Below are 288,358 nucleotides of genomic sequence, written 5' to 3' on the forward strand. Positions count from 1 at the left end.
GGAGCAGCATTTTTGACCCGCCAGACAGTAGTCTCACATTCCCTCTGCTTTAGCTGGACATGATTGGCTGGGATGTGTCTCTATTTCACCGACAGAAAAGACATCTGTCTATTTGTGTTCCCTCCCTCCCTCCATCTTTCTTTCAGTTTAGTTTACCTCTGATTTCGTTTCGCAGTGTGAGTGTATATGTGTGTGTGTGTGTGTGTGAAAGTCAGATTTCCCACATCCCTCTTGGTCCGGTGTCTGAGAGCTTTACTGGGGCGGTGTTGTCACAGCGATTGTTGTCAGAACAGATCCTACCCCTCAACTCTGCCTAATGATCCATCCTTTGATTGGTCATGTGTGCCTAGCTTGGCTTCATCTCTCTCCCAGAATGTTTGTGTTGGAGAAACAGATAACAAGAGGGAGAGAGAGAAAGAGAGCGAGACAAGGCTACAAGAGAAGTAAAAGCTATCTAGTGTGTACTGTGTGTGTGTGCCTTATGTGTGTGTGTGTGTGTGTGCCTTGGCTGGGGTCTCGGTTAGGTCACTCTTTGTCTTTCAGCTGCTGAACTGTTCCATGTCTCATTCATTAGAGGAGTGGGCTGGAGAAAACACAAGCCACCAGTATGCCTCATTCCACCTCTGTCCTGATGCCTACCTCCCAGCTCACAGAGGCAGGAACTATATACTCTGAGGGAAAACGAGATGGTGAAATGAGTTTACTAGTGCCACACAGTTAGCTGGTGGCACTCTTTACTCTTTACTGGATGTATAAACATGGATTATTGTTCTAATTTGTTCGGTCATTCAATTTAGGAATCAATTGTAAAAGCTACACTTCTTCCGCTGATCAATGTTCTCTGTAAGAGTCCAGGTGAGACCTGAGCAATCAATCATCGCTATCTATCTGAATGAGTCTGATATTGAGTTGACCAGCAAGGGAATTACAGGATAGATAAATTCTCTAGGCACCCTGTAAAATCAAAGCTAGTGCACTGTACACATCTAACACACACACATGCATACACATGGTGTGCAGTCTGGCATCATTGATCTCTGTCTTTGTAATAGAAATGGTTGCATGAGTTATATGATCCAAACATTAATTTTCTCACTTTCACCGTGGGGGTTGAGTCAAGGAGCGAGACTACTGTAATACCTTACAGTGACAGGAAACTCCTACACTGGCAGTGTGTGTGTGTGTGTGCGCGCGCGAGACAGGGAACAGTGCTTACTCCAGCAGGAAGAAGAACAAGGCTGAGTATACAGGCTGAACTCTGAACTGCTCAGGGATCTGAGACAACGAACACAATGTATCCTTAGCTAGTGTGTGTGTGTGTGTGTGAGAGAGAGCAATCTTGTGAATGTGTATGTGCCTTTACTCACCAACGAATATGAGAATGATTCAAAACTCAATTTATGATAAAAACATTTATTTCATAGCATCTCATAGAATGAGATGCTATTCTGCCATCAAACACACTGTATAACAAACACACACATACACTCACCACCCTATGATAGCTTGACCTTCCATAGAGGAAAGATCTATAATACTGTATATGATTGCTTCAGCATGTATGTATGAATGATCACCCACTTTCAACACCGGTTCGATTTTTAAATCATACTCTGCTGATTTCTTTCCCCACCTAGTAGATATACACTACCATTATGAAGTGTGGAGCACAGGTGCATCATGGGACAAAGAAGCTCATTTATCACTATAGGTCCTTGACTTGACATTATCCATATGTATTATGTTATTATTTTCCATGTTCAGTGCTTGGTTCTAAGTATGGAGAAGGTATATTCCATTCAGAGACTCAGTTTCCTTTTCTTCAGTAGTGTAGTCTTTTGACATTTGATTCCAAAACAGCATCCATCCAAAACGGTTCTATACAATCCAATAGTGGCTATACATGCCAACTTAAAACATTCTAAATAACATGCAGCATCTAAGAAGATTTGATATAATAATGATAACATTCCTGAAGATGAAATCCGTCATCATTGCGAAGACCTTCACCCTTACTACACCATTGTCTACCCCATATACAGTACAGTAGCGTTTTTGGAGTGACATACTTTGTGAATGTCTGTATCACTATGTATCCCCAATGTCTAAATACTTTTACACAATTACCTCTGTGTAAAACAGTATGTCTTCTCAATAATCCCTGATCTTAGCAGTTCAAAACAGTGAAAGGCATCGGTATTTACACTGCTCACTGTCTCTCTCTCTCTTTCACACGCACACAAGTACACACACACACACACACACACACACACACACACAAAGCGCAGGCTCCTCTACTAATCACACTGAGGTGAAACTACTTGCGGCCACATAAATAATCCTTAAATATCCAAAGAATAAATATCAATGTGTCAAGTCCAGGGTGTTCAGGGTAACCTGTGAATGTTTCAGTAGTTGGCTGCAGTAAGTAAGGCAGGGAGCATGCGTGTGCTACGAGCACACAGAGCCAGGGGGGCAGGACCACACAGAGCCAGGGGGGCAGGACCACACAGAGCCAGGGGGGCAGGACCACACAGAGCCAGGGGGGCAGGTCCACACAGAGCCAGGGGGGCAGGACTACACAGAGCCAGGGGGGCAGGACCACACAGAGCCAGGGGGGCAGGTCCACACAGAGCCAGGGGGGCAGGACCACACAGAGCCAGGGGGGCAGGTCCACACAGAGCCAGGGGGGCAGGACTACACAGAGCCAGGGGGGCAGGTCCACACAGAGCCAGGGGGGCAGGACCACACAGAGCCAGGGGGGCAGGTCCTGGGGTCCACGGGAAGCCTGGATGGTGCAGGGAAGGGTGCAGCTCTGGTCCTCTGTCTTCATTGCCTGAGAAAGAGCGGAAGGGGACAGAGAGATGAAGACAGAGAGATGGAGGGAGGGAGGGAGGGAGGGAGAGAAAGAGCGATGGAGGTGAGACCAGAGAAGGAAAAAGAGAGATTAAAGATAGTTAGGGCAGCCCAAGGATAGACGTGTGTGTTTGTGTTTATGTTGGTGTGTTTGTACCTGTTCCGGCTGTATGACTCCAGTACAAGGGTGCTGGCCTGTTCCAGGTTCCACTGGCAACCTTCTAGAACCTCCTGACACTCCAGCCGTGAACGCAGGCCCAGACGAAACAGCTGCTGAACCTACGACAGAGACGTGCTCGCGACTGACTGGTCATGACTGGAGCCTGTGAGGTGTAGTGCTTTTACAACTCATGGACTGCTGCATAGGTGTGTGTGTGTGTGTGTGTGGATGTGTGTGTGTGTGTACCTTTAGATGACACACGGCCTGGGGGATATTTCCATTGTGGCTCTGAAGGGCAGCTTCACACTCCTCCACTGTAACACCATGTACCGCATCCTGCACCTGCACACACACACACACAAACACACACAGGTACACACGTACACATCCACATGCACACAAATGCAGTTATGCACACATGTGAATAACGATGCCATCCCATGAATAGACACCTGTTTATTCATTTCTACACCACACTGGAACTAGCGCCTCTGTCACCTCTGCGATGCTGTGTTGCATGCTAGGAGCTGTAGTCCTTCCATTGTTGTTGTTGTAGGAGGAGTTGGGCTTGGTGCTGCCTGGCTGCTGGTGCATCATGGGCTTGACGGCAGCCATGTTTGCTCCGTACCTCTCCAGGTAGGCGGGGCGATCTGGCAGAGGGGAGGGGACTGAACTCTGAGAGCCATCAATCAACATCGACAGGCCCCGGCCTTCTGAGAAGGGGTCCAATGAGGAGCTTGGGGGAGGGGCCACCGTGAGTCTGGAGGACAGAGAGGCGGGCGGTGGAGAGGAAGAGGGGGGGGAGGAGGACAGGAGGGAGCTGAGGGGGCCGACACAGCAGAGGCTAGCCCTCTGACGGGGGGAGATGGAGAGGGGGGGAGGAGGGATGGAGAGAGGCGAGGAGGACTGGGGCGAGACAGAGAAGGGGGGCACCAGGGGGAGAGGGGAGGAGGAGCGGGAAGCGGGCTGGGAGAGGGCGTGGTCTCGGGGCGGTATCTGAGGGGGCGTGTTCTCCCTGTCGCCCAGGGAGATGGAGCTGGTGCGCGGGTGCGGCCAGGCCTGGGGCGTGATCTTGGAGGGGCGCATGGGGGGCACAGGGGTGCGGGGTGGGAGGACGGGTCTGTCGTCATAGGAGGAGGAGTAGGATGTCGGGGGCAGGTAGATCTGTCTGTGGGGGGCGGCGGGGGCCAGGGGGAGGGGGGAGGAGGGGAGGGAGCGTCCGGTCGCCATGGGAACCTGCAGCTTCACCATCACCTGCGGGCCAGCCAAATAAGAGAGTTAAAACACCAACCCTGCCTCCAGATTAGTGATTAGTGATCGTAAAAGAGTGTGTGTGTGTGTGTGTGTGTGTGCACGCCCCACCTCTCTCTGTAGCTCCTGGAACAGATCAGCTGACTGAGACTCGTATCTCCCCTCTCCTGTGGCGCTGGGCAGAGCCAGCGTATCCCCAGCCAATCCCGTGTTGATGGACCGCACTTCATGGTCCTCTGATTGGTCTTGGTCTTCCTGCGCAACCTCGTCATAGGCAGGTAGTGGGAGGGGCCAGTCCAGGATGGAGGGAGTGTCCTAAAGAGAGAAAATACTGCTAATGTTTCTATAATACCTTTGGATACAATAATAACAATTTAAAAAAAGATTCATTTAGCAGACGCCTTAATCCAAAGCAATGTACAGTGCAGCAGGGGATTTGAACCAGGAACCTCTTGTGCTCTAACCACTGAGCTACACCCCACCTTCCTCACATGAAGGGTGTCTTGGTCCAGTGGGTGTGTCTCCGTGAGCGGCGAGGGCGTTGCCGAGCTGAAGCTGTCGTCGGTGAAGTCGATGAGCGAGACCTCGCTACGGGCTGACCTCACGCCTGGCCCCTCCCAGGGGCGGAGCTTCAGGCCCAGGGACACGCCCAGCCTCTTCAGCCCTGACGAGGCGCCGGAGTCTTCATCATCATCGTCCAGCACAGAGTCATAGAAGGGTTCTACACACACACACACACACACAGAGACACACACACACACACAAGCAGAAACATACACATTCAAAATATTCCAGATCCTTCTAAATGAATCAGCAGCTGTATTAAAGGGAAGCTAGCGTAGGAGACTCACTCTTCAGCAGCATAGCAGGCTGTGGAGGACGAGGGGGTGGCTGCTCTGGGGGGGGTGCAGAGGGAGAGAGAGTTTTACACAATAAGACCCTGCAAGTATATCTGTGTGTTGGAGAGCAGAAGTGTTTGCGTGTGTGTGTGTGTGTCTGTATTGGGCAGAAAACTCACTCTTGGCACGGTTGGGGAGTTTAGTGGGCCTGACTGCGCAGGGCCCCATTCCCAGGATATCAGGAGGGTCCATGGGGTTTCCCAGGTACAGGCTGTGGGGGGGGGGGGAAGGGGGGAAGGAGGGAAGGGGAGGTGTACAGTCAAACACTGACCCACACAAACAGTACCTCTGTCAGAAACACACACAGAATGTTCTGGGCTGAAACACAGCCAGAGATAATACACCACTGCCCTCTAGTGGTGAGACGCAGCAACTGTAGGTGGATGGTGAGTAGGTCATACAGTAAGGGTTGTGTGTGTGTGTGTCTTACCTGTCTATGCGGTCGGCGTGCCCCCAGCTCCGGTGTGGGTCGGTGTCTCCGTGGCCGGTGTGTATGAAGGAGTGTTTGAGCGGCTTGCTGATGTCACGAGCCGACAGGCCGGCCACGGAGGTCACCACATGACGAGGGAACTGACCAACCAGCAGAGTCCGGCTGTCCTGACCCCTCCACCAGTAGTGCTCCGCTCTGAGGGAGAGGAACAGCAGGGGAGGATGTGTATACGTGCACACGCACGCACATACACAAACGGAAAAACACGCAAGCACACACGCAAGCACACACTGACCTCCCCTCGATGATGGTGAGGACGTCGTTCACGTTGATCTGGAGTTTATCCGGCTCGTCGAAATCCTGCAGCGCTCGCATTTCCGTGGGCATGTTCTATGAGCAGTGACATCCAGCATTAGGAGAGACCACAAAACCTACACTTTTGCCACCTAATAAACCAGAGGAACAAATAACATGGTGTCCAGTTTCCATCCAGGTCTCCTCCACCAGTGGGACCCCAGGCTGCCCCTCTCCCCTCCTACCTCCAGGAGGAAGTCTCTCAGGGCGGTGAAGGTGGGTCTGTCCTCTGGCTTGGGGCTCCAGCACTGCAGCATGACGTTGTACACATCCTGGGGACAGTCAGCTGGTTTCCTCAGCCTCTCCGCCTCCACATCCACCTTGTGGAGGATCTACACACACACACACACACAATTTCACAGGTGAGATCATGTCAACCTAATATGTGTGGAGGTGTGTGTGTGTGTGTTTATAGGTAGTAATGTGTGTGTGTGTGTGTGTGGGGGGGGGGGGTACCTGGGTGCCGTTGAGGCCCAGCCAGGGCTCCTGGCCGTGGGTAAACATCTCCCACAGAGTCACTCCGAACATCCAGGTGTCTGAGGCATGGGAGAAGGTCCGGGTCTTCAATGACTCTGGTGCACACCTACGAAGGGGGAGGTGGGGCGGGGAGGGGGAGGGGGGAAGTGAACAGTTTGGAAGTGAAGTGTGACAGGAAAGGTAGGGAGACCGCCAGAGAGAGAGAGAGAGAGAGGAAGACATGCAGCAAAGGGCCCAGGCTAGACTCAAACCCAGGTCACTGCGGTAAGGCCTCAGCCTACATGGTGCGTGCACTTATCCAGAGAGCTACCGCTGCACCCCACACACAGGCATAATAACACACACACACACACACACACACACACACACACACACACACACACACACACACACACACACACACACACTGACCAGGCGAAGGGGACCTTGTGGCTCTCCTCCATCACGTATGTGTCTGTGTGTGTGGGCAGCGCCCTCATCAGGCCAAAGTCTCCGATCTTCACCGTGTCATTGGTCGACAGCAGGACGTTCCTGGCAGCCAGGTCTCTGTGCAGGAAACGCTTCTGTTCCAAGTAGGACATCCCACAAGCCACCTACACACACACACATACACAATTAGAGATTTCCATAGTATGGATTATTACTGTCAGGGTGATTCCGTGCTGGTGTACCTGCACAGCGTAGCCACACAGAGAGGAGATCAGGATGTGTCCTTGGCGTTTCCTGAGACGGTCCAACAGAGATCCCAGAGGAGCCAGCTCTGTCACCTGGAACACACACGCATACACACACACGCAAACAATGTCATTGTATGAAACTGTAGGTAACAATTGTGATGTCTCATGCGGTATGTGTGTTGCTGCGTGTGTGTGTGCGTACATGTGTACATGTGTGTGTGACCTCAGCGACTCTCACCATCTTCATGGGCTGTGTGAGGACCACCCCGTACAGACGGATGAGGTTCTGGTGGCTGAGAGAGTGCATGGCATTCACCTCCCGGATGAAGTCATCCAGCCCCTCAGAGTCCAGCATGCCACCCTTCAAACACTTCACTGCCACTGACAACTAGAGGGGTGGGGGGGGAGAGATCAAAGGGGGGAGAGAGTAGTTGAAAGGGGGAGGGAAAGATTGAAGGGGGAGGGAGTGGAAGGAAGAGGGGAGATAGTGGGAGAGGGGAGAGATAGATTGAAAAGAGAGAAAGAAAGAGGAAGAGGGGAGAGGAGAGATTGGAAGGAGAGAGAGAGAGAGAGAGAGAGAGAGAGAGAGAGAGAGAGAGAGAGAGAGAGAGAGAGAACAAATGGATGGATGTGTGTGAGTCTGAGAGGACAGTAGGCTAACAGATAATGCTAACTCAATTGCAGAGTAACCAGGGAGGAAGACAATACACACATTGTAGAGACGGGCCTCTGGTCTGCCCCCACTCTATTTCGCTCCCTCTATCCCCCTCCTCCCCTCCCTCTCTCTCTCTCACCACTCGTCCGTTGGGGCCGGTCCACTCTCCTCTCTTCACCACCCCAAATGTCCCGTCTCCCAGTCGCTCAAACATCTGAAGCTCCGCCTCCCTGATCAGACAGGTCAGTGCTGCCCCGGGCGGCGAGGCGTCAGTGGGCAGGGCGGGGGAGGATGAGGCCCCATGGGGGAGGGACTGCTGGAGGTCAGCATCGGGTCGTTTCCCTGGAAACACCTGTTGGCCCAGACATAGAGACTACAGCTGAGAGTGATTCCACCTCAGACACACACACAGAGACTGAGTGGGCGGAGGTGTGTGTGTGTGTGTGTGTCTGTCCACACAGAAAGTAGTGCTGTACCTTGCTCATCCAGGACTTGCGTTTATAGAGAGCTCTCCTCCTTTTGACTGCCTCCCACAGCCTCCTCTGGCCTAAAACACACACACACACACACCACACACACCAACAAATATTTGAGCAATAAAGAGATGGATAAACGTATGACCCAAGGACACACACACACAGTCCCAGGCACACACCTGGGCGCCCCATGCCGATCTTCTCCAGGTCTTCGTTCTTGACGTAGTCAAAGTGGGAGAGCCGAGTGACATTGAGCTCGTCACGGAGACGCAGGAAGTACTGCTGCAGCTGCACGTCTGCCAGCAGCTCCACCAGCCACTCTGTCCCCTCCTCGGCCTGCATCTGCATCTACACACCCGCACACACACACACACACACACAGGAGTGCATACACATAACCGCAAGCACACACACACCCAAAACAAAGAAGCAAAGACGATAAGACAAAAGCGTCCCTGAAACCCCTCCCCGCCCTCTGTATGCGGTCGACGAAGCACAGACACAACAGCCAGGTGTTTACCATCTTGCCTGCCCCTCCCTCTGTTCTCTCTCTCTCTCTCTCCTCGTCCTCCTCTTCTCTGGCATAGGGAAGGCGCTGGTACTCACAGCCCTCTCCCATATCTGCTCTTCAGACGCGTCCTCCAGTCTCTAGCGGAGGCGTCTGCTCTGTGTTCCTCTGCTCCTTGTCTAGTTTGATAATCTTCTCTCTGCCTCCCGACCTTCTCTGCTCAATCGATACGCACACACGTACATGCGCGCACACACACACGTACACACATACCCACCCTAAGCACAAGACATCAGACACCACACACTCTGGCACCGTACCTTTCTATCAGCCAAGCTATCTTTAACCTCGCTCTCTCTCCCTCTCCCTCCCTATTTGCTGACTCACCCTTCTGTAAAACACAGGACACCTCCACACCTCCCTCATTCTCTCCATCCCCATCCCTCGCTCTTTCTACTCTGATTCAGAGCTTCCTACTCCTTCATCCACTGTTAAATTATTCAACATCCTCCAGAGAGGGAGGGAGGGAGAGAGAGAGAGATGGAGAGACAATAACGACATTCTGAGAGTTACAGAAAGACAGATGGACAGAAAAAGACATGGATGCTATCTCAGCTCATCTGCCAGGTAACCATGACAACCATGCAAATAGTTGCTCCCAAACGCAACATGATGGGGAGGGGGGGGGGGCGCGGCTGGGAGCTGATTTTTATGGAGGCTGAGATGCATGTGTGTGTGTGTGTGTGTTGTGGGGAGACAGTGTTCTTTCCTCTCTGTATCTTTATTGAGGGCAGCCTGAATGCAGGCGCCTAAATATAGCCTCTATTCACCAGCATCCTGGCTGTCCCTACCTCATCACTTCCTGAACCCTGCTCTCAGTCCAGTACACCTCTCAGTAGCACCCCTACCTGGCATCTCCCCTCACTCGGGCCTGGTGTCTGTGTGATGACTTCAGGCCATGTTCTCTATGGGAGACCAGAGAGGACGTTCTACTGAGGACTTACCAGGATGTTGCTGGACCAGCCAGGGATTAGAGATGTGGTCAAGAGGGAGCAGGGTTACTGGAGGTCACCTCCTAGACGCCATGACAGCCTGAAGAGATATAGGAGACTGGAGGGGGTTGGGGTAAAATGAGGCGGAGATAGAAAAATAAAGGAAGGGGGGGGGGGGGGTGTACAAAGAGAGAACATGTCTTAGCAGAAAGCGCCATACTAAAGGACACGCACATACACACACAATCTGTCACTTGAACCAAATCAGATTAGCCCACCTGGTCGTGCAGCAAAACAAACCGCGCACCCTGCTTCTCGTGTTGTTAAAACATATTTTACGTATAGTAATTTAAACCGTCAACTAGAATACCTCATTTGTCGCATATACCATCTCTAAATTAGACCACCGTTAACATCGTTAGTCGCACAGCAATAAGGTTCCCGTGAATCACGACTGACGGGAGAACAGCACAGCAATCCGGTCAAAGGCTTGGACGCTCATAGAGACCTCTGCTCATCTTTTTATTCCTAGTCCAAATCTTTAGTTTTGTTGCCGTTAATATGAATTCTCAGGAACATGAGAATTAATTCAGTTCGGTCTGTTATTCTCCCTGTCCGGGGTAATTCCGGGACGATTCCCTGCGCGTGCTGGGTTTGTGGCGTCACTACTCTGTGCGTAGTCTTTTCTTAAAGTGCACGCAAATGAGCATCTGCATCCATACGCTTTTTATCCATAGTAGCCTATAGCACTACTTCTATTTTTTACCATTAAACATTTTAAACCAAGATTGCCAAGGTAGCATTCATGTCTATCAATTTAAGTACGGTGTTGGATCAAAATGTAACATCAATGAACAAACCAGAACTACTATATAATATCCTACACATTTCATTTGCAATAGGCTACATTTAACTTACTCTCCTTGCTCTGACGAATGATTCTGTATTTCAGTGGTCCACAATTAATCTACGATGTGCAATTTCCATACCAGTTACCACTGCTTTGGCATTCTGACTGCAAAATCGCGCCCTCCAACTACCAAGTGCAGTAATCACACATACAACCCAGTGCGCTAAGCCAAAAGTGAGTTTATTCCAGAAAGACATGGATAATTTTAAGCAAACATTAGCCTACTAAATACGTGACAACTAAATGCGTGATATTGAACACATTTAATCGATCAACAAACTGAATCGCCAAATATAACTAAATTGATTAAGAAATCATACATCAGTTGAAGTATTGAATCATGCAACAATTGTAGCAACAGCAACCGAGTTTTTTGTGGGGGATAAAAACTAACTAAGGTGCGCTTCACTAGCCTACAGATTTGTGTCATTACTGTACCAAGGGTAAACACAATAACATGCAGTAAAACTATACCCGTGTAGGCCTATAGCAAAAGTAGCTGTGGGGAATGTTCAGCAGTTAACACAGTACAGTTGGTTTAACAAAGAGTCGTTTCTCTGTCTATAGAGTACAAGTTACAAACACAAGGTAGGCCGAGTGTGTTATGAATTAACCCAAGCTTCCTGACTTCGAGGTTGTAAATAAGAAAAGAAAGCAATCATGAGAGAAAGAAGCATGTGACAAATCAAATAGTAACCCAAAAACATTTCTGAACATGAATACTAGATTTCTAGTGAAAAGATTACAACAAACAGCAGAAAAAGATTGTAGACTTACACACAAAATAACTCTGGGAAACACTGTTCCCGATAACTTACTCCACCCTTCAGTGAAATATGAGAGGCACTGCTCCCGATACACACACACACACACACTGGTAGGCAAAAACTACCTTCAACGCTTGACATTATGGAAGACACTGCCCCCGATAATGATTTTAATTATGGAAGACACTGCTCCCGATAATGATTTTGATTATGGAAGACACTGCTCCCGATAATGATTTTGATTATGGAAGACACTGCTCCCGATAATGATTTTAATTATGGAAGACACTGCTCCCGATAATTCTTAAGATCAGAAATATAAACTGCTCCAAAAGTGCAACAGAAATGGCTCTCAGAATTCAATTGAACCTAAACAAATCGAATTATTTAGAGGGTTTTAAGAGTTTGTCGTTTTTTTGCAGCATGTGCCGTTAGCTTGTCCAAAATCCTGTTGTTTATCAACCTACTACCATTAATTAATCATGAGATTATTTTCTTTAAATTCCTTAGTCTTTAATGTAACTTTAAGGTTGATAATTTATGAGCATGCATTTTACAGCATGCTCCAGTTGACCAATATATTTCTCAATCACATATCCATAGCAGCCTCTGGTAGTAGTAGCATAAAAGGAGAGTATTTCTGTAGCAGATGCTGCTGTTGGATCAAACAGTATAACTGTCATAATTATGGAAGACACTGCTCCCGATAACTTGAGTCAAAAAACAAACATCACATTTATAGTGAACACTGCCACTGATAAATAAATACAAAACATAAATAAAAAAGTTCTCAGTGCAAGATGGCTTCGAGGTCATCTCTATGGTAACGGCCAAGGCTTTTGGTTGGTTGGGGATTGGGGTAAAGAGCTAGAAGGAGATGAGGTACCAGTGGCTGACACCACAGGTACTTCATCTCCTGCCAGGTCTTACAGGGAACCAGAGAGGGGGGCAGAGCCCGCTGAAGCCACAACTCTCTATTTTCTGCTCTTCACCTCTCGGTGGTGGTAGGCTTCTGATAGCTTGTGCTCAATTGAGGCTTCTCCCCAGACGACAAACATGGTTATCCTAGACAGAACTTTTCACACGCACACACTGGTTCTCTTACACACACACACACACACACACACGGTTTTCTTACACCCACGCTTCTCTCAGAGACAACCATCCACACACACTCAGATCTCGTTGTCCAGCTCCCAGACGTCTCCGACCAGGCCGTTGGCGCAGCCCTGCAGCGTCCAGGTGGCGAGGGCCAGCTGGGTGTGGAGCTCGTCGGGGTCGCTGAGCGCCCCCAGGGAGCCCAGGGTGTGCGGCCCGAGGCCAAACACCACGTGGCGGAAGGGAACCTGGACGGGCGACACGTACGGAGAGAGCAGGCTCTGCTCCACCTGTGGAGGTCGTAGAGAGAATATGAGACGATGTATGAGTGAGAACATACGAAAAGAAGGCATATGGGAGAGATATTATGGTCCAAATCTTGTAACTGTTCTGGTCTTTTCCATTATTAATACAACAGAAGCAGGCTTTTCCCCATCCACCCACCGGCCCAAATGGCTAGCAAATGTTGTAACCCTTGTTTTATTGGGGGCTGGTGAGTGAACAAAAATCTACCGCTGGTGGCTGCTGCTGCTAATGCTGAGCCAGCTCACAGCCGGCAGGCAGGCACTCTGTGTCTTACGGTCATGATCCTCTCGTTGAGAAAGCGGCAGGCCTCCGCGTCGTTGAGGTCGGTGTTGAGGACGTCTGCCTGGAGCCGTCTCACAGCTCTGGAGTAGGAGCCGGACGCAAACGCCAGCCAATTACCAGACAGGCTCTGGGACGCCCCCGTGGGAAACCAATCAGAACCGTTACACGACCTCCCAACCCCAACACGGTTTGAGACCGTTACCCGACTTCAACCCCCCCCCCCCCCCCCCCCCGGCTGTTCCCGGATGCGGACGTCACCTGTGTGGCGTTGAACAGCTGGCGCCTGAGAGAGTGCACCGATTTGCCCAAGGTGGTCCCGTAGCCGGCCACGTCTAGACGCAGGATGTGGTCGTGCACCAATTGGAGAGCCAGCTGGCCTGCGAGTTGCCCCGCCCCTACTGCCATGGTGCTGAGGCGATGGTTGGTCGCACGATCCAGGTTCTCTTTGTTGTCCAGGAATGTGTTGGAGTAAGGGTAATCTTTAGCCTTGTACACACACACACACGAGAAAGGTTTCAAGGTTAGAATTCAGAGATAGTCACACAGACAGTATTGCTTGCGTAAACACGTCACTATGGTGTTTTAAGAGTGGGCGTGGACTTACCCCCTCTGAGAAGAAGCTGAAGGACAGGGAGGGGATTCCAGAGAAGGCCAGGAAAGGATAGGCACAATCTCCCAGCTGCATTGGCCTCAGGCTGGGGACACACACACACCACAGTCAGTCTACACAGCCACAACATGCTCCGGTTTGTTTTTACGACTGGGTGTGGATCACGAATGGGGGGGAGAGCCCACAGGAGTACTCACACGTTGGTCTGTAAGCTGTCCCCAGCCACGTCTTCATACAGACTCTTCTTCTTTGAACCAATGGGATTCTTCACCTAGACAGACAATGGCAAACAAACAAACAAAAAAATCACACACACACCATCCAACCCTAAAACAGCCCATCCAGAACAGCGGTGTACCTTCTTCATGGTGCTCTCCAGCAGAGTGTGGAGCAGGGGGCTGGCAGAAGCCCTGAAAGCCCCAGTGCCTGTGGATCACACATACAAACAAACGTGAACTCAAAGCTTCAGAACTGTATTTGAACGCGTGCATGCGTTATTGTGTTACACCCACCGGTGACAGCTCCATCCAAGCTGACGTAGGTTAAAGCCTTTTTGTTGAGAGAAGACAAGTAGCCCTGGAATACGAACAGAGCAACAATCACACACTCGCATCTCCTGAAAGACTGCCCGCAAAAATTGAGCCCACCCCAAAAAATGAGGCTGCAGGATGTAGTTCCTACCTCCAACCACTCGGTGGCGCCAACACTGCCGTAGTCTCCTCCGCTCCAGCTGGCAAACAGCAGGCTCCTCCGGGGCCTGAAGCCTCCTGCACAGACACGCAGACATCAGGGGCTCTGGGTACATGTGAACTGTGTAGATATGACAGTGTGTGTGTGTATGTGTGTGTGCGCGCGTGTGAGAGAGAGAGAGGGAGTGTTACCGTGTTCCACCATCTCAAACACAGCCCTGGCCAGCTCCATCAGCAGAGTGGTTCCCACGGTGGCCTTGGCATAACCAGGACCCCAGGAATCCCTCTGTGCCCCCAACACCACATACTGATCTGAAACACACAAACACAGAGATGAAAACAATGTTGTACAGATCCCATGTATCTGCGGTGAGGGCCAGCGCTCTCTCACACACACACACACACACACACACACACACACACACACACACACACACACACACACACACACACACACACACACACACACACACACACACCTGGGTCAGTGAAACCCTTGATGATCCCGAACACGTTGTGCAGCTCTTTGGTGACCAGCACGTTGTTCACCTCCACCGTGGCGCTCTCGCCGTCGCTGGCCCCGCCCAGTCTGTAGGTCACGCTCGGGAGTCTGCCCGTAAAAAAGCTGGGAGCCTCTGCCCCTCCCATCCTCCTGGAGCACGGAAAAAGAAACAGAGAGACAGAGAGAGAACGGAACAGAGAAAGAGAGGCTGTTAGCAAATCAGCACTCACGCATAAAGCATTGCGTGTGCTTTAGGATATTGGTTTTCATATCTGTGTGTCTTTGGGAGTGTGCGTGTGATTCTACGTAGTGCATGTTGTGTGTGTGCGTGTGTGTTCTTACTTGAGGATCTGGGCTGCTGTCTGGGCAGTGATGGTCTGGGCAGGTATGGAGGGCAGGCCGGAGGAGCGCGTAGGGGGGAACTGAGTGTGGTTAAAGGAGGGGAACCCAGGGGTGTAGGGGTCACCGGAGCCCAGGTGGACCTGCAGAGAGCACAGGAGAGAACACACACACACACACACACACACAACACTGACTTCAGCACTCAGAACGGGCCGCTGACCATGCAGCAAGTGGGGCAAGGCCACGTTCGTTCAGGCGATAGTGCTGTAACTACATTGGCGGATGCTGGTGTGATGCATGTGTGTGTGATGCATGTGTGTGTGTGTGCTGTACTCACGTGTCCGTACAGCTCAGTGGTGTCTTGGTAGTCGTAGTCCTGTGGGTCTGGGTAGATCAGAACAGCAGAGGCTCCGAGCTCAGCAACGCTGGCCACCTGACACAGGAAGACAGCTCAGCAAGGCCCAGGAAACCTGCCATGTCATCGCTACACAGATACAGGATATAGCCACTGGTGCGTGTATATGGGAGGGAGGGCGCGCACACACACACACACACACACAGTGACGGCCTCCTCCTCCTCGGCCGTTAAGTGGATACACCCTAAGAGGATGTCGGAAGCAGAGGAGGCCCTTTCCTTTTCCACAGCAGGCTTTTGTTTTGAGTTGTGGCAAACCTTTGACTTCTGTTACTACACCCTTTAACACTACTCACCATCATGATTCACTCACACTCACATGTATACCACTGACCTACTGACTTACATACCTCATCGTTGGTTATACATTACATTTACATTTATTCATTTAGCAGACGCTTTTATCCAAAGCGACTTCCAAGAGAGAGCTTTACAAAGTGCATAGGCCACTGATCAAACAACGAGATAGCCACAAAACATTGCGAGTAGCCAAAACATGAAGCACACATTGTGAACAACCAAAGTAAGTGCCAAAGGGAAGAACCATAAGAGCATATAGTTAAACAAGTTACAATTAAACAACATGAACTGCTATAAGTGCAAGTGTACCTGTGAAAAAAGAAAAAAAACAAAGACAAGCAACAATAATAAAAAACAATATATCACAGCGAGTACAAACTATTTTAAATCAGTTACCACTAACCACAAGAGCACAAGAGCAACAAGTCTCTGAGCAAGAGTCATTGTGATCCTTGAGGAAACTAACATCGGGTCAAGCGAACCATTCCTAAGTACCGTTGTACTCCCGGAACAATGTTATGTTATATATTAATGTTATATATTATTATTCCTTTAACCGATGAATAAAGACCACAGCAGATGGTACTCTCGCGAATTTGCCCCTTTTTTCTGTCGCGACCACTGAGCCGGTTTCGTGAAACACACACACACACACCTGCTCTGCAAAGTTGAGACGACCAGCGCGGAGCAACACCACTTTGTTCTTCAGCTCCACGTTCTGATTCTGCAGCTCCTGCAGGTCCTCTCTGCGTCCGTAGTTAGCATACACCACCTGGCCCTGCACACACACACACACACACACACACACACACACACACACACACACACACACAACCGCTCAGTCACAAATCAAATATGTAGAGTATCAGAAAATATATGTTTCCAGTAGGATGGCCCACACAGACTAGTGACTCACCTTGACAGTTCCACGAGCACTATAGGCCAGGTAACCAGTAGGCTGGCCCACCTCCTCAGAGCCAATCAGAACACGGTTTGGCTGCGTGCTGTAGAAGAGCGGATGTCAGGAGAGGGAAGACAAGTAATTTAACACTGAGAAAGAGAGAGCAAAGTAGTGCGTGTTTGTGTGTGTGTGTACCTGTTCTGAGTCTGCAGCTGTACATAGTGGATGTCAGTCCAGGGGTTCATCTGCAGACTCTTAAATCCCTCAAAGACTCGGTTTCCAAGAACACGGTCTCCATCACTTCCTGCTTCATGATCGTCCCTCGCAAACTCACTGTGGATGAAGGAGACTCGGTTGTCCAATGGAGGATGACAAAAAAAAATACAAAAGAGCATTCTAATGGCGTGTGCGTACCTTAGTCTCTTGTCAAAGGCCTCTGGGTTGAGTTTCTGCCCCAGCAAGTTATTGATGTCACTCCAATCTAGAGACTTCTCCACAACTTCCTCCTCGCCACCTTCAGTCTCTTCAGTCTCCACTCCCAGTTTAGGGTCACAGCTCACCAGAGGCCTCTGTGGGGAGCGATGGCTCACGTAGCCAATCAGGTACCCTGAAACCGAGACAAACACAGGGATTGGTCAATACGCAGAGAAAGAAATATAACCTTTCAGTTAAGGGATGGCAGTTGCAATGGCTACCAATGACGAAGATCAGCAGGGTTCCGAGGGCCAGGTAGCACACGTTGCGGTACTTGTCCCGGGGCGGCGCCCTGTACGAGGGCGAGCCGTGCGATTCGTCCATTGAGTCGGGGACATGGTCATTTTCGATCCCGTCGCTGGACAGCTTGACCTCGACGTGGGGCCCTCCCTCCTCCTCGGACTGCAGGGTGAACCTACTGTAACGCTCGCTGTTGAACTGGGAGAGAGAGACAGTACGTAGTGAAGGCCAAACTGTAACCCACACTCACATCTACAGATGTGTCACATACATCATACACACATATGAAATCTCACCATTTTGGTCAGTGCGGACCTCGCTTGATTAATTCTTGCCGTCATAGCTCTGGCTTGGAAAAAGAAAGTCAAGGGAAGATTGAGAACAACAGAACAGATTGCAAATAATTGTATTCATATATATATATATATATTATTTTTACTGTGACCCTGAGTTTAGACAGAGCAGCCATTCAGACTACCTCAGGGCTTGTGGCATTTACTCAACAAACCAGTTTTAGTGCAAGTCACAACCAGTGTGCATCTTTTGTAACTCTGGTTTCAAAATAGGAAATTCAATAGTCAAGGAAACCAGACCGCCAACACACTTGGGCAAGGTCACTGAACCTACCCACATGTCATTGAGGTGATCTTTCTAGCACACAGTTATCTCCTTCCAACACCTACATTACATCCTAAATGCACACACAAGCTTTCTTATCATTCCTCCAGCTCAAAATAGACCTTGAGATGTCACAACACACAGATAAACTGTACTTATCACACACTAGCTAGACACCATCCAAATCAGCATGACCTTTCAGTGGTGATGATGACCTCAAATCCAGCCAAATATCCCACTTCAAACAGCACACATATCTCTCTCTCTCACACACACAGGGCTACCAGGAAGAGGAAACTGAGAATCATGTTTTACTGCCACTTACATCCACAGCTAACCGCTGCCAGACACAACCAGGAAATACTCAGTATTTTCATCTAATAATGATTAGTTCTGAATAGACTAAGATAACGAAGGGAGGGAAATAATATTACATTGAATTGTTGAGGGCAGTACGTTTATTCTTGGTTCACCAATGCCAGAAAACAAACTCACACATCAAGTGAAAAAGCCACAAATAGAAAGTTCTGGAACTCTAATGCAAGATACAATACCAAGTCTTCTGCTTTCCTCACACTGAACAAATGTGTGTGGAGAATGCACAATATAGGCAATTAGTTACTACTAGCTACAGTTGCTAAATTAGCAGTTAACTGTCAAGGTCAGATGTCTCTTCCGGTCACAGACTTGTCTACCTACGTGGGATTAGAACACCACGCCACCCCAGATAGCTAGCAGAGGACAGTGACGGAACTATCAAGCTAATTGTCCCATACATACACATATATTGAACATCTCGTGTCAATATACCGCAATCAAACATGCAGAGTCAGGTGAGAGCTTTTTACAGATAAATAAGGGGAAATCAGTATTTGGACACGTAACGACTAACGTTAATGATAGCTAGCCAATCCTGCCTGACTAGGCTAGCAGCATCCAGCGTCCCGTCGTTTGCTCTAATTCAACTGTCTAGTTTACATTACAGCGCGGAATGCAAGTAGCTCAAACTGTAACCACATACGATAACGTCTATTCAGTAAAGCTGTAATCTTCAAAAAGATAACGGAGGTTCATAAAAATGTTATCTCACCTCTCCGGCACTCTTTATACCCTCGGTCCCCCTAGTGCAGTATCCTTGCGCTCAACCACACGTGGTGCCGTTGGCCGGTAGTTCCGGTTTTACAGTCAATGCAGCCTAAGCACGTAGGCACATTTTGATACCACGCCTCTTCAGTGTTATGTCATTCCGAGGCATGAGCAGCAAAAAGCTTTTCACTTCGATGCACAACATGGGCCAAAAGTGACCAGGCTCCAGACGAGTTTTTATTTGCAATAATTGCAATTACATTTGAAGATATATGAAAGACTAGTTGGTGAACAGTTTTTATTATGCACATGGAAACCTGTTTTGAACCAAACAATAAACATTTGGAAACTGACCTTACAGCATCTTAAGGAGATGCATAACCTTAGTATCAGACACCCTTTTTTCCTTCAAAAAACCTGTGGCCAGTGGTGGTCCTCTGATCTCAGTAGGGGGAGGTCTGTTTTGAGGGAAGCTAACTGGCCGCGATGGCTCTTTTGGTTCATAGAAGCATGAGAAGCATAACATTAACTATTTAAACAAGACCTTCAGAATGATCTTTAATGTTTATTTTCCCATTTGCTTCTGCATTAAAGCAAAGGAAGAAAGGGCGTTATCAGAGCCTGTTTAAGGAAAGCCTGGCCACTCCCTATTAAGCCCCACCGAATTTTGTTGCAGTTCCACAAGAGTTCCACTGGGAGTGATCGCGGTCGAGTGCAGAATGAATACAATGTGTATGACGTCAATGACATTTTAAAAGGCTTTTTAGAACAGAAAGGCGACTTTAAAAAAATCTATCACCCAGCGGTGTGTTTTTTTGCCTCCTCTTTCGAATTCAGAATTCAAATTACTAGACAAAAAATTATATCCTGAGAAAAGTGTATTTTGGGGATTTTGCATTCATTCTGCACTCGACCGTTAGCGCCCTCATATGGAACTAGAGTGGAACTGCAACCAGTTCAGAACCCGGAAGTTTCCCGAGAGTGGCAGTTCTCTCCATAGACATATTAAAGAACTTCTTTATTATGTCTTTATTATGTCTATGGTTCTCTCTATATTAGACATTCTCTGGCGTTATGCTGTGTGTGTAAAACGAAAACGTCTCCGTCACAAGTTACGTACTAAACGTCAATACGTAACTAACCCTTGCGCAGTGCACTGTGGGAAGTGTCCTGCACGTTGACTTTGGGGAAGCAGTGAAGCACTGGTGATTTCTAAGTTAAGGTCAGTTTATTTGATGTTACTTTTTGTTATACATCTTGTTTTGCTGTAATAGGAGCAACGTACATCTTGTAAATTATATTATAGTTTGTGTTTTCCTGTATTAGATAACCCTATTGAAATAAATGATGGTTAATGCCAGCTAGCTCGATCGTTTTCAAGCTAACGCTTGAAGGTGGTTGTATGATTACTAAGTAACTATAGGCTAGTAGCTAAGTATGGTAGCTATCTAGCTTATGGGGGGACAGTGTATTTATATTTGTATGTATTTTATTGGTTGTCTTAGGTAGACTCTGATGTAGCTAAATAGCTAACTCCTTTTTTCCATACAATGACAATGTGTCTATCTAGCTAGCGCGCTGGTGGTACATTACTCATATAAACATTATCCCTTGTCAATTTTAAAGAAGAAACCGAAATTAAGATATTTGTAGTTTGAGCGTGGTAAGAGCAGTTTACACGCTGTTACCACGTTTTATTAATTTCTATTGTATAGGCCATATTAATATTTGATGAACTTTTCACAAAACAATAAAAGCGCAATTGGGACGCACATTTTGACACCTTGTCTACCTAGCGTGTGACTGAGAGGAGTAGGGGTGGCTATAATAATAAACCCTACAAATGTATACAAATGGTGAGACAGCCATAGCTACATAATAAAGATTCTATTAACAATCTATTTGGCTAGGTATGACCTCGTACTTTGTAATACCAGTAGTCCAACTAGCTTGGCTAAACGTCTTTCTGTCACTGGTGTTTAGCTTGGACAAGGCTGGCGAGTCAGGATGGGAGCCACTATGTCTAGTCCAACACCCACCGTCCAGGCGGAGGCTGTGATGGTGCCCCCTTCTTTCAGCGTGGGGGTCGCCCCTCCCCAGGGCTGCCCCATGCACCAGGAGACCGTCAAAGGTGGGAGACAGCTCGATACAATATCGAGCTGAATGGTTTGTCTGTTCAAACGGAATTATGTTCTGAAAAAAAGCGGTGTGGTCTTTGCCTATTTATGTCCTTCCTTTCCCCTTGTACCTCGTCACTCTATCTCATTGAACACGACTGAGCTCAGACTGACCAGGTTGTTCCTCCTCCCTCAGTGGCGCCCCCTGCAGAGTGCCCCATGCACCAGGCAGCAGAGGAGAAGCAGCCAGCAGCTCCAGCAGCCCCGCCTCACCAGGACAGGGCCTACGAGTTTGTGGAGTGTCCTATGAGGGCCGCAGCCGGCGCCAAGAGTGACATCGACCCCACTAACATGGTAGGTTACACAACAGATGTGGGACAGTCCGAAAACACGCGTCTTCTGAAGTAGACCCCTCATCTAGACATGCTGGAAAGTAGTGCTTCTCGAAGTGAAAGAGTAATCTTAGCCAACACAAACAATGCTAGTGTTATAAACCATGGTTTTTCTTTAAAAATGAATATCCACTTAAGGTTGCAGAAATCAAAATAAAGTACTTGGTTCTTATGTCTGCCATGGTTTGTGTTTGGCAGATGCCACCTCCTAACCAGATACCAGCCCCAGACCAGCCCTTCGCTCTGCCCCAGGCCAGGCAGGAGTCTAAGATACCCCGCGCCGGGTCGGAGAAGAACTGGGTCTACCCCTCCGAACAGATGTTCTGGAACGCCATGCTGCGCAAGGGGTAAGTCTCAGTTGTAGTGACAGTAGGACAACTGCTCAAAATTGTAACTTTAAGATTTTGACAACCAGATTTTACCATCTCGATCAAGATGGTAAAAGCAGGTGGGTTGGCCTGGTTTACAGTAACGGCCTCATGTCAGAACCGTTTTGAATCCTCCTGTTCCTCTTGTAGGTGTAATAATATAACACTATTTTTCCAGAGTCTGGAATTTCATTGCCTATTTCTCCTGCAGGTGGCGCTGGAGAGAGGATGACCTAGGTCCTCAGGACATGTCAAACATCATCAAGATCCACAACCAGAACAACGAGCAGGCCTGGCAGGAGATCCTCAAGTGGGAGGCCCTTCATGCCCAGTAAGACTCCACTCCTGTGGACAGTGGCTGAACCCTACACCCCCTCCCTATGCACTAACACCTGAGGGAATTAGCACGTAGAGGCAGACTGGGGAAATAAGTCTGTCTACTGCTTTCATATATTCAGATATAGAGGAGCTGGATAACCCTGACTAAGTCCATACCGTCATTTATCAAATTGTATTTCCCATATTATGAATGATTCATTATTCATATGATTCACTCCCTAACCTGTGTTTCATTCCTTGCAGGGAATGTCCTTGTGGCCCCTCCCTGAAGAGATTCGGAGGCAAAGCCAAGGAGTTCTCCCCGAGAGCTCGCATGCGTCACTGGATGGGGTGAGGCCTGTGCTCCAGCACCTCCACAAACATTGTCAACCATTTCATGTGTTGTCAGTAGATGGCGTCACATGGCCAGGGACTGTAGAAAAAGGAAGATCAAAGTATGTCCTTTTAAGTGTTTTTAACTCGTAAATACTCAGAGTAAAAATACTTTTATTGACAGTATAGGTAACGTAATTTTGGAACTGAATGTTTTTAAGGTCTCCCAAGCACCTTTTGATTGTACGCCCCCCCCCCCCCCCTGCCCCCGCCCACGTGGTCGTAGATATGAGTTACCTTTCGACCGCCACGACTGGATCGTGGATCGCTGTGGGAAGGAGGTGCGTTACGTTATCGACTACTACGACGGCGAGATCAACAAGGACACCTATGAGTTCTCCATCCTGGACGTCCGTCCCGCCTTCGACTCCATGGATGCCGTCTGGGACCGGATGAAAGTGGCCTGGTGGCGGTGGACCTCCTAGACGCGCGCTCGGCACGTTGGCACAGGATGAGGACTTTTGGTGACGACGCCCTCTGTCGGAGACACCGCGTTTCAATACGAAGATCTACGTGTCACCTGTCTGCTGTACTCGCATTGTATGTCATTACTCTCACAAGCAGTAGCAGCTTGACAATTCTAATCATATTGATTTCTGTGTGCCAGGTGCTCTAGGTGCTTTCTGGAGTGCAGGTGAGCGTGTGTGTGTGTGACCATGCTTGTTTAAGGATAGCTGGAGGAGAGACAGTTTTCTGGGTCCATAACCCCACCTGGGTCACTTGTCTGCCCCTGTCAACGAGTGGATATAGAATTGAACAGTCTGTGTGATTGATTTAATGAAACCTCCTTGCCCCTGAAATGAAAGCTGTGACGAATTGCATCCAGTTGAAATGTGATCATTGATTGGACCCCAGGTCTGGTTCTGTTGTCTCTGTATGATGTCAGGAGGGTAGAGCTCAGTGGGTAGAGCATAAGGATTGCAGATCAAGGGGTCAAAGCTAAATTAAGACATTATTAGTGTTATTATTGCGCAGAACTGCTTTGTTCAAAAAGTGAGGATTGCGGGTGTGTTCGTTTCAGCCTAGATAGTTCCCCTCTCCCCTTTTCCCTATTTTTTATATTGGTCAGTGTGTGCTGTGCTAAGGTTTGGTCAAACGGTGAAGATTTAAGTTAAATACATTTTTGTGATAAAGAACTCACTATACACTATCAGTCTGGCATGATCAAATAATACAAATGTATTCAACAAGGATATTATCCCACACAAGACCCTGAAATCGAGTTATGGAATGTACTCATACTGCAGAAGAACTAAAGTCAAGTCGCTAACTTTGTACATGCAGAGATCGGAGTAGACTTCTGTTATATGGCTCAACTGTAATCCATCGTACCTTTTTTAGTTTCACCTGCTTTCTACTTGGTCTTCATTTACGATCTATTTGCTGATGTTACTGCCTCGGTTGTAGTGCTGTAAGCTTTTCCAGAAGCTGATTATTTATTATGTTAGTGAAGATGACATCTCCGTGTGTGTACAGTAATCTGATACTTCTGTCCCCAAATAAACATTCGGGGGGAAATATTTGATTCACATATGAATCGCGATTCACTCTTCTAGCGATTCACATCGATTCACAAATTTCAAAAATAGATTTTTATTTTATGTAAGCATATAATAAATAGACATTTTATTAAAGGTTTGAGGTACCAAAATATTCCCAACCCTAATAGACGATAAGCTGTACATTTCTGTTTAATATTTAACTGTGTTGCAGAAATAAATAAGTCTATTCAAGAAAAGTCTACTTATCGTCACTGTAATTCGGGAACGAGTTCTTAGAAATCCTTCAGCAAACTTTCACTTTTGTAAATATGATTATAAGGCGTATTCTGTTTTATAACTTGGCATTTCCAGGTACCCAACTGTCCCACCAGGAAAGGCTCAACCAAGAGTCTAAAAAGAAATTGTGCTTTTATCAGTTTTATTTATAGGTCAAGTTTTATTTAAGTCCAAGAGCAAAAATTGAGCTGTAAGAAGATCTTTCAGCCAGATTTGAACACAAGACCCCTCACACAGTAGCCCACATCCTTAACCACTGAGCTATCAGGGATCATAACAATCTCCACTCAACATTTACATTTGACATTGATCTAGTTGTAACAACCTGCAGAGTTGGGGTTTCAGAAAACCAGAAGAAAGCAGGTCTCCCCTGTTAGCTCACTGGGTTAGTGTGCATGCTTTCAAAGCTGGGGCAGTTTAGCAACAGCCTGGGTTCAAATCCAGCCTTCACTTATTACTTCAAATAATTCCAATTATTCAAACAGTGAAGAAGTGTATGTTTTTTGGTAAGTCAGTTCTGTCTTGCAGTAACACTGCTGAAAGGTAGAGCTATATCTTTCTCAATGGAGAAAGACATAGGTAAACACAACACACAGTCCCATTGCAGCACATGAACCCTCAACACACATCTACTGAATGAAATATGACAATATTAGTTAGATTTCATTGAAATGAAAACTTGAAAATACAAAATGTATTTCAAAACAAGGTTTAAACACATCATATACATGTTTAAATACATCAAATACATGTACGGGATGTAACATGTTGAATGCTTTCTTTTTCACAATGGCACACTATGTAGAAAAGGACACATGACTTTAGGCTGTTAATTGCATCAGTAAAGCCTGTAAGAGAGAGGACAGTGCTGTATAGTGGGAAGGCCAGATCCCAGAGGAATTCAAACTGGAATTGTGGGTCACTGACAGTGAAACACTAATAATTCAACTGGCAGGACTTAGGAACATGTTTTTTATTTATTTATTTGGCATCATAATCAGTCTAGCTCTCTGCTAGCAGGCTAAACACATGCTGTGTTAGGACCCTGGTAATGGCATAGATAACACTTGTTATATTCTTCAGAGATAAGTATCTCATTAGTTGGGCTCGGATAAAAGGCCTCTCGTTTTACTTGCATAACTGGGTCAATAGGCTACATTACTAAATACTGGATTGCAATTGTTTTCTATGTTTGAGGTCCACTGTGGGGTGGTATATTCTATGTTTGAGGTCCACTGTGGGGTGGTATATTCCCTATGCATAAATATTGGGCTTGTCCAAGTGCTGCATGTTGAAAGAAAAGCAACTTGAAACTGAAAATCACTAACCTAACCTCAGGTACGTGGACTTGGCATTTGTTTGCATAATTTGAGAGATGGAAAATACCTGAGGACGCCATAACCTGCCGTCTCCTATGAATCACACCAAGACAGAGGACATGTCAATAAAGCATCCCAGAGCCACAGGAACATCCGAGATGTGTTGTGGGTTTGGAAGGTCAGGAAAATACCAACTCAACCTGAGTTGTAGAGGCCCTGGGAAGGGCAAATGTTGGTTGACATCATTTTCACATTATTTCAGCGGCGATACATTTAACGATACATTTATAAATATATCTGACATATAGGTTTCACGATAATATAGGCATAGTTCACAGATATTCAATAAAGCGTACTTCGTATCTAGAATGGCAGTTACAGTACAGTGGACCATGGCATCGAAAAAAAAAAAAAACACAGCATGGAGTCGTGACGAACGTTCCCTTTGGATCGGCAGACGTTTGAGCCTGCTTCTGTGGGTGTGGATGGAGGCCCGGACTGACAACACACCACCTTCATCCCTCCTTCTTGTGAAAACCCCTGATAAGCTATGACGGGATTGGCTTGAAATGCGCAGGACAGCTCATGCTTCTATAATCATGTGACGTCAAGAGATGCTGTTCCAGTGGTTGGTGTGGAAGGGAGGGGGAATCGCAGAGAATTGAGATAGGGGGCTTTTCCCCAGTATTTTCTCATACTGTGTGTTGCGGGGGGGGCGGGCCTGGGTGGAGCCCATGGGCGGGATCACCTGGGGTTGTGGGGAAGGGGGGCGGGCCCTCGCAGGCTGAACGTGTCCCCGCTGGACGAATGGCGAGACGGCGCCTTTCCACACACCAGAGAAGGCTCCGCCTCCTTGATCTCCATGGCGCGCTTGTAGAGCTCCGCTGCTTTCTCAAAGTCACCTTCCTCATAGCTGAGGAAGAGGAGGAGGGGGAGGAACAAAGAGAGGCAGTAGTGAGGGAGTTGCCGAAGCAGTATTTGTCATCTTACTTTAGTCAGTGTGTGTCTGCGGTGTATGTGGGGTGTGTGTGGTGTATATGTGCGGGGGGAGTGTGTGTGTGGGGCCTCACCTCAGCACGGCCAGGTTCTTGAGGGTCTCTCCGACGCGGGGGTGAGAGCGCCCCAGACTGTCTTCATACACTTTCAGAGCCCGCTCATACAGGGGCAGGGCCTCCCCATGCTTCTTCTGAGACACACACACACACACACACACACACACACACACACACACACACACAAGGGTCAGAACAAGCATGTGTTACTGTGTCTGTATGTGTATTTGGTGTGTATGTGTATATGTGTCTGGTCTGTGTGTGTGTGTGTGTGTATACTCGTGCTGAGCCTCAACCCACCAGCTGGCAGTAGAGCACGGCCAGGTTGACCAGAGCAGTGGCCACGCTGGGGTGTTTGGGACCAAAGCTCTTCTCTCTGATCTCCAGAGCCAGCTCATACAGTGGTACTGCCTTCTCCAGCCTCCCCTGGAAACACACACACACACACAGAGAGGACAAATGCTCAATATCCTATCTACCACCAGCAGCTAACCCTTCCATCCGGCTACGTGCACGGGCGCTAACGTGGCCCCCTGAGCCCCACCCTGCGCTTGTAGAGCATGGCCAGGTGTTTGAGGGTGTAGGCCAGGGACGGGTGGTCCGGGGCCAGGGCCCGCTTGCGGATGTCCAGGGCTCTCTCGTACAGCTCCTCTGCCGCCTCGTACTCGCGGCGCTCCGTGTGCAGCGCCGCCAGGTTGTTGAGCGACTGGGCGCAGTCCGGGTGGTCGGGACCCAGCACGCGCTGACGCATCTCCAGGGAGCGGGACAGAAACACCTTGGCAGCCCTGCCGCGAGAACACAAACAAATGACACCAGAATCAAATATTAGTTAATCTGTTCATATTGGAATTCCTTGTGTGTGTGTGTGTGTGTGTGTGTGTGTGGGGGGGGGGGTAGCGTCTTACTCCAGGTTGTTCTGGAGGTAGTAGAGGACCCCCAGTTCGTTGAGTGTCTTGGCAGAGTCGGCTGTGTCCTTCCCCAGAGTCAGCTCCTCCAACTGTAGAGCCCTCCTCCTCAGAAGAGAGAAGCCGTACTGGAGGCGGAGACCGCAGACATAGAGAGAGAAGGAGTTACCTTCACTCCCTCATTTACTCACTCACTGTCTCTCTCTCTGTCACTCTCTTTTACACTCTCTATCTCTCTCTCTCTCTCACCAAATGCCCCTTCTGTCTGGCAGTCTTCTGTCGGATCCTCACAGACCTCTTCCTCAGCTTCTCCGCTTGCTCATACCTGCAGACACACGCTCCAATCAAAAAAGCATTCAGCACCATGGTCCTAAACCTAGGTCTAGGGCCTAGGCCAGCCTCTCTCCACCCTGGTCCTCGGGACCACCCCCTACCCTGCCCACGTTCGACGTTTCCCCCAAACAGGTGTACCGTTTCCCGCAGCGCCCCTTCTCACTTGTTCTGTTTCTGGTAGAGCATGGCGAGGGAGTCGAGCTCGCGCGCCACACAGGCGTGCTCGGCCCCGTAGGCGTTCTCGCTGATCTCCAGCGCCTGCTTGTACAGCTGCTCCGCGTTGCCGTACTTCCTCCACTGCACGTACACGCCGGCCAGCTGATGCAGCGAGCCGGCCACGCTGGGGTGGTCCGGGTCCAGCGCCGTCTCCCGGATCTCCAGGGAGCGCTGCAGGGGGGCCACCGCCTGGGGGGGTGGGGGGGGGACAAACACGCAAGTGTGACATACAATACTACACTCTAGTGCTTTAGGAAAGAATGAAATGAAACGAGGAAAAGACAACACTGCACTTTTTATACTGCCTCACAAATACAGAAGGCAAAACTTATTTAAGACGGTATTCATGTAAAACTTTAAGGCTTTTGCCCAGTGCTGTCCATGTGGACAGAGCCGTGGTGTGTGTGTGGTACCTGGCTGGGCAGGCCCAGGTCTTTGAGGAAGCGTCCCAGCGTCTCGTACAGGCTGGCCAGCCTCGTCATGCTCTCCTCGTCCTCACAGCTCTTCTCGTACTGCTTCAGGGAGTCAAAGTACTCGGTGGCCATCGAGCTCTTGTCCTTGCCCACATACTGCCAGTAGGCCAGCAGCTCCGAGAAATGACCCCTGGAAGAGGAGGGGAAAATACACTAATACGCATTCCTCAGTCACCTTTATGTCTGTAAACAACTGTACATCTCTCTAGGGGAGGAGTCTACTGTATCTGAAGACAACTAGATTTTCTCTAGGGTTCAACGTTTCTGTGGACTACTTAATCTCTGTATTGCACTGTTATACTGCCGCAAACAAATACAGGAGACCAAAATAACATTTAAATCAAATCAATTTAAGACAATATCCATGTCAAACAAATCCCTGGACTCCAGCAGCTCCAGGTCTAGGTCAGAGTAGATCTTCCCTGGTCTGTGGTGCTCCCGTAGGTCTCTCCCAGGGCTTAGAGCTCAGCAGGCGGTGGTGCTAGCGGTACTGACCTCTTGTACAGGTTCTGGGAAACAAACAGGTTGAGCAGACTGAGCTGCAGCTTGCTCCTGTCCCCCTGCTGCTGAAGCAGCCAGGGCAGCTCGTCAGCCACACGCCACGTCACCCTGTCCTCTCTGCACACACACACACACACACACACGCGCCTCTCCCAATAAGCATTCAGTCACCTTGCATTGGGTGACCGTCAACAGGGTGAGGGTGGGTTGTTGGGTTCCTGTGTGGTGGTTTTACAGACCCGAGCTGCTGGTTGAAGTAGTGGATGAGCTTCTCTCTGTAGGTCGGTGAGGAGGTCCCCCCATTCATGAACTCCAGTCTCACCGCTTCCCAAGCCTGCAACACACACACACACACACACATCAGTGGAGGGAATGACACGGGACAAATGTGAAGGTCGACTATTGAAGGTTCGGATCATTCTCACACACACGTGAACACAAATTGCCGACTGACCCCAAAATAAACTTGGTTAAATCGCAAATACATAGACTTCTTTAAGAAGGTCCATGATGATGGTGATTCTAATTAAAACCAGTTAATTGGTCGGAAATCAATAGACCAAATTATCCTTGCTGTGTCAAGCCGTTTATACATGCCAAAATACTGGCACAGAGTTTGTGGAAGAAGCAAGCCCTAGATGAACCCATTCCACACGTGTGTGGATCCCAACAGAACAGGGGTTCAGCGTGACATGAGGGCCTCGGGGGAGGGTGCACCTGCAGGTGCTGGAAGCGGAGGAGCCCACAGCTGAAGGCCAGGACGCAGAGCCCCTGGAGGCGGCGCAGCAGGGAGGACAGGGCCGCCATGCGCAGGTCCGGGAACACGTCCAGCACCTCCGACTCACTCACACCGTTGTGGCTGGCGCACACCAGGCACAGCATCTGGGGAGGGGACACGCCCACACGGACATGATGCGTGCACTACAAACACACGACACCAAACACATCCCAAGTTTTTCTAAGAACATCGACCATCCGCTTGCTCTGAAAGAAAAGCCATGTGGAACTACAGTACACACGGGCATTTCAGTGACGACACCCTGACATTCAGTCAGCAGGCGCTCATTGGCGGGGGGGGGGGGGGGGCGTAGGAGTGGAGGACAGTGGTGGGGTTCACCTCTCTCATGATGTGTCTCTCCCTGTCTGTGGCCAGGGAGTCTAGCGCCACCTTGAGGCAGAGGATGTACAGTGACATGGTGTCCTGGCACTGCAGACACTGTTCTAGAGTCCTGTCCAGCAACCAGGGGGATCTGTAGGCGACACACACACACACACACATATAGATGCACACGCACACACACGCCGTGGTAGGACATTCACATGGTCTTTTAACACAAAGTGCACGGCTGAAGCACACAAGCGTGCCCGCGCCGCGCCGTGCCGTCCCTCACCCTGTGAGCATCCTGCCCAGGAGGGTGACGTAGAGGGCGTTACAGGTGGAGGCAGAGCGACAGTGTCTCTCCAGCTTCTTCTCCTGGTAGAGAGATACACACACACACGCACACAGACACACACAGACACACACAGACACACACGCACAGACAGACTTGTGATCCACTGGAGCGAGACAGGAGGATTCCTCTTGGCCGGACATCTGATGACATGGATAAGGAGCCTGGCAGGGTTGGGATTGAGGAGAGGGGCTCAGTCTGACCTGGTCTTTGGTGAGTTTGACGTCCGTGGCCAGACACTCTGCGTTGATCACGTTCTTCACCTCTCTGGGGTTGAGGGGGTCCAGGTGGAGGGTAGGCCACAGTCTAGCGACACACACACACACACGTCAGAAATTCACCATGACTTAAGAGGAAAGCCATAGACTTTGTACAGGGTTGTCTGCAGGCCTAAATATGGCCTGAGAATCATATTCTTACTATTTAGTGTGTGTGAGTGTGTTGTGTTTGAATACATTTGAAAAATACGATGAAAATAATGATCTAACGAGCATGGCCCATGCACGTGTGTGTGTGTGTGTCCAGGCGCTCCTCCACCTCCAGGCCTGAGGGCAGGTCTCCACGTTGACAGACACCACCACTCGGACGTTGACGGGCAGCGGGTCGATCAGCCACTTCATGTTCCTCTCTGCCTGCTGGTGACCCCCACGCACAAAACAATCCCCCATGGTCTAAAAGTCAGGTTTATATTCACACCCACATATGCACACACACACACACACACGTATCAATCTCATATATCAATTGGGGCTCATGGAGGCTGGGCACCAGTAATGAATTCTATCAAAGAAAGTTCTATTCAAGTGCTTCGAGTAGGAACCTGGATTTGGTCGATGGAGTCGATGATGATGATGATGTTGCCTTGGTGACGGGCTGACAGCCTCTCCAGCCAGCGAGGAAACTCCTCCAGGATCTTACTGGGCTCCATCGACAGACCTGAGATGGTCCAGAAGTGCTGCAGAAGCTAAAGGGACAACACACACACGCACGTGCACACACACACACCTCTCAATACTGATACTCAAAGCACACAAACCGATTCAAGAAAAACAGGATCTTCTTAATCCCCTCTGGGAGATGGGAGGGTTAGGGTTAGGTGGAGATGGGAGGGTTAGGTGGAGATGGGAGGGTTAGGTGGAGATGGGAGGGTTAGGTGGAGATGGGAGGGTTAGGGTTAGGTGGAGATGGGAGGGTTAGGGTTAGGTGGAGATGGGAGGGTTAGGGTTAGGTGGAGATGGGAGGGTTAGGTGGAGATGGGAGGGTTAGGTGAAGATGGGTTAGGGTTAGGTGGAGATGGGAGGGTTAGGGTTAGGTGGAGATGGGAGGGTTAGGTGGAGATGGGAGGGTTAGGTGGAGATGGGAGGGTTAGGTGAAGATGGGAGGGTTAGGTGAAGATGGGTTAGGGTTAGGGGGAGATGGGAGGGTTAGGGTTAGGTGGAGATGGGAGGGTTAGGTGGAGATGGGAGGGTTAGGTGAAGATGGGTTAGGGTTAGGGGGAGATGGGAGGGTTAGGGTTAGGTGAAGATGGGTTAGGGGGAGATGGGAGGGTTAGGTGAAGATGGGTTAGGGTTAGGGGGAGATGGGAGGGTTAGGGTTAGGTGAAGATGGGTTAGGGGGAGATGGGAGGGGGGACATGCAGGTTATTCTCACCTTGACAGTGAGGCGTTTAATGATGAGAACCGGCTCTGAACTGGTGGACAGGGGCCGCCCCACAAAGTGGTAGAGGAACAGTGTGTTGGGGGACTGCTTCTGCTGCAGCTCCACCCTGCACCACACACACACACACACACATGCGGCCTTAACACACCGTACAGACCTCAGACACAAGTGTCTAAGTGACAACACACAGAGGGCAAATCACCAGTAAACATGATTAAAAACATATTTATAATAGTTGAAAGTTTCCTCTAAAGAATAATGAAGTTATGCTATCCCCTTCAGGATATGGACATGTCAGGCTAGTGTAAAGCACTAGTGTGTTTGTGATGGAGAGGGTTGGTGTTTTTAAGTCTGGTCCTCACCATTTGGACAGGAGCAGGGACTTGCCTGAGCCCGGCCCCCCAGACACCAGCAGGGGCGGGGTGGGGGGAGGGGCCGCCACCATGTCGTTCAGGCGCTCTATGTACTGGCAGCGCACACACACACACACACACACACACATTATAGGATGTTTAAATAAGCAAAGCTCTTTCTCCAATTCCAGCACAATGACTTTGCTCAGTCACTTACCAAAGATCACATGGCAGACTTTGTGGATTTAGAAGAGAAATCGAAAGGTGAAGCTGAAGGAGAAGAAGAAAGAATGAGATGTGAAAGGGGAGGGTAAACGACAGGGAGGTGGAGAGGAATGAAAAGAGCGATGGGAGGAGAAAAAAGAAAGAAAGAAAGAAGGCGATTTGGAGAAAGAAAAGATTGCATTGTGAGAGGAGCTAGACAGACGAAGACAATGACATGGAGAAGAACAGACGAGAAGGGAAGGAGAGATGCCAAAAGAGAGAGAGAGAGAGACGAGGTGAGGAGGGCCGGTGGAGAGGCGGTACCTTCTGGAAGCCCAGCTGAGAGGCAGCGCTGCAAGCCTGCTGGTAGGCCTCGTTCTGCTCCTGCTCGTCATGCAGGTCCCACAGCACGTCTCCAGAGTCCTCCTCTCCACCCTCCTCCATCCCAGAATCCTTACCGTCCCCCTCCCCACCCTCCAGACCTAGCAGCTCCTGACAGCAGACAGAAGGAGACAGAGAAAGAGAAATAGAGGGAGAGATGGACAACACGAAAGAATGAGAGACACAAATATGTATAGTACTACTAGCAGTACATTCACTACTAATAATCATCCGTTACGAAACTGGAATTGAACCGTGCAGTTGGTTACTTATATATTATATTTAGCAAAAAAGATTCTACCTGTTTGATGACTTTCTCAAGTTGTGCATAAATCATAGCTGCTCCCTCCTCTGCAGAGCCACTGTGATCCACTACCTGTGGTGGGAAAAACTAACTTTGCTTAGGACAGTACTAATATCAATATCCTCTTTATTAAACGTAAATGGTAGAACCGCCTTTATATATATAGGACAATGATCAAACCCGTATTGCATTTTCCCAGGGCCCGGTCCTCACCTTGACCTTGGCAGCCTTGTCGGCGGCGTTGACCCGCTCCAGCAGCTGTCTGGTGGGGCCAGAGAGAGGCTGGGCCTCCAGGGTCCTGAGGTACAGCACCAGGGGACGGCCGTCCGGGCTCTTCACAAAGGCCTCCTCCGCATCCTCGGCCGCCGAGCTTAAAGAGACACACACACACAAGAACATTTTAAAGGGGCTGTGATTTTACACACAAGAACGAAACAGATTTTTACCACAGAACGACTGCAGATTTTGATCCTTCAGAGATACGTAAGACAAAAAAAACACTCTTCTCTCAAACGATTCCAGACCTCCTTTGTTTACTTGGTAATGTCATCTAAAGAGAGAGAGAGACCTGGAGATGGTGGACTTGAGAAGGAGCAGACAAAAAGAGCTCCTCTCGATCTCCAGCCGGCGCTCTGGGGCGAAGGCTCCGGCGCTGTCCTCGGGGAACCACACGTTGAGGTAGAAATGGCCGAGCCCCTCGCACAGCCTGCGAAGCAGGGGCGTGTACCTCTGGGCAGGAGGAAGAACAAGAAGAAGAAGAAGAGAGGAGGATGAGGACGGAGAATAACAAGAGGTAGAGACCAAGAAGAGAGAAGATACAGAAAGGTAACTGATAACCAGCATTAAAGAGTGAGCAGGAGGGGGGTGACCACAGCGGGTGAAGGTGGTGCTGTGTGTGGCCGTACCCGGGTCAAGATATCCAGCTCGGCCTTCGTCTCCTGGGTGCAGATCAGATAGCAGCGCACCGTGTTGCTCCATAAGGCCTGCGACACGTGAGGAGACACCTGGAGCAGGCTGGCCACCGCTGCATCCCAGTCGTCTGACACACACACACACACACGGAAAATTCCCTGTAAGCCTACAGCTGATCAAAGAGACTAAGCAAAGATATCCCATTATACTTTTACATAAACAACAACAAAAGCACAGGGAGGACTTCAACTAAGACTATGGTGCTTACCTCTGCTTACATTGGCGAACGGGCCCTCCACATCGATCAGACTGTGGGCAAACTCCGGGCCTCTGAACGTCTGCTGTAGTTGCATCATGCTGCCCATAGAGGGCTCACTACCCAGAATGCCACCACCCCAGTACTCACACTGAGTCCCTGCAGCTTTGGGTAGAACCAAAACGAGAGATATTCCATATGCTATGCCGTTGAGTGCATACATTAAACTCTTAATGGCAAAGGTTTATTGCCTCTATGTCGAGTTTTGTCCTTCTTTACCTGTAACCGCGGTCCGATTATCATCAGAATCAGAGTCATCCGGGTCGTACACCTGGATGCCCTGAGCCTGCAGCTGCTGCAGCTTGGCCTCCAGATCCCTCTTAGCTCGCAACAGATCCTGGATCTCCTTCTCTTTAGTCTCCCGGAAGATCTAACAAGGGAAAAGGGGCCATTAGGTCTCCCACCAGGGTTTGGGGGTGATGAAAGCATGATTGACATCTGGGAGCCAGGTTTGGATCTTGACCTTGAACTGTCGTTTGACTTTATCCCTGTCGTGCTCGAAGGTGGCAGCTCTTTCCATGGCCTGGTACTTAGCCTCCAGCGCACTCTCCTTCTCCCTCAGAATCTTCTGGTAGGTCTTCTGTAGAGCCTGTTAGACATGACATGTCAGTCATTGTTACAGGGCCACTTCACTCTCTGACTTTCACGCATGATCACACCCTTCCTAAAAATCCATGTATTATTCCACTACTAAATGTTTAAGCCAAATACAATTGATAAATCATGCAAATCTTCCCTCAAGTTAGAATAGCAGTATATAATAATATATCAGTACTACGCTTCTGGTGTGACACTGTGAATCAGTGAAGACCCTGTGTGTCCTTCCCTTTTCTCACCTGGAGCTCTGCTCTCAGCCTCTTGTTCTCCTCGTCTAGCTTGGCTTCCTTCTTCTGCATGGAGGCGATCTCGTTGTTCTTGCTCACCCGGAAGATCTCGTACTCCTTGCGGAGCCGCTCGTATTCTGCGGCGTACTCCAGGTCCACCGAGCCCGTGGACTTGAAGCTGGCGCCGATGACGCGCGGCCCCCGCCGGAAGGAGCTTCGTAGGAGCCGCGCTTTGGGCTTGACCTCGACGGGGATTTCACAGGCCTCCCCGCCCTCGCCTCCGTAGGCGTCTTCGATGACCTCCCCGGGGGTAACCAGCGAGGAGGCGGTGCCCATGGTGGTGGCTGTGGAGCCGTTTCTCCAGCAGCCTGGGATACTGAACCTGCTCAGCCCCTCTGGACGCCCACTGCAGCTACGAGTCGGCTACCATGGAGACACACGTTCTTTTGTTTTTATCTCCATTATCTTAAGTAGGAAGCATATCTACAGTACATTCAAGTCAGGTAACTTGTAGTATTGTTTGTGTTATAGTAGTATTATTAGTGTTACTTGCACACAACATAAACATCTGTCATGCACACAACCATGAAGGCTGAAAAGTCACTGATAGAGCGAATGACAATTGATTTTGGCAATACGGATTAAGTAATGAAACGTTAGTTAGTACCAAATCATTTTTTTAACCAAACATGATATGAAGGCCAACACAGAAAAACAAATTGCTGACATGTTTCTAGAACGCATCCTACAGTAGTGCACTAAAAAGCGCACCTAGCAAGGCTAACCATATTAAGCCGCCACAAAAACACACAATTTACACTTTATTGGAAGTTAGTCTCGTTGTACAAATATAAAGAAAGGGAAAGAAAAACATAGGCAAGATAACAAGCTAGCTACCTACGTTACAGTAGGCACCAAACTCTACTAGTACTGTGTCAGATGTGTGTTACACTACTGTCGCTAGTTAGGCGTTAGCTAGCTAGACTAGCTTGCTAGTATGTCCAATGCAAAACAAATACCAAAGGCAATGGCGACAACATGATATTATGGCTAGCGTGTTTATTTTCTCTATTGTCATTTCATTCCTTCCAGACACTAATAATTGAATTAACAGCTATTTCCTATTCACAACCCTAGCTAAATAATCTGCTCACCTTCTCAGCTTCATCCTGGCTGCCTTGGTAACAACAATTCTCCCTACGGAAACCCATGTCAGTCAAAAAAAGATGTGTAGTGGTAGACACGAGAATCAGATTCAAAACCCCACAATAATTTAACCAATGTTTAAAAAAATATATATATTTCGGGACAAATGTTTATTTTTTCACAATTACTATGACATTGACATGACAACCATGACATTTTATATGTAACATGGCATTTCATACAAGTTAGTTTGATTGACAACTTAGTTTTTTTCAAATGCTTACACACAAATTCCTTACTTTTCACACAATTTCTGAAACCTGACACTCAAACACCAGAACCACACCTCAAATCTGCAAAACCATACGCACATTTTGGGCCTTTGACTCAGTTTTAAATTTCAACACACAACACACAATTCTCCACATAACACACACAATTCTAACAGGAAGCATCTTGATTTCCTTTTTCAAACATAACCAATTAAAATGACACACTAATTCATCAGTGCCTTACACTAACTCCTCACATGTGCAAACACTCATTGTTTACTCAATATCAACCAATCATGGCTTTAGAATAGGCCTATAAATAGCCTAATTTGAGTCGATTTACAGTGGTGGGTATAATTTGAACCTTTGTAGAGTAGAAATGATAACAGGTATGAAACAATGTACTGTAATGTACACATGTTCTAATGTACACATATCAGCTGTTTCAGCACAACACACTGTATACTATACACAAACATATATTTTAGCACCCATGCATCCATTGACTGCAGTGCACTGCATGATTGGTCACAGTCTGGTGGACTACTGTATCATACTGTGCAACAGTACAGTGACTGTAAGAAGACATTCTGACAATATTGTAGAAAATAGTATATATTACTGTATGCTACAGTTCATGGCACACACAGACACACCATTCCGTAATCACCTTTTTCAAAATTAGGTTTGGTTTCTGTCCTACTACACTCTTTCTTTTGTACTGTTTACGTAAAGATTGTGTTATTTAAATATTTATTTGCACCCCTATTATTTGCTATTTATTTTAGGAAGTTGTTTGCTGGTCAACTTCCCTGTCTTTGCAGAAGACCTCAAGAAGCATGTTTTGATAAGTCTTGGCAAGAAAAAAGTACATCAATGGATCTAGAACTCCGCTCACACAAGTCATGGCAGAAGCTATTCTATTGGTTATGGCGAGGATCGCAATTGACGATTCTGTCATGTGTGTCTGACTGTGTTTCTCAATGTAGATGACTCTGATCACGTGGTACGGTAGAAACGCAACCACAAAGTTAATCATGATAAGAATGATCATCTGGACTGCCTTACCTCTCACTTGTCTCTTTTCATGTTGCTTAACTGCCCTCAGTTTAACTAAAATTAGGACATAGCTGACCCCTATAGTGAACAGAGGTATAACAAACGCAACTATAGTTGAAACCATCGCTTTAGGAGATGTATGTTCCAAGTACAGCTGGCTGCATGTGGTCACGTTGTTGATTTCAACAGCCACAGTTTTCTTGGACAGAAGCACAGGGCACATGGACACTATGACAATCACCCATATGATTAAAGAAACCACTTTGGCGAACAGGGTTTTCCTGATCCACTGTGCCCTGACTTGGATGACCACAATGAGGAGGCGATGGAGACTGATGCAGGTCATAAAGTAGAGGCTGCAGTACATGTTGAGGTAAAACAGGAAGCCCACCACACGACACAAGGCCTGGCTGAAGGGCCAGTGGCTGTCGGACAGGTGGTAGGCCATACGTAAGGGCAGAAGAAGGACGTAAGAGATATCTGCTATGGCTAGGTTCCTCAGGAAAATCTCACATGGCGACATGCCCCCTCGGCAAAAGAAGGCCCAGAGCGCCAGAGTGTTGCTTGGCGTGGCCACAATGAAGACCAGGATGTAGAAGCTGGCAAAAAGGAGGTTCTCCAGGTGGGAACCTCTTGAATAGAGGCTTTGTCTCTCTTCTTCACTGTAGTTCATGGTCTGGAGTTGAATTCTTTGCCTGTGATTTCAAAGGAAAAAAGACATACTAGATAAAGTACTATAGAATATAGTACTTTATCCCAGTGTGCTGGGATTCTTTTTTTTGTCAGGGATTGATCTGGTTGTCATAAATAAGGCAGTCACCTCATTCAGACTCTTGCTCTCACATCCACCCACAGGTACATTTTTAGCAAGAGCTAAAAAGCAGAACTGATCCAACGGTTTGACCATTACTGTGCATCTCATGTACATCCACTTACTGTAAATGTAGGAATGAAAATAATGGCAACATTTGACATTAAGGTTATATTAACGACCATGTAAGCTAACTACATAGCAATGCAATACCAATTAACACATAGGTACATAGGAATTGCTATTTAATTAAATGGTAACTGTTAGCAATATAGGTTATTAGAATAGTGTATGCAAGCACAGTGTGGAGGAGGGTGTAAGGGGTAAGTTGTAAAGGGGCAGTTTAGGTTGTGTTACCAAAACAAGATCAATGTCAAACAAGATCATTCACTTCACCCTGAAAAGTCCATCTTACCCCATTCCAAATTTCAGTTGTTTAACCCTCGTGCTGCCTTTGGGTCACATGACCCAAAGGTTCACAACGAACCATCGTTGTGTTTACCCAATTTCACCCAATACAAAAACAAATAAAAATAATTTTCTTTTAACCATTGCAATGTGGGGGGTCTGAGACAGCCCGACAGTTAAAAGAAAATGCTTCACTTTGTTTTTGTATGAGGTAAATTTGTCGCAATACGACAGTGGGTCACAATGACTGATGGGTCGGAATGACCCGAAGATAACACAAGGGTTAATAACTTACCGTACCGCAAAATTGCAATAACGTGTGACTACATAACAGTTCCCCCTATACTTAATATGTATACATTGCATGTATTTTTGTGTAAAGCACTTTACAGATCAAAATCACATGAGTTTTTGTGCTTTTCTTAGACATTTATTGTAAACAAGCTCTTTAGAAAATTTTGCCTAGGATGTATACATTTGTCTATTAAATATATCTGAACAATAAAAAGACCATAAAAAAACAAACATCATAAGATATTCATATTTACTCACCCATAAAACTTCTAAATTAAACAAATAAGTTATATCTCTTAGGAGATCCCCTCAAAGCACAGGCCTGCCAAAGACTAATATAAAAGTGATGCTTCCTTCCTGTTTGTGTTACACATATGACATGCAGTGACACAGACCAGACACACAGACCAGACACACACACACACACACACACACACACACACACACACACACACACACACACACACACACACACACACACACACACACACACACACACACACACACACACACACACACAGGTGGTCTGGAAATCCTTATAATTTATAACTTAGAATTTATAGAGGAAAGAAATTAAAGAACAACCAAAATGCATTACAAGCATGCAGACTTTATTGTTTTTATTTCAACACAGTTCTTTCTTTACCACATTGCTCTTATGTAGTATGGTTTAAAGCTTTACAAAAATGAGAGAAAACAAAATATTTACAAAATCTATTTTGTGCAAACGTAATTCTTCTTTTACAACACTCTCCTAAGGTATTTTAAATGCATGCATACAAATAAACTTTGGTATGTTAACAAAACTACTAATTTTCTTATTAGAAGCATTTATGTACACATCGTCGAACAGTATTATCAATTAATTGTGTTTTTAGTACTGTATACACTTAGACATCAATAAAAGTTAACTTAAGAAACATAGACCTCCAGTAAAGCTGCTGAAGGAAAAGACCACCACACTAAAAGAGTGCATGTAGAGTTCCCCACGAAGTACATTATGTCCAATGATTGCTTAAAGGCTTGAAGTGACATAAAACGACTTTGGCAAGTAGGCACAAAGATAATTACTAAAAGGAGAACTTGGATACCTCATACAACCTGTTTGCTACCTGGGGAAACAGAAATTGGCAGTGCATGGATAATTGTATGACAAAATATTCCTGATGAAATAGAAGTCGATGCAGTTAATGGTCAGTACACATTTAGTATACTCACAAAAGGCTTATACAAGGGCTATTGTATGCTGAATGTCTGGCAACATAAGAAATATAGTAAGATCAAAATATACTATGGTTATCCAGTTTCTGTATTGAAAAATAAAACACAATTTTGTACACGATAATCAGGATTGTGCATCAACTATTTTTTCTATTCTTCGACACTTAAGAAAAATATATTTTCAAAACCATCAAAGAGCCTCCAATTAAGTCTAGGCCTACTTCCAACTCCAGAGTGATAACATTGTCACTTGTAAATGATTTACCCAGTACTACACGCTTCAAGAATTACACTTTTAAGTTCAAAAATATCTGCAAATGAAGAAAGAATGCCATCCATAAGAATTGAAAGCCTTGACGTGCAAATGCCAGTGTCAAATAAACTCAACAACAAACGAAAAACATGAGTGACAAAAAGGGGACGAAGTGCATCAACACTGTTATACAAAGGCCAAGCAACGAAAAAAAAAGATACAGAATAAAAAAAAAAAAAGGGGACCAAACCTTAAGTCACTGTAAGTGAACCTTCTCTGTGACAGACAGACCTGGAGGAGGAGCTAATGGGCAGCTAAGTGGAGTCCTTGGCCGTGGTGGCAGTTGGGATGCAGGATTTGCCGTTGCTGCCGTGATGTGGCCGATAGCTGGTGAAGCTGGGCGTGTGTATGGTGCGGATGCTCTTGGCACCCGGGCCCAACGGCGTGGGCGACAGAGGGGAGGGGGAGGAGGAGGAGGAAGAGGAGGAGAAGGAAGAGGAGGAGGGCACTCGACCGTTTGGAGTCTGCGAGGAGAACGAGAGAGCTTTACCTGTGTGCGAGTGGGGTGCGGGGAGTTTGAGGGATCCGTTAGACAGGGAGGGGATGTGGGAGGAGGAGGGGGTGGAGCCAGAGCGAGGGGTGAGGGGGGAAGGGATGGAGGACTTTGTGGTTGTCGAGGAGGAAGGGGATAAGGTGGGGGAAGGATTAATTGGATTAGTAGCATCTGAGTTTGGGGCAGACTGGGAGCTGCCTTTAGCAGAGCTAGGATAAAAAGCAGGGATTTTAGAGGCAGTAGGGGAAGTTGTTTTATGATCCCCTCCCACTCTTTTAGCACTTCCGTTAGCCTGCAAACAGAGATGCCAGATCAGAGACTGTTTGTCAATAAAGGGATCTGGTCATTGGAAATAACAACAAAGCAAGACAACACTAAACTTTAACGTTATAGACAAGGGAAATGTATGACTATATACAAATCGACATAAATATGATTAAAGAGAAACTAAAGAGACACACAGAAAGGCTCAGCTACAATAGCTATATTCAGACTTACTTGAACTGATTGAAAAGACAATTGAACTGAGAGACGTGTTACAGTGTACTAACAAAGGTGAAAGTCGTTTTAGGATGGAAAGGGGGAAAACAGCGAGAGGGATTGGAAGGGTGGCATCTCTAGTGACCGCCTGTGTGTTAAGAAAGATTGTCACGCTTTGAGGGAGAGCGGCTCTGGACAAAATCCAAGATGGCAATACCAGAGATGCTTGGATCGAAAAGGGGTTTTAGACAATAGATTAGGGGTGCATATTTTGGGGGTTGCGGGGGAGTTGAGAAGGTTGGCAAATGGTTATCCTTTGAGGGAGGGGAGTCAAGGGGGGGGGGGGGTGGTTTAGTAGCTGTGCACTGAGAAGGGAGAAAGCATGTTACAACAAAAACATTGGGTTTAGTAGAGGTGCATTGTGGGAGAGGAGGGAACATTGTCAATAAGGATAGGTTTGGTTTTAGTGAAATTTGAGCTTAAGCCAAAAGCATCCTGGCACTGGTGACACTGTCTAAGAACTCAGCTGTGATGGGAACCAGTGGGGGCAGGTGTGTGATGGCATCACATTCGATGATGACGAGATGAATTGTGTTTTCTCTTTTTTTTCAGTTGATTTTTTTTGGGGGGGTCACCAACACAGTGAAAGCCATGAGCAGTGTGGACATGCAAGAAGCATACAGTCTGGTGGTTATGGAAAATGGGTAACAGTCAAAAGTCAAACATGCCTTTTCCAGTCAGAGCAGATCGAGAGAAAACACAAACAGATCCAAGATTGCCCTCTCAATCAAATTTATAAACACTCGAAGTCTCACAGCTTTGGTGAACTTTTTCCCCCCCTTATACATGACATAGGCCTCTTGTTTTCTAACCCTATGTTAGATATATAAGGTGGCTTCCTCAAGTCGGCTGGTTAAGGCCGCCCTATGATAAAACTACCTGTCGGAACTGCCTCTGAGCGTCCTGTAGCTTTTGTTGCTTTCCTGCCTTGTCTGTGGGTGACTGCCTGGACTTCGCAGACATCGGGACGGGCATCCGACTAGTGGGGGACGCGACACTGGCATTCTGCAAAGGGAGGATCCAAACGGGAAAATAAAAAACAAGAAAGAAAAAATAAAGAAAAAAACAAAGAAAAAATAAAGAACAGAAAGCCATATTGTAGGTATGAAAAAAACACTTGACAGGTAAACCCTGTTCATTTCTCACAAGATATTTTACCACTGACGCCAGTGAGAACATGCATCCCCCTGTACTTAATACCAAGAGTACTATTTAAAAAACAGTACATGCAGTGAGAAATATGTAAGAGAATCAACTTGAAAGTGTCATTGTTTGATTAAAGAGTCTGCTGTCACAACACCTGTTAAGAGTTTTTTGTTGTTTTCGAACAGTGAACCACAGGAAAGACGGTAGACACAGGAACCCAATGAAAATGCCACTCTCCGATCATGTGGGACCATGATCTCACAGAGGGAGAAAGCAAAAGTGGGGGGACTCCAACATTTCCGAGCACATGTGAAGTGGATTAATGGTTGGTAGAAACCAGTTTGTTAGGTATGGAGTGAAGGAAGGTGGAGGAGGGGGGAGGGGTGGGGGGGTGGGGGGAGGAGTACCAAAAAAAAAAGGACCCGAAACCTCCAGGAACGACGAGAGCTAGAGAGAGACCTGTTGCGTTGCGACTGGGGTGACGGTGGCGGTTGGGATGATGGCCGGTCGAGGGAGGAGTGCAGGCCTGCTCTTCTTCTTCAGGGAGGCCATGTTAGCCTTGAGGCCGGGACCTTTGGAGGAAGAGGGGAGAGAGAACGACCTCTGCAACCCTGACCCCACCGTTTTGGGTGCCTCCGTCACGCTGGCGGGAGCGGGCTCTTCGGCAGCGTGTGGGCCCATCTCGCTGATGGTGGTCTCCAGCTGTCTGATGGTCTGCTCCAAACTGTCCAGGGTCTTGTACGTACTCTTGCGGATGTCATCCGATCTGCAGTTGGATTCCACGGGGTCCTTCTTCGCCGGGGTCGGACCCGTGTGGGAATCCGTGGACACGGAGGACTTTGAACGTGTGATCTCAAACCTTTTGGCCTCCTTGTGCTGTCGGACCGTTCCGTCGGACTCCTCTTCGTCCTCGTACACGACCACCTGCAGGGTCTTCTTGCCCGACTTGGTGCCGCTGCGGAGAGCCTGCGACAAAGCCGCAAACTGCTTTTTCGGGAACTTGAACTTGAATTTCTTCTTTCCGTCCGTTTTGCCGTCGCCTCCCGTCAGCTCCAAGGAGGAGGAAGAGGAGGAATGTGACATGCCGCTTTGGAGTGAGGTGACCTGGGAGGATTTTTTCCCGACCGCCCCGTCCCCTCCCTCCGTCCCACCCTTTGACCGATCCACCCCCCCGCTGCTCCTCTCCGTATCCGACTCCTCACTCTCCTCGGCGATCCCTTCCTGGGCCAGCATCCTTTCCATCTCCTCCTCGCACTCGAACACGGTCGACAGGCGCTTGTACGCCGAGCGGATGTCCATGGGCTCGTTGAAGATGATGATGACTGGCTTCTTGTTGCCGAAGCCATTGTCCTGTGGCGCCGAGTTGTGTCCGTCTCTTGAAGTCCCGCCTCCCTCCCGGTTACCCACGGTGACGGTCCGGACGCTGCCCTTCTTGGCGTTGACCAGCTCCTGGTACTCGACGCGGGTCAGGGCCTGGACGTTGGTGTTGGTGATCATGAAGGCGATGTTGTCTGGGGGTGGAGGGGCCTCTTCCCCGGGAAGGTCTGCGCTGAGACTGGCCTCGTCCCCTTCATCGCACCTCATCGTCGATTGCACTTTCTCACAGACAACCTTCTCCCGCAGCACCTCAGCACTCTTAGCAGCCTTGACGGCAGTTGGAGGGACTTGGGGTCCCGTAGCTGGCATCACGATCTTACTGGTGGACCGGACCCCCTGCACGAGCGACAACTCGACTCTCTTTTCCACGTTTATTGGACTGAGGACGACGCTGGTGGCCGGGGAACCCGGATTTTTTACAAGGTTCTTCTTTAGGGCGTCTGGTCGCTTCGAGAGCTTCTGAGGCACAGGGAAGAAGCCGTTCAAGCCCACGGGTTTGGGGGAAATAGGAGGCCCTGTCTGGGATGGGGACTGTGGTGGCTGCTGCGGCCTTGGGGAATTGTCGTTAGGATTGACATTTGACACCTGTGAGGTGGACAGTGGTTGCGGCTCTCTGCTCTCTGGGGCTTCCTCCGGTCCTGGCGGCGCCGGTGCCGTCGGCTGTTCCTTGGAGATCTGCCCGGTGACATAGTATATGACCTGGGTGAATTTAAAACACTGGGTTGTCATTGGTTAAAAGCCTCTGCAAAACACCATAATCATAAATCAGATATGGTGCATGCATTTGAATTGAGTCGAACTCATTTATAAGTCTAACCCCTGACTGCTAGGTCTGACATTCGTCTGAGGTATTGTGACATTTTGGACTTGAAAAGAATGTGATGCTTACATGAGTTTTACAGTCTAAGAAACTACTGTAATCCTATAAGACTGAAATCCAATATTTGTATCACTGGAAAACACTCTAGGCTTATCTTAGAGGAGATGTCTATAGATACATTATTGAGTTATTCTTTACAAAAGGAAAAAGTGAGTTGGTATACCCCAGGACTCTGGCGGACAGTGGAGTTCCCATTCTCGTCTGTGCCAGGATCTTTGTCCTCCCGTGTGGGTTCAGAGCTCTGCCAGGACAGTGCGTGAAGGGGGACAGGATTAAGGTGACACTGTACTGGCTGTGTTAGGACTGGGCTTGCATTGTGCATTCACTGACCATAGATCATTAGCATCCCATGGTCTGATGACAGCATTGGGCAATAACATTCCTATGAGGCATCTCTCGTATTGTATTGCACAGCATCACAGCATATTTTCTTAAAGATGAAAATGACATCCTTCAAAAATCAGTTTAGCTGTTTTTATCATGAGATGCTTTATAGGAAAACAGATGCGAGCGAATCTGTAGCCTGAACTAACGGTATTTTTTTGGTAATAACTGTTATTGTAAAGTTTTGTCAAGTTTGGGTGGGAGGGATATGTCCACAATATTGTATGACTATATGTAATCTGATTTTTAGCAGTACATTACTAATCTGGACACACCTGACAACATGTGCAAAAATGATCTAAACTATAATTCTCATCTTATATCAGGACCCTGCATCATAAACAAAATATAATGAATAAAGAAAACTATCACTACAAATTGATTTCCCAGGAAAAGATTAAAGCTGACCTTGACCTACAGTGATCCCACAGATATGGTTCATAAAATCTTATCTGACACACACAATGTTCTGTGAAACTGTCTACCATGGGAACACATCCAGTACACAATTAGTTTTCAAGAAACTTAAACATAATTTAGCAATTTAACATTAAGCTTCTTTCATAGACATACTAAAAGGTGAAATATAAGCATGTTAAATTGGACAAAGAAGCAGAGAAGGTAGGAAGTTATCCCATGAAACCAAAAAAGAAAGGAGAGGGGTCATGCAAAGTGGTCAGGGTGACCTAAAGTGAACCAAGTCTGCAAAAACACATTAAACTATCCTCAATTCAATGGCCAATCAGTGAAACTAGATGATTGAAGCAAAACTAGTAAGAATTCTAACAATTCTTGATCAAAGGAAAACAATAACACACAAGACCATTTGATTACGAGTGGATTTCAAGTGGCTCATTCGTTTATTGACTCTGGATAAATCCAGGCAAACAGAATTCAATAACAGTGTCAAATCACCATAATTTGCTTGACAAACACAAAGCGGACGTTTTTCACACCCTTCACGTTCTGCAGACTTAATCGTGAAAACCGAGGACAAGCCGAGACTTCCAGTGGAAATAACAAAGTGGAGAGAAAGACATGGAGAACACGTCTCCTACGCAACGTAAGGAGTTTGTTTTAGGTTTCTCTCGAGGCAGAAGCAGAGGCAAGGGTAAGTAAGTAAGAGGCAAGGGTGCTAGAGGCAGACAGATTGCGGGGTTAAAGCACAGCCATGGCAGGCGCGAGCCGACACGGTAGACGGACGGAGAAAGCAGGCGATTAAGGAGGGCGGCAATAAACGGGGGCTGGCCTCTTTTACCTTTCTCTCTTTGAGGGGCATTAGGGCCCCGGGTCTTAACTCTCTGATTTGGGGCTCGATTCTAGCGGCTTCTAACACGCTTTTCACACCTACATCCTTTATCGTGCACTTCTGGAAGACCTGGGGAGTGAAAGTATGTCAGGGGAGTATGGATTAGGATCAGATTGGGAGTCGTTCCTGGGCTGTATGGGAGGTGGTATCCTGCATCAAAGAGGGACCACAGTGGAGACTCGTCTCTTCCCAGCTCTGCTGTGCCTGTGCCAATGCTATCTTGACATGTTTAAGGGACAACGCGTGTTTTAACAACTGGCCAAGTTAGGGAGCTGTTCCCAGTTCCCCGCACCCCTGCTACCCTCTGCAACCCAACCACCAAGGGGAGATGAGATAGGAGAGATGAGATAGGAGAGATGAGATAGGAGAGATGACACAGAGGACCCCATTTCTCACACAGAGATTTCAGTAAAAACAAGATGCAGCACACACTAAAGCCTTCCAATCTATTTATGACTTTGTTTATGACCATTCTCCACGTGAGTTAGTGAGCTTATGTGTTCTGTGAAGTGTGTGTGCGTGTGTGTGTGTCCTACCTGGAGTTCAGCCATGATCTTGTCCCCCTCATCCTCTTCCTCCCGTACAGCAGAGACAGCGATGGGGGGAGGGGTGGAGGGCTTGGGTTTGATCTCCGGGGGCACCTTGGTGGGTTTAGGCGGGGGGGTGGGCGTCTGGCCCTCATCCTCCCCCTCCTGGACAGACGGGACAGGTAAAGAAAAATCAACACAATCGTTCAGTCGGCTGGACACTTTTCACATCCTTCCAACAGCTCTGGACCCTAGGCAGGACCACACACGGTGAGGCTCAGGTTACCCGCACACATGGTTCCAACCGCGGACCACCCGGCCGTTCGTACTAACCTGAGCGGAGATGGACTCCTTCCTGCTGGTGTAGACCACCTCTCCAGAGCGTGTGGTGGTCATGCCTGAGGGGAGGGGGGAGGGGAAGGTCTTCCGGGGAGGGGGTGGCGGAGGGGACTTGCTGACTTTCTCCGCTCCCTGCTTGGAGACCTTGTCTGTGGCCGGGGCGGCAGTGGTGGGCTTGGTGGTGGGTCCGTCCCCGGTCGCAGGGTTGGGGGCTTGCTCAGTGGTGGCAGTCTTGCTAGATTTTTCTAGAACCGGCTTGGGGAGTTTTTCAGGGCCGGGCTTGGCTGGTATGTCTGTGGTGGGCTCAGGCTTGGGGTCTTCTACTGGTAAACAAAACACAAAGATACCCCCAAAAAGTCCAAATGTTTCATTAGGTATTGAAACACAACTGTTAATAACCTTATAGGACAAAATGCATTATTTTTGATATCCTATAGTGTGGTGGTACAGAAAGACTTTTTCAACAGACTTCCACAGTACCTGTGTCTGGTTCCACAGGCTGGGGGCTGTCTGCCTGGTCCCCTGGGGCAGCAGGGTGGGCCGTCAAGGAAGTCTCTCCCTCGCTGCCTACCTCCAGGCTGGGAATGCCCTTCATCATGTTGGCCTGAGCCTCCTGCAGGATCTTCTCAAACTCCTTCCCGTCGTAGTGGCCCATGTTCTGCCTCCTCTCCTCCCACTCCTTCTCTGCCGCCTGATAGGTCGAGAGAAAACAGAGAGAGAGAAAAACAGAGCGAGAGAGAAAGAGAGGGAGAGTGAGGACAATAATACAATTACCTCATGAAAAGTGATACCGAGGGTAAGGAGGATTATTGAATCCTTGCAGGAGAAGTGATGCCAACAGTACCCCATGTCCTCAGGGTGGTGAGGGTTCTGTACCTGTATGGACACAGCTCTGTTTTTGCTCTTGTCGCGGCTGGTGTGGAGCTCCTCGATGAAGAGACTCTGGCTGCCGTTAGCGTTCCCGTTGCCGTTAGCGGGGACCGGCTGCTCCGGGTTGCCATGTTGGGTCTTCTTATGTTGGGGGGCGGGGCTGGGGGGGTCGGAGGTGGACAGAGAGGGGGATACCCTTGATTTCCCCGGGCCTGGGGAGTCTAACCCTCCGTGGGTGGGGGTGGAGGAGGGCGTGGGCGGGGGGCTGGGCTGGTGGGTGAGGGCGGCCGACTGCTGCGACTGCTGCATGAGGACCGGGGAGCTCTGGACGTGGTGGATGACCACCGGAGAGGCCGGCATGACCTCCGACCGGACGGTGGAGGTCTGGGGCTCGGGCAGGGCAGAGGGGGAGCCCGGCTTGGTGGCTGCCTGGGGAGGAGGGGCGTCCACTGGGGCGTCGGTCTGGACCGCAGCGGGGGGAAGGATCACCAGTGGAGCTGGCTTGGCAGGTGCACTGAGAGCAGAGTCTGGGGCCTTGTGCTGGCCCTCTGTAGAGTATCTGGAGAAAAGGAAGAGAAGATAGCATTGATTTATGTTGCAAAAGGATGTTACTTCAGCACAAAAAGAAACTTCATCAAAGAAACATCATCATTGAATGTATAGGTTCTGCTTCTGCATTGCAGTGCTATCTCAGAGCAGAACTGGCCCAGTACATCTGGAATGAAAATACAACAAACCTAACACAATGAACACACGTGACTTGGACCAAGACCGAGGCAAGCTAAATTATCTTAATGGACTGTGACGTGAGGGGAGAGAGCTCTTGCAGAGGGCTATGATGGAACGGGACTGATTTTGCTTGCAGTGGGTGCCAAGGGGTGAGAGCAATGATGACCCATGATGCCTGGTGCCTCTGACTGATATTTATATGGAAATTAGGTGCAGCGTCTTCTCCTGAATTAGTTTAATGATCCGTTTGGTCAGTTTGCGGAGAGCAGAGACAGGCCTGAGCTAAATCAAGATGGACGCGGGGCTCCGGTCAGCTCTACTGACCCTTCAGAGGTTGATGGGGCCAATTTGTCAACATAATCATCAACAGTCCGTACCTTCAACAGAACCCTGGCTCTGACTCTGGGAGCGCTTTGGTTTCCTCCTTAATCTGTCACTCAGCCCCCACACACATTTCAATCCTTTCATCCTACCTCTTTCCTATCTCCCTCGCCCTTTCTCTCCATTCTCACCCACATCGTATTGGTCTATCAGTCCTTATGTCTCTTTCTCTCATCCTTTCTCCTTCAGTAGTCTCTCTCTCTCTCTGTCTCCCTACCTCCTCAGGCCGCTGAGGACCTCCGTCAGGCTCTTGACCCTCTTCAGCATGCTGTCCAGTTTGTGAGGCTCCTCCTTGAGGAATTTGACCGCCTCCACCTCCACCCTCAGCACCGCCCTCATCCTGGTCTGCAGGGCCGGAAACTCTCCTGGAGGGAGGGGAGGGAGAGGGAGAGAGAGAGGTAGAGAGAGAGAGAGAGAGAGAGAGAGAAGAGAGAGAGAGAGAGAGAGAGAGAGAGAGAGAGAGAGAGAGAGAGAGAGAGAGAGAGAGAGAGAGAGAGAGAGAGAGAGAGAGAGGGAGAGAGGGCAAGAAGACCGAGAGAAGACCGAGAGAAGAGAGAGAACGAAAGACAGCAAGACAAAAAAGCACAGAAATCAAAACAGAACAAGTATATATTTGTAATATTTTGTTATTCAAGCGAAATCTGTGGTTGAAAATCAAATTGATCTTGACCATTCAAGGTACAAAAGCTGAATGGGTAGTATCCTTGACACTGGGTACGGCACTGTAACATGAAGTCTGGATGTCCTACCTTTGAGCCCTGCGAGAGACTCGCCCACCCTCCGGAGACTGACAGCCCCCTCCTCCACGTCCTTCAGAGTCACGGCTCTGCTGCCCCCCGCCACGCTGTTCTCCCTGTTCAGAGAGTCCACATACTGCTCCAGCTCACTGTGGAGAAGGGGAGCAGGGAGGGAGGAGGCAGGGAGTGAGGAAAGGAGGTTTTCTTCCTTTCAGCACTAGGGGGCAGGCTATACCCACATACAGGGTGTTTTAAGTAAGCAGAATCTGTCATTTTAGATACAGGCTGATCTCTTCAAACATCCATCCAAAGGATGGAAACTGGACTGACTTGTGTTGACTCCCTCCTATAACTTCCATACACAGGACGGCTTATCTAACAGATACATTGCCATATCCACAAGGAATATTATAACTGTAGCTTTCAAGAGGAAATATGCTGGAGTTTATGAGAGACACCTGAAATTACCATACAGTGTGACTTAGAGCTAGGAAAATGAGTACCGAAAAAGCTAAGCTGAACGTCTCTTGGCAACTGGCGTTAAACTGGAAATTTTAACTGAGGGACTGTGAAGTAAAACTTTTGACACTCAAACTTCAAGGACTTATATAAAGCAGGTTTTGGTAGCTTCCAAAGATGGGAAGACACACACTTAGGACATATCAGGGATCATCTATTTGAGATCAATAATGACAGGTTCACCTCTCTCTCTCTCTCTCTCTCTCACACACACACTATCTCTCTCTCTCTGTCTGTCTGTCTGTCTGTCTGTCTGTCTGTCTCTGTCTCTCTCTCTCTCACACACACACTATCTGTCTGTCTGTCTGTCTGTCTGTCTCTCTGTCTGTCTGTCTCTCTCTCTCTCTCTCTCTCTCTCTCTCTCTCTCTCTCTCTCTCTCTCTCTCTCTCTCTCTCTCTCTCTCTCTCTCTCCCTCTCTCTCTCTCTCTCTCTCTCTCTCTCTCTCTCTCTCTCTCTCTCTCTCTCTCTCTCTCAGCTTTCACAGTATTGCTCAAGGGCAACAAGATATTGGACTGACAGCAGGATCAAACTAGAAACCCCTGCCAGGCTTGGGACTAACCGGGAAAACAGAACTGAAAGGATCTGACATACAGTATGAAAACATAATAACAAAACATCCCAAGTACCCAATTGACCTCATGTTAAATGTTATATATTATACACATGGGCTGACTGAGACTGTCTTACTATTCATAAACTATTTGTTAACCTACCAAATAACCTACCACAGCTATGTAGATACTCAGTGCTTCTCAGTGCTGTGGCTGATTATGTCAAGTGTTATTTGACAGTTCTGGTAATCCTCTGGAGAAAAGGCTGTTCTTTTTCACGCCTCATTCTCTCATATACTGTGCAAACAAGGATACACACAAAACAAAACTGACACACACACTCACAGGTTATTAAAGTTAAAGTAACACACACACACACACACACAAACACACACACACTCTCTCTCTGTCAAGCAAAGCAGACCTCATTAACCAAACTTATTTAAAGCGCCTACGCCGTTGCACTTTGCTGACTCACATTTGGCCGGCCACCAAAAACAACATGGAGGCACTGCCAGCGGCCAGCGCCTGTGAGCCCCCCTGTTCCCCCTCCCAGAGAGGGAAGAATCCTCCAATCACAGTGTTTATCTACGCATATGTTTACGACTGAAAAGCCAGGCAGAGTACTTTGACCTTGGCTGTTTAAAAACGTTTAAAAAGAATTAAATCAAAGTTCCCCCCTCCCCCCGTTCGGCAAGCTGGTGAAATCAATTCAAGTGCACACTGGAAATAACTGGTCTGCTGTCGGTCCCGTTGTTCCATGGGCGCAGCGTTTGAAACGGGAGACAGACGAGGTCTGCCGGTTCTAACTTGCAGACGGTAATTGAGCGTTTGGTTGTGTGTATGTGACTGTGACTGTCAATGTACACCAGCTAGTTGGTAAAACTGAAGCCAGGAGGACTCATGGCTGGAATGTCCTTACCTGGTAAGAAGCTGTGTGGGGATTGAAGTATTAGCGTGTGTGTATTAGCTTACCACACCCTGCCTAGCAGAGAGAGGAGCTGATGAGTGAGGTGAGAGCCCTACGGTCCTGAAAGCTGAGGATGACTTAAAGGCAACAATCGCACAGTGTGTGGTGCCAAGTTGAGAAATAAGACCAAGATACTGCTTTCACAAGCCAAAAGGGATATTGTGATCACTGGAAGTCAGGATGAAGGTGAACAAACCAAACACCTATTCTGTAAATCTTTACACCCCTGCCAAAAAAAAGAAACTTTTTTTTATGACTCTGGATTCTGTAGGTACAGAATAAGCCAAGTCATTATCCCTATATGGGTATATGCACTGCTTATGTCTAACTGGTGTCACCTTAGCTGGGTCTGCACCCTCTCCTCCAGACTCAGGTACTTGTGTCTGTCGTCCTCCACCAGGACTCTCTGCCTGTGGACGGGGTCCTCCAGGCGCCGCATGGCCTCCTCTAGCTTTGAGCTGATCTCCTGCTCCGCCCGCTTCAGCTGCGCCCGCAGAGCCTCCTGGTTCTGGAGCTGCGACACGCACGCACACACACACACGTGACCAAGTCAAACACCCACAAGCACACGCATGAAGAAACGACGACACACAGTCCACACTCCGAGAGCTTACAGTATTTTACAATCGCTATGACAATTTTTTCAATACTTTTAACAAGTTTCCTTAACTCTTGACACAGTTAGCACAACATCCGTCTGTGTTGGCTATACAATTAACACATTTCTTATTGCTTTGAAACAAAATGCATAGAGTAAACACAAATTTTAAATGCTTGAACTTCTTTTGCCTGCACGAGGGAAAGGAAGACAAGTACCAGGACACGGGAGAGGAGTGGGACAAGGGCAAGGGAGAGGAGTTAGAATGTGTGGTGGCGCTGATAGAAGTGCCAGAGTTAGGGTAACTGATGAAATACGTAATGGTGTCAGAGCAGAAAACTGGAGGACTAGTGAATTACAGTAAGACTGCCTTTACGTACATAAATGTTATGTCATGTCTGTCCTTATGTGAATCAGGTTGATCTGGGAGGGATCCTTGAGAGAAGGATTGACGTTATAGGAAAACAACGTTATAGGAAAACAGTATCCATCCAATATGCTCTTACCACAAACTTCCAAGGAGGTATATGGCATATTTGTTGCAGTAATGTCCTGTTGCAAATGAAGCCTTTACTGCAGCAATTATGTTTGTTTTCTTTTTTTTCCATACAGTAACCGTACATTGTATAAAGCTACTCTGAGATGGGTCATTAATTTTTTGTTCTGAATTTCTGCAGCAAAAGAAACAAAATGCATGCATTTACTAAACCCAACAAAACAAAAATGTAGAGAGGCTTCAAAAGAAACCGCATTGCAAAACACAATCTATGATCCATATACTGTGAGATCTGACACATATATAAAATAATGCAGTTTCTGTAATTCCATCTGATGTTAGTGTTTTTATGACACTGTGCTATAATTGACTAAATGTTCCTGTTGAAAGAGAACGTGTGTTAGTGTTTTGGTAAACATGGTGTATTGTGTATTTTTGTGTTATGAAAATGAGTGTTTGAGTTTAGTTTACAATGTGTGATTTTGAACATGAAATTAACCGTTTGCCAATTGGGTGTCGTAGGTGTGTGGGTGCGTTAAGAGTTTAGGAAACTTGTTAGAAGCATTGAAAAAATTGTCATAGCGATTGTAAAAAACTGTAATATGCTGCAAGGACCCCCTGACCCAGGCCTGCCGCACACAACAGCGGACGAACACGATACGAATGGACTTCTATATGCATTATACATGGTCATGTATTTATAATATAGGATCATTTGTATGATTCTAAATCATTCAGCAGGGTGTCAGGGTCGCACCTGTTGCTGCCTCATCAGCTGCAGCTGCTGTCGTAAGTCGCTCACGTTCCTCCTGACCTGCAGCAGGTTGGCGCTCGCGGGGGCGGGGACAACGTCCGAGGGCACCGCCGCCACCACACTCCGGATTGCTAACACCGGCGAATCCCCTAAAAGCCGACGACAAAAATAGGAGGGAAAAGAGAACATCAGGTACTAGATAACAACTATAACAACAAGTCTGATGTTACAGAAGTTTGAGCGCCATTTTCAGTTTGCCGTGGCAGACTACGCAGTTATAACGGCACACATATTTCCTCATTTACAAGCACTGATTCCAAGAGGAAAAGGATGGAATTTACATAAAAAATGATATAACATTCATATCAGTCGCATCAGTTATTCAAATTCCAAGCAGTCAGTGCAACCCGGAGCAGTTTGGCATGTCTTTGAGGACACCATGAAAACTTTAGGAACGCTGCAATCCTTTTTCGAGGGGGGTGAGCGGGCGGGGTATGGCAGGATATCACTCTCTTATTCCGAGCAGATGAAATTCAACACACTGCCTCAGGTATAGTGTTATACACGAACACACGCATTACATCTGAAGTGGAAACCCCCCCCCCCCATGGCTCTCCTGTGGGGATGTTGTTCCCCCTTCTCCCTCTCCTCTACCCTGTTCTTCTGCTGGGTACAAACCACCGGCACCATCCACGCCAGTCCTGCATTAATGCCTCTAATGTTTAGTGATGACGGCCCGCTCTTTCCCTCTGGGTCTCACCATCTGTGCCCGGAGCAGAGCGCTGCTACTTCAGCTGGCATGGCCTCTGACATAGGCCATCACCTCCATCCCCCCTGACCAAACCTCGTCACTTCCAATCACGGTTAGGGGAGGACCCGGGGGTTAGAAACTGCCGGATGTTTGCGGTGTGAGCAACGTGACTCTGCTCACGTGCCCCTCACAGACCGTCCTTATCTTTGAAAGTGAGAAACAGTCCGGAGTCTGTCAGGGTCCCCCATTTAGGATTTGATTCCAGTAGTTCCTGTAGTGTTTGATTGAAATGGGACACAGGTAGATCTTCTGTCGCTTGGTAACCGCCTGAGGTCCCATTTTGGGTCAATTCCATTTTATTTCAGTCAGAACAGGAAATGGTATTTCAATAAGTAATGCATTTAGGCATTGAACCACCCTGCACTATATGCATTTAAAAATGTGGTAAGGCCTTTTTCCATTATGTAACGGAATGTTGCACCCATTTCTGTTCTGTAGTTGGATCTGAAATGTTCTGTTTTTCAATTATGTTGGCAGACAAGTCCACTGGCAGAAGGGCTGTCCCTGCCCAGATGAAGACAATAGGATAGAGAGAATAGAGAGAATATTCATCAGAGAGCCCTCTAAAGATCTCTCTTTGCACAGAGAAAAAGAGAGAGAGAGAAACAGACCAAGCCCAGGAGTGACAGGACACACTGCCATTGTCCTCGTAATCCCTGAGCACCCCTCACCTCACAGTCTCTCACTCCTTCCCTCTCGTCTCTTTCTCCCTCTGTCTTTATTCTCCCTCAGTACTTCACCCGTAAGCTCCACCAACCTGAAGGACAGGTTACTGTGAATGCAGCACTTGTGTCGCTAGCTAGCTGCGTACTGAACCTGTATACCTTTCCTTCCTTTCTCTCGGATTAGTGCCTCGAGACAAAGATTACCTCAAGTATTCAAAGACGATCTGTTTTATAATGCATTTCTCCTGAATGTGTAGTGTTTTACAGCGGTTTGAGATTAAGTTAAAGATTGAAGCATGGTCAGTTTCTCGTGTTTGATGTGATATGTGATCTTTGACGCATGAGGAAGGCCTTGGAAAATTGAAAAAGGTCTTCTCTTGGTGTTTGGTGAGATTGTGGGGCACCTGCATGATACAATCTAGCCTGGTATGAGAAAGGATATCGCAAGATGAGAGACCCTCGCTCGACGCTTAAGTAATGTTCTTTTTATTCAATACATTTTTGATTTCTTTGTATTTCTTTTTGATCAAACCCACAGATGAGATTGAGTCTCTGAATAACCCAGGGGCCTGAGAAAGACCGACTGTCTTGGTCCAAGTAATGCTTTCAGCAGCCGGAGTTAGCTTGGTGTTTTTTTTTCTTCCTGCCTGTCTCGTCTTCTCTATGTCTTCACTCACTAACTCTCTTTGCCTTGGTTCTGTGTGGGAGACGAGGAGGAGACTTGAAGGCCGATATGAATTGGCGATGAGAAGATTTGGCTGGATAGCTTTTCTCTTCTGAAGTGGTGCACATGACTGACCATGCCGATGGAGGTTAACTAACTTGTCTGGGCCGTGCAGCACGGGAAGGCGTATTAGGTCAGGACGCTACGAATTATCTTCAAAGATGAGAATAACACAGTTACACAGAGTGTCCTAGAGCATAATGTGGTATGTATTGGATATTACTGACCTGCATTGTGTGAACTGTGACTTGGAGAGGCTGTCTTCATTGATCTCTCACTGAAGAGAGGGTCAGAGAGAGGGACAAACAGAGACAGGGAGAGAAGGGAAGAGAGAGATACATTGGTATTTGCTGTTACTTCATAGTGGAGTCGTTTCTCTAGGAAGTTATAATAGGAATGGATGTTAAATATTAGTGGAACACATGTACATTCCGACAGACAATGTGGTTGACATACAAAGAAGGTTAAACATGACAGTTGTTAATAAGCTGTTTGAGCTTATCCCAAGTCTCTAACATACACTTGCATTGTCATGACAGTTAGCTTCAGTTCTCTAAAGAACATGCTGAAATGTAGTCAAATGTAGTCTTGTTATGCAGTCAGGTAAACCAACCAGTCAGCAGCCATTTTGGGGGGGGATAGAGGGGGAGATTCAGGAAAATAACTCCATATTATACCCTGGGTACTATTTCATCCTATTAGTGTTTTTTATTTACCCTGCAGTAGCTGACTGATATGATCACAACTGATTAGTATTGGCTGGACAGCTGGGGGTTTTTCCATCTAGAAAACTCCCAGGCTGCATCACTCTCTTTCTCTTCTTCTACTTGCTTACCTGAGAGGCTCCTCGGTGACACTAGAGTTTGGACTCTTTAAAAGTGCATGCTGAACAAGACCAGTCAAGCTGGCAATCTGTTGCTCCATAGCCTTCATTCGCTGTCTGCAGGAAACATCAGAAAATCAAGCTTTTAACACTGGGGCTTGTGTGGTTATTAATTTTTTTTTTTACAACTCAGCCTAATCATGAAGGAAGTACCTGCATTTAAGGCTTGGTTGAGGAAGCTGATTTGATAATTTTTTTAAATATATATATTTTTTATGTATGGATTAATAAACAAATGGTGGGCAAAAAATAAAAGTCTCCCAAGTTTTAGAATAACTTTCCTAAAGCACTCAATAGCCGATTCAGACAGAGAAACCCTATACTTTGGTCAAACATGGCCTGAACTGTACACCCTTAGTATGTCTGCAATGCCCTCCCAGTCGAACCACTCCAGTCATCTGGATGTAAAACAAACCAACATCAGTGGTTGGAACAACCATAGGGCTGTCTGGTAGATTAAGCCCCTTGGCTTCCGACGAGTCTAGATCATTGGGGCTTTCCCATTCAGAGCTAAAACAATAGGGTGAGTCACGAGTTACTGGTGCTCGGACGAAGACGACACAGAACTCATCAATTCTCATATTACCTTCGAGTTATTCAGGGGAAACCGTGATAGGGGAGTGAATGGGGCTCCTTATCAGGGGCTTGGAGTCAGAGCGGTGAGGCCACGGACAAATAGCAAGGCTCTTGTGTTCACATGTCATCACTTGTCTAATGGGGGCTGTGGAGGAGCATGAGGGGGAGGGGGAGGTAGGGGGAAGAGGGCAACTGAGGACAACGAGAAGGTCTGTGACTCAGGATTTTGTTGTATGGAGCCAGAGACCTCTGAACATATAGCCAAACAGTGGGGGGATTGTTCCCTGGCCGGCCGTACTGTACAGGCAACACCTTTACTGTGTGTACAACTTGCTGTATCTGACTGATTGGTGAATGTACAATGTGATGTCTGTAAATGTCAACTTGTTTCTAGGTAATGGTCCCCCTAAAGACACTCAGGCAGAGAATAAGTCATTTGAGAGGAGAAAAAAAAGAATAAAAATGAATGTAAACAAATGCCTTTGTCACGCCTGTTTCCGTTAGTGTGGTCGCACCCCACAGGTGGTCCTCATAGATCTGCTCCAGCGATTAGTCCGTTCCAGGAGCACCAGGTCTTACTCATACCACCTGGTCAATATTTTCTTTCTCATGCACGGAGCCCCACCTCTGCCTCCATGTGAAGGCCCTCCAGGGAAGCCTTATGTGAAATGCCAACTGGACAGCATCACTCCCCCGGGCTTCTCTTGTTTGTGAGCTCGTCTCGCTCCTGCTGTTCAAACCCAACTGACCAAACTGCCCGGCTGAAAAACCCACGCCAGTGTGCTGTACAGCTTCGCTCCAGGCGACCCAGATGAATGTTGTTCAAATAACCAAGCCAGAGAATATACACCAAAATATACACTCCTGCGTACAGGTGGCTGTGAGGTGCTATCCTGTTACTGCGCTTGGTAAACACACCTAGTGTGTCATGGAAGCCAAGTTAAACTGAAATAAAGAAATACTAATCCACACTGTCTGGCCTGCGGCTTCAACGAGGATTTTTGATAAGCTGTGGATAAGCAGAGATGGTCACACACGCAGATCCGGACAAACTAGATCCAGCTAAAATAGACACAAGCCAGGCCGTCCAGTCTCAACCGCTGGGTTCGGCTTGACTCTGTTCACAAACACATGGACGAAGGCCGGGTCTCTACCCTTCCAGAAGGTGAGGATGATGATGAGGCATGGGGTTACAACAGCCCAGCCGTACTGTTAGGGTGGCAACAGGGATGCAGAGTTAGTCCATGCTCCATGCTCCACCCCCCCTCACCCCATCCATCCCACCTTGGGTCCCCGCGAGGCTTACCGTGTCTGGGGGTCACTGGCCGGCGGGATGGGCCCATGACCCTGGAGGTCAACCACCACAGGAGAGCCCATGTTGCTCCTGGACTTGGCCACTTCCTCCTTCCTGAAGGACTGACGCACAGGCGAGGAGCGCTCCATGTGCGTGGCGTGGGGGGGCGGCACAACTCCGTGGGGGGGCGGGCCGCCGTGGATGTCAATCACCCGGACCTCGGTCATCCTGTGTGGCGAGGGGGGCGGGGTCTTGGAGCCAAGGGTTGGTAGCTGGCTGTTGCGGGACTTCTGGCGGTAGAGGGCGGGGTGATCCATGGTGTCCGTGGGGCTGGGCCCGCTGTAGGAGCCTGTGGAGCGAATGGAGGACCGGTGGTACCCCCCCAGGCCGTGCTCAGGACTCTCCCCAGGTGGGGGGTGCCCTACGTGGGCAGAGGCCAGGCTCATTCTCCCCTCGTGGAGCAGGTAAGGATCCGCGTACAGCCCCTCGTTGCCCCGGGCCAAGCTATGGCTCTTCCCACCTCCCATGTCATCATCCGGCTTGACGTCCCGTCGCTCAAGAATGGCGCTGGGGCAGGGGGACACGGAGCGGCCCGGGGGGGTGGCGGTGGCGATGCGGTCCCGGGGAATGGTGGCGCTGGCCGGCAGAGGCCCCTGGCGAGGGCCGAAAGGGATCCGGGAGGGCGAGGGGGGCAGGGAGTGGGGCGTGGTGGGCGACATGGCACCCTGCATGGGGTGGATGGGCGGGGGCCCCATGGGGGGCTGCCGAAGGGGGTGCTGGACTTCTCGGCTGGCGTACATCATCTCTCTGTGCATCTGAAATGCAGAAACACAGAATGAAACACACTCCAAGCCACACACACAACATCAGATGTACAGCAAACCCTGGCAATCTTCGGTTAGCGAATAGCAACATCGAGTCTATCTTGGTGTATAGCTGAAACTCTTGTTTGTTTTGTGTGTGTCCTGCCAGACATCCCACCATAACGAAAATAAAACATTGCTCTAACCCCGTTAAAGCTGTTGTTTCTCAAAATGTTTTGTGGCAAGATTGAACCGTCAGCAAAGAGAATCAAAGAACAGTTGACACACACTTTTGCACAGTAAAATATTGTTTCTCATTCCATTTCACTGAAAAATCCTTTATAAATTGTACTCTGCCTCACATCGTGAATAAAATAGCACCGTACAAGATTATTGTCCCGGATAACTAGCATTTTGCATTTCTTTCAAAAGCTGCAACATTTACCTCCAGCGTTTTGCCAAAGTTTACATAGTGCTCAGAAATGTCAATAGGTCTCTCCCAGATAACACTGTGGCTTTCCAAACAGTCTCACATATGAAAACACTATGTGAGAAGGACCTCAGCTATGCTGGCCTTGGGGGCAAGAAAGTAGCTAGTTAATTTGCAACAGATTTGTTCTGGCACTTTTCTCAATCTTTTTTTGGGGGAACAGGAGGCCGGAACAGGCAGTTACGGCCTTGTCCTGACCACCCATTGAGGACTGCTGAGTACTGATGGACTATGAAACCCAGCATGATGCAGCTACGGTTGTGGTTAAAAGTTAACGGAGTGAAATCTCACGTTGCGGGTCACATAGTTGACAGTGAAACTCGGCGGTATGCAGAGATATGAGTTCACAGGAATGTGTAGCTAACTTGCAGGTAGGAGCCTTGTAGTGGCAGTGAGATCATTTCATTAAGGGGTTTCGGTGGCGAGTCACCTGCAACTTTAAAAGGAAATCCGAACATCTACTCTCAATCTACACAATGCTTCCCCATACCTCATGTATTACAAACCCTTGTATTACATAAGAACAGACTTGGGACTCAATGCGACTCCAAGTGATAATAAAGATGACATCATATAGGATCACAGCTGAATACAGGCTAAGACTGTGTTGGGTTACACGTCCTTGTCAAATTATTAAAAAGTACTGAAGAAACTTTGTAGAGGTTATACAAACACTCACCATGTTCAAGGGAAGCTGCATATTTCCAATCAGAGGTGGGCGCAAATCTATGGACTGGCAGTGTGAAACATTGCAATAACTTGTGGCAGGAGTGTTGTAAACTTTGCACGCAACCTTGAATATTGTCAATCCTTCTAACTCCCTCCTCTGTGCTGCCAAACAATCAAAGCTTTGTTCAGCGAAGCATGAGTCATAGGTTACACCTGAATGAGAGGTGAGCAGGTCACCGTTTTGAATATTGTTGGACAAGGATTCTCTCTGACTGCAGGTCATTTTTGCAGAGTAGCACACTGTCCAAGTCTTTTTTCAATAACATTTCCAAATCATGTGAAGCACAATTCTTATCTGAATGATTCAAGCTCCTTCCTTTAAATGAAAGAGAATGTACTACAGCACAATAAGGTGGCAACCTGTGTGTGTGTGTGTGTGTGTAGAATTGAAAAAGCAACAAAGGCTAAAAGCTTGTATCAGCGAACAAAGACAGTGCCTGGGCTGGGAACACTCACAAAGACAAACAAGAACTTTACATCTCTGCAAGGTTTCTACCCGGAAAAGGAAAAGACATCTACAAACATCCTGGAGAGACAGGTCTGGCCAGAAACACAGTATTCGTTTCAAAAACTTTAGAACAGCATGTTCTAAATAAATACATCAACAAAAGGCTTAAGATGGTTCAAGTACATTGACGACTTAACCTATTTGGATTAGTATAATTATACATAAATACACTTGAGTGCAAACTTTTTATTTGTCTTGTCTTGTCTTTGACTTGTTATTGTCTTTGCCAATATGTGCAGTCGAAGGAAAAGTACAGGGGAACTACAGTACCAGGGCTGGGCAAGCACTGGTACTGTATCTAAGCACGCAGAACCACTAGTCTTCTCTCTTGTACGTACCACAGCCACACAGGACAGCTATGGCTGTCAATCACAAGCAGATGCTATTGTACCTTACAGGGTCTACAAGCATTTCGTTTCTCAAATATCATGACCTTAAGAGGCAACGGTCTGGATTTGGTCAGTAGACCTATAAAACTCTGGCTAAACAAATAAGAAAATGAGTCTTCAGATGTGAGGCTAAGAGGGGCGAAAATGGGAACATTTGGTTTGAATTTGGCTCATGTTGCTTTTTTAAAGACTTTTTCCCTTCTACCCCTTCTCTCTTTCTGTTTCTCCCTCTCTCTCTCTTGTTGTTATTAGAAGTACAACATGTCTGGGAGGAACTCATAAAGACACCTCAATACCGCACGGTTGTTACTTGTTAGATTGAAGACTGACTCCAGCTGTACACCAGGTCGACATCCACAGGCTAGCTAAAGATTAAGCTGATGCTTAAACTGAAATAAGAATGCAAAACTAAAAGAAGATGTATCCATGGAAAGGCAGAAACAACAGTATGTTAGCCTACTGTTGATTCTACTCTGGAAATAGCTGACTGTGATGTTATGGTGGTGGTAATACTGAAATAATCCTCAAAACACAGGTGATATTACAGTGTTAAAACCAGGTTCAAAAATAATCCTCAGAGAAACAGTTCTTTATCATCAATAAAGATTTAAGTAGCACTATTTCATTACGTGTGAGAATAATATTTGATCAAGATTAAAAAGGGAAATAATTGAAGATAACAGGTGATTATCCTGGGGGGAACCACCTTACAGTGAACGATTAGCCCAAAGTTGAAACTCTATGTACAAAACACAAGCAACAGCAAACACTGGTGTTGTGTACACAAAATCACTTCACATGAGTCTGTTGAGGGGCCAGCCTCTATTGATGTTCAAATATGCAGAGCTGTGAACATGTTGACACATGAAGATTTGAAGCTGACAGAGCTAACTTTTTCTTGATCTATTTCAGATTAATACTGTAGCTAATGCTAACTGGTCCTAATTTAACATTATGACTTCATTTACAAACCAAAAAGAGCTGTTTATTATGTACTATGTACTATTTAAATAATCTGAATGGAAGAAATAGAACATATTCTCAAAAATATTGCTGGCTTAGTACGACATGGTTCAGGCAGGAGGACTCAGTAGTAGTGATTCCTTGATCACTTCAAGATAATACTGATATAAAGCAACACTGTTCAGCCCACCATAGACCTCCAACCCCTCTCCTCCCACCCTCCCCCCTCTTCCCCCCACACAGTGTTTAAACAGGTGCGGCCCTCATTCAATCATAGTAGTTGTCCCTGCTTCTAGAATGCTAGTTTTTGGCTTTCACAATAAAACGAGACTTGCCAATGCAAGGCGGTATCAGAAAGGCCTTTGTCTCGGAGGGAACATCTGCAGTCTGAGCTTAACATCTGTCAAAAATAAAGCTACTGTTTATCTTGTGTGTGTGTGTGTGTGTGTGTTTTTTGTCGGTCTGTCTGCAAGGGGCATTCTGCCATCAGCTGATGAGGCCAATTGTAAAAACAGGGCACTGATTCAGACATCAGTCATTATATTTCATTTATTCTAGATCGATTCAGCACAAATGTAATTTCTTTGACTAGTTCAAGCTAAAACAACTGTTGCAGATTGATTTACCAATAAATTACCATTTGGTATCAAGTGCACGATGCAACATGTTCTTGCAGAATTTGATTAAAAAACAATCTAGACTTCAATGTCTGCTTTATTTTGCAAGAAGGGGAAATCTGTACCATGTGACCTGCAGGTTCACACTTGACATTTTGCTAAATGTTGATTGGTTGGGACGACACAAAAGAGCTCAGTCTAATCTGTACCAAGCCTTGTTATGACCCATAGAAAATAAAAATTGTCTAACCTTCTCTCTCTCTCTCACAGAGAACACATTTTCTTTTTATCATTCTATCACACACACTCCCAACATCATATCTTATACTTCTGTCTCTCTCACGCGCTCTAACACACACACAAACTAACATACAGAATGAATAAATAACTAACATGCAAAGAAACATTGCATGTTACATTGCAGAAACATTGCAAACATGCATTTCACATGTCTAAGACCACACCTAGCAGAAGAATCCAGATTTTGTCTGTTGAGACAAGAGTGTGTAACAGCTTGTGGGCTAAACTGCTTGATGGTGCTGATATGACAGGCCTCATCAGAGACAGACAGGCCACTAGAGGCACACATCAGAGACAGAGAGCCACACATCAGCAACAACTTTCCAACACTCTACTTGGGATGCATAATGGCCTGCCAGTCCACCTTAAAGTTGCACTAGGTCATAAAAAAGATTGTATATGATATAAATAAATTCAAATATAAGAAACAGTGCCCCCAATTCTAAGATGAACTTCTGCACTCTCCGCCAGCTCAAGTTAGATTGACAGTGTTTACAAAAAATAAAATGGAATAATTGTCTGGAAAGGAACAACTGCTTCAAAAAACTGAAATTCATATTCCGCTGGCACTGAGCTGTCTGTGTTGCTAAACAACTCTGAGGGCCTCCGTAGGTAAGAAATGTTTAACATTGCTCGTTTATGTTAAAAGCAGCTAGTGCTATCCTAAAAAAGGTTTTCTTTAAATATTCCTTATCAACTGTTGCACCCCCAGTTTAGAAGCCTTCTTGCTCTCTGCCTGCTTATCCTCCCCTAGCCCCCCTCCATTTTCTGCCTTATTTGTCTTTTTCTCCCACTCATTCTCTTGACCTTTGAGAGCCCCTTCAAAGTGTGTTTCCACCCAGGGCAACACTTTCATACGTTTTTAGAGGAACTTAAACTACCCCCCCACCTCTCCCCCTCAGAGTCCACAAAAGCACCTGCACTCCCTTTATCTAGGTTAAATCATATTTTCCCCAGGAGAATATGAATAGTATTAACATAATGCTGAGGATGTTTCCTAGCAATCCACGTGGAGAGGTGAAGGCAGGGGGGGTGGCAGATCAAGCCTTAGAGCCTGGATTAGAGAGAAAGACAGGGGTCTGCTGGCCGGAGAGGATTTGAGGAGGTGGAACACACAAGGAATGAGGTCTTAGGAAGCTTTAGTTCCGTTACATCGACGGGAAACAAAAATAATGTGTGTGTATGTGTGAGGGAGAGGGGGGGGGGGGGGGGGATTAGGGTGAGATTTGGAGAAGAATGGAGAAAGAAAAAGTCCTGTGAATCTAGGTTCAATCCCTCCTCCATTCACCCCCCACTCCCTTCCCAGCAACGTGGTAGTGAGACGTGCATGCGGGGCTGCCTCCACAGGGTTGCCCCTCCTCTTCAGCCCTCCCACTTGCTGGATTGACCCGCCCTCACACCCCTCCGGCCCAAAATCAGGCGGTGGAGGAAAAAAAGGCCCCGTTAAGTAGATGAGGTGGTGGGGAGCACAGACCACAAGAGTGCCTCGATGGGCGATGAGTAGAAGGAGATGACAATGGAAAGGTGGAGGAGGTCAAAGACTGGGGGAAGGGGGGGAGGGGGGCAGAAGAGTAATAAGTGGAGGAGAACAGAGAGGAAATGGAGACTGGATACGGTAAGGCCCATTGATGGCTGTGCCAGTATACTGTGACTTCCCAGAGAGGCCTGTTCTCTGACGTAGCCATTGGCACCCTGCCAATCGGTCTGACCGACACTCATAAACAACTCCACCTTTACCCTTGTTACTCCGCAGGTGTGGTTCTGGGAATTACACTTTCACTCACTACCAACAAATACAATTTCTACACACACAATGAAAATGGTTCAAAGTCCAAACCTAACCTCATTTAGTTAGAATTACCCCCAGGTAAGGTTGGCTGTCGCTGTATTTGAAAAACACTAACATCAACACCGGTGTGGCCTAGCTAAGATCACGGACCAATGCCTGGATGACCACCCCATTTCAGTGGAACCCCCAGGTGGGTGTGAGCTTGGTACTCACCCTGGCATCTCCGTTGGTGGGTCTGGGGCCATGGCTGAAGGCCTGCGCCGGGTCCTTGTGGTACACCTTGAGGCAGGAGTGGTCTGTGATGTTTCTGTAGGGAAAGACATCCACTGGTAAAGAGGCGGCCCAGATATCTCCGTCAGAGAGCGGCCGGTCCTGCCTGGACCTGGGTCTCCTGTACCCTGCCATGGGCCAGTATTCAGCCATGGCCACGTCGTACACAGACAGCCTACTCCTGTAGTCAGACATCGTGCCGGACTTCCAACCGTGTCCAAGGATTCGAATTATACCCGAAGCCTAAAATGACTCATAGGGAAATCTACAAACGGCGTCATGGACGTTTTGTTGACTGAAACTACGAGTTTTCTAGTCTTTTCGGATATGTGCTAGGTGTTGATATGTAAAGTGCGGCTTCTTGAAGTGTTCTCTACCTCTGTGCTGTATCAGCCTCTGTAACCCACGTCACAGCTTTTTACTGCCGTTATATAACACAACTGAGATAGTCCCAAAGTACACATTGCACACAATACACGGCTGAAGTCGAGGTATAGCTTTCGGAAAGAAGCTTTGATTCTTTTTCTGGTGTTCTGCACTGTGTTTGACGTTCTTTAGAAACAAACATTAAAATAATTTGAGTAATAATACTCAAGGAAAACAGATTAGGAGAAGAGGGTTTTGGAGAGGGGCTTGTAAGTTGTTGGGTAGCCTCTGTATCCGCAACTTTATTGATTTCGTTTGGAGAGGAGGAAGTGGACGAGCAGGCTGCTCCAGGCCCAGGTCACTTCCTGTGTGGAGAGGGCTTAGACAGGAAGTAGCAAAGGAAGGGGGAAGAGGAAGGCAGCAGGGTAGCAATGACGACCTGGGGGAGAGGGGGGGGGGGGGGCGGGAGGAGAGACACACCCAAAAGGATCTGCTTCTACAAAGACAAACACGCACATCCATGGACATGACCAAACCCCCCACCTGACGTCGGTGAGCTCGTAGTACACGTTCCTCATGTCGTCCTTGACGTAGACGGCCACGCTGGGGGACTCCAGCATCTTCATGGTGAGCTGCTGGGGGAAGGCGCTGACGAACAGCGCCCGCACTGTGTCGGAGCTGGTGATCTCGTTGGGCATGCGGATCTGCTTGGTCTCGTCCCCGTACTGCAGGTACAGAACGCCTGGAGGGGAAGGGGGGGGGAGAGTCATCAGGTCAGCTGAGACAGCGTGTGTTCAGATAAGTCCAGTATGCCGTCAGAAAGTCATCTTTATGGGTTTAGTGGCGTTTATGGGTCCACAGTGGTTATGGAGGGAGTTTGTTTAAGTACAGAAATGATGTGTGTGTGAGATTCGATACACAGAAAGAGAGAGAGAGAGGAAGGGAGGGATATATTGTGCATGTGTGTCTCCAGTAAAGATCAAAGATGGCTCATTGAATTCCCTTGTGGGCTGTGTGACTGAGAGTGCTGGGGGAAGAGGGGGCGGGGCGATGTGTGATGTGGGCGGAAACATGTAACTTTACATCAAAGTGTCCTGCTCCAGTTCCTCTGAACTAAGGGTGTGGCTACTTCACGGTACACCACCAAAACAGATGTCTCCTAGGATGTCTGTTTAAGTCAAAGCTTATATTTATATAACACAGCATCATGATAAATACACAGAACTTAAAACCTTCTTCATGGAAACACGAGGATTTGTACAAGATTTTCCTTGATGCAGGACTTTTGGGGGGGAGGCAACACAATATTGAACAATATTGTTGTTCTGTTACTGATCCTCATTTCTATTCCTTTCCTCTGTTCCACCCTTTAATGTTCCTCTGTTTCTCTCTCTACCTTTCTCTCTCTCTCTCTCTCTCTCTCTCTCTCTCTCTCTCTCTCTCTCTCTCTCTCTCTCTCTCTCTCTCTCTCTCGCTCTCTCTCTCTCTCTCTCTCTCTCTCTCTCTCTCTCTCTCTCTCTCTCTCTCTCTCTCTCTCTCTCTCTCCATCGATGACTGGGCAAGTAAAAGCTCCCAAATGTGGGTGAAATATTACACGTGCTACATGCACCTTGAAACAGGAGAGATGGAGAAGCATGACTTTGGGAAACACAAACTGCTGAGTTGCTCAGTGGCCCACACACACACACACACCTCATTATGAGTTTCCCTTGTAATAACTTCACAAATGTGTTTTCTTTTATTCAAACTAACATTGCCCCTTCCTTGATTTGCAGTTATGCTAACAGCACAGACCAAGTCACCACATTAGTTTAAACTTCACAGTACATACTGTAGCATTCATGTTATCTGGCTTCCACCAGTGTGGTCCCAGAGCAGCATGTGGGTGCTCATTGGCCGATTTCACTTGAAATGAAAACCAAATGTTCAGGTTGCCTCGGAAACAAACGAACAGAGTAAAAGAACAGACGTTCTCTGATTGTCCTCTGGTTGTTCAAAACAGACTCAACTCCACTCTGTCCTCATGCCTAATGGGACACTGTGCTACACCTCCGACCCAATCCCAACTCACACAGCAGGGACCTCCTGGTAGCACTTAACTCCACACCTTCCGACAGCAACACAAGCTCTCAAACCTACAAATCTATGCCGTATTGAAGGAAGTAGAGAAACTTACTGGACGGATTTAAAGGACTTCCTTGATCCCAGCAGCGTCTTGAGGAACTGCAGACAGTGTTCTGAGTGAAAGGGCTGTGCTGATCCCTCCGCCAGTGCTGGCTTCTAGGACGAACCATGTGTCTCTAAAGACCAAACTGGGAGTGTGTGTGTGTGTGGGGGGGGGGGGTGGAGGGCCACCGAAGGAACTCTGGGTAATGTTCCCCTTGTTTCTCCGCCCCCTTTCTCACCCCATAAACGCTCTGGTGTCACAACGCTTTCTGCAGATGTGTGTGTGTGTGTGTACCACGTGGTACGGAGAATAGAATATTCTAGGTTTTAAACCAAAATGTTTCGCTCCAGAGGGCCTCCAGCAAGGCAAGAGGCCTTCATGGCTTGAGCTGGCAAGGGAAACCACTGCTTTTGGGTTCCCTCCTTCTCACTCTAGTTAAGAGCTGCTCCAAACAAACACCCTCTTTTTCAGAGATAAAAAAGAACGAAGAGCAAGCCAATTATTACGTCCCCACATAAAAGACTCGGGAGTTTGTTTACGCTCGTAAGTCACCCATTAAACTGCAATATCCTGTCAGTTGGACTCCAGCACATGCTGCGATGAGAGAGCTCCCTTGTTGTCCGTGGCCGCACACAACTTTGTGGTATTTCTCTACATCGAAGTTAATGGAGTGGCCGAGTGAATTGATAATGCGCCTGCGGTCTCTGATCCGGTAAATAACATGACGGCACATTGTGGGGCTGTGTTCTGTAATCTCCCGGTGCAGGGGAAATGAATTCTAATTACAGCTAAGCTCAGAGATGGGAAAAGAGGGGGAGGAGAGTAGACTGATGTTTGTGTGTGTGTGTGTGAGAACATGGATAGAGAGAGAGAGAGAGAGAGAGAGAGAGAGAGACAGACAAGACAGAACTTTGGAGGGCTGAGTCCTTGAAACACGCCCTCACATGCAAGCGCGGTCACACATGCCTGCCGGTGGTTGTCAGTGTTGCAACACCTGCTGGCTGGCGGAGGCACCTACCTAGGGAGCGGTCCTTGGTCTGGTTGGTGGAGCGCACCACAGGCAGGCTGGCCCTGGATCGGCTGCCACGGGTGAAGGCGCTGGGGGAGTCCGCCTCCGACATGGTGTCCAGGGACTCGATGGAGGCCAGGGAGAGATGCTCAGCCTGCTCCCCAACACCGGGCACAGGGCTGGGGCCGTGCTTAGGGCTCCTACCCTGGAAGGGGGGGGGAAGAGAGAGAGAGAGAGGGAAGACAAGGGGTCAAACTCACAGGACCACAGCACAGCAAACTGATTTACAGAAGAGAGGAGCAGCAGATCATGCTTTGGTCTTCGAAATTGATCGACTCGTTTCAGCCGTCAGAGACAGGACGTGTGCAACAGTTTGAGTCAGAACACACCTGTTTAAAGGGGATAAAAGAGCACTTCAAATGCCTATGGAGGGAAAAATATGTTTCTAATCTCACACAATTAGTAATGCCACACTTAATGGTCTAGGTAGAACACTATGCGCTGTAAGCATGCCTACAAGCTGTCGAGAGCCCATGTTAACACGCTGTCAAAAGAAATACATTTCAGTATTATCTTTTGAAGACCTACCAGTTACATTTACATGCTTCAGAAATGTGTTAGCCGAGGCCCCAGAAAGAGTGGAGCACCAAGGCTTGGGACGGCTACTAAACGTGTGTGTTTGAGTGCTTGTGCATTTACGTTTAAGTGCTTTCGTGTGTGTGTGTGTGTGTGTGTGTGTGTGTGTGATGAAAAGTCATCTATTCAGCCGGGGCAGTGTGTGAGTTAATAGCTGGGGTCAGTGCACACAGAGGCCTTTATGAAAGCAGGCACTGCTGCTTTGCTTGTGCCAGGGAGATAATGGGTTTGTGGACACGCGGCCAGCGCCGTGCGCGCACGAACGCGAGCACATCGAAATGCCGACGCACGCAGGGAGTCGCACGCTCACACTAACACACACACTCACACACACACTCACGCACACTCATGCACACACACACACAGTTTGGGTGGGTTGAATGGGACAAACAATTGATGAAGATTTCTGTTCCCCCCCGTGGCTTGCTTGGCAAGAGTAGCTGGCATGAGTGCGTAGGGGCAGATGCTGGGGCAGGGAGGCACAGCAAGTGAGCACACAGGAACAGAGAGGTTCGTTGGGATGCAGGGACTGAAAACACACACAAGGAATCACACACACTCATGGGGAACGATGCAGATAAGGTCAAAGGCAGACTAACTCTGTCGGGCGATTGTATTTTCAGCAAGTACTTCTGAATGTCGAGCTCAGTGTGAAGAGAGGAGAGCATGTTCTGCAGGGACTGAAGGAGGGGAAAGAGGAGGAGGGAGAAGGGAGGTATGGAAAGACAGGCAGGAGTGGTGGAGAGGGAGAGGGAAGATGGAGAGATGGAAGGAAGATGGTCAAACACGCATCGAAAAGCTCATCCAGTGATAAGAAAAGAGCACAAACACAGAGAGAAATCCATTCCGCCCCAGTGCTATCTGATAGATAAATATCTTTTACATGGACTACAGAAAACAAGGCTAGTGTAAAAAATTGATCTCTGTGATTGACCTTGTCAGCTGACATCCTACTGTAGATAGTGAATGACTGCAGCTACGGTACCCGTCTGTCATTCTAGATTCTTGGCTAATGTAAGGCTTCCTTCTAAAGCCGGCGTCCACACTCATGGTCGTTCTATTATCGTAGAGCATGCGTTTCTGCTGAGTCACGGTGAAAGGATCCAGGGCCAGTGTGTGTGTGTGTCACCTTCAGGGTGCAACCACAGAAGCAATCTTACCTGACACTGCAATATTACCCCCCCCACCCCCCCCACCACCACCATCCCCCCCTGCACAGCCAGAACAGCTGACTCAAGCCTCCGTAACTCCTTAAACTCAATTAACAAATACGGACTCCATCCAGCTGGTGCATAAACGCGATCCGGTAGCTGACGGAAGCTGGTCAACACGGCGGGGTCAGGACAGGGTGGCGTGTGGACTCAAACTGGGGAGCACGCCGTGAAACCAAAGCCGTGGTCCTGAATCTTTTATGAGCAGCCAATTCCAAATAGGCTGAGAAATGAACACGGCCTACCTACACTGGACACTTACAACTCATCGCTGCAGGCCGGATGATGTTTTGGGATTGTTACTGAGATAGATATGGTGTTGAAGATCCCACCAGAGTGTTTTGGCGGAGGTGAGTGACAGCGAATGGTTGAACGGGAGGAGCTGTTATGTTAAATGAGACTTAGTGCTTAGTGTTTCCTAAGGAGACACGTAATTATGTTTACACACCGGGCCCCAAGCACAGAACTGACAAATGATGAGCTGAGGAAGGTCTCTCTTTCTCTCCTCTCTCTCTCCATAATATATATACATATATATTACATTATACATCTGACAAGCACATTTGACACCCTACTCTCACAGAAAACCATTTCCTGTAAAATCTCCACACTTCCTGTGGCTAGCTCCAGATGTCTCAAAACCACAAGTCAGTCACCGTTAGCGACCATAAAAAACGTATCCCTCCCCCCCTTCGAGACACATAAACCACCAGATCACTAGGTGGTTAGGCAAGTGGAGGAGGACACACCCACATTCTCACTCTCAGTGGTTGGTTTTCCCATGGCAGCTGACAGCAACCCCAGCACTTCTACTGCTCTGCTGTGTGGCCAACACACACACACACACACACTCATACTACACTCAGTCTATACTTATTGTCTCACGGTGGTGATAGATGACAAACAAGTTGAGTTGAGCTGCACTTGTCACACGCTAATGTAAACGAGTAGAGCAAGTCGTTTTGAGGTGGCCATTTATGTTTTTTTAAGACAAGGCCTGTCAGAGGTCAGACAGGGGTCGAACCATCACACACCCTTGTTGAGTTGTTCCCTGTAAAGAAACCCTGGTTGTCTTCTCACTGAAAATGCATGAATGGCATAAAACGAGTAAATCCTAAATCACTACAAAACCCGTCTTTAGAGAGGCAGGCTCTGCCTTAGGTCTGCTTGAATCTCAGAGCGGGTTTCCTCGGGCGTCCACACAGCGGACGGACCTGTTGAGAAGTGTTTTATGTCTGGTCCATTTCATACTAGGGAGACTTTGCGCACGGTAAATCCCCTTTATAGTCTTGGTGTTGGAACAAAACCAGTGGGGGGTTTTATGTGTGTGTGTGCTTGCCTGTGTCCTGTACCTGCGCCAGTGTGTGTGTGTGTGTGTGTGTGTGTGTGTGTATTTGCCTGGGTGTGTGTGCGTGTCAATGTGACCAAGCTAACCTTTGAGTGAGTCTTTTGTTCCAGGAAAGCTGACCTGCGAGACAGGACATCCTAGTGACATGGAACAGCCATCTGATATGTGCCATCATCAAACTTTGTGTGTGTGTGTGTGTGTGCTTGGATGGGTGAAGAGAATGGGATAAGTATAGTGTGTATCTGGATTTACGTTCATATTTCAATGCTCCCAAATCCCAAACAACCTCCGGTATTTTCCGAAGAAAAAAGGCTTGTCTGCTTCATTTGAAGCTGTGAAACACAGAGATAAAAGTCTAAACCTTCCTAAAGAGAACCCAAAAGCTCCAAACAACATCCAAGGCATCCAAGGAAACACCAGTGTTTTTCATCTCATGCCATGAGGATAAGACCGTCATTTCCTAAGATCATACTGGTGTCTTAACACAGAGCCAACCTGACCACCAGACAGACAAACAGACAGACAGGTAGGCAAGCAGGCAAGTACGCAGACAGACAAACAGACAGGCAGGCAGACTGACAGACAGACCAGCAACGACAGACGTGTCGAGCAGAGAGCTGGTGATTAACTTAATGATGGTAGTTAAGCATAATGGCTTCTCCTGTAGCTGCCGTCCAGGGGTGGGTGGGGGGGATCTTCCCCTGGCTACATAAGACTAAAACACGCCGCCAACTCCCTCCATCATCTAGGTAATGGTAGCCTCAAGGGTAGCTGTTCACCTCCGTGTCTACCGCATTCGAAGTGGTCGGAAACACGAAAATACAGACAGAAACATGTTGAACATGTTTCTTTCCAACTTAAAGACTAAAGCTCAACTTTGGTTTACAGTATATTGTACTGTGTCAAAAACAAGGAACAGTTACTCAACTATCTCCGTCGACACACACCTATTCACACACGCACCAAACACGGCGGATGAGAGCGAGTTCCTTTCTCTCTTCGATTGAAGTCCAAATTCAGAAAAAACACGAGCACACACACACACACCTTTTTTCACTTAAGATGGTAATTAGCTGAGCTCCCTGTGGACAGGAGAGAGTAAGGAGAGGCGTAGAGGAGATAGAGGCGCTCCATCACTCTGCTGTGTGTAATTAACTGACCGGGTCAACTCCCAGAGTCACGCAAACAAACCCAACCCGCTTTGGCTCTGGCGCCGGTTAACTCTGCCCTGCCTAGGCACGCCGTCTGTGTTTACCGGGACAAATCTGACATAAGCCTGTGGAACGTAAGCAAACGGTTGCACAAGAGATATCTAAAAACGGTTAATTGTGTTTGTTGATTGGACTCTATACGGAGCACACCTTACTGGAGAGCTGGGACTGGGGATGTCCGAGGTTGGGCCTGTTCACCCCCTTTCCGACCCCAGTCCCTGCCCCCATCCACAGCTACACCTTAAACTCCAACCACTCTCTTTCCCCAGCCCCCCCCACCCCTCGCACCCCCCCCCCACCCCCACCCCTCGCCTCTGCATTCCTCTCCTAATCCCCCCCCCCCCCACACATCACAAATCCTCAGATGACCTCCTGCCAGACGAGGCCGGGCCCTGCCTCGCGTTAATTGGTTCGTTAGCGGAGGAGTGGCCGCGAGGGTGACAGCCCTCCCGAGCCGCTGCGGCGCGGTCCTCGTGGCGTGCGGCCGGAGCCTGTGGTGGGTTTTGCACAGTGGTGTTTATAGCGCTTCCCTCGTCAATCACATTACCACATGATCAACATCTGGGGCCGGGCCAAACAAAAACATGCGCTCGGCGTGGCAGATGACACAGTCGTTTCTTTGTTTGCTGGGACTAGCCTCCCTGCCCAGAGATGTGCACTGCAACAAAACAGATAGACAGTAAAGACAATAATACCACCCATCTATAACACGTCTGTCAACGAGACAAAGTTAGGTCTCCGCAGCAACAACCGTTCTGTTGTCCTCCCCGGACAGGAGACGGCTAGCCCCAGCACACCGTCGCTGCTGACATTTGCACAACTGATTTGCACTGTCCGACGCTGTCGATTCAAACCACTGACATGTGCGTAAGTAGCAAACGCACACACAGACACAAACACACCATTGACAGGTTTGTCTACACTAAACGAGCAGCTTATTAAAATCCCCAAACTTCCACAAACATAGATGTGGATATGGAAACAGGTGAACACTTGCCCTACAGTCCCACTACTTTGACAAGCAAATCAATATCCATTGATATAAATGTTTCTATACTGATAGGTGCTTCGACACACACACATACTGTACAAACACACCCACATGCATGGATGCAAAAAAGCTCACTTACAAAAGTTGGTTTTAGTATTATGAAAATGCAAACGCACAAGCCTAAACAACACCCAGAAGCGCGTGATTGTACTCACAGAGACAGAAGGAGAAGCTCTCAGTGTTCGCCCTGAGGAGCTATCAGACAACTGCCTCTCCCTCGTGCAAACCTACAGTCCAGAGAGTGGAAACTCCCTGCCTGGCTGAGCGTGTACCAACACACACACATGTGAGCACGCACGAACACACACACACACAAGCTTTTCTTCCTGCACTGTTAAACGCATACACATACAGGCACATGCACACACAAATACACACAGAGCTTCTTTTCCTGCTCCGTTAAACACAAGCACACACACACAGGGCTTCTCTTCCTGCTGTTATTCCAGACCCCCCTGTTTTGCCCTGTCGTCCAGCTCTGTTCTGCACCCCCCCCCCTCCCCCATAGAGCTGATGACTCCCCCGCTCCAGCAGTGTCCCCTAGACACACACACATCAACATATGCACACACACGTACACACACACACACACACACACATATATCCAGTGTATACACACACACAAACTCACAGCCTGGGACATGACACATACTCCACTGTCAACTCACATCCCTATCTGGAGAAACCATCAGAGAGGAACTTACATTTACATTTAGTCATTTAGCAGACGCTCTTATCCAGAGCGACTTACAGTAATTACAGGGACATTCCCCCGAGGCAAGTAGGGTGAAGTGCCTTGCCCAAGGACACAACGTCATTTGGCACGGCCGGGAATCGAACTGGTAACCTTCTGATTACTAGCCCGCTTCCCTAACCGCTCAGCCACCTGACTCCCCAGAGTCAGGTGCAACTTGCAGTCACATACTCTCTACAACCGCTCCAGGCTCTGTCTGGGAGAACACATCTCTGAGGTCTCTCTGGAAGGAGATGTAGGGGAAGAGAGAGATGCCACTTGTGTCCAGGAGAGACCCTCCACCCCAAACAGACCCCATCACCACTGATGACTTCATCACCCGAGGACAGAGGAATATTGTTTTTTAAATTATTATTATCTTATCTTTTATTGTTATTATTGTCCGCTACTATCTATTTGATTATTAAAAACGGCATTGTTATAGGTAGCTCAGCGGCACAAAGCTTTTCATTGTACTTGTATACTTGTGTATCCTGTACATATGACAATAAACTTGAATTGAACAGGCCGCAATAATTAGCCTGCTGCTAGATCTGCTTCACACTTGCATGTTTATTTTGTTTTTGCCACATTTCTCGCAATTAAAATGCTCTATTCTTCTTTTAATACGGGTCACTTTAATATTACCATACATACTGTTAGAACTTACCTAACAAAAGGATAAAATGACTGATGAGCAGATTGAAAGCGTACTATAATTGCTACAAATAAGAGTTTGTAGCAATTATAAGAGTAATGTTAGCTTTTAGCTAGGCCCTCTGGTGTAGCTGCCTCTCCATGGAGGTGTTTTCTTTCAGGGTTAGTTTAGCTGCCTGTTGTGTGAAGTTGTGTAACTTTACAGCTCAACAGCCAGATAACAGTTCTGAAGGTCTGGGCTTCGCTGGGCTATCATTTACCTGTCCTTTACCTTCACGCCCTTCATCCACACACACACACACACACACACACACACACACACACACACACACACACACACACACACACACACACACGTACACACACACTAAATGTCTCTTTTCATTTCTTGCAGTTTTTCTCTCCCACACTATGATACTCTCACACTCTTTATCCATCTCTCTCGATCTCTCAGACATACTGCACAATTGCTGAAACAGTACTATTTTGAGTCATGACCAGTCCAGACTTGCTCTAATATCCACAGACTACAATCAGATTGCAAAGACTTTTAAAGCTTCCAGTGTGTGTTTGTGTGTGTGTGTGTGTGTGTGTGTGTGTGTGTGAGAGAGAGAGAACTTGAGTAAACAAGTAGGCACTTTTGACAGTCTCTTGATAAAATGTACACCCAATATTAGCTGGGAAATGAATAGCCTGAAGTTTTAAAGAGGCAGGGCTGCATATAAGAATGGGATGATGTGTGTGTGTGTGTTTGTGTGAGACACTCAGCGGACAAAGAAAGTCTTGATCTCCCCTCACAGAGCTAAGTGATCACCACCCAAGTTCAACGCACAAGCATGCACAGACACGCACCCAAAAGCACACACAATGGCACACAAACAAAGTCATAGCCAGGGAACACTGCACCATCACATCCACACTCTATCCGTCCAACAATGCAGTTGTGCAACACCCAAAATACTGCTTCATTCATTCACTGAGAGAGTTGTCTTGAGCATAAATCACTGTCAGAGCACCTCGACGGAGAGGACGTGCCTAGGCTCCTGGAACCAGCGTGGTTAACGCCCGCGTTGCACCTGTCTAATTAGGAGTCCGTCAGAGAGCACTGGCACTCCTCAACGCAGACCGCGTAACATTATCTCTCCATCTACTTGAGGAGAGATGGGCTGAGGAGAGGAGGTCGGGAGGGTATGAGATAGGAGGGGTAGGAGCGGGGAGGAGAAGAGAGGGGAAGAGGGGAAGAGGAGAGGGGTCATGAGAAGATGAGACCAGTGGAGAGGAGGACAAGTGCATTTCTACAGACACGCACCATTAGTCAAACATTTCATTAAACATGACAGAACATAAACAGGCATTCCACTCCCTCCCTGAAAGTTGCAATCTTTTATGATCCTTGCATGTACGCAGAGACATAGACACTCACCAGCATAATCACGTAAACATGCAAAGGCTATATTATCAATCAGTACTGGATTTAGCAGATTGACCCAAGATGGAGCTCTGCTCTTTTCAACATCACTGTTGCCTATCATCCCTTTTCTCTCCTCCTTTCACGCACTCATTCTTCATCTGTTCATTTTTTTCCCCTCTATCTCCTCTGACCTTTACACAATGTTCTTGTCACCTTTCACAGAACACTCCCTGCTACAGGCTTTGGGCCTGCACAAACACAGACACACACACACACACCCACACCCACATACACACACTTGCTGACAGAGAGAGCCAGGCATCTCTCTGCACCTCTATATCCCTGCTCCCGTGACGGTGGATGACGGCTGTGGTTGAGGTTGATGACCAGCATCAGCCGGGCTCTATCAAGAGATAGTGCTAAGTCATCCGTGTTAGAGAAACTCAAACCCCCACAGTCAACATACAACATCATCCTATGAAGAGCTTAGTTTTGATGGCTTTTGCCAGCAGTGAGATTAAGGAGGTTGCGACCAGATTCATAACTTGACAAAACAGATGTTGTTCAGCACAAATCCACCTACAGCTGACCCCAAAGCTAAAGTATCACAAAAGTGGCCATGAGTTTTTCAACGATAATGGATTGGAGCAGTAATTAGACATATCTTGATGTGGCTCTTTAGGTGGTGAATCATGTCTCAAAATGTGGAAAAGCAATAAATCAAATCTGTTCTTTTCCCTAACTTTCCAGGTGTTTCTCCATATCTCTCTCGCTCTCTTTACTTATTACACTACCTCTCCCTGAAAAGGAATGCTATCCAGCGAATAACAGTTCGTATTGGGGTGGAGGGTCAAGATGGGTTTGGATCAGCAGAACCAGATGCTCCAGTCATGGTTGTGTTCCTCACTCTCCACCTCCAGCGTTTGAAGTGAAGGCCTCCATCTTCAGCCCCAGGTCTCTGCCAGATGTCTGATCGCATGCGAAGAATCGCTGGGGCTGAACAAGGTGAGTGTACTTGTGTGTGTGTGTTTACATGCCTCCTGTTTGCGTATGTGTATATGTGTGTGTGTATCGAAGAAAAACAATATGGAAATAGCCATATTCCTCTCCAGCCCTCTTGGGGTTGTTTTTTTGATCTGGAGGTCAGATCCTAGCTCGTCGTTTCATCACCATGAAGGCTTCAACACTCGACTGCCAGGACAGGTCAGGACATCCATGCAAACCTAAGGGAGTCAGGTGGCTGAGCGGTTAGGAAATCGGGCTAGTAATCTGAAGGTTGCCAGTTCGATTCCCGGATGTGCCATATGATGTTGTGTCCTTGGGCAAGGCACTTCACCCTACTTGCCTTGGGGAATGTCCCTGTACTTAATGTAAGTCGCTCTGGATAAGAGCGTCTGCTAAATGACTAAATGTAAACCCTACAGGATGATTACATATCAATGGTAAGTAAGTTAAACTCCTTGAGCCAAAGATATATGTATGTTTGAATGCGTTGTTGTGTGTTTTAAATGCAATTTGTGCCCTTTTTGGAGCAAGCTCTTCCACAGTGCACTGAGGAGTTATCATGGACCATGGTGGGACTGCAGAAACGAAGGCCCATCTTGCAGGTTGCTCCCCACTTGCTACCGTTCTGACTAACGGCTTTAATAGCTCCCTCAGGAATGTGTGTTTTAAAGTTCAAGATGTCTGTCCTGTATAAACCCCTCCCTCCCTCCCCGCCCGCCTGCCTTCCCCCTCATTCAGCCAGGAGTGTTTCAGCAAAGAAGAAAAATCTAAACCTGTCCTCTGTGTACTGTCATCTGTTTCATCGTAGCGGAAACAGAAGCCACGAATAACTCGGTGTGATTCATCGCTTTTGTTGTAAAGTAAAGCCCGTCTGTAAACAAGAGCTTTGTCATACCTGAGAGAAGGAGAAGGGATCCGACCTGACTAGCTGGTCTGATTTACACATGTAGCAGTGTGTGTGTGTGTGTGTGTGTGTGCGTGTGACATGTGTTCTTTCTGTGTCTGGCGTCTGGCTCGTTATCAGAAGCTGATCAGAGCAGGGCTGGGCAAAGACCTCTGTCACACAAGGCTTAATCCCCCCACCCCAACCTCCCAAAACCACCCCCTTTGTCCTTCAGGATTAGCCCCAGACCAGACGCCACTCTATGGGTCACTTGTCCCCATAGTTGGGGTGGGGGGTAGGGGGTGCTAGCGGGGAGCGAGGTCAGGCTCTATTGAGACCAACCCTCACACCTCCGTCAACCCCCCCCCACCTCTGCCCCCCAGGCCTGGCAGGTCAATGCCTGCATGTGTCGTTAACCCCCATGCCCTCCCCCTCCCCGGACGCTCGCCTCCGTTTGCCCCGCGGACGTCGTTTGTTTTGGTCCCGGGGATCTCGTCAAACTTCCTCTTCGGGGGAGAGGTCATTAAAGGGCCCAGCTCCTGCCGCCGACACTCGTCCGACAGAGAGAGAGAGGGGGACGAGGGAAACACAGAGAGAGAGACAGAGAGAGTGAGAGAGACCAAGAGAGTGAGACAGAGAAAGAGAGAGACAGAAAGAGAGAGAGAGAGAGAGAGTAGGTTCGATGAAAACCAGATGTTAGCCAGCCGGCTCCCCAGTGCACACTGGATCTGATTGTGTTGATCCCAGACAAGGGGGACGTAACAGCCGTGACAAAGTGGTGCTTTAGGAAAAGCATGGCGAGGGGTGGGTGGCGAAGACTGTACACGTTTGACACCGAGAGAACTTGCATACATCCACTTTGCAAGGCTCAGAACATGCGAAGGCGTGCAGAACATGTTGGGCCTACTAAACGATCAGAACTTGCAAAGCGAAAGACAGAAGTAGACAGAAAAGAGACAGAGAGGGAGGGGTAGGAAGAGAGAGATAGAGAGTGAAAGTGAGAAAGCGAGAGAGAGAGAGAATCAATGAAGTCTTAGCTGTAAGCTCTGTTTTTGGTCAGTTTCTCAGGTTAAGGGGTGTTTAAAATAAGAAGTGCATGGTCAGAAACCCCATTTCTCCACCTGATGTTCTCAGGTTCCTCCCAGAGCCTCCTCTGGCTGTGCCCCTCGGATCTGGCTGACCTTGGTCGATGGTGGAGAACAGTGTAGCAGGCCAAGGAGAGAGGGAGAGTACTGTGCACCTAAGATTGGGCAATGTTGCAAAGGCCACATTAAGAATGTCACGTCTGAGAGAGAGAGAGAGAGAGAGAGAGAGAGAGAGAGAGAGAGAGAGAGAGAGAGAGAGAGAGAGAGAGAGAGAGAGGAAGTGGGGAAGAGTTCTCTTACTGGAAGAATCATTTTCAGTAGCTCAAGGTGAGAAACCTGAGTTAAACAAAGTTTATGTCATTCACAAAATTAGCAGGTGCAGTATTTTCCATCCCAAATAATCCTATTAGGACATTGCTGAACTATTTGTCAACTTGAATTTCACTAAGCACGATTCCCCCAGTAATACAAGCTACTGTAACAAATCATGGCCATCCATTGCACCTGTCAATATGTTTACATCTCCCCCAAAGAAACACCACAGGGAACCCAGGAGCTGTTTCCTAACACCGCTCCGACAAAGACCTGGGCACTCCAGTCTCCAGAGCTGGAGGGCTAGTTAGGTGTGAAGGATTGCTTGGACTTGGGAAGGCCACAGCTGCAGGCAGCTGTCCTGAGATGGCGGCGGTAATCCCCCGACACCCCGGCACGATGGCAGCCAGACTGCAGGGCGTGGGAGGGGCTGTCATCGCTCGATCCTCACGGGGAAGGGAGAGACGGAGGAGGGAGGGGAAGGGACGGAGGGTGAGAGAGTGGAAGAAAAGCATGAAGGGAGAGGGGTGAGAGAGAGAGAGGAAGAGAGGGAGGGAAGGGGAGAGCGTGGAAGAAAGGAAGGGAGGTAAGGAGGTAGGGGGAGAGATAGAGAGGGAGAGAGGGAGGGAAGGGGATAGAGTGGAAGAAAGGGAGGGGGAGAGAGATCCGTGTGATCGGTCAAGCGCTACAGTGCGTGCTCATCATCATCAAACGCGGGCCGACTCGTCTGAAGGGACTGGGTGGACGGTGGGGGGGCGTGGGGAGGGGCGGGGGGAGGGGCGGGGTGGGTAGATGGGCACAGGGGCAGGCCGGCTATCTCATCTCCCCTGGGTGGCGGCCAGGTCTTTGCACAAGCCCGATCAAGAGAGGAAATTAAACCACCCTGCCGTTTGTTAAGGGTTTAAGGATCAGAGCAAGGGAGGAATTGAGGGGAGGGGGGAAGACTAACTGGGGGGTAGAAATTGTGTGAGAGTGAGTCATTCATCACGAGGTTGGGTGAGGGGGGGGGTCCGGGGGGGGGGGTCACTCACTTTCCTGCAGAGCGTAGAGATATCATCTTCCCAACCTCCGTTTAACCTTGAGACAACCCCGTCTGTGAAATTTCAGACCTTCTCTTTTTGGTGTCACTGTCGTAGCACTCTTGCCTACGAGGTTGCTCCTCTGATTTGTGTAGCTCTGGGAACTCTCTGTCACTCAACGGCCGTGTGACAAGAACATTACTTACAGTTACTCACTGCCATGTTACAGGATTATTACACGTTTCTCCTTCCAAGTACAGTAAAAGTATTGCTACAATATTTGACACACATTGATTACAACAACACATGGCAGGAAGCGTACTTGAAGTACACAGTTGCTTACAGGTTAAAGCAAACACCTTGACATATCCCTGGAAAATTCGAGTCTAGATTAGATCTGATTCATGTCAGGTGAAGTGGACTACCATTTGTAAGACTGATATGAGAAAAACTGTGTGCTGTCAGTGTATGGCAGTTTCAATCCAGCCAAAATTGTCCATGCATGCATTTCTGGTAGCTTATGTTGCAAATAGTCTCAGTTCTCACAAAGAAAACATACTTCTTTGTCCAAAACAGCTAACAGAAACCCACATACCTCCAATCAGATCTCCTCCCCCAGCTCATTTGAATACACTTGACTTTGAACTTCATCCATGGGAAAATACTTGGAGGGAAGCGATGCTGCCTAGACAGGACTCTCTCCACAGGGCCCATACAGTATAGAACAAATGATTCGCGACCCTGGAATGACCCTCAACAGCATCTTGCAAATCAATCAAATCACGGATGATGTCCCAGGAAGACCAAAACAAGGGGACAGTCTCACTCTTCCATATCCTTCTAAAGTGAAGTATTTCACCATTCAAACAATTTGCTTTTTATTTGTTTCTCTCAAATAGAAATCCATTGACCGGGCCTTATTTATATTCAGTTTATGTATTCTTTATGAATAATACATTTCACCTGGCAGACACCTGACACCTATAGAACAACTTTTGAGTGTGGTGTGGGGAGGGAGACAGAGAGGGTGACGATAACAAACACCCCCTTGTATCCGTGCACTATCTTTACTGAATCAATTTCACAATTGTCCAACTAGCCACCACAAAATTACAAGTACTGAGCAAATACAACACGGGTACGATGGTCAAATTCAACATCATCGTACTAACTTGCGCCTGGGTGAGATTGTATTGCAAACACATGAAAGGAATTCGACTGGTTAGCTGCACTGACAAATGAAGACTTCAATGTGAGAATGATACGCCAGTACGTAGCTGACCTTTAACAGTCGAGAATTGATAAACTGTTGTTGGAAAGTCCTTGAACTCGCCATGCCGATTACGCGCCATAAGAAGACGCTGAGAGGTTATAAAACGACTGTTAAAGACACATTATAACACTTCATACGCCTCGAGTTGTCACAGAAGTATGCCATCGTCGCGAATTGTCTTAAGCCAATGTTAATAATGTATAGGGGTATAACCAATAATGTAATAATGTATAACCAATTGCTTTGTTGCTTGTAAAACTCTAGCGCCACTTTTCCAGCATCCCCCAAGTGGAGCACCTGATGGCTGCACCGAGTAGTTTCAACATGTACATCGGTTATATATATTTTTTAAACTTAACTCTAAATGAAAAACAGAAGCGAATGCATGCCTGTCCGTACGTATTGCAAGAACTTACCGAAAGTTTCCGATAAAAACTGGAATAGTTTGAATACCTTAAAATAAGAAAGCAATTGCAGTAAGAGCCTACCGTCAAACTGCGTCAGAGATGCGTGCCTTAAAAGTTGAAGCGTTCTTTTTATCGACAATTGTTCATTTGTATTCCTTTGCACAACTCAGGCAGAAAGGACCGTGCCACAATTGTACCGTGTTCCATGACTTGAGCGTAGCGCTCTTGCATTAAGCGAGGGCTTCAAGACTACAAACTCCGAACAGGCACCTACATGAAAACTGAGCCCCTCGAGCGATGACATCATGCCTCTCCATGGCAACTTTGACTCCACCCTGTCCAGAGCTTAATTTACCTGTCCGACTACCATATTATCTCCAAATATACTATTGTGTCGGACTGTCGGATATTGACTTGGAATTGAATTGGAAATGGAAGTCCCTACACATTTTACATTTAGTGGAAAATGCGTTTTGACAAAGTTCACTTTGTCTCTCTTTCTCTGTCTCAATAATCAGAGATGTTAATGCATCCCAGCATACACACACACACACACACACACACACACACACACACACACACACCCACATACACAAATACACACATCCACACACACACTTCTTGCGCAACATGGTGTGTGCCCTTTACCATGTTACCCCCCGTGGCTCAGTGTCTAACGGCCTTACATTCAACCTCCTTTGTTTTGGCTATACACCCAAGCGACCTGTCTCCCTTTGTGTCCTCTGACCCAGAACAAACAGCAACACCCAGGGCTAGGTGAGCACAAGGTCCACCAAGAGAGTTCCCTCCACAACCCCCTCACACTTACACACTTCATCACCCTCCCTCCAACCCTGCTCTGAGTCCGCCTCTCCCTCCCTCCAAAGTCTTCCCTGAGCACTCACTGAAACACACCTGGACATGCAACATGTTATTAGGTCGGAATGTGAGGACAGCATGTAATATAATTATATATATATAATTAATCAATACATTTCCATCCTGTTATACATTCTTTACAAATGAATTACCTGCAATGCATAAATAAGCAGCAACAGGTTTATATGTGCTTCAAATAACAAGGTTTTGCCAACACAAAGCTGAAGTGAGAGGTGGAGAAAAGAAAGATTTCTACTTCTGCACAACACAGGAAAAAAGCACTTAATCTCAGAACAGTTGGAGTATAAAATATCTGGCAACCTGATTTATAGGATGGCATTCCATCCTATCCTATGGGTAAAAAGGGATAAATAGTTCTGCAATTGAACTCTTGAGTTGGCCAAGTTCTTCAAAACAACAAATAGATCAAAAAACAAAACCTTTCACACTTTGTGCAAAATGAGTACTTTCCAATAACCTCAAGATCCTAATAAAATATAGTCTTGCTGTGATTCTAAGACATGGTGGCCGTTGTTTCTCACGGTTTTACTGTAACTAGCATGATTTCTTTTGAAAAGACAGAGGCTATGCACACCTTGGTGAGAACAGACACTGAATAGTCACTACCACTGACGTGAACAGAACCCACAACCTCCACAACCTCCACAACCTCCACAACCTCCACAACCTCCACAACCTCCACAACCTCCACCCAGTGACGAGCTCCACCTGGCCACCACGTACCTGCTCGCGGAGCCTCTCCTGGTGGCCCATGATGGCCGAGGCGTGGTGGGGGTACTTCTGCTTCAGGTGCTCCAGGAAAGCCTCCCTCTTCTTGTCCATGTCCGGGGGCTGCATGGCCAGGATGTCCCGGGAGCTGCGGGCGCCCCCTACCGTGTGCCTGCGTGGGACGGTGCGGCTGGAGGCCTTGGGGTCGGCGGCGGGGGCGGACGAGGCTGAGGCGGGGGTGTGGGAGCGGGACGGCGTCCCATTCGGCGAGGCCTGCCTGCGGCTCAGGTGCTCTCCGTCCTCCGGGGAGGTCACCTTCAGGTTGCTCTTGGTCTGCTCTGTGGAGAAGGGGATAGACAGGGAGGGTCAGTACACTGGATCGTCAACGAGGCCACGGTGTAAGACGAGGTCAGTTTGATGTGTGTGGAGGCCTAGTGTGTGTGTGTGTCTGTGTGTGCGTGTTTTCAGTCATCCCTTCAGTAAAAGCTTTGCAAGATTAAAATTCACTAAGACCACAACACCTTCCAAAGTAGGAGAGACTGCAGTGATAACGCAGGTACTTATACAGTCACCACTCACTCTTACAACACCCTCTTCATACAACTATAACAGTCAGAGGAAATGACTACAATTAGCGGACGAGTTTTGGAGATTTTCAGAAGAAAACAGGCTTGTTTGTGCATCAGCTATTGAAAAACAGGGCACAACCTCATAACTTCTTCATCCTGCTCCAGACCGGAGAGTGGACTGAAAAAATATAAAATGACAGCAGCAATTCTGGCGACGAAAACATTAACCAGTAGCAGATGTTATAATAAATAAAGAAAAACAGGCCGACATTCAGTATCTTGTCTGAGAGGGAACACGAGCCAGACTGTTGATATATTTGGGAAATATCATCCCAGGGTGAAACAGAAGGTGTTGATGACTGCTTCACGTCGAAGCAGATATATTGAGAGGAAATGTCTCGTCGTTCATTAGTGGATGTTTTAATAAGTTCTCCATGGCAATGGGCTGCTTCTTGCGGAACAGGCCCACTCTGGAAGAAGTTCTGAGAGTTCTTCCTGGAGATTTATGGGTTCCCAAGGAAACAGAGACCATGTGTCGAATCAACAAGATTATATCTACATAAAACATGTGGGAGTTATGCCAAGTGGCAGATGTGAGGCAATGAAGCAAACATACAACCAGTCCCCACTGTTACAACAGAACCAATAGGTCTGTAAACCTGTGGATGGAGCTCTTTATAGTATGCTATCACTGAGTGGTTTTATTAAAAGTGTTTCGCCGAAAACACCTCAAGCTCTCAACACGCCGTTACACTGTTATAAATCAATGCAACCCTGTGGGATTCCGTACTTTAACACCACAAATCAACTTCCTGCTCAGGTGAAAGGGCGTGTGTGTGTTCTGGGGGGGAGGCTACCCCAACAAAGCTGTGTGTGTTACACACTGACACTTCTCTTTTCACCCCCCCCGTTGTAATTCTTCCAGCCTGTCGGAGTACAGGAGGAGAGGAGATGGGAAAGAGAGAGAGGAGGACCAGGGAAGATCGACGACTCAAACGATAAAGCATTGTTGTTTTGCAGGCGCCAGGTCTGCTATGATGTCTACGTGTACCATTCAGGAGCTAATGAGAAAAACCACCCAACCTGGCAACCCTAAAGCGATTTGGTCGCTCTGCACACCTATCTGTGTGGCCAGCCGACAGAGACTTGCAGACAGCGTCTTCAGGTGACGGTTCACCATGTAAGCACCTGTTTGGTGGGCCAAACCGTGCCATTCGCTTGAGGAAATCCTTTAAAACGGTTGGAAAGCAGTGCTCGAAAAGTGCACTGATATTAAAATAGCTTTCCTCTCAAATGAACGTAAATCCTGAAAGTCCTTATACACAACAGACCAGCCAACAATGTCTGATGAGACACATAGATGATATCCAGTTGATTTCCATCTCCTATGTGTTCCTTCAGGATGTATATGGGCACAATGGCATGTCAAGTGTAAGGGGAAAACATTGTTCAAAGGAGAGAATAAAAAACAGTGGTATATATATTATTCACCCGCACAATGACACACAGAGCAAGAAGCTGTCTGGATCCAATCCAAGCACTGTGGAGGGGGCCTAAGGTGTCTGAGAACATAGAGAGGCGCTGCAGTGTCATTTCAAAGACCCCCTCTTCCCTCTCAAGTTTACTGCCAAAGCATGGCTGGCGTACTTGCAGGTCCTATTTTTAACCTCCCAAACACGGTCATTCAGGCTCTCTCTCTCTCTCTCCAGCTCTCTACGGTAACTCACTTAGCCTATCCATGGTAAGAGGAGAGAGACAAAGAGAACACATTTCAAATGACCGAAAACTTTTCACACACAAGATGAATTCCCGGTTCAGGGTCAGTCACAGATTACCTTCCACTGGGGTGCTTCCTCCACCCTCCTCTCCTATCCTTTCTTCCATGTCGGTGGGCTCCGCTCGGGCCGAGAGCAACAAGCAGACGTGCCGTGAGAGAGGGACAGGCGAACTGAGGGGGAACGCTGCAACAACACTGATAACTGCTGCGGCTTCGAAATTCCAGCCTGGGCTCACGTAGAAAGGGGACGGAGGTTACTGACACGCCGGCCCAACCCCCCAAACCTGCCCAACCTCCCCCCTCAGCCTCAAGGGGAGACCGGTGGGGCCGGGGGCTGGTGGGGGATTTAGAAAGTAAACTGCATTCCGGGACACAGAACAACAACCCTAAGGGTTAGTGACCGTGCTTCTGCCTTCTCTGGGAAGCCCGTGAGAGAGTGTGTGTGTGTGTGTGCGTGTGTGTGTGTACACATTTTCACATCTACAAGGAGGGTCGTGGCAGCTGTGGGACAAAATTTGTTGTGGGAAACCTGGGGCACCAGACCATCAGGTGACTGCCAAGCATTTTGGCCTATATGACAGACACTGTAAACACACACACACACACACACACACAATGATACATGTAGTAACACAACCATGCAACCTCCCCCCTATGGTTATTATCAGTTAGCTTTAGCATGCTTCTCCCTCCAGATAGTCCCTGAAGAAACCCCATTGGAAGGCCCACAGAGCTAGGCATTCCTCCAAATATGTGTCACAGCCCATTTTGAACCACATCCAGACTGCTCCTCAGTCCTCAGCACATAACACAGCCAGGACAGCACCAGCCAGCCAGGTATATCCGTTACAAATAAATAGGTTGCACAGGGGCTACTGTGTGTTTGGTGCATTTTGTTGTGTGAAATATTGTTTGGTGTTCCACCAAACAATATTTCACACAACAAAATTCAATGAGGTCATGCCTGAACTGCTCCGTGAAAAAGAACATGCTTTCTCAAAAAGGTCAGCTGCCATCAGTGTTGACCGATTGACTTATGACTCGACGTTGCGCAAACCCAGCAGCATTGCACTGCATGCTGCGCAAACTGCTGTCCCAGCTGGTGATGGAACCGAAGCATGCTTTTGTTCGTCGTATTTCCTGTACGATTTAAATATCTTCACAGGAAACGTGGGGAGATCAGTGGGCAGCCTTGCGGACCATGTAATTGAAAGTGGTGGGGTCAGAAAGTGAGCAAACGCACTGGATCCAGCTGGACGATAATGTCCCACATATGGAGGGAGCGTCGGCTCTCTCGCACACCCACTCTCCCAGACTGTTAGTCAGCCGGCCAGTCAGGCGTAAAGCTAGCTAGACAGACGGCATGCTAGGTTGTCTGATACACAGACAGACTGATAGACAACATGCTAGCAACATGTAGCCAGACCAAGATTTCATGTTGAGACATTTTAATGACGTGCCTCTGGGAAGGCCCTAAAAATGAACCCATTACCATTCTGCCAGCTGCCAGTGTTAGGTAAATGGATTGGTCCAAAGGAAAACATAGACCACTTGTTTTCAAAGCCTTATGGGTAATCTAGTTGTTGCTGTATCATTAGACTGACGAGTGATGCGATCAATGTAACGTGGATAATTGACAGTAAAGACATTACGGTAGTCGTTCAATAAACTATCTCTTTCCGCTTTCGACTCGGTTCCTCTGTGAGAAGTCCTGGTGTGGAAGGTTCTAGACATAACAAGATACCACTTGTCACTGGACGTCCCAGGTCTCGTTAAGAGGCCGTCGAAGGACCATTGTTGTCTCCAGTTACGCACCGTTTGTCATTTATTTATGGAGGAATGTATGCAAGCTCTCCCTCCCTCTTTCTCTTACCCTCTCTCTCCCACTATCACTCTCTCATAAGTATGTGGCCAGACAAAGGCTTGCTGTGTGCTATAAAAGCAAAGCCCACAGAGTGATATTATGATACTGTGAATACCAATACACAGACATTGAAGACACACCCCCATGGATGGCCCGTTGGGGAGGGAACAGTTCGTACTATTGGTATGAAAGTGTTTGGCACACTGGAGTATTGGGTGATGTGGAAATGAAATATTTCGATTTTCCAGCGAGGGATGTCGTTTTTTTTGTATGGTTTGCATAAAAAAACACTCGCACAATGCGTCCACAAACTTGCTTACACACACACTCAGTCCTCAGTCCAGAACATAAAGTAGCCTTTGTATTCTCCTCAGCCCTCCCATCCCAGACCATCTGACTCTATGGCCTTCACTAAACCCAGTTACTTTCCTCCAACTCAAGCCCTCACTAAACCCTCCTATGGCCACTGCCATGCTCTGAGTGAGGCTGTTAGCTGTCGCAGGTAGGAGTGTGTCTGTGTGTTTGTGTTTGTCTGTCTCTGTGTGTGTGTCTGTTTGTCTGTGTGTCTGTGTGTGTTTGTCTGTCTCTGTGTGTGTGTGTGTCTGTTTGTCTGTGTGTCTGTGTGTGTTTGTCTGTCTCTGTGTGTGTGTGTGTGTGTGTGTGTTTTTGTCTGTGTGTCTGTGTGTGTTTGTCTGTGTGTGTGTGTTTTTGTCTGTGTGTGTTTGTCTGTGTGTGTGTGTGTGTGTGTGTGTGTGGAGGTGACCTGGCAACAGCTCACAGAGAAAAGGCTGATTGGGCCATTCACCTCTCCCTGATTACTGATCTCCAGGATAAAGCCGCTCTCCGTGGGCTCCGTCAACCCTCTGAAAGCAGCGCTTAATACTCTCACAATGCAGCCTGGTCACATATTTCACACGAAACCTGACACACACCCGCATACATACGGTGTATACATATATATACACTGGTATACTCGCACACACACACACAGGAAAGGTTTGGCCCGCAAATCCCTGTCCACCCACAGTATCTGTTTCACTTTATGCATGTCAAAGACATAAATACACTTTACGGTCTCATGCACAAATACCACACATGCAAGACAATGAAACAACACAAATCTGTGTGTATCTGAGAGTGAGGGAGAAAGAGAAAAGAGTGAGAGAAACGTTGGTGGGGGGTGGGGGGGGGGGGTGGGGGCTGACGATACTGCTCCTTTCCTCCATCTTCCATTCCTGGGGCGATGAGTCACACAGGGTTTGGCCCTGACCTCCAGAACCCTGTCTAGGCCTCGTTATCCAGAATCACACACTGCAGTCTCAGCAAATGCACACGTTTTCAACTTTTCTCAAGCTTCAATCTGTCTGCTTGGCTTATTGGCAGGGTGTCCTTATCATCACCCCCCTCCCCTGCAGATACTGTACGGGGAATGTGGTTCCACAACGTTAGCCTGGGAACCACCACCACCACAGTCTCTGCCAATGCAGCACATCAATACAAGGAATATCATGATGGAGCGTTGCCAGTTTGGTTTTACTAGAAAATTGAAAGATCAAGCCTCCCTCCCTCCCCCCTCTCCCTCTCCCTCTCCCTCTCCCTCTCCCTCTCACTCTCCCTCTCCCTCTCCCTCTCCCTCTCCCTCTCCCTCTCCCTCTCCCTCTCCCTCCCTCCCTCCCCCTCTCCCTCTCCCTCTCCCTCACTCCCTCCCTCCCTCCCTCCCTCTCCCTCTCCCTCTCCCTCTCCTCTCCCTCTCCCTCTCCCTCTCCCTCTCCCTCTCCCTCTCCTCTCCCTCCCTCCCTCCCTCCCTCCCTCCCTCCCTCCCTCCCTCTCTCTCCCTCCCTCCCTCCCTCCTCTCTCTCTCTCTCTCTCTCTCTCTCTCTCTCTCTCTCTCTCTCTCTCTCTCTCTCTCTCTCTCTCCCTCTCTCTCTCTCTCTCTCTCTCTCTCTCTCTCTCTCTCTCTCCAGCTGTTGTGTGTTTGTGTTAATGACAAGTGTTTGTCCTGTCCTGACATGAACACAACAACATCTGCCCTGTGTCAAACCTGCCACACGAGCACACGCGCACGCACACACACATACTCAGGCACACACACACACACACACACACACACACACACAGTATATCTGCTGCTCTCTGCTGTATGTCAGGAAGTCTTCAATAAACACAGAAATGCCTGCCAGCCTGGATAGGCAGGTGGCCAAAGATATCAACTTAGATGTAGTGGAACTGTGTGTGTGTGTGTGCATGGGTAATGCATGTGTGTGTGTGTTCATGCAAGTGTGTGTGTGTGCTTGTGTGCATAAGTGTGTGTGCATAAGTGTGTGTGCAAGGGGGCATGTTTGTGGGCATGCATGAATGTGGCATGTGTGCATGTGTTTGAGGAAATCCAGCTAATGAATCTTCAAATGAATACAACATAATGGGCTTCCATATGCCAGTAAGGCCTTTTAGCTAAATGTACGACACACTCAACTGCATTTTACTGCTGCTCTACTCCCAACAGAGCTGCTTGTTTAGGCCCAGTAAATACTGTCTACACTCAATATTCTGCGAAGTATTGAGAAGGAACTGCAAGTTCAATAAAGTTGAGCAAACAAGTTGGATTTCCTCTGGTTTTGGCGTCATCTTAGGCTCATGCAATAACACACATCTCGTGTGTTCATACAAAGCAGATAATATTCGAGTCTAACACAGTGTTTCAGCGAAGGAGAAACAACACTGTGTGTTAAGCCCCCAAATCTTCAGATTATATTGAATCAGTTCTCTTGTGCAAAGATCCTCACTGCTCATTCCCCCCCTCCCGCCCCTCTTCAATATCTCCTCCCTTTTCCTGCAATTCAAGTTTGGATGTAAACAGTGAGTCCAAACAGCATGCTGTGCAGTGAAAGGCAGGCAGCTGACTCACTCTGACTATCCGTATGACATGAATGAGCGCAACTGTCTGTCTCTCAATACCTTCCTTTTCTGGAAGACATTTAGAATGAAATAAAACCTTTCATGGCAAATGAAGATTTTCCTCATGATTTTTGAAATTGTGTGAACTGCATAGTGAGTGCTAATAAATGATGTGGTGTTTTACTGCTGTACACAAGGGGGAGCTGTTTTGGCATATTCTAGCACTTCATGGAATATTTTATCGAAGATAATCTGAGTGATGGTATCGAAAATTGTATTAGTGGATGAGAGTGAGCGAGTTGGGAAAAGGGCATATCCATGTGTAAGTGTGAGAGAGTGAGTGTGTGTTTGGTTGTGTGTGTGTGTGTTGGGGGGGGGGGGGGAGTGTGTGTGTTTGGGTGTATGTGTGTGAGAAGGTGTGTGTTTGACGGTGCGTGCGTCTCGTTTCCTCCTCACAGCAGTTTCTCCAGGAATCGTTCTTAGTTGTGCATTAACGGAGTCACTGAGTCTTGCCTAATGAAAAGTGTGTCTATAGTCAATGTGTGACATGACTGCCATTGCATACTGATTAACCGCCCCCCCCTCCCCCCTCCATCAAAAACACACACCTCTCCAGTGCACCCCTGTCTGCCCTGCCCTGGGCAAAGTCAACCCCCCACTTGGGAACCTCTTTAATGTTGACCCAGGCAACCTCGTCAGAGGCAACCGTCTCCTGGCCAACGGCGAGGCTCGTAGCATCATTACACGAGGGGCGGAGACAGAAAGTGGGAGGAGAGGGGAGTAGTCTGAGGGCAGCTGCACAATCCAGCCAAGAGAGAGAAAGAAAGAAAGAAAGACGGAGGGGGGGGGGTGACTCCATCTTTCCTCCCCTGGCAAGAAGAGCCATTCCTGGGGCTGTGAGTCACAGAGGGCTGGGCACTGACCTCCAGAACCTGCTCACAAGCATCCATGCGTCTTCTGGACTCCCCGGTACAATAACACCATCATCCATAAGGAGAAAACGATTAAGGCCTAACTTATTCACACCCCAAATGGCCAATTACCTATGCACTTGAAGAGTTTTCACCAAGACAAGACAACAGCTTGTGTAATGGGTATAGTAATTCCGCGTCAAAACAAAACCGAGCCAAAACAAAACTCCAGCAACCGCCTGTAATGTGGCCAATGTATTCTTTTTTTTTCTTTTCATCAAAGTGCATCCAGTGCCCCCCTGTCCTTGCCTATGCTTGGCTGGAGGATGATAGTCTAACAGATCTTTCTGTCTGATCGTGGGCTCAAACGCTCCGTGAATATGTTTGTCCTTCTCATTATGGACGGCAGAGTTGTGTGATAGCTCTGTTATGGTGGACGGATCAGGTCAGAGATAGGAGGAACCATGTTGTATGCTGTCCAAGAAGAATGGTTTGCTCTTGTTGATAAGACATCTGTTATCTTTTTTGGTCAGGTGTTGGTGCTGCAATTGGCTCTCCCTCCATGGTGATAAGCAGCTTAGGTTCCTGACTTTCCAGCCAGTCACTCATACGTTCAGACCTCTTTTCTTCCTGCTATTCCGCCTGCCTCTTTACATTCCCTCCCTCCCTCCCTCCCTGCCTCCCTGCCTCTCTTCCTTCCTTCCTTCCTTCCTTCCCCCCCTTTGTCTCTTTTCCCCCTCTCTCTATTTCTGTCTCTTTTTCCTTTCTCCCCCCCCCCCTCTCTCTCTCTCTCTCTCTCTCTCTCTCTCTCTCTCTCTCTCTCTCTCTCTCTCTCTCTCTCTCTCTCCTTCCCCCCCCCTCTCTCTCTCTCTCTCTATATCCCTCTTCCCTCTCTCCCCCCACATCTGCAAGCTTCATATCCCTCCTCACTCTCTTTCCCCCTCAGTCTCGTTCCTTTATTCTTCTCTCTCTCTCCCGCACACCTTGCAATTTCATATTCCTCCTTTGCTCTGTCTTCTCTCTCTCTCGTTCTATACCACTCTCTTTTCACTCACTCCCTCAATCATTCACCCGCCCGCCCGCCCGCCCGCCCGCCCGCTCTCTTCTCTATCCTTCACTCCATCCCCCCCGTGTTTCTCCGTCTCTCTCCTTCCCTTGCTTTTCTTGCTCCTCTCTCTTCCTCCCTCTGTCTCTCTCTCTTGCCGCTGGCTGTGCTGCTGGCTACAGACCCAGCCGGGGGAACACAACAAGGCATCTTATCAACAAGCCAGGCTCTCAGAGGAGCCAACACTGTCACAGTCCCAGCCGTGCAGCCGACCCACTGTCCACCAATCACACGAGTCACCGTAGCCATCTGCTGGGAGACACACCGCAGGCTAAGCCCCAGTCTACCTGGCTGTGTTTGGGCGAAGAGAGAAACTTGTCTGCTGTTTGTACAGATCATGACCCTTCCCCAGCCCAACCACCTCAGCAGTGTGCACGGCAGACTCGAGAAGAAGCACAAAAACACTGTACTGACCCCATTATAGGAGGGTGAATGAGAGATGGTTTGACACTTGACAACTTGTAAGTACACTTCCTTTGCTCCACCCGGGAGAGGTGGATGTTTGGTGGTCGTGTGGGAGCCTGTGTGTTCCCTCTGGGTCACCGCTGCTGGGACTGGGCTGCCTGAGAAGGGATGCAGGTTGAGCTGTGCTGTAAGGTGATGGGGGGTGGGGGGGGGGGTGGAGGGGTGGAGGGGGGGTGGACGGAGGGTGGAGAGGGGCTATCTGAGAACACTGGAGCTACTGTCTCGCGGGCAAACTGTGAAACGCCCAGTATGCATGTGTGGACTGTACCCAAGTGTGTGTGTGTGTATGGACTGGGCCCAAGTGTGTGTTTGTATGTATGTGTGTGTTTGTGTGTGTGGGCCATGCCCGGGTGTGAATGCGTGGGGGGTGCTGGTAGGAGGGGGGGGGGGTTGAGGTCCATGGCAGCATGCCCAGCTCCAGTAGAGGGGGACTGTGCACCCTTCAGACCAACACAGAGGGAGGCCACACCATGGACAAACAGACTTCAAGTCCATAGACTGTTCTGTACACAGACACTGTGTCGACCCAAGTGTGGACTAATTCCATCCACCATCTGCCATACACGATAAGATATGTTCCACTCATGCAATTATATTTATTTCGATGTATTAACAAGAACAGGATTAAACAAGATATCAATAGTAATGGAGCTGGTTCCAGCTTTAGATGGACGTCTGAACCCAGAGTGAATGGCTGGGGCAGTGGGGTGATGTGAAAGCCTTACCCACCAGTCTAGACAGCTCTTACTTTCTGCAGTTAAACTCCTGTAATCAGGTTGGACGCTCAATAATTTAGCAACATGAAGCACGGCACCAACCTAACTACAGTCGATAACTACTTAACGAGGGCTTGTTACGACAGGACAGGAATGGCAGATCATCTTAGGAGAATCACAGCTACAAAGAACATTAAGGTCTCCCAGGAGAAGACAGGAGAGAGGGAACAGACCAACGTCTCAGGAGAGAGGGGAGAGAGAGAGGGAAGGAGAGAGGAAAGGACAGAGGAAAGGAGAGAGGGAAAGAGAGAGAGGACAGACGAGAGAAGGATGAAGAAAGGGGAGAGGACAGAAGAAAAGGGAGATGAGAGAGAAGGAAGATGAGAGGGGAGGAGAGAGAGAACAGAGGAGAAGAGAGGGGAGAAGAGAGAGGAGAGGAGAGAGGAGAGGGAGGAATGAGGAAGCAAGTTCCCTCTACAACTACATGAACTGATGCTAAGCTAACTCCAAATTTTCATCTGAAGGACTGCAGAATTCCTGAGTCTCCTGCCCTTAAGAGCTTTAAAACTTATTCTCAGCTATGTTCTCAGCCCCACCAAACAAGGTGGAGCAAAGAGACTTATTTTGGGGAGTGAAACGGTAGATTTGAGCTGTGTTATTGAGTTAGCTGAATTCTAACCGCCTTAGAGACATATTTACTGCATTACACGCTCTGTGGGAGATGTGTCAGTTCTCCAGTTCATCTTTCTGTATGTGTTTTTGTGTGTGTGTTGGTGACGATGCACGGACACAGTCAAGGGTGTGTGTGTTTGGGGGGGGGCATCTCAAATAGAATCCATGTTTGAATTAGAGGCTAAAAATAACCTGCACAAAAGACGGAGGGAAGCTTTCTGGAGAGTGAGAGCTGCTTCAAACCCCGGAGCACGGGGGCTAACGCAGACCACACGAGCCAGAGCTGGATGTCTGATTGGCTGCTGGTGACATCATCCCAAGGCGGACCCCCATTCGTCAGCAAGCAATGTCATCAGAGCCAAGGCATTCCGCTGATGTCATCCAGGCAGGGCCTTCTCACACACTGGAGCAGCACCCCACTTTCCCATCTTCACCCTTCCTACATCCCTCCTTCCTCCTCCTTTCCCCTCCATCTCTCGTTTCTCCTCTACCAATTCTTTCTCCCCAAAACTAAAAACAGAGCGCGAGAGAGCAAGGGAGAGAGACACAAAACGAGAAAGAGGGAGACAGAGACACACAGAAGAAGACTGACAGAGAGAGATAGACAGATATACAGAGAGAGAGAGAGAGAGAGAGAGAGAGAGAGAGAGAGAGAGAGAGAGAGAGAGAGAGAGAGAGAGAGAGAGAGAGAGAGAGAGAGAGCGGCGGTATTCTATCTCTGTTCTGCTGGTCTAATTAAACGATAGTCCAGAGATCATCATTATCTCCCATAGGGCTGGGCCCAGGAAGGAAACCAAAGATTCTATGGTGATTCCACCCAGAGATAAGTCCTAGACCGTCTCCATTTGGACTAGCAGAGAAACAATAAACCCACACATACACACACACACACACATACACATTGATAGATAGAAACAAATGGAAACACAAATAAAAACACATGGACACACAGCCAGGGATGGTTGCTAAGCAGGTTCCATCCACAGGATTTTGGGAAATGTTTGTCCCATCCATTTTTTCTAGGTAATTTCATATTTTAGGAGTGGACAGCCGTATCTAGATTTTAATCACACTAGAGTGTGTGTGTGTGTCCAGGGGAGGACAGCCAAAGCGGATTAGCAGAGGAACTCTGCCCTCATCACCGAGCGTCACAGCAGCACAGAACCCAGCTCACCAGCCCACTGGTAATACGTACTACATAACCACGTTACGTCCAGACTCCACACACACACACACACAACATAATCCACTGGAACAGACACACACAGTTTTTCATGTCCACTTCCATATGGAGTGTGCTTCTTATCGGCCATGAATATTTGCAACAACTCGACCTAGACACGTGGACTGTAGCTTAGCATCGAAATCAGTCAGTATTGAGCCATTCTAATTGGGGCTCATCAATGCCTGGGCAGGAAGGCATATATATTATGGATGCAGTCTTGGTAAATTTAGAGTGAGAACGTAGCTGTGATTAACTCAATGTGTCTCACAGGGAGCACCATTAATCACAGAGCTGTCACGGACACACAGATCAACGCACGCGCACGCATGCGCGCGCACACACACACACACACACAAACATACACACACACACACACAAATCAACCAGGGTCTATGTATTAAAGAGAGTCCTTCTATCCGTGGCAGTGGCCTGCCCAACAGTACTAGATATTGAGTGTCTGTTGGTAGACCAAGGATTCAATATAGACTGACAGGGGTTAATGCGGATTTATATCCGTGTTTGTGAGTTGAAATATGAGACAGATTGCTCCTGCCTTTCATTGAACACGGTCATGGCATTTGTGGTCGTTTCAGTAAGTGGGTGTGATGTTCTCTGGGGGGACAGCGTGGTATTTAGGCCTGGGAGAGAGAGGCTGTTACTGGGGACACCCCCTGGGTCGACTGCTCTCTGGGTTTCTCTGAGTGGTGGTGAGAGGAGGGTTAATCAATGGTTATCACACATGCACACCACACACACACGCACAAACTGTAGACACACATGCACACACACACACCACTTTACCTCTTCCAAGCAAAGGAACTCACTCTGTTTTTATAACCCTGACCCTGTTTTGATGAGTGCCCCAGTGGCTAACTGAGTAGAGCTGTACCACATAGGCTAAGGCCTTGACGTGAGGGGCCTGGGTTTGAGTCCAGCCCGGGCAACCTGGACAGTTATTTGCCGTCATTTCGTGGTCATCTTTCTCCCCTCTACATTTCCTGTCTCTCTCCACTGTCACTGTCACAATAAAGCTGAAAAATGACAAAAATATATATTTTCAAAGAAAAGGGTTGACCCTTCCCCCCCCCCCCCACCCCACCAGTTTGACCTGAACAGTTATTTGCGGTCCTCTCGTGGTCGACCGCAGGCCTTGTCCACAACTGAATGGCTTTAGCATGTGGCTCCGGCGGTCTAGGGCCTTACTGCCGAGATAAAACAGGCCCTTGTTGCTGCCCCGACAGGGGGAAGAGGAGGAACGCACACTTCCCCCCTGGAAGGAGAACCAGATGGGAGGAAAACTGGAACAAAAGACCTGAGAAAGCAGGAAAGTGTGTTTGTGTGTTGCATGGGTGTGTGTTTGTCTGTGTGTGTGTGTGTGTGCGTGTGTGTGTGCACGTGAGTCTTTGCGTCACCCCAAGACTGTTTACGTTTTTTGGACCACTTCCTGTAGCTTCCTGCCTTTATACAAAGCCATGGAAAGGTTTGATCCACAGAATGCAGTGGAATGTTCTGTGACCTTGTCTTCTGAGGTGCGAGCTGAGAGGATGTTCTAAGAAAGAGCAGTCAAATGTAAACCAGCTTATCCCTCCATCCTGCAAGCTCTCCTTCTTCCTGACAGAGGGCCTCAGGACATTGAGTAAAATATATCCAATCTGTTCCACCGGGTTAAGCATCAATGGGTTTTCTTCCATTACCGTGTCGTTTTTTCATCAGGGATAATGTTTTTCTTCAGAATTAATTGAATGAATCTCAAACACGTTTTATTGCTTCGATTACTTAAAGAAAAGGATTTGATCAAGTAAGAGTACCGGAAACGCAAAATGAGTCAATTGATTTCAGTCGAACGTGGGTTCGAGCTCATCATTGCACAAAATCTTACAAAAGCCATCAAAAGTCCCAGCCACACTGAGAGTCACACTGTTGAAAAAAAAGGTTTGGAATTACGAGTGGGGAAAATAAGAGAAGAAAATACATTTCCACTCTCAAACTGCTATGTTTTACAAGAGGGTGGGTTCATAACTCTGTAGGGAGTTTCGGGTGGACAAGCAGTGCATTCTGGGACGCAGAGGTGCAGTGTGGGTTAGGGTGAGGTACAGGGCAGATGGGTGGAAGAAGAAAAGAAATATTTCAGAGACTTAATCTCTTGTTGTTTTCATCTCCTAACGTTCATACTACTCAAATTCCTCACTCTCTCAATGCCAGACTAGCAGAACCTTCTTCAGCATCACGTTTTTTTATGCATCAGTTGGAAGACTCCAAAAGGGAGACCATTCCTTTGGTGACATGAACATGGCAAGCAAGCCTTCATCCCCCTTGTGTCAGAGGACAGAGCCCTCACTGGGATAATGCTTTGGTTTGAGTCATCATATCTGCCAAAACTCATGTTCTGAACAGAGTAGTGGAGGACGGTCACAGTCAGGCACAATCCCATTCCCTTACTTAGGGGATTAAAGCGTCCCGGATCCACATGCTGAATCATACATTAAGCCTCAGACATAGAACTCTCGCTCAAAAGCACACTTCGACTGTGATGGAGCTGCCTTTACATCCCCACAGATCGGTCAAGACTCACTATCCGTGTATCCTGGTGCAGCCTCCAGTGTTTACATGCTCCTGGGGGTTTTCCTTCAAGCAGAGCGGGGGCGTGTTCTTGCGGAAGCAGCCAAACCCTCTGGAGAGCGGGACAGAGGGGAGGCTTCCGCCTCGCTCGCCCCGTTTAACCCCTGGCAGGCCCGGTGTTCAGGTAGCTCAACATTCCCTAGAAAAATCTTAGCATTACTGTAACATCCTGCACATTTCATGCACCAGTAACAGCTATGTAAGCACTTTAGGACACATGTAACAAAATATGTATCCAACGTGTGTGTGTGTGTATGTGTGTGTGTGTGTGTGTGTATGTGTATATATGGCCATGCAAAGTATCCATATAAGCGAAGAGTGCGATAATCAGTTTGTCAGGCGGAGAGAGTTGTGACATAACAATAATAATGAGTCATTAGCCGGCGGTCCCGGGGGGGTGAAGGCAAACGAGTGGAAAGACGACATATGAGGGGTGGGGTGAGTGGGGGTGAGTGGGGGTGTTGTGGGGGGGGGCAAGCTGTGGGAAAAGGCAGAACTCGACCGCAGCGGATTTTCATCCATATTTATTGGGATTAGCCGTCTTTAATGCTGGCAAAATTCCAACTTAACCTCATCTTAATTAACAACTCTTCTTAGGGACGGAGACAGCTCTGCTTCTCGGCAGCACAAAATGGTGGAAACTTGGATAAAGAGTGACGAAGGCAAATGGACTTTCCAATTATCCGGGCCTGATATGAAGGGCACTTTAAGGGATTATAACCAACTTTTTGCCGGCTCATCAATTAAACCCTAATTCAGATGATCTGAGGGACGCCTCCCGCGTCTCATCTCGTCTTTCACACACTCTCGGATTCTCTTTTATTTGATTTTTTGCTGATGTCATTGAGGTTAGCCCTTGTAGTGCTTGGCTCCAAACTGAAGTTCTGCCCTGGGTCAGTATTTGCCCAGGATGGTTCTTTCTTCAGAGTGTACAAAAGCTTCCAAAGTAACATCCCAAGCCATCGAGCCCAGCTCATTTCAACACTAGGGGAAACAAAGGCCCAGGACAAACTGTACCTTGGCCATGTTTGGCACTCTAACCTACATTCTATCCTTATGGGTAACCTGGATCAGCTTTTAAAGTGAACATTGCATCCCTCAACGTCGCCCAAAGTAACTCCATCTCCATTTCTGTTTGACGTCTCCACCTCAAATCTCCACACTAAGCACTAGTTTAGGCTGAAGCAAGCCACTGAACAGGACTCATTCACTAGAATACACGACCTGGATTAGCTGTGTGCTGGTCTGGCTGTTCTGGCTTCCCGACCTGCAAACACTGTCTGTGAGGACGTCTGCAAGCCTGCTTGTCTACAGAGCCTGACAGAGCGCTTAGATGGATGCACAAAAGAAAGTTATACAGTGTGAGTCCACACAGTCCTAAAGCGTAGTGTGTCCATGTACGGTATGTGCGTGTGTGTGTGTGTATGTACTGACTGACAGGCAGAAGGCCTAAGGCACCAGACAGCCCCATTGTGTGTGGTTCCACAGTAGCGTAAAGCAAGTGTCTGAACCACTCAGGCCATAAAGAAAACTAGTCTGGTCTGGAAGAGAAGGGGACATGTTTGCAGTTGAAGAACAAACAGAGGTAAAGAAGGAAGGGGAAGGTAATAGAAATGAAGTGTCAAGACAGTGTGCGTGCGTGTGTGTGTTTGTGGGCGTGTGTGCGGGGGTTCCCCGTAGTTAGGGGCGGAGGACGTTTGTTTTACCCCCCCCCCCCGCCCTGCGAGGAGGGGAGGAGGAGGTGGAGGTCAAGCAGATGACTTCAGAGGCAATGAGGTTGAGTTCATAAGTCATCGTCTCTGCTGAAAGGAACGTGAGGGAAACAAAGATGTGAGTGACCCTGAGGCTGCCCGTGTCCGGAAAGAGATTCAAATATTTCAAGTTACTGTAAACAATTCTTTTTTTTTTCATACCATATATTATTAAATGGTTGAGATCGGTCTGGCTAACCCACACACACTGATTTTCCATGAGCTCAGCCTGCACGGCAGTGGTATTTTGCGTGGTATTTCACTCTATGGATAATCCCTGTCACATCCAGGACTGCTGGAGAATGCTGAGAGCTTACGTAAGCCTCCGCCAAAGCCTGTCAGTGGCCATCGACAAAAGAGACCACATCATCAGTCCATACCAGTCCTTCCTTCACTCTGAGTGCCCACTTCCATTCAACCACAGCTCTACCATTAAAACAACATTGAGAGTCCTGTGTTTTATGATGTGGGTAGACTTGTCTGAATGAAGAAACAATTTCAATTTCTGTTTGTTCACTGGTTTGGGGTATCTAGTTGGGGCAAATTATAGCTTTGGGTTGATTTGGAATTAACAATGTGGTGCTGAGATGTAAAAAGAGAGATGATAAATGATATTGTTTTGATGCGTGATTTCTCAACCAAGCCATTGCAGCTATTTTCTGCTAGTCTGTCACTTTTGCTCCGTGCAAGTCATTAAAATGCTGCTATCTGGGAGTTGACTGACAAGCTGTTGGAGTCAGTGGAACATGTAAAAAAGATCTGAGTGTCTTTATGAAATAGGGAATGGCTTATCTGACTGTAAGCTTGCTCGAAGTGTGTTCAGATAAGTTATTCATTTACGTCGACAAAGAAATGGGAAATTATGCCCTTTGGGGCAATGAATGTGTTTTTCATGGGGGAGGGGGGGTCATTTAGATTATTTAAAATGATTCTGTACCTCCATCAAGGAAATTATGTGGTTTGCTATGAGGTCAGTGAGCTGTGGGGGAACTTTGATTAATATGGATTAAGAAAATAACTCTACAATAATCCCTTAATATCAAATCCACCTCTATTAGACTAAAGATGTTATTAGCTAAACAGACACATCCCAGTCCAAACCATGTGATAAACAGAAGCCAAAACTCCCTGCCTGCAATATAGGACTCTGCTGTTCAGAAGCAGAAAGATAGTTTTAAGAGGACTTTTGTGGCAAAGCTATTGGTTCTAACATTGGCCACAAGACGGTTTTCGACCAGATATGCATCATCAGTGGAGATCACCTTGACTGAAGCATGAAATGGTCTAGTTGAGGATTCATTATTTCAGGATGTTTCAAAGGTCAGAGAACCTTTGGAGGACAACCTGGGTTAGGACTGTTGAACATTTGCCGCTGAATATTTGCCGCTGTCTGAAGCTTAAGATGGAAGTTTGCAAATCAGATGACTGAAAACAAAGATAAGCAAGATGGTCCTTGGCACAAAAGAAGCATTGTGCTAAAAGACACACACACACACACACACACACAAACACACACACAGAGACACACACAAAAAGGTCCACAACTTGACTACGGAAAGTTTCTTCACATCCCAGGTTCCAACTCCAAATGTGTTCTGATAAGAGAGGCCCTCCATACTACGCTTTGATCAGGCCCCAATGAGAGCTGATGTTACAGACCCCTCTGGCCAAATGCCCAATGAGGGATGACATTGTTGACAGCTTCCTAGATGAACACCTGGTCAGATCCCCCTTCCCTCCCACCCCTCAGCTGGGACACATGCCACAGGGGCCAGGTGTGTTTCCACTGAGAGAAATTAGCAATCCAGTACCAGAGCCGTGCATCCACATCTGCTGCTAGACGTGGCCCAGTTTGGTGCTTGACTGTGGGCTGAGATCTAGCCTTGTCCCCTCTGGTTCTTTGTTTCTATGGAGCTTGGGCCAGGTACCTTCGATGCAGTAGCGATTACAGAAGCCAAAATGTCTGGCAAAGCAACTGTGAATAAACTGCCAAATTTAAAGCACTTTCATATGCTAACACTTAGACACTTAGATTGGCTTTAGTAGACTGGGTAGGGTTTGTTTTTTACAACATTTTCTCAGTAGTTTGCTTAAGACAAATGCAGCAACGTCAATCCACAATGTCATCAATGTAGAAATAGAGGAGGCGGAGAGACCGAGAGAGACAGAGAGAGAGGGAGACACAGAGAGAGACACAGAGAGAGAGGGAGACAGGGAGAGACAGGGAGAGAAACTGGCAGAGGGATGCAGGGACGACAGATGAGGACAGGGACTGTTGGAAGTAAGGTGTGCGCCTATCATTCTTCCAGACGAATTACACCTTGCTCTCAAAGTCCTCACCTACCCTCCCAGCAGGGTTGCCATGTCTGAGAAACGTACTGCCGGAAGAAACACAACTAATTTCTCCACTACCATCTCATCATACAGGGAAAGTTTCTGTGTATCAGTGAAACTTACTAAATTGAACTATGGCCAGTCTTGTGTAAAGCAAATGTTGCATTAACCAAGACTGGGAAGCGTAATTCATTTTTGAAAAACTGCATATGTAAATGAGTTTAAAGTTTGGGGTCTATTTCATAATTTGTTTGAATAACTAGAAAAGCCGAGAGTTGTTTTGCTCAGTTATTTCCTACGTTTATTTGATACATCATCCTGGACATGGCTTCAGGTCTCCAGATACTGAGAGACTCCCCCTACCCACAGAAACCCCCTACTTGACTGCCAGTTTGACAGTAAGTGAGTTTCATATCAAAATGTATGTTTGAACGCGTCTGCAAAATCTTTCCATCCGCTTTCACTTGGGCAAGTGACCCAGCTACCCCAGATGCAAATCCACTTAATGGTTGGAAAAAGTCAAACAAGTCCTAAAGTATCCAAAAACGCTTCCAGATGGAAAATGTCTCGTTTTTTTTTCAAACCACAGTATTTTTTCAAATACTTTTGGGAAAAAAAGACATTTTTTAATTTGTTCAAAGTTTAAGGATGGGTCTTTGTTTTGAATGGCCTTATTCTAACGGACAAGACCATTGCAAATCCTTTCATCATGGTGAGTGACGTACTGCATGGAACAAGGCCATGAGGGGACGACTAGCCTCATATATTTAAAGCTACCCTGTGACTGTCGTTCACCCTTGGAGGAGAAGAATGCAATATATGCCCCCTGATGGGAGGCTTCTAAAGCCTATGTGATCCAGGGAGCGAACATACCCATACATGGGCAAATCGAAATAGATCTGATGCACCCACTATCACCCACTATCTTCCTAATATGGCCGAGGGTCTTCATGAAAACCATCGCAAACCAGACAGGCGGAAAGAAAGAAACTCTGTCCATCACTTCAGCCTCTGGGTATGTATTCAAAGAGAGGGATTGACCAATGATAGATGGTGTTGATAAAGCTGGAGAGAGACGCAAACGCCTCGAGTTTTTTCAGACTTCCAGTCCCCTTGTGAAATGACCCGCAAGCCGCTTTGGTATAACCCACATGCCATGAGCTTAATTGGACACAGTTATAAAAACACAGCCGCATGCACACACGCACGCACGCAGACACACGCACGCGCGCACAGCTTTTATCTTCCCTGCGCCGCAAAACAGCAATCCTAACAATCGTTCGAAACCAAAGGAAGATAGATCTAGATAGACAAATCCCTAGGACATCAGACTTGTCATACATATCCAAGAAAGATAGTGAGTAGACTAGACTATTTAGTGGGCTTATACCGTATGTTTGCGTGTGGGTCTGAGTCCGTGAAAGAGGGTGTGTGTGTGTGTGTGTAAAGAAACGACTACTCACCCTCCCTCCCTGGCACCTGGTCATACAGTCTGTCCGAAAACACAAATGAGACTACGGCGGGCAGAGACACAGAGAGGAGCGACTCTGAACTAACGCTCCCTGATGCAGCCCAAACTTCTTCCCTCTCCCCTTCTGCACTGCACACTTCCACCGCTCTCCCCCTCCTCCCCCCTCCTCTCTCTTCCCCCCCTCGCTCGCTTTAACACTTCCTGGCCTGTGTGTTTACGCTAGCTCCAATCAGCCCCACCGAGAAAGCAGACGGCCGCTCATCCCCCTCCCTCCCTCCCCTCAGCCAACAGCTATTGTTCAGCCTACACGTGCACGGATGTGCACGCGCGCTCGTGTGTGTCCTCTTGAATAAAGTTTGTGTGACCTCCTGCCAGTATCTGCAGCCTGTCTCCCGTCAATGCAAAAACTGAAGAGAGTGAGAGGGGGTAGGAGCGGGTGAGAGAAGGAAGGAGAAACATACCAAAAGGGTGTGTGTCTCTGTCTGTGTGTGTAAGTGTGTGTGTGGGGGGGGGGGGCGGGGGGCTCAGGGGGTCCACTTGGGGGTTAAAGTAAAACATGTGGGGGACTTCCTGCTGGGCTGTCCTACCAAGACACACCTCTCCATGGGGCGGGGTGGGGAGGGGGGAGTTGGGGGGGGTGGGAGGGTTGGAACTGAGTAAAAGGGTTGGGCGACTACAGCTTTCTCTCTGCAGTCCCACAGTTGGTTGTTAGAAACCACAGCTGAGGTTCAGCCCCCTCTCTTTTTGGGGGGTGGGGGGGTGGGGGGGTGGGAGAGAGGGGGACGGGACGGGGGACGGGGGTGAGCTCAAGACTCAAGACTCCTCAAGACCCATAGGCGTCATCTCTGGGAGTCTGGCTGGAGCTTTTCACCACTGAGACCTCCAAACCCCCCTCCCTGTTCCTCCTCCATCCCCTCCCTCCCTTCCCTCTCTCGTTACGAACCCAAGCCGCAGCCCACACCATCCCAACAAGAGAGAAGGGGGAGGAAGAGAGAGAGGAGGGGGGAGAAGGGTGAGAGGGGACAAGTTAACAGCACTTACAAGGGGGCTTTTGTTGAGTCTCCTATCTGCTGTGGCCTGTCATCACATGGCCTTGTCACCTAAGGTCGTAAAGGTCAACATTTGGTGGCCCAGTGGAACCGAACACATGGCTTGTGACTGGAATGGGATTGGAGACGCAAACCTTTTTTCTTTTTAAGGGTTCTTACAGTATGCGCCAGCCAGGATACCAGACGGTCTGGAAAACCACACACGCAGATATGGTTTCCTTCACGCCAGGATCTGCAATGGAAACATTCATCTGACTGTTTAGATTGAGCCTGAGCACCATGTGTTCTGGGGTGTGTGCGTGCGTGTGTCTGTGTGCGTATGGGGAGGGGGCATCTACCTCAGAACTACAGAACACATCTGTATGAACACATTTGACATGAAGACAGAGACTATTCCGCCACCGCCACTACCTCGACGGTTTGTGTGTGTCAGCACTTCTGAACTCACAAGCCAGAGGGGTGGGGGTGGGGGTGGGGCTGCTACATTGAGGAACATTGAGGAATTGGTGTGTCTCAGAAGTTGACTTCAAGCAAGGGAGTGATTAATGGAGCTTTTAGCAGGAAGGAAACGAGAGGAAGAAGGAGGATGCTCAACAGCATCGGGTGTGTGTGTGTGTGTCTATGTACACGCACACACACACATACATAAAAACACAAATCCATTCAAAGACAGTGTGTGTGTGGTTACACACATTAAGTCAATGGATTACACTTGAAGAAAGCGGCGGATGGAGCAGGTTAAGAAAACACCTGAAGCTATTCAGCTTCTGCCAGCCAGCCAGCCAGCCGGCCAGCCACACACCGAACAGAACATCTTCAATGTTCCACTCAGACAGTGAAACAGAGAGATTGTCACCCTACTGACCACAGCACACTGATAAGTGGCCCAAGAAAAGAGTCCAAACTAATTTCTTTGGAATATATCAAGGCTTAGCCTCTGTGACTAGCTGGCATTAACTGAGTGATCTAGCCCCGTACCAGCTAAAGCCTCACTGAGCTGGGGTTTTCTCTGCCTCTCTCTCCTCGTCTCTGACTGCTTGTCCATCCGTCTCTCTGCCTTCTCTCTCTCTCTCTCTCTCTCTCTCTCTCTCTCTCTCTCTCTCTCTCTCTCTCTCTCTCTGTCTCTCTCTCTCTCTATTTCTCTGTCTCTACCATTCCCATAATCCTTCATGGGAATCGCTGGGGGAATTTGCCGGAGGTTAGATTAGGGTTGCTGCAGTGACGTCGTCATCATATACCCAAGGGTAAGAGCAGACGGAAGGAAGTCCAGAAAACATATTCAGGGAAGCTCCCGCATTTGAATTCTGTAATAACAAGCCCAGAATACCAAATCTTCAAAATAAGAGTATTTTTAATTAAAACAAATTACGACCAAATGTACAAGTATAAACATTGTGTTCCCATCAACAGGCCAGAGTACCTGTAAATAAACCCACTTCAAACCTCTGGAGCATAACTGGACACAGTGACCAGTAGACCACAGCTAGTCCTTCCTCACAGCATTTGTGATTCTATCCCGGCAGTGTCTGCCATCCTGTACTAAATGAGGCTTGATGGTGGCCCTAACAGATGATGACGACACGTATTAACAGGGATGGAGCTCTGGGAAGGTTACATGGAGTGAAAGGTGTGGGGGCGAGTCAGGGTTCAGGGGAGCGGTTGTGACACTATGAGGCCAGGCAGAGGTCTCCCTGGACAGCAGAGTGATTTGGAGAGAGACGGAGTAGAGGACTCCTGAAGAAAGGAGGGTGTTGGGGGAGGGAGGGGGGGGCAGTCCAGCTGGACATGAGAGGGGAGGCGAATACTTTATATAGCATAGGAGACGAAAGGCGTGGAGGTGTGAAAGTAACTCCCGTTCACATCCCTCTCTCTTCATTTCACTCACATGAGAGGGAGATACAGAGAGATAGAGAGAGAGAGAGAAAGAGAGAGAGAGAGAGAGAGAGAGAAAGACAGAGAGACACAGAGAGAGAGAAAGACAGAGAGAGAGAGAAGGGACGAAAGAAACTCTATTGTCTCCAGATGTCCCAGGCGCTGAACCTGTCGGACTGCTCTCCCAGCATGCCCCTGGAGGGGGGCACCAGACCGTCTCCTGCACACACCTGCTCTCTCTCTCTCTCTCTCTCTCTCTCTCTCTCTCTCTCTCTCTCTCTCTCTCTCTCTCTCTCTCTCTCTCTGTCTCTCTGTCTCTGTCTCTTTCTCTCTTCTCTCTCTCTCTCTCTCTCTCTCTCTCTCTCTCTCTCTCTCTCTCTCTCTCTCTCTCTATGTAAACAGTATACATACATACAATGTCTGTTCTCTCTCCTTCTCTTTCACTTTTGTCATCTCTCTTTTTATCATTCCTCCCTCTCTTTCTCTCTCTGTCAGAATCCGATGACACATCGAGGAACAGTGCACAAAGAAAACAGACCAAGTTAACAGATCTCAACAGAAACATGGTGCTGTTTGAGACCAGTCCCCCACGCCCCCAGCAGGCCCTGAGTGTTAAGGAAATGGACAACAGCCTCAGAAAGAAAGAAAGCTGACCATTTAGTGTGTTTTTCAGTCCCACTACAACAGTTACAACAGTCTGCCAGCCATTTGGCTTTGGTTTTCTTCCAAAGGTAGCTTTGGGAGACTGATAGGGCAAACACACTCAACGACCAAAACATGTTAAAACATTCATGAGCCGCATTCAGTTGTTATTAAAAATGAATCTACGAACACAGTGCATTGGTGTTTTGTGACACCGCAGAGAGATGTGACATTTACAACAGGCAACAAAGATGACAGTTTAACTAGCGCCTTTCTAAAATGTTTGTCATTGTGGTACCCTGCAGATTCAAGCAAGCGTTTCCCTGCAAATATTACAACTCCGGCGCCAACTTCCACCCAAAACAAACCAAATGCACCGTTTGTTAGTTTTGGCTCATATCAACAATGAATAATTTATGGGTGTTAGTTGTGATACATCATATTAACTGGCAGCTGTCTCGTACCTACTGCAAGCTTGATAATTGAAAGAACCAAAATGTACATAGTGGAACACACACACACACAAGCACACAAACAAGCCCAGATAGACACACACACACACACACACACACAGTTGTATTATGTAATCTGAAAAATCCTGTACTGTAAATCATGACTGCTCATGAAAAGCTGAGGTATGTCATAACGTCCACAACACCACTAGAAAACTAATAACAGAGGACATAAAGCCTATTCCTATGTGTCTGTATTTGTCAGTATTTCACTTAGAAGTTGCCTCATGCACAATGAAACGTAAGTTTGAATTCCTCCTAAACGACTCTTTTGACTTGCAGAACTTTCTGCGTCGGACCTTATTAAAAGTCATAAGTCAGGCTGCATTATGCGTAGATGTAACACGAGTGCCATCGAAGGCTTTGATTATGCATAATGAGCTCATGCAGTGATATGCAAATTCGACCAAGCCATGGGGCTCAGGGTCATGGCTGATTCTCTCTGTAATTAGATCATCGTTAGAACATCTAATGACTAAAAACACTGTCTTTGATCCTGTTTCCTGGCCAGTTAGTTGACATGCATCTCTACATCAAGGTCCAAATAAACACCAATCTGCATGATCATACTGACGAGGACGAACAACAGCAAACTGGTGCTTTTGATCGAGACGGACAGGATCTGCTGAGCCCGAACGAAAGCCTCGTTTCACAGCTGGGATCATGTGACGTTGCTCAGTGTGCGCAGATAAAGGAGATCAACTGGAGATAGAGCGAGAGAGAGCGAGAGAGAAAGGAGAAAAAGACAGAGAGGGAGAGGAAGAAAGAGAACAGGTAAGAGAAAAAAGTGAGTGAGTGAGTGAGTGGAAGAAAGAGATAGAGAGAGAAAGATGAGGGGTGTGGATCTTGGAGGGTAACCAGGCCAGGCTGCCTGGATGATAACAGTACAGGGTGGTTGGAGGGGTCGGCGCGCTTGAGAGAACCCATACAGTGTGGTCGTCAGGGTCAGGCTGATCTCAACGTGACAATATCTGTCTTCCACAGCCCCGATAACAAGATCACACACTCCCTGAGCTGTGATCATCACACTTTGTCACCGTAACCCTCTCACACACCCATGCACACACTTAACAAGTGTGTACAAGCTCAAACACAAGAAGTAACACACATTCCGCACACAAGGCATACACGTACACACAGTGACACGCAAAACACCTCAAAGAAGGATGATAGTCCCTCTAAACTCAAAAACAAGGCTAAACGTTTTCCAGGGTTAACACAGTTGCAGTACAGTGGTTTACTTTGTCTCGTACACCCACCATGCCTTTCTGCGGCTCGTCAGAATCTCAGCAGTCTTCATCCGGGACTCTTCCTGCCTGGTTTGAACTGCAACATTATGTAAGGCTGGCAATGTTAGATAAGAAGATCTCATTTGCCCTACGCTCTTAAACCACAACCAATCTCCTCCTCCAACCCTCTCCCCCAGGGTTGAGGCCTTCATGATACCAGGGAGATGTGAGGTTGGGAGGGTTGCAGAGCGCACAATGGAGGGCCGTTCTTTGAACACAATGGCATCGTCCGGTTGGAAACAAAGACACATTTGAAAAAAACATTTGCTTGAAAAAGACTCACGCAATCTCATTTTGCCCTGTTGCGCTCACATACACACGTACACTCTTACACAAACTAAGTCCATATACAAACAAAATGTCTGCCCATATACAATGACCAACGCAGAGTCAACCAGGCCTGTCATGCGGGTTAACTTGCTGAAATGTGTCATATTATTATGTCACTGAAGTATTTTCCATCGCTTTCAAAAAGCATTGAATCCTTAAATAATACAGATAAGATAGTGAAGTCCTAACCCAAAGCATGGGGCAGAGGAAGACATTTCACGCTGGGATTTTCCCTGTCTCTTATACTTCCCCTAGAAGCATGCTAACACTAGTTCAAATTCCCCTCTTCTCTCTCTCCCTATCTCTTTCTCTCTGTATTTTCTATTCAGGCTGACAGCCATGCTAAAATGCTTTTAGCCAGCCATTGAGTCAGCCAGCCATTCTTTCATTTAGTCAACCATTCAGTTAGCCAATTAGTTAACCAGTCAGTCAACCAGCCAGTCAGCCAGTAAGTAAACCAGTCAGTCAACTAGTCAGCCAGTGGCACGATAGCTTCAACTGCAAATCCTGGTTCACATCTATAAGGGATGACTTCACCAGGCTCAAACCATATCATTCCAACCGTCTCCAACACCCCCCACAAACTTCAGTCGTTCAAGTTTTGGGAATGCAATTAAAGCTGCTCAGTCTGTGGGAAGAGTAGCATCTTACGTATTACTGTAGACTGTTTAGGAAACTGAAGTTGCTGAGTCCTGATAAAACTCTTCTTCAGGCAACTCTCAGACAAGGAAGACTTACTGCTCAAGGTACATCAGGTCCACACCCAGGCGAGGGAGACTCTGCACTAGGGAACTCTCCGCTCTAGTCAGACTTTGCACACCTGTGGAGGGTACCTGGAGTGTGCAATAACCACACCTGTCCTGCTGGAGGTGCTAGTACACATCAACACGCTAATGTTGTGAATCTCAACACAGTTTACAGGAATTATGGGTCCATAATGCCAGATGTTTGCTCCAGTCTTTACTAATGGCTTTGGTGGGGATATAATACAGTAAGAAAGCTAAAGGGGGGGTCGAGGTGACCCTTGAGCATGTGCCCGTCAAGCTCATGCACCCATTCTTTCGGATGAACATGGAGCATGGTGAAGGTTGTTACAAGATCACATCATCCATTGCGAGCACTGATTGCTATTTCTGTACACTATACTACTAAGGCTTCTTTTTCCCTACCTTGTCTGCTTTTAGCAGATTACCATGTACCATACATATGCTACATCGAGTAAAGTTATCGGATTAGTTCAGATATTTCTTCTTGATTGGCGCTGAGACAGGATTACCTCTGTCAAGAACACGGTTTAATGGATAACATGTACTGATTTTGTTTATTATTTAAGTTGTATTATTTTATTAATAATTTCGTATTATTTCTTACCTATGATCTATAGGATCCCTGCTCCCCATCACAGCCTGATTCTGCTTTTTATTCTCTTGTATATGTACATGAGTCACTGGTTGAGAAGTAACTTCATAAACATTAAGATGACTATAAAACCACCAACTCTCATCATGCCTCTCAGCAGAAAGTCAGAATCGACCTAAGCAAAACTCAGGGAGAGTAGCGTGGTGTTGTTGTTATCGATGTCTCCCTGTTATTGATGAATAGACTGGGAATACTACATTAGTCAGCTGTGGTGTGTTACCGGAGGCAGTGTTAAAATGATCTTTGCTCTATAACAAGAGGAGAATGTCTGGATTATCTTGCCATCGTGCCAGACAGGACTCAAAGGAGGGACAAATAGAGACGATTCATCACCCAGACAAGCCTTCTCCCTGGACCACAGACACTTCCTAAGGGAGAAGACTGTTTGAGTTTCTAATTGGCTCATCAATTGTAGCTTCCTCCAGGATGTGGCTCCTCTGCTAAATAACCCGCTCTCTCAAACAGAGGCGACGGTTGCATCTCATTCTGGTGGCAGACATTGAGATTCATTCTCTTTTTGCCCTGTAGATGGGAAGTGCATTTTGATATTTTCAAGGCGAAGACTAATCAATGAAAGATTGTCTTTGTGTATGTGAAGTACCGGTATACATCCACATGTGACGCATGCGATGTTTGTCTAATAACTTGCTAGTGATCCTGCAGCAGAAGCCCACTCTGCCAATCTTCAAAGCTGCTTTCACAGTGTGTGTGTGTGCTGTGAGGAAATGGCTTAGTCACAGGTCAAAGACAGGTGAGTGTGTTCTCCACAGATACACAGGTGGCAGTGGCATAAGCAGTGTGTAAACACAACGGCCTTTTCATATGATGAGACAGTCTTCCTTAACATACTTTCACACACTGTCTCTCTCTCACACACACACACACACACACTCACACACACACACACGCACACACACACACACACACACACACACACACACGTGTGTATGGATATGAAGAACAGTAAAGCATACCACACACTATCACAAAAACAAACCAGAACACAAAACATGTGGTCTCTCTCTCTATACCTCTTTTTCCCCCTCACACACAGACAACCACATACAGAAACTCAAACATACACGTAAGACAAAGACAGTAATAGACTTTTTGGCAACTACTGACACACCCTGGACAAAGAACAACACTGGATGTGCAATGGTGCAGTACATCTGGGTTTCTGAAGACAAAGCTGGCAAGTCCCAGCTCTCACAGGACAGGACAGGACAGGCGCTGTCAGGACAGCTCAGTGTCTCAACCTTGTCTCCAAAATATGTTTCCTTGCCCTGGATTGGCCTGGCTGAACAAGAGCAGAGACAAAACCAGAGGGGGAGAACAAGAAAAAGAGATGGACAATGACAAGTACAGAGAGAGAGAGAGAGAGAGAGAGAGAGAGAGAGAGAGGGAGAGAGAGAGAGAGAGAGAGAGAGAGAGAGAGAGAGAGAGAGAGAGAGAGAGAGTCTTAGAAAGATGGGTCGAGTGTGAGAGAGAGATAGCAGAACATGTCAGAGATGTATACAGCCCTCTGCTCTATTCCTGTCACATGGCGTAGATCACTGCAAAGTTTTACGATTGTGAAGCCCAGTGAAACAGAATTGCAATGGGTGGCTCTTGCTCCAACCATCAGCCCCTGGACATGTTGTAAATTATCTGAGCTGGCACTATTTATGTCTTTAACCTACTATTTCATGCTATCACTGTCATGGCGTGTTGAAGCAGCCCATTAGACACAATGCGTTCTTCATTCACTTAGTTCTTGCCACAGTAATTATTTAAGTTATTCAACAAATAAACATTCGAGTCAAAGAGCGTATTGTTTTATCTTCAGTGTAACTGGCAGTAATATAGGACTTTGAGATGATGTGAGTTAAACCAATTCATCTGGCTCACTCAACACTCACCATTGTAGAAAACCAGACATTGGCTTTCGTGCTGATTAAAGATATATCCATTTGGCATAGCCTGGGGCAAGGTGTCTGGGAAGGCGTTTGCCAGACAAGGTAAGGCAAGCAGACACAACTTCCAGCATGAATGACTCAGCACACTGAGTAGAAGTGAGGATCTGTAGAATTTGGTACTGCCTTACAAACATCCCTGCCCATTTCCTTTCGAAACATACAACAGAAATAAGCAGTTAATCACTGCCCAGTCTAACATGGTTTTGAAGTTGACTACAGCGATTCCTCCACGAGAGACTCATCCCTGGTACACATGACCCCAGATGAAAGTTGCTCTCCGATTGTTCTTTATGTGGGCTCAGAGACTGTCAGGCCAAATACGCTCAAAATGGAAGGCAAACATCAGAATGTGCTGGAAACTGGGACAGAGGAATAGAGCTGCAGCCATCACAAACAACTCTGGTAAAACACAGTGGCATGAGAGCAAAATACAGATAGACCAACAATACTTTCTTTAACTTAAAATATCCCTCTAGAATTATTAACAGGAAAATCCTGCATAATTTCTTTATTCTGTTGTTTGGACATTAAAAACCTGACATAGGAAAAAAGGATCCCACACTGTTGAGATTTAGTATCACGTTTCTGCTTATGTTTCTCAGTGGTCAACCTGAGAACTCTCTCAAGGAATGCTTTTAAGAGTTTCTCTTCATGAAGGAGGAAGTGCTTGTTTCCATACTCAGGAAGGGGTGTGCGCTTTTGTCGAGCATGAATCCCGTTTCAGTCCCCAGGTAGTGACCTGGGGTTCACAGTTCAAGCACGGTGAGCAAAAACGCTCAGAGGGTTGTTGACCTGGATCTGATGACACAGAGGTTATTCGAGTCATAAATCATAGGCTGAATATTTTTAGTTGATTTGAATCCCGGGATTAGACAAGTTGATTTACCAGGCAGGTATTTGGTGCACAGAGGTCATCATGGGGCCAGGAAATCCCTTTCTCTACCAAATGATGACTGTGGAGCTACACAGATCAACACTGCGCTGGGGACTCCAACTCCTTTCATACACTCCCTTGGCACACTATACGTGTCTTGTATGCACGGCAAAGATAAGGAGATGCAAACAACAGAGTCGGAAAGCGACTCAAGACCCAAGGAAAAGCCCCAAATACAAGGAAGGAAATCCTATTGGTGTTTGCCATTTTTTTCTTTTTTAACAAAAGTAATGTATTATTGTTTTGCAAAAATACTTCACAAGTATGCGTGTTCCACTCTTTGCAATGGCTGAAGACCTTGTGATGGCTATCCTGGCATACAGTATACAGTAGAACTAGAACGCTCGGCATCAGTGTTCAAACTTTCTTACAAGGCTGAGTCACTTGACTTGCTGTCCAGGGTGGCTGCACCATCTCTGATGGGGCCGGGGTGGGGAGGGGAAGGGAAGGGGGGAGGGGGGTGTTGTGTAGTTAGAACCAACAAGATGCCTGAGCTGCAATCCAGATTTGGGAGCAATTCCGATTCATCTGTTCTGTTTATTGCATTGCAATAATGCAACGTAAGCATGGCTGTAATGCCCTTCCTACACATGTTCTGTCCCACATAATCACAGATGGGTTCTGGTTTTGCATAAATGAATTACAAAAAAAACAATCGGATGCACAAGTACTAATGTAACAGCTAGAAAAAAAACACAAATTCCAACTGTCATTCGTCACGTGAATAATTAGGGAAAATATACAAGAATTGTGTTGATTGTAGTCTGTGTTAATTACAAAATGTGCACAAGTCTAGCACAGCAGAGCCAATACTGAGTCTCAGGGAGACTTGTTTGTTGAGCCTGTAGGCTTGTGGCAGAGTATGAATGGAGGTGACTGAGTTCTATTGATTTCTCTGTCAACTCTGTCAGCAGGAACACCTAAGGGAGACCCAGCGTCCGCCCACAACCACCCTTCATGTGAATTAGCTATGAGCGATAATGGCAATAAAACATGTCCTATAGGTCCGTGACACTCGTACACTCTCTCAGTGGTGTGACAACACGTCTGGAGTGAGATGTTACAAGCTTAAATAATTAGCTGGGGAGGTAACAGAGATCTTAGATAGTAGCAAGTTAGTGAAAGGTGAAAGAAACTACAATGATGGCTAGCCAGTAGCGGTTTAAGGCACGGGCGAAACGGGCAGCCGCCCGCGGCGGCATGAATAGGGGGGCGTCAATTTCCCAAGTGCATCAAATTAAATAAACCCTTCCGCTATCCTAAAGTTTCAAAGCACTACCAGTAGACAGCGCCAACCGCGACAAGTCATATCTCCGTGTTGTGGTTGGCGGGGGGGGGGGTTGCACCCAGGTTAGCGTCCCGAAAATACGTATATATCACACTTAATCCTGAGGTAACTAAAGCTGGAAGGTCAGGATGAAGCCATAATCCATAACCTGCAAAAAAAATTACACACACTAGACCAAACAAGGCGATCCACACAAGTTATTCACAGGCTCAATACCTTTTTGTTCTAACTCTGTAACCTGAGTCCGGTGTGTTTGAACTAAGTGGATGACGTGGGTCCAGTCACCGTGGAACATGAAAGACCTTTGTGTTAACACTGTGGATCTGAACCCACACTAACGCTGACTTTGACTCAGAAGACCTCACACCTAACCAGGTGTAAGATCCCTGAGAACACAAAGGTGAGCTGCCAAGCCGCATACCTAGGAGACATGGTTGGCCACTGCTGCCATGGCGATGAGTTCCTGGGTTAAAAGTAGTGTAGGAGTTGTGAGTTGGTTGGGGGGGAAAGGAGAGTAACTTTCACACATTTCAACATCTGAGGCGTGATTAGCTGAACTTGCCTCACCATTTGAGGCTGATGTCTTTCAATCAGTTTCTCCATCTGTTCAAAGCCTTCCCATATTCGGCAATGTACCCCCAATATCTATAGTATAGGCAAGAGCAAGCAGGCTTTTTTCATTAGCTGCTATTGTCTGTGACCCACTGTGTTTGCAATTCTCCTTTGGCTGACCTCAGTGTAAAATATGCTTAAGCTGTTACAATGTTGATAGGATGACTTCAGACTCAACTAAATACATTCTGAAGTCAAAACAGTGCACGAGTAGAGAAAGTTAATGACGTTGCATTTTTGTGGTTTATTTGAAGTATCTGTTTTGAAAGCATAAACAGTCTGGCTGAACTTGATTGTTCAAATACTTGTGGAAATCAGATTTCTTTTAGAAAATTTTTTTTTACCCCTGTGATTCATTCTAGTAGATTGAGGTTACAGCCTCAAACTAGTGTTTAATTCCCAATAAATCTTTTTTTGCAACATTAACCAGTCAAACGCTGCAAATTCGGAGATTACGTATGTGTGCTTTCACATATCTTTTTCGAACACAGTCTGGTGTTAAGTGTCATGGCATCTCCTCTGGCACGCCTCATCTGCCAACTTTGCCATCTGCCAGAATTGACGTGTTAACTCTATTACTGTAGCAAAACAAGACTTTCAAACACTGTCGAGAGCTTCTGAAAAACAAAAACCCGTAGACTAAAAACAGGTCAAGGCCTGCCCTTCAAGTCCCTCTATGAAACACACACACACACACATGCTTAAATTCCAAGTAAACACAACTACGCAAATGGATGGTGTTCACTTGAACCTTTCATTACACTTGCTGTCAAAGACCATCTTACTCACACCCCTTCTACTGCGGGCAAGTTCACTGTCACTCTCTCTCTCTCTCTCTCTCTCTCTCTCTCTCTCTCTCTCTCTGCCTCTCTCTCTCTTTCTGCCTCTCTCTCTCTCTGCCTCTCTCTCTCTCTCTCACACACACTCACACAAACAAATTCTAAAAGTGGTGCTCATAGTTGAAGATAGATACTTCACGGGAAATGGTAACAAATCCCCTCCCATTCATGTCCAGACAAATCCCCCACATTCAACAGCTGTCTGCGTGTCATACGAGACAAGATGATAACAAAGAGAGGACTGCTCACTCTGATGCTGGATGAGTAACAACAACTTATCAGACAACTGGCTGGAAACTTAGGGCCTCCATGACTCGGCACTCAATTTCAGATCCTGTGTTGTGCCGCATCTACAGGGGACCTCTGCTTGACCGGTCAGGAGGTCACCATGAGAACATCTCTGGGCATGACGGGGCAAAAGATCCAAGAAAGCACTTGGCCAGATGGGGAATGATATAAACAGTTTGAGATAGGGGGAGAAAAGGGAGACAGAGATACTGTAGCGGATAGTTGATAATAGATTATTCTCTCAAGTCTCCTTATCAGTGATGGGCTCTTTCAGAGGTTTAGCTGCCAGATGTTGGTTTCAATAGGGGACAGCTTAGCCTCATAGGCTCCATTGCCCTCTGATTCTCTGCTCTCCAGAGAGGGGTATTTCAAGGAGTAGTTCACTTAACATTCAAAGTTCTTTCTTGCTATTTTCAGATGGCTGAACAGGAGAAAAGAGTTAGTCCATAGTAGTGTTGTTTTAACCACAGTGGAGTAGTTTGTGTCTCAATTCCCAATAAAGTTTAAAAAGTATTGAAGCTATAATCCCGTTTCCCTCCAAGGTTTCAGATCTATGTATGGAACTATACATTGGAAGGCAGTGAATGGGGTAAGATCCCGACATTCAACATAATTTGTGATACATTTCCAAACATAAAAAAAACAAAAAACAATTCTGGGATTATGACTTGGTCCAAGAACATGTCTGTTGCAGATCCTGTCAGATCACAAGTACTGAAAAATGTCACCTGTCACAGACACTCATCTTCTACCAGAGAGACACTCGTCAGCATGTCGTAGCGTCTGTGTCTGTTTCTGTGTCTGTGTCAGGTCCTGTCCTGGTCCTGTGACTAGTGCTGGCTAGTGCTGACTCAATGATCCATCAAATCAGACATTCATATTCACCATACACTTTAACATTTTGCACCAAGCTTAAAGTGACAACAATTAATCTAGAAATTGTGTTTCATTGTGCGGTAATGTATTGTACAATATCTAGTGTTATTTGAATATGACTTTAGCAGGACAATGAATGACTTTCACTCGACAAACAAGAAATATCCTTAAAATGAGCTCAACCAATGGAATACTGAGTTTTTCAGCATATGTAGCTTTTAAAACACTGCCCTCTGAAGAAAACGCAGGAAGAATTGCCTACACACACACACACACACACACACACACACACACACACACACACACACACACACACACACACACACACACACACACCCCCCCCACACACACACACACACACACACTTGTAAGACAGAATACACACACACACACAATATAACATTGCAGATTCCAAAAGCTCTTCTGAAACAACACACAGATCATACATTCCGTTTGAAAGTTTTGTGAAAGAAAGTGAGTGTGGGGGTGGTGGCATGTTTCAGTAATTCTTCTGTAGGGAGTTTTGAATTTGAGTGGCACTGCAGAAACTGAGAGAGGGAGGTAGAGAGGGAGAATGATGTAGAGGGTGAAAGAGGGAGTGAGAACGATGTGAAGAGAAAGTACGAGAGACAGAGAGAGAATGAAAAAGTCCTACTTGAAAATAAATCGTGAAGATGGTGAAGAAGGAGAGGGAAAGAGAGGCAGAAGTTTTGGCCACTTCTGTGTTTGTATAGCGAGGAGAGGAGAAGAGAGGGGACAAGAATGGTGGAAGCTCTGATTAGGACATCTGGTTTTTCTAGTGCAGACCTGCCCATTTTAAACATAGGCTTCAGTTAGTGGAGAGAGAGACACACACACACACAAGCACACACAAGCACACACACACACACACACAGTCTCCACAATACAGGGACTCCAGACCTGGTCTTCCCAGCATGCTCTGCTCACATTCCTGACCTCCTTCTGTCACCCTTGTGCCTGACTCTCACACACTGAACCCACAACACCCCCCCCCCCCCCCCCCCCCGCCCCAGCACACACCCCAACCCCCCCCACACCCAAACACTCCCCCGCATCCCTCTGGTCGCTCCCTCCTTCCCCCCTGGACTGCCTGAAAATCGGACGTAGTAGTTGGCCAAGCCCTCTCACTCTCAAGACCGAATGAGAAAGACAGTCCCGGATTGACAAGTCAGAGTGATTGATGGTAAACACTGTGATTGACAGCTCATTGGTGGGAGGGTTTAAGCATGCCGGCCGCGCCATGTGTCAATCTAAGCCAAGCAGCCGTGTTTACCTGAGTTTCACAAGCCTCTATCTCATTACCTGGTGCGCTCACAACACAACTGAATTCATGAAATATTCATCTGCTCATGCCAGGATTTAACTTTCCCTAACTTTGAAACAGTTGAACGGAGATACGACATTTCAGGTCAATTTTGCACTCGAGTGTTGCTTATTATCTCTTGGTTAGATCCACGGTTCGGTGGTTTAAATTCCCCATGCAGAGTAGGGAATGTGTTGGCGGGAGAGAAGGGTGGGGGTGATAAGACCCTTCCCCAGGGCCCCCTTCCCCTTTTGCCCTCATCTGCAAACCCACTGAGACAGTGGCCGTCTAAACAGCGTGACTTACACCAGCCTATCATGGCCAACCCTCCCTCCCTCTCTCCCCCAACCCCTGCTCTCCTAGACCGGGCCCCCAAGGGCAGGAAGAAGATCCCAGATAAGACGATGCACTCCAGGCCTGAACACAATGCATCAGAATCCCTGATAACCACACCGCCTGGAGGGGACTGTCTAATCCCCCTTTATACGAAAACAACCAGTCGACGATGGGCAGACAGGAAGTGAGAAGATGACCTGATAAGATGAGGAGGACGGGGTCAAACCACCCTGGCTTGGAGATGAGGAGGACCCTGTCTTGGGTCATTCATACTGTTGTTAGGTGGTGTGCTTGGTTTTTTCGAAGCAACAAAGCAGTGACACCCACGAGGGAGTCGGAATAACTCCAAAGTAAAACAAACATGGCCGGTTTGACTGACAAAGACCTTAGAAGCCACCAGATGAGTCACAAGCGCACATGTAGCGAACACAGGTCGCTACATCCGTACGAATATTCAAGAGTAACAACTACTAAGCTTTACACAACAGTAATTCTGACGACTGCTGCTGACAAGTGATGTGTTCAAGTGTGAATGTGTGCGTGCTGTCAGACGATGGTCCACCACTTACTGTGCATTGGTGCCTGTGTGTGAGCCGAAGCTTTAGGTGGACTGATCCTGCTCCTGGGGGGCAGAACATCCATCCCCTGGGTCTGGTTCTGGGTCTGGTTCTGGTTCTGGTTCTGGGTCTGGCGTTTTTCCTGTGGTGCCGGCGAGGCAGAAGTAGCCGGTGAAGCGGACGCCGGGGCCTTCAGCCTGGTCCCGCCCCCCCCGCCGCCGCCGTCACTGCCCGCCCTCATCAGCTTCTCCCCCACACTCACCACCCGGGCTCTGCCTGCTGCCACAACCACCCCGCCACCCCCAGCGGGGCTCTCCTTCCTGGGGGAGGGCAGCTTGGAGCTGGTCCCGGATGAGGAGGGTCTGGCCAGCCTGGAGGCTTTAGACATCCTGGTTCCCCTGGTGGAAGAGGCTGGATCCGCCTGGTTCAAACTCTCTCCCTTTTGCTCTCTCTCTCTCTGTCTGTCTTTTTGAGTCTGTCTCTGCCACCGGCTGCTGAAGAAAAGCCCGAATGATCCAGGTCTCCTCACGTCTTTGTGGCGTGAGTGTGTGTGTATGTGTGAAAAGGTGTCTCTTCCCCAGCAGACGAGCTGTGACTGGAGCAGGTAGTCTCAAGGGGGCGGTGGAGGTGGGTGTAGCGGGGGCTGGGGGAGGGAACGTTTGGGAAGGCAGGGGGTGGGGGTGCGGGGGGGAGAGGGGGTGGAGGAGGAGGAGTAGCAGGAGGGGAGGTGGAAAGAGTCAACAGTTCCTTGGAAGGTGTTCTCTCCTTCTCCTGGCTTGGCCTCTTGGGCTCATCCTCCAAAGCAAACAGTTTGTGTGTGTGAGTGTGGGTGTGTGTGTGTGTGTGTGTGTGTGTGGATGGGTGTGTGTTTGTGTGCTCAAACCTGTGGAGCGGCAGGAGGTGGCGGACCAAACGCAAACAGTCAGCTGGGTCTTCAGCGCATTCCAGCTCTCCAACCCCCTCCCTCATGCGCGCTCTCTCTCATTCCCTCCCTCCCACTCCTCGTCTTCTGTCATCCTCCATGCTCCCTCACTTCTTCCCCTTTGCTCTGAGACGGCGTGGACACTCCGAAGTCTGAGGGAGCAGTTCTTCTCCTCTCTCCTCAGATTGTCCTCGCTCTTGTTGTCTTCCTCGTCCTCTCCGTCCTCTTTTTAGCTTCCCGTCGGCTTTGTCTCTCCTGAGCGGTGCGCCGATGCCGTGTCAGGAACTGTTCCGATGTGCTGGAAAGCACTGATGAAAAGAGTGAGATGAGAGCGGGCGAGAGAGAATGCAGGAGAGAGGGAGTCAGTCAAAAGAGAGGGGGGGGGGGAAAGTGCATGAGGGAGAGCGAGAAAGAAAGTGATCCTTCCTCCTCAGGTGCAGCTGGTGAAGCTGTTCCAGATGTGTAAGAGAGTGTGTGTGTCTTTTCACGTCATCCCCCGGTCATACAGATTCGTGTTCCACTCTGTCGCTCTCGGTTTGCCACAAATTCACGCTCCCCTCTTTCGCTCCGTCCTTCTCTCTCTCCTTCCCTCCGTCGCTCTGCTCTAAAGCAACGCCGGTCTTAGCCCTTGCGCATGTGATAAGACCGCTGTGCACAGCCGGTGGTAACTGGGAAAACACACACTTTCTCACACATGCTCAGTTGCGTACCTTAACACAAACAGGAATGTGTGCCCGCACACACAAGCGATGACCCCCACAACGGAGGAATTTACAAAGAATTAAAAAGCACAGAGGAGAGGATTACAGCATGCTTCTCAGAGCCTGAGTGTGTGTGTCTTGTTGGTAACCACACTGTTTCATGGGTGTGGAAGAAGAAAAATATATAAATAAAGAAGGAGTATTAAAGGGGGCAGAGAGAGAGAGAGAGACAGAGAGAGAGAGAGAGAGAGAGAGAGAGAGAGAGAGAGAGAGAGAGAGAGAGAGAGAGAGAGAGAGAGAGAGAGAGAGAGAGAGAGAGAGAGAGAGAGAGAGAGAGAGAGGATAAAGGGAAAGGGAAATATTGAAGCTCTGTTGAAAAGTCTAGCTCTAGATATATTTTCACTGACTCCACCTCCTTGAAATGGAGTTTTCCTCTTATCGGTGTGTCTAATAAGAATTATCTGCACTCCTACAGACAAAAATGCACATGTACAGAAACTCTCTCTCACACACACTAGTACACTTCTCTACATAGAAGCAAGATTGAACAAGAAAACAACCAATTACAAGAAAACCAGAAAAGAATGAAAAGACAGCAAATTCTACTTTATATATACAGTGAAACTATTATAACCTTATTTTCTTACTGTTTTAATCGTTTTTGTAATTTTCCACTTACAGGTGACACACAATCACTCAAAGTACAAAAGTTTCAAAACCAACCGGACGAGCAACTGGGACCATAACTCTGCCACGCCAAACAAACCGACACGTGACATGAAGACAAACTAAATAACCAATGCACAACCTTTCCAACTGCTTGGACAGTGTGTGTGTGTGCTGTGATACACGTGTGTGATGCCGGCTCTGGGATCGCGTGTAGATAGATAGAAAAGGATCAACGCAAACAGACAACACACCAGGAGAGAAATGAGCAGCTATCCACACGGACCGCACCACCAGACGAAAAATCCTTTTGGAATACCGGCTTACACCGAATCTGGGCTGTACCATTAGGGAAAAGCACAGTACATTATCAGTGTATATACGTTTGCATGTCATTGGAGGGGAAAACTGGATGGTTTATTTGCTCTGGGCAAGATCCGACTCGGCCGTCATGTGTTTTGAACACCCACAACCCAAATCGGATAATGGCTCCAGACTAATAGACTAGTAAGCCATCTGGACAGGCAGAGCGACATCAATCATCTGATAGATGATAGATAGGACATAATCATATCAACACATAGGAGGGGGGGTCTCACAGTGGGACTAAAGCTGCTTGGCCTATATTCAGCCCTGGACAGGTCCCTTACCTAGAGCTCCTGCTTAAGAACCTCTGGGCTGTCCCATTGTTATTCTTAAGCTTCATATATGAGAAGGTGTGTGTGTGTGCGCCTATCCACGTGCACACATACACACGCACACACACTTGAGTGTGGTCTGTGTACACACAAGCGTGCGTGCACACACACACTGATATTGTCATGTGAATAAACAGGATTAATTGTGGAGGGATGTCAGATTATGCTTCAGAACTCAAGTTTTACAATGAAGGAAGAGGATGTGAACAAAACTGTCTGTGCCAGGCCTCCAGCTAAGCTCTGCTATGTTTGCCGAATGAAGTGATGCTCGTATACACACACACACACACACACCAAATGAGAACACAAATACCCATTCCCTGATGACACACACAGAGCATGTAGTCTACAGTAAACCAAGGCCCATGGCGATTCTAAACAAGGAGGTAAAAATGGACATTAAATATTGCATTTTGCCTCCTCCTTTTTAACGTGTTTTTCTTTATTTTCTATGTGTGTGTGTGTGCATGTGTGTGTGTGCGTGTGTGTGCGTGTGTGTGCGTGCGTGTGCACGTACACTTTAAGCACATGAGAATCCTGTAATAACACAGTGCGGCTGGGATGCCGCCAAGCGTCAGCCAGCCTCTAAGCCAGTCTTGATTGTACTGTACTTTGCACAGCAGCCTTTAAAGACAGGCCTACGTTCAAAGCCCCGGATAACACAGCATACACACACACACACACACACAAAATTTGATCTGAATGCAAGATGGAAAAGCATGTGAAAGTTTCAACCCACAATCTCTTGAAAGCAAGTTGGATCAAATTATCTCGTGAGCCAGTGTGTTTACATACCTGCGTGAGTTTACCTGTGCACTTAGTCATTCAATCTGACACGAAAATGACTAGACATCCCATTTACATGGGTAAAATCCCCTTTTGTGTGTTTTTGGCTGTTGCTAGGCTACGACAAGGACGAGAGGATGTTGGAAGTTACTCATTGACTTGGTGGAGGCATGGGGCTGCAAGTGTTTAGGGAGGAGGAACAGCATTGTTAAGGTAATGCTGTCGGGTCTGAGTGCCTCTGTGGTATTTGTGTAATTAAGTGGTCTTCCCCCTATGGAGCCAAAGGATTCCATCTAGGGTTAGGCTTCAGGCAAAGCCAGGCTAAGACGAGCCTGAGGCTTTGCTAGGCAAGTCTATGCTAATAGAAAAAAATTTAAGCCGTAATTAATTGGTCTTCGACAAGTCATCTGGTCCACTAGAGGTCATACACTGGTACTCTATGGGTCATATGGTTCAGGTGATGCACAGGTGAATAACATTCGAAGAATGCAGTTGTAAGAGCAGTACTTTTGTTTTATTTGAGATGATGCGATAGTAGTAGTGTATACTACGCTACAGTAGTAGTCTGTATTGTGCTACATAAGTAGGGGGTAGTGTGCACAGTGCAACAGTACTAGTGTGCACTATTCTACATTAGTAGTGTGTAAAATGTTATGGAGCAACCCCCCCTTCTTATTCCTATGGTCTGTCTCTGGGGCCCCCCTGTGGCCTAATGGCTCACTCCTGCTCTGTGAAGGCTGGTGCTCCTCTGGCCACTGGACTCCCCATGCCCTAAGTCCTAGGGCACCGGTGCAGGCCGGTGTGATATTCCCATAAGAGATCGGCCCTAAACCTTTGGGTTCTAAATAAAACACTCCTTGCTAGTTATCTGCAGAGGAGAGAAGAAATGACTGCATGGCATTAACCTGCGTCTCTCTGCAGGTTCTGGTGTTTTCGATACTGAAATGGGTCCTTACACCACTTTCAGTGGATTTATGCTCTAATTCCAATTTGTTTTGGAAATTATAAATTCAATCTATTACACTGTTGGCTGGCCCACTAGATCATTTCTCACAATCTGATAATCAATAGATCCTGAAAGGCTGTTTTAATGAATGTAGGTGCTTTTCGTGAAGAAAAGGAAGAAAACGATGTTCTAAAACACAATATTAGACATTCTGACTTAATGTAATGGCATTAACAAACATCGTAGGAAGCAATACATTGTATTCTCTGAACAAAATGAGTATAGGTTCATGTGTTCCATTGAAATACATACAGAAAATGCCAAAAATTCTACAAATCAAGCTGTCAAACATGCTAGAACTAGCACTACGGCTCAGTGGGTATCACAAAGCCATTTGAGGTAACAACAAAATAAGCAGTAGGACAATTATATTGTCGAGTAACATCAGTAATTTTGATCACAAATTTTGATCCTCGATCCTCGTCTTGTTCTTTTGATTCATTGTGGCAAAAAACTAAGCCTAAAATATTCATACACAAGAAAACGCATGCCCAAGAATGAGAAGTCTCTCTCAGATGTGGCTGGTAAACACATCAGACACTAATATATTCAGATGTTCACTGAATGATATTCTATTACGGTGCCACATCAAGGAGATTTGTTTTTTTGTGAATTTTGCTATGAGTCTGTGTGTCTCTGTGTGTCTGCGTGTGTGTCTTGAGAAAACACACACACAATCATACACAGATAAACACAACCACACACACTTTCTACTTTCGTTATTGTGGCTTTGGCATCGTGACCTGTCTGGCATCAACATACAGCCTGAAGATGAACTTGAGGATATGGTAAAAGATGACTCTTTAATGAGTCATGAGGTTCAAGTGCTGGTGAGGACATTTGATGGTCACCCCCCGTATCCCTTACGACACTGACCAGAAAAGCTGTGAGCTCCTGTTGTGAGAGTCATGTGAAAAGCCTGGGAGAGTGGTGTAACCTTTTCACTTGTGACTCAGACATTATTTTAGACACGCACACACACACACACGCACACTCACGCACACAGTAAGTGTTTTGAGGAGAAGCTTGTGTCACATGGAGGAGAGGAATGAGTGAGCTACTACAGAACAAAGGCAGTGTAGTCTGCGTGGTCTGGTATCACTAAAAGTCCCCTGTCCCTATCTACATCATCGCTGCCTTTCCACGGCCCAATTCCTTGATTTAATTTCAGCGATCAAATACATACAATTGTCATTTGATCTGATTTCACTGATCATTGCACAACTCAAAGAAAGTTTGACAATATAGCCCAGTTTCCCAGACATGGATTAAGCCAAGTCTGAAACTAAAAACCTTTTCAATGCAGATCTTCATAGAATTTTTCTGTTAATTTAGGAATAGGCTTAATCCATGTCTGGGAAACTAGGCCTATGTGTCTAGAAAACCATAGTGACTGTTGCCCCATGTCACCAGGTGGGGGCAGCATTCAAACTTGCTCTGTATTACAGATTACTGTGTAGAATCTTCCAACACTTTATAGTATCGTAGCTCCAAACAGCCATGTTTCACTTGTAGCCTGTAACACAATTAAGTTGCTGTCATGAAGTGTATCTCTGGCAGTGTGTGTGCGCGCATTTAGAAAATGATGTCATGAAAGACCATACCTTGCCCAAGTGCGTGCTAAGATGCATTTGACCCGCCAAAATAATACGCCTCTGAAATTGACATAACATTAAGCCCTTTAAAGATAATATTGGGAAAACACAGCAACTTCCAGTGATAATACACCACTAAATACCACTGCAATGGTTCTGATTGAAATGGTTGGACCATATGGTCTACAGTTCACTGTTGCAACGGTACAGTATATCCACTAATACCCCCAATTAAGAGTGTGCATAAAAAGATTCCTTTGGAGCTAAGACAAGAAGATTCTTTTTTTTATTTTTTCACCAGGCCTGATTCTGCCCCTGCCCCTGAGATGTGTAGACTGGGCACAGCCCTCGGCAGAGTTCATTCCCAGCGATGATGACCTGGGGCCTGTTATAATCCGTCCAACTTTAGAGCGCAGAGAGAGCTGGGCCAAGGAGATAGAGCTGGATGGCTGACCGACCGTGCGGGACTCTCCATAGATCTTCATTAAGAGAAGGCATTTATTCATTCCCTGCGTTCATGCCTAGGTGAGCCTCGGCCTCCTTGTGTTGCATGGAAGACTTTGCCTAACCCTCAAAAATGAGATATGAAATGGATAATGGTTGCCTGTTTAAGGCCCTTGGCCTTAACTCGTGGGGATAACGGTATCATCTGCTCAGACAGGCTGAAAATGACACTGCTATGGAGTGTGTGTGCGTTTGAGTGTGCGCGAGTGCACTTTTGCGTGAAAGAGACCAAAAAGAGAGCAAAAGAGAAACGAAGGAAAAGCGACAAAGAGAGAGAGACAGATAGAGAGACACAGAGAGAGAGAGAGACAGAGACAGACAGACAGACAGACAGAGAGAGAGAGAGAGAGAGAGAGAGAGAGAGAGAGAGAGAGAGAGAGAGAGAGAGAGAGAGAGAGAGAGAGAGAGAGAGAGAGAGAGAGAGAGAGAGAGAGAGAGAGAGAGAGAGAGAGAGAGAGAGAGAGAGAGAGAGAGAGAGAGAGAGAGCCCAGGTTGAGTCTCAGTGTACAGTGCGTCCGGTGGGTTACCAAGACAGTGGATCCCACAGGCCAGTTCAGGGACGTGTAACCTAAATCAAGCAGGACAGGCAGCATCAGCATCTACGCTGTCATGGATCTGGAATGTCACCATTCTTGTATGTAAAGGAGATGAAACACGCACGCACGCACACACACACACACACACACACACACACACTCCATCGCAGCATTCCACACTCCTGCCGTCAGCAGGCCGGATCTGCTGAACCGGCAACACTGTTGCGCCAGGGCATGGGCCACGCACAGCACACGAGATAAACCTTCTGAGCTATCACACACACACACACACACTCACACTGAGAGAAAGAGAGAGGGAAAGGGACAAAGAGAGAGAGAGATAGAGAGAGAGAGAGAGAGAGAGAGAGAGAGAGAGAGAGGAAGGGAGGGAGAGGGACAGAAAGAGAACACTTGCCAGGAGGACAGAAAGAGCCGAGGAACAGTGCTAAAAGTCAGAAATAGGTTTGGTGGAAGAATTCATATTACAGCACAAGCCAAAAGGCTATTAGAGCTCTGTGAAATGGCCCTTGTCATTAGAAGAGCAGAGATGGGCGTGTGTCGGCAGGCTTGGCTGTGGGCATGGAGCGATCCTCAGAGCTGGGCACGACCTGCGGGGGGATGGGGAGGCGTAAATGATCTGGGTTTACTTAATCCCCCCCCCATCCCTTCCATTAGCCAATGAACTAATGAGCCCTTTCCTCTTACAGGCACACTGGATGGACAGCATGCATGTCATCGCTGAGAAAATATGACAGGCACAAGCATCACAGATAGAAATGACCCTCGGGGACACTAACCAACTTGAGAAAGGGGGGGGGGGGGGAGGAAAGAGAGAGGGAGGGAGTGGGAAAGAAAGAAAAGAGACATATAGACAACCCATAGTCTGCTCTGTAGTCTGCTCTGTAGACTGCTCTGTAGAATGCTCTGTAGTCTGCTCTGTAGTCTGCTCTGTAGACTGCTCTGTAGTCTGCTCTGTAGTCTGCTCTGTAGACTGCTCTGTAGTCTGCTCTGTAGTCTGCTCTGTAGACTGCTCTGTAGTCTGCTCTGTAGTCTGCTCTATCACACTCCTGAGGGGTTGTTGAGCCATCAACCACCCTTGCTGCTCTGACTGCCAGTGATCCACAATCCCCGCTGAGAGGAGGAAACCACTTCCTGTGGCTTCCGTGGCGCCTCACCTCATAGAAGAGGTCCACTCTAAAGCCAGGGAGAGGAAGTGACATCATAGAAATGACCTTGGCACCAAAACAAGCCCCCGGTCCACGGACAGAAGAGTGAAGCACAAGCAGGCTCGACTAAGGCCACCTTTACACATGGATTTCATTGTATTTCAATTTTCAACAGGGGTTAAAGTTCAAAGGGTCTCCACTTCCCCATCCTGACCCCCCCCCCCCCCCACACACACACACTGTCTAAGTCCTTGAGGTGTCATAAGTGTGTGTACACACATGTTGCTGTGTTTCCCCTGGTGCTCCTCTCTCCCACCAGGCTCCTGTGTGTTTCTGTGTCATGTCCTTCATGCACACACACACACACACACACACACCCAAAGGAGCTTGTGAAAGCCTCTATGTTCAGAGAATGAAACCTTGGGCACCCTTCCTGATTTAGAGGGGGATAGAGAGGACATTTGAAAAGTGAGAGAGAGAGAGAGAGAGAGAGAGAGAGAGAGAGAGAGGGAGGGAGGGAGGGAGGGAGGGAGGGAGGCAGGCAGGCAGGCAGGCAGGCAGGCAGGCAGGGAGGGAGGGAGGGAGGGAGGGAGGGAGGGAGGGAATTGACGTTGGTCAAACACCCCAGTGTGGTCCTCATTGAGAACTACAGGGAACATGAAAGAGTAGACCCCAAAACTTCTATCAGGCGATAAGGCAGCCACCCAATCCCTGCAAGCATTTCAAGTCTAGTGCTGTTTAGCGTCAAGTCTCTCCACAGAGACTCCGGAGAAGGTCTGTTTGAGGTCAGGAAGGGTTGTGAAAAGTTTGACAGAACTTCACTTCAGCAATATGCAGGTGTTGAAAAGAAGAGCTTCGTGTTTAGAGCTCTCCTGCCGGAGTCAAATCACAAAGAACCTCTCACCTGCTCTCCTCTCTCCTTTATTAGTTCTCTTCCTCTCCTCCTCTCCACTCTCTTCCTCTCCTCTCCGCTCTAAATCACCTGATTAAGTAACTATCAGTAACTAGGGCTCTCTCTCTCTCTCTCACACACACACACACACACACACACACACACACACACACACACACACACACACACACACACACAGAGAAACTCATATAATTGCCTTCCATTAGTCATTTCAACAGGAAATGACTTTAGAAACACAGGTTGTCCAAACAGCTGAGTGACTCCAGCTCACCATACCACAGAGAGATAAAGGGGGTTACTTCTATCACGGACACAGCAGGTCAGCCACACGTGAAAATAATTTCATTTCATCTTGGCACTGTTGGGACTTGACCCCGAAAATGTGAGTTGCAAACCTCTGGGGGAAGGTGCATAACACACATACACACAGCAGACATACACACACAGCGCAAACACACACATATTCATTTGCACACTTACACACACACACATCCACCACCATCTGTTTATCATCGTCTCTGAGAACTAGCATGCGAGGCCAAGTCATTTCACCATGCGGTTGAGAGCCTCACAATAGATAATTAAACAAAACTAAGAATGGACACAGAATGCCAAACAGCAAGTTACCGACAATAACTCATCACGCTAACAAAGCACTGTAAACACTCTGTAGTGCCATCTTACATATTGCAGCCATTGTGCTAAGCTAGTAGTAGTTTCCCAAGATAAACGGCTGTCATGAATATAAACCAAACATTATGAAAATGATTGATTGGGTAAAGTGCTGTGAACCCCTAATAACATCTTATGACCCGAGAGAGAGAGAGAGAGAGAGAGAGAGAGAGAGAGAGAGAGAGAGAGAGAGAGAGAGAGAGAGAGAGAGAGAGAGAGAGAGAGAGAGAGAGAGAGAGAGAGAGAGAGAGAGAGAGAGAGAGAATCTCCATGACCTGGCCAAGAGGGCTAATGAAGCCTCTCTCCTCCCCTAAACCCGGAAGCTTCACTATCGACGTGAGAGATGATCTTCACTGTTACATAAATTTGGCAAAATTATGCCAACCCTGCATCCCTGAAACAAGCTGCTGAAACTGTATGGTAAACAGAATAAAAACTGCTCTTCCATTTCACTGGGTGTCACTGAAGCAAATGACAAAACGGACTATAAATGAGTGTGAACTAAAAGGTATTATGGAATGTAAATGAGTGTGCACTACTACAACTAATGCCGTATGGTTCTCATGTGCCTGTCATCACAACCTTAGATTTAAAACTAGCTTTGAAGAGTACTCATCATCTGGGTCACCCTTTTACATTAAGGATCATGGACTAAAACAAATGCTGTTCAGGGTTTTCTTTCTTTGTATTACATTTGTCACAAGGTGGTCATCTTCTGAGGCCTTTAAACCTTTTATATTGTATGCACATGTAAAAATAAGAAAGATGGATATACTGTATGAAAACATGTCAAAGCACTTCTACAAGGTAGCCACAAAAAAAGTGAATTACATACACAGAGAAAATGAACAGACCTAGCCAAAAGTGTACTCCTTTTTTGACATTGGGCTTGCTGTGTGTGATCTCAAAGAGTGGTTTTAATAAAGTGTTACCGATGAACTCTTTAGGCATTTCTCTTTAAGTGATGAGCCTTCATCTTCAGATCAAGTTCCTGGCTAGAAACAAGGCTTGTGTCAGCTTTTAATGCCTGCCTGCTCGTCTGCCAACCAAGGGTGTTTGGCATTCTGGCATATGCACAGTGCTGGGAGTCAATTGGATTAATTGAACTGACAGCTATGCCCAAACAAACTAACATTTGGATTAGTGCATTGGCCTCATAATGATTTCTCTTTTTTAACCAAGTTGAAGATGAAGTTTGTGGATTAAATGAGCGTTTTTGCTCTTTTGACTGCATTTGCTTTCATTGTTTTATTCATAATGGAAAGGAAATGTACTTTTAAAGAGAGCTCATTACAATCTGATGCGTGAGCAAGACTGACCACACACATACATCTGTAGGTGCCTTTTACAGTTGATTAAAAGTGAGTGTTTGGCACTACTGAAGTAGGCCTACACCTCCAGACTGCTTCTCAGCAGTTTTCGTTTTCTCTGGAAAACTCTGCTTCCTCCCTACACCCCTCTAAGTGCTGTTATAGTCCTGCCCAATCACAAGTTTTTGTTTCACTTGTACACGCCCACTCATACCCTGCCTCATGAACCTCACATTTATCAAGCTGACAGAAGCTGCTTGCGGTTATTGACTGGGAGTGGATGCTTTCCCATCTACTTCCATCCTTAGATGTAACAGACCACACCCAAACATTCCAGAACTGCTACTGGTCTGATGTCAAGTTACATTTCCCAAACATGTCTTTACCTAGAGGGGTAATACAACACAATGTCAGAGGAAAATGATAGGTAATTCAACATAATATTGTGCGTGTGTGTTTGTATTCATCCTCCCCAGCAGTGATCCTGATTGTCTGAATAATTTAGAAATTTAATTTGGTAAATAACAGACTTAATGGAGTCAGCATGAGACTAAATACTGACTGAGATAACACTTATCAGGTTTGGCCAAGTTAACTCACACACACACACAGCTGAACACTAGCCATCTCTCCGACAACATGTTTCGTATGCTTTCTTGAACATGACCTCAACAGTGTCTTAAAAAGAGGGACTATTGGACATTGTACTCATCTGTGTAGTAGAAAGCAATTGTGCTTCCCCCAGCCCCTTTCAATAAGAGTGCCATCAGGGCCGGAATTACGGATCATTACTGCTTTAGAGGGGAAAGGTTGCAGACAGAGAAACATGCTGTCACACATGACCAGAAATAAGTCAGATTCCCACTAATCACCAAATGATCCTGAGGATTATTTCAGGAGCACTGCTATAGGGGTAGGGAATCAAGATTTTGTGGCAATTTTAGACCCCTTGGGCTACCCGTATCAAATCAACCAGTTAAAACCCATTATGACACCCACCATTTCAGACCATTCTGGGATTGATTTTGTGGTTTGATGTCTGTAGATAGGCCATGTGTTCTAGCACTATTTTTGGGTGTGCTTTGCCTTCGGCAAGGGCACAACCTTTGTTCTCTCACATATATATTTATTATTTATTATTGTTTATTTTCGCCCCCCTAAGGATCAGTCAATATTTGGACTACATACACAACGGCGGTGTCAAAAGGTTCGTCTTGGTAGCGATTGCGTTGGTTGTATTTTTATTTACGTTCCGTTGCATGGTTTAAGTAGAAATTGCGTTTTTGTGGTGAAAAGTGAAGCTAACGGTGGCTAATTTGCTAGCCACAGTCACTGACGTTACTAACGTCATTACGTCACTAACGTCACGAAAACACGCGTGACTACCTGTAGCAGAACATTCGTTTCGCATCTGTTAACTTGGGGGATAGCTAGGCTAACTATATCTTTACTGCAAGGCAGCTGCAGGAACGCCACAAGCAAAGAGGCCAGGGTGATAACTATTTACTCCTTTTACTTTGTGATGTGAAACACAATTATGAAATGTAATGTACAATATTAGCTGATATTATTAAGGAAGTAGGCCCACATCTACTTTCGGAAACGGTAGTCTACTATTTCACTGAAGCATTAGCATCATGACATTAGCCTCTGTTGCCCGGGCAACACATACTACAGTGGTCTATGATGCATCTGTTTTCAATCGTTAAAATAAACATTCCTCACAAATACATTTTCGTTGTAGGATTTATTATGACATTACATTACAAGTAAACGATTTGTTGGTGAAATTATGTGGTTTCAAACCAGTGTTGCTTATTGCAACGCTGTAGCCTATGCGAGACACTACAAAAACATCTAGTACTGTACAGTACACAGCTGTTTAGGAAGTCAAACGGCGACAGAACATGTTCGGCGGGCCCCTTACTTAAATCAAAAGTCTTTCAATAGGTGAAACTATCTGACTACTAACCTGAACTTCATTGCCACAACCTAAACTTTGTCAATCTGTTCATGAAAATAATTAATTTCAGCCTAAACCGTACAACGGAACGTTAAATCGAATTCAACCAACGCAATCGCTACCAAGACGAACACAGTAGTAGTCTAGTACAGTACTGTACTGTAGTACATTTAGTCATTTAGCAGACGCTCTTATCCAGAGCAGCAGTAGTACAATTTACCAGGGCAGCTTCTCCACACAGGGCTCGCATTTTGCGTTGTTACTGACAATGATCGCTACCAGTGAGCTTTTTATGAATGAGCGATTTTCTACTAAATAAATGTCAAGCTTATTTACGTTTTTGGGGGCATATTTTCAGTTAGCAGATGGTACTGTTTGAATCGCGATTCCATCTTCTGCTGCCGGTAACGTCGTAGAATAATCTTCAAAGGGGTTAATGAATGAATGCAATATGAGTAGCTAGGCTAAATGCCTGAAAATATCACGAGAACGGAAAACTTAAAAGGACGTTTAAGTCATAGAGATTAGGTCAATTTTTACACCGGTCTCCCAAATGTATTCGTTTTGATTCAGCTATGAGGCTGCCTCTTGCAGGGGAAATGAGAAGATATCATATTTCATTCTACACTTCACTCGTATTTTGAGTTGTAGGCTAAATGAGCAGCAAAAAAATATGCTTTTAAATCTATGTCATCTTTATAAATAATAAGTAGGCCCTATGCATTTTTATATAAAATATACAGAAATATCAGTTGTAAAAATGTCATTAAAAAACGGACCCCTGTGCAACCGACGCAAGCAAGCACACCCTACAATTTCCCCAGAAATTGTACCCTCTCTAGTTTATACATATTACTCAACTTCTGAAAAATACACTGAACCTTTGTATTTGAACTGGCCATGCTCATTTGCATAATCTTCAGGAGTATTTAAACTACTAGTTTTCAAAGACAAAGTCAAACACTGCAACTACCAAATAAATACGGCTCAAACTAACATCACTCTTTTGAACTCTTTCATTGTTGACCAGAGAAACCATCCTCCAGAACTTCATGAATGTGGAATCCCTGAGGAGGAGCCGGCTGCAGCAATCGGAGGAACATCTGGTTCCTCTTCACATTCCATCAGCATCCTATCACACCGATGGAGGAGGAGGAGGAGAGATGGAGCACAGGTGGAAAGATGGGTCATTTATATCTGATCCAAGAGAGATCCACTCTAAGACAGAGGTGATGTTTTCAGAGGAAGATACCATGATTGGCCAGATGTACTCAGGAAGAAGTTTACTCTTTTGCTGTAGGGTGCTTCCATGGAATATGAACTAACGATGGAGGAGGTGGGGTTTGAAGTTATTAAAAAATGAAACTACCATTTTCCTAATCCGTCAGTACTGTGCTAACAAGCATATTAACTGGAAGGGTATACTAAAATAGCCATGTAATGTGTGCTTTCATTAAATTGTTGATGAACAGCTTAAGCTATGGCAAAATTATTTTGGGTGGTTTATATAATTAAATCCTGTCACACCCTAACTTTTCATTCAGCGTGTGACATCAATTTCTCACAGCTGCATCCTTTTATTCAGTCAGGCACTGATTTTGATTCCACATTGCTGCGGTTAAACTCCAGTCATTTCTAGAACTATGTGTCTGTGTGTGTTATAAACACACCATCTAGCTAAATGTCAACAGAATGGCCTAAGCGCTTGGTGTTACCCTGCTACTTCATAATGTCATGAAAAATGAACATCAACAGGCGAGGGAAACACAACCAAATACATTTCTAGCGTGAGGTCGCTTCGGGCAGACAGGAGAGAAATCTTCTCCGTGCTGGGGAAATAACGAGCGAGATCCAATTCTCCTAAATCAGGAAGTAGAGAGGTTATGGAGAAGACAGCAGAAACATGAAGATGAGGAATGTATCAGAGCAAGAGAGGACCGCTGCCACTGATTTCTAGAGACATCCCAAAGCCGGTCATTTCGTTCACACACTCTGCACAGAGACACGTTCCTGGTCCTGCTGCCTTGTGAGTCCTGCCAGTGACCCCCATCAGAACTAACATCCAAACTACCACCCACACTACAGACTTGGTGCCACACTGGACTTCAAAGCATGCACAGCAGGTGGGTCAATTAAAAGTAAACCAAATAAACATACCTACTTGTAATGATAGGATAATTGGATACAACAAAAAGATGATGTCAACAGAAAAAATGGGACTGCCGTGGGTATGTGACTGAAACAAATATAGTAAAGAGGCTGTGAGCAAAGAGGTGGCACGTATTATTGCATTTATAAAAACAGCTGAAGCATTTGACGCACTAAAACCCGCGCTTGACATGCAGTCAAGGTTGTTATTACGTTATCTGTGACAGTCGCCCCTCCTCGTGCAAGCGGATAAAACAAGAGCAAGCCTCGGCGTGAGGGGAGGAGGCGACGGAGGGCACTTTAAAACATATAGCTTCACGCAGAGTAACTTAAGAGCTCTTGAGGGAGCAGCCTTAAATCTGATGTGAAAACAGCTGTTTAGCATCTCTGGAGGGTCTGGGTTATTTCCAGAAGGGCGGTGGATCATCCCAAGTGCTCGTCCATTGTGGGGTCTTGCGCCCTGCTCCTTAAACCAGCCAGCCAGGCAGGCCATGTGGTCGGGTTGTTTCACACCCCCCATTAGCGCGCTCACATGCACCACCAAGGAGAGAGTGTTCAGGACGCTTCGGGTGCTGTAAGCCTGGCGCTGACTGGACTACACGTGCTATGTTTAGATATTGAGCTCTTGTGAGGTTGTCACTCTCACCTATTCTCACCCGTGGGTTACACTTGGGAGTTGTAAATGTTGTGTCTGGAGTTTAGTATTCTGAGACAGAGACAACCCCCCCCCCCACACACACACATACTCAATTGCAAACACACACACACACACTAAAACATGGAACACACACAGTCTGCATTCCTAAGGCAGTAAAAAAGCACAAAGTGTGATTATTTTCACCCACACAGCACTCTTCATGTCCACTGAATAAACGCCTTGGGACCCATAAGTGAGATAGCGAGCTACGATGTTTAGAGTTACTCTCTGGACATTCTGACAAACACAACCTGTTAAGTGATTATGTTGAACAGATTTGACCTGGCCGACTATTTGGAGGCCACAGTGAGAGTGTGTGCGAGTGTGTGCAAGTGTGTATGAGTGTGTGCAAGTGTGTGCGAGTGTGTTTAAGTGCATGTGAGGGTTTGACCTTGTCACTAGGAGAATATTGCATGGATATTCCGGATGTGCCAATGGCAGTGCTTCTATAAAAGTAACAAACAAACACTTGTAGGATTCTGGTTAAAGGTTTACATAATCCACCACCACATTCCTCCAATGGCACAGGAAGTATAAATGGCCATTGGCCACGGCAATAAAACGTCCGTAACACATACAGTATATGACCAGTATATTGTGAACACTGCTTTCAATAAAACACCCGCTTGACTCATTGGGTTTGTTTATTCTATCCCATTTGTCTCAGTAGAGTTGACGCCAAAAACTCTTTGTCAGACTCATACAAAATGAATTTGCTTAATTCAAAGATGATTGGTTAACATGTTGGTATATGAAACTGGATGAAGTCATAGATTAGCCTGGGCTCCTGCTGGGATCCAGGTGTCGTCTGATCCAAGCCTAGAGACTATGTAACCTGATATTACATCCCCCTGTCTGAATCAGAGATGTATATTCTTGCCTTCGCTGTGGTACTCTTGAGAGAGAGACAGGCCTGGACTCCAGTAAGCTCAGCAGCTGTGACTTAATCCTACTATGGTGAAAGAGAGAGAAGGAAAGAGAGTTGGATTTTGAAACTCGACACTGTCATCACCTGGCACTGGACCACAGGAAGAGGGGGATGGGGACAAACGGGTGAAAAAGGGTCTGGAGAAGGAGGCAGGGGAGGGGGGTGCACAATATCTGGAGCTGCTTTGCTGAAGAGGCCATTTTATCATCGCCTGCCCCAAGCCTGTAAACAACCCAAGCACTGGCAATATCACCCCTCACTGAACTCAGCACTTTTTAACCTTCGGCCCACCAAACAAATGCCCCATTCTGGACATGACTCACAGAACCTACATTTCTATAATGCGTTTTTGGAACCCAAAAAAGCATATTCATATTTCATAGGATTTCTAATACACAATTCAAAATTCACTATTACCTGTATACTGTTAAGCCCGAGAAAACCGATGCACCTTCTGAAACTAGTTTTGTCCACTGGGGCTTAAAGGGCGCATTTGTACACTCAAATACACACACACAAACAAAAATACCGGTTCAACGACCTAATAGGACTGTGTGTCTACTCTAGAGGGATTTGAAGAACCTGGCTGACATCCACTGGGCTCAGGCTCACATGGCCTGTCACTCATCTTGTCACCGTGGCAATGGGCCCCGCGTCTCACAGTGAACACACACTGCAGCACAGGGGGGAGGTCCAGCTGTAACTATCACAAGCAAGTATAAATCACAACATGGCATTCTCTTACTGCACTACTCTGCAACACAAACATACACAGAAAAAGACACACACAGAAACACACACACACACACAGACAGAAACAGACACGCATGCACGCACACCGAAACAGACACGCATGCACAGACACACACAGACACACACATGTGCAAGCAGGCACACGCAAACAGACACACGCACACACAAACAGACACAGTCTAGCAATTGTCTCTCTGTTGCCTTCCTATCTCCGCTCTAGTTGAGTGATGCGTTGCGCAACAACGCACCCAGTAAATGAAGATAGGTTACAAGATGAGTGTCACCTCAACCTCACGGTGCCCTGTGAGTGACAGACTCCCTCCTTCAGCACATCCTCTGAATTTGCCTAGGGGCCCCTGGATGGGAGTGCGCTGGGCAGATTACTAATAAACTGCAAGGGCATCCGCCACTTTGAGTTGAATGTATCAGGAGGTACCTACGGCTGTGTGATAAGTAGATTGACCCCTATATACAGTAAATCAGATGTGGAGCTGGCTTGAGTCCCAGTGCTGATTCACACACAGTGGGTCACAGGTGAGGGATCCGCACATGCACACACGTACACAACAATATCCACGTGTGCGCACACACACACACACACACACACACACGCAATGACAGTCCAGTCATGCCTACAAAGCATGACGCATGTAGTGTGACATTGCAGGCACCATCTGGCACGACCACATTCGAGCACATCATCAGGGCCTCATACTAAGCTGCTGCAAATACAGACTCAAAGTTTAAAGGAAGTAGATGCAATTTTTCGCAAAAAGAAAAACCGGCACAAAGAAGAGTGCTACAAGAGCACTAACTTGGCAGACACCAGTAGTAACATAAAAGTGTCCACGACTATTCGTATGGACCTGTACTATAAATATATTGACTTGTAGACAGAGGCAGAGATTGCTGTAAAACAGTAAGTAGCCCTGTAGTTAGTCATGGAATAATTTGTGATTAATGGAATCATCATCACATTGGACACCGATTAAAATGATAATATACAGCAGCTATCCAAATATACCCATAATTTACCCATGCATCAAGACTACACAGTCACTAAAACACTCTGTTAGTGATTTGGGACAATCACATCAAATCAATAATTTTTGTATAGCCAATTTCTCAACAAAATCTGACAGAACAGTCGGATCACGCAATTAAGACAAACATTAGGCACAAATAAATCAATTTTAATCGACAGTTGAACCAGTTTAAAATGCTATAGACGAGACCAGTCTAAGCTTATCAAACATGTATGCAGATGTCATTGATCGATATTAAAATAGTGCAAATTAACTAAACGAAATGATTTCTCAAGGTCAGTGTGTAAAAGCTAAAAAAGTCAACAGCAACAGAAAATAATAGGCGACTCTTCAAAAAAGCTTTTATGTTAAGATACTTACTATGTAATTTGGGGCTTCCTTTGTGGTCACTGGAGGGAAGGTCTGCGAACTGCACCCGATGTCCGGACATTGTCGATGTCTGTAAAGTCGGGAACACGACTGCACCACGGTGGTTCTTTCGGTCGCAGTTGTTTCAAAGTATCCAACAACTTCTGAAGATGGAGCTATTTGTACTGGTTGTCTGTTTACTGATAGTCGGAAATGGTTATGCTGGCATCCAAATCCACGGTCTGTCACTGAAGTCTTTCTCCTCCTCACTATGAGACAGTCGCAGGAGACGCCAATACTGCGGTTTCTCCGTCCACGCTCACCTTACTGTGCGCGCATAGTGAGTAGCTCTAGCTGGACCATCTATAGATATAGGTAGAGGGGCTCAAACTATGGGACTACAACGCGATGTTGTTTCAACCTACAAACTTTTTCCCCCCAAACCACAAAAACTGCAGAATTACGTCATCACATATTACAGCTAAAGGAGGATCTCAAAATATTTGTGAATAACCGTTATGGCAAATTAAGTACCGAAATTACAGCCCCTACCACACAGCCTAGATCTTGTGTATGGAAATAACTATTTTATGAGTTAGCTTTACCAGATTTACCGTATCCTATAGATTTAAGATGTAACTTGTATTAATATTACAAATATAAGATGTTTTAATTAGTAGTTAGATGTTGATTAGTGATAATGTAATCCTCCAGCTGTCTGTCGAGTAACTTGCAATTTAAGGTCCTACCTACACCTGTGTCTTGGCAACTGACAGTGATGTATGCTCGTTAACATCAATTTTTCAATAGGCTACTAGTAAGATTTTGGAATCTAACACGCCATCTACTGGTGCGGTGAAACACACAAGCAGACGGAATTAGCAGAAAAAGAGACTTGCAACTCTGACATTATCAGGACAGTCACTGTGAATTACAGAACGGAAATGAAATACGGAAGCATTAATTAAAGTCCTAATCAGACTTCGGAGGAATAACCTATTGTATCAATAGCAGTGCGTGACTGTGATTTTAATCAAAATGTTGACATGTCTGTAACTAAGCTTTAACAAAATATTCCCAGGTCCATGTGTTGGACCTCCTTATGTAGGATCACAGCATTTCATTTAGTAGTTTGTAGATGCAGAATAACAACATCAGGATGTATTGTGAATGTATTGCAAGTCTACATTGTCATAGGCTATAATAAAATCCATAGCCAGTATCTGCAATGTCAAATGTTTATTTCAAAACTATTTAGTCATTTGTGCATCAAGCACTTAAAACATGCCTAAAATCATAGAAATAGGCCTACAACTAATAGAAAATAGTATTAATTATCTGTGATACAAATAAATAAGTGCGTAGAGCTCATGAACATTAATAATAATCACCCCAAATTAAAAGAAAAGTAGGCTACAATATGAAAACGCAGGCTCTAAAAGCCATCTGGTCTGGTCTAGACCATTAGCAAAATATCAAGGTGTGCTCTGCACTTCTGTCAAATTTGTCTAAAAACACATTACAAAAAATAAGTTAAGGCAATGTTGGAGTCACGCGGAATCAAAGTGCAACCGGTACGTGCCTGATAAAGGGCCTATAGCCTCAGGCCTACAGCAGAATACATGTCACATGTAGTTTACATGGGTCCATTCTGCTCAATGTACATTTTAGACAGTGAGGCAGCCATTGACTTTGCAAGCTCTTCGTCCCGTTTTCTTTGTATTTGTGAGTGGCGGAACCAGTCTTCATATTCTGGGTTGGGAAGACATCTGTCTAGAAGAACGTCGTAGTGGCCGTTACTGAGCCAACTCAACCATATCGCAGGTTTAGAGGCATCTTCTTCACCGAGATGATGCACCATGGTCGACACTGTTGGGCTCTCCAAGCTACCTCCAGTCGTCAGGTGGATGTTCACGTTAAGCATCTGACTCATTGCCAAAAGCTCCGGATAACCAGCCCATGTTCCCTCCTGTGCCGATTTAATGAGGAATTCTCCCACATCACCCTCAATAATGGGGTTAAACTCATCCAGGTGGTCGGCTATATGGTGCATTGTTTGTTCTCTCAAGTCCTTATGCATCGATTGATCTCCATAAGCTGCTTTACACACAGCCCTGTACAGGCAGTTGCCATCTGGGATGATCTGAAATCTGTACTTATGCTTCTCCTGGAGGTATTTGTTCTGTTTTTCTACTTCAGCCAAGTACCTTGTCACTTTTTCGTCAATGTCATCTGGCTGTTTCTGGGGAGATGGCTCGCGTGAGACACGTAGTTCAAAGACGTGCTCAGCTGATGGAGAGTCCAGATCCCAGATCACATCACCTTGCTTATCTATGATATCTTGTCCTGCCTCCGTTGCCATGACCTTGCTATGCTTGTTTTCAGCATTGAAAATGTCACTTTTCACGACGAAATCATTCGCAATAAGCCGTCCCATTCTTTCTTCACATTTTCTGTATCTCGGCTCCTCGTTTCCGCAATCGATCAGTGAGGTTTCGATCAACCCTGGAAATTCAAAAAATTGCTCCTCTCTTCTGTTCAAGTGACCAATTAAGTCCACAGCAAGTTCAGTAGACCTGTCCAACTTATTTACATCACGCCCCGGACTCACATCAAAGGTGTCTGGAGATGACCGTTTGCGTCTGGACTCTTTTACAATATGAATAGGAACAGACCTCTCCACTCCATCGGGCCGCCGAATGATTATTTCTGCATGTGATGTGAAGTAAACTGGCTTCATTGAAGCAGCTTCATAACATGAAAAAGCAGACATATTGGCAACAGACTTAGTTTCTCCTTCTGGATGTCCGTTGGTCGACGTTCGCTCACCAATCAATTCCTGTTTATCTGTTGCAGAGGAGTTCGTTGCAGTCGTGGTCAAATCGTTAGTACCACTTGTGATCGTTTTCGAAACTTTTCGAGAGGATCCAGGGTAGTGTGTCAACACACTGCTGTACAACTGCATTTTGAAAGCCTGTCCTTTATACCTAAAGCTAGAGCCCGGAGAGTTACGGAAGGATGATAGCACACACTAAAAATAAACGTTGTCATCAATAACAGTAAAGTTGTAGAGAACGTTTCCATGGACCCGAGTCTTGTTCCCGTTGTCATACAGAGGACCCCAGTTTAGCCATTTTGCGTCACCGCAGTTTCCCCTATATTTAGACACGAAAAGTGTAACCGGACGCTCTCTTCTTCAGGCTCCGTCATGGTTAACGACCGAAGATGTGCACACCATGGTAAAGGGGTAAATTACCTCAGAGAGAATGCGAAGGATTTGATGTGTCACCGAACACTGAGATCTTCTCTTGCTCCAGACAGCCACGTCAGGGCGGCGTCGTTGTAACGGAATGCGCAATGCTTGCCAAAAACGACATCATGCACATTGTTACGGACCAAAATGAAATACATGATTAATTAAAATGTAATCATATAGATTTAACCCATAGTTAAGTTCCTACTCAAATTAAGAAACACATTTACTGACTATAGGCTGTTTGTTCTCACGTTTGGACTATCGGGCCCATTGGCCTACAACGAACAGCAATAAAGTTTAAAACATCAGTAATCTCTTATACATCCAATGGGACAACAGGCTATATAAATAATCAACTAAACACATTTTTGACCGTCTGTCGTCTTGTCACAGTACAGGCAGAATCTCTTAGTTAGTTTGCGTAAATTCAGATTGGACCTTGACTTGCAGGCTATAACCGAATAGCCAACCAGTCTACATTTACAAGAAGGCTGGCTGAATTGCTGACATCACTAACCCTGGTATGTGTGTGCACAGACCACAACACAACAGATCCGACACAGACACAGCATTCGAGGCAACAAATAGTCTCCCCATGGTTCTCACTCTCTCCATTTCAACTTTTGTCTAAAGATGTAGGGTTATTGATTCAATTAAACAACTTTGTTGTTTAAAAGTTTGGTAAGAATTGTTAGTCTGATCAGTGTGATTAAAATAAGATAAACTCTAAAAACAAAAAGCTTTAGGCCTATCACAATGTGTCCAGTAGAGTGCACCCTGATACCAGGAGTTGTGACGCATACGCGTTTTAGTAGCCTAAACACGTGGTGGCGACAAATTGCAGAATTAAGCCCTAAAGCTTGAAATGGAGACATTGAAAATTGGATTGCATTTTGTATTTCTTTTTTTTGTCACATAGGCTATTGTGTATGGGAAACAAATGACTGGATCTTTATGTACCAAAATCGTTTTTAAAGCGTAAAATGAAATGTGCAAATTAACAGTAGCCTATATGCATAGTGATTTTGCAGTCGAGGAATAGGCTGTACTTGAATCGTACTCCAAAATGAACCCTAATAGTGCCTTATATAGCACCAATGCAAACACAATTTGACAGCAAGCTTCCATAATCCTCCTGTAATTCCATATTTCAACACGCGGGCCGTTGTTTTGCGCATACTGTGATGTTTATTGCCGCCATCTAAATACAGAAAAACACAGGCTACTAAAAGTATCCGTTCACCAGTATGCGGTTTTACGGTAGATTATGCACAATTAGATTTCCAGGAGTAAAAAGCGGTCTTGCCATTCAGACACAAAAATAATAACGAGATGATATCGCGTCCCGTGCGTCATACTACACTGAGATTACAAAACAGCATGGCGATAACTAGACAATGCAGCTGATAAAACCTGACCTGGGAAATACGCTAATATATTTGTCTCAAGTCTCAATTCAAATACAAATGCAACATATGTTGTAATGATTATTTTATCAGCCTCGAACTATATCATGTTGGGTAATGCATTTGCTCAGGCCAACTCTATTGCAGGAGAAATAGCCTAAGAAAAAACTACATTTGTTCATCTCCAATTTATTGATGGGATGAAAGGAACACTACATTAGCAATTTGTATGAAAACATGGGTTGTATGAGCTTCAGATGCAAAAGTGTATCCATGTCAATGTTCAAGCCATGCTGATGTCACAGATTTTTCCTCTTCTCTCCAAGTGGGAGGATCTTCGAGCGTTGAGTCACGCAGCTGTCAAAGATAGCTGTCACCCAGTTTCGTGATCAAACACACATTGAATGAGAAAGGCAAGCCAAGAGAGGCGCAGATCTCAGGTACCCTGTAAGTCTCTAGCAAATAAAACGACGGCCATTTAAAAACGAAAAGGATATTAACTGATTTCACATTTGTAGCCACTTGGAATATACGTGTGGGGAATACCTTCAAAAGAAGAACAGCAAGGACTAAATCGAAGGAGAGGGGAAAAAAAACAACAAAAAAAACACTGCGCTTTTCTCGTGGCCACCGTGAAAAGGGGATTTCTGGCGGACATGAAGACAAAAAAGGGTACGTTGCATTTGAATTTGTCTAGGTCTGCAATATCGTATAAATATCAATAAGCTATGTACATGCTTTTCAAATATATATTTTGCAATGGACTCAATGTAATGGTGTTTTCACTGCAAGCCATGCAGCCTATTGTTTCCGCTCCAGACAAAACAGGATTTTTCTCCCATGTGCTGACGGGCTGTCAAATTTGATAGGAAACGTTATAAGAACTATACCAAACTAGAATCATCTCTAGTTTTCTTCAGTTGTTTACACTTATTTTACGCCTATTTGGTTTAGAGTAAATATGATAGATATACCGGACCCAATTATTATGTTTACATTAACTTAGCTTGTGGACCTGTAAAACTTAGGAGGACCTTTCTGACTCAAATGAGCCTATACGAACCAAACCTTAAAGGTGAATGTGCCAGTGGTATATTGTCGTAATCACGTCATCATTCGGAGTATCCCAAAATGTATACACTTTTTTTAAGACGTTCCACTAGACATAAGTTTCCTGTGCCATAGGCAGGGATTGAGACGTTTTGGCGAAGTAGCTACCTCGCTTCGTGTAGAAGCAACATAGTTTCCATATACCAGAGAGAGAACAATGCTTTCCTTATTACTAAGTGACTACATCCAGACCTACACAACACTACATTTTTACTTCCTTTGTAAAGTTTCAAATTGCTTTCCTTCTGCGAGACTGCTCTCGCATTCTTCGACCTCGTGTTAGAGAGCACAATAGAAAACTTCTCCACGCTGTTTAAACTTGTAAAATAAATTCAGTTGTGGTCACTAAATACCAAATTCGCTAACATTTATGTACTGCTTGGGAAAAAAGTCATGGTATAGTAAGTTTTCTTTCAATAACATTTGAATTATATTGAAAGAACAGATCGACGACCAAGATTCTTTTGTTTAGTCTCTAGACGCAGATTTGCAACAGGTCCCCCTCCCCCTTCTCTTGTTCAAGCCTACGTAATTATCTCATACTGTGAATTTCATTCGAGAAGTTCTTCTCCATTTCCAACCACGCCAAGAACAGGCTATTTGGAAATGTACATACAGACCTGTTACACGTGTCATTACAACTTTAACTACCTTATGTTAGAATATTGACAACCTATTAAAATACCCGTCACTAAAGCAAAATGTGAACTAACTTTGGGAACACCTTGACTGGCAAGTTGTGAGCAAGCAAGAGTAGAAGTTGCAATAAATTCACTATAAATAATAGTGGATCTGTAAAATGTGTCAACAAAGTGTCTCCAGTTTTGTTTACATTTGGCAATTTGTGACGTATTCACTGTATTAACACTCGCAATCAATTTACACTCCAAAGCTGTATTAAGAATGACTATATAAAATCATACACACTAATATAGATAACATACTTCACATTTTTAAGGAACTACAGATTTTCTCAACTTGTTGATTATTGTCTGGAACTTTAGAATTGTCTGTAGCATAGAATAGAGCTTAGTAGTGCAGGAAGTGGCGTATTTTGCCGCTGATATAACTACTGTGTTATGTCTTGTCAGCTTCCAGCCCTATCTCTGCAATGTCTGGTCTAAACACATTGGCGTGTGTGTTCTGTACAGTAGGCCCTCCAGTATTTGTTGAGGCAGGTTTTCATAACTGACACAGCGTCGGAGCAGCCTTTGTGACGCTCTCCCTCTGCTCCCTCCCTCCCTTCCCGGCATGAATCACATGGCTGAACTTGACAGCTTGGCTCTGACACATCAGCTGCATTTGAGACAGCTAGTGTTTGACAAGCCGGCTGGCACAGTCGTTACGTGGCATATCGGCTGAAAGATCGGTGTGTTTGACTTGGATGTCACTGTGTAGTCAGTCTCTAGTGTGCCTTTCCTCATACACACCCTTTGTTCCTCCCACAGGCATGATGATGTTGTCAGGGAGCGAGACAGACGAGGATGACGGCATGGATGCCCCCCTGGACCTGTCATCCAGCTCGGGGGGGAGCGGGAAGAGGAAGAGGAGGGGGAACCTGCCCAAGGAGTCTGTCCAGATCCTGAGGGACTGGCTGTTCGAGCACCGCTACAATGCCTATCCCTCTGAACAGGAGAAATCCCTGTTGTCTATCCAGACCCAGCTGTCCACCCTGCAGGTAAGCACCCACAGCAGTGGCCATACAGCTGTAGTTGGTGGGGAAATTAAAACAAAGGAGAGGGCAAAGTATCTGAGCCTGGGACATTCCTCTGAGGTTCATGACTAAGTTGTAGGATATGATCAGCCGCTGTGCTCAGACTAGCCATTGAGGGGAAAACAATGACGGTGTTCCCATCTTGGGATCATTTCCTGTGTGTTTGTTTTTTATGACACATGAACAAAGAAACCATGACACGTTCAGTTTGAGTAGTGAGTCGTTCCACAGCATTGCCCCCTTTCGGTCTGAGACCGTTTTAAATGAATACACATTGAGAGCAGAGGCAACTGAGCAAACTGCTCCCTCACCCCCCCTCCCCTCCCCACCCCTCTCCCTCCTTCCCTCCCTCGCTCTCCGTGTGGTGAGGGCTTGGCTAAGACAGTCAGGAATTTCCCTCCCTCCAGCCCTATCCAGCCCAGCTGTCTGGGAACAATGCAGAGTCATTTACATAGTAAGAACTGCTGGGCTCACTGGGCCCTCCACGGCCAACAAAAGACTGGGAACGAGAGAGAAAAGAGTGGGGGGAAAAAACACAAGAGGGAGAAAGTTGACTCTCTTCATATAGATTACAAAAGGATTTAAAGAAAAATTAGCCAACGGCTTAGTTGTATAAGTCTCAGTTTTAACACAGGACCAGCACAAATTCAAACATTCTAATTCTAACTTTGATTGTTGTTTAAAGAAAACAAGGTCACACTGCGCAACTGTGCAAAAGCGAATTGCAGCTTTGTAAATAGTAGACGTTTAGAGTTTAAAGTGAAACCCAGTGAAATCCAAGCGAGATCTAAGTCCGACAAGACGGTGTGACTTACCCTGGATTCCTCTCATCTAGGTGTGTAATTGGTTCATCAACGCCCGGCGACGACTGCTACCTGAGCTGCTGAGAAAAGACGGCAAGGACCCCAACCAGTTTACCATCTCCCGGAAAGGCAGCAAGGCGGGCGACAGCTTCTCCGACAGCTCCCAGTCGCCCAAGCACGCCGCCACCGCCACGGGGGGCACGGAGGACGCCTACGACAAGCGTGGCCTCCATCCCTCCAGCTTCGAGCCCGACGTCCCCAGCGTCCTGAGGATGACCTCCTCCCCCACCTCGGCCTCCCTGTCCCCGTCCTCCTCCCCCACCTCGGCCTCCCCGTCCCCGCCGGTGGCCGCCCCCGCCCGCCCGTCCGTCATCTGTCACACCACTGTCACGGCGACCGTGCAGCCAGGCCACGCCTCCCTTCCCTACTTCCTGAGTTTGAACACAGACAGGGCAGCGGAGCTGCTGCACTCGGCGGCTGCTCTGGGCGGCCTGCTCAGGTGTAAGGAGGAGGTGCTGGAGAGCCCCGCTGAGAAGGCCACCATCCCTCCCACCACCACCACCACCCTGGAGGGGAGCATGAGCCCCCAGAGCGGGCTCTTCAACACCCCGCCCCCCACCCCGCCAGACCTCACCCAGGACTTCAGCGGCTTCCAGCTCCTGGTGGATGTGGCCCTCAAACGGGCGGCCGAGATGGAGCTGCAGGCCAAGCAACGGGTCTCGTAAGATCAGGGAGGAAGAGAGAGGAAAGATGGAGCTGGAGGTGGAAAAAGGAATAGAGAATCAACTCGTTTCGTTTCTCATGAGGAACTTGTCTCTGCGAGTTGAATCAACTTGTCGGTGCGCAACAGAGAACAAACCCACGTCAACAGACGCCTGATCATTTCTATTTTTGGTATACCAATCAAAACTGATGAGGATTTTTGTAATAGAAAGAAAAAAGACTGTATTAAGGTGCCTTGGAGAGTTCTTTTTTTTTTTTTTTTTTCATATACAAGCGTATGTATCTAAATGTGTATCATTTTTGCACACAGGACCAAAAAATGTAAGACAAAAGCTGCCTGTTTTACAACTTTCCTTTTTTATTTCCCAAGTTAAAGGTGGGAGGGGAGATTCTTTTTTTTTTCTTCTCCTCCGCCAATCATTGTCTTACCGGATAGGTCGGTTTAGGATGGGTTCTTTTACATTTCAGTGATCTGTCTGCGATCGATCTGACTCCCCTCCGTTCTTTTGCACAGCAGGACGGCAGGAGACTCATCTCTGTCTTAATCATACTTTGCTCTGGACATCGACGAGGAACTCTATTCACTACTGTAGTAAGTGTTATGTGTTTTCATGATAAGAGTATAGTTTTTGCCTGTTCTATTTTGTTACTATTCCTTTCACTATTTTTCAAAGGACACTTGTATTTTTTATTTTATTTTATTTTTTCTGGTTGAATTTTTTGTTGTTGTTTTTCCTTCGGAGGGATATTCAGATGAGCTTATTCAGATGAACATATTCAGAGGTATGTAGCAGGTTCTTAGTCTGAACCTTGTGTCTTCACCCAGAGTAGCAGTGGCCAGTGGACTGGAAGTATAACACTATATAGGTCTGTTTTGCATTTGTTATCGTATTACAACCAGACTGAGCATCTCAAAATCACCAAAAAACAACTAAACAAAAAGAAAGCATTTCATGTACAAAAGGACCATGTGTATAGCTAATGTGACATGATGCCCAATGATGTGATTTCTTTTCATACTGTGCAATGTTTGTGGCAAATAGGGGTCACAATGGGATTCAAATAAAGTTTTGTTTTCTACAAATTTCCTTTGCCGGTTTCAGTGTCATTTTTCACAGGCCTATGACCTCATTTATCTTATCAACTGAGGAATCTAGCTTGAGGAGTCTCCCCGAAAAGGATCCTAACTGGAAAAACATCAACAGGCAACACAAATCCTGATGGGTAAAGGTATGTCAGCCATACTGCAAGCTAATTAAAGTAACCAGAGAACATATAGCTTGGGGGCATTTGAAAGTTAACGACTAACAAGTGAGTCACATACGCCTCTTTTTGAGACGGGGAATGTTATAGAAAAGTGAAAAGGTAGAGGGAGGAAAGAAATGGTGAGCTGTCACAGACGTGTTTCCACGTGTCTGATGACTCATCTCCAGGCGTTCCTACGGTTGTGCGTGAGGTTTACAAGAGCTCCCGGCAATTAGCATAATCCTGCATGAATTAGAGCTACGGCTAACAGCAGAGATCAACTGTTTCCTGCCAAGATGGAAGTGCTGTGTTTGTGTGTATGCGTCTCGATAAACACTGCAGACAAGATTAAAACAGAGAGGATTCTGGGTATTCACACGTTGTTTATGGCCGGGCCAGACAGCTGCTCCCTCCTCCCCCTGCTCCAATCCTTAAGGATCAGATGGCCCTAATTAATTGGCCTTAATAAATTGTTGTTCAGTTGTTGTAAAAATATAACCCCTATTTTAAGTATAACTGGATTGAAACTGATAAAGACTCATGTTCATTTGTGATAGTCGTTCATATTCATGTGATGAATAAGGTGCTGTGCCTGAGTCTGATCTTGAACAGATGAGGAAGACAAACGCACAGTGTGATTTTATCTGGCTCCCGTGGATGACAGCCTGTCAGAAGTGACAGATATTCCTGTTGGTGGAAGAAGACCCCACCCTGGGGACAAAACACTGATGAGGGTCACAACATCCTGTAGAGCCTAAACAGCAGGACATCTGTTGAGAGACTGACAGAGGAGTCTCAAAAGTCTTCCCCTTCTTTTACGTCAGTCGGCTTGGCTCCTTGAAACTCAAAACAGTCAGAAGGGGGTGGAACCTGGGCCCTTACTACGTGTGAGAAACCAGGCAAGGAGGAAAGGAGCAAGCAAGAATGAACTAAGGAATCAAGGAAAGATGTTTTTGTGAGTCCCTGCCTCCATGATTTCCCCCCTGGACTTTGGCCGCTGAGGTCAGCTCGCTGCCTGCCGAGGTTGATTGATGTGTGTAGTGACGAATCACCATGTCGTGCTCCTGCAGGGCCAAGCCAAGGCCAAAACTACAGTCTAATTGTGGGGTCCCGCCTCTGCGGTAGGGAAAAGCCAAGAAAACAGAAGGGGAACTTCTAATCTGATTTAATTGTGTGCAAAGTGGGAACACATGTTTAGCCTGCACTCGAATATATGTAGTCAGCGACAATACAATGATGGCATTAAGGTTTTTTTAATGCTGATAGATTTTCATACACGTGCCATAACATCAACAGTGTAATAACATTAATTACAAAATGTATATCTGCGTAATATGTTATTTGATTGATGTTTTGTTTTACATTAGGGAAACATTCATTTATGTACAAATGTTCATTGAATGCTTTTCTTGTTGCTACATCTTTCTCAGAACTGCCAGGATTGTTTCAAAGTCTTTAGTTTGGCAATTACCCACAATCCAACATTCTGTTCATTATTTCGACCCCCTGTATGCAGGGTATAATGATATGTTATTATATAATAAACATAAATATTTTATTTTTTTTACCAACAATTTAATTCTTTCAAATACAGGAGTTAAAAGAAGAAGTATCAAAAGTACCTGGACCTAAATGACAAAAAGGTAAATCTAGGGTTACTTTTCCAGTGTCCTCCAAAAAATCAAATCATACAGTACAGTGACCTCATTATAACCTCACCACAAAGAAACAGAATACTTCTCTCTATGACTACTTCTATAAATAACATCCTTATCCCTCTCAAAAATGGCAAGCGATTTTTGCTAGGTGCCTATGGAGCACCTATCACCCATCTAGAGTAACTACATTGAAAACAAGGACATAGGTACCAACCCAACAACTAGGATCAAAACCGTAGGCCATGAAAGTAACGTAGCTCAAAATCTGTCTTCAAATCCATGTGGACCAAACGTCTTGATATGGCAAACTGATTTACATCTGCATGGGGGGAAAGGAGCTTCCTGACAGGGTTTTTTTCATGAAAAAGGACTTGATCACAATTTACTTCCACTCATATGATGTTCCCCATGTAACCTCATGATATATCATGTGGGTGTGTTTACAGTGGGAGACGAAGCCTTTTCATGGGATGCAATTATAGCACACACACACACACACACACAGGCATGAATATCACACACCGAACAAAACACGTACACACACACACATTATATGCTTCTTCCCCTGAGGCTGTTTTGTGCTCAACTATCACATTAGAAATTAAGGCTGATTACTGAAAAAATAAATAAAAGTGCCTGTCATGCCAAAGAGAAAACATAGAACAATTATAAACACAGTATATGGGCCTTTTCAGTGCATAATAATCATAATCACCATAATAAACAATCTTTTTTCTCCAAATAAATAAAACATGGATATAAAATACTATAAACGTTCACTTTTAAAAAGTTGGCATGGGAACTAGCATGGGAAATGAGAAACACGCACACACATATAAAAAGAACATCCATCTTGCCTGACAAGTTGTCAACCTAACCTATTTCTGTTAACACAATTACATACTGTAACATGTTGGGCATGATATCTGTACTAGCGATGACCTCACTGTAGGTAACTCAAGGATACCTGATGGTTTCAGTACAATATGATAGACAAAAAGATTAATAAATAAATAAATGATATACCAATGATCTTGAGTCAGCATACGTATAATACAGTGGTAACAGTATGTATAGCTCAGTTTAAAATGATGTACAGTGTTTTTGTTTTACAGTGTGTCGATTATGCTACTTTGCTTGTTAGTATCGGGCCTCATTTGATCTTTGAAAACATTTGACCTTTGAAAAAAAGGAAGCACTTTCTAAACAAGCATGAAAACCCCCAAACACAAGTCTCTTCCACACGCACGGTGCAACTGCGCTACGCCAGTCTCTTCGGCACCTGCTCTGTAACTAGCACACACACAAGCAAACCTTCAAAACTCACACTCATACACACGCACATACGTACAAGCGGTCGGATGCACACACGTACCTTCTTGTGACGAACCCTGATTTCACAGGTGTCTCCTCTACTCTGTGAACTTAATGATTTCTCTGAAGAAACAGTTCCAGATCCACCAACAGAGCACACCTGACCTCAAACCAACATTGCTTATTCCAGAACCAAATCACACCTGGGTGACCTGCCTGAGCCTGTGACCTCTGACCCCTGGGATAGGCTCGAGAACAACAGCCCTGTCTTAAGACATGGCTGTTTTCTTGTGAAGTTATTTGGTTACTCTACATAAGACCCATATTAATATAGGTATATTTATATAAGGTATATATATATATAGATAATATAGGTAGATATAGATAGATATATAAAATATAAATAACTTAATCTACCACCCCTAACCCAGTGTGTCAAGATTAGTTGTGAATCTGAAAATGCTAAAAACTGCACATATATACGTACATTTGTCTGTGGCCACACCAAACAGGAGAACTTTAAACCACATAAAACAATGGTAGAGAGCATGAGGACCTGTAAAAACATGTTTGTTGTGTTTTGTTATTCATTGAGTTTCAATGAAAGTGTGAAATATATGATTTGGCGTGGCCTACATTGATTGATACAATACGTACAGCTTTGTCTGGAATTCAAATGAGGAGTGTTCATGGTATATGATGTGTATATGTTGTCTCGGTTTGTTGTGTGTGGCTATGTCTTATATTAAAATGCTTTCACTGACAGTGGATGGAATAAAAAGAGAGAGGGGAGAGGAGAGACAATCCAGAGGATGACCTGCTACGCCCTTGCAATACTAGGTCCACCCTCTCTCTCTCCTACTTCCATTTGTTTCTCCATCTCTCCCTCCATCTCTGTTTCTGCTCCTCTATCTCTCTCGCCGTTTCTTTTTAATCTCTCTTCATACCTCTCTTTCTGTACCATTCTCTCACTTCCTTCTTCCCATCTCTCCCTCTCCCTCCCTCTCTCTCTCTCTCTCTCTCTCTCTCTCTCTCTCTCTCTCTCCCTCTCCCTCTCCCTCTCCCTCTCCCTGTCCCTCTCCCTCGCTGTCCATCTCACCCTCCCGTCTCCTGCTCTGCCAATTCAATACATCCGTAACGAGATATGTGCCCCGCCCCAGTGCTACACCTGCCTGCTTTGGGAGGACAGGTCGTGTAATGGAGTGTTGAACGTGGAGAACGAAGGGATCACAAAACACATGTCTGGAAAAAGTGCCGTGGGAGTGCTACACAGAAGCTGAAAGCTAAGATTTGTTTTTCCTAAGGGAGAGTAAATAAATAAATAGATAAATAAATATACATTTGTGGAGGAACAGACACTACCTTGACAGACCCCACCCTGTTCATGGGAAGTCAACAAAGACGGGGTTATATTACAAGCCCTACCCTAGCCATTCAGTGCCACAGTTTGTGTTACAGTGTCTGTGTGTGTGTTGAGGTGCTGGAGCACACCTGTATGTATGTCACATGTCTGCGTGTGCGTTTCTGTGTGTTGAATTTGCGTGTGTCCGTCTCATAGTCTGGTCTGTGCCTCCGGGATGTAAATCTCGATACTGTCGGCACTCTCAGTGGCCGAGCTCTGTCGGAGGGACGCCGCCCGCTTGGCGGCCAGAAGGCGCTTTCGGGCCTCCAGGCGCTGGCGCTCGGAGCTCTCCAGGGAGCGGTCTCGAGCCAGGGGAGGATGGCCCTTCTGGGGCTTCTTTGGCACAGGAGGGGCCATCCGTCTCTCCTGGATGAGGATGAATAAACATTCAAACAGTCGGATTACGGGGGGTGGGGGGGTTGGGTGTAACCTCACCCGTCCCGGGTCGGTTGGAGCTTAACACATCACAGGACGGACGCAAGAAGCACTCCGAGTGCGAGCGCTTCAGACATTACAACAGCAGCCATCTTGAATTGGGTTAGAGAGAGAGAGAGTACGGTGCGGTGCCGTGCGGTGTCGCGTCCGTTTGCATGCATTCGGAATGAGGTTATGGCTGACGGTGGCGCGGGGAGAGAGTGCGTGGGTGGCGGTGGCAGCCGTGTGCGGGGGGACAGAGACGGGGGGGGCCGGAGAGGCCGCCCTCCCCCCGTCCCCACACGGTGCATGGCGGGTAGAGTGACTTCTCAAATGCGTCTCACTGTCGACAAACAAAACACACAAAGCACACACACACATACGAGTGGTCAGGCAAGCATACCGGCAACACGACAGGTCAGGAACACACACACAACACCTTGGCATGCTACATCGAAAAGTGCACTTGAAACAATGAGTGCGCACACAAAACAATAGGTGTGCACCTGTGTGTGTGTGTGTGTGTGTGTGTGTGACAATTACACAGCAATGAGTGTGAAGCCATGCAGACCCAAAGGGCATTCCAATATGAAACGTATGGACACTGAACGAATCAGTACAGATTTGAATGAATCAGTGTGAGTTGTAGGGTTCATTTAGGGTGTGGGGGGTTGGGGGGGCACCTTAATCTCGGGGGGGTCAAGGGGTCTCCAGTTGTTGGCTTTGAGCTGGTGGAGCTCATCGAACTTGAGGCTGATGTTCTCAATGGACAGCTGCAGCATGTCCCAGAACCCTGCTAGGTCCTGGGAGGTAGGCCGGGGGTGGGCGTTGGGGTTCTGAGACAAACACACACACACACACACACACACACACACACCGCGGTTCATGAAAATCACAACAGGACCTACAGAAAGTCACAATCTGTATTCTAACACAGCAACCAATGCAGAATCACCCCCTTCACCTCGTCTGATGTGCTCCAATGACACATAATAAAAGAATCCTCCCTGCTCCTCTCATAGCTAGAGCCACAGTCACATGATGAGGCAGTATTCTTTCCACGTGCAGGCTCTACGTATGAGCCAGGGGTTATCAGTGTTATCTGTGTGCAGTGTGATGTAACGAGGGGGAGGGGGTGGGGGGTTACATACCAGATTCTCCTCACAAAGCTCCCTGAACTGCTCAAACTTCTGGGACATCAGCAGCTGGGCGCTCCCCACCGCACTGCGGATTTTCCCCAGGACTGTACACACACACACGCACACACGCACACAAACACACACCCAGAAGACACCAAAGAAAAACACGCGTGCGTCGGACACAAAACCACACCAAAGAAACAAACAAACACAATTATTCACTGAACCACGAAAAGGCGATGTACATATTAAACCGCTATGAAAGGTTTCCCTCCAGTCCTGTCGGAGGCGTGCCGTCCAGCAGCCAGCCTTTTGAAGAGCGGACGACTACAAACATAGGAAGGAGGGAACTCAAACTGAGCGTTTTGATGAGAGGTGGGAGTGTTTACCCTGCGCACCAAGTCAACAAAGCCCAGCTTCCCGCCGAGCTCTGAGGTGGACAGGGGGTATGTCCTGAGAAAGCAGCCTCCAGGCCAAACTCAAATATAATCACAGCACAGGAAAACAGTCATCCGCCTCAAATGAAAACAGACTGTCTGTTGATTTGAGGGGTGGGGGGACGGGGCTGTGCATTTGGGGGGATGGAATCGCAATGGCACGAGGGAGAAGAAGCCAGTTACATAGTGAGGACATGAACCACCCCTGTGCCAAGTGTTGTTCGTACTAACTTTGCATAGTGTGTGTGTGTCTTTGAAAGAGAGATGGAGACTGTGTGTGTGTGTGTGTGTGTGTGTGTGTGTGTGTGTGTGTGTGTGGGGGGCGCGTGCGTGCGCACATGCACAGTTTGGCAGCTGCCTAGAATAAGCTCATTAAGAGGGCTGGCTGGATGAAAACCCCTGTAGACTTATTGGCTGTGTGTGTGTGTGTGTGATGAAAGGGGGTTCAACAGTGTATCTCACAGACAGATGTGTCCCTGGGCCCACAGGCTTCCTCTACACTGTTAACTAGGACTGGTATGTCTGCGGAACAACCAGAGGGGGCCTGACAGCCCCTGCAACAAGCAGCCATTGTAGGAGCTCTGGGGCTGTCTAACACTGACTTAGTCTGTGACACGTGGAGAGCAGAGAGAGAGAGACGGAGGGAGAGACAATCAGGAAGAGAAGGGGAAGAAAGAGAGAGACGGGGAGGAGCGGGCACGAGGGGCGCACACTCGCGCCAAACCCCCCCCCCCGCCCAGCAGGCTCACCCTCTTCCGGCAGCTCGTGCTCCATCTCGTCCTGCTCCATCTGCCTGCACCAGCCCTCCATCCTCTGCGCCTCCGCCTGGAGCAGCTTGAGGAACCAGCGTCCGTCCCTCCGGCACGCCGAGCGCCCGGACCCGCCCGCCAGCGAGTCGTCGGGGCCGTGGCCCGCCACGCTGTCCATCCAGGGGTCGGGCGGGGGCAGGATGGACGGGTCGAAGCCCGCGTCTCCGCTGTCGCTGTCGTCGGCGGCACAGGCGTGGTAGTGGTTCCCCGAGCCCTGGATGCTGACGGTGGAGGTGGCGGCATCGCGGGAGTGCTGCCGGGGCATGGTGGCGCAGTGGCGCAGGGGGGGGAGGGGAACCCCGGCCGGGTCGCAGGGGTCGTCCAGGTCGGCCTGCACGGCCGCGGTCACGCTGTTGGAGCGGGTCATCCGCCGGTAGCTGCAGAAGGGAGGAGAGCGCAGGGTTGGCGCGTGCCGTGGAAACGCCGTCACACCGAATGGAGCGCCGGTCCTTCTAAACAGCTTTGTTTGGAGTGTACTATGGGTCGAGTCAAAGCCTGTTCAGGCTGCATCAAATCATAAATACAGTTGAAAACAAAATCAAAATAGTCATGTTATCAGTCAGTCATTGGGTCTGAAATTCTAGGTAAAAAATTACATTCTAAAGTTACTTATTTGTTTGCTTCTTACTGTATGAGATAATTCAGGTACAGTTCAGGTCATTTTAGAAAGTACCAGGTCGTCAACACCAGCTCAAACCACTGGGTAGACAAATGTGTGTGACACTCCAACAGATGGAGGCCCTGCTTCCACACACAGATCCCATCAGATAGCATTGAATTTGACGGGAGTGTGTGTGTGCGTGTGTACGTATGTGTGTGTGTGCTGTCACCTGGTTGATTCAGAGGCACTGGAGTGTGTAGTCATCACTCACCCTGCCTCTGTGCTGATAACACACCCTCAGGACTAGCTTTGTGTGTGTGTGTGTATGTGTGTGTGTTGTAGGGGGCCAGGGTAGGGACATTTTTTATTTGGCTCAAGAGCCTTTGTGCCTGTAAAGAGATCCTTTTGCCAAGTCCCACAGTGTAATGTGCCAACCTACACACACACTGTCACACTGTTATGCACAGACAGAATCAACCAGGACACACACACACACAGTTCTGAATGAGAGGCCAAATGCAGGGAGCTGTGTTAGTGGGAGATGAGCCAACTGAATGCTCAATGACAGCTAACTTTTCAGACCGTGTATAAGAAACACAACTACAGATCAACACTCACAAACAGTCAAAGAAAGGAAAAAAAACCTACCCCCAAGCACACACACGTAAATACACTCGCACACACGCACACACATACACCCTGGCTTGACCTGCCCGCGGGGTGACAGATCTCCCTCCATCAGTCTGCCTCACCCCATCTCCAGCCACTCCCCCCACCCTCCTCTGCTCTACCCATTCATCTACACCTCCGTCGGCCATTCATCTCCTCTCTTCCGTGAACACAGACAGAGAGACAAGAGAGGGAGCGGGGGAGAACTGGCTTAGATAAAACAGAGAGCGTGTGTGTAAGGGTGTGTGTGTGTGTGTGCGCGCGCGCGCGTGTGTGTGTGCAGAGCAGTTAAAGAGTAACTCTCCTCATAGCAGGTGTGCAGTCGTAATGACCTCAGTCTGCTTTCTATCAGTCTGCTAACAACTTCCTGAGGAGCCAAGGCCAAACACAGGCCAGACACACAGAGAGAGAGAGAGAGAGAGAGAGAGAGAGAGAGAGAGAGAGAGAGAGAGAGAGAGAGAGAGAGAGAGAGAGAGAGAGAGAGAGAGAGAGAGAGAGAGAGAGAGACAGACATACATAGGTAGATAGGATAAGATGGAAGAAAGAAAGCAGAGAGAGAGAGAGAGAGAGAGAGAGAGAGAGAGAGAGAGAGAGAGAGAGAGAGAGAGAGAGAGAGAGAGAGAGAGAGAGAGAGAGAGAGAGAGAAAGAGAGAGAGAGAGAGACAGACATACATAGGTAGATAGGATAAGATGGAAGAAAGAAAGCAAAAAAGAAAGACAGAGACTGACAGAGAAAGAAGGGTGAGGGGATGAAAGGAAGAAGGGAAGGAGAGACAAAGGAGGGGGGGGGCACAATGTGTTCTACAGGTTTTAGTTACAGTCAGGTGGGATGCTTCAGAGAGCCCAGTAAATCACATCAAGAGGTTGCTGAGGGAAGCCAGCCCTTCTGCTCCAGACAGTATAATTTCCTCTCTGCTGCATTACAATGTGTCCTAGTTGACCTTTTGGTTAATATAGGTTAATAGACATTTTAGATAGTTTAGTTCTCACATTCAGACTTGCTGGACTTTTTTTCCCCCCTCACACTGAAGCAAAACAGGCTGGCATTCTAGCTAACATGCTAATGCTAATATCCATGAGAGCGAGGGCTGATGTGTAGGCTACTCCTGGACAGCGGTTGGCCTCTCCACCTACACTGAGAAGCACCCTGGGAGGTCTGTGAGGGCCTGCTGGTGTGCATGGTGGAGTCACTGAGACCACCTCCACACAACGTCATTCCCGAGAGCGGTGGTTGACGTTCCAGATCTCCGGTGACTGCAAAAGCCACCTGGTTCTAGGAAACGTACGGAAGAAACTGACACCCTTTGACAGACTCACTCTGCACACGTCTGCATTGTGTGCTGGCAGATTAGCGTTGGTAAACTGTTTAAAAAGACATGTAGTGGGGCTAACGTCTTCAGGTCTTAAAGGATAGGGGGGATTGATGTATTCGAAGAGCGGTTTCTGAGAGTAAACGTGTCTGAGCACAGGGAACGTCGTTTGTAGCGTTCATCTCTTTTACTGTTCGCCACTCCTTCTCGGTTTGGCTTAAGCCGAGTTCAAACACTAAGGTGAGGTTATGACCTCATATGGCAACACATAAACCACATACAAACACACACACACAGATGACGGTATTCATTTTTTCGGAGAGGAAAGGCCGAGGCAGAACTGCACTCTCACTGTCTGGGAATTCAGTGTTAGGGGGCACTCAGCCCGGACCTCCCAGGACCCACACACACACAAACACACACATACACACACACACACTCTCTCTCACACACACACACACACACACACACAAACACACACACACACACACACACACAGATACACTAAACCTAAGCTTCAGTGGACCCTCTGAAAAGTCTTAGGGAGTTAATGTTTGCCTTGGCAGGTGAGAGGAGTTGTACCTCCCTCTCTCTGCTTGGTCAGTCAGCGTAGACCCTTCCAGAACACCCTCCCCCCACCCCACCTCAGATTCCTCAGTTTGAAGTAGACGCTCGGCCCTGACCTTGAACCAATACTGAGAGCATATTGTGTGTGTATAGCGGGGGCTGGATTTGTGTGAGGAGAAACCAGCGGTTGCTACAGCAAGCCACTGTAGATTGTGGGAAATCAATTTACAACAGGAGGCCAAATTGGTCACCTCCTCTCAGCTGTGGATGCCTAACAGAGTGGTCACTATTTGTAGTGGGTCACATGTGTGTGTGTTTGTACGTAACAGTTAGTGTGACACATTTCTTTCAACCCAAGGAACCAGGAAAGGTTCCTTCTAGCTAATGAAAATGATGTGTGTGTATGTGTACGTGTGTGTGTGTGTGTGTGTGTGTGTGAGAGAGAGCTTTGTGTGTGTGAGAATGCGTGTGTCAGTTGTTCCCCCTTATGTGAGCTAGCAGAAAGACACCCGGAGCTCAACGTGCAGCCTAAACAGAAGGGGGGCTGGACTTGACCGTGTCGTAGCTTACACCAGGGAGCAGAAGAAGAAGCCAAAATGCTCCTTTGTCATCCGCCCGCCCTCCCCCCGCCCCGCCAACACACTTCCCGTAAAGTAGCCTGCTGCCTGCCTGCATGACAATGACTGTAGCAACAGATGGCTGTCAAGTCACCCCCCCCCCCCCCCCCACACACACACACACAGACACACACCCACCCCTCCCCTCCACCACATCCTCCGGGCCCAGCTGTCACCAGGGGCCCTCTTACCGACCGAGGGGGATCTGAAGTCAGGCTCCTCTGAGCTGGGGACAGCTGCTGGAGGGGGTGGGGGGGGGGAGGGGGGGGGGGTTCACTATATACAACCACCTCTCTGTGGCTCTTTTTTTCTTTCTTTCTTTCTTTCTTTCTCTCTCTCTCTCTCTCTCTCTCTCTCTCTCTCTCTCTCTCTCTCTCTCTCTCTCTCTCTCTCTCTCTGTATCTCTCTGTCTGTCTGTATCTCTCTCTCTCCGTCTCTATCTATCTCTCTCTCTCATACGACATTCTTTTTACCTTTACCACAAACTCTCTGTCCTGCACTCAGTTTTTCTCTCTCTCCTCTCACCTTCTCTCCTCCTCCACCTGGATGCCGACAGACTGGAACTTGGAATGCTCCTCTATAGCAACAGCTTCCTCGGGCCCATCAACCTGCAACACAGGGGGGGGGGGGGGGAACGTGAACATGAGGCGGCTCCCGTCCTGCTGTGCCCAGACAAAATTCCAACAACATAGAGAACACGTGTGTTCAATGAAACGGTCGACAATCAAATCAGTCAGCAAGCCATCCACTCTCAATCCCCTACATGTTCAGATTCCCTCCAAATCGAGGTTCCGAAAACACTGCAAACGTTCGTGCCGTGGGCCAGACGGACCTGTATGCCTATGGAGAGGCACTTGCGCAGGGCGTCGCTCTCCCTCTTGCCGTCGGCCGAGACGACGGCGGCCGTGGCGGTGACGGTGACGGTGCTGTTGGTGACGTGCTGGCTGGCCGGCCCGTGGACCTGGGCGTTGGCTGCCTCGATGGCGGCCGCCAGGGCCTTCATGCTGTCGATGCTCTCCGTGGAGTTGGACAGGCCCGGCTGGGAGGAGAGGTGCGTCCGCGGCACGGCCCCGCCGTCCATGTAGGCGTCCTGGGCCGACTCGGTGCTGCTCTGGGCGGTGATGGAGATGAAGGGCTTGGGGGGCGTGGTGCGGGGCGGGACCGGGGGAGGGGTCTTCTTGTAGGTGGTGATGCATGATGACACTACGGGGGGAGAAGGGGGGGGGGGAGACAAACGCGGGTTATAAAACGTGGCGGCGGGAGACAGACGTCTTAATCCGAGCGCTGACTAACCTGCTAAAGGGATTAGTCTACTGTTCACTTGACCTAGTGATCTGGTACATCAGAAAGCTGCCGTCCTGTCACACACTGCCCTGTCATGCTTTGCATAATCAGAGCAGACGAGCAGGTCTTTATTTAGCCGTGTGTGTGTGTGTGTTCTTGCATGCATGTGTAATCAGTTGATTGTGCTGCGCAGAGCGAGCGCACTGGGGAGGTCCCACGGGTCGTGACAGAGATGGGTGATGTCACCGACACAGGGGTCCACGGGGTGGAACAACAGGTCGCAGGAAGCGCAACTTCCTCTCTCTCTAAGGAGCTGAAAAGAAGAAATCACAATGATTCACTGTCAAAGTCTTCTACTGGCTCGTGTTCCATGTGTTTCTCCAGTTTCCCTCTGGTGCTTGTAGAGTTTTACCCCCTCTCTCTCTCTCTCTCTCTCTCTCTCTCTCTCTCTCTCTCTCTCTCTCTCTCTATCTCTCTCCTGTCTCTCTCTCTCTCTCTCCCCTCTCCCTCTCTGCTTTGGTCTCATATTTCAGCTACAGGTTAGCCAGGAGGCCCGGCCCTGCATGTACAGAGAGAGCCTTCATGTTCAGACACAGGCTGCAGCACTGAACACAGCACTGTAGGTGAGCTGTCACAGCAGCAAATACGAACACGCGCACACACACACGCGCGCACACACGCGCGCACTCAAATAAAGCAGCCACTCTCGCTGGTGGATTTCCATTTCCCGCCCTGCTGTCATCAGATCTAGGTCACTCCCTCAACTCCGGCTGAAAAGTAGGACAGCGTGTTTCCTGTATCCCTTTAATCCCCGAGCGGGAAAAACAAGACAAATGTCCCACGGCTTTCTGCAGCGACACCGCTTTACAACAGTGCCTGTTTGCCACTCCCAGCGAAACGGGAAGGAAGGAGGACCATGACATCACAGGTAACCCCCGCCGACGCAAAACAAAAGGTCCCGGACAATACGGAGGCCAGCTCAGGTTCTGGACGTGTCGGAGGCGCAGGTGAGACGGTGTTGAGATGAGTACACTGCAGGAGACGTCTCTGCCAGCACGGAGAGTTCATGGTCTGTGACGCATGTCACGGAATGAAAGGAGAACTGTGCTTCATCATGTGTAAAAGTCAAAAGATGTCTTATTAAAGTGATTGGGTTGTTATTATTATTATTATTATTATCATAAGGGTTTTATCCTGTAATTAAAACAGTTTCCGTGCGAATCAATGAGTGTTTCCTGAGGACAGTTCTAAATGGCTTGTTCTGTCCTGGGTGTTTTGCTGATGTACGTCTGGGAACGGTGTCTGACATAAACCTCTAATCTCTGCCAGGGTCACCGAGTACAGGAGCACAGAAGCATAAACACACACTCTCACACACCCACACACACGCACACTCATACACAGACAGACATACCATCACATACTCTCTCTCTCTGTCTCTCTCTGTCTCTCTCTGTCTCTCTCTGTCTCTCTCTCTCTCTCTCTCTCTCTCTCTCTCTCTCTCTCTCTCTCTCTCTCTCTCTCTCTCTCTCTCTCTCTCTCTCTCTCTCTCTCTCTCTCTCTCTCTCTCTCTCTCTCTCTCTCTCTCTCAGATATGCAAACACACTCAGACAAAACCACCCACACCCACACAAGTTCTTGCCTGTGTGCCAGTACAAGGAGATCATAGGATTCAATGTTAGTTTAAATCGTTTTAGATTTATTGTATTTTTTATGGGGGGTGGGGGGGGGGGGGGGTGGAAATCCCCTGAAGTCATCGACCAGGGCTGTGTCTGAGGATATCAGTGTGAGGACAGGTCTGGGGAGACAGATGTCTTTCATGTGCTCGGTAAAAAGACTGCATGAAACATGATAGTGTTGCTCTGCAGCAGCAGTGCTGTGTGTCAGTGGGCTGGCTGGCCAGGCGAGGGGTGAGGGCTGGGGCTGAGGATGCCTAGATAGGTTAGACAAACACACTTCAGGAGGTGTCGAAACATGCCCACGTAAATACACACACACACACACAATCGAAAAGACGCTCGCAACATACCACGCACACACAAACCGACAAGAAGACAATCAAGGACAGATTCACCTTCTTTATCTCGCACACGCACATATACACACGCACACACACACCATACACACACCCAGACTGACTGATTCACCAGGTTATTGACACAGAGCAACCAAACATTTGAACTCGTTTGACCACATCATGGAAGACAGCAGACTTCCTGCCACTGATAACCTCCCCATTCATCTGAGAATACTGTCAGGGCTGACCTGGGCCAGACACTGGAAGGCTGTGGTCTGTATGTGTTTACGTGTCTGTATGTGTGCATTTAAATGTCTATACTCTACAGTATATGCTGTTTATGTGTGTGTGTGTGTGTATATATATATATATATATACACAGAGAGAGAGAGAGAGAGAGAGAGAGAGAGAGAGAGAGAGAGAGAGAGAGAGAGAGAGAGAGAGAGAGAGAGAGAGAGAGAGAGAGAGAGAGACACTGAGCGAGTAAGAATGTGTGCACAAACGTCAGTATGCGACCAACCACTTAATGAACATAAACAGTCTCCTACTGGAGAAAACCATTTCCAGATTTGAGCAGCCTCAAGTCAGATAAAGGCAAGACTATGCAAGGAAAAGCCCTAGTAACATTCTAGTTGTCCACATGTTACCACAGCATTCCACTCCACTGTAAAAATCACAGAACAAAATAGTCAGCCTGATAAGTTTCCAAAAAACATGTTGATGTTCGGGCAGCTGGGACAGAGTGATAGCAGGAGGGACTCCCAGGATCCCACACACACAAATACACCTCCGCACACGGGCATGCGCACACGGGCATGCGCACACGGGCATGCGCACACGGGCATGCGCACACACAGACAGACACACATGCTCAGACAGTCTCAAGGACATTGTGTTGTTGATCAGAAGGACATGAGGGAATGTGACACTGGACTCCAAAGCTCCGTCGGTTAAGTAAGGATGAGACTTTTTTCCCCCTCTCTCTGTCTCTCTGTCTCTCTCTCTCACTCTCTTTCCCTTGCTTTTTCCTTCTTTTGTGCTCTCTATTTAAAACAACACACTCTCTTTACTTAAGAAGGTTTTTCCAAGTCAAAATGTCTTGCCCACTCCTTTTCAGAGGGCAGGCCTGCTGCATGCATTGTCATTCCAAAGAAGAGAAGGAAGGAGAGAGAGAGTTTGTGAATGACAAAACTGGCATTTTCCTAAATCCCTCTTTGACGAATGCTTCAAAAGTCCCATTCCGACAGTGGGGTGTGAATAGCTGCTCTCCTGGTGAGCCCCCTCCCCCTTAGGGTAGATTGCATCAAACCCCAAGCACACACACACCCACACACACCCACACACACCCACACACCCACACACAGACACACACCCACACACACCCACAGTGTAGCTCCCATTCATGTCTTCTACCCTGAGAGAACAAAAACAGAACTACCTATGGCTTCATTGATCTCAGTGTACCCTTTGAAAACGACTTTACAACTTTAACAACAGCCTCAGTGCTCTGCATGTGTGTGTGTGTGTGTGTAAGAAAGGAAGAGCGGTGACTGCAGTTAATATCACGTCTTTTGGTTAAATGGGTCTATATTTCTATGTTGCATGAGTTCATATGAGTTTCAAATAGTATGTGTCTGTGTGCCCTCCTAAGAGCAGTCAGGCTAACAATCTAGCAGGCAGCGTTGAGCTCCCTCGCGTGGGGGCCAAGGGCACAACCGTAGCTCCTCTCCAAACACACACAAAGACAGGAAGGGGGGAGGGTGAGACACGCACACACACTCAGTCCAGCTGCATGGCACTTAGCTGTGGGTCGGCAAGGGGGTTCCAGACAGGCTAGAAGGGGTGAGGAGGAGGGAGGGCAGTGGAGGAGGTCTGGGGAGAGGGAGGGGGGAGAGGGGAGGAGAACAGGGGGGGGGGGGCTGTCTCCGTCTGCTCACGCTCACACCACACACACAGCCAGCTGGAGCCTTTTGTGATAGTGTCTCCATGGCGACGCGTGGCAGCAACATGAAGGTTGCTTCGAGGCTAAACGGCGTAAGAGCCCTGTTGTGTACCTTGCTGCTGTCTGTAGTGCAAGCTACGCGGAAACAAGCCTAAACACGGGCTTGCTATTTAGTCTGACCCAGGGGACGGGCAAAAGTAGTTACAGATTAAAAGAAAACTACGTTTTTTTCTTGCTAATTGGCATCAAAACAGTGACGTGCCAGTGCTTTCTAACTGAAACATAACACCGAGGGTTTTAGCCCGTGGGCTAAGTCTTAGTCTGGCTACTGTTTACTCCCAAATGCTTACTCAAAAGACAGGTTCTTCTTAGCTTTCTCATATATTTCTTTTTGACACCTTCCAAACATAAAAAAATTATATATATTTCCGTGTCTTTATAGTCTTTGTCACAGCACAGGAGATACTGGTCACCAGTTTACTGAAGGACTGACATGAATCTGTCGGATAGACAACATTGATGTGGCAGTCTTTCAGTTCACTGTGAACTCTGTTATCCCTCTGGAGAACAACAATGTTACCTTTCATTCTGAAAACGCCACACAGAAACATTGCAGACACACCACACGCACACAGGCACACACACAAACAGAACTATTGTGTCTGAGAGAACCCAGGCATCTGGAGAGCACAGATCTCCTGGCTGACCTCTGACATCCGTGACAGAGTGGCGCCGACTGACATGAAGGCTTCTGGGAATTCTTTCAGGTGACTCGAAAAACAGGCTCATGTTGTGAATGCGCATGTAGCTACCTAACAAAAACAATTAACACAGTATCTGTGAAGAAGTATAAGAAGTATCTTATTTAGACTGCAAGGCCCCCCAAAATACAGTGTCAACGCAGCGGAATACTATTTTCCCTACTACGCAAACTCAGTGTCAACAAAGTGTTGCTAGCATCAAGCCTATCTGATAAGACTGTTTACAACTGACAGCTTCAAATCTGGCAAGCAGCTGCTATGTGTTAGGCAATAGACAGACTCAGATCTACTTAACCCACTTCCATACAGCCATAAGTTCAAATAGAAAGCCCTGTCTTTAAGTTACCTGCTCTACTCTTTTATAGCTCTGCTCTGCTGTCAATCAGTAACAGGCAGAGAGGACTGGCAGTTAATAGACAGCCACAGAGCGGGAAAAACTAGGTAAGTATGTACACACACGATGTGCATGCGCACACACCTGGGTCAAATTAACAGCTAGATGTGTGTGTGTGTCGAGAGTAACTATTTCACAGGGATGAGCTCAGGTATAGCTTGACAGCCCTGCGAGCTACACCAGCTTCCGTTTATCTAAAGAGTTACACGCTGACAACTTGAAATAAGTGTGGGGTAATTCAACCCACAGGTGACTGGGAGTGTTTGGACAGAGTGTTTGATGAGTTTTTCATGAAGGCCCGGCCCACAAGGACTTCTTGCCCAGCTCTTTTGTCCTCCTGCTGCCTGTCTCTGTTTCCACCGCCCAGCTAAGCCTCCCCTCAACCACATGAAGGGACACATCACTCCATTGTCTCGGCCCCTGGAAAAAAGGGAAAGAAAACAGGCCCTTGGGGAGTGGAAAGAGAGAAAGAAAGAGAGGGAGATACCTGTGGTGAGTGACTCGACATTGGAGAGGGTAGAGAGGGAGGAGAGGGAAAGGGAGGGTTGAGACTGAGGAAATGTCAGGGGAGGGGGGGGGAGAAAAGAGGTAGAAATGGAGGATGGAAGAGAAAAGAGATTGGTTCGGAAATGTCAACATTCCTGCTGCTACACAGGGCGTAAACTTTGCCCGTTTGCTCGTAATGCTAAAGCTAACACACTCACGCAAAACTCTCACTCATCTCTCCTCTGTCTGACTGGCGGAGTGGGCTAGGTGCCTTTGACACACACACACACACTGCATGCATCTGTCATGACAGCATAGGTCGGTAAGGTGAGTCACATCATGTCCAAAAAAGGCAAAATAATTGGCTATTCCAGTTACTCATAGACCCATAATAGACTGTCCCCATATGACCAAAGGGTTTCTACACCAACTCAATCTTGTTTCTGAACAGAGGGGTTGACTATTTAATCCTAGGCCTGTTAGGATTGTCCTCACCTACTCATATCCTCTAATTAATGCTCTTCACCTCCCACATCCTCATCCCCTACCTCTTTTTCTCTCTATCTCTGTGTTTCTCTCACACACATGAGACATTGACTCATATGCAGGTTAATGATTCCCCCTCTATGTATCTTACCAGGGTGTGTGTGTCTATGTCCGCCTGTTCACCCCTGGGTTATTACCCTCCTGTGACAACTACTGTCACTGCCGTCACACAGTCCGCTAACTGAATAATACAGTCCACTTAGACCTTTTGTGTGTGTGTGTGTACACTGACTAAAAATACAAACCACCGCATGGCCCTAGACCGGAGGCACAAACACACACAAGTGCAGAGCTCGGCCCGCAGAATACAATCGTACATCATCTACACTGAGGAACAGGAGAACCTTATAATCTACACTGAGGAACAGGAGAACCTTCTCATCCACACCGAGGAACAGGAGAACCTTCTCATCCACACTGAGGAACAGGAGAACCTTCTCATCCACACTGAGGAACAGGAGACCCCGTCGTCTGCAGAACTCCATGGTGAACACGCTGTGCAAGAGATTAGCCTGCAGACACTCAAGTCAGCCCTTCTCTGCACAATGCCCACATCATGTCATTGCAAGAAGGATGACTGCTAAGTGCTAGGCTAGGCGTATTTACATACAAATACACTGGAATGTGGTCAAAAGTTCATCACTCCTCAAACTTCTCACAAACCACCCCCCCCCCCAAAAAAAACGAAACCCATGCATTTGGGAAAATGTGAGAAGAAGATGTGAGCCTCAAAATAAATACACAACATGAAACACCCTGACAAATCAATTATGTTGCAGCAAAAGAACAAGAAAAAAAAGGAAACTGTGTGCAGCTTGTCTCTCTACAAGCCTCTCGGAAGGCTTGTAGAAAGTTTGCTCTGGAAGGAATGCACGACAACGTCAGTGTCGAGTATCGCTTCGCGGTCTGGGGTCTCGCATTCCTTCCCTTGCCTGTTTGACGCTCTTTGTTCTGACCGCTTGCACATGTTGGGGGAGAAAGAGACAGATAGAGAGAGTTGGCTAGCTGGGCCTGCTAGGCCCTTCACTAATCCTGGCAGAGCGAGAGGCGGGCTAAATGCTAAAGCCATCTGGGGGCCCAAAAGTAAACGTCAGGGATTGATTGTGGTGGTGGTGGGATGGGTGGGGGAGGGGAGGAAAGGTCGGCAAAGGAGTGGGGAGAGGGGGGGGGGGGAGAGAGAAAGAATACAGGCCCATACTGACGCACACACTCTTTGTGGTCTCCTGTTCTGACCCCTTGACCCCCCCGCATCCTGTCAAAAGGAGGAGAGGAAAAACGAGAGGGTGCAGCTCAGGGAGAGTGTGTGTGCGTGTGTGCACGCATACAACCCCAGTGTGTACGACAGACATTGAAAGAGAGAGAGTTTCAAATGGGTCCCCCACATGTGAGAGGTTCTCTTTTCCCGCAAATTTCTTTTCGTGTGTGTGAGTGAGTTTACGTCCTAGCAGAGGACAGGGGGTGAAGGGGTAGAGACAATAGCCTCTCCTGCATTCCTTCTCTCCTGCTGGGTGTGCTCGTTGGTCTCCTGCATTCCTCAGACCCATTCAGGTCTGCCCTCATGCCCTCTCCTCCGCTCTCCTCCTCTCTCCTGCTCCCTCTCCTCTGATCTCTTCCACTCCTCTCCACTCCTCTCCACTCCTCTTACATACTAGCCAGAACAAACCACCCAGCGATCCCTTCACAGAAAGGGGGAGGAGTGGAGTCTTTAAAAACTTGTGGACGGAAGGAATCAGTCCCCTCGGGCTGAGAAACCCCCCCCCCCCCCCTCCTTGCGAGGCATGGCTGGTGAAGCGGCAAAGCAAAAAGAGGGGGTGGAAGAAGGAAAGAGAGGACGGGAGGAATGCATTCCCTCTCTGAGTGTGCAGGAGGAGAGTGGCGGCTTCTTTTTGTTAATGACGGGTTCGAAAAAGAGGGACGGGCTCTTGGGATTGGTGGAGTGCTCCGGTACACATACACACGAACACACACACACACCCAGACAAAATACACACACATTCACACACAGACTAACCCTACCCTGTAGTCGAGTCTGGGACTTTCACAAAGCAGTCTTTAATTTGTGCTGGGACCAGGCCTCCCGCACTGCACAGCCCCAAACCACCCAGTCACATCCCAGCCCCACACCACTTAGAGAGAGAGGGAGAGACAGCGTATGGTAGAGTTTCATTCCACAAAGTTGTCTCTCTTCTGACTGGGGATAGCCTACGCCGCTGGAGAGACTAATGACGTTCCTGCAGACACTAATCCAGGCTACTTCATTCACGGAGGGGATGGGGTTGACTTCAAAGCCTCCACCCAGCATTTCTGCCTTTTCCCATCACCACAGAGCTAGCGAGCGGGCCCTGTCCAGGCGTGTATCCTCTCTAGCAGAGGAAATCCTGCAGGGCCTTTACTTTGGGGTCTGATGCCAAAACACAACAGGCAGACAAAGACAGAAATTAGAGATCATTACCTCAAGGACAGCCAACTAGCTTACCTGAAAGGGACTATTTGAACCGACTAACTACCCCAGGGGCGGATGGATATGTGTGGGTGGGCAGACAGCCCAGCGGCGATGCAGCACATCTGGAAGACGTCGTTTCTGCAATGTAAGCTTTAATGGCAGGAATATGGTATTGTTTATTTTCTTCTCCCCAGTCTTTTGATGGGAAAAGTAGTTCCATCTGTATGTCGCAAATGTGTGATTACATGTGTCAGGGCACATATTAATTATTTATATCATTTTTAAGATAGGAGGAGACATATATGTGTGTTTTTGTATGTATGTGTGTGTGTGTGTGTGTGTGTGGGGGGGGGGGGGTTCCTATGTGTTTAACAACAGCATTGTTGGTGACTCAGAAAACAGAAGTCCTACTTGTGACTATATTGTGTGTGTGTGAGTGAGTGTGTGTGTGTGTGGTCGAAAGACTGAAACGGGGTGGGCTGCGGTGACCATGCTTTGTGTCAGTGCTGAGTTTGACACACCCCTGTCATCTCCTCTCTCTCTCCTTCCCAGACCCCACCCACCCCTTCCCTCTTTCCCTCTCTCCTTATATTTCTGTTGTTCACCAAGAGAGCAGAGAGGGGTGGATGACATTTTTGGCCCTGCGTTTCCTGTGTCAAAAGATGTCCAAATGCCACTCTTCCTCCCCAAGTGGTAGCAATCAAAGCATTCCAACCCCCGGCACACACAAACAAGGAACAATTAAGTCGTAAGCAAACTGAAAAACCCAACAGTCGCAAAACTAGCTGCCCCATTGGAGATACAGCCTTAGTTAAGATAAGTACCCAAATGAACATTTTTGTAGGTTGAAAATTAAATGACAACACTAAATAAAATGTGTGAACAATTCACCACATGCAAATGTAGCATGACTTTATTGCAAGCAATTCTCTACCATAACAAATGGTTGCCTCTTACACCCCCTATTGGCCAAATTAAGGTACAAAGGCAATTTTTGAAGAAGAAGAAGAAACATTTGATTGATCATGCGATGTGAGGGGGACACACACACACACAGAAGCTTGATTGTCCATCAATACATTTCCCTCTCTGCTTTTCTCCCATTCTGCAGTCCTTCCTCCAAGGGCAGCCAGAAGCAGGTCCAAGTCCTCGCCTCATGCCTGGCCAGGGACATGGGCAGGAGAGCGGTCTGTTTTGCATTGAGGTTTGTATTGAGGGGAGAACACCCAAACTCCACACAGAAAGACCCGGAAGATAGCCCACCGAAGCATTGAACCCCAAAAGGGAATCGAACCCAATACCTTTTTGCTGTGAGACCACAGTGCAAGGCGTTTTATGGGCTTCAAAGCCTTACTGAAATCCTCTTCTAAGAAATACAATGGATATTGAAATGCTCCTTCAAATATGTTGAGCAGAACGTCATGACTGGACAGTGTCAAAGCAGAACGGGATTCATGCTGCAACCGTTATGCCAGCTTGTGGTGCAGCTCTGGGAGGCCAGCTGCACGCCCAGGTTCAGGCGGGGCGATATCAAAGAGATCGGAGTGGTTTCGCATCGTGTTATTTGAGAGCGACAGTGCAAGTTCTCACTGGCTCGCATTCTCAGACGCGACAGGAGAGAATAATTACTGAGCGGCCGAGACACGAGATCAGGTGCCGTTGATTTCCGACGGGAAGACGGGAGAGCCAAATGACAGTTTACCCGACAGAACGAAGATCTAGCGTCTGATCCTGCAGCTGAAGCAAGGAAGGCCAAAAACAAGCAGTGGTTTACTGTACACACACACACACACACATACACACTAAAGAATGTGATCAAGTGTTCAGCTATCAAATGTCAAGGTGGAATTCTCTTCACCCACAGGTAACCCTAGATCAACCACATCAAGGTGTGTGTGTGTGGCGAAGAAACGTATGTTTCCACATGCCCTGGGACCAGCCCAGCCTTCATTTCCTGACAGACACACCCACACACACCATCAAAGCTTCAACTGTGACAGCACACGCATGTGTGTGTGTGTGTCCCACCTTCATCTGAGGGCTTAAGCTTACAGTGTATCACTCTGACAGCTACAACAAACAGCCTTTAATAAATGTGCTTGTGTATCAGAAAAAGAGAATGATTCAGAGAAAGAGAGCAAAAGAGGATGAAAAAGAGAGGCAACTTCCATGACAGCACAGCCTTGGCTGTTTAATTTACACCTCCCTTTGAATAATTCAAGGATGCCAGCTTTGATCCCCTGACAGGTATATTTCACATGCAGAGTGCACCGGTAAGACTGGGCTCTATCTGTCCCTGTAATTAAGGGAAGAATGGCAGGAAATAGAGAGGGAGGCCATGTGTGTATGAGAGTGTGTATGAGAGTGTATGTGTGTGTGTGTGTGTGTGTGTGTGAGTGTGTGTGTGTGTGTGGTGGGGGATGAATGAGGAGGTTAGTGCAGCTCAGGGAGAATAGGTGTGAGGGATTAATGGAGCTCTGAGGAGGAACCTTCCAGAAACAGCTCATTATTGAGTGTTGCTTGATGTCTTTTTCCCTTCTTCAGCTCCCTCACACACTCACAGGCTGCTCCCACGCGTGCTCGCGAAAGTGCAAACGTGTCGGAAACACACCCGCGCGCACACACACGCACAAACACTGACTACAGGATGACAAGAATCCATAAACCAGCGTCCGTTTCTCTGGAAGGGTGTGATCGCCCTCTGGTGGTGGACAATAACAACACAACAAGGCATCCACAAGAAAGAGAAAGAGAGAGAGAGAGAGGGAGAAAGAGGAAATCAATGATCAAGCAGAGCCCAAATGATCATATCATCGATCATGATGAACCCTAATGAGATCAACATGGCGGAATTCATTCTCGTTTACGTTGTATATTTGATCCGCAAACCAGGGGCTGGTTCTATCAGTGATACGCACACACACACACAACTTGGCACTCTACAAAGTATTGCTGTTGTGGTGGTCTAGGTTAAGCCTATTTAGCAGACTGAAGCTGTTGGTGTACGGCTTACGGACACCTCTCTTTCACCACAGCACACACTGTGACAGTGTTCACTTCAAAACAGAGCGTGATTGTCATATGAGCCATCTGCAGCTGAGCATCAAGTAAGCGAGAGAGAGAGAAAGAGAGAGGGGGAAGAGAGAGAAAGGGAGAGAGGAGAAGAGAAAGAGAGGAAGAGGGAGACTGTGAGGAGCCAAAGGATATGAGGCAGGGCTAAACGTCTTGCTCTCCATAGAAACAGGCTGATGTGCTGTAGTGCTGTAGGCCCCCTCAGGCATCTGTGTCTACTCATGAACTAGCCTCTGTATTAATACTGACGTAGGAGGTCTCACACACACACACACACACTGTCTCTCTTATACACGCATTCACAAACAGAAACTCCCACAAACACATTATATTTGAGACAAATCATCTATTACCATCAATCCATCCATGAACCATGACACTCCAAACCCTGTACCCCAGACCTCTTCTGTGCTGGAAACTCCACCTAGGGCACATGGTCCTTTGACTGTAACCAGGTTGTATCAACACAGGGGGGGTTGGGGGTGGGAGGGGCAGCAGGGGTGTTTCCGTGGAGGGGCGGGTGGTAATCCCAGGCATGTCAAGGCCTACAGTCTCTAGAAGACTGGCCCTAAATAGATGGCGGGTGGGCAGACGGGCAGCATAGTGATCCTGTTGGGGGTGAATGGCGTGCATGACTCCGTCACAGATACCTCGGGCGGCAGGGGCAGAAGGGGTGACATATCCCGTGTCACTCAAGACCCTGAATCTGTCCTATCCGGCCCAAACCCAGCAACCGGCGCCTGGCTGACCTGGTTTCCTAGAAGGGGGTGCCAGTTAAGCACAGTTAACCTGCCCCCTCTCTGTTTCTCTCCTCCTATGGCTTCCCACTGGAGTTCCTGGACTCCCCCCCCCCCCCCCCCCCATTACCTTACCGGCAGAGGTCTGCCAAGACCTTGGCTGTGATACTATGCCAGGCGCCTACAGTTGGTTAGTTGCACACCTGCTATCCCACATCCAAGATAAGCTACTAAAATAGATGGGTGCTGACGAAGTTCAAGTATTTCTGGGCCACGTTGAGTTGCATTCAACTTTCCCCCATGGCAAGGACAAATGGCAATAGATGCAATTCACAGTATGTTCACAACTTGTTCTCACATTTGGTATCCAATATATTGTTGTGGAAAATAATATACCTGCCATAGAACTTTTTATATATGTTAATAGGTGATCAATATCAGTAAAATAGACATGTGAACATGTATTTTCAATGTAATTGGATTTTAATGATCAGTAGTAAAGCATATTGTTAACTAGAGAGGGTACAATTTCTGGGGAAATTGTAGGGTGTGCTTGCTTGCGTCAGTTGCACAGGGTTCCGATTTTGAATGACATTTTTTTTTTGCTGCTCATTTACAACTGAAAATACGAGTGAAGTGTAAAATGAAATAGATGTCTTCTCATTTCTCCTGCAAGAGGCAGCCTCATCGTTGAATCAAAACGAATAAATTTGGCAGAACGGTGTAAAAATTGACCTGGCAGTAGAAGATGGAATCGCGATTCAACCAGTACCATCTGCTAACTGAAAATATGCCCCCCAAAACGTAAATAAGCTTGACATTTATTTAGTGGAAAATCGCTCATTCATAAAAAGCTCACTGGTAGCGATCATTGTCAGTAACAACGCAAAATGCGATATAGCCCTGTGTGGAGAAGCTGCCCCGGTAAATTGTACTACTACGGTACAGTACTAGACTACTGCTGTGTTCGTCTTGGTAGCGATTGCGTTGGTTGAATTGGATTTAACGTTCCGTTGTAAGGTTTAAACTGAAATTAATTATTTTCATGAACAGATTGACAACGTTTAGGCTGTGGCAATGAAGTTCAGGTTAGTAGTTAGATAGACTTTTGATTTAAGTAAGGGGAGTGCCGAACATGTTCTGTCGCCGTTTGACTTCCTAAACAGCTGTGTAGTGTAGATGTTTTTGTAGTGTGTCTCGCGTAAGCTACAGCGTTGCAGTGAGCTACACTGGTTTGAAACCACAGGTAATGGTAATTTCACCAACAAATCGTTTACTAATGTCAGAATAAATCCTACAACGAAAATGTATATGTGAGTAATGTTTATTTTAACGATTGAAAACAGATAACGCTACATCATAGACCACTGTAGTATGTGTTGCCCGGGCAACACAGGCTAATGTCATGATGCTAATACTTCAGTGAAATAGTAGACTACTGTTTCCGAAAGTAGATGTACTTCCTTAATAATATCAGCATATACTGTACATTACACATCACAATTGTGTGTCATATCACAAAGTAAAATGAGTAAATAGTTATCACCCTGCCTGGCCTCTTTGCTTGTGGCGTTTCTGCAGCTGCCTTTCAGTAAAGCTATAGTTAGCCTAGCTATCCCCCAAGTTAACAGATGCGAAAGGAATGTTCTGCCAAAGGTAGTCACGCGTGTTTTCGTGACGTTAGTGACGTAGTGACGTTAGTAACGTCAGTGACTGTGGCTAGCAAATTAGCCACCGTTAGCTTCACTTTTCGCCACAAAAACTTAACTTGAGCCTAAACCATGCAACGGAACATAAATTCCAATAGAAGCAACTCAATCGCTACCAAGACGAAACTTTTGACACCTACGTTGTCTATGTAGGCCAAATATTGACTGAGTTTTAGGGGGGCAAAAAAATAAAAATAAAATAATAATAATATATATGTGAGAGAACAACGGTTGTGCCCTTGCCGAAGGCAAAGCACACCCAATAAACGTTATTATTAATAATTGCTCGTTTATTTTTATTTAACCTTTATTTCGTGATCCGCTATTGTCGCTATTACTGTTGTTAAACAATAGTGGTAAATGATTGATCAGATATAGGCCTATACTATTCCTACAGGCTATATAAATTGTATCTGATCAAGCATGAGTAAGCTGAAAGATTGTGGGATGGGCGGTAACTACTTTCACTGGAACCACCACTGAACGCAGGACAAAAACACGGAACAGCGTAACACTAATTTCAATAAGAAAGCATACGCTACTCACAAAGTCGTATCCAGTAGTCACACATCCCGCACAGTTTACTGTAAATATACTGTAGAAATGTCATAAATATTTCGTATTCACACTAACTACTTGGATAGGCAGACTGCGCTTTCTTCGCCGCTCCCTTTCTGACGACATTCGCATATTCGATCTAATTTCAGGATGTGAGTGCACTATGACTGCGTTTCGCCAGGCTCTCTGAGTCACACAAGTGGGTGCCAAAGGGGTAGTTACGCGCATGATAAGAAAAAAAAGGAATTACCTAAATGTAAAGTTAATATAGACCGATTTGGAGACTGGGGTATGCTGACTTAAAAAATAAATAAAACACAGGCTCCCTCGTAAACAAATATGAAATATTTGAAGATACAGACCGAATACATTAGTAGTAGTATCATTATGGTAAACATTTGTCATAACGTTTTTATTTATTTAAAGGGAGACACAATTGTTTTCTAAATGTTTTATCCAGACATCAGCAGTCGTCGTTTTGGAAAGTCTCTGTTGACGGTAAGCTATAGGAGATGCAGCAAATAGACAGCCCTTTCAAAGTCACAGTTTTCTCCAACCATTCCTTCAGAGACAGTCGACAGATCACCAACAGTCCATCTCCTCTTCCAGAGGTCCATCTCCTTTTTCAGAGGTTAGGGTTTGAGAAACAAGTTTCAAAGTGGTACTCTAACTCCTGGGGGCAGTGTTGTCTAGGCTTATCACATACTGTATCATTATCGAAAAATTGTACTGTATATAGTCTAGTAATGATCTTGCTTTACATACAAATGAACTTTTAGTTTCTCTAAACCAAAATGTTGGTGAAATCTTTTTTACCTTGTTTTAAAAATTCTTATGTTCAAACAACCACCTATTTCCAAAATTACATTTAGCGGAGCCACAAGCGGGTCCAAGCTTGTTGTCACAGGGGCACTGCACAGTGTTTATAAAAAATAGATATAGCAGGGAAAACAAGAGCCATTAACAGTCAGCACTCAAAGTAGAGGATTAGAATGAGAGAGTGTGGTGAGGTCAACAACTGACCGAGGCAATTTGATATCCGGCATGGCTTCTTTCCCTGGCTTAATATCTCTGTTCTTTCCCTTTAATTGAAGGTCACTAAGCATTGAAGGAAATATATTTCTCCTGTCGTTATTATGCATGTGGCTTTGCAGCGAGACTGAGGCCCTTTTATCCATGTAGTAGGAGAAGCCTTGGCGTGCAAAGGAGAAGTAATGACCATGCCTGTACTGGGAGAATTTAAGTCGCAGGATAAGTGTCGAGGAGAGTACATTAGTGAATTGGAGAGTAAGTTAACTGAAAGATGAAACCAGGACGCCAAAGGGGCTTAAAGTGATGAAAATCCTCACATTAGGCTTTTCTCCAGCTTTAAAGATGAGATTCGCTTCAGATTTTCCCAAAACACGCATGGCGGGCTTGTCCCATTGTCGCCGGGAAACAAGGTCCCGCTCTGTGGGCTAACGTGCGTCTCTGGGTGGAAGGTCGGTGAGAGCAAGCCACCGTCAGCCACTCCACCTTCAAAGGGAACAGATCAAACGATAATCTGCCCTTTCTGGTTTCTATATTCAGCCTGGAAATATAAAATGATCCTTAATTATTGGGTGGAATGGCACGCAGGTGGGATTGAACTATAGAGAGACTGGCGGAAGTCTCCTGGTTAAAATATGACTAGGGGTGGTGGTGGATGTATAAGTGCTTCCTACTTTGATATAACTTCTGCCCCACTAGTCCTCCTGGAACACATCCAACTTTATCCACTTCGCTATTTCACCCAATGTGTCTCCCAGCAGTATCCATAGAAGGGCCAATGCTTTTTGTCTGCACATGGGCGACTTTTGTTTCCACAGAACGTGTACGTGTGTGTGTCAGCCTGATCTGTCTGTTTCACACAAGGCCTGGTCTGATGACAGGTGAACTGAACTCTCCCGAGGGCCTCCCCTAAGGAAAAGGAGGAAGTGAAATTCATTAAAGTTAATTTGTTTGTGGCTGTATGGGAGCACAGCATCAAAATCCATGTCGGTCAGTGTGTGCGTGTGCTGAAGACAAGGTGAGACTGGTTCGGTCTTTTTGTGTTATGTGAGGTCAAACTCAAGTGTCGCCACTAAGTTGCTGAAAGGCATGAAAGAATATTTACCTCAAGAGCATTTTTGGCTATGCTTTGCTCTCTCTTTGGCCTTTGCTTCCAGTAACACACATAATGATACTGTTGGTGTCTTTGAGACCAGAATATGGAATGAGTGCGTGCTGGGTGTGAGTAAGAGAGAGAGAAAGGAAAACATTTCCACATTTCTCTTTCCAGTAGAATGGACATTGGAAGTATAGCATGCACTGTGGGATACGCAGAGGCAGACCATGCTAGCTTGAACCCGCAACATGTATTTATCTGACTGACTTGGCCCATTCAGCCCCCCCCCCCCCCCCCCCCCCCCCCTTGGGTGTGTGTGTGTGTCCAAGCTTGTCAGCATGAACCAACCTCTATGTTAGATCTGAACCAGACAGTGATAGCGGTGATATGTGATGTATTTTATAAGCCCCCTCCCCTCCTCCTCCCCAAAGTCTCATTTACCCTCACCCACGTTTTTACATAAACCGGAACCGAACACTATCTACTAATCTATTTTGCACATTGAGTTGGTTGGTTGCATGTTTAATATGCCACTGGATGGACTGTTCCAGACAACAGCACGGTACGGACAGAGTTATTTCGGTGCAGCTTTTTGATGACGCTCATCGGGCAAATGTCCCCCTCTGCTGCACACACACACACCTTTCTCTCTTATCTCTAAACACGGAGCTGCAGGCTGCTTCACACCACGGCATTCAAAGCCTGCCTGGGAATATGTGTGTGTGTGTGTGTGACCAGAGTGCGAAAAGGGGAGGGAGAGAATGGGGTAAGAAAGAAATCTTCTTGCAGGTCTTTGGCATATTTAGCTTAGACACTCCACAGGAATCAATTACATCCCTTTCAGTACTCTCTCTCTCTCTCTCTCTCTCTCTTTGTTTCTTCCCCTCTGTCTACGTCTGTCTGTTTCTCTCTCCCTCTCCTTCTGAAGCACAGGCTCTCCTGGAGAGAAAATAGGTAGAAAATTAATTACAGGGAGTAGTGCCGAGGACTCAGGAGAGGTGATCTGAGTCAGTGATGAATTACAAACAGACAGAGCCATGACAGTAATCTGGCCCAATCCCCTGCCGCAATCGGGCTTCCCTTCACCTAATAATGTTATGACTGACACCACCCCCTGGCCCGCTCCCCGCCCCCCTTCTCTCTCTCCCTCTCACCCCTCTACAGGTACCCACCTACCTGAGATGTGAATCCGAGGCCCTGAGCTGAGAGCTGAACGAAGGTCAAAGGTGAGACAGAAACACGGCCCATCGAATCGCCGAGAACGACAGAGGGGAAACACGGGTGTTATGGCGACACAAAATGGATCAGCAGTTAACGCTTGCCAGCTGTTCTTGTTGTCTTCACACACACGTACACACACACACACACACACACACACATGTAAACACACACCGCTCAGTGTCCAGCTTGTGTCTGTCTGTCTAGGGGATGACGGTGTTCCTCGACATCGCTCGCGAATGAATATTAATCGTCAATTCCAACGGTACGGGAAACGGTGCGTACGAGTGTGTGCACGCGCGCCTACGCGTGACAGAGACACACGACGACACATCTCCATGACGACACGCATCTCAGTCCGGTCATGGCAGCCCAGACGTCTGCTGCTGCAGACATGCAGGTCGCGTACGTATAATGAGCGACGTTCATTAGACCCTCCTTCATCCCCTCCCCCTCCCCCCCCCCCCACAACCAGAGGAGACACGCATCCCTCCTGCGTCTCTCCAACATCTCATTCAATATTAGCATCTCATCATAAAAAAGAGATGATCATCGCCACCTTGTTCGTGTTCATCTCAGCTAAAACGTCCGCGACAACCCTACGAGCCTCTGTGAGGAAACGGACGGTTCCTCTGGGGGCCTTAATGACTGTTTGTGGGAATCACAGGGAGAGCCCTTGGATCCGAGCAAACAGGTTTCAACCATCCTCACAATTGACTGTAAATGCTCTTAATTCGCTGACGGTGACTTCGCATTGGCCGAGCAAGCGGAGGCAGAGAACGATCTGTTTTTGTAATCGGGATAATTAAACAAGACCGGTGGGAAAAAAAACACGGCACTAACCATGACTCACTGGACTTACAATGACATGTGTAAGAAGACGGAGAGCGAGGGCGTCTCATCGGGTTGCCAGCTCCGCTAGACATCAATACTGCATGTCCTAATGCTCGGCCAGGGCCTAGTGGAGGATGCCAAACAGGAAGAAGAGGGCCCAAAATAAGGCCCGGCTGGGGACACCGTGGAGAGTGAATAGGCTCTTAAACCGAGTAGAGAAGTCGATTTGGGAGCGGAATCTAATATTTATCATATTGTATCTGGGACGGAAAGTGGGTCAGATGTATTAAGGTGCTTTAAAGGTTGGGTCTGTTTTTTTGCCAATGAAAGTTCACCCCTGCCGTCATCCAGCCAAACAACCAGTCAGCCAGCCAGCCAACAACTAGCCTGTCAGCCAGTCAGCCAAACAGCAAGCCAGCTGGCCAGCTATCTAGTTGGTTCTATACTGGGGAAAACCTTGTGACTGACACATTCTCAACCCAAGGAGTCACACAGGTGCCAAGGCCATCTATTCACTAGTTTTGTATCTACACATCTATCACTAATGATGGTATTCTACATCAATGCTGACCCATGCATAAACAGATGAAAAACATTTCAGAGACTGCATACATGATACATATACTGTATGTTCATGTAATGTTGCATAAGACCTTCCGGCCCTGAACGAGTGAGGTACACAACACCTCCCAAATATACTGTGTTCTCCATGAAAACTGTGACAACCAAATAGATAAAGTGAACCTTCGTTTGTTCCTCCTAATGCATGGAGACTTCATGTGATATATATATTGGACCCGAGGAAGTCTTGTAGACAGCAGGAATGATCCTTCTGACTAAATATCTCCAGTCAGTGACGAGGAAGAGAAGAGGGGAACTGACCTGTGCTGCTCTGGATGGTCCTGACGGTGGTGGTGGACCTGGGAGGGGAGATGGCCCTCATCCTGTGGCCGCCATGCCCCCCCGCCGCCGCCGCCGCCGCCGCCTCCTCCTCTTCCTGGGAACAGCCCTTCTCGATGGCGCGCACGTAGCTGTGGCTGCGCATGCGGAAGCATCCGGGCACGGGCAGGTCCAGCGCGTCCACCGCCTGGGACTCCATCTCGCTGAACACCTGCTTGCACACCGCCTCGATCTGCCCGTTCACCTCCACCTCGCTCACCTGCCCCGGGGGCGGGGGGGGGGGGGGGAGCACACGGGGCGCAAACAGACGGGGGGCGCCCACGAGAGCCCGGGCCGGCCGTGACAGAGCATGGGAGAAGGGACACAGGTTAGAGAGACGGACACTTGGGGAGCCCACCGTTCCACAGGAGGGTGGAGTAGAGCAACGGTGAAAAGCTGTTACGTTCGAGTGATGAAAGGGGAATTTGAAGGACAAGGATACATGGGGGTCATTCCAAACACGGGGCACGGAGTGCAGGGGGGAGGAACGACAGGTGCTGGGGCTGAAATCGAACGGGCCATTTGGACAGACCGACGTGGTTGTTAAGGGTGCTACAGGTGGCAGGTGTTGACTCCTAGGGTGAATTTGGGGGAAGTGTGTTTCTCCACGCATCTACTGGAAGGAGGAGGAGAGTGACTGCTGGCAGGGTGACAACTACATTTGGGGGCATTGCATGTTCAGCAGAATGGGGATTTTTAAATGGAATTGAGGGAATCACAGAACTACAGGAATCGACATATAAGAAAACACTGATGAACAGATTTAGGATTTGATAGTCTGGAAGACTTGGATGGATGGATGGATGGATGAACTGCTGGAGAGATGTATAAGGGGAGGAGGTGAACAGTGAGTAGAGGAGAGAGGGTGTGAAGGAGGGGGTGAAGACATCGAGACGGACTCCTCTCGAGAAGACGGGATGAATTGGGGGCACGTATCTAGTGAGGCAACGTGTGTTTGAGTGTGTTGGGTGAGGGCAGCAGAGCATGTGTGGTGGGTGGACGTGTTATGTGATTGGTGTGGAGAGCAGAACTCGGAGTCTGTCAGCTTTTTGGGCCTCTCCTATTGCATCGGATGAGAAGCCTTGCTGCGTTCATGCACACACACGCACACACACACATCCACCCACACAGTCCAGGCCATGTCCCTTCCCCACAGGGCCGACTGGCTACTTCCCCCAGCCCGTCTCTTCCCTTTCCCCCCCACCCATCTGCTCTGGAAAGGGGGGCTTGTGGCTCTGGCCCCCTCTCTGCCCAGAGGACCACACTACTGGAGCTCCTCGTAACTCCAAACGAGAGCAGACGTGACCCGCCTTCACCCTCCACTGCTGGAGACACATTTGTCTCAACAACAAATGTTCCCCAAACATTTTTCATTTCATATGTATGCATGTACATATATACACATACATACAATCCTACCATATTTTCGAGCATTGACAGCTGGGTCTTCATATGCTTTCAAGTAACCCTTGTCGGGGTTAAGTGTAGGTATTAAGTTCAAAACAATGAGGAGGCTGATTGTATGAGAGTGCATTGCTGGACATAAGTCACCTTCCCTTTTCAAAGGGATGGTCTGGGAGAGGAAACTGTTTTACAGCCTGAATCTGTGTGCCTGTTATCATGGTATTCCTGCTCTGCATATCCTTTGCTTCCCTCCATCTTGGGTGTTTTTTTTCCAGCAGTTAAGCCTTGTTTTTATCACTAATGAGGATGCCTAATTGGGTTGAGTCTTTCTGAAGTATGTCATTCGATGTTCCAGAGAAGGACAGGGGCAAGGGGATGAGGGGAGAGGGGAGGAGGAGGTAGAGAGAGAGAGAGATACTGCACTTCCTCTTTTCTAATTAAGGACATTTGAATTGGATTGATCTGATCAGCAGATCGGAGAAAACAGAGAGGCGTTGGGCCATGTTATAAAAATGGACTACTGGCCATTGAAACTGGACATGGTCTCCCATTGACATGGCTGGTGGTTGCCAGATGGCTATTTGGAGTTTGTTTTAATGTTGGTGTGGAGGCCCGGGGTGAGTTCCTCCCCCCTGCATGTCCGTAGAGAAGGAGGTTGGGAGGTGGAGGGTTGGGACGGCGGTGGCAGGGGGGTGAGGGGAGTCGAGCGGGGCACCAACCTGGCTGATGGTGCTCATGGCTCGCATGTAGCTCTCGTTTCGCGAGCGGAATTTGGGTGAGGCCAGCAGCCCCGCTGGGTCCAAGCTGTCCAGACTCCTATTGATGGAAACCTCACTCACCGCCCGCAAGTAGCTGTGGCTCCGGATCTGCAGCTTGGGAGAGTGCTCCGTGGAGATCCTGCAGGGAGGAAGGAAGGGAAGGAGAGGAGGAACAAAGAGAAGAGCAGTGGAGAAGAGATAAGAGCAGAGGAGAGGAAAGGAGGAGAAGGGAAAAAGAGGAGAGGGACGAAGAGGAGAGTAGGGAGGGAAGGACAGAGGAGAACAGGAATCAGGGAGAGCAGAAAGGGTGAGCGTCGGTGCGTACGCAGAAACCCAAAAAAGAAGCAACGACGTGAGAGAGAGAGAGTGAAAAAGGTTTAACAAAAGACTGAGGGAGCATGTGGGAAAATTGGTAATCTAGCCATGCACATAGTACGGACCCAAAGGAGTGAGAGACTGCTCCTCTGAATCTTCAATCACTTGGGAACGACCCCTAATGTCTGCACAACAAATGGTTTTGGATGTACTCTGGGAATCTTTGGATGTCCTTGAAAAACCTTTCCATTCACTCCACAGGCCAGAACAGCGAAAAATGGGCCGCACTCCGATGCATATGGAGTACATGGGCAGATATGTGTGTGTGTGTGTGTGTGTGTGTGTGGAAGGAGGAAGCAGTAGCCTTCACCCTCACAATAAGCACACAAACACACACAAGCACGTAAAGACATGAAACAGGAGCTCATTAGATTGCCCCTGCAGGCAACAAGCAGGTGGGCTCTTTCACCAAGCATCTTCACACCTGTGCAGCATGCGATCTGCTGTATGCGTGAGAGGTAGAGCGCTGGAAACAGCGCGAGATAGAAAGAGAAACAGCGATAAAAAAGAGTCTGCAGTTTGCTGCACTCCACCTTCAGTCTCAAACCCAATACACACACACACACACATTTATGACTCTTTCCCTCCATGTCCAGTTTGCCTTAATTATGTATGCCTTCCTTAAAATAAAACGGGGTTTACCACAGCGACACAAACTCGATTGCTCATTCTTGGATGAATGAAACACGGGCTGCAAGAGGAGGACGAACTGATGCAACGAGGGGAGAGAGGGATGGAGAAGAAGGAAAAACGTGGGGGAAGGAGGGACGATTCAAGAGAGGGAAGAAGAGGCTGGACGAGGTTCTGAATAGAGAACACAGAAAAAAATGAATAAAATGATTATAATAATCATCCTTGCATCTGAAGTAGCATTTGCCTATTACTCAGCTCTTCAGATAAGAAACTATGTCTTACAACGTCAATGCCTAATAGAGAGTACCAACTGTTCCTCTACATTAGACCAGAGGTTTATCTGTCGCCAAGCAAACCTTTCTCCCCACCCTCCTCTGACTAATACTTCAACATGGAGGGAGTGTTATTGAGTTTCTCCCTCACACTTATTCCTGGCAGTAATCATGGTGACCTTGCAGGCAGGTCGCGGTATCCTGGGTCAAGACTCACCTCCCGCTGCTTGGACAAGGTCGTCTTTAATGAACAAGCACACAGCATCGAGACACACAAACACACACACACATCACCGCACTGCTACTGCGGGCAGTCCATGATGTGTACCCTGATCCATAATAGAACTACCGTAGGCATATTCTCTCTCTCCTTCTCTTCCTTCCTCTCCTCCTTTCCTCTCAATTCCCTCCATATCACACTATCCTTTCTTTTGCCCCCTCCTCTCGGCTCCTACGCCCTTCTCTTTTTTTCGTCTTTCTTCTGCCGCCCTTTCTCTCCTTCTCCTCCTCCTCCCATCTCCCTTCCACCCTGCACCTCAACTCTGCTGTCCTTCCTGCCTCCAGCGTTTCTCCTCTGCTCACATCTCTTCCCCTCTTCAGCCTCCCCCTCCTCTCATCCCCTCTTCTGCCTCCCCCTCCTCTCTTCCCCTCTTCTGCCTCCCCCTCCTCTCTTCCCCTCTTCAGCCTCCTCCATTCACCCATATGTTTCTCTCCATCCAGTCTAGTCCAGTCTTGAGTGTGTTCGAGATTGGGTGGAGAGGAGAAGTAATTACTATATTAGGGAAGTTTTATTGCCGGTCTGGACAAAAAAAAGAAAAGAAGATTACAAAATTAAATCTGGGGCATAAACAAATGAGTTTGTCTGAAGTAAGCAAGGCGAATGGAGAAAATTTGTGACTGTCAAAATGGCTGTCATTTTCTGTCTATTACCCCCGTCCCCCTCTTTCTCCTTCTCTGTAAATAACTTCCCCTGCCAATTATTAGACTGGTTTTATCTACGTGGTTTACTTAACAGGGAAATGTGCATTGTGTTTTCAGCACAGTGTCCGCAAACTGTGAAACAACACACAACGAGGCTGTAAACAAGGGACTAATTGCGAAACAGGCTCCATAATCACAGCTTAATGAACATCTTAAATGCTGACCCATGAAGATAGAGAAAATAACAAAGAATAGAAAATACAACCTTACACCATCTCCCAAAAGCACCACGGTGAGAAAATTGTATACCATGCTAACGGCTCTCTTTATCTGCAACGAGCAGCGGTGCATTCTTTGTGTTTGTTTCATTCGTTCCCGCCAGCCGACGGCACAAGTCCCCAGGCCAATTAAAGTCATTAATTGCCCCTGCGCTGCGCCACTCTTACATAATTTGTCGGCAGCGCTGTGGCGGCGGCGTTCCGCTCTGGCGCTAACGACGACGGAGCGCCCAGAGGTAGAGCAATTGATATTCCTGTCAGACAGCCCTCACTATTACTCAGTTAATCAGTCAACGCGGCACGATGAGATAACAAACTATTGCGAGCTCTCTTATACCCGACTGATGTGTGAGTCAGGTATTTTCTTCGTTTCGCTTGACGATAAATTGATCCATTGTAATTATTCCATCAAGCTGTCTTGTGAGATAATGATGTTTTCAAATCGGGCCTTTCACACGAGAATAGGTCGTACAGGTGCTAATATGTGTTGTTAGGAGGCGAGTCGGGGTAAGTGACTTGCAAATGCTGCAAGTAGCTGCAATTAATTAATCAGACTGCGATATCATGAAATAGGGTTCTTTCTATGAGATTTCTCGAGTCGGCTTTTCTCGACAGGGGGTGGGCCTTTTTCACAAGCCACTGATCCACTTTGAACTTTTAGTTGTAACGGAAAGTCAGAAATGTAGTCTACTTGCTATGAGGTCCCTCGCAGGGCTTTCAAACGGTTTTAATAAATCATGCAACGTAGCCTACACCGTGGAAGGAAATCGCTGTTTTACGAGGAACATAAGTCTCATGATGTCTCAATATGAACATGAAAAGCACTAGATAAAAAATAACAAGATAAAAATAGAAATGTTCTATCAAAATCTTCAATGAATTGAGCTGTGGTGGGCAACACCTCCCCCAGGTTGGGTTGGAAGGTCTTCTATTTTTTGAATTGGATTCCCAACCACAAGCACGTGACCATAAATCGATTTTTTTCAATCACAGTGCGGAGGTGTGTTTGGGCATACAAATGTGGTAGCCAGACTGGGGGAAATTAGGGTAGATGAATGGAACATCAACACGGAACATGAAACCAAACACATGCTCTTAAATGCGACCGCTTAGATACATCTGATCCAACACGGTTCATCTAGCGAGCGTGCCCTCACACATGATAAATGTGTTGATAAAAATGCAAATGCATGCATGCGTGTCTGGGGTAAACACGGATACTGTATACACACACAGACACATCAAACACCCAAACAACGCCGCAGAAGCTCACGGGATAATGAGCACATGGCTGAGGCCTTACCGCAGTGGCCTGGGTTTGAATCTTGCCTGGGCCCTTTGCTGCATTTCTGTCTCTGTCTCTCTCTCTCTTTCTCTCCATCCCTGCCTTTCTTGGCATACAACTTAAAAACTGTCCAATAAAGCATGAAAAATGCCCCCCAAAATATATCACCCAAAAAAAAAGACATCACCTAAACACACTCCCACCCCCCCCCACCCCCCTGCCATCGGGGTGCGTCGACGTAGCATCACTCACTTCAGTGTGGTCATCTCAGTGAGCGAGGGCTGTGTGGCCTTCAGGTAGCTGGCCCGCCGCGCCTGCACCTTGGGGGAGGGCTTGGGGCTGCAGTCCGAGTCGCCGCTGTCCTCCTCGGCCATGGCCTTGATGTAGCTGCCGCTACGCATCCGCCGGCATGGGATCTCATCCTCCTTCCCCAGGGGCGAGAAGCCCCCCCCACACCACTCGTCCTGGGGCACCTGGAGGGGAAGGGAGAGAGAGGCTGAGGCGTGGCAGACTTGGCCAAGATGCAACATCACACCCCCTCTGGGGTTTTCTAATACATTTGCCCCCCTGGAAAGCTTTGGTTTAAAATGCCACGCCATCCAAATTCAACGTTTTGACGGCCAAACTTTTAAGCCCAGTCAACATCAATATCATTCCTCCGAGCGCTGACTGAGTTCAAAGAGTTTTTCCGGCAGGTTCTCCATCCGGGTTTCTATCTGGGAGCCTACCGTCAGGGTGTGAAGACCAGAGGTCCTCCTCTGAAGGATATGTGATGCCTGCAGCATAGCAGGGGTGGGCTGTTTAGACTAAAGCAAAGTGCTCAGACCCTGACTGCTTCTGGGCTTTTCACACAGTCCAATGGATGTGCAAAGAAAGGTTAAAGCGATCTGCCTACTCGTCCCTACCAGAGGGTAAGAGTGAGAGAGAGAGAGAGAGAGAGAGAGAGAGAGAGAGAGAGAGAGAGAGAGAGAGAGAGAGAGAGAGAGAGAGAGAGAGAGAGAGAGAGAGAGAGAGAGAGAAGGAGAGCGAGAGAGAGTAACCTGGTGAGAGAGGGAGGGAGAGAGAGAAACAAAGAAGGTTTTGTTTGGTATTAGCATAGCCACTGGTCCCCAATGTGAGTGGCTTTTAGAACGTCAGGGTAAGAAAGTTGAAAGAGAGGAGGAAGGAAGAATGAGACCCAAGGGAGAGAGAGTTCTGAATGAGAGGCTGAAGTAAGAGAGAAGAAGAAAGTGCTGGAGAGAAAGTGACAGTGGGAATGAAAGAAAGGAGTCTGATGAATAAAAGTGCGTGAGAACTAGGAAACCGCAGCAACCTTGACGTCACGGCCGAAGAGCAACAGAGACGATCTTGGGACAGACTTGGGACTCGAATGACATTGACTTTATGGTGGCGTCTCTCATTGTACCAAGCAGACACATTGAGAATGCTGAGACTCAAAGTTTGAATGACGCTCCCATTTTCAATGAACGACATGGCGATAATGAACTTTGACTGTTGCCGTAGTGCAGGGAATGGTGATTACCGAGAACTTGTGTGTGTGTGTGTGTGCATGTGTGTGTGTGAATTCAGAACCAGGACACTTCCCAGCATGAGAGGGAAGCAACGTGACAAATCCCACTTCTGCTCTTAGACCTTTTAAGTGGATGTTGGGCCCTCTCAGAAGACTTCAAAAAAATAATCTTGTTTTGTATTTCTAGAAAAAAACTCAAATGTGGTGGCTCTTTAATGACAGAAGTGATGCTTGTTGCTGCCGGAGCAACTTTTCTCCTTGATCTGTTTTCCACGATGTTGGAAATGCAACGTCCCCCCTCTCTCTTTCATGCTCTCTATTTAATACTCCCCTTACTTCTCCCTCACTTCCTCTTTCAACTCTGTCCCCCCCCCCATCCCCCCTCACCCACCCTCTCTCTGTCTCTTTCACACTGCAGCTTGCTGCTCTCGCCCCCCCCCCTCCCTCCCCCCCCCTCCACTCTTTTTGTCCCTTTCTCCTCCTTCCTAGCTCCACCTCCCTCCGCAGGCTGCCATTTGCAGTTAACACAGTGATGTGAGGGGAAGCATCCGAGCTGAATCACTTTTTTATTTTATCTCCTCCCAAACAAACAGAGAAGGAGAGCACACTGGGACCACAGGGCTCAGGGATATAGGATTTTCTCCTCTTTTTTTCCTTCTTCTTTTACTCTTTCCTTGCTTCCTCTCTCTCTTCAACCGCCCCCCCCCCCCCCCCCCCCCCCCCCCACCCGCCAGCATTTTCCCACCTAGAGTTACTTACCTCCATAAACACTACAAACAGATGCTTATTGAGACACTGCAGAATGTATTCCCTTGTATATCTGTGGCCGGGTATTTCAACATCAAATGTATCTGTAACCCGTTTTTTGCATCCCAAAATGTGTCATGTTAAAGTACAGTAAGTAAATGTAAAGTACTAACCAACAAAGTTAGCGTATCAAGCTAAAGGCTAGCAGATTCCCATGATGCCTTGGTTTCTTCAAACCATCAGTGTTACATAGAGGGGCAGGATTCCATATAGAAGCTGTTTATGGCAGAGCAGCAGAACTAAGAAGAGGAATCAGTTTAGACTGTAATCCAATCTGGTAATCCACATAGATTGTATGAGGCCCCCTCAGATGGAGTTATAAGGAAATGTGTACTCAACACACAAACATGCCCCTGGAGACAACAAGTCTAATCCCAGTCTCGGCAGTTCCCCCCTGTCTTATCCACCCTCTTCTACTTCCTACCATGGAAAATAAAGTGGAAGGAATATAAAATAATATACATATCACCCTCCAAACAATGTACTTTCTTAATGGTAGATTGATGAAGAACCCAGCAGCAGATAGGTTTCAGAAAGCAATCCCAAACTTTGGAATTAGCAAGAAAGAACAGCACAGCACATCTCCATGCACAAACACACACAGATGAAGACAGATGGTGATGACGATGAGGGTGTCTTCATGCCGGGGGGGGTGTCACGGAGAGAGAAGTGAGAGAAACGAGAGGATGGGACGGGGTCAGCCGTGGCCGTCCCTCACTCGGATGGGAGTGATGGATGGAGGGAGAGTGTCTTCCCCACCACATTGCCCCCTCTCCCTCTCTCTCGTGTCTGAGACAGGCGCCCCACACGCTCTCTCTCTCTCTCTCTCTCTCTCTCTCTCTCTCTCTCTCTCTCTCTCTCTCTCTCTCTCTCTCTCTCTCTCTCTCTCTCTCTCTCTCTCTCTCTCTCTCTCCCACACACAGGTTCACACGATGGAGTGAGGCATGGAGGAGTGAGACAAGGCATGCATGCACCCCCTCAGGGGGTCACGTCGGACGGGCGTACCTGGAGGAACTGACATGTGCGGCCCTGCTGGCACGTCTCGGCCTTCACTAGGGCTTTGTCTACGTTGACCGAGGCCTTCTGGTAAACCTCCCGCGCCCTGCTCACCGTCAGCGTGGAGGACCAGGAGCTCTTCTTCAGGAGCTGGCCTTCCAGCCCGCTCATCAGCCCCGGCGCCAGGCCGCCGGCGCAAGTGGAGCACTTGACGTCGTTGTTGCTGCGCGACGTCTTGAGCGAGTGGGCGCTGATGGTGTTGTAGGACTCCACGAAGTACTGCGACTGCGACTTGTCCGGGTGGCGCCCCATGGTCATCACGCCCGACGGGGGCCCGCCGGCGCCGCCCGGGTGGTGGTGGTAGAGGCACATCTCGCGGTCCAGCATGTCGTCCGAGCTCCAGTAGCCCGAGATGGCCGAGCGCATCTTGGGCTCCGACCTGCTGCGGTCCTTGCTCTTGCTGCGCTTGCCGCTGTGCTTGAGCGTTCCCTGGTGGGACGGGGGGTCGTCGGGACTGGCCTTGCCGCCGTTCACCCTGCCCCCTCCGCCGGCCCCTGAGGGCCCCTCCAGCGAGTGGGACTTGGTGAAGAGCTTCTGGACCGAGTGCACCAGGTGGCGGATGCGTCCGGGGCTGTCGCTGCGCTGGTGCTCCACCGCTGTGCGCTTGTACTGCAGGGTGTGGTAGCCGTCGTGTCGCACCGGCGCCTGCCGCTCAAACTGCTCCAGCAGGTTGGGGGGGGATGCGGTTGTTGCCTCCCCCTCCCCCACCTCCGCCGGCCCCCTTCCCCCCACCTGGCGGGCCCCCGGTGTAGGGCACAACGGCCCCACACTCCTCCTTGAGCTCGTGGTGTGAGCTGTAGTGTCTCCGGGGGAAGGTGCTGCTGGCCAGGTCGCTGTAGGGGCTGCATTCGGACTGGAAGGAGCTGCGCTGGGCGTAGTAGGGGTGGTCGGCCGGGTGGGTTTCGCTGGGGTTGAGTCGGTAGGGCCTCCGCTCGGCGCGCAGGGTCATGGCGTCGTAGGAGGGGTCGCAGGTCACCGTGTGGTGATGGCTGCGGCTGCTCGTCAGGCCTTTCATCGTCATGGTCACCTGCAGGGCTCGGGGGAGGGCCGGGGGAGGGGGGGGGAGGAACGCGCAACAAGGGACGTCCGAAACTGGGACGTAGCGCACAACGAAGGGGAGGATGAGCAGACAGCCAGACAGAGGAAAGAGAGAGAGAGAGAGAGGAAAAAGTGAGGGCATTAGAAACAACGGCTCATTTACATGGACTACTGGCACAGCAAATGTTAGTTGTGTTAAGTCTGAGGAGAATGTCCTCAGGCTCTCCTGTGAACACACCGTTCACCGTTGTTGACAGATCATTTTTTGCCGTCTTACTTTCCATCCTTCACATTTTCAAACGAGGCACTCCCAATATAGCTGTTGCCATGCATTGATATGCCCTGATATCTGAATCGCTCTTCCAGTCTGTCTTCCCAAACCTTTTTCGTTTGCTTGGAGTGAATGTCATTACACCAGAGAGAAAGAGAATGATGGAGGGAGCGGGGTGAGGAATGATAGAGCTAGAGGAAGCAAGAGCAGTACGATTCTATTTTCAACTTGGGGCGAAGACTATATTTGTACAGTGCATTGTTATTGCAAAGGCAAATCAATTGAACTGAACATAATGAACAAAATAACAGGAAGGTAAACACTTGTCAGCGAAGAGCTTCCCCCTCTCGCTACGGTACTTTTCATCTTGAAGACGGATACACGAACAATACCAGATACCTCAGAGTTACAAACAGCAAAGAAAAGGTAGAAAGGGAATTGAGGAACTGAGCACTTAATGTATGTCTCTCTCTCTCTCTCTCTCTCTCTCTCTCTCTCTCTCTATCTCTCTCTCTCTCTCTCTCACACACACACACATCCCTACAGATGATCAAAGTGGGTTCCCTGGAGCTGTCTGCGCTCCAGACTAATCACCCACTAAAACCGTCCGACAGCTCCTGAGCCTGCCCCTCCCGCCGGCGAGGAATGAAAAGGGCCCCTCACTTCCTCAGCGACATGAAAACAGTGGTATCCATCAGCTGCTTTAAGTCTGCTCCCCTTTCTGGCTGTCCCCCCCCCCCCCCCCCCGCCCCCTCACACCCACCACACACACACTCAAAATCATTGGCTGGGCCTGGGCAAAAGAGCTGAGCGCTGCTGGGCTCCAAATGGACTGGAGGTGAGGCTAACGAGACAGTGACAAGGGTGGCCGGGGCGATGTGGAGGAGCGCTGGGGCTTGGCGAACAGAGGGGGGATTCATTACTGCGATTTATAACGCAGTGCTACCAAAGGCCACTGAGGTAAATAAAAAGAAAAGGGAGGGGGGGGGGGGGGGAGAGAAGCGGAGGGCCCCCCGAAGGGCAGCGGAAGGAGGGAAAGTTGGAGAGAGAGAAAGCATAAGGACGGATGCGTTATCGATGTTAAACAGTGGACAATATTCAGGTTGTGGAAACCAATGCATACTGAATGAGTTCCCTGTAAGTAGAGTATATTTGTTTGATGTGACAACGGCACAATAAATGAGGCAACTGTACTCGTCTGTGAACATATTCATGTAATTTCTATTCCTGCATATATCTGATGGATCAAATCTCACTGTAGAAGAGACTGACTGTGTTTGGACCACAGGTTTTTGGATGAACAGAGGGAATAAGGTGATGGCAGTACAGTAATATTGTACATCCCTGACTATCTACCTAAATAAAAAGATGAAATCATCTGCAAACACACAGACACACTCACACATTTACACATTCATAGATTCAGCATTCTTACACAAAAACATTCAGGACCCACAAAGAAATACACGCACACACTCACACACGCACACACACATTCAGAGGGCACTTAGAAACTGGACCAAGTCCAACTAAAGGTATTAATTGCAGTGAATTGACAAAAGGTTCCCTTTTTAGGCGCTGAGGCGGACAACATGACCTAAATGAAAGAAGGCTGGAGGCGGTGGTGTGCATGGTGACACAGCTGTCCACAGGACTGTGCTGGATCAGGAGAGGTCATCCACCCCTTCCTGCCAGTCAGCCTGCGAGCACACCATCACACACACATCCCACGACGAACTCGCTGGACAGACATCCTCAATGAAACAAGTCTCATTTGAAACATGTAACATTGACGACACTGCAACAACACCTGGGGTATGGGGCTGTACATCGCTGATGGCTATTTTGGCCAGTCAGGGATACGCTGCTTCGCAGTATGCATGTAGTGCTAGGAAACTGATAGACAGCTGTGCGTTTGCATTTCGCCTGATGTGCACCGCTAGGACTGACTGGCCCAATTATGCCCAGAACACTCGGTTCAAGCTGACCTAATTGTAATCCTGTGGCATATTGGAGGCATGAGCTGGAGATAGAGATGCTCTGAGGCAAATTGAAGACTATTGGTGTGCCATCGCAGCCGACTTTGTTGACATATTGAAGTCAATCCTATTTGTTTTCCATTAGAGACATATTTATGCGACACGCGCGTACACACACATACATGCTCACAGCAAGACAGACGTACACACATCTACACACTCACATCTGGGGATTAAAGGCAGACCAAAACCAGAAAACAAGCTATAAGACTAGATTTATTGTAAGTGGGCAAACGCTTTTTGATCTTGGCTGAGCTTTGTGTGTGTGTGCACGTACATGTGTGTGTGTGCACGTACATGTGTGTGTGCACGTACATGTGTGTGTGTGTGCACGTACATGTGTGTGTGTGGTGCCATTATACAGCATGTAAGGGTTTTTGTCTGTCTATGTTTGCTTGCAGTAGAGCCACTGGCACATGCACTGATGTATTCTGTTCTGAGCTTTGATCATACACCTGTTTTGGTCATTAGAAGTATTACTGGAAACCACAGTATTTTCCCTCTGCAGTACACACCGTTGTTGCAAAAAGAAGCGTTCACGTATGTACGTACACACACACACACCTCCTTGTAGGTATTCTGCAAACTGAATGCTTTTCTCTTTGAGGAGAACAGGTTCAGTACAGCAGTTGTCTGTAGATTCTCATGCTACCAAAAGTTTTGGTTTTCACACGACCTGAAACAATGCTGACCACCAAAACTATTAGAAAAGAGCAGTGCGGGTTGGATTGAAATGATTTGAAACCTGTTATTTTTCACGGCGACTGCAATTTTCCGTCAGATATACACGCAGAAGTAGAACACAAGGGCAGATCAAATAAGCTGCCGGAGAAAGTGCTCTCCGCTCACACCATCGCTGAGTCAGCACAGCGGGGTCGGCAGGACAGATTCTCGTCTGTGGTTACTCTTGTTCACGGTCGGCCTAGAGTCACTTATCACGGGAGAGAAAAAACGAAATGAATTCTCGTGTCGATGCCCGTACAGCTTGCCCACCTTCAATGCGATGCCTCCTTACCAAAAGCCAAGTTTCGTATTTATTCCGCCTCAGTCGGATGGTCAATGGAGCAAAGAAATGCTATGATATGGATATGCTAAACAACCTCCGACTTATTGTCAACTGTCTTGTTGAGGAGTCACCCAATCAATACACAACACTGTGCGCACAGCACAGTGTGTTCCCTTGAATAGGCCTCGAAGCCCATCCCCACCACCCTGCTACAAATCCTGAAAGATTTGGAATTCTCTTGGTTTCTTACTCTTATGGAAATGATTATGACCGGGAGGCTTGGATGTTGCTTTTGGCGGTTTCGGAGCTAAAAGCTTTGCATGTTGGCTGGCTAAAGAACAATGGCAGGAGGAAAAAGTCCTGGCGGTTTCCAAATGTTGACTCCACAGTAGCTTGAAGACAGAGAGGTTGAAGGGAAGCCCAGCAGGAAGTATACTGGATGATCCATCTGCCTCAAAACAGGCAGTGTGGGGCTTTGTGGAGTTTCTTTCAGACATTTTATCTTTGCAGCTGCTGTAAAAGGAACTCCTCCAACCTGGGAGTCATTTCTCATGAGGTGGTACAGATTACTTCCTGTCACGTAAGCCACTGGGGACCCTATAACAAGGTCCATGGACGCTCATCCTTTTTGTGTGTTTGAAAACATTTGTGTGTGTGCGTAAGAGAAAGAGTGGAAACGTATGTGTTGCTTGGCAATATTTCCGGATACATTACACATTATCTGTTGCTAAGGCTACAGAGCCACACACACTGGTCCACCACAGGTAACTCTCAGTCCAATTTGTTTGCTTCAATCATAAGCTCACAATCCTGTTTGTGAAGTTGAATTCCCCTTTTTGTAGTGCTCGGCTCCAACTGCTTAAGTACAGGAGGGTGTGTTTCAGTGAAGCTAGGGAGGGTATGCTTTAGGGAATCCTATAGTCGCTTTGCTGAGCAACTTCAAAAAAGCCACCCAACACAGCCTCGTTCTCATCTGCAATTCTGAGACATTCATCATAGGAGTACTGAAATGTTCATGACCCAACTAAAGCCGACAAAGAAACGTAACCTAAAGACCTGGATGCAACAGAGAGCGGGAAACAAAAGATAGGCTCCCTCAGTGTTCTCCACAATCGATTTGTGGAGAATAACTTTCAACTAAGCTCCTAGAGAAGGGTGGTGGGCATGTTACATTTGAATTTGAGATGATATGATTTACCCAGGAAATTGGTGGGAGGCTTTTGAGGGAGGTGTGCTTTCAAAGGCTTCCAGGGTTTGGCCCGGAGCCATGGGAAGTTAATGCCTGCCTGCTCCAAACACTCTTAAAGACCGATCACCTATCGACTTTCTCCACTTGCCCTGGGTGTATCGCAAATAGCCATATTTGAGATTGACGGATTGATTACCTTCATTCAGTGTGATCTGCATCATGAAATATGGATACCCTGAATTTTTTATATGGGGCATAACAAATTACATCGTAAAAGGGGAGAACTGGTCAGATCTTTTACCACTCAGTCTCTTTCTATGGAGGGCTTATTCAATCTGTGTGAGCTCACAACTGTTCAAGGAGGCTCATTCAAAACTGAAGAATGAACAGCAATACACCGTACATTGACATCAATATACTGATTAGTGATATCAATAAACTGTATACTGAAATAATTTACCGTATACTGATATTAACATAATTTATTTTCTGATATCATCTGTCACAACCCGGCTTGTGGGAAGTGACAAACAGGAAGATATGTCGAGGGAATGAAATTTGTCAAAAGTATTTATAAGGAACTTACAAACAGAAACGTTTGGTGTGGCAGTCAACAGAGTCAGTAATGTAGGGAGTGGATGAGTGTGTGTGTGCATGTGTAGGGTGTTGTTAGGTGTGAACCAAGAATAAGGGTTGCCACAAACAAAAGAACAAAGTTGTGCTCTGGGAGAGAGCTCTCCTGGAGAGGCCCAGCTCATCTGGGGGCCCACCACCCTGCAACTGACACAAGCATGCAGAAACAGCAGACAGGGAGAGGAGACCGGAACTCATCATACCGGATACTGATATCAATATACCGTATATATCAACATACCGTATACTGATCAGATGGCTGAGCGGTTAGGGAGTCGGGCTAGTAATCAGAAGGGCGCTGGTTCGATTCCCGGCTGTGTCAAATGACGTTGTGTCCTTGGGCAAGGCACTTCACCCTACTTGCCTTGGGGGAATGTCCCTGTACTTACTGTAAGTCTCTCTGGATAAGAGTGTCTGCTAAATGCCTAAATATAAATGTAATCAATATACCGTATATATCAACATACCGTATACTGATGTCATCATACCGTATACTGATATCAATAGACCGTATATATCATCATACTGTATGCTGATATCAATACACCGTATATATCAACATACCGTATACTGATATCAATATACCGTATACTGATATCAATATACCGTATACTGATATCATGAAAATAGTGCTTAAGCGTTGTGTTGTGTACTGATCTGTAAGCGGGACCATCCCTGCCTAAATAGCTCCAGAAGATGTGGGATACATAAACTGACAGGATTCTGCGTCATGTCATTCAGCGCCCAGGCCTCGTCATCGCAATGTTCTCTATTTGAAATAAGAGCCACGTTGTTCACACTCTCTGTCTTTCCTGACATAGTTGGCTGTATTATGAAAACACATGGCTACATCGAGGGATTGATATTCCCGGCACCCAGGTGACAGCCCCTTTGTCACCACAGAACTAATTAGCCTGACTGTCAGCGCTCTCCAAGACTAATGGACTGAGTGGGGGCTGAGTTATGGTGTGGGACCCACCAAACACATCCCTGAGACAAATTCTTCCTGTGACTGGGAACTGTTTGATCAAGGTAAACAAAATTAGCGGCTGCATTAAGCCTGGAGAAAGCCTCAAGGCATTTTCCTCCAGCTGGGCTGTCAGAACTTCAACCGGGTGAATTGGCAGTGCTAGTCCATACTGTGTGGACTGCTCAGTCTTAACGGATAAGCAAACATTGAATTGGCCAAATATGTCATTGCAAATGTATACTTTTTTTTTATCACACTAATGTAGATCTGTGGGGACAGCCGTTCTTTGATTTTGAAGCAAAATAAATGGATGTGGCATTTACTTTTGAACCTATAAGAAAAGCCATGACATCACCATGAATACCTATCTTTTATAGATGGGTAGAAAGGGAAAATCCTTTTTGATTTATATTTTCCTCCATTTAGGTTCCCCTACAGTGTCACACTATCAACCACTTCAGTTGAATAAGTTCAATGGGATAAGCCATATCCAATGCAAGGGAAAAGATTTACTCACAATTGACTTTATTTGGCCAAATCCGTCCTTGCCCAATCCATAGAACAGACCCTGGGAGACTGCAAGTTCCTCAAAATGCCTGCCTCGTTCCAAAATGCCTGAGTCATCCTCAAACCGAAGCAAAGTTGTATGTGCTGCATCATCTGGATCTTTGTGCTTTGTGTGTCAGAGAAATGACAAAACTGATATGAACCTTTCATCCCTCTTTTCTTTAATAAAGTTCAATAAAGCGATCCATAAATAACACAAGGAGGTAAATTGGATGAGGGGGGATAGCATCACCATGGTAACAAATGTATTTTTCGTGAACGGAAACAATGCATTTCTGGAGGTCTGCTAATATGCAGCTGCGAAAAGCAATTTTGCCCCAACCTGCACCAGCATGATGAGAGTTGACTGGACATTTCTTTTGTCATTTCTCACATCCTAGTACCAACTGGGATTAGTTAAGAGCCATACCAATTAAGACACACTTACTCCATTGAGTAAGAGTCCGCAACATCATGTCTCAGGGTTTGCTAAAGGTTATCGAGAAGCAGTATGACTCAAATTGAAACCTTTTAACTGACTGTGAAGAGATTTCCAGTCATATACTTGAAAGTTTTAATGTAACTTGTATCACAATGCATTGTTGTATAACACCACAATAACCCAAATACATTTCTAATCGATGTGACCTTAAATTGACACTTGTCCATTCTAAGAATTCAAGCACAGTACAATTTTTGAATTAGCAATTTCATAAAAATGAAAAAAAAGTATTATTGTGTATTATATGAACTAAATGTATTAATAACTACAATAAACAGACCCACTTTCTGTTGTTTTAGTACACGTTTGAGTTGTGAGGCTAAATCTTGGGCAGCTCCTGCACTGCCGGGGTGATCCTCCATGGTTGGAGATGTTTGAGATAAGAAGCCCAGTCCGAGGTGTTAGCATGTGTATGTAATTCTCAACATGCCCCTGTGTACTTCATCATTCTGGAGTGTGACCTCAATGTGAAAAATTAGCTTAATACCGCTGAAACCATAATTGGACTATCTTTTACTATGTCACCAAAGAGAGCCACTACCCACGGTGCTGTTTGCAACTCAATGACAGCTTTAATGACTTCTGAACGACACCGCTGATGACTGAACAGGCAATGAAAAGCTTTGATTAAATAGGGTTGAACAACTGCTAAACAACCATTGGCACAAGTGTTGATAGGAATGTCTGCTGGTTGGCTAAAATGTACAGTATGTACACTACTGTAACTTGCCCCAGTCAGAAAGAGTTAACTTCAAACAGACAAGTGGAGCAAAACCAGTGCCTGGAGCTTGGAAATGGGAGCTGCACATGTACTGCAGAAAGTAACGTGTTGTAGCATACATAGTGCGAATGTGTTAGCATAACATATTTAAGATAAATCTCTTCTGGTTGAGCAAGGTATTGAAATATATGAATAATAATAGTATTTCTAAAAAGGAAAACAAGGAAATACACTATGCATTGTGAACTTTCAGTGGACCCCTTTTCGTGACGTCTTTCGATTTCTCTGATATATTTGTCTGCCAGAATTGTGGATTTATGCAAATACTAATACTCAAAAACAATTATGAGGGAAAACAAAAGAAAAACAACAGAAAAACAAAAGCATTTTTCAAATGAATGTTGTAGTGGCGTTCCAGGAAACATTGATTTAAATGCGTCTTTGTTAGGATTGCCTCCACTAGGCTTCTAAAATTAATTCAGGGCTGCTTAACTGCATAGGTCCAGAGGTCAGTGGCTGGCCAAGGGATGCAATGTGTCTAGGCCAGACAATAAGCAATCTTGACAACTTTCCCGCCCCTTTTACAATCTATTTTTTGGTTATTGTTGGCCAATCTGGCTGTCGCATTAATGTGTCAACAGACATTTGACGCGACCGGGAGTGAGGACTGACAGAGCAAGACAAGAGCTCCAGCCCCCTGCCGCCGCTCATGTGAACTGGTCAACACGGATCTGAAACGACACACAAATACACGAAAACACGAGACACGCAGCCATTATCAATGGTGCGCAATCATATACGCACACACTTCCACACCTGTCCGCAAATGCACACACAGCCTGGGAGGCATCATTCCAGAACCCCTCCCCCAACCACCACACACACACACACATACTACATGCCGAGTGTGAACCAAACTCACTGTTCGTACACAGGTGTCACGTCAGGTGATAGTGGCTGAATGACTGTAGGAGGCTCTGTTTCAGCTTAACTCCCATCTACGACAGAACACAGCAGAGGGCACAGGAAAGCATCAGCCGTCCACGAATCTGCCGACCCAACGGATTTAGCAAGGCTTATGTCATAAAAAATGGACTCAATTATGTCTCCTGTCAACTCGGGCTTCCTCTATGTCTATCAAACAACCTGGGCTATGAGGGGCAATGGCTCCTAAACCGAAAGAATACTTTTTTTTTCACAGCTGAAATTTTGAAGCTGTACCCTTACAGAAGCTGCAAGGGCAGCGGCACTGTCAGAGGCTGATATCTGGGGTCGTTGCGTTATGTCATGCAGACCAGTGGTTTGGCTGTATCCATAATGAATAAACGTCAAATTAAAAATAAAGCTGGCTGCCTAGGAGGCAGGGGACAGAAGTAGAGGGTGGAAGGGTGACCAGCTAGGGCTGAAGGAGTTGAGCTAGCTGTGAGGGCAAGGTTTGCGGGGCGTGGAAAAAGGTGGATTATCTATCCATCCAGCTGAGGTCATTGATGATATTTGTTCATTTACTAGGATAAACCCCTTGAGGTGAAGCAACTCATTTTCGAGGCGTCCTAATGTACAATACAAACATTTACAAGAAACAAAGACATTACAGTAATGGGAAAGACAAAAATCATTCATCAGTGGCAGCTCCCACTTGCAGTGTGTGGGTCTGTGTGTGTGTCTGTGTGTGTTTCTGTTTGTGTGTATGTGTGTTTGCCCGCATCTGGGATAATGCTTATTATCTTGGTGGACTTCAGTGTTTTCTCAGGGATGAACACGTGTCCCGGAGTTTACTGTCCTCTACATGACTCACCCTTGTCCGTAACCAATCAGTGCTCTGGATTATGTCTGCCCCCTTTTTTCATGGTATAGTGAGGACCTCATTTTTTTCTGAGATTAAATTAGCCCCTTGTCCTGTACTCTCGAAAACCAGCTAGGAAAAACTAGTTTCAGATATATAAACAGTATATATCTAGATATAGAGAAATGAGAGAGGTGAGAGAGCGAGGCACAATGTGTATTCAAAGTGTTGCCACATTGACATATTTCCATGCAAATGCTCCTGCTTACAGGCCAAGATAAGTAAAGGCAGAAGAGTGGAGAAGAGAAGAGAGCATTTTCAGGCACCATGACAAAGCCATCCACAGATAAGGTTGTCCCTAGAGCAGCAATTTGTGACACTCTGTCTGCCAGTCACAGAAAGTAGCCCCGTTGAAACGTTGAGACAGTGGAAAGTGCCAGAAGGTTGGAGTGGTGTTACCCGCACATGACTGCCATGGCCCCTTGGTCAACCCTTCCCAGGGACAGTTTATCTATTCCATGCTCCTCTTTGACACCAAAACACTCCTTCAGAGTGTGTGGTTGCCCATTTCAAATGCAAGCAGGGAGTGAAAGTGCTCCCAGATGGGGGACTGTGTCTCGTGTATGACCCTCTTGACCCTCCATGTAAACTGCACAGGGGACCAAAGTGAAAATCACAAAGAGATATTGAAGCTGAAAAAGACCAGAGGTGGCTGGCGATCAGAAGTAATTTGATGATACTGTAGGCAGGGAGTAAAAACACACACCCCTCACTTACTGAACACACATACATACTTATGTACACATCTACAACACCTCACACACGCATGCAAACAAACACACAGGCGACACGGACTAGATCATGGTCACTAAATGAAGTTCCAAAAGTCTCTCCCATTAGAGCAGTTATTATTATCACCATCCCTCTGATCACAGGTACTGATCACAGAAGTGAAATACAACCGCTCAATGGAATATAATAAAGAGTTACATTATTATTTCTATAAAGCCAGCTTGAGACAATCTGAAAGAGCAGATCCGCAGGTAAATACATACACTTTGAGAGTTTAGACAGGAATCGGGCATGGCGGGGTAATCGGGGTAATGGCGATTTTTCTGTTAGTTGTTTGCTAGTAGTAGGCCAGTGGGCTGTGAAATGTGAGGCTCATCATGCCGATTACATTTGCTTCCCTGTTTCATAATTTGTACAGGTGCAAATATATTACATCGCTTATGGATGAGTCATATTCACTTTCTCTCAGAGCTCATTACCAGTAACATTAGCTTGGTAAACTACGTATGGCAAACAGGATGTCCAACCTAAACTGCACAAGCCCCGACATTTATCCTTTTCAAGATGGATATTAAGCAATAGATTCAGAGTATTTAATCAAGGTTTGTAAATGAGGCCATTATTTTGGTTTAATGAACTTGGAGTGCTTTAGGCCAAGATCTTCAGGTGTTTGTAGAAGAAAAATTAAACTCACTAAAAAACCTAATTACTACTTGAATCATAAAAAGTACAATTTAATTTGAATAATGCTTTGAGTTTCTAATGGGTTAAGTATGATAAGCAACATTTAGTATCATACAGCCCCTAAATGTGCAATTACAACTGGATGTACCCACATCCATTCTGTGAGCTTTACTCTACTGAACACACTGTTTTTCCGTCATCAGGTGAAATACACTTGCATATAACTGATTAAATCCTAATTTACTGTAAATTGATGTTAATGTACTTTCAATTGTTCTAAACTTATTACATTTGAATCACGGTCCCATGTGTGTTTATGACACTAGCTTACAGTTAGACAACCAAACAGTTAAACATTCACTGAGTTATTGAGGTAATACCATATCCAATTAATTTCTTTCAAATTAGTTCATATTCCTTATTGTTTTTCTAATATACAACAGGAAAACATGTTTGGGCTTTTCATTGTTTCATATCCATGACTATATGCTGTCAGAAAAGATTTTGTAAGATTGGTCCGAGCCAGGTCAGTCTGACTCCTCTCCCATCCTATAATTATTATTATCCATAATTACACTCCCATTTCCTACCCAGCCTCCACAGGATGCTTTTTTGAGAACCCCTTCAAATGAAAACCCATTTTAAATTGAGCAGTCACTCTGACACTCTCCAACGTTCAGCTTTTGGTTGGTTCAAACTCCTTTCTCCTCTGCCATTAGTCTGTTTACCCCTGTGCCCCTGCATTCGTCCTCGCTGTCTCAGATACTACAGTACCTTATTGGCTTACAAGCCTGTTCCCACAGAACTACAACTTCTCACATGGCCTTCAGTGATGACTCCGGTCAGCATGGCCATGATACCTTTTTTTCTGCGATGGAAAAGCGAGGCGGTAAATCCTGTTTTCTGGCAAGGGCCGAGGCCTGGGGCTTTAGCACTGAGGCCTACAGAGGCCTGGATACATAACTCTGTGGGTGATTATATATGAAGCACTCACAGTAATGACCTGACATGTTCCCCAGTCTTCATGCTGTTTTAAATCTTTGTAATGGTACAGACATGATTCTTTTATGTGGGTTATACTCTTGGTACAGGTGAATAACCTAACAGCATTTGAAATCCAGCCACGAGACTGTCTGACAGTGGTTGGTACTGGACACTTTTGGACGCTTAATCTGTGTCTGGTCTGTTTTCTGTGACAGCTGTGTGCCTAGCACTCTAACATACTGCAGGCCACTCTGTACAGTCTAAATTCATCTGAACTCACAAAGCTTCCAAAAATATGCCATAAGCCCACAGGTCCACAACACTGTCACTAAATGTACCATGCTGTAACATGTCCCGCGCAGTCCTCTGAACTTGAACAAATAACAACGTACCTTCATCACAGGCTAGTTTATTTTCTTCTCCCTATGTAGCAATCCATCAGGGCCCAGAATTGTTTTGGGATTTGTTTGAAAAAGAATGAGCAATCTCGGCATGCCAATTTGCAAATTAAATGTGTTTTCCACAGCTGTTCTGCAAACAAATAGCATTTCTGCAGAATTCACAGAAAAAAATACAAATCTCAGCTGCAGCCTTTGCCACTTCTTGTCTGAAATTGCAATGCTCTCCATCTCTCCTTCACGACTAGTTTGTGTGACAGAAATATTATCTACATCCATCCACCCATACTTACTCTTTCCTCTCTCTCCCTCTCCATTTACCATTTGCTTCTGTCCGTTTGGTCTTACTGACACATCACTACGACACTGTTATGTTATCGGAGTGTGTCTGTGCTGTGACACATTTCCACAGGGGTCACGCCAAGGTCATGGCCAGTACAGGGAACGTTAAGCCGCAAAGGTCAAAGTTGAATTGAGAAAGAGCGGGTGTAAATATTTATGACGCTGGAAGGCAGCCTTGACAGAGCGGGTCAATGGCATTGTTAATAGAATGAACAAGTGAGCCCTCAGTGAAAACAATCAAGCATGAAAACACACAGTGGTAACTCACCTGCTTTATTGCCTCCTCTTCCACATCTCCTTGCTGCCGTCCTTAAAGTCTTTCCCCTTGTCCTCCATCTGGAACAAACTAGAAACAAAATAGTAGAAGGAAAAGGAACATTGTCACAGTTTACTGGGAGGGTGAGGGGGGGGGGGGCTCTGCTTGATTTATATAAAAGAGTTCTGAAAGCTTTGATTTCCTATGCAGAGTTGCCTGGTTGGAGACATTTGATGGTGTTATGTATTACACCAGGGATGAGTTTGTTTAGCTCGCAAAATCTAAAGGTCCGACGTCTCAGCTGATCCCCAACATGGCATTTCAGAGCCAAAAAAAGAAAGCTGTGACTTAGGGGAGCACACTCATGCATTTCATCCTCAAAAGAAAATAAAGAGCAAGAATTTAATTCATGCCAATTTGTGCCTCTCTAAATGTAGTTGTCGTTCTGCCTGTCAGGTGCTCTTTGAAAGTGTTCACAATAGATTTCGGCATGAAAAGAGAAAGATCCCTTTGTCTTCAAGATAAGACTTACTTAGCGTTCGAAAGTGGACTGACCATCAGCACTTAACTGCATTACAACACGAACCAAAAAAACACAACTCATCTCAACCCACAGGGTAAAAGAATGGCAAACATAGTTTGACTAACGTACTTTCGAACACTAGAACCAGATTCAGAAAGAGATAAAAGGAGATGCTTATACTGGCTGCCTGGGATGGGAAGACACCCGTGAGAGTATGTTTTGCAGTGCTGTCCGACCCTCCCTGGGTCTCTCTGTGGAGATGCCCTGGGTGGTGTTGGTGGTGAGGGTCTGGGGGGAGCAGATGGCAGTGGACTCAAGGCTCCCCAGGCAGGGATGGTGGGTGGCGGGAACCAGACTACAGGCCAAGAGGAGGTCATTGATGCTCAGTGTGCGGTGAGGGGGGGGAGGGGGGTTGCCATCTTGTCATTGAGGTTTGAGGTTGCAATGCATGATATTCTCTGTTTATGAAAGCAAAATGAAGCCCAAGATGCTTATGCTAAATGTATTGTGTGTGCACAACTGTATCTGGATAGCTTGATGATGTGAGCAAGAACATAGAGCAGTGATGAAAGAAACCCACAGCAAACGCACAGAACACCTTGTTTCCCAAGACTCGTAGGAGGAGGAGGCAATAGGATATCGCACTAATCGTAGTAATGGTGGGCGACACCGTGTTTTAATAAGGAAAGGAAGTGTTTTGTAGGTGAGATTGGCAGCGTCTAAGCCAGAGCCCAGATTCCCCATCTCTTGTCCTCTCCTCTCTCTAGTCTGTCAATCAGCGCACCTCTCTAGGGGAGGATTCCAATTTCACACTCCGCTGGGGTGCGGAGCAGGCACGACACTTAAACACAAGTATGGAAATAGAGGTGCTGGAGAGGACGAGGGGAGGGGGGCTGGGAGACGCCGAAAAGCATCAACATGTGTATTTGTCAATGAGTAAACAATACACAAGAAATGTGAATGCATAAAAATAAGGCTTGTCATGGGACTATCGTTGTGACGTGTTTGCGATAGGTGAATGTGATTCAGTCATTGACGTACTGAGTTAAAATACCTCGCAAAATACTTTGAATATAGGAGTCTTCCTTAAAGAGGAGTCACAATTACTTTTTTTTTTTTTAAGATTGGCAGACCCTAATCTTTTCTGGACTTAAGTTTCGGAAGTCTCTCTCTCTCACTCTCGATGCTCTGCTTTCTCTAAGCGGCCTGAAGCTCTCATATTCAGGGGCAGGGACAACTTTGAATAATTCATTGCTAGGCAAAAAAAGAGAGGGGAAATGACTGTGACCTTTTATGCAAAATAAAAGGGAGTGCCAGAGAGAAAGAGAGAGTGATACAGATGCTGCAATCAGAAAGAGAGAGAGAGAGAAGGCTGGAAAGAGGAAAGGGAGAGCGAGAGAGAGAGAGAGAGAGAGAGAGAGAGAGAGAGAGAGAGAGAAGAAAAGAGGGAAAGAGAAGGAGAAAGCTTCCGTCCATAGAAAATCTCCCCACTTTGAAAAACACCATGTGCTTGGGTGTGATACGGCATTAGGGCCCCTTGCTCTATTCACCATGCAGAGCCCCAATCAAAGCCAGGCAACACAATGCATAAAAGACAGGGCTAAGTTGGACCTGAGCACTGGGCCCATGCCTCTGGAACGGGTGGAGATAGACGATTTAAGGCATTGTCCTTCAAAGTCAAGCCTGGCAAGCATGTGGACGGGCACCTCAGAATCAGACCCCCTCGGCCCTTACTGCGTTAACCCCCCGAGCCGGAGCCACGCAAGCACTGAGTCAGCACCCAGCAATCCAGTCTGGCGAGCTCCATGCATAATCCCCGCACGCCAAGTGGGCTGAGATCCATTATTCAAACTTCAGGAGTTGTTAGCGCTGCACTTTACAGCGTTCTGTAGAATAACTTAGAATCTCCAGGCGCCGTGGAGTTGAGTGTTGAACGTTCAGTCTTTAATGTGGCACAAAGAGTTTGTTTATGGGGCGTAATGAACTTGTGGACACGGGACAAAGTCACTGCCGTTTCTGCAGCCTGATTTTGTCTTTGGACACAGAGTTAGACAGCTGTAGCCCATTGGTGTTGTCAGCCTACAAGCCCACTGTACTGGATGTGTCCCTCGCATGCCTACTGACCTACATCTAGATTGAGATCCGCGAAGATTATCGGATGCAAACAATCAGCGCCCAAACATGCGCATGCACACACACACCACTCGTGCATGCATTTGCTTGATTGTTTGCAGCGGGCGCACTGGTGATGAAAAGAGGCCCGTCCTGTCAGAAAGAGGATTAGAGAGACTGTGAAAAAGCTGAGAATTATTGACAAGGGTGAGGGTGAGAGGGGGGGGGGGATAGATTTAGCCCCATGGGGTCAAACCCAACCGACAAAACCCCAAATGATGACTCAGAAAGACTTGATAAGGTCATTTTAGACTGACATTGCACAGGCTGTATAGATACTCTTCATACTGTCTATACTTATTCCATGTTTTTCTACAGTGTGTTCTAATAGTACAAGAGATGGCGTGTTCCAAATTGTTGTGCCACATATATAAGCAGGATTTTTGAAACATCTGTGCTCTGATTGGTCTTGCACATCCAAATGGACTGAAAAGTTCAGCTTTTCTCTGCTTTTGAGTCCGTACTCCGTATTATACCATCCGTGCTTGACAGCGGATGACAGACAGACCTGCCTCAAAACAGGTCATGTGACAGAATGTTTGATAGAGTATAGCCAAATGCAGGCTTGTATAAAACTCCTCTCAACATTCAAAAACACGTAAAAAATGGGAAATATGCCAAAATCTCTGGTGATTAAAATAATTCCAGATTTGTATAAATCGTCTGTGATTAAATCAACCAGGATGAGAGAATCCTGAACCAACCCTGGGACATTCCAGACCAGAGGAGAAAGGTTGGGAATGCTCCAAGCTATGATTTCATTTTGTAGGTGTTTTTCAATACAGTTAGAGCTTGGGGACGTTTACACAGAGTTCTTTGGTCCTATGTGAACTCTAAACCATGACCACTTACGTCACAACAACAACTGCTATTGAACGGGCATCATTTTGACTGTTAGAGGTAGAAACATGTGTACAGCGGCCTGATTCGCAATTTGAGCGGGTAGGGGTGGTGGTGGTGGGAGGGGGGGAGGGTTGATGTGTGGACAGGATGAAACACTGCACAAAACCAATTACGGGGTACAGAAATGCACTTTCTGCTTGATTCAAATATGGAGAACAGCTTTCAATAGTGTGTGGCAAATGAGTGTAAGCATGAGAGAGGAAAATAGAGAGAGAAACAAGAGACAGAGATGAGAGAGAGAGAGAGAGAGAGAGAGAGAGAGAGAGAGAGAGAGAGACTGAAATAGAGAGAAATGAGAGAGAAGCAGAGATGGAGAGAGACAGAAAAGACAGAGACTGAGATGGAGAGAGAAGTGAGAGAGGCAGAAATGGAGAGAGAAACGGAAGAGGGGGAGATGGAGAGAGAGACACACCCAAGAGAAACAGGGATGGAGAGGAAGAGAAACGAGAGAGAGAGACACAGAGAGGGAGGTCTGAAAGAGGAGAGGACGGTAAAGCGGCAGAGGGGGGCGAGGGAGAGAGAGGCCGGAGGGACGTACGGCATTTGAAATGCACACAAGACGGGTTCCATGTTTGTGACGTGACTGAAAGAGCCATTGGTTATAGAACAGGTGGCTTGAGGGCCAGGAGGCAATCTGAATGCAGTTAAGAGAAACATATCTAACAGTCAGCAGGTCACATGAACCAACTGACGAGCACAGTGTTCAGTGTCAAACTCTCTTTTCACACGTACAGCCGTGGCCAAAAGTATTGGGAGGGACATACATTTTGTGTTTGCAAAGCTTGCTGGGCCTTGGCATAAAATGACTGCTAACATAATTTCAGTAAGTCATATCATCAGCACAGGGGAAAGTGTGAACTAGTTCTAGCCATGTGAAATCACTATCATTCTGATTAGATTTTAAGAGCAGATTGACTGCTGTAAAAGAGGGGACTATTTGAATATATTAAAAATGTTCGCCCCAAAAAAGCTTGAAAAAATATGAAACGTGCCTTATTGTATTCTATAGAAACATGTGAAACATGTGAAAACATTTTCCTCAATACTGAACCAGTAAACTTTGCAAAACACGACTGTACACACTGAAGCTCTCTCTCTCTCTCTCGCTCTCTTTCTTTCTCTGTCACACACATAAGCAGAGAGAGGGGCGAACACGCACCTGTGAGGTGATGGGTAGGGTTTAATCACAGAGTCGAGAGAGAGGGAACAGAACCGAAGAGGGAGGGATCAGGGAGGTGATTTCCCTGGTGATTGCGTCTATTGTGTGGCTGGTCTTATTTCCATAGAGTCTGGCTTCCTAGGGCTTCAGGGCAGCAGACATCTGGGACCGACACACTCACCTTAGAGGTCTGGAGAGGACTGCCAAGAGCGCCACTAATAGACGGCCTTGTCATCACGTTTCCCCCTGAGATCCATCTTTCTATCGCCCCCTCATCATCCCATCTCCCTACTCCTTTATCTCGTTCTCACCGTGTCTGAATAATACAGTAGCAAAGTCATTTTGCTAAATGCAAAAAGAAAAACGTTAGTTAACAAACTGGATATTATTTCTAAGCAGGCATTTACATTGCCATAATGTGACATATGGAATACGGATAAACATCTGAGAACGTATAATGGTTGCATGCGACAAAAATGAAATCCATCATCTGCAGATGCAGAGGGAGGCTGTCCTCTCCATGCAAGTCAGCATCACGCCACACACTGGCCAGCTGGTAGCTAAATACCGCAACACATGCAAACGGCTTTCTTAAGTGGAGGCGGTGCCCATTGATTGGACTCTTGTCGGGTGGTATGAGTTTCAATCAGTTGTTGAATCGTGGCTAACTAATCAGCCAGCAATTATGCAAGCTCGTTCGGCGGCTTTGCCGGCCTAATTCAATTTATTTTGTGTAGGCTCCCCATTTCGATTGATTGAAAAACCTCTAGCGCCAACTCTTTCATGTTGGCTCGATTGTCGGTCCTTTTCAAATTGTCTGGTTGGATGTGAGGATGTCCCCCACGCACATCTTTGAAGACTTGATCAGTGGGCTGAAGTGCAGAAACACTGGGAACCGGAAATGGATGAAGGGCGCGGAGGTGGAGGAGGGAGAGCTCGAAGGGGACTCCTGCATCTTCATGACCCCCTCCTTCCACCCCCACCCCCCTTCCCTCCCACGGTTTTCCTACATCACACACATGTACTCGCACAAACACCGCCACTGAGCGAGTGATCCCCAAACTTTGTTAGCCCCCTGACCAGAGGGAGCAGAGAGCTGGAGAGGGAGGGAGGAGAAGAGAGAGAAAGCGGGAGTGAGAGAGAGCAAGAACAATACATGCAGATGATGAAAAGAGAGAAGAGAACAGAAGATGAGTCAGGTGGAAAGAAAGAAAGAAAGAAAGAAGGAGAAAGAGGGGGGATGGTAAGATAGGTGAGAAGTTTTAACCGTTTTTAGAGAGTTTAAACAATAGGTGAACAAAGGTTTGGCTCCATAGTCATGTCTGCTCATTTGAATCGTGTTCACTTCAATAATTCAAGACTCTCAGATTTATTTTCTAATCTCTTGTGCAGCCCTGCAATTGTTCCTTCTAGGCCAATAGAATTTAATGATACTCTTCTTTTCACACAAAAATTAGAATTTTGACACGTTGTGTTATGATGTTAATCTCAGAGGTGTCTGTTATGCAATGTTATGCAGATTGCTTGCCGAGGAAGACTGTAGTTTGCTCACAACACAGGACAAGATGGGCACACATGGAACACACCCACACTTGCACCAAGTATGTCTCATTACTCACTCATTATGGCAATGATTAATTTTTCTGCATCTGTTTCTGTGTGTTTGTATGAGAGTGTGTGTGTCTGCATGTGTGTGAGAAAGAGTGTGTGCATGTGAGAAAGAGCGAGAGATACATAGTGTGTGTGTGTGTGAGTACCTCTTGTTGTTAAATGTTTTGCTCCTCCAGGACCATTTTGAAGCTGCTAAAACAGTGGCAATTTCCCGTCTATATCCCCCACTAGATACATTGGATTCTAGAATTGATGGAAAGAATGATTGGAGGAAAGGCAATAGACTTTGAGTATGGTACTTAAATGGAGAGAACAAATTACAGGGAGAGCGAAAGAGATAGATGGAGTGAGAGAGAGAGAGAGAGAGAGAGAGAGAGAGAGAGAGAGAGAGAGAGAGAGAGAGAGAGAGAGAGAGAGAGAGAGAGAGAGAGAGAGAGAGAGAGAGAAAGAAAGAGAAAGAAAGAAAGAAAGAGAAAGAAAGAAAGAAAGAGAGAAAAGATCGACACAGAGATAGACAACATAAACTGTATCTTACAGAAAACAAAACACCAACAACAGACATTGAGATATTGACTCACATGAAGTTTAATTGGCTTTGAGAGCAGATCTCAGATCACCTGGCTAGACAGACTGCTAGACAGACAGCTACACAGACAGAGTTGTGTCAGAATTGAGAGAGAGAGAGAGAGAACGGATACAAGTAGATGCTTTGGGTGCTACAGAAATAGAGACTTAAAGAAAGGAGAGACAGCAAGAGAGAGTAAAAGAAAGAGGCAGAGAGAGGGAGAGAGATATGGGCCAGCAGAGCGTCAACAGCCTCATTTTACAGGTCAGGAAGGTAAGCCTGATAGGGGAAGAGACAGATCGAGGGGGACAGTGGATAAACGACAGGAAATTGGAGGAGAAAAGGCGAGGATTGCACGGGTAAGTGAGCGAGCAAGCTTTCACAGTCTGAAGCCTTCGATGACCTCACCGTGCCACGTCCTTCAAACGCAATGCCTTCCCATGCGAATCCACCGCACATAATCCCACCTATCAGAGTATATCCAAAGTCCTAGAAGGTTATGAACCAATCACCTTGGTGTCAGCCGCCCGGCTATGACCAGGGCCGGTTGCTTTGACTTATTATGACTCATTATATCATTAGCGTGACTGGATTATGAGGGCCTCTTGAAAGAGGGTACAAGTACAGAGGTAAATCACTCGTCGTTTGATGTGCTCACGAAACGGACCTGCATGGGCTGATGCCTCGTGGCATGAATTACCAGCAAGTGTTCAAGAACTCTAAGGTTCATATTAATGGATTGCCAAATTTGGTCGTGACTCTGCGCAATTTCAACTCCACCGACCATGAGAGAGAGGGAGGAGAGAGATGCCGAGGAGAGAGTCGCGGAGAGGGAAGAAAATAGGTGAACGTGACTAAATTGTCAGTTTTGGGGTGTGTTATGTACATTACATTTACATTTAGTCATTTAGCAGACGCTCTTATCCAGAGCGACTTACAGTAAGTACAGGGACATTCCCCCGAGGCAAGTAGGGTGAAGTGCCTTGTTGCCCAAGGACACAACGTCATTCGGCATGGCCGGGAATCGAACCAGCAACCTTCTGATTACTAGCCCGATTCTCTAACCGCTCAGCCACCTGACTCCCTATTATGTGTGTGTTTAAGATTGAGAGAGAGAGAGACAGAAGGAACATGAGAGGAGAGCGATAACGACAGAGTGCATGTATTTACAAACACACTTACACTGTTTAAATGGAGTCTGGGTTTGTTCTCTGTCCAATGTTCTACAAGAGGCATGAATTTGAAACCAACCAGAGAGTGTCCCGAAAACAATGTTCATCTAACTGCTCTGAAGTGTAAAAATCTTGGGAGAAAGCCTTCCATTGTGGTCTCCAAACACTATGAGGTCTCCTGTTAGTTAAACGTCCTCTACTCACCCACTTTCAAGGACAATATGACTACTTCAGTTAGCCTCTCCACAGGAGTGGAGCTACTTTTGGTGCCCTACATGAGCCTAGACTGAATTAGAGCAATCACAGTTCAAAAATACAAACACAAAATCACCCAGGTAGGTTTGAAATATGAATTATGGTCCTATATTCTTATACATCCTTATTTTTCTAGCGGACTTATGGGAATATACTTCCATATTATTTACAAAGAGTATTCTGTGTATTTATTATGACTGATTGTGGTTGTAACTCAATAAGTCTATATTCTTAGTGTGGGTAACCATACAAAAAGATCAATAGTATGACGCTAGTTACCTACAATACTCAATTCAAATCCACCCTTTAGTACAAAAGACTTCAATGTCAGACACGTTGATCCGCACAAACACTTCACCCCTGAGCTCTGGAAGCCACAAACAAACGTCCTTCTCTCGGTTTTTACAGTAGATGAAGTAGCGTGGAGGATGGTTGAATGCCTGTGGACTCCAGGGAGAGCACATTAAGGTGTTAAGTCTGTGCTTAGACTGTAGTGGAGTTTCATCCCATTGACCTGTGTGTAATCACACTCGGCGAGGTAAAAGACTATCCTATTATCAACGCGCTGGGATCACAGATGTCTTACACGGGAATTAGACCACGAAGGACCGTCTAATGACATAGCAGGATATACTGTGCATGACACTCTGATTAAACAAAGCGTGCACGGGCATGTCTGTGCACCTGTCTGCGGGGCGTCTGAAAGAGGGAGTGTCTGTGCATGTGGACACGGCCTGGTGTCCCTGCCGCGTGTGACCTCAAGACCGGACGAGTGACTGAGCGCAGGCGTGTCTGAGCACGCGCACGTCTGTGTGGGACGGAAGCATGCTCCCACACAGATTGCAGGCGACGCATGATGTGTGATGTCATGGCGCCGTCGCCCGCCGGTGTTGCCCTGCATCGTGTTGGTGCTACGCTCCCTGATCTCTGCTCCTGCTTATCTGCTGCGAAGGTATCAGTGAGGATTTATCCGGGCTTACTCACACTCAGTCATTCCTTAACAGATACACTTGTACAAGACGCACTTCAATGGAGTGTGGGCCTGTGGCAGCAATCACCCATCTGCCTACTGGATTGACTTTCCAGTGTGTGCGTGTGTGTGTGTGCGCGTGTGGATGTTGTGTATTCAGCCCTAGGGCCTTAGGTAACATCTGTAATAAATTGCACCTTAAAGCACACTGACAAATCTCTTACATCATTGCCGTCAATGCACACTTCACAGCTCAGCCTTGCGCTAGAGTAAGCTAGTCTATTAAGGAGCACATGACACACCCTTGTGGTGGAGCATGCTGCAGACAGACCAGCACAGAATGCAAAAAGAATCGGCACCCACAGACAGTGGATTATGGATGAGTAGTTTGGGTTGCCAAATCAAATGTCAGCGCTGAGGATCAATACACTCTCCAGGTTTGATCCCTCTGGATTCTAAATTCACGTGTGTGAGTGTGTGTGTGTGTGTGTGTTCACACACTTGTGTCTACATGCAAATGTGTGTGCATGCATGCAAACGTGTGTGTGTCTGTGGTCTGGTATGTGATGAATGAATCTCGTTCCCACCATCTACCCCATAGTGATGAAGGGAGGCAGCTCTCCTTTGTGACAGCAGGTCATCTTTCTCAGTCCATATGCGGGCTTTGCTTCCCACACTAATCTTTAACTCACACAGGCCTTTTTTTAAATGGAAAAACCCATTTGTCTCTATCACAGTTTCTTTTGTGTATTCGAAATCTGCAGTGTAATATTTGCCAGAGACTGGGTTTGGGGTTACAGTCAGCAGTATTTTAGGTCAATATGTTGATGTTTTGATGTAAAAAAGAAAAGTTAATTACCGGTAATCTCTCTTTGAGTATTGATTGACAGAGTCACAACAAAAGGATCTTGGTGTTGACTACACCAAAGCCACTCGATGTCAGGTGACGCTACAGGGAGAGAATGTGTGTTGTGCGTAAACACATGGAGGCAGGAGAGGGGGTTGGAGAGAGAGAGAGAGAGAGAGCGAGCGAGAGAGCGAAAAAGAGAGAGAGAGTCTGTGTTGTGTGTAAACACATGGAGGCAGGAGAGGGGGTTAAAACACTGGGGCTGTGCCACAGTGCTTGGTAGCTAGTGGGGCTGGTTACATCACTGGGCCGCTCTTACAGTCACCAGGGGAGCATCTGGACCTCTTTGAGCCAGCGCCCCCAGGGAGGGCATGGGCAGCCGTGGCAGAACATGGCATGGGCACACCCTGGTGTACAGGCACGCTGGTCTAAATTAAGAACACAGTCTGTGTCCACACGCACGCATAGACAGTTTGCACACTGTACGGCATAAGTGAGAACACACATAGTACACACATACCTGAGCACACACACACACAGCACAGCATGCTTGAGAATTTAGATGAGCTGTATATGTCCGTGTGAGGGCCTCATCCACACCCACACACACACACACACACACATCCACACATATCTACCTCCCAGCACTGTGCTTATCCTCACTGACAGAGGCGGCAATGTTTCTGAGTGGTCTTTTAACAAGACTCTTTGTTCCAGAGAGTCATCTATTCTGGAGAACAGAACAGAGCCGCAGAAATAGACATGGCAACGAGGCCCACTTTAGCACCCACGATTAGAAGCGTGTTACAGAAATACAGCACACCTGGAAAAATGCAATGTTTGATTGATTGATTTTTGTTCTGCGGTAACAGAAAGACCACCACTCACAAACACTGCAACAAGAAACACATGCACATACACAAGAACACATACAGGCACCCGCACACTAACAGTTTAATGTCTCTTTTGACATAATCTGCTTTGGTCAATAACAGGATGTTAAGAAAGCAGTGCCCTGCAGTCACCTCTGGTAAATAATGAGACTGTGTGAATAAATGAGCCAACCAATGGACAGAAACCAGACAGACGTCTTACAAGCCTTCAGGCCAACAACGCTGACGAGCTCTGGCGCTTACTGTCAAACCACTCACACGGTATCTTCTTTCCGGAACTTTCAACTGGGCATCATGCTGTGTGGGTATTCAGTACCTCATTCTACATATGGGCTAGAGAGTGTTAGCACAACAACTGTTTGTTATGGAGGTGGTTGAGTGGTCTAGCTAGCTGAAGTGAGCCATTTTGCCTGGGCCTCGACTCAGGGCTTTGAGCGTGAGCCGTATCAGGGAAAGTCAGGGCGGAGAGATTACAGCAGCCAGGATTTCCAGTTTGTTTGCCTCGGCTCGGCTAATCTGAACTACTGTACAGTCTGTCCTTTGTGGGATCTGTGCACGGCCTAATCCCGGGAAGTCTGTCTCACCTGGCGAGAGCCACATCTCATGTCTGTCCGTCTCAAGGGATGACGGCTGTGCCATTGGGGGAGCTAGTTCTGGCATGGTTCTCGGGCAGCGCGTCAAGTCATCAGCTGATGGCACTCACGCAGTCACCTGCTGGTGTGCTAATGGAAGGTCCGGGCCTTGCCTTTCAGAGGACTTGAATACCGCATGCATTCACAGACCCAGACACACATATTGTGCGAATGCCGCCACACCTCAATCATCCCCAGCTCCTCCATACTGCCTTCTGTCACTACAAGATGTTGTTAATGCTCTGCGAAGCCTTTAAAAAGTCGACTTGAAGTTTGAAATTCTTTCTGTCCAACAGGGGATTGATATCCTCTGTTCCCTGCCTTGTTATTGGATGTGCTTGTGCTACGCCAGCTTCTGCTCCAAGGCAGGGAGTTCTGTGTGCTGTGCTGCTGGAGCCACGACTTGTTTTAGTCCCTTGCTGCAGCAATGCAGCTCCCTGACTTCAACACGTTTGCCACCACGGCCCCTTTATCTTTTCGGAGATCTAATGGGCGAGATCTAATGAAAGACTCTAAGGATGGCAGACGCCGATCTAGTATTGTGAAGACTTCAGAAGAGGACTCCACGCTTGTGTTTAAAATGGAGAATTCGTACAACATTTCTGTAAAATGTCCCTTTTACAAAGATTTATATTAATCATCCTATTTCCCTCTCTGCTTGGCTTTTGTGAAGGTAATGTTCTGATAAGGATGCAGTCTGTATCTCGTTCCCAGCTGAAAGTGACATTTGTTGTGCAAGACTAATCCCTATTCCCCAAGGTTAAATCCCTCAAAATGAGAAATAAATCAGTTACCAAGGAACCAAAAGAACAACTCTGTGTTATCTGGTTTACTTAGAACACTATACATCATATCTGCATGCAAAACAGGTCTCCTCTCCTTCATTACCGCTCTTCTCCTTTTCTCTCCTCTCTTCTCCTCTCCACTAATTTTCTCTCTTCTCTGGCCTCCTACAGTGTCTCTTTTTTCCCTTTTCTCCTCTTCAGTCCTCTCTTCCCTTCTCTTCTCCTCTTCTGCACCTCCCGTCCCACGCGGTCATTCATTGTGACAGCGACTGCTCATTCCGCCAGCTGCCTCTTCGTCAGCCCTGGCCCAGATTCCATCAGATTATACCACTGACATCACTGTTTTGTGTGTTTGTGTGTGTGTGTGTGCGCGCACGCGCGTGCAAGACTCCAAAAGGTTGTGAGTGTGTCACCAAAAGACAGCATTTGACAGACGCAATGATACAGAAACCTCTCTGCTCATAGTAGCGTCTGAAAAAAGAGAAGAGGGATGGCGAGAGACAGTGAGAAGGGACATAGGCAAGTTGAGAGAGTAGCCTAGGACGGGAGGCGTCCCAGCCCTCCCCACAAAGGTGAGGCGGGTAATGGAAACAGCCCCCACACGTCAACACGGCACCACATCTGTTGTACTGCAGGGGCGACTGAGCTCCCACACTCATGCACAGCAGAGCACACTCGCTTCTACCTTGTCATGAAACCCCCGCCGTCCTCCTGGATGGATGCCAGAAATCAGCAGCGAGGCAGCAGCGGCCAAACGTGTTTGTTGTTTGTTTCGGGTGCCATCTGCTTAGAGAGAGAACACCTCGACCACCACGAAACCTATCACCGGAGAACTCCATGGCTTGTGATCTCAAAAGCACACGACAGCAGATGAGGAGACCATCACACGGAGAACATTTCCTTTGATACCACGTCGCCACGGTCACCCAAAGCCAAGGCACGGAAGCACATTCTGCTATTCCAAAGACGAGACTCATAAATGGGGTTGGCCGAGAAAGGGAGGGAAATCTGTCCGTCCAGAGCCTGAGGGATGGAGAGAGGAGAGGAACCTGGGGGAGGGGGGGGGGGCCCTGGCATGTCACAGCTCAGCGTGTTTCAGCTCCTGATGACCCTGATGAAACCGTTTTATGTCGCCTCCGCATTGTGGATCGCAGTCCCTGCCAGCGCCCGGCGTGAGGATTTAGGTGTCCTCTGCTATGCCGCTATTTCACGCTTTCCGACACGCAAGCTTTCACTGTCTGTTCTAGAAAGCGTCGTAATCCCGTCTGATGCGCTAATGACACAACAAAGGCATGCTTCCCATCTAGAATGAATTGGACCGCATCTAATATCAGGGAAGGGAGACGTCATTCATTGATTCGCTTTCTGATCTCGGATGCGCCGGGACATTTGTGCCTGTTTGTATTTCGTAGTCACTTTGTTTGATGTGCCAAAACAAAAAGCCTAGATGAAAAGATTGAGAGGAAATCTTTAGGCATAACGGTGTTACATGAGGTGTTACAAAGTGAATCAAAGACAAAGACTTATCATGACATTTTCTTATGGCAAACAGTTATTGATTTTTGCTCGCGTAAAGTTCCCAGAGGACTTGTTGGAGGTCTTAAATGGCCTGTGTACTGTATTCTATAAAATACATTAGATTTAGGTCATTTCAGAAGAGGCAATGTCAGGCTGACATTGTGTGTTTACTGGATTGAGGCTTCACTTATGATCTGAGATTATATTTCACACATCCAACCTCTTTGGCTTTGGCTAACCAGTTTAAAAAGGGCGCCTGCTTTTAAGATTTATCTTGGTGTCTGTGTGTACATACATACACACAAAGGTGTCAGAGCCAGTTAAAGGGGAAAGAGAAGATACATATCATCACATTCGCATTTAGAGAGCAAGTGTTTTCTCATTGTATTATGCCGTTCCGTAGAATTTGATCAGACACATTCTATCCCACATCTCCACTTACCTATCTCAACCTCCGCTACAGTCCCGGAACAAGAACACACAACATCACACAGTAGCGCTTCTGTCTGCTGATGCTGTCCATGGTGCTGGACTCACTCTGCAATGGCGTCTGGCAATGGCTCACTCGGACACCAACTCTTATCTCCGTTCTGTCGCTCTCGATGTCAGTCTCTCTCCTCCTCTTCCTCTATCCGTCTCAATATGTCCCCCCCCCCTGTATATCTCTCTACGACTCCCTGTCTCCCTGTCTCTCTGATTGCCAGTTGTGATCTTACGGGCTCTACAGGTAGTACAGGACGGCCAATTCTGTGGCCGTCCATCTACCACTTCAGCTCAGACAGCCAGACAGATGCCTGTCCTCCAACACTGGGCTTCCCCCTGGAAGTCCATGAGCACAGACGGACTCATGACCCTGGTGGGAGCCAAGTCAGGCTGAACAAAAAAACTAGGAGGGGAAGAAGAAACCGGAGGAGGAAATATATATGTATCTTGCCCTCCCCATCCCAATGGAAAAGGATTCAAAGACAATATGTGCTCAATTAACCACACACACACACACACAGACCAGCATCCCAATGGCTTTTCCCTTCCTACGGCTAAAATGACAAATACATCCACACCTTGGTCTCTGTGCTTCTGCATAGCGTGGAGGTCTGGAGGTTGGGAGGGGGGGACAGACGGCTCTGATCAGGAGAGACAGAGAGGTATAGGTCCGCTGGCTCACGCCTCAACTGGCCCTCAGTGTTTAGTGAATGTGCATGTCCACAGTCGCTTAAGGGAATGTTACATTTACCAAAACAAACAGCCGGTAGCGAGAGAGAGAGAGATCCGATCTCCTGAACTTTTTGCAAAATACATTCACCATCAGTTTAGAGTATTCTATTATCTTCCCTTCATAGCTCCCTGTGCAATTTGTTTAGGAAAATCGACAATATTCACTTTTACAAAAAGTCTTGATTTTCAAGCAAACTTTTTTTGATCATGTCGCACGACAAACTGTTGCTTGACACGCATGAGACCCTCCTCAGGTGTGACGCTTTGTCTCTATGGTAACCACTACACAAGCTGTACAAGGAGTATTTCAGAAGGTTTCCCTTATCTTGCTTCCTAGGAACGCATTTGCAAACATGAGTCAGAAGACGCCCACAGCTTACACACCATACGCCATGGTTAAATCGAGGAATGGATTTGAATTAGCCTTTAGTGCTAGATTAGCCCTCAGCGCTTTGAAGACCGGAGGTAACAGGCTCATCCAGGGGCTATATGTGAGAATGATACCTGGTTTCTACGACGGACATGCAAAGTATGGCTTTCACTAGCCTGGAGGGTGAGACAGAGGGGGGGGTGGGGGGGGGGTGGAGATGATTGGCAATCATGAAATGAGTGCAAACACGTTTAGCCTCACTGACCAGCGCAATGGCCACCACTGAATCTGTATGGATCTCCAGCCCATCCATTCAGTGTGGGCCTTAGATAGAGGAGAGCGGGTGTTTTGGCTGGTCTTTTTTCTTCCTTCTCCATACCTCCCTCCCCTCCCTCATGCCCACTCGGTCACCTTGGCGTCAAACTTGTTTTGGCTTCAGACCATCATTACACCTCCCTCCTCCTCCTCTTCCCTCCGTCTCTCCGCTCCTCCTCCCAGCAGCTAGCCAGCACACTACTGTTGATTTATGACTCTGCTTAAACGCTTACAAGTAGTTGCTGTTAAACTCACATGTCTTGTGCAAGGAAAATGCAAAAAAGACAATGCTGATAAGAGTTGATTTAACTCGTGCCTTCAGTACTCCAGCTGGCATCATTTGATATTTGATCATAGGATGGCCAAAAGATAATCCAGGAATTAATGCAAACATGACATTTGATTTAGTCCCATTTCAATTACTGACTTAAGTCCCACTTCAAACAAACCTGGCTGATTAGTCAAAAGAGGATGAGGTTTCAACTCAGAACATCCTCTTGTATTTTTTCACACGTCTCTCATCAACACCAACCTCTACACACAAACCATAGGCAGTATGGGAATAACGGCACACAAACACACACATGACCATCTGTCAGACAGTAGGTTCCTCCAGCCAACCCCTCCCCCCTCTCTCCCTCTCTCCCTCTCTCCCTCCCTCCCTCCCCCCTGCCGGGGCACACACTCGCTAATGATTCCGTAACTTCGTTACCTCCTCGTTACAGTGCTTATCGAGCTGCTGTGTGGCGGCTAGATCAGCCAATTTGTTAGCCTGCGCGAAGGGCAGAGTCATCGCAGTGTGACAGTTGCACTGAATCTGAGCCGGAGCAGAGCTGGGAGAGTTACTGAGCCCCTCACCCCTCACAAGTAACCTCCATATCTCCAGATCTGCTCATCCATATTCCCACAAGTCCCAACCATATCCTTCTCACTTGAAATCTGCTCTGATTTCAAAGATTTGTTCACCTTAATTTCATTTTCTCAGGGTCAATCGTTCAACTCAAGCTTCAGAGCTTAGCAGTAGGGCCCTACCTGGTATAAATATCATAGCAGAATGATTTTGACAAGCAAAATTCAGAAGAAGAACAAAAAAGCTTTGCGCTGGAGTTCACAACAGACAGCATGCAGTACCTGCCAACCTGGCAACTCAAAGAAAGGGATGCGAAGACAGGAGCCTGGCAGCCCAGATGACAGTTTCGAAAAGCGCAAAATTTGAACGTACTGCACGCATGCACTGTTTTTCAAACCATTAGCACAGCTTATTGAGCGTGCGCTTGAAAGCCGCCTGGAACGATTTGAGGTGAGGCGTGCGGCGTTCATCTGCTGTCAACCAGGCTCTCTTGAGAGGAGACATGAACACTGGTGGTCCATAGATGTACGTGCTCTCTTCAGCCTTACATGGAAACAAAAGGAAACAGGGCCTTCGATGGAGAGCGGATGCAGAGCATACCAGGGAACGAAAGTGATTGTGCGTATATGTGTAAATGTACATGCATGTGTATACTTATGTCTTTGTGGCATGCATAGTTTGTACACATGCATGTATGTAGGAAATAGGATTGGGGCCCAACTACATGTCTGAGAGGTTAGACCTGTGCATGGATCTTGTTGGTGCAGGTGACAGTGGGAGAGGACAACCAAACTAGTCTAATGGCCTGAGGTCATGTCACAAGATCAGCAGGTGGCCTATAATCCCCAGCAAAAGCTGGGACTAGATCGAGTTCACCACATGAATGGAATTTGGTAAATAATTAATTTACAATTGCTGTAATGGTATTTACACCATTCAATGGATGAACTTTCGCCCATTCTGTGTACTGGCGTGGGTCTCTGTGGCTTTTAAAATTATCTGTTTTTTTAAATAAACTGAAAACTTCTGAAAGCTGTGGCCACAAACGTTATTGACATGAATCTCTTTTGCTAAAGGTCTCGGCCAAAGAGCAGCTCAAATATTATTGGTCCCGGTATTATTGTCTAAGCAATGGCACAGGGGACAGAGATGATAGATGATCGCTGCATAATGTAGGTGTTTGGGGCATTAGCCTCTGTTATTAGAGTGGCAACAGGGGTGGGGACAAAAACATGCTGCTCCAAGACTGTCAGAGACATTGACAAACAGCCAAAAGAAGCTAATTAGCTTCATGATGCAGATGCATGCAAAGGCGACGGTCTCTGCGGATTGATCCAAACGTGTCGTTCCACAAAAAGATGTGACATTCTGATACAACGGTGATGCTCTAATGCAGTCTATTTTCATACACCGCCATCTATTTCTATCTCTTTCCCCCCCCTACATGTGATTCTACCTCATTTCCCTTTCTCTCTCTCTCTTTCTCTCTCTCTCTCTATCTATCTATCTATCTATCTATCTCTCTCTCTCTCTCTCTCTCTCTCTCTCTCTCCCCTTGCCTCCCCATTCACTGGCTCTTGTGTGCCTGATTTAGCCAGTGCCGCGGGCCTGTAGCGACTGGCGGTGGTATAGAAGGCCCATGTAAATGTCAGCGTCTTAGAGGCCGTGCTCTGTCAAGCGTGAAATTAAATCTGGCAGAGTTTTAGGGCCCTAGCCCCCGCCATGTACTCGCTGTCCCATTCCTCCACACCGCCACGCGCGCAGGGGTTTCTACTGTAGATAAATCCATGGTGCATATGTTGTGACTACCTACATCATACCTTTACGAGCAAGGGGGGGACATCACACATGCATTCAGGAGGTATGGAGGATTGTACACCGGCCTAACAGCATGGTGTTTTACAGAATTGGTCAACTTGATGTTTAATAAAAAAATAAAAATAAACATAAAGCTGTTAGCCGTGAATTTGATAGCTGTGGCTGTGGTATTTGACTTTTTAACATCTAGTTTCTATATCAACCCATCAGGACATCAGGGGATTTTGTTCAGTTGTATTGTGCCTGTTAGTCTGTTACTCAACAAGTGGATGCTGGAAAACACTGCCTGCAAACTGTACAACATGAAAGTAGGCTAATACACCATTGGTGCTTCCACCATCTTTCCACCTTATGTTTTTGTGCCTTATGTAATTGAACTGCACCATTTAACAAAGCAGAGATGGCGTTTCCCCGTACAACATGTAAAATTTATATATTCTCAAATACACACAAACACACACACACACCCAGCCGAGGGGTAAACTTGCTGACTGGCTCTTGGGTTGCCCACACACACACATACACACACACACACACACACACTTATACATACATACATACGCATAACTGTACGCCAATCATGCTGATTCATGTTTTTTAATGTTTAATGCTGGAAGCCCTCATCACAGAAGCCAGAACGAGGGGGAGCCAGCTCTCAGCGCTCCAACACGGAAGTACGGTGAGTAGTTTGACGTTACACTACAGGGGGTGTTCCCGGTGGGGAAGTCTTGCACTGTGAAGACTGGCAGTACGCTTGGAGGCATGTTTCAATTAATGCCAAGAGGTAGGGGGACGAAAATAAGAGGTGGAAAAAGAATCGCCAGTATGAGCCATTTTGGATTACGTACAGCACTCCTCAAGCCCTCCCGGTTGGCCAGTTTCAACCAGTTGTTTTAAAGACGTCTGGTGGTTATGGTGACCCTAAGCCCCAGTCATGTGTCACCATGACGGCTTGGGTCGGAGGAGGGGCGTTTCCGTGGCAGAAAATCCCCAGAGATCCTGGAGGAAACCAGGCTTTAGCTCTGAATGAAGCTGCTAATCTGCTGGTCTAGACAACATCTCATTCATCTCCTACTCGCTTTGAATAGACTCCCAGATAGCTCCACCATGTCTTATTGATGGGCCAATAATACAAAACTGCAAGGTAGCCCTCCATACACTTCATTCCATTCCATTCCATTATTAAATGATGATGCCTTTTAAGACTCCCCCCTGTTCATGATCAGCCTATCTGGAAATCCATCCATTGGTTAGAATAACCAGGTCTTCCCCATCAGTTTGCATTTATCTCCAAGATCTAGACACTTAAAGCTAGGCAGTTAAGTCTCTTTACGGGGGGTGGTGGGCGGTGGCTTGGAGGATGTGTACAAATAGGCTCCTTCGTTCTATTTGTAGCAGTATCTCTACAGCTTATCCTGTGTTATGGGGCTCTTAAATAAATCTCTTTGGTTAAAATAGGTGGCTCCTCTCTCTCCCTCCCTCCCTCTCGCTGGCTGTCCAGGCTGTCTTATCTGAGCAGGCTGATTGGAGACGGTCAGGGTGTCTTGTGAAACAGGTACCCGACCTACAGCCGCTAGTCTAGGAGAGGCCGCGGCACAAGACTACACACATCTTAGTCAGGGCCAGGACTACCATGGTGCGTGAGACTGCATTCCGGTTAATAGGTTGAGTAAGAAGTCTCCAAGTCCTGTTTGAGTTCATGAGAGTTTCACATGACTTTAGAAATTCAACTCCACAGTATTAACTCAAATGTGAGGGGATATTTGCATTTGTTTGTGTAGGACATGACCGTTCATGTCCCACACAAACGTTAAAGAAGAAACCTGTACATCGGGACATCGGCCCCTATCAGCACCATGGCAGCAACTGATGAGAAGCATGGCCCAGCCTTTTGAAGCTGGCACCGTAGGATCATGTGCTCTCACATCAAGCAAAAAGCCCATTCAAAGAGAACTGTGTGGTTGTGTTGCTCTGCTGTACTGCGTGAGAGCGTCTGGCGACTCAGCGAGGAGTTTTTTTGCGCCGCAGGCATCTTTGTCATTCCCCTGACTCATCGTCATCCTCTCGGCCCTGTCACAAGGTGCAAGCAGAGGGATGGGGGTGGGGGGGCAGCTGCTGACTGGGCACTGCAGATGTGGCTAACTTGTGTGTGTGTGGTGGGGGGGGGGGTAGGAACAGAAGACTGCTCCTCCTCCCATCCATCCTCCCACCCACCCCTGCCCAAGCCCTCTCTGTGTCAACAAGAGGACAGGTCTAAACTGATGTTTACAACACGTCCATGCCAATGTGACGCCACTGCCACCTCACATGAAGAAGGTCCTGGGTTCAATTCCAGCATGGGACACTGTTCGGTGCTCAGGTGGGCTACCTTCCGGGCCTTTCTGGGTGGAGATGCTTACATGGGATTCCTCCACAAAAAACAGCAAAATAATAACATGAAGATCAAATCGCTCTCCTGTCCCTGGACATGGGTGAGCATTTGGACTAATCCCCTGGTTGATGTTGATATGGTTGACCACTGATCCTGGCTGCCTCCAGGACAGCAGAGGAAAAAGCGAAGAAAGAATTTCTTCGGTAGACACTCCAGAATGTGTGAGTGTGTCCACTCCCTGCACGTGTCTGTGTCACATTGCATGATTAATAAACATTTGCCCTTCTTCTTCACTGTGAGTCATAATAGAAAATAACAGACAGATAACAGCATTCTAGCAAGTCATCCCAGGTTGGAGGATAGGTGTGCTCCACCTCACACTGCCCATTTCAAAAACATGAGGATCACAGGTAGCTCTCTGGCATCTTAAACAGCTACGGGCCGAACCACTGAATGTACACAGGCTATAAAGTCACTGTGGAAAATCATTTTGGAGTAATTTGCCAGCACAGGCAAAAACCCTTTTCTGTCAGGGAGGGTAAATGTAATGACAGCAATGGCACCCTGGTTTTTCTCCGCTAATCAGCATTGAAGAAGGCCTGTATCACATAAGGCCGAGTCAATTCGCCTGGACAACCGAGGAGAAGGATACACAACCACTAGACATCTCTCACATTGAGGCGACAACGTTAAAATGCTGTCTAGCTTTGAATGTCGATACGGCCATTAGTTAAGTCGTTAATGTGACATCTGCAGTCAGTGGCTGCAGCTGGTGCTATTTGCCAAATGGCTGAGGCAGACATCCCTTAGATGTTTTCTAAACACATTCAAAATATTTGATAGTCCAAATAGTAGCTCTTCTGAGTTTACCAGAGGGTAAAAGGGACAGTCCTGACTCTTTTCTTTCTGGCATATGGAAAAGCAAGCGAGACTATCTCCATGACAGCACCGGAATACTGATGGGAAAAGCTCAGTTGTTCAATAAACACAGGAGACCTTCCCGTCGTGAGAGACCTGAAGATTGGAGTGTGAAACTCGCCACTCGGCTGTTGCTTTTCCTCCTCTCTTCAAAAAGCCATTCAGGTGAAATATGGTCACAATTTCAACCGTTGGGTGTTTCTCCACGCACATTAATATGGGATCATTGAGGCACAATTGCTTTGTAATGGATATGTGCTTAGTATGTGAGGTGTAGGGTGGCTGAATAATAGGTTATCACTGTATTAGAAAACCAATTTTAAAAGCAAAACTGCCACCCACAAACCCGCTGATCCTAGAGACTCATTGCAATGAGGGCAGGCTCTTAGCATAGGGTGGCTTCCTTAAATAAAAATACTATTAAACCATAGGAGGGTAGGAGAATGTGAATCTTTGATGGGAAGCCTTCATTAAAAAAGCACAACCATGAAGCTCAGTTTGAGTGACGATAAAAACTGATTAGCTTTTTTTCTGTGCTAGAGAATTTGGATTCAGTTGACAGAAAAAAGGGAGAAAATGTCTCTCTGTTCTTCAGTTAATGCATTCCTTACACTGCTCTGTCAGACTATGCTCTATAATAGTTTGTATTTGTTTCGGTAAACCTTCCAAATTCGATAACACAAAACACAATTAGTATTTTGGTTCTGCCAGTCTTTAAGGCAAGGGCTTACTTGTGGAGGTGTGTCTGCCAGCCTGCCAGACTTTAAAACATGTGCTGCAGGGTAATCAGATCATTGACTGATCAGGGTGCTGGAGTGTGGATGCTGTAGCCTGCCTGTTCATATCTGTGTGTGTGTTGTGTGTGTGTGTGTGTGTGTGTGTGTGTGTGTGTGTGTGTGTGTGTGTGTGTGTGTGTGTGTGTGTGTGTGTGTGTGTGTGTATTTTAGACACAAAGACAGAGGGAGAGAGGAAGAGGAAGAAAGACAGGAAGAGACAGGAAGAGAAAGAGAGGGAGATATATATATATATATTGGCCTACTCAGTAGGCCAATATGTAGGCCAATATGTCTAGCCTGCGGTTATGAAGTTGTAACCAAGCTGACAGATGAGCATACTGTTAATTTACAAGTGTAATAGTCGAGTCAATTGAGTGACATCGACTGGATTCTGCAGATGAGCTCAATATTTGACGTGGTTTCTTCAGACAAAGCATTTTCATTAAGTGTGCCAGATCATTATGCTTTGGCTTGATGTGCTCTCACAAGAACACAACAATACATACAGTCAAAACAAGTTAATGGCCAATTGCACGTGGCTATTGCACATGTCTTCCTTAGGTAGGATCGCACTGGCAAATATACTTTCTTAATTGAATGATTTTCTTTCTCCTTTCACACTGCCAACTGGGTCAGCACGCAGGCATATTTGAATGGAAAGGAAGAGAGAGAAAGTAACATTTAGAGAGAGAAATACAAACAGAGAGACATCGGGAGGAAGAGCGAGCGAACAGTTGTTGTGGTTCCCCACCTCCTCCCGATGTGTCGGACCACAGGCCTCCCTTGATGGAATATGTTACCCAACAATGGCATTGGCCTTTCACAGTCCAGGCATGTTTCAATAGCTGGAAGGCAAACAAACATGCCTTTCTCTCTCCCTCCCAGAATCGACGCCGTCTCCTGGCAAATGCGGGGCCACAGTATGTCTTCATATCGACAAAAGCCCTAGTCGTGGTGAACAGCTCATAAAAGCCAGGCTATCAGACAATGGCATTTCAAGCAGAGCTTGTGTTGACATTAATGGTACCATACACAGAAACGACGACCAACCACTGTCACTAAATCTCTGCAAAACCATTGTAGGGAGAGAAAAAAATCTAAATCTTGTAGCTAATAGCATTGCCGGCATAATTGAAGACGAACTGAGCACCACCTCCCCCTCCACAACTCGGATCCAGCTCCCTGGACACGGTGGAATTGTCGCTAGGCTAATGAATGCCATCACACCGCTATGTCACGGCCCCTCAATGGACTCGAGCAGAAAGCCTTGTTAGCCTCAGGCAACGCAGACCCAGAGGCTAGACTGGCAACACAGGAAGATCAGACAATCCTTTCACTGTCGTTGTGCAGTGAGGGGAAGCCAGGGACGATAAACAACCCTGTTACAGTGACACTCAATAACACCGTGATTTAATGCGGGAGCTCAGGCGGGGTTCACCACTGCAGACTTCACAAGAGTTCACACTTCGTTCCGGGTGTCTGGTTGAATCCGGGGGGGATGCAGAGCTTACAGATGTTCCCCATTTAAACACACGTGGCAGCGAAAGGTAGGTCCAGTAGGGGGTAATGCCGATGTACTTTCCTATTACGTATGGCAGTTAGGCCTGCTGAAAGTCACAGTATAGAGCTAGTTCATCTTGGGAGGACAAGCACTGACAAATCTAAGGGAGCTGAAAGTCAATGTCTATACTCCCAACCCCCCCTCCCCCACCACCCCTTTTGTAACCCACTGTTACACAGTAGCACTCTGAGGCAGAACATCTCAAAGGAGTGGGATTATAAATGACCTTATGAGGCAGTTCCTATCATTACATGGCTGATGGCAGTCTGAATTCCAATAAAAGGCCTCTGTCTCTGTCCCTGTGAAAATAGACTTTTTCAAATGATATTCCAGTCGTTGAAGTTCAACTCTATTCCACTGCACAGAACAAAAGACAAACGCTTCGCCAGTGGCGTCCCATTGAGAAGAGCCTAGAATGCTCTCTCGGAAGAAAATGTGTGAGAGAAAAGATGGAGAAATTAAAACCAGTTATTCCGACGGCTCCCAGTCTGCCAATTTGAGCGGCTATGAACGGCAGAAGGTCCGCAAGCCTGAGATAACAGGAAGCAACCGAGGGCGCTTGAAGTACCCCCTGTGGCAAAATTGGCAGACTTTGGCAGTGAGCGTGAAAGAGAGAGGACTCTAAAACAGAGGGTGTCCTGTCTTCACAATGGATCCCCTTCAAAAGCAACAAAATACGACATGACTTGGTGGTCCTCATCAAACGCACCACTTGATTCGAATGCGTTCCCATCCTAAAGGAACCTTGCTGAGTTTCTGCTGTGCATCAAAGGACTAACATATTGACTCATCATTGCCATGAGACGCAGCCATGATTATAAAAGGATCAATGACATTTGACCTGTTATGAATACCCCTGACAGCTCATGAGTAAAGGTTATGCCATCTCTGCCCTTCAACAGCTTCTTTCGGCAGTACCCATCATTTTTTTTATAGTTTTCAGGCCCCCAGGGACAGACATTGGCTAAAACACAGTGCTACTCACAGTCACTCTCTAAACAGGATGGTGACCGTGAGGAACATAACCTCGACATACTGTATTCCTGCCAGGCTGAGGGCACCAGTTCAGTTGGCCACAGTAATCCCCAATCGACACAAGGCCTGCCCCAACTGACTCAGGGACGACAGTCTGGCTCTGGCATGAAAATATTTCATGAACACATGAGGAAAACCAGACCATTGAGGAGCAGGCCCTAGTTTGCCCGTTTGGGAGAGGTTCCACACTGAGTCTGTCCCTTACCGATGAGCCCAGATAAGACAGGAGGCTTATTGCTACTGTCTATGCCATCCCATTGTGCCACTACAGACAACGTGTGTGTGCGTTTGTAATGGAGGGTGAAACCTTCCCCCCACATCAGGGCTTGAGGAATCCACAGATTGTGGGAAATTGTTCACAGCTCTGAGCGATAAGAGAAGCCTTCTATAGAGAAAGCCTTCTCTCTGCTTTGAGATGGGGGGGGGGGAGTGGGGGGGGGGGAGAGTGGGTGGGGGGTTGGGAAATGGAGAAGGAAAACTCATTAAATATGCTGCTTGTTCTCTGCCAAATTAACACTAAAAAAGTGAAGCTGCCACGAGTGAGTTGTGATGGGAGTCAGGTGGCTGAGCGGTGATGGAATCGGGCTAGTAATCCGAAGGTTGCCAGTTCGATTCCCGGCCGTGCCAACTGACTGTCAAGGCACTTCACCCTACTTGCCTCGGGGGAATGTCCCTGTACTTACTGTAAGTTGCTCTGGATAAGAGCGTCTGCTAAATGACTAAATGTAATGTATATGTAAATGTAATAGCATAACTCACCTCTGTATGTGTGAGGGATTTGAGCATCAGTCTTTGAGACACAGTGAGACTCTTCTGGATCTCCAATATGTGTTTGTTTTCGTGTGGACCCACATTAAAGCCTACTGACTGTACAACAATTGATTTATAATGGCATCTACGAACAGTCAGTGGCTTTACTACGGCTGTTTACGCAGGAATTATATTTTGCCCTTTTCTCATTAGAATTAGTAGTGATTGAACACATCTTCGGTTGTACTGTTTCGAAGCGTGCTTTTTATTGAATGCGCTTAATTTCCACGTCCTGCTTTATAGCCTATTCTGTGTTTCGGGGAAATGGGCATGTAAATAAATGTAACTAATAGCCTATCGAATAGTTCGTATCTCACTTATGCGCTGTTGTAAGATGGACAATATGGTATTTTCGAAACAGTACACGTAAGAATTACCAGCCAAAAGAACCATATAATAACATCTTACTTTGAAAAGCAACCTGTGACATTTCGCAATTCTCTTTTCACTACTGTACTGTAGTTGCAGCATCACTCATTTCACAATTCGTTATCATATGTGGTTCAAAAAATTGCTCTGGTACAATAGTTTACAAGTGTGTAATCAGAAAGAACATCCATTGCTATAAGCATTGTTAACAAAACATGATTCATATTCATATTAACTATAACCTAAGTGAGTTAAATGAATGAAAGAACAATTTTCGTACATAGCCTACCTTATGTTGGGACAACACAGAAGATTAACGTTCGGAAATCAGCAAGCACGGCTGGAATTAATCCTTTGTGCTATTGTAAGTGTGGTTTTATCCTAACTGAATAAACACTAACACTGAATAAACACAAATATGATAGGTCCGCTGGTGGTCGAGTCCCAATCTCTACTGTTCATGCACCTTGCTGTCAGTGCGCTGCACAAGCATCACATATCGCCGCGCTGAGGTTGAAAATGGTTTGTGTTAAAACCCGGAGTGGAATATTCAAAAAACGCGGATGTCTCAAAAGAAGCTAAACAAGTATTCTCAAAAATATTATATATAATAATATAGGTTTGATGTTGACACAGTAACCTAACACATCTAATCAAATGGTGTTGTGTGTAGAAAATGTAATGGGGAGGCTTATATTTGTTCAGCACTAGTCTTGTTTTGGTAGCAGATGGTTTGATTTTAGGCCTACTCTCCTATTGACTTAAAACAAAAGGTTTATGCTGAATGAGTGCATTAAGAATACATTCATATGCTAAGGCATAAAAGAGTAGCTTATGGTGACACAATTTCATAGCACGTGATCCTCAAGTGATGGCAGCCTTTGATGTAATGTGTGGACTGCATGCAAGGAGAGCAACCGCAGGTGTCTGTTGGAACATAATGGAGAACGACAACCACTCTGGAACAGTGCAATATGCAACCTGATTAACCAGCATCAGGGTTTCATCTCTACATTGAAGAGGACACATCGTTCACAACAGGTGAGCACAGTCTCTTCAGTTCAGTGGTTGTCTGCTTTATGATTAAGTAAATATATTCAGGACAGTTCCTTTAAAATGTATTTCTTATTTCTCTCAGTCATATATTTTCTCAATATACTAAATGCACTTCAAAGAGTTTTCTATCACAAATGATTAACTTTCGCAGCACTTTCACACACAGAGAGACAGTTTGAAGTGATCATTATGTGCATGTCGTAACCGTGGGATTCTCCCAGTGTGGTTGTTCTGCTTGGGTTATTCAGAGGGGTGAGCTGATAATTATGAATCAACCTGGGGGCTTCTCCTGTGAGGCAGAACCAGCTCCAACAGACCAGGGTCTTTGTGCCTTCTAGATTCAAAAACAAGGTAACGGTAGCACCTCAGTGGTCCAAGTGATCATCACCCATGTCCTGGCCAGGTGAGCGATTGTTTTCTGTGGAGGAAGCCCATGTGTCGGCACGGGATCCACACAGGAAGACCTGGGAGATACCAATGCTCCCCAGGAATCTAGAATTAGCAAAGATCTGTTTGGTTGTGAACAACTGACCACATCCTCTATCATGGCATGGCTTGAGGAGGGAAGAATTTGACCATGAGCAATGAGAACAAGAAGGATGTCATCTCATCTAATGAACAAACATCCATCAATAACTGATTTTGGCAGGTGATTGAAACCGGGCCGGTCAGAGAAGGTCCTGAAAATCCATATTCTCACACTCAAGAGAGCACATCCATTACCTGAGCTTCCAGGCAACAGACGAGGGGATCTCGTTTTGTTTGCAGAGATGGGTGTAATATTCAGTTCACGATTGATTACAAGGGCTACTGTCTCCCAGTGCTGCATAATGTATGAATTGTGATGGAATGTAGCAGTGGAGGGGAGAATCAACAGTACCTGGGATAGGATTACTCATTCACAGTCTGCCAGGATTTATCTCCATCATTCGGTCTGAATAATGATCTACCAGCTACCTAAGAAGGTGACTGATAGTTCTTAAGAGGAATCTAAATGGGAGATACTGTCTGTGGGTAAGATGTATAGTAGTAAGTCTTCTTGATTACTCCAGAGTGATCAATACGGGTCAAACCTCTGCAGGTGGGTGACCATGTCTCTATGGAATGGGTTTATGATCATTTAGCTGATAAATCTGCTCAGCCTGTTTTTGACCGTGTAATTAAAGATAACAAATTGTTTTATAAAAAACGTAGCAAGCATAATAATAAACAGTTTATTCAAACCTACAGTACACTTCTGAATTATATCATTCACTGGATTTAACCTATTATTTGCACCATATACTCAATATAACGCCCCCCCCCCCCCCCCCCCCCGTGAACATGCTTGGGATGAGTCAGTCAAACTCCTCTTCTGAATCCCTTGGATGACTGTGTCATTTCAAGTGCGTCATAGTGAAGTGCATCCGACGACCATGCAAACAGACTCATCAAAGTGCATTATGACCCAGCTGGTTCTTTCAGTCACACACAGTCAAGAAGCTGGAAAGAGATAACATGCTTGACAACACAGGCAAGGTGGCATTTTGGCATTAAATGTTTGGCTTGCACTGTTTGGACCCATTTCTTGACATTGGTAGTGTCCAAATACTAGTTTTCTGCAATACTTGGGTAATGCTCTGACCAAACTATGGAATTACAAATGCTTCTGTACCATTTGGGCTTTTTGTTTGTGGTTCAGCACTGTCTTTACTGAGTTGGTATTTCCCAACTAATTCAATTTATTACATAAATTGCATGGTCTTATAGGAGTTAGGTGCACTCACATATTGTCCAGATAAAACAACTAACAATGAAATTACAGTTTGTTCTTGATTTAAACTGGTTTACTCCATTGAAATTTTTTTCTAAACTCCATTCCGTGTTTTCCTCTCGCCCACTCAGCATCCAACAACCGGCTATCAATAATTCACAGTGGATGGCATCGCGATAAACATATGTGAAAATTGGTGTCACTTATAGTAGGCCTACTAGCTGAAATTCGAATCAAGAACATATCTGAGCAATAATACTGTTTGCCGTATCATGCTGGCCAACGTACTCATTCCCTTACTAGGTTAAGTTATATCGGCCTGCTTGGTAGGTAGGTGCAAATAGATCCCAAAGATATAGGCCTATTGCGGGTTTTCTTTTAAAACCTGATTAGTAGCTTCGAATTAATTAGCTGAACATGTTCTACAGAAGTCTGAAGATGAGTGTTTGATTGTTTGATTGTCTACAGGTACACCCTTGCACTTTTGAGGTTCATGTTGTTTAATTTGTAACTTGTTTAACTACATGCTCTTATATGGTTCTCCTCATTGGCACTTATTTGCATTTCACAATGTATGCTTCATGTTTGGCTACTTGCAATGTTTTGGGGCTATATCTCATTGTTATGATCAGTGACCTATTCTCTTTTGTAAAGCTCTCTTTTGGAAGTCGCTTTGGATAAAAGCGTCTGCTAAATGAATAAATGTAAATGTAAATGTATTGCCGCTTCTGAAAGTCTCTTTCTTGGCATCATGCAACTCCTTTTACTTTAATCTCAACCTCCACCAGAAACATTTATCTTGATGTTCTCAAAGAGGGAACTTTGTGGAAAATGTCCTTGTAAAGTTAAAGCAGTTCCTCTAAAATGATACGGTCTATTTTGTCTATGAAGAATGACAGTTGGCATACAAGCAGCTAATTAGACTTAGCAGTCTCGTTTGATGATCATGTTCCCATCATATTCTCCACAGGGGCCCAGTTCAATCCAATTCATTAGGACACTTAGCTGTTCGGATAGAGGACAGGAAGGACAGCGAGTTGGAAAAGTGAGATATAAACCATATCATTACCTATTAATGCTATATGTCCAAATAATTTCATGCTGTTGATAAGTGCTGGTCATTACCAAGTGGACACGGTCTCAGTGTTTGCACTTTTACATGTTTACGTGTTTGCACTTTTACATGATTCCTGTGTTGGAACCAAGTTAAATTGAGATTAATCATCTCATATTTGAGTTACTAATGTCTTATATCTAAACAAACTAATAATTATACCATATTGTATGTTTCTGTCCTTTGTAGTTTGTTTGACTGTGTTGAGCTTTGCATCAAATGAAGCTCCTCTTGATAATGACGGTAATACAAATACCATCATTGTATTTGTCAGTAACAGATTAATATGACCATTGCATTGAGTTGATTTGATCATTTTAATGGTGAACTGGAGATTATGAGGTTATAACAGATCATGTGTTGTCTTGTGTTGCTTCCTCACAATGAAAGGAAAATATGTAGTGTCGTCTAGAATGAGCATGATTAAACATTTAAAGACACATTGAACCACGTACAAGTACTGTCTGCTGTCCTAAGAAAATGTCGTCAAACAGTAGAAAACGAGGCTAAGAATAGCAATGGCAGTGAGGCTGAATAATTCAGGCACAGGGGGTGGAATACACAATGTGTTTTTCTCCATGTGGCTTTAAAAACCCCAGGCCTTTGGATGATCACAGCAGCACATAGGACTCAGTGAGCTGTTTGTGTGTGTGTGTGTGTGTGTGTGTGTGTGTGTGTGTGTGTGTGTGTGTGTGTGTGTGTGTGCGTGCGCATTTGTGCATGTGTAGTTTTTGTTTATGGTTTAGATAAACTGCTAGGGATTATCAAGGAGCAGGACCAAAGAACTCCAATGTACATGTACTTATTACAGACAGCTAATAAACTTGAAGTTCAAACTGTATGCATATTTGTGTGTGTGTGCGTGTGTATGTCTTCATCCGTCTGTGGGTGCGTGTGTGAAAGCAGGCACACACATTATGCCTTAGATGGGCCAAGGGAGAGTTCATAAAATAATACACAAATGATTATTGCACCAAGGTCACAAAGATCAAGTTAATCTAAGATGCACTTTGTGGGACATCCAGATGAGTGGCTGATTAGCAACTGTCTGTCTGTCTGTCTGTCTGTCTGGAGAAACTGAGGTCTCCTGTGACACAGCAAATAGAGTGGGACATTCAAAAAAGAACAAAACAATACATTTTGCTGTGTAGGAAGGAAGGACGTTTCTTCCCCACCTCCCATCCACCTGCCTCCTCATCCCTTCTCTCTTCACACCTTCTAAACTCAACAGTAATCATTTATACTCATGGTGTGAAATATTAAAGACCACAAGTGAGGCAGTTATAGAGGTCATCTGTGAGGGTTCCAGACTAGTCAGATGGAGAAGGTTCAGGGGACTAATAAGGAGAAACTCACCATCTGGAAATTCAATCTAACATTTAATGCCATATCTGGCAACATATCACTTTACTTTAATAAGGTTCTTAGCATGCAAATCTGATGAGATATGAAGGAAAACGTGAAAAAAGGAAAGAAAAAACATATTTTGAGTCATTTTTCAACGATGCAGTTAAGTGTCCTATACCAGTGCCTCCTGAAAGATGAGGAGAACTGGTTTGAAGAAGGCTTCAAACTTCAAGAGGAAAGAACCAACGGCTTGTTGTTTGAGGGAGAGTTACTATCAGGCTTTTACGTAATTGATTCTTCCAGGGTCGGGCTTTTCGGGCGGCGTGGCAGCGGTTTGATAGAGACAGGCGTCTTTGTGAGCCTTTCCCTGACAGTTAGAAGATGTCGAGCACCCCTGCCGAGTGACTGCATTATCTTCGCTTCACTGCTCTCTCGCTTGCTCTATCACCTTCTTGCTTTCTCTCTCACTCTTATTCACTCCCATTCTCTCTCGCCTTCTCTCTCTCGTTCTCCTGTCTCTCACACCCTCGCTCTCTCTGTCGTTCTCCTGTCTCTCACACCCTCGCCCTCTCTCGTTCCCTTTTTATCCTTCACAGACTGTCATGGAGGTGACTGCGTTCCACAGTTGTGACAAGTGCAGGGGGGGGGGGCTATTTATATTGACTAAAGACTTCGACCTTGAGACAGTCTGCTTCTGCCACATCCATTCAAAATTTTCTTCCCTGCCTTTTCAACTGAGACCCTGTAGAATAAGTTTGAATGGCTGAATTAGGCCTACTGTTGCTGAGTTGTTTGAAAGATTACGTAGTGGTGCCAGACAGAATCAAGTCAACCTCATGTATTATCAAGACGGCACAACGTTTTGGTGTGACTTAATTTCCATAATTTCTATTTCAAAAATCAACAAAATCAACTTTTTTTAATGATTGCCAATTATTCTATGTAAGATCCTGTGTTAACACCTGTTCAGCAGGCATGCGATAAAAAATTAAAATCAGTCAGCTTGCAAAGGAAAATAAATCTAAACAAAATGTTTGATGTGAAGAAACATCACACTCTATCAAACTTTCACACCTGAGGTCGTGCCTAGGAACAGACGCTGCTGGGAAAACAATGTCTATGTCGGTCACATTGTCATGGATGGAGGAATTGGAGAAGAGGGGGAGGTTTGAGACAGGGAACGGGAAAAGGGACGGTGTGGGGAGACATATGTTTCCTCGGTTTACACCAGCCTCTGGCCTGGGGTGTGTGTGGGTTGGTGTGTGTGTCTGTGTGAGATATCCGTTGTCAGTAGGAGATGGCATCTGATGCCACAAGCATTTGTGTGTGTTGTATGTGTGTACTTACATATGTCAAGAACTCTGCCATTGAGGCCCTGCTTCATACAGTAGGTCTATATGCAGTTTTCAACACGTTTAATATTTGCATTGAGACACCTATCGATTCAATGTGTAACTTATCCATTCCCTGCCGACAGACAGTGCCTAGATGCCAACTGCTAAAAACCTGGTGGAGCTGAACACCTGTTCAGATGGCAACCATGGGTGACTCCATCCCCTGGGATTGCACGCAGGTGAGAGCATTGCTAATCATGCCAGCTTGGCAAAGCTGCTGAGGACCGATAGAACTCAACACAGCGAACACTGTTGCTGTTGTTCTTGTGATGATCAATGGTGTTGCGTTATTTTGTCTTGAATAAGTGTGGGTCTAAACAGTATATTGAATATGTGAGTTTGTAACGTGCACTTGTGGTACCAATCTTATAGAGATGTTACAGAGATCTTGGTTAGAGAGTAGAATGAATCGATATTAAAGCAATACTAGTGAATAGGTTATACTTTGGTTCTAACTTTTAGATTATTAGCCTGAACAGCCTCTTGTTTGCATGGTTGTATTTTGTGACTGTAACATCTGAAAGTTGTGAGGTGTGTTTTACAAGGTGAAGGTTCTAGTCTCTTGTTTGCAGCACACCAGTGCTTCTGACAGGACTTGGCCATCCAGGCCTGTTAGAAGGTTAGACATATTCTTTTGACAGCTTTCTCACAGATCAAAGTGGTTTTATTTCTGGAGGTTTATCTCTTTTGATAGCTTGCCTGGGGCTGGTGATTGAAGTGGAGAGCGTTGGGGAGTGTGTGTGTGTGTGGGGGGGCATTGGAAAAAAGGAAAGAACGAGGGGACAGGGCAGCAGAGGAGGGTACAGGACAGGGCAGGGCAGGAAAGGAGGGTACAGTGCAAGGCAGGACAGGACAGGACAAGGCAAGGTAGTCAAGTGGGATGAGACACTTCTTGCCAATCGTTTTTTAATAAAAAAAACCTTCTTTGAAGATTCCAGTGATTTAGCCAGTGAAGGAAGGGTTTACATTTTCAGGAATATATTCCCCTCTTCCTCTCATCGTCGTTCGTCCCGTTTTCATCAGCTTTAATCTGCTCGGTTTAAACCCATATTATTGGTCACGAAGACTTATTTGCGACATCGGGGACGCTTTAATTCCATGGGGAACAACAAAATGGGTAACAGATCCAGCATGAAAGTCACACCCTCGTTCTGGTGCGAGTGCTAGAGTAAACAGAGTCCCAAAACAGAGAGCCTATTAGTCACGGCACTTAATTATTAAACAGTGCATGTAGGAGTCAAACAGGACACTGGGTTATTCTCCCACACAGTCTCTCAGACAGTGGACTTGCAGGAAACACAGGACCCAAGTTTGGTTTTCAGTTGAGAGGATAGGCACTCTACCCTTCCTTTCCATGTTTCATAAGACTGGATCAATGAGAGAAGGAGAATGAAAAGGTGGCATCAGAGGACAGGAAGTGGAGGAACTTATTCATCCGTCGAGGAGAGGCGTACTTGATTGCAAGATTAACTTTATATACATCCACACAGCACTCATCCGTCTATTTTGGCTCTTCGGCAGATGAAATTATACTGACCACTTTCTAAAAAGGCCAGTTTACCTCAGGTGTCAGGTTGGAATGAAGAGCACAGTCGCAGATGCAGTTTAGAGTTTTTAATGGTTCTGATTTACTTCAATCACGTAAAGTAGTCAGTCATGACCACACACTGGGTCAAATAATAATTGAGGCAAAGGCAAACTTAAAGTCCATCAAGACGGTTGGTTCAAGGGTAATCCACAATCAAGGTCAAGGCACAGTCCAATGTCAAGGTACACAGAGCAGCCAGCACAATCGAAGTTTCCAGGTAGGGCAAGACAAAGGAGAGGTCAGAGACAAGCGGGGTTCAATACCGTCAAACAAAAGAGAGTCCAAGTGAACAGTCCAAATCGTAATCCAAAATCCACAGTCGGGGCAAGCAGGGTCCAGCACAGGTAAAGAGTTTCCGTAAAATTTTTCCAAGTGAGGTAACGCCCGTAGCACACAAACCATGAATGAGCACTGACAAACAATTCAGTGTTCCTTTTAACCATGGCCGTTCACTTCCTCACAGCTGAGCCGGCCTTGCTCTGACTCCTTAGTGCCCTCTGCTGTCCTGGAGGGCACGCTGTGTGTTGAGTCGTGACATCAGGTGTCAGACAGAAAGCACACTGTGCATGGGTCACTGTGGTGGTCACCATAGCAACAATGGCCATAAAAGTCCTTGTAGGGATGGCAATCCAGAACATTCTTTGAGGTCTTTAAGAATGATCAAAATCAAAAATCCCCAAACTTGTTGAAATACTGTTTTGGATGGTTTATCTCAGCCAATTTTCTCTCTAAACGAGTGGTTCCCATCCTCCGTTATTCACACATTGAGAGATATGTGTTGCAGAGGGGGAGGAGGAAGTCGTCTGCGATTCATTTGTTGATCAGACAAATAACATTTGTAAGACAAATATTGTTGTTAATTATCTAACTAAGTGATAACGTCAAAATCCTTTTTGACAAGCAGTATCTCTTCCATTCAGGGCTTTTGTAGTACATGATTCACACAGTAAAGACTAAGTGGATGGGCTGTAATGGTTGTCATCACAAGGATCCATCCTAATATGAGTGATCAAAGGGGGCATGTAGTAATTGGATATGAATTCCTTCATTAATTGATGAGCAACCAGCACATTGTGCCTTGTCCTCTGCCTGTGTCCTTTAGATCAAACAGATTTGACAAATAACTTTTACAGAACCAGACAGAATTGTCTGCAAAGCTCCCTATCAGAATGATGCTTGAGAACGTACAGTGCATGAAATACCTTAAAGGTCTATTTTTGAATTTCAGTATGGCTACAATACTACAAAAACGCTTTGAGGTTTTTGAAATTGAGGTTCAAAAATGTTCTTCCTAGTTTTTATTAGGCTCTCCCACCCACTCCGAAACTACCAGATGACCTCTGCATGATGGTAGAGATGTGTGTGCCATACTTTCATGTGTCTGAGCGCCTTCATGCTTGTGCCAATATGCGTGTGTTTGCACACAGGCGCGTGCGTGGTAGTGGTTGATTGAGTGAGAGAGAGAGAGCTCATCAACGTTTAATCTTCTAAAACCTCCCCCGGGAAGCTCTCCATTAATTATTGTCGAGCGTTTCGAGAGCTCTTCACCACAGGGCAACATCTGGTGCGGGTGCGAGAACCAGCAGAGTAGCCTTTCTGGGTTCAATGCTCTGTTAGGAGAAGTGGAATGCCAACTGTGCAGTGCCATGGCCTGGCCTGGCCTGGCCATCCCTCTGCCCTGACTTCAGAGCTGGAACAATAGAATCACATGGTTAGCAATTCAGTTAATTTAGTTAGCTCTCTAAACCCAACCCAACTCCAATCATATTTATATTTTGGAGAGCTATTTTCTGCAGTATGCCATGCGTTAATGGGGAACTCCATAGTTTTTTATGGTTTTCTGGGGTAACATTTTACAATACCACATGTTATACATTATGCCAGATTTTCAACAACAATTAACAATACAATTATTGTAAGCAAAACAGGGGTAGACAAGCTGTCAAGAACACTGGAAAAATAAACTTGCATGTTTACATTCTAAATACAAGACAGTACTGTATGATGTGTAAGAATTAACAAACAAAAAAAGAATATATAATATTTAATCTTGAGAAACGAGGGATTATTTGAAATTAGGTATTTATTTATAATTGATTTTGTAATTGTTCACGCAGAGTAAATTGAATTGAATAGGCATTCAGTCTCTCCTCATTCTGACACACAATATAGTTTATTTTTCTAGTATTGCACAAGTCACTGGTGACACTGTGTGGTAGAAAGTTATATTGCATGCACATAGACCATGATATGTTCAACATTATCATCTTATTGAACTAAGACACCTTGTAGACCCACTAAATCCAGTATATTAGCTTGATAAAAACCTAAATATTCTTAAAATTCCTATAATTCAAATAAACAAGTCATCGGGCATCATAATAGGTCAAATTGAATTAACTACTGAGTTAATGTTCTAAATTAACTTTTGAGCTGGATAAATCCGGGAAGCACTTCCTGATAAACTGTCGAAGCAAGCATGTTTTACAGTCTCTGGGGCCCACATTAGGAGGAGCTTGTTTTCTCCATATTAATGAGGATCAAACGTGTTTAATGTGGATGTTTTCTGACATATTATGGTGATGTGTTGGTGGCTCTTACTGAAACACTGGTGACTTTTACCCTTAGTGAGCTATCATGGCAGACCACAACCCAGCACGAGTCATGCTCATGCTTACTGCATTCATCATCTTCTTAGTTGTGATGACACTCAACATTATGGCTGAATTTGGGGGGAAATCTGGTGAATTTCTAAGCCCAAACATATGAACCAGTTCAAATCGTTCTATATGTAAATATATACAATATATGTACACCCTTGTGTAAAAGTCTGTACCATACACATGTATGGTACATGTATGTATTCATGTCTGTGTAAATTGGGTTGTGTGTGTGTCTGTGTGTGTGTGTGCTCGCAGGTGTTTTCAGACAAACCACAGAGGATGTTGCTATAAAGTATGCCACAGACATGACTCCTGCACCATGGTGTATGTTTCTGTGGGATTTAATCTATATCTGGTTGTCGTGCATGTTCATGTACTTTGTTACAGGATTCTGTCGAAGGTAGGTTCACTTTTATATTTATTGGGTGTGCTCAAGCCTTCGGCGAGAGCACAACCTTTGTTCTCTCTCATATATATTTATTTATTGGGTGTGCTCAAGCCTTTGGCGAGCACATACACTTGGACGTTTAATTCAACTATGAGGCTGCTATATAGTAAGTAAGTAAGACTTTATTTATATAGCACATTTCATACAAGAATTGTAGCTCAAGGTGCTTTACATAAAATCAATAAAAACAATAATACAAGTGATAAACAATTCAAACAAAAATAAAAATCCCAATAAGATCTCTGTTCAAGAGAGAAAAATATAAATAATAAATATAGCCGATCACATTCCCTCTTGCAGGGGACATGAGAAGACAACTGTTACATTCTACACTTCACTCTTAGTATTTTGAGTTGTAAATGAGCAGCAACAAATGTATGCTTTTAATCTATGTAATCTTTATAAATAATAAGTATGCATTTTTACATAAAATATACAGAAATATCAGCTGTAAAAATGTCATAAAAAAACGGACCCCTTTGCAACCGACGCAAGCAATTTCCCCAGAAATTGTACCCTCTCTAGGTTATATTTTTAGAATGATGTCAAAATGCCAGCCCAAACAGGAATTCCACCACATGTATGGACTCCAGTATGTCTCATACAGCATAGTCACTAACCTATGTTTTTTTCTGACAATATTTTACTTTAATGACACCACAAAAACACTACTTAATATTTTCCCATGTAGAAGATGTACAGGACATTGCTGCAATGTTACTGACTTTTGTGAGTGTGACTCAAGGGTCCTTGAGTTGAAAGTCTGCTATTCTATAGTAGACTGTCTCTTAAAAGTTTTCATTCTTCCCAGGAATGACTTTCTGTACACCACCCCTTCAGTTCTGCCCTATGGATTTAACATCGCCTTGATCATGAACCTCTGCTTAATTATTGCATAGCTCTTCTTGTTTGATAGAGAGTAAGTGATCACAAATACAGTACATGCACTGCAATAACACATCTCAATTTAGGACAGAGTGCCATTACTAATACTATTACTAATGTGATAATTGGTTTGGAGTTCATTGTATCGATTGCATGTTTTGCAGAAAAAATATCTACACTGCTGAACTTGGCCATCGTCTTACAATATAAGATGCAAATGTCCAGGTCACGCTCAGCTATGCTCTCTCTGCTGCTGCTCCTGCTGAACCTGTCAGTGTGGCGAGAAGTTACTCTTATGGTCATAGCAATAGTGGTGTGTGGTAACAGAGTCCAAATGTATTTGAAGAATCCAAATTCACTGTTTCACTTGTTAAAGCTTTGACTGCGGTTTATTAAGTGTGACCAGTTGAGTGGAACTGGAATAAATTGATCCACACTGCATTGACTTTACACCTAACCATTTGTAGTTTAGGCCTAAAAATCAGTAGCTGTACAGTAGCTTGGTTCTATGTTAGACTCTCCTATATCCATTGTACCTTTTCGTTGGCACAAAAGTCTATATTTGCAGGATTTGGCTGTTTCTCCGTGCTTCTTTTCTGTCCTACAGGTTTCTCTTTGAGAACTTCTATCTGGAACTGGAAAAGCATGTCCGCTACATTGTGACCGTTTACCCTGTGGTGATCCTGATGTTGGTGGGGAGTATCTCCAATCCTGTCACAAAAAACACTCACATTGACATCTTCATTGGTAAGATTTTGTCGAAAATTCAGTCCTTTAATACAAGTTCAAGCTAGTTTATCGTTGTATGAACCAGCATAAATAATAACTGTATACACAGAAAAATAAGCAGAACAATAGTATATTAAACTTGTACTTTCCTGTGCTATGGTCATTGTTCTACTCTTCCCTTGACTCCACCAGGGGTAATACTGACCCTTTCCTGCCTATTGTTTGTGACACGTATGGCCATGGTTGTAAGGAAGCACAACAAACAACCTCTGTACCCTGCAGACACCCCCATGATGTCACCAGTGGAGATAGCCCGAAGACAGAAGAATATATTTGTTTAATAGGCTAGGAGATTTATGTTTTTTATGTTGTGAAACCCATTCAAGGTATTGGATCCCTATACTGTTGCCTCAAGACATGTAGAGGCACCTTTGGTAGTTTGGCTTCTACTGTTGACCTCAATGAATATTGAGTATAACATGTAAACATATTTTAGTATATCAAATGTTACATGTTCAAGTTGAACAGATAGGGTTAATTGGCTCAACAAGTGACACATTATAACATATGCATTCATCAGATATATATTTTTTTACAGTTTTAATCAAGGCCGTAGCCATGGAGTCAACATTGGGGTGCACAAAATCTGTTGGGGAGTCTGAGGGTCCCTCCTGAAAACTTTTTTTTTTTTTCGGACAGCGTGCGTGGTTGCCTATCATAGCGTAGCACATTAATATTTTATTAACATTTTTATATCAATATATTGGGGGGGACATTTTGACCAGATTTGAATATTGGGGGAGATCTATATATTATGATTACGGCCCTGGTTTTATTTTTAAAATGACTTGGTAGCAGAGGGGCCCTGTGATGAAGCTCCGCCCCCACTGTACTGAGAGTCTAGCTACATCTTTCTCATAGTCGTAATTAACCGAGAGATAGATTGTGCCAATTATCATTATTACATAAGATACCCTAATCTACTTTATTTATCACTATTACTCCATATCATGTTTTGATATAAATCAGTGACTTGCAATAAACCCATTTGCACTTTGCATACAATAAAGTTACCAACCTCGATAACTTCTTTAACACACATACACTTGGACGCAGATGTGTACACACACACAGGCAAGTACGCAACACACACACAGGCACGTACGCAACACACACAGGCACGTACGCAACACACACAAATGTGTGCTGACAGACACACACACCACCACAAACTCACTGCTTGACTGCATCTTTGCCCAAAGTCCAAAGTGATAGAAGATGTTTTCATAAGAGACACAAGTGTGTGAATGAGTTTTCTCTCCTTCAGCTGACATCCAGATCTCAAGGGCTCCCTGGCATCTTCACTCTGAGCCAGAATGGAAGGTCACCATCATATGTTTCTTCACTTTGCAAGCATAATACTGGCCATCGTTAGCCAGCTATTTTCTGAGACCTTTCACATACTAGGATTAGAACTTAAAACATCTGATGGTGAGTATTATCATTTACACTGTAGTGTAACTTTTTTATATCTTTAGTTGATCATTCTTAATCTTGACTTGTAGGAAATTAAGTAGACAGGGATAATGGGATAATGTGTAATTTGAACCCCAAAATATGGTCTTAGCTTTTCGATTGTTTTTGGTGTTATTAGTTGTGTTCATCTGATTAGATGCATCTTTTCATGGATACATATTCTGAGGATGCATCATTCAAGCAGAAAAGCTATTTTCATAATTATCTTTCCTTTGAAATGTCTTTTACTGCAGACGTCTACATCTAAATAACATTTCAAAGTCAACATTTCATCATGAACTCTGGCACCAAAGGCGTTTCTCATAGTCGTTGATAAGAGAGCTACTCACAGAACCCTATTTGAAGTTCACTTCAAGCTTTATAAGAGCTTTAGAGATGGAACTGTCTGCACTCAAGTTTTTACAGATTGTGTGTGCTTTGTCTCTCATTTGTCAATCCTGTGTACTCTTACAGCAAACTACCAGGTCTTCACATTTTCTTTTATGCCTGCAATACAATGTGGGGAAAATAATATACATTTCTCAAATGTAGAATATATATTCCTTGAGACTTTGATTGTAATTGTACAGGCATAGGCACTGTCTTTTGACAGCTATCAAAATGGATTTCCTTGACAGGTTTGTACGGGAACACATCAGCCATAGTTTCTGAGCTGTTCCCTCTGGACGTGACCATGGACAGGTGGGCACGGTACACCTGGATCCTGGTCCAGGCCTGGAATGCTGCCTGGCTCCTGCACTCTGCCTTCACAGTGCTCAGAAGGTATCCCATCCAAAACGACCTACAGAATAGTGGGAGTGATGTTGGACAGCATTGCAATCCTAGACTTCTTTTGGTAGAAGTGTTTTAAAATCTCATACCTTAATAATAGGGATCTTAAGTTCACCTAGCATGCTAATGAACTGATCTGTATTAAGGTCAGTTGTCATGTGAATGAGCTTGAGGCATAGGAACAAAGTAATATAGCTTCTATTGTGGTTGTCAAATCTCTGTTATGGTCAAATGTGTCTGTGAGGAACACTTTCAGCCCCTTGTGCTACAACCCTGAGATCCATCCCCCAGCATTCTTCTTCATGTGGGTTGTGATCAACGCTGCAAGGTTTGGTGGGATGTTTCTATGGGCCAAGCAGTAAGTGGCGTTCATATTTGGTCCACTTTAGAATAATACAATAGGGCAGTGGGCACAGACTACAGAGTAAAACAATTCAGCTCGTAGTCATCGAAGAAAAATTTGTGTTTTCTTTCACACATCCAGGGATCTTCTGGGAACTCTGTTTTTCAAGTTGATGGTGCCGTTCCAGAGCTTCTTCATGCTGTATATGTCCTATTGCAACCTGTACCGTCACAGAGCATGGCTGGCCATCAACAACCCTAAGGAGGTCTGGTGTACACGCTGTTTGGTGAGCTCACATCCTGTCCCTCTCTCCTGAGGATCTCACAGCAATGGTTCCAAACCTGAGATTATATTCGAATTAATGCAAATGTTGACATTGGTTAATCACGTATGCTATGTAAAAGTTAAAAAAAATTACATGTATCCAAGGTTGAAAATCCAAAACAGGAATCCAAAATTGGGATTCATGAAATCTGAGAAGGATGACCTAAGGGGAAGTCTGCACATGTAGAGAATGTGAAATTACATGGAATGTGTTGCCCTCACAACATTGACAAATCGTTGTCAAAACCCCCCCCCCCCCCCCCCCCCCCGCATATTTCCACTTTTGTCCACGTAACACTCCTCAAAGTCCTGCAATTACATGATGAATCATGTCCTTTGATAAGATATCTCAATCAACTCCATATGGTAGCAATATGAAATACCATATCATTTCTATGGTATCTTCTAACCACACTAGCTAACCTTTGCACTTTACCTGTCACAGACATGTCTGAAAGTTCATTTTATACCACAGTAAAAAGCTGATAAATATATAGCATTTGCTCCTGCAACCACGCATGCATATACCTGCATGAGCACCTGTGCCTTTTCACAAAGGTCCACTTACAACAATTAATCTACTCAAATCTACTCATTATCCTAGCAAAATTACTGTACACCTCTAAACACCTTTAAAAATATTTTGCCACCTTGCATCCATAAACTCTGTGCTGTTTTGTCCCGGGTGATGGGGGACAGACCCAGAACGGGCTGGCGATGTTTGCCTGGTGGACCCTGCTGGAGACCCTGGTGTGTTTGGGGGTGGTCTTGAAGCACAAGGCTGGCCTGCAGGATCCCATGGCCAGCTCTGTGGTCCTGTTATTGCTCCTACTGGGGATGCTGCTCTGGTAGGTTTTGTAACAGGAAAGCTGTTACCATCGTGCTGGCAGAAAGAGAAATATAAGTTGTTAGAAAATGCTTGATTCAGACTGTATTTGAAATTGTGACCATGAGGTCCACATTGTTGTTGCGAAAATCTACAAATGTTTATTGTTTGAAGCTATTGATGAGAACAACACATTTTTTAATGTTCTTTTGTTTGGAATAACAATAATTATTTAACAAATGTTTTTTTTCTCTTGCCTGAGAGGCAAAATGTCTTTTGCCTCTCAGGTTTGCTATTCAAAAAGTGCTCTCCAAGTATATCCGCTACACCTTCACCGTCTACCCAGTGCTGGTTTTGGGCTTGGGGGCCATGTTCACCAGGGGCTACCATGTCCACAACATAACCCCCAATACTGTCTACTGTGGTAAGATATACGATCTAAAACAATGTTACAGTGGGACTACACAGTATATTGTAGATTTAATTTGCTATCTATTTAGTTTCTACTGTATAACTATTTTGTAGTGACAGTACTGTACTGACAAATTTGCAGTGCAATACAAGTGCAACACTATATTATAAATGAAAGTAATGTGCGCAGCTTCCAGTAATCTATTTCAAGACAGGTGAAATGTGGACTGATCCTCTTGTGAGCTGCGGTTGTAACTGTTCCTGTCTCAGGTGTCCTCATGCTCATAGCGACCGTCCTGAACAGTGTGCTTCTGATTGCTGCTTGTTTCTACACTGATGAGGCCTCCGATTCCTCTGACACACATCCCCACCCCCCACCTGACGGGTGTAAGACTGTGTGCCAGCAAGTTGGCGCGAACAGCAAGAAATTTGCCATTGCCAATCCAGTTTACTGCCAGAACTAAGGAAAAAGTTACCTTGGATTAAATGATGTGCAATGTGAAACCTTGTACCAAGTTGTAATGTGTGATGCACCTCACAGCAACTACCAACAGGGGGCAGTATATCAATGAAACAATTTTGCTGAATGGAAAAATCATTTACTGTGTGTAGACATGGACCCCTCCATTTGACAGGTGCTTAACATTCAGAACCATGCAGCTGTATCTACTCTGATTCCGTATAGTTAGGACTCTGAGCTCCTCCATCCCATCATGCTGAGGACCAGCATGTTGTATTACTGAAACGTTTGTCTGCATTTAAGTCAGCTTCCAAGAGAAGAGCTTAACCTTTGTTGAGGACACACATGAATGACAGTCTGACAGAGTGTAAACATCATGCTTTGAGATGGAAGCTGTTTGCTACACTCCACACATACGGTACTTCTGTTTTGTCGATGCGAAAAACAATTTGTTCTGACAGCTGCTGGCAGTGTTAGCTTTATGAGCTGCGTGAGCTCATGCTAATTTACGCAATCAAAGTCATGCAATGGTTGCACTTGAATCCTTTCATATATGTATTCATAAGAAATACTCTTATTACGCTGTTAATATGATGTTGATGTAGAAAAGACGGGTGGTAGTTTATTCCACCTGATTATATTTTACAGATATCCCTCCAGCTATATTGGAATACATAAAAGTCCTATGTGCTTTATGCTTTTATCATTCCAGCATGTGTGAAGATTGCTTAGATTGTTGATGGTTGATCATGCCTAAGATTGTTTATGTAAGTAGTAATATTAAGATGCCACAGAAATACAGGCATCAGTCCAACTATCTATAGAACACAGCTGTTTGTGCCATACTGTGTAGAGTGTTAACTGTACCATTACAAGTGTCACCTTGAAGATTTAAGTCAACCATGCAGAAAATGAATTATTTTATGATAGGACGTATGATAGGCCTTGGATGTACTGGGTTCCTCATCAATTGGATGTCAACTTTAGCATCAATCTATAAATACGTTGACACGGTTATGAAGTCAGACATAAAATGTGGTTGTCTACTTGATAGATGTCAGTTGAGAGAACATTTTTTGTAGACACAAGCATTTGTGCTTTTCTGCTTACACCAGGCTTTTAATCTGTATGCCTCAAACTTGTGTCTTTTACCAAATAGATCTGAGTTTGTGTAGCCACCACATACTCACATAATTTCATGATAGATGTTATGAACCACTTAGTAATGACACGTGTCTAGCATAGGTGCCCCCTGTTTGAGCAGCACGCCTAGTGGCAAAGTTGTTGTGGTCAAGTGCCTTACTGAAGGGTACTACAGTAGGCAATAACTGTTGTGAACAACCTTTTATCCTGTTTCGGTTATGTAAGTAGTCCAGCTAGTGGTGACTCAAATCGACCTTTTGGCAACTGGTCTAATTTCCAAACCATTGGGTTAGTAAGTGGTTATTCAACAAATAATTTGAGATACAATGCTCTGAATATGCTGTTCAGTAAATATAATAATAATAAAAAAGAATAAGAATACAACTATTGAGTATATCTGAAGTACTAGTGTCCAGACAAGATCCATCTCTCTGAAGTATTTTCAAATGAGCCTGCATTGGAAACATGGACTATTCTATGATTAAAATACTAAGATTTTCCATCCAATGTAAACATGATTTAATGAGTTGACAGAATTCTGATTGCACAATGAACTTGTTGTTACAGTGTGATTATTTGAGAAACGTAACAGTCTAGATGCAAATCAAGATTGCTGTCCTAGGGCCCAAAAAATCATTCAATTTGAATCTTTGCCAAAATTCCGGGCCTTTTCATTAATCCAGGTTAACAAGACTTGTTAACCTGTTTAAGTATTGTACAATAAATTCAACTGTCTAAGGACTAAAATGAGGTTACCATGCATGACATTTTTAAGCGTTTTTCTACAATATGTCAGCACTGCAACCTCCTGGTCATTGAACTGTCACAGTGCTACAGCAAAATTATTAAAAGTTTGTCCTAGTCCAAGGACTTAAGGAGCTGAGTTTATATTAAGTACCATGCCTTTTTATTGAAATAAGTATTCCTAAAAACTGCAATTTAGTGTGAAGCAGCAGAGTTAGCCAATTAGTGAGCTATGTCTTTTATATGAAAGGAGGAATACTCCAAAAACCATTGACATAAAGTTTTTACATTTACATTTATTCATTTAGCAGATGCTTTTATCCAAAGCGACTTACAAGAAAGAGCTTTACAAAAAGTACATAGGTCAATGATCATAAACAACAAGATAGCCCCAAAAACATTGCGGGTAGCCAAAACATGAAGCATACATTGTGAAAAGCAAACAAGTGCCAATGGGTAGAACCAGAAGAGCATGTAGTTAAACAAATTACAATTAAACAACATGATCCTCAAAATCATGATCCTTTGGTTTGCAAGGAAAAGATGAACTCCTGTAGTTAGATCACCAAGCTGAGCAGCGTGGGTTCCCAGTCCACATTAGGATAACCACATCATCTAGAAGTACATAATGTACTGTATATTGCCAGGCAGACAGTATATCAATAGTGCCTGGCTCCAACCCTATATGTCCTCCAGACACACAATAGATAGGATAGTTGGTATAAAGAAATAAACAACACAGAAGCTGAAATATAACGTATATATTGCTTCAAATGCATTTGAGTCCCCAACAATAGCAGTGTTCTTAAAATAATTTGTTATACTAGAAACAAGCCCAACTAGATTTGAAATACCAAAACATAACTATCACACTCAGTTTTTGCAGTGTGTGAAGCATTTGATCTACTACATTCTCAAAGAGTATGACTGATGTTAAAGACTTAATTTTTTCTTGCTTAATTAGAAGTGGTGCCTTGTAGTGCTTGGCAGGAGACAGTAATGTTTACTCGTTGGTTCATGTCAGTCAGTATGAATTAAAATTTAAAAACATGTTAAATTATAGATATTTTGATATATAAGTCGCAACTGACTATAAGTCGCAGGAAAATACGATAAATGGAACAATAATTTTGTCAGCATCTCTCTGACAGCTCAAACAAAAGCTGTGATAGCCTACACTGTATTTTCCAGCTGTCACATTTACCCTAGCCATTTTGACAGCTTACTTGAAGTTGGCTTTTCATTTTTCTTCCTCCAAGTAAGTCGGAGACCAGAAAAGTATGTAAGAAATGTCACGTAGTAGGTAGGATACTGCAGCTCTAAATGTCATCCAAATGTGAACAACATTGGAATTGATGTGGTGCATTATGTAATGCACAGTGCCATAAACTTTATAAATGTATGTGTAATTGTTTTTCATATTCTGCTGAGGCAAAATATCTCTATTAGCAAAGTAATCAGGTATTGAGGTATCTCCTTAATAGTACAGCCCATACAGCTATTTGTGGAATATTTTGATAATATTGCATGCTGAGATTTCCTGACTGAACTTCCAGGTTTACAGATTAAAAAACACATAGAAGTTCTTCCTGCAAGAGGATTTAATCTAGGGCTATTTCAGCAAACATTATTTTTACATTTTATTCATTTAGCAGATGCTTGCAATAACAGGAACTCAAAAAGTAATGTATTGCTAAGTGCAGTCTTTGGTGCTCTTAACCCAGGGGGAAAGTAATCAGTCCAGGTGGGTTTTGAAGAGGTGTAGTTAAATGGTAACATCATTCCATCACCATGGAGCATGGAAGGAGTAGCCTTCAACAAACCTTTCACCCTCGTATCACACACTGTAATGCTGACACGTAAATTATATTTTTAAGTATATTATAAGTGCAGGAAAACCTGCTGGAAAACATAAACATGTTAATGTAGCATTAAATATGGCCTACAATAGTAAAGATTATCAGCAACAGTCACATACTGTATATGGTACAGAGGTACTTTAACAATCACTTCACCAACTCTTCTAATTTAATTTGATTAATGTGAAAATGTAGAGTGATACATGACAAAAGAACCAAAACATTAGTACCTTAAAATATATGACAATAGCATTTTTTAAACCATTACTCTGATGATAACACACTACTTAAGTCTCAACAGTATCCTAGACTCCTTTAGGCAGCACATTCAGAGCTGTTGAATTTACCATGATGAATCGGATTCTATTCTGTTTTAGGTCCCATTACCATTAATGGCTAGACAGAAAAGGTTCAGTTGGGGACAAGAAAACAGCACATGGCTTTTATGAAAAAGGGACCACAAAAGTCTGGCCCATCCTCTTTCATCACCCTCACCCAAAGCACAGAACCCTCACATTTAAATATCTGAAGGAGAGAGCGAGAGAGGCAGTCGCATGCATGATTTCTTCTCTGATGCATAATAACAGGCCAGCCGTCTCTGACTGTCCTGGATGTATGGAGGCCACCTCATCAGGAGGGGTCTGTCGAGGGGTCAGCCTCCAGAGCCTGGCACATTGTTCCCCCACAGTGCTCTTTGATTGCAGCACATTAGAGAAGATCAGGCCCTTCACACACACTCACACACACTCACCCCCGACGTCCAAGAGGCAGCCCCGATTGGAGCCTGAGATGATGGTGACACATTGCACGGAAAATGCCAGAAAAGGAATTTCTGGCTCGAGTGCTTCCCAGCGACATTCTATTTGTTTTGTGTTGAACTGAGAGATGGGGTTTGAAGGAGGGTTATCGGGAAGTAGTCCTAGTCAAGTCAAACACTCCAAATGTTTCTGAAGAGGTTAAAGATGCCTCTCCATCCTCAATATATACAATAGACAGATTGTCACTGAAAACAACATTACAATGGTATAGATAGTCTTTGTCAGTTGTCTGTGATGTATCAAATTCATGCTGAAGTGGTCACACAGTGCTCTTAAGATTATGAATGTGATTTGAGACTGAGATGGGAAGTGTAACCTACTTTACCTGGGCAGGTCTCTCGCTAAGCAGGGCCAGATTGATATCTCCCATCCATATTTTCTGGCACATGACCTTCCTAGGGTACTCATATACATTTTTCATTTGTTGAAGGCATTACCTCAGGCAATTCACCCAAAGGCTGAGTCGGGGGATCTTTACAGCCAGAACAGACTAAATTAACCAATTTCCTCAAGTTCTAAAGTCCTTCAAAAATTAATTAAAAAATTGAATTAAAAGTTCTCTGTGAGGAAGAATTCAATTTTAAAATGGGTTTCTCCGTTTCTATTTAAGTAAACCTTTTTAATTATTTAACATACCAAATAAGAGCAGGCATACATTTTCAGAGATCCATCAGTGGCCATATTTAGCCATGGGTTACTGCAATACATTCCATGAGTCATCACTGTGGAATGAGTTACATTACACAAGCTTTTCAATTAGCTCTTTGATATACAGTATAGGATACTGCATTTTAATGAAATGCTATACATAACACTCAAGGAGGTTCAATTCCAACCTGGCACATTCTGAAAAAGTGCAATTGGAAGTGAGATTTTGCCCTGTTAAATTAGGTTATGCAACAAGCACTCAAAGCTTTAAAGGCCTTCTGACCGTTTAATGATATCTAATTCATAAACATGAAAAACTCACTAGGGACACTTAGGGTTCTAGACAAGCGTAATATGCCTTAGAATATTAATTGTAATTCGATTTGGACTGAATGTGAAATGGGCACCCTCTCTCATGGACAAGGTCGATGTCTGACTAATCAACACACACTCTTATGAAACAGCTGTTTGTTTACCTACTGCCTGAGAGACATATTCACTCTCATTCTGCCATTTATGCTCATTTTAAGCCACTTGGAGTTTCATTTGCTGGAGTTACTAGGCAGATGCCAACTTGGGGACTCATCCACTAAAGAAAAGTGGGAGACCCAAGATATGAAGTGGTACGTAGCTACTGCATATACAGTCATTCTTTGTTAGGCAAACAAGTCAGACAGGTCAGACAAAATCATGGCTATGACAAAACAAACACATCATTGAGATAAGTTAGAAGCCATAAGTTAGACTGAGACATGTTTTATTTTAAGCACACAACCTAAGACATTTTGTGTTTTCATGCATGTTGTGTGGAAATCAAGTTTGATTAACAGAATCAAACCAGTCATCAAAATCTTGATCACACAATTTCTTTGGAAACAGAACCTCCACATGATTGTGTATGCTCTAGCAGAAATGGATTAGAAGCCAAATGAGACATGGGGAAACATCCTAATACAATTCTCCTAATTGATATGCATCATGTTGGGCCCACTAAGTTGGGCCCAAAATTAGCAATTTTCTTTTTTCGCCCTGTCGAGGTCTCTGCTTTCCTCTCATTACAGAGCCATTGATCTTGATCTCAGAGCCAGTGCAATAACGGAGGTCTCTCTTCCTACATTGTTTACATACAGGACAAATAGCACCTGACACCAGGGGGGTATTCCAGAAAGCGGATTCAACAAACTGTGAACATAACCTTGAACTCTGAGTTGATTTACCCTAAAATGGGAGCCTCTGACTTTTCGGTTCTAGAAAAGCTGATTTGAATGAGTTAAATCAACTCGGAGTACGTCCACTCTGAGTTAAGCGCGGGCATGAGAACTATTAAAAGCGAACATCAATGGAACGCCGATACTAAAATCCACCATGGCACCCAGCGACACAAAACGTTGTCCTACTTCATCACACTTCAGACAGAAGTGTTAATACGTGTTTATGTTGAATCTGACCTCATATTCCACAAAAAAGCAACACGGCTGTAGCAGCATAGGAAAGACAATTGGCGTGGGAGACAATTGCTGGCCGAGTCAATGCATACATTTGAATGCAGTAGCCAGTCCATACATTGAACATTTAACCACACTGTCCGTTAATATTACAGGTGAAATAGTGGTAGACTTAATAAAATAGCATGTTAAATGTTATATTAAATATAAAAACATACTACGAACAGGTAAGGCATATTTTGGCTAGGCCTATAAGCTTGTGATTGTAGCCTATACGTCACCTTGGTTTTAATCATATTTGACATGATACAAAGGAAATATCAGTTGGTGCCTATCTTGTAGTAGCAGTAACCCCCAACAGAATGCTTTTCATCACAGGATGATGATGATGATTAGGATGATGAAGAGATGACTGCTGCTGCAGAGATGGATGCAGAGATGCCTATGTATGGTAGATACTGATAGTTCTCTCCCCATGTAGCCTACTTTTATTTACAGGTTTGTGTGGAATTTTCAGTGACACTGAAATGACGAGAATAATTAATAGAAAAAGATTTGCACATTCTGATCCTGTTGAACAGAGCATGGATGCTGTACACAGTGAGATGTTCATTTAAAGGCAGGTGAATTCTGCATAAGGAATTCTGTATCCTTCAAACCATAGGGGAATTAGTTTCGGTTGTTTGGACAATATTATCCCCTACAATCTTTAAATTGATTTGCTGGGAAATTTGCTGGGATTTCCCAGTTACAGGAGGGTACATGGTCACAGGTGAATAATGTTTATTGTAGGAACATTGTTGGATTTCTATTTGTAGGCAATGAAGAAGACCAAATTAAATGTCAATGATTTGTCTTTATTTCAGTGCCAAAAAGCATTTGGTCGGTTCTGAGTGCACGTCCACGGTGTGTAACATTAGCGATGTAAGGGCTGAGAATGTTGCTAAAATAGTGTAGTGTCACAGGAAACGGTAACGTTAACTTTAGTGTTCATCAGGGAATTAAAGCACATCAAATCACAGTCTTAAAATCCTCTCCCTGCATATAACTAAACAAATTAAATTTAGTTCGAGATTGGTCGGCTGAACCAGGAAAGGACACCCCATGTCTGCCAACTGTATCAGGCTCAGAAAGTGGGAGGGGATAGGTAGAAATGCAATTTGTCATGGAAAACCTGCTAGCGAGTAGGTTAGTTTCACAGAGTAAGTTACCATGGACACTGACCAAAATATTTCAGTCACATAACATCCATGCTGAACCTAGAGTCAAAGTTCTTTGGACTAGACATTGTCATAGCAGGGAAGAAAACGCTCTGGAGTTTAGGTGTCCCACATTACCCTCTGTCCAAGATTACTCTTTCGCTAGGAGCAGGGGAAGCTGAAAAAGTGATGACCAGAGAGAGACAAAAGGAGCATTAAAAAAAATGAATTATATAACAAGCCTCTGACCGCAAGTTTGACCTTGGAAAAATGGAGATTCAATGGAAGTGCCACATCTCACTATAGCAGGGTCTGCATGATGCAGTGGAATGTAAATGTGGTCGCACTTCTACATTCAAAGAAAAACTAATCGGAAGCTAGTTGGATTCTTCATAATTGTGCACCCTGTTGGAAATGGGCCATTAAATATTTATTTAGTTAGAAGTGCTCTTGTGAATTATAATGAAGCCACAAGGTGTGCAAACATACATAGTTGTGGACATGCTGTGGCAAAGACATGCTCAGTTAACTAAATAAGGTAGTGCCAGCTTCCTGCAAGGATAACCTTTGAAATGGTGCAGTTTCATGAACCCGCATGGTTTCTTGACATGGAAAAGGGTTTTACCTTGAACCTTTTAATGAATCCTTTCTGGCCTCCAGGTCAACGCTTATTTTCCAGCACTGATTTGGACTATCCAAGGGCAGTCGTAAGGCTTGACAGAAACTTTTGCCAGGAAATTGTGACTGTGGTGCTCGAATGCTGGAGGAAAAGGAGAGTAAACATGATTCTATCTACTGGGCTCCATGTACTGAACCATGGCGTGTCTAAAGGAGGTCTGTATTCTGTCAAATGGTTTTTCTGTTGGAGTAGGGTTTCTGCAGTGCAGACACCTTTTGTACTCTCTTGAAAAAACTTTTTTTTAAATAGCCTGCCTGGAATAAACATGAAGCACCACACTCTTGTCACCTATTTGGAGACTCACATCCACCATCGCTGATTTGATTTGTTCTCTAGATGTTCCTATTTGTCTGAAGGTTCCATTTTGTTGTGACTTGTAAACACTATCAGATTGTTCAGACACAATCTAGTGATTTACTCCATTGTATATGTATTCCAGTCGTTCATTCCAAGCAGTCACCAACAGAGAACTGATTCTCTCCTGAGGTCCTTTTAGATCTGTGGCACATGTCAGACAGTGGTTACAACCTACAGAGGTCAGATCTCTTGAGTCATTGCAGAGGACATGACGCTTTACCAGAAGCTCACATGAGTTCAAGGAGGGATTCAGTGTGGTTATGGTTGAATGCCATGCTTAGTGTCTGCAGAGAATGTGGAGGGAAATCCAAGTAATGGTCAGATGGCACACTATATATATATATATAAATAGACATTCTGACCTTGGGTGGGTAGACAGTACATTATGGGTTCATTATTTGAGATTTTTCTGTATTGCTCTTGATGGGTTAGTCCTTGCAACCCATGGAACAGAATGGCAATGCTATATACTACATTTACATTTACATTTAGTCATTTAGCAGACGCTCTTATCCAGAGCGACTTACAGTAAGTACAAGGACATTCCCCCGAGGTAAGTAGGGTGAAGTGCCTTGCCCAAGGACACAACGTCAGTTTTGACGGCCGGGAATCGAACCAGCGACCTTCTGATTACTAGCCTGATTCTCTAACCACTCAGCCACCTGACTCCCTATATACTAGACAGCACAGAGCTCAAAATGGCTTTTCAATTTTACATTGCATAAATGTTTCTGTTTTTCTTCCTAATATTTCCTAATATTCTCTGTTATTTTGGCATTTCATCATGGACATTTCTTTGTGGGGGAACCTGCAACAATGAACACATTTGCAGGAAATTGCGTGACATAATGCATAAAAAGTTGACTCACCAATGGGACATATATCATATGGTACATGATTAATATAGACAATGATTTACATAACACTAATGGAGACACCTTAAGTGCTTTGCATTAATACCTCCACAGCTACACGCAATTATCTTGCATGATTATTCATCGAGTTCAGCCCATCCCAGAGCAGCGTTGAGTATGATGCAGGGCTTCAGTTGCACAGTACAAATCAGAATGTGGAAGCTGTCCATGGTGCTGAAACAGTAGTTTCGCTGTCCATGGTTCCAAACCTAAGCTGTCGCGGCAGTACATCCAACATGACCTGCTTGATCTCAAATGTAATCCCCCCTCAAAAAATCTAACCATACAAAATAACATTCTGTATTCAAAAATAAGTTCCGGAAAGCATTAGCTTTTAATGAAACTGCATCGTAGCCATCAGTTGATTTTAGAGAAGGTGCTGGTAATGAATTGTGTGAATTTAATTAAGCAATGCACCGAGGGAGATTGAACCATTTTCAGGACTAAGGCAAGAAGTCCCGCTGGGGATCCCTCATTGAGTTCAGTCAAAATAAACTTGATTACAATTTAAATACCAGTCACGTGCACGGATACGAAATTGATTAAGCGCAAAAATGAAACTGTATTCCAGATGGGAGTGGCATAGGTTGGTGTATTGGCAAACTTTCATTAACGAATAGGTCACTTTCATACATGAACCCATTTCTGTTATGCCAGATACCAGCCCACAAGGCAGGTTTAATGTAGTGCTTAGTTATTGACATAACTGTACAGAAATGTTTTACGGTAGTCAAAATGTTTGTCCTTCTCATGTTCAAAAAGTTCCTGCTGAATGTTTTTATGGATAACATCTCGACCATACATGTGTTTCATGCAGAAAAGCAAGCGTAGGGAAATTGTATTTCCCCCTTCTGTCTGCCTTGGTTCATTCCGACACCGCTGTGTCTCTGTCGCGAGGTGCTGGTATAACAAACACTCACGGAGTTTCACAAGCGGGGTATAGCGAGTAAAAGCAACGGACTGGAAAGCAAGGACGGAGAGGTCCAGTATTTTTCTAAGAAGGACTTACCTTTAAAATGTGAAGAGGGGTAAGTTACTGTTTGGAAACATTTATGAGACGAGATTTAAGTTCTGGCACAAACTATGAATGACAACTTGATTCAAATGTACGACGACTTTGTCTCCAACATCACTGGCAAAGCCTGGTTCGGTAGCCTACAGTAGTTTGTTCTGACAAGGGTGATAATGTCTTAAACGGGTCACGTGGGTTGATTTAAGCGTGACTCAAGTGTGAAAGAGTACCTTATGAGTAGAAATGGATCTCCTTAACAGTGGTTTCAAAGATTATTTATATATTAACTCTATGATAGTATGCTCTATGCTGTTGTTTGCTACATAGTAAGACTTGAATTAGTTATTAAAAAGAAATGCCCTACATGCAATCCATAACTAGCTGTGACTAAAGAACAACTAGTTGATTACTGTCAGCTGTAAGCATGTAATCAAATCAAGCTTATGAGATAAAACAGATGTTCCCAATCTGACAGGTTTCTTCCGGGAGTTTTGACTGACCAAAAAACAAATTGCTCCTCTTAATGAAAACGGCGTCACACACACATATTCAGAGAGTTAACATACTTGTTTTTAAACTTGTATGTCCGTTATTTCATCGCACTTTGTGTCATAATACTTCTATGTGTATCCTTCAAAATCCTTTGTTTTTCATCTAATTTGAGCTTCTAACTGATTTAGTCATAATTCCATGCACGTTCAAGGTTATCTATTCTTGGCATCGACATGACTGTAATTTCCCACTGATGGCTTCACACCAAATGGATTGCCCTCTTCAGTTAGTATAATCCTCATTCAGCTGTAACAGGACAGTATTTCCTTAGTTTGATTTTGTACATTGTACTGATTCTTATGACAACTGGTCTTTGAAGTCCTGTGTAAATTTTCACACTATACATTAGAGGGTTCTCATCTATGGTCCAATTCAAAGGGAGCGTAAAAGCCTGAGGAAATGACTCATGTATGTTAATAAAAGAAATAGCACTAGGTGTATCATGTAACTCTGAGAAAAACAAAGGGGGACACAAAGTCCTGTCCATTTCCATGAATAGATGTCATGTGACAGCTGTCTGTCGCTACAAGGCACCTGTTAGATGTGTGTGTTTGTGTGTGAAAGATGAGAGAGGGAGAGATAAAGAAAGAAAAGGAAAGAGAGAGACAGAGAGATAGGATTGTCACTTGTGATTAGCGGGCGGCTCTTGGATCCCAGTCTTTGGTAAACACCGAATGTTTGATTGCCTGTTTTATTCTGTATGCGTTTGTGCAATTTCATGGCTCTCAGGACTTGCTAATAGAAGAGGGGTGAGGGGAAGTTGTCAGTAGGCCAGCGAGAGCGGTCTGGCTCTGTGATTAGAAGACATGCCCGCAGCGCTACATTGGCTGACGGAAGTAGCCCTAAGGTTACTGACAAGGCCCAGCTGGTATAATCAGATGCATCATAGGTAATTACATCACATGCATACAAATATTGTATTACACCCTTATCAGTGTCAGAATAGTCATAGTATTCTACAGAAGTGTCCTACTATTCTACTGTATGTAGGTGCCGTCGGTCTGTTCATGTTTTCCCACACTACTAGTCGCAGTGTTTATTTTCTATCCAAATGATTTATCACACGCCTGTTTGGAGTGACATGCTGTAGTGAGAATTTGTAGTGTTGTGTGCACTCTGCAGTCACCTCACAAAGCAATGGTTTTATGAAATGTCAAAAACTTGTCTGGTTCCCAAAGTCCTCCTAGATTGTTATGCCCTGTGCCAAAGAGGGAATTATAATTATTTATTTGTTGTATATCAAGTCACTAGGGACATAGTGTATGGTAAAATGACCATTCCACTTAATTTATCTGCTTCTGATCTTCCACAGTCTATTTTTACATTATAAATTAAAGGTGGATCTATTTTATACAAAGCACATTTCTGATGCAACAAAGGCGTCTCTAAATTTTGCTTGCAACTAACAATGTTGTTAGCGAGAGTACAGACATAAGAACAGTATCATATTGATTCATTTTCCTAATACAACGCTCACTCAATTAGGGTTTCATATGGCAATGAAATCATAGCCTGCCATTGCTTTTTTTGTGATATTATGGACCAGATGTGTCAAAGTCACTCAGGCCTCCTGCTTAGCAACCGGTTGCCGTGGTCTTGCATGTTCATTAAGCACTAACTATACTTTCGGTTTTAAAGAACATTGTACATCTCAGTAGAACATGTTGTTGCTGATTTTGATGAAAGTGGAGTCTTTCCCGAAAGCATTGTTAAAAATACTAACTATCTTCTGCCACAGGTTTCTTGAGAATGGTTGTATGGATGAATCAACAAAGATCTACATCTAAAATAGAAAGCGACTACAAAACCAATACCTATCAAACCAATACCTATCAAACCATTTTTCTTTAAGTGTAACACGCCAGTCAATGAGAAGTAGATATGATAAAAGTCTGCTCATGGAAGTCAGTAGTGGTCGGATGTTCATGGGGTGCATGTGCGTCATAAAAGATAAACATCTTAGTAATCCTTGAAAGTATATTGAGACTCGCAGGGAAGCAGATGCGAGGTAATTACACCAGATCTGTCTGGACATGATTTGTGTATTGTCACTCATTTTCTTTCCCCCCAAAATTGAATTGAATACAACAATGTTTGTACAGTTTGCTCCACACTAACCAGCCAACATATTTACTTTCATGTCCAAATAGGCTTGGCCTTTTTTTATTGTTTGCATGAACTGAAATAGAAAAGTTAAGTTGGCACAGTCAGCAGTAATTTCTGTCTTTGACTTTGAATGAGTTTCATTCAAGCTTTTCTCATTGTCTGCTCATTCTCTGCTCTGCTCTGCCCCATAAATCATCTTGTTTCTAAAATAAAAAAATATTTTTTGCCAAATGTTTGAGAAATCTAAAATAGGAAGATGATAATGTGTCTAACGGTGGGAAATTCAGCATTGTTTTACAGTATGTACAATTTAATTATTCCCAGGGTATTGTTTTGGAACTGTTTTGTCCAAACAAGCAGCTTGACGAGGGCTTAAGTTACACACATTTTTAGTTTTAACTAAAGCTGCGGGAATAATTGATGTTGATACAAATCCAAGCTAGGTGCTGGAGATTTGGAATTGAATGTGTAAGTTCCCTTTAGACTCACCAATGCCCAGACATGCCTTGGAGCCTTATTAACAGTGAGTGAAATCACTCATAAAAGTTGTAGGCCGGTTACGTGACTGTTGAAAGGAGACACTGAACGGCTTCTGCTTAGTGATCTACTCCATCACAATCCATGTCCTGTTTTCTTGTGGGGCCTGTTTTGTCTAAACAAATAACTCTTATGCTTAGTTTCTTCTTTCTCTCATTCTGTCAATTCCTTTTCCCCTCTGCCTATCCTTTCTCCCTCCTCTACCCCTCTTTCACTCTCTCCTTCACCCCCTGCCTTCCGCAGCAGAATGTGCCTGTCGGAAGTGTCCCTTGTGGCAGTGCTACCGGACTGCACTCCGCAAGCACCAGAGCCGTGAGCGACCAGGAGGCGCCGACCATGACGCACCCCAACGCCAGCGGCGTGAGCTCCAACATCAGCGACACCTTGGACGGCCTGGGCTCTGGCAACTTCTACCGTCCCTTCTCCGTGTTCAGCGTGTTGACGCTCACGCTGCTCGCCATGCTGGTGGTGGCCACGTTCGTGTGGAACCTCCTGGTGCTGTTGACCATCTTGAGGGTACGAACCTTCCACCGCGTGCCCCACAACCTGGTGGCGTCCATGGCGATCTCTGATGTGATGGTGGCGGCGTTGGTGATGCCCCTCAGCCTGGTCCACGAGCTGAACGGGCGTCTGTGGAAACTGGGCAGGGTCCTCTGCCAGGTGTGGATCTCCTTCGACGTCCTCTGCTGCACGGCAAGCATCTGGAACGTCACCGCCATCGCCCTGGACCGCTATTGGTCGATCACCAGGCACCTGGAATACACTCTGAAAACCAGGAAGAGGATCTCCAACGTGATGATCGCCCTCACCTGGCTTCTGTCCTCGGTCATCTCCCTGTCGCCGCTCTTTGGCTGGGGGGAGACTTACTCTGAGGACGCGTTGGAATGCCAGGTGAGCCAGGAGCCCTCCTATACCATCTTCTCCACCTTCGGAGCTTTCTACCTGCCGCTGTGTGTGGTGCTGTTTGTCTACTGGAAGATCTACAAGGCTGCCAAGTTTCGCATCGGCTCGCGCAAGAACAACACCATCACGCCCATGGCTGAGGTGATTGAGATTCACATTGTATCTCGGTAGATCTTACCTGTGTGGATTCTTGGTTTTTGTTGATCATTTTTTGAAAACATGTAGGCCGATATCAGTACTGAAAACACAACAGTAAGTTAACTGTCGGCTGTGTACTTCTCCCATTATCTATCTGTAAACGTTGATGTTGTTTGTCCGGTAGGATGTCAGGAACTCATTAGATCACCCATCGTTGTTTTAGATTGTATTGCCTTATCGCACAGCCCAAGTGACAGAAAACATATTGCAGACTAAGCTACAGATCTTAGTTATGTTTATGCCGTTCAGACTCCCAATTCATTGTGTTGTGTGAATGGTGCTTTACTCTCTCTCTTACCTGCCATATTCTATATGGAATAACTCATTATTATTGACCTTCTGAAACCTACATAAGCAGAAGCCCACAGACACGAGCACATGAACAGACAGAGAAACCATTTTACAGCTTTAGGGAGGGAAGAAAAAAAGTAATGAAGACAGACATAAGTAAAACCACCCCCACCGCCGGAACCAACACGGCCACCTTGTTAATGCCTGCTGGCAAGCGCAGGTCTATAAATACCATCGTCTTTAACAATGCCGGGGACCGCAGCACCTTGTTCACTGTGGAGCTTCCTTCTAATCATCTGACGCCCTGCCTCCGACCACCCTTGATAAGACCAAGCAAACACTTCCAATCAGGCCATTTCATCCTGTGCACAGACTGTGCAGGAACTTCCTGCCTGCCTTGCACCCTCTCTTGTTGACATTCTTCATGGCTGTAATATCTTGTAGCATTCCGACGCAACATCCTTGGTGAGGAGGGTGGGTTTGGATGCAGCCAGCTTGAAAAAAAAGAAGGAAAGAATGTCTAAATACAAAATGCTGAGAAGCTACTGTGGGCATTTTGTTTATGCACTTGTTGAACTACAGAGAATACTGTAGTTACGGATTGGAAATAAATTGATTTATCATAGATCTTTGCTAGGTCCATCCTTGGCAGTTGTCCACTGAATGCCGAGGGTCTTTGGTTTCAAATTAGGCTTGGATGTTTATTTGTAGAATCCCTTTGAAGCGAATGAATAACTAAATAAAGGAATGAATAAAAGGAGTAATAAATATGCTACTGTATACCAATGAAGTTACATCACCACAGCTCATCAAATACCCTGTCAGGTTATTTATATAAATAACTTATCTAAGAGGGATAAACAAGCCTGCATGCTTTCAGTCCAGTTAAAAGCACAGACAGCAGGGTTGTGACTTGAAGGGTCTACAAATCCCGGACAAAACGATTCATCAGACCATGAATAGAGGCAGTATGGTGAAACACTCTGAACTTCTGCCCTGCCTGAACTAATCCATTTACACCATGCATCCTTCCACAGTCTACCCCTCTCTATGGATATATGACCTTCCTGCAGGCTTATCTTATCCCAAAACATTATAGGTGCCGTGCTGATGCCAGGGGAGTCTTGCCTCCTCAGTATTTTATATTCGGGTGACATGGAAATGCTTTCAAGACAGGTTAAGACATTCTGACGTCTTTGAATGTCTGACATTTCAACTAAAAGGACTCAGACAAATCCCCAGTTCTTGTCCTTTGGGTGTACCTTCAACAGTATAAAACACGTTCTCTCCTGCCAAAAGTGTATGGTTTGGTTCTCTCCGTACTCTTTCTTTGAGGATCATCCTTCTTGACTTGTCCACCCCGTTCTGCAAGATCAACTGATCTGCGATGATTTGACTGAGCATTCCCTCAACTCCCACTCCTAACCAGCGCCGTCTCATGCACACATACTGGCCACACAGTTTGTTGTGTTCACATGGTGTGCACGCAAACACACATGAATGTACTCACTGAATTTTGAGACGAGCAGATCAGCAAAGCGGTTACGTTTTTGTTTTCCCGTGGCAGGTGAGTGTGGTTCAGAAGACATATTGCAGGTCTGAAAGAGCTACCACGGTCGCTTGAAGGAGACATGACTTAGAAACCGATGTGTGGGTGGGTGACTGAGGAGCTTCACGAGAGGCAGAAGGTTTTACATTTGAAGGCATTTATTTATGTATTTGTTCATTTTGTGCTACAGTTTTGCCCTCTATGAGGGCGGTCAAAAATGCGGTCGATGCCAAGAGTGCTCGCTATAGTGTTTATTTTTCGCTTGCCAGATTTCCATCGTGCAGATGCTTTTAATTGATTGATCGGTTGGTTCTTTTATACCAATGTACATCCCTTGTAATGTTCCTTGACTGACAGATAGGTGGAATGATTTCCTGACAGGCTGATGGTGTGATTGACAGGTGAAGGAGGCCTCCCGGCAGCCCCAGATGGTGTTCACCGTCCGCCACGCTACCGTGACATTCCAGACGGACGGCGACACGTGGCGCGAGCAGAAGGAGAAGAAGGCGGCCCTCATGGTGGGCATCCTCATCGGGGTCTTCGTCCTCTGCTGGATCCCCTTCTTCATCACGGAGCTCATCGTGCCCCTCTGCTCCTGCAACATCCCGCCCATTTGGAAGAGCATCTTCCTCTGGCTGGGCTACTCCAACTCTTTCTTCAACCCGCTTATCTACACGGCCTTCAACAAGAACTACAACAACGCTCTGAGGAACCTGTTCTCTCGCCAGCGATGAGCCCCCCCCCCCCCCCCCCCGGACACCTGGAGATGGGCTTAAGATGTAATGTCGCAGGCCTCCACTAACACCACACTCCACACGCGTTCGATATTTGTGGCTTTTTAGCTTTACATCTCCAAAACACGAACGCATTTTGGGGGATCTGAGCGTCAAAGGAAATCGGCAAGAAGCATGTGCAAAGACGTACCTGGACGTACTAGGTGCTACGTTTCTGAAGTGTTTGAAAACTTCGGACTCACAGACAAAGATGTGAGCACCAAGCAGGAACAATACGTTTTTCAAAAAAAGGACCGAAGGACATCTGACAACAGCCTTTCTCACTGGATGCTTGTATGGAGACAAAACGAAATGCTCATTCTATCTCTCACAACAACACTTTCATCTTGTGATTTAATGGATGCAACATAAATAGCAGTGAGTGGGAGGTGCTGGGTAACTCTTCTTTGATCCAATAATTAGGACCACATGGGGATTAAACTGTCATTTGTGGGCTGCATTCTCCCTTAGAAATATACATTATCTGTCTCACTGACCAGGGATAGTATGTAATTTAAAAAGTAGTGGTGAAACGTGTTTGGAAACAGAAATCCCATATCATTGTGATTACTTTGAAAAGGATTCAAAATAACTGATAAAGCACGATTGCTGTATTTCACCATCAAAAAATTAATATAATCATGTAGTGGAATTACCTGAAATAAAGACATAAGCTTGAGTTATACAGTGGATGGTCTAATTTAATTCCTGTCTGAGTGAGACTGAGAGCAGAAATCAAGGAAAGTTCCAACTCATAAAATGTGGTTAATCCGGCGTGTAATAACGTGTGAGTATAAAGAAATGGCAATAAAAAAGGATGCATATGGTTGTCCTCTGTTCTGCTATTATCATGTGGCTACTAGGTAAATAACTTCAACCAGCTAGAGTATTAGGATGATGATGGTGATGATACGCATGACCCATGAGCTCTCTTGTGGACTCATTTAAATAGCCTCTAATCTCTTTTCCCCTTCTCACGTTGCCTGGGGCCAGCTGATTAGTCACTTATCACACCAAGATAGCTTCACATGGCACAGGAAATGCAAAACAGCCACTACCCTTCCAGAAAACGAATCCCCTGAAGATGCCTTTCCCTCTTGAAGGTAATGGTGGAGGGTGTGTGTCTGTGTGTGTGTGTGTGTGTGTGCGCACGTGTTTACATAGATGTGTGAGTGCAAAACATGTCTGCTGTGTGTGTGTACTGACAGGTGTGTGTTCGTCTGAGTCCATTATATGAGTGCATGCATGGCTTTGGACTTGGGTGTGTATGCATGTGTTGGAGCACATTGGTGTGTGTGTAAATGTTAGTGTATGTGTAAAGTCAGTGTGTGTGTGTGTGTGTGTGTGTGTGTGTGTGTGTGTGTGTGTGTGTGTGTGTGTGTGTGTGTGTGTGTGTGTGTGTGTGTGTGTGAGCAAGTCAGCGTGTGTGTGTGTGTGGGGGGGTGTGCGTGTGTGAGCAAGTCAGTCAACTACAGAAAAGTCGGGGCAGGACGCAGTGCAACCCTTGGCTGCCCTTCTCTCAGGCAGACACTCACATCTCCACATCAAAGATGCACTGTGAGTTCTCACCCCAGTGAGGAACGGAAGAAGGGAAGGGAAACTCCGGGGTCGGGTTATCCAGTCAGGTGCACAAGATTGTTGGATCTGAGCCAATGCCCCACTCTGTACAGTCATCCTTGACTGGTTTTTCATTTTTATATTTCAAAGGAATGAAGACGAAAGAGAGAGAGAAAAACAAGAGAGAAGGAGAGCAGTATGAACAACAACACAGAGTAAAGGGAAGCTACTTGTTCTCAATCTGCACGGAGGATGTGCCTCTTCACTTCACTCTGAGGAAACACACTGTTCTGCTTTTGTGAGATGCTACGACGCTCCCAACACAAATGGACTGTGTCTTCGTGCATGGGTGAAATAGTGTGTGCATGTGTTTTGTTTGACCCTACATGTTCTTTTATGTATGTGTTAAACTCTCATGAACTATAATTGTCTTCGAGACCAGCAATTTACATGAATACTGAATGTTTGTAGAGCATCTTAGATGCTTCTTGTGCTGAACCTTCCAATGACATTTCAAGAAAGCCTTCATGGTGTCTCTACCCACTTGGGCATTACGGTTCCCCCACACGTGTGAACTGAGAAAAACAACAAAGAGATATGCATGCAAAGCTCGTAGGAGAAATATTCCCCTGGTACGGGAGAAATAGAGTGCTTCTCTCTTGTCTTCAGATCATTTTCATTTACATTTTATACCTCAGTAATTTGTGGTAAATCGACATGAGAAAATCACAGTGCAGGGACCTTTACAAAGCTGAAAAACACATTTTATGCACAGACCACTGAGTATTTTTTAATTTTGGCTCCGGAGAGCATAGGCGCATGGCCAGGTTTGGCAGGTGTTTGGTTACTTCAAGATATGTAAAAAATGATGTAATCAGACTGGTCATTACTTCAACTGCCCAATTAAGAAACTGGAGGAGGGAGAGTTCTTCTGACACCTGCTTGCACTTTGGTTTCCTTCTGAGGACTTTCATCTACCGCGGTCACACTGTGTGTGTGTGTGTGTGTGTGTGTGTGTGTGTGTGTGTGTGTGTGTGTGTGTGTGTGTGTGTGTGCATGCGTGCGCGTGAGTGAGCACTACCATTATAAAGCATTCATCAGATGCTTTGATCCTAAGTGATGTACAGGGGAGAATTTGATCGTGGTTAAATGCTTGAACGACCACAGTATGTCTGGCAAAGCGCCTCTTCCTTTTTTACATTTAAACTATCCTTGTTTCCACCTTCAACAGGTCAGCCATCTTTCATGTGCAGCTTACCAGTTACACTTTGTATGCCTTTAGGACATATATCTGTTTTGTCCATTAAATCACAGCTGTTACTATTGGCAAGGTCAACTGGGTACCTCTTTTCATCATAGATTTAGGAAGAGATTTATTTAGTTGAAGACGGAATGTGCTATTGCAAGAAATGATTAAGCTTTGATTTTCCACTACCAATGGTTGAAATAGGTGACATTGAAAGTGAGCACCTTGGATAGAGGCGGATTTATCTACTAGTCTTTGCTCACCACCTTTACACCTCCAACTCTCTCTTCAAACCTGTTTTACATTCTAGTCACACAAACAATGAAAAATAGATTCACCATCTGACATATGATTTATTGAACATAATTTGCATATTCTGTCATGAATAAATTCATATCAGGTACATTTCAAAATATTGCATAAACTATTTGTGTAGGTTATACAATATTTTTGTGTATTCATTTGTTTTTTTGTCCCAGCCACATAGGAGCAACGTAAAGTGTGGGGGGGAAGGAAGGTATCTCTGTCTGGACTGGTATGCTCTTGTGTACAAGTAGAATATTTAGCAGTATGCAAGCCAATTTTCTTTCTGACTATTCTGACCAACAATCCACATCACTGGAAGAGACATCAACAGCAGAGGCAACTGTACGTGGAGGGCAGGTACTTAACAGTATGCACCGGTTCAAGCCACTAAAATGTCCCAAACAGGTCACATTTCTTCCATACCCACTAACTGGGAGAAGTGTTTGACTGTGCTGCACTCCCAAAAATGCTACTTTGTGGGCATGAGTATTTTTGCTGCCCAAAATTAATCAGTTACCTAAATGGTTGGCTTTTGCATAGAGGTCAGTACTGCCAAACTTGGTATTTTCCTGTCTGCTTAAATGGCTTCCACTGCTCACCACCTTGAGATACTTCACCACCCGCCTTCTATTTGAGCCTACTGTACATTGACATTTAATTGGGAAAACTTTTGCAAATCCCTTGCAGCGAGAACCCACAGTTAGCAGAGTTCAGCCGTAAGGCTTCTGACATTTCAATCAACTTCCGTCAGCACGAGAGCTTTTTATTGAGTGAACCACTTTAAACTCTGATGATGTGTGCAGACCATGCCATCTTATCATGAAATAAATGATAGGCCTGTTGAAGTGTGAATGCTTTTTAGTTTGAATCCCCCTGAAGATCCGAAAGCATTAGAATATGAATAAGATGTACTGAATGTGATTAAACCCCTGAGCTGATTGCCGTGACTTTTGATTTGTACGATGCTAAGACGAGGTGCTTACGCAGATAATACAGACCAAGGATGTCCTGATGGGTTAGGGTTAGCAGAACTGGATGAATCTACTGAACCATCTCAACAACCAAACTGTCCAATCTAAAGAACATGACCTCTTGTGTCATGTTGAATGTATGAGTTTGGCACATTTTGAATGTTCTAGAAATGTGCCTACTGGAAACCTGTAATGTATGTATGTTGTACTGTATTTCCTTGTGTTGCATGTGCATAACTTGGATCCAGTGGCAAGCAGGGACTGAACTGTATTGTTTTCACCAATCCAGTCATGTCAGATCCATTTATTCTGTGAGGCATCGATTTAACGGTATTCAACTGCTGAGCCAAAAGACAGGTGAAGAAAACATAACTACTAGCAAACAGCACAACATCCTGAGTACCAAACCTGTAACCACAGGCACCATAACCCGCTGCTTAACACCTGTGCAAAGTTGGTGGCCAAATCCATGACTTGCAATGGGAGCTTTTGGAAGGCAATGGTTGCAAATTGCAAGTTGACGAAATTCAATTCGTCAATAAGTAGCCTAACTAGTAAATGGGCCATCTGGCATATGTGTAGAACGTGCAATTTTACCTGTCCCTCTACTTGGAGTTCAGAAATATAAGGTCCAGATCAGCGAGCGGTATATGATATGTGTAGCAGGTGGCTGCGTTCAACAAGGTCAAAACTGCATTTGGCGCCCATTATTGCAGCCCACCGCCTCCTGCTATAGTACAGGCAACGTTCTAGTTCTTTCCATTTCCTTTCCATAGTAGGCCTATATTCTTGCATTTTTCTGCACATCGGCCTATTTAAAACAGTGAAGGAATACGTAGTCCATGAAATGGGAAAGCGACCGTTAACAACGTTTGCACGTTTTATCTCAAGCTATTCTGTAAATTAGTTTCAAAAAATGGTTCTATTGAATTCAGATTGAGGACTCACGCGGCGAACTGTGCCTGCAGAGTATCTGTCAAGCAGAGAGCATCGATGACACTTTGACAGCTTTCAATTTCATGCATTCCATCTATACTCAGACAGCTATCCAGCAGCGCATTCACACTGGGCGATGCAACCTGAAAACACCTCATGAATCTCTAGAATGCAGCATTGTAAGAGCCCAGAGAATGTGTTAGTGTCTCTAGCCTACATTTAATTTGATTAATGTTGATCATTGCCCTGCAACGCCTTCAACAATTTAAATCAATAAGAAGTATGTGGGAGAACATTTGTTTAAATATGCATATTGTACAATATTGGATGTCGATCAAATAAAATGTGATATTAATTTGAAACAGAAGCATGAACTTAAATCAGCTTTAACTTTTGCTCAGGCCCACTTTCCGGCTCCCAGTGTGTGCATGGGGACTTTCCCCTTCATACATTCCTCCTGGCACTGTTGACTGTGATGAAAATAATAATCTGTCAAAACTCAGAAAAGCTGCATCTTCTTCATGGTTCTCATCCGTCGTAACAAGATGAGTGAGCTAAATGATTCCGCTAATCTCCGTAAAGCACCGGGGATTGGAACGGCACTTGCACCGTTGCTGGCAGCTCCTTTGTTGTTTATCCGAAGCTACCAATCCTTGAAAAGCTAGCTTCACTGGCTGCAGGTTTTACTGGCTGCAGGTACTTGTTATGGTCTGTACACATGCACGCGCAGGAACACACGCGCGCACACGTAATATATTTTTGGAAACGCACACAATCTCTCGCCCACCATAATCCTTCGTGACTCCCCGTCTCACAACTGCTGTTTGCTGTTGGTGGATGATTTTATTTTGTGCTCAGTTTAAGTTAAAATAACAGTGGTTGAACACCACCATCTTTATGACAGACCTCCTTTCTCTGGTCTATATTCTGTGTGCTGCATAACCAAGCCTAACCGATACAGACCCAGGGCCTGGAACTTACATGAGGCTCTTAAAGCTGGTCTGGGATGCTCAATTGAATTCCCATCATCTGAATTACGTTGTTTCCCTAACATCTTCCATCGATGGACACTCTCTCCCTACATCTGTGTGCGTGTCTGTGTCTTTGTGAGTGTGTTCGTATATTGTTCTCTTTTTCTCTGCTCTACTAACTTTTACTTTCTCTCTGTCTTTCTCTCTGTCTGAACCTCGATTTTAAATTGTACGTGTCATGGGAGAGGAATCAGCTAACTTCAGGCTCCGGGGAGGAGCTGTAAGCCCCACTGGTAGTCTTCCTGAGGTGATCTCATGAGAGAAATGTCACAAATGTCTCTGTTTTTTCAGCTGTGTTGGTGTGAGTGCTTGTGCCTACTGTGTGTACTCTGTATGCATGGACGTGTGTTCGAGGGTCTGTGTGTTGTGAATGGTTTGGCAGTTTTCCGTGTCTATCTGCTGTTGGTCTGAGACTTTTTAAGGTGGTTGGCCAAATTAGATTTCACACTGAGCTCTGGGAAATGCAAACAAATGCAGACCAGATGATGGCTAGCCTGACTGACAAATGTAGCCAGGATATTGTTGTGTCCAATTTGGGGGGTCAGATGGCTGAGCGTTGTTGTGTCCCCAAATGCACCCCCGCCTAGAAAAGCACCCCCTCGCGTGTAGTATAAGTAACCAGAATAAGTTTCATGCATGTGGCACTTTTCTAGTCAAAGTTATCAGGGGGTGCATCGCATTTACATCAAATGGAAAATGAGACCTGCCCTGAAATGCACCTCCATGTAATTTATGTTCTGTATATCCTACCATCAAATGTTTGTTACTGTACATTGAGGGGAGTAGTATGAGTACTCAGAGTAAGTTTCATGCATGTGGCACTTTCCTAGTCAGAGTTAGCAGGGGGTGCATTTCTTGGCAAGACACAATACAGCCCTGCCCTGAAATGCAGGAGATATGACAAGAGGAAGAAACCTTAGTCACAATATCTGGACTTCGGGGGGGGGGGGGCCCAATGTTGACTCCTTGGCTACGGCCTTGATGTTTGCAGGTGTTGTGTATGGTGTGTTTGTGTAAGTGTGTGTGTGTGTGTGTGTGTGTGTGTGTGTGTGTGTGTGTGTGTGTGTGTGTGTGTGTGGAGTGGTAGAGGGGTATGTGTGTCGGTATGTGCCTGCCGCAAGTTGTTTACTTCAAACTTGTTGGCTTGCACAACACATGTTGTGTTCCCCACCTAAACACCCCCAGCTGTTCAGGTGGGGAACAACACAAGGGGAATTGATGTCACTGACTCCATTTCCTGCTGGCAGAACAGTCTATCAAACTTGATTCCCCAGAGGCAGATGGCTTGTTGTAATTAGATGTAAATATGGTTTAGGGAAAGTATGTTAACAGAAGTGTACTGCCATTTCTATCATTTGTGGAACTCATTAAATCTCAAATTATTTTCCAGCCAAATTCTTACATCACAACACAAAATTATTTACTCAGCCAATGCCATTAAATGCCAACTATCACCTGAAAAGATGTAAATTATCTCCTCTCATTACTGAGACTATTATTCGCAGAAAACAAAAACATACATATTTGCAACAAAAGTAGATCAAAGACAGCATAACGGTAAAGGAACACATGATTGAAAGATGCAAGAAGAACAGCACTTCAAACAGCCATGCCACTCTTACTGTCTCCAAAGCACACTCGTGGAACCGATAATGTGGGAAAATTGACACCGGAAGAAAAAGAACACATTTAGGATGGAAAGCCATGCATAGTCTGCTGTTTGCCAAACAGGCCAATTGTGTGATTATCGGATGGGACTAACAACTGTGGGCTCCAACATTGTTGATGGTTACATGGCTTGTGGGGTCAGAAATTATGCGGCCACATTCAGACACAACACATACTCTGTTCCATTCTGTCCTTCTACCTTTGTCTCTTTCTTTCACAAGCTTTCTGACACATCTTTCACATACGCACACAAACTTGTACATACCTACAAAATATCAAAGGCAAATGTTAGGATAGCAGACGAGACCAAGAGCATGTGTGTGATATTTGATCTCACACAGTGAGCAGTTGTGCTCACTTTGACAAACTACATCAGAACTCATTGAGAAATAGGAGGCATTCGTGATCACTCACCTTTTGTGAGATTTAAATACTATTACTTACAGTACCATGTCATCAGAAAAACGAGAAAGATTATAGAATCTAAGTGGTGTGTGGAAAAATGTAGGAAAACTGATAATTATACAGGAAAAGAGAATAAAATGGCAGCATAAATGTACCCAGTGTAACCACAGCAACCACCATGCCGGAAGGAGAGAGGTGTGTGGTGAGGAGTGACAGTTGATAAAGGTAAATCTAAAAGTACACATAGAAGAAGAAAGAAGAAATTAATTGCAGGACAATTTGAGACCAAGCTGTGAACTAGAGTTCCAGACTACCGTTCAACAATCATAAACAAAACAAAGCACAGCGGAATAGGGTTAGGTTAGATTCATTTCTGAATGTGACGACTACAGTTGGGGATTACATGAAAGAGCTCTCAGCATGTTTGTCTGATGAGGGTACTAGCCAAATGTCTCACCTTTCAGACCTGAAAAACAATATTCTGCTGTGTTCTTGTAAACCCAGTTACACCCAGGAGACAGACTCTAGCCAAAGGTCAGTGCTGATTTAGTCTCATGATATACATTTAAGCATCAGTTTTCGTGCAACTGTACACAACTTTGAAGCAACTAAGCAGCTATGAAGGTGTGTTGATTCAGGCTCACAATAACATGACATTTGTTGACTTGGTCGACTGTGGTTTACTAATGTTAAATATGTATTTTCCTTTTTCGTTAAAATAATCATGATGGTCCTACTTTTGTCTATCTTGTACATACCCTACAACAATAACTAACAGACAGATGCTTGTTTAAAATTCAAGATAAAAGTCTATTGTGTTGGCTCTGAGATGCATGGTGGATCCATCTGGTTCTCAGTGTGACTAACATAGTTTATGACTCTGGGGTGACACACAAACCAACACACATTCCTTTCCTTTCACACACGCACATACATACACACTGGCAGACTGGTGTCTGTTCAAACAGGCAGAGAAGCATCTTGTAAGAAATGCTTTTTTTGGCTCCTGTTACCATGGTAGGCCAAAGCCTTCCACCAAACATGTGTTCATGCTAATCGTAACAGCTGAATTATTATTTATTTTGTGTGTGTACAGGAGGAATACCATAGTTAATAATAGTAGTAACTCAAAACAATGTGTCAACACCATTCAAACTGGATCCTTGGAGAATAATAAGATATGTTTCGTGATGTCATGGTCACAATGCAGTTCTGCGCTGGTGTGTGTTTCCTGGTTGACGTCATTTGCTCGTGTACAGAGTGTCCCAGCCAGCAATGGTTCAAAACAACAGAAGAAAGAAAAGCACTAAAGGATTTGAATGGGTCACAAAGACAGCACAGAGGCAAATGGCTCAAAGCCTATGAGTGTGAGATAATCCTAGTGTCACATGACTGCCCCCTGAGGAGAGATCAAAAGTATCAAATCCCTGCACCTGTTGATGATGTTTCATGCGCTGCCTGGTTGCCTGGCTCGATTTCTGGCTGGCTGGATAGACAGACAGAGAAATGGATGCATGGACACACTGATGGACGAGACAATGGAAAATAGCTGTCTAACTGGTTAACAGGTAAAGGCACATTGACTCAGATTTTCAATCCTCACAAATTAAAAGGGGTGGAGATTGATGTGGCCATGAAGTTACTGTTATGGAGAGTGACAGGCTACCTGACTAAATTGGGTCTACAGCCTCCAGGAGTTGTAATAAAGGATCAAAGAACATAACACATGCACTTGCTTGGGGAGCTAAAGGCTGCTCATGTGTGGATTGGCTGTGTATCATACATTTATGATTTGCGGACACATTTTCAAGTTTCTACTTGCTACTGCAGTAGTTCACTTTGAGGATACTCTGAAGGCATGCAGATGTAATGTCATAATTTATATAAGAGTCTGACACATTCACAGCATGATCATCTTGACTAGCATAAACATTTGATGGAATATGGTATGTAGCTACATGATGTGGCTAGATGATGTCCTGGTAAACTTTTTTTTTAAATCACATCTAGGGAATGCAAAGTAGTGCTTATTAGACATTTAGACAGAGCATATAATTCCTATAAATTAAACTAATTTGATCATTTTGTTGATTACTGTTCTTTTGCTTGTAAAATCTAGATTTTCTGATGACCACTAATTCATTAATAAGAACAATCATCTTAATTTAGCAATAATCTATGAAGAAACGTAATTTATTTCAATCTACACTTTCTCCTTCAAGGACAATTGCTCATCCTTTGCATCTTTGCAATCATTTTATGACAATGTGCACAATCAAAATCTACTTTACTGTGTCATTCTGAATTTCAAAGATATGTGAAGATGATGTATAGGCTTTATTCTTTTGTAGTCTTTTTCCACCTAACTGCATGTGTCACCAGGCCTTTCTGTCCCTTACATTCTTTTAAATTGTGTTTTTCCACATCAATCCCAACATCTGAGAAATAAATGTATTTATAGATGAACACTAATTAAAATTGACTTCCAAACCGCCTCTGTTACAGAACTCTGCTCGTCTATTCAAGAAAGATCTTTACATTTACATTACATTTACATTTATGCATTTAGCAGACGCTTTTATCCAAAGCGACTTCCAAGAGAGAGTGCATAGGTCACTGATCATAACAACGAGATAGCCCCAAACATTGCTGGTAGCCAAACATGATGCATACATTGTGAAAACCAAATAAATAACCAAATCTTTCCATTCTAGTTGTGAAATTATATGCATGGATTTTTCCTCAAAGTCTTTTGTTCATGTGAGGAACATCTAACATGTTGACAATTCAATTGAAAAAGATTTCACATAACAGGTTTATAACCTCAGGAGAAGATTCTTCTCGGCTCTGTTGGTTCACACTGGGCGGTCAATGACTCCTCTCATGGACAGACGGGTAAATCTGTCAAGCAATATGCCATTAAACCAACGGCTCAAAAGAAAAAGAACTGAATTTTTTTAAATTATTATTACACCAGTATATTTGGTAAAGAATTTAGATGTACTGCTGCAGCATTTGATAGACGTAAATTATGTTTGTTTTGTTATGCCTATAATCTACTAGCCTTTTCTCTCTTGACAGAGCTCAATATGATAAAGGTCACAAGACTGGGATTATTTCACCGTGTTTATCTGACTAAAATTACATTTACGGAGTTCTTCTAATCACACCCATTTTTAAGTGAAAATGTGAAAAAAATTAGAAAACAATGTTTACTTTGCTAAAAACCTAGGCTACTTGAAGCCAGGTGACGTCAAAGAGAATGATTCACCAGACAGCCAGGCAAAGAGAGGGTTATTGATATGGCTATTCCCTGAAATTATCCTCTTTGTATAACAGCGTCGTGATTTCATTAGATAGCAATTACGAAACAAGAGAACTTCTGAAATAATTGCCCTCAATTATTACCTAGGCTGGATCCATTACCATCTCTGTTGTTTCATCACTCACAAGGGGCCTGTAAACCACCAAATAGATCTGGGAGGAACAATCGGAAGGATAATGATACCTAGTAGCACACTGTTTATATTGTGGTATGATTGCCATTGTAAACGCGCCCCCCAAAAGATACTGTATCCATTTGCAGACAATAACAAGTAGCAGCACAGTTCATTCACAGTTGATAGGTTTGTGTGTAACTACTGTATACAGCCCACAGAAGGCATAGAAGATTAACCCACACTGTCAACAAAGTTGGTAATAGGACCCAAATTGAGGTCATTGGGGTTAATCGGAGGATGTATCTGTCTTTACAGAATTGTTGTCTCTGTCATCCTGCCATATCCTATAGTGACTGTATGTATCACACTGAGATGGAACTATGAGATGGAACCCTCACAGACAAACAACAGGCACAAGGCATAACAAAGGAAAGTCAAAAGTGATTACTCTCTAGAACAATTGAGCCAACCTCCTGAAATGTCATTAATAATTTTTCAAGGAGATTAGAAATGCACAGTCATTTTTATTTTATTTTACTGATTAAGTTCAGAAAGTCAAGAATAAAGCTCCCTTTCAGTAGCACACCAGCTTAATTTGTTCTATAGACTGGATGTGTTTTAACACTGTTATCAAATGTTTGAGATTTCTTTCATGAGTGGCAGCTGAAGGCCAAGTGTCTTTGTTCTGGTACCATGGCAACACGTCTGTGTCTGTTGAGAGATAATCTACCTAGAGTAGACCTGTCCTAACTTGCTGGATTCACAAATCATATTAGAAAATACAAGACTGGTTCAAAATGTACTGCCTCTGAAATATCAATGTTATTATATATATACAGTGCAGTTTATGCATGAACTCATAAATATTACATTCAAACTGAAAAGCCTGTGCATGTTGAGTCTGTCTACATATTATCGCTTTTTCTGAAATGACACTGCCCTCTGCTGTTCATCCCTCGAACTGTAGGCCAATTACACGTCTCTTTTGTTCAATTGCTCATATTACTATTACGACGTAGTTTTCTTAAGACAATAATGTCTGGTTCAAAGTAACGGTTGACAAATGGATTCCCCCACTGAACTCCCCCTTCCATAGCATTTCAGCAGTTAAAATGCAGTCCCCATCTAACCGAAGAATGTATATCTTGCACGATACAGTGTCTATAATTTCCCCAAGCAATTACTTTAAACAAGTGCTATGACTTGATATTTACATGTAAAAAATGCTTTAAAATCTGATTTGTCAATAGGCCTACATAAATATGCCTGCGTCTTATCATGTTCACATAAACTTTGATGTTGTCGTAAACAGGTCAATATTTTGTTTCGATCGATAAAATATTATAACACTTTTTTCAAATTATAGCAAATGGTTTGAGAATTAAATAAGCCTACTTATCCCTATTACTACCATGTCGTAAGAGGCCATAGTAGCCTTAATTATGTCAAAAACGAGTGCAGTTATCAATCTCTACCACTGGGGACAGACTTGCCCTTGTTTTGAGTGACGAAAAAATTAATACAGTCCAGCAGCACGTTATAAAAATGTGAACAATAACGACACAGTAAAACTTAGATCCTAAGTTTTGTGACGTCAGAAATAACATGCTGTAAATTATCTGATCCATCAGGGTGTACGTTCATCCTACACTTCGTAGATTAGGACTTGTTTTCGTATTTTATCTTCCTCCCAGGGCCATGCACACACCTAGCGTTCCCGCTAATCACTCTCATGATAAACCGCAGATACGTCTATTTGTTGTTAATTAATAACCGTCTCCTCGTGAGAGCAAAAAAAGAAAAGTACAGCAAACAACATCACCTTTTGACACCTTTGAAAAGGGCAGCAAGATAACGTTTGTTTATTTTATTCCTGGTCTGCACCTGTTTTCTTCATGGTGAATACATTTTCTCACCCTTCACTAAATTTCACAGAAAAGTTTGAAACCTATAGGACTATTGACTTAGATTATTACAAATATATTACAATGAGTCTTTCATTTCAAAATTATTAATCTATTTAGTCAAACAAATATATCCCACACCCAAGGCGATTGCATCCCATTAATAAACCACTGAAATCCTCCCAACCATTATCAGGAAAAGGTTTGTTGAACTCTTCCCCACTGTTAACACAGTCAAATCGAAACTTCCATGAGACCACTTGAAAGCAGGTCAAGTTATTTACTATGTTTCTCTGTGAAACACTTGTAAAATAACTGCCAAGTGCCAAACACTTGCCTCATAACTGTGATGAGTAACTGTTATGAGTTAACATGTTAAAGATTAACATAGATATAAAGGTGGACGTGGGCTGCCTCACATTGCCTCATGAGTGGTGTGATGTTTGTGGTGCCACAGGTAGGAAGTTCTAATCTGTGCTACTGGTAACAGACAGTTGCCAGACTTCTTGCTAGAGGTTGTTTTTAGAGTTGGGGTGAGAAGGTTTGAACACTGACTTATTTACAAGCACACAATGTGCACACATATAGTGGACATGGTGACTGTGACGGTCAGACCTTAACAGTCACTTGGGCTCACAAGTATCTAATTGTTTAAGCCAGTACTTCCTCAGGACTTTCATCATGTTTTTCCAAATATACAGGCTTCCACCAACTTTTGTTACATTTAAACTTAGCTCTTAGGAAACGTTAAGTATTTGGTGTGTTGTAGAGGTATATTTATACATCAATAGATCCTGAGGTACTGACAAAACCAACTTGACTATGGGAGTAGGAGTGCAGTTCAAGCAGACCATGGAAAACAAGCTTTGTTGATAAGAGTAGCAGTTATCAGTCTGGATAGCCTAAATGTCTATAAATAACAGTGTTCTAACACTCAGCACAGGGAGTCCTGTCTGCAATAACTCGATGAATAGACAAAGCTCAAAGGCGAGTGAATGGCGAGAAGCGACTGCGAATCTTTTCCCTTTTTTCTTTTGACCTTTTTCTGAGTCCCAACAGTGAAACAGATAGGGAGTTGCCATTCAGTCCTTTACAATTGTGTCTGATTCTTGGCTAGAATGGTGCCGTACATAGCCCCGAATGCGAAGTGTGGAACTGCATCAGTCTGCTATGGGGCTCGGAGGTGTTCTGTTTTGCTCTTTTGGAGAGATCCCTCTGCTGAATGGTTGTGGAGAACAAAAGGGTGGAGGATTGAGTCCCTGTGCCACACCCTCAGGCTGTGGAGCTGCAGCCTTGTTGGCGAGCCTTTGTTCATCTGGGTGATACCCCTCTGCACCCCCCAGAATCCTCATGGCTCTTTCATCTCACAGGGCTCAATCATAGAGGACCAATGATTAAGTCAAAGAGAGACAGCAAGGGTGTGTAGAGGTGGTGTGAGGGGTGGAGTGGAGGATGGAGAGGGGAGACGGGTAGCAACAAGGGAGCTTTGAAATGATTGGGGATCTGTGATTGGTGAACCAGTGGTGGGGGATGAATGGAAGTATAATGAGAAAGGCAGGTACTTAATATTAGCAATATGTCTTCATAAGACAACGCACAGTATTGCTATATTTCTAATTCATAGTATTACAGTTTTGCAGATGATAAAAAAGTAACTTACGGTATCTACAGAAAATGTGTCCAACCACATGATACTTCTTATTCTATAATTTTTTTAAATCTTGTGAATAGATTTTATTTATAACACAACCCTGCTCCACAGAAATGCAATGCAATGAAATGCAAAATACAATCTTGGTTGGGTTGGAAAAAAAACAGCCAATGAAGTTGAAACCTTTTTAAAGTCTTCATCCAACCTCTGTGAAGATGAATTAGGATGTCTCCCTTCGTAATTTTGAACAGGGTAGAGGAGAGAAAATTGTCAAACATTACAGTTTGATAGATCAATTTAACATCTGCTCTTCCAGGCTCTCTCTTTTCATATGGTGGGTTCTCACCACAGTCTAACAGCATAATCTATGGTGTGCTTGATCTGGTATTCATTTGAAGTGTCGTAACATCCTACTTTATCTTGTGATGAGGCAGAAGCCTCCTCGACACATGCAGAGCGTGTTGCTCGGAGCTATTTGCTGATATGCTGAATCATTTTCATGGTTATTTAAAGGGCAGTAGCTAGCGTAGGGGTCATGATTTCAGCTTGTTTTACCGAAGCATTTAAGTAATTTTATCTCAAAAGGGTTTTCCTACTTTTATTAATTATATTATTGTTACTTTTAAGATGCATGTTTAAAGTTGGTTTCTCTCTTGAACAGAGATCTTATTGGGATTTTTATTTTTGTTTGAATTGTTTATCACTTGTATTATTGTTTTTATTGATTTTATGTAAAGCACCTTGAGCTGCAATTCTTGTATGAAATGTGCTATATAAATAAAGTCTTACTTACTTACTTACTTGTTTTAATATATTTGTTAATGTCAATTCCTTGCACTCAATTTCTGCTCGCTAGTGGTGTGATATTGCTATATTTTCTAGTTCCAACCTGGTTAAAGTTTGTTTGGCTCATTTGATCATGATGTTGTATTCTGTCAGCCCATGTCCTCCACTTCACATGCTTACACATGCATAAACTGCTAAAAGCTCTTATCCTCTAACACCAGGATTTCCTGGTGTTCATTTGGGAGTAAACAAAAATGCACTACTTGCCTGTGACGGGAGTTTAAACGTACTCAGCTTGTCCACAGGGAGAGAAAATGACATTGTTGGGCAAACAGCAGGTTGAGCTTTATGACTTTGTATTTGTCACCTTCTTTTTCTGGCCTCAGAGCTTCGTCCCGTTGGAAAACAATATAAGGTTGTCTGTTTATCTGCTTAAACCACATTGCCTGAGGAAAATGAGGATGAGGTAAGATGTTGTTTTCTTCATGTCAAAACTGCAAGACAATGTGTCTGTTGAAAACATTTACAACGTGTGTAAAGGGGCTATGGGTCTGTGCACAGTCTCTCAAACATAGCTTTAGTGCCGCTGAGGAGATAAGAGATGGGAGAAGGAGAAATATTAACATTTCCATTTGTGAAAGAGAACACAACTCTTATCCTGTAAGACGTGCAGTATTTGTTCCCAACATAACCCCAAGCATTTAGTGAAGAGAGATAACACATACAAACTTTTCAATCCCTCAAAATACTTTCATGCTTGATTCATTTGGTACACAAATTGTAAAGGGGCTCCCCTGAAATGAAACTCTGACATATTTATTTGACCATGCACTTATTAACACAGTCAGAAAGTGATTATGTTTCTTTCAAAAGCAAAGCAAATCTAAAGTTGACCCAGTTATTTTGCCAAGCCTTTATATAAATACACAAACAGATGCCTTAAAACCCCACAGAAATGTCTAAACAGTCACAAATGAGTCACTTTATCTGACCTTGCCACATGTCTTGTGAGAAATACTCGGGTAAAAAAGTAATTGCTTATAATAAACCATTAATCTAAAATGTATTTATTTTTATATTTGGGATTCAATCTATTTTGTGGAAATAATAGGGATCTAATCATGCTGTTTAGTTTGTTCGAAATGTTCAGCAAAACAAAACCCAAAAAATTCTAAGAGGAACTTTTTATAGTTTTTTTATATCTAAAAATGTAGATGGCAACCAGAATGTAATTGCCTCAACACCGCCTCAGTGCAAATGAGCATCCTGACTAACTCCTTTCTACTCTGTGTACCCATAGCAAAACAAAACACAACAACATGCGTTTTTACCCTGAGACATTTGCTGCGAAAACAATTACTTCAAAAACGATTTTAATTTAACTTAATTGAAACAAAATCTTATGTGATTTACGTGCCTTCTAATGTGCCTTACTCGCTCTAGGTCAAGTTGCAGCACTTAATTTTGGTTGCCAATTTGCAAGAAAAGGTTGGTTCACCCATGGTATTACTTTCAAGTGCCTGGAGCCGATGTTGAATAAACCTGCCTATATTTTTGAACTCACATTTAGATTGCTGTTAATCCCTTGGCTAAACAACTAAATATAATCCAATCAATTCTTCTTTGCTTTGCATAGAAACTTTGCATAAATTTGCCTGTGTGATGACAGTTTGATTCAATTGAAATAGCATAGGGCAATTTTAATTTGTATGTGTGATGAGTATGCATGTGAATAATACTGCAAGTGTGTATGACTACATGTTGCCATTCACACAATAGCAAGGGTTGCAGATGATGGTTAGGCCAAGAAAGTTGATAGAAAATGAGTGGAGAGCAAGCGAATTCATCAGAAACAGTATGATGACAATAGAGAATCACCATCTTTTAGATAAGTAGGTTCAAAAAGGGCACCAAATACATTCAACACTTGCAACATGATGTTTAAAGGCAGGGTATGTTAGTCTCACCAAACTTGATTTTAAAAGTATCCAACCCAAAATACCCCACCCCCTCCCTTCTAAACCACTCCCCCAAAACACATGAGACGAATCTGTGAGCTCATGTTTTTTTGTTGCTCCGGCTGAAACATCTGGTCACCCTCCCATTCAGACAGATTTCCATCTGGCCTGAATAGTGCTTGGTTGATTACAACAGTTGATCTAACATAGGGCAGGTTTGATATGATGACAGAGGCCTACAGAGGAGTGCGGTTGAGGCATTTTCGGTAATAACAAGGATTATGTTTTGGTCTGATTGGTTGGATCTATTCAATTCTTTCCAGTTGTTTCCAGAGGCATTTTGGTCTGCATCCTTTGATAACACCCCTTAAAAGGAACTTAGAGGTTCCAGACACTTTTGTGAATTGGTCTGGTGATGCCAAGCTAATACAATGTTAACATGTTAGTCCATGTAGGGTCCAGTTTAAAACTAGTTACAATGTAGATCATCCAGGGGATAGGTTTCTTCATTCCAAACTAGACATAATCTGTGTCTGGGAAACCAGTCATGTTTGTGTCTCCTACAGGGAAGTGTCTGTCCTGAATGGACATTGGATCATAGTGGTGAGTTGGAAAATTGTTGCAAAACATACTTTCTGTTGTTCCGTGTAATATCAGTCCTTGAAATACTAGGGCATTCGGGCAATGACCCCTTCTGCTGTTGACATTATCCCAGGAGACCTAAGCAAAGGGGTAGTGGACTGGTGGACTAACACACCCTTGTTACACTCCCTCCATAGTATGACCTACAGGATATCTGTGCTACTGAACTTATTTCACCTTACGTACTTCGGAAGTGACTGTATTTATACATGTATGTGGTGTATCTGAAACTGAGTACTGAAAATATGCACAAATAAAGCCTACAGTGTCCTGTCTTTGACACAAATAAGTATTTTATCATTTCTAACAAGGCAATACTGGCTACTTC

At 45.8% G+C, this 288,358-nt stretch overlaps 11 protein-coding genes and 1 long non-coding RNA gene across 29 annotated transcripts; 5 read left to right on the forward strand and 7 right to left on the reverse strand.

Annotated features, from left to right (window-relative positions):
- Window positions 1-2,693: 2,693 nt before the first annotated feature.
- Window positions 2,694-10,402, reverse strand: tnk2a (tyrosine kinase, non-receptor, 2a). 2 transcript variants are annotated; one of them, XM_062480099.1, is made up of 21 exons: window positions 10,014-10,402; window positions 9,748-9,853; window positions 8,756-8,959; window positions 8,415-8,583; window positions 8,236-8,306; window positions 7,899-8,111; window positions 7,343-7,492; window positions 7,099-7,194; window positions 6,839-7,020; window positions 6,407-6,533; window positions 6,136-6,282; window positions 5,892-5,986; window positions 5,597-5,791; window positions 5,286-5,377; window positions 5,119-5,163; window positions 4,759-4,988; window positions 4,379-4,582; window positions 3,515-4,270; window positions 3,263-3,358; window positions 3,014-3,135; window positions 2,694-2,836 (listed from the first exon to the last, which is right to left on the reverse strand). In XM_062480099.1, the coding sequence occupies exons 3-21, from the start codon at window positions 8,852-8,854 to the stop codon at window positions 2,830-2,832; spliced, it is 3,096 nt and encodes a 1,031-aa protein (XP_062336083.1). In that variant the 5' UTR covers window positions 8,855-8,959; window positions 9,748-9,853; window positions 10,014-10,402; the 3' UTR covers window positions 2,694-2,829. The 2 variants fall into 2 exon arrangements, with proteins under 2 accessions (XP_062336083.1, XP_062336082.1); XM_062480098.1 differs by having other exon boundaries at window positions 4,750-4,988; window positions 7,899-8,132.
- A 402-nt stretch (window positions 10,403-10,804) lies between these two features.
- On the reverse strand, window positions 10,805-19,375 carry tfr1b (transferrin receptor 1b). Of its 2 annotated transcripts, none has more exons than XM_062479442.1 (19): window positions 19,280-19,375; window positions 17,868-17,920; window positions 17,553-17,769; window positions 17,272-17,464; window positions 17,053-17,190; window positions 16,873-16,960; window positions 16,612-16,734; window positions 15,579-15,674; window positions 15,242-15,381; window positions 14,877-15,049; window positions 14,590-14,709; window positions 14,390-14,475; window positions 14,221-14,284; window positions 14,067-14,134; window positions 13,906-13,979; window positions 13,703-13,793; window positions 13,357-13,584; window positions 13,091-13,225; window positions 10,805-12,800 (listed from the first exon to the last, which is right to left on the reverse strand). In XM_062479442.1, exons 2-19 carry the CDS (start codon window positions 17,910-17,912, stop codon window positions 12,588-12,590), a joined length of 2,292 nt encoding a protein of 763 aa, XP_062335426.1. In that variant the 5' UTR covers window positions 17,913-17,920; window positions 19,280-19,375; the 3' UTR covers window positions 10,805-12,587. The 2 variants fall into 2 exon arrangements, with proteins under 2 accessions (XP_062335426.1, XP_062335427.1); XM_062479443.1 differs by having other exon boundaries at window positions 17,868-17,916; window positions 19,280-19,356.
- Window positions 19,376-20,349: 974 nt separating this feature from the next.
- Window positions 20,350-24,013, forward strand: LOC134034649 (holocytochrome c-type synthase-like). Its single transcript, XM_062479138.1, has 7 exons — window positions 20,350-20,497; window positions 21,259-21,406; window positions 21,589-21,746; window positions 21,983-22,131; window positions 22,364-22,483; window positions 22,735-22,821; window positions 23,090-24,013. The coding sequence occupies exons 2-7, from the start codon at window positions 21,283-21,285 to the stop codon at window positions 23,286-23,288; spliced, it is 837 nt and encodes a 278-aa protein (XP_062335122.1). The 5' UTR covers window positions 20,350-20,497; window positions 21,259-21,282; the 3' UTR covers window positions 23,289-24,013.
- Window positions 24,014-24,813: 800 nt separating this feature from the next.
- On the reverse strand, window positions 24,814-37,061 carry nphp3 (nephronophthisis 3). 2 transcript variants are annotated; one of them, XM_062479137.1, is made up of 28 exons: window positions 36,999-37,061; window positions 35,857-36,267; window positions 35,484-35,609; window positions 35,240-35,390; window positions 34,973-35,125; window positions 34,698-34,831; window positions 34,361-34,521; window positions 34,006-34,162; window positions 33,790-33,864; window positions 33,432-33,599; window positions 32,913-33,016; window positions 32,542-32,656; window positions 31,712-31,855; window positions 31,429-31,523; window positions 31,095-31,197; window positions 30,832-30,914; window positions 30,558-30,690; window positions 30,158-30,322; window positions 29,680-29,774; window positions 29,435-29,557; window positions 28,880-29,069; window positions 28,414-28,655; window positions 28,167-28,242; window positions 27,918-28,045; window positions 27,557-27,797; window positions 27,313-27,438; window positions 27,031-27,146; window positions 24,814-26,873 (listed from the first exon to the last, which is right to left on the reverse strand). In XM_062479137.1, the coding sequence occupies exons 1-28, from the start codon at window positions 37,053-37,055 to the stop codon at window positions 26,705-26,707; spliced, it is 4,041 nt and encodes a 1,346-aa protein (XP_062335121.1). In that variant the 5' UTR covers window positions 37,056-37,061; the 3' UTR covers window positions 24,814-26,704. The 2 variants fall into 2 exon arrangements, with proteins under 2 accessions (XP_062335121.1, XP_062335120.1); XM_062479136.1 differs by having other exon boundaries at window positions 31,429-31,526.
- A 677-nt stretch (window positions 37,062-37,738) lies between these two features.
- Window positions 37,739-39,008, reverse strand: si:dkey-96n2.3 (uracil nucleotide/cysteinyl leukotriene receptor). The gene has a single exon (XM_062479993.1). The coding sequence runs from the start codon at window positions 38,992-38,994 to the stop codon at window positions 38,047-38,049; it is 948 nt and encodes a 315-aa protein (XP_062335977.1). The 5' UTR covers window positions 38,995-39,008; the 3' UTR covers window positions 37,739-38,046.
- Window positions 39,009-40,428: 1,420 nt separating this feature from the next.
- Window positions 40,429-123,843, reverse strand: si:ch211-285f17.1 (sickle tail protein homolog). 11 transcript variants are annotated; one of them, XM_062480177.1, is made up of 22 exons: window positions 122,684-123,843; window positions 86,188-86,510; window positions 71,558-71,638; window positions 70,332-70,527; window positions 67,690-67,888; window positions 66,724-66,817; window positions 59,935-60,737; window positions 58,005-58,109; window positions 57,397-57,446; window positions 54,973-55,118; window positions 53,460-53,635; window positions 51,093-51,229; window positions 50,561-50,708; window positions 49,240-49,792; window positions 48,844-49,054; window positions 48,358-48,683; window positions 48,034-48,189; window positions 47,447-47,566; window positions 45,968-46,045; window positions 44,007-45,623; window positions 43,281-43,406; window positions 40,429-42,153 (listed from the first exon to the last, which is right to left on the reverse strand). In XM_062480177.1, exons 1-22 carry the CDS (start codon window positions 123,057-123,059, stop codon window positions 41,623-41,625), a joined length of 6,552 nt encoding a protein of 2,183 aa, XP_062336161.1. In that variant the 5' UTR covers window positions 123,060-123,843; the 3' UTR covers window positions 40,429-41,622. The 11 variants fall into 11 exon arrangements, with proteins under 11 accessions (XP_062336161.1, XP_062336160.1, XP_062336171.1 ...); XM_062480176.1 differs by having other exon boundaries at window positions 48,358-48,686; XM_062480187.1 differs by having other exon boundaries at window positions 45,510-45,623; window positions 48,358-48,686; window positions 122,684-123,842.
- Window positions 123,844-143,253: 19,410 nt separating this feature from the next.
- LOC134035261 (OTU domain-containing protein 1) lies at window positions 143,254-145,317 on the reverse strand. Its single transcript, XM_062480223.1, has one exon. The coding sequence runs from the start codon at window positions 144,992-144,994 to the stop codon at window positions 143,666-143,668; it is 1,329 nt and encodes a 442-aa protein (XP_062336207.1). The 5' UTR covers window positions 144,995-145,317; the 3' UTR covers window positions 143,254-143,665.
- A 1,746-nt stretch (window positions 145,318-147,063) lies between these two features.
- tgif1 (TGFB-induced factor homeobox 1) lies at window positions 147,064-152,128 on the forward strand. The gene is made up of 3 exons (XM_062479959.1): window positions 147,064-147,363; window positions 149,250-149,479; window positions 150,351-152,128. The coding sequence occupies exons 1-3, from the start codon at window positions 147,348-147,350 to the stop codon at window positions 151,041-151,043; spliced, it is 939 nt and encodes a 312-aa protein (XP_062335943.1). The 5' UTR covers window positions 147,064-147,347; the 3' UTR covers window positions 151,044-152,128.
- A 1,322-nt stretch (window positions 152,129-153,450) lies between these two features.
- Window positions 153,451-234,595, reverse strand: dlgap1b (discs, large (Drosophila) homolog-associated protein 1b). Its single transcript, XM_062479849.1, is given in 13 exon segments — window positions 153,451-157,026; window positions 157,758-157,910; window positions 158,226-158,317; window positions 159,400-159,836; window positions 163,749-163,831; window positions 164,056-164,426; window positions 184,232-184,508; window positions 186,412-186,589; window positions 190,467-190,687; window positions 193,537-194,265; window positions 194,267-194,679; window positions 207,754-207,831; window positions 234,444-234,595. Coding segments are annotated over 11 exon segments (3,099 nt in total). The 5' UTR covers window positions 194,609-194,679; window positions 207,754-207,831; window positions 234,444-234,595; the 3' UTR covers window positions 153,451-156,810.
- A 2,570-nt stretch (window positions 234,596-237,165) lies between these two features.
- On the forward strand, window positions 237,166-238,483 carry LOC134034821 (uncharacterized). Its single transcript, XR_009932280.1, has 3 exons — window positions 237,166-237,289; window positions 237,934-238,008; window positions 238,267-238,483. It is a non-coding gene; the product is annotated as an uncharacterized LOC134034821 (long non-coding RNA).
- Window positions 238,484-248,443: 9,960 nt separating this feature from the next.
- LOC134034946 (uncharacterized) lies at window positions 248,444-251,846 on the forward strand. 3 transcript variants are annotated; one of them, XM_062479670.1, is made up of 7 exons: window positions 248,444-248,622; window positions 249,285-249,448; window positions 249,708-249,796; window positions 249,923-250,067; window positions 250,805-250,953; window positions 251,219-251,355; window positions 251,613-251,846. In XM_062479670.1, the coding sequence occupies exons 1-7, from the start codon at window positions 248,508-248,510 to the stop codon at window positions 251,804-251,806; spliced, it is 993 nt and encodes a 330-aa protein (XP_062335654.1). In that variant the 5' UTR covers window positions 248,444-248,507; the 3' UTR covers window positions 251,807-251,846. The 3 variants fall into 3 exon arrangements, with proteins under 3 accessions (XP_062335654.1, XP_062335653.1, XP_062335655.1); XM_062479669.1 differs by having other exon boundaries at window positions 249,285-249,429; window positions 249,683-249,796; XM_062479671.1 differs by having other exon boundaries at window positions 249,285-249,429; window positions 249,695-249,796.
- Window positions 251,847-262,522: 10,676 nt separating this feature from the next.
- On the forward strand, window positions 262,523-270,210 carry htr5ab (5-hydroxytryptamine (serotonin) receptor 5A, genome duplicate b). Of its 3 annotated transcripts, XM_062479639.1 has the most exons (3): window positions 262,523-262,636; window positions 266,059-266,859; window positions 269,158-270,210. In XM_062479639.1, the coding sequence occupies exons 2-3, from the start codon at window positions 266,152-266,154 to the stop codon at window positions 269,488-269,490; spliced, it is 1,041 nt and encodes a 346-aa protein (XP_062335623.1). In that variant the 5' UTR covers window positions 262,523-262,636; window positions 266,059-266,151; the 3' UTR covers window positions 269,491-270,210. The 3 variants fall into 3 exon arrangements, with proteins under 3 accessions (XP_062335623.1, XP_062335622.1, XP_062335624.1); XM_062479638.1 differs by lacking the exon at window positions 262,523-262,636 and having other exon boundaries at window positions 265,949-266,859; XM_062479640.1 differs by lacking the exon at window positions 262,523-262,636 and having other exon boundaries at window positions 265,949-266,706.
- Window positions 270,211-288,358: the final 18,148 nt, after the last annotated feature.

This window comes from Osmerus eperlanus, chromosome 15 (genome assembly GCF_963692335.1).
Source record: "Osmerus eperlanus chromosome 15, fOsmEpe2.1, whole genome shotgun sequence".
NCBI lineage: Eukaryota > Metazoa > Chordata > Actinopteri > Osmeriformes > Osmeridae > Osmerus > Osmerus eperlanus.

Bases quoted from the DNA above. Each gene is read 5' to 3' on its own strand.
- tnk2a (XM_062480098.1), bottom strand. From the start codon at position 8,854: ATGGGAGAGGGCTGTGAGTACCAGCGCCTTCCCTATGCCAGAGAAGAG. The intron at 8,133-8,235 runs GTACAGCACTAC...TCTCAGCTGTAG, and splicing joins GCAAGTCCTGGATGAGCAAG to TCTCTATGTCTGGGCCAACA. The intron at 4,271-4,378 runs GTGGGGCGTGCA...GCTGGCCCGCAG, and splicing joins TCCAGGAGCTACAGAGAGAG to GTGATGGTGAAGCTGCAGGT.
- tfr1b (XM_062479442.1), bottom strand. From the start codon at position 17,912: ATGACGGCAAGAATTAATCAAGCGAGGTCCGCACTGACCAAAATG. The intron at 14,476-14,589 runs GTAACACTCCCT...GTGTCTGTGCAG, and splicing joins GTTTGAGATGGTGGAACACG to GAGGCTTCAGGCCCCGGAGG. The intron at 13,980-14,066 runs GTACACCGCTGT...TTGTCTGTCTAG, and splicing joins TGGAGAGCACCATGAAGAAG to GTGAAGAATCCCATTGGTTC.
- LOC134034649 (XM_062479138.1), top strand. From the start codon at position 21,283: ATGGGAGCCACTATGTCTAGTCCAACACCCACCGTCCAGGCGGAGGCT. The intron at 21,407-21,588 runs GTGGGAGACAGC...CTCCTCCCTCAG, and splicing joins GCACCAGGAGACCGTCAAAG to TGGCGCCCCCTGCAGAGTGC. The intron at 22,822-23,089 runs GTGAGGCCTGTG...ACGTGGTCGTAG, and splicing joins CGCATGCGTCACTGGATGGG to ATATGAGTTACCTTTCGACC.
- nphp3 (XM_062479136.1), bottom strand. From the start codon at position 37,055: ATGGGTTTCCGTAGGGAGAATTGTTGTTACCAAGGCAGCCAGGATGAA. The intron at 34,522-34,697 runs GTACGGCCACAC...CCTCCTGCCCAG, and splicing joins AGCTGGATATCTTGACCCGG to AGGTACACGCCCCTGCTTCG. The intron at 33,865-34,005 runs GTGAGGACCGGG...TTCCCACCACAG, and splicing joins ACAAGGCTGCCAAGGTCAAG to GTAGTGGATCACAGTGGCTC.
- si:dkey-96n2.3 (XM_062479993.1), bottom strand. From the start codon at position 38,994: ATGAACTACAGTGAAGAAGAGAGACAAAGCCTCTATTCAAGAGGTTCC.
- si:ch211-285f17.1 (XM_062480176.1), bottom strand. From the start codon at position 123,059: ATGTCTAAAGCCTCCAGGCTGGCCAGACCCTCCTCATCCGGGACCAGC. The intron at 58,110-59,934 runs GTAAGCCTCGCG...TGTTTCCTGCAG, and splicing joins GCCAGTGACCCCCAGACACG to ACAGCGAATGAAGGCTATGG. The intron at 55,119-57,396 runs GTCAGTAATATC...GTCGGCTTTTAG, and splicing joins TCACAGTTCACACAATGCAG to GGGATTCGCCGGTGTTAGCA.
- LOC134035261 (XM_062480223.1), bottom strand. From the start codon at position 144,994: ATGCAGTTGTACAGCAGTGTGTTGACACACTACCCTGGATCCTCTCGA.
- tgif1 (XM_062479959.1), top strand. The intron at 149,480-150,350 runs GTAAGCACCCAC...CCTCTCATCTAG, and splicing joins CCCAGCTGTCCACCCTGCAG to GTGTGTAATTGGTTCATCAA.
- LOC134034946 (XM_062479669.1), top strand. From the start codon at position 248,508: ATGGAAGGTCACCATCATATGTTTCTTCACTTTGCAAGCATAATACTG. The intron at 249,797-249,922 runs GTAAGTGGCGTT...TCACACATCCAG, and splicing joins ATGTTTCTATGGGCCAAGCA to GGATCTTCTGGGAACTCTGT. The intron at 251,356-251,612 runs GTAAGATATACG...TTCCTGTCTCAG, and splicing joins CCCCAATACTGTCTACTGTG to GTGTCCTCATGCTCATAGCG.
- htr5ab (XM_062479639.1), top strand. From the start codon at position 266,152: ATGACGCACCCCAACGCCAGCGGCGTGAGCTCCAACATCAGCGACACC. The intron at 266,860-269,157 runs GTGATTGAGATT...TGTGATTGACAG, and splicing joins CCATCACGCCCATGGCTGAG to GTGAAGGAGGCCTCCCGGCA.